The sequence below is a fragment of the Sander lucioperca genome, chromosome 21 (genome assembly GCF_008315115.2).
Source record: "Sander lucioperca isolate FBNREF2018 chromosome 21, SLUC_FBN_1.2, whole genome shotgun sequence".
Lineage (NCBI taxonomy): Eukaryota > Metazoa > Chordata > Actinopteri > Perciformes > Percidae > Sander > Sander lucioperca.
In genome coordinates, this window is record NC_050193.1 from 29,135,178 (window position 1) to 29,341,292 (window position 206,115).

General features: G+C 41.4%; 13 protein-coding genes, 2 long non-coding RNA genes and 1 pseudogene across 26 annotated transcripts; 9 read left to right on the forward strand and 7 right to left on the reverse strand.

The window, feature by feature from the left end:
• Positions 1 to 1,018: 1,018 nt before the first annotated feature.
• sox10 (SRY-box transcription factor 10) lies at positions 1,019 to 9,866 on the forward strand. Of its 2 annotated transcripts, none has more exons than XM_031320814.2 (4): positions 1,019 to 1,242; positions 4,015 to 4,851; positions 7,439 to 7,701; positions 8,225 to 9,866. In XM_031320814.2, the coding sequence occupies exons 2-4, from the start codon at positions 4,415 to 4,417 to the stop codon at positions 9,013 to 9,015; spliced, it is 1,491 nt and encodes a 496-aa protein (XP_031176674.1). In that variant the 5' UTR covers positions 1,019 to 1,242; positions 4,015 to 4,414; the 3' UTR covers positions 9,016 to 9,866. The 2 variants fall into 2 exon arrangements, with proteins under 2 accessions (XP_031176674.1, XP_031176676.1); XM_031320816.2 differs by having other exon boundaries at positions 1,127 to 1,247.
• A 7,018-nt stretch (positions 9,867 to 16,884) lies between these two features.
• polr2f (RNA polymerase II, I and III subunit F) lies at positions 16,885 to 20,510 on the reverse strand. Its single transcript, XM_031320830.2, has 5 exons — positions 20,321 to 20,510; positions 20,055 to 20,124; positions 18,819 to 18,949; positions 17,679 to 17,750; positions 16,885 to 17,119 (listed from the first exon to the last, which is right to left on the reverse strand). Exons 1-5 carry the CDS (start codon positions 20,338 to 20,340, stop codon positions 17,029 to 17,031), a joined length of 384 nt encoding a protein of 127 aa, XP_031176690.1. The 5' UTR covers positions 20,341 to 20,510; the 3' UTR covers positions 16,885 to 17,028.
• Positions 20,511 to 21,879: 1,369 nt separating this feature from the next.
• Positions 21,880 to 40,852, reverse strand: LOC116065336 (MICAL-like protein 1). 7 transcript variants are annotated; one of them, XM_035997170.1, is made up of 16 exons: positions 29,350 to 30,242; positions 28,777 to 28,825; positions 28,459 to 28,600; positions 27,569 to 27,593; positions 27,505 to 27,538; positions 27,275 to 27,417; positions 25,862 to 26,484; positions 25,700 to 25,745; positions 24,938 to 25,514; positions 24,655 to 24,777; positions 24,283 to 24,409; positions 24,048 to 24,138; positions 23,782 to 23,855; positions 22,664 to 22,778; positions 22,537 to 22,583; positions 21,880 to 22,295 (listed from the first exon to the last, which is right to left on the reverse strand). In XM_035997170.1, the coding sequence occupies exons 1-16, from the start codon at positions 29,511 to 29,513 to the stop codon at positions 22,171 to 22,173; spliced, it is 2,505 nt and encodes an 834-aa protein (XP_035853063.1). In that variant the 5' UTR covers positions 29,514 to 30,242; the 3' UTR covers positions 21,880 to 22,170. The 7 variants fall into 7 exon arrangements, with proteins under 7 accessions (XP_035853063.1, XP_031176665.1, XP_031176664.1 ...); XM_031320805.2 differs by having other exon boundaries at positions 25,862 to 26,030; positions 26,067 to 26,484; positions 27,505 to 27,593; positions 29,350 to 30,241; XM_031320804.2 differs by having other exon boundaries at positions 24,938 to 25,193; positions 25,224 to 25,514; positions 27,505 to 27,593; positions 29,350 to 30,241.
• On the forward strand, positions 30,897 to 45,024 carry LOC116065339 (ADP-ribosylation factor-binding protein GGA1-like). The gene is made up of 17 exons (XM_031320809.2): positions 30,897 to 31,010; positions 32,372 to 32,456; positions 33,054 to 33,129; positions 35,004 to 35,102; positions 35,214 to 35,337; positions 35,893 to 35,993; positions 36,197 to 36,277; positions 37,334 to 37,471; positions 37,579 to 37,660; positions 39,184 to 39,297; positions 39,437 to 39,589; positions 39,696 to 39,769; positions 40,998 to 41,185; positions 41,638 to 41,867; positions 41,981 to 42,150; positions 42,274 to 42,384; positions 43,699 to 45,024. Exons 1-17 carry the CDS (start codon positions 30,968 to 30,970, stop codon positions 43,807 to 43,809), a joined length of 1,980 nt encoding a protein of 659 aa, XP_031176669.1. The 5' UTR covers positions 30,897 to 30,967; the 3' UTR covers positions 43,810 to 45,024.
• Positions 45,025 to 45,141: 117 nt separating this feature from the next.
• On the reverse strand, positions 45,142 to 56,694 carry LOC116065340 (probable ATP-dependent RNA helicase DDX17). Of its 2 annotated transcripts, none has more exons than XM_031320810.2 (14): positions 56,260 to 56,694; positions 55,937 to 56,096; positions 55,663 to 55,759; positions 55,417 to 55,550; positions 55,248 to 55,313; positions 53,073 to 53,214; positions 52,762 to 52,922; positions 52,425 to 52,597; positions 52,080 to 52,190; positions 50,183 to 50,244; positions 50,008 to 50,067; positions 46,891 to 47,127; positions 46,038 to 46,593; positions 45,142 to 45,771 (listed from the first exon to the last, which is right to left on the reverse strand). In XM_031320810.2, the coding sequence occupies exons 1-13, from the start codon at positions 56,307 to 56,309 to the stop codon at positions 46,082 to 46,084; spliced, it is 1,965 nt and encodes a 654-aa protein (XP_031176670.1). In that variant the 5' UTR covers positions 56,310 to 56,694; the 3' UTR covers positions 45,142 to 45,771; positions 46,038 to 46,081. The 2 variants fall into 2 exon arrangements, with proteins under 2 accessions (XP_031176670.1, XP_031176671.1); XM_031320811.2 differs by having other exon boundaries at positions 45,394 to 45,760; positions 46,053 to 46,593.
• Positions 56,695 to 56,968: 274 nt separating this feature from the next.
• Positions 56,969 to 78,867, reverse strand: LOC116065344 (transmembrane protein 184B-like). 2 transcript variants are annotated; one of them, XM_031320817.2, is made up of 11 exons: positions 78,533 to 78,867; positions 78,357 to 78,430; positions 74,627 to 74,860; positions 69,503 to 69,668; positions 64,549 to 64,639; positions 64,332 to 64,407; positions 63,439 to 63,530; positions 61,871 to 62,040; positions 61,204 to 61,398; positions 60,067 to 60,093; positions 56,969 to 59,458 (listed from the first exon to the last, which is right to left on the reverse strand). In XM_031320817.2, exons 3-11 carry the CDS (start codon positions 74,858 to 74,860, stop codon positions 59,229 to 59,231), a joined length of 1,281 nt encoding a protein of 426 aa, XP_031176677.1. In that variant the 5' UTR covers positions 78,357 to 78,430; positions 78,533 to 78,867; the 3' UTR covers positions 56,969 to 59,228. The 2 variants fall into 2 exon arrangements, with proteins under 2 accessions (XP_031176677.1, XP_031176678.1); XM_031320818.2 differs by lacking the exon at positions 60,067 to 60,093 and having other exon boundaries at positions 78,533 to 78,866.
• A 170-nt stretch (positions 78,868 to 79,037) lies between these two features.
• LOC116065345 (casein kinase I) lies at positions 79,038 to 89,050 on the reverse strand. The gene is made up of 11 exons (XM_031320819.2): positions 88,790 to 89,050; positions 85,489 to 85,579; positions 85,130 to 85,240; positions 84,622 to 84,770; positions 83,648 to 83,876; positions 82,335 to 82,505; positions 81,980 to 82,128; positions 81,624 to 81,819; positions 81,347 to 81,486; positions 81,066 to 81,133; positions 79,038 to 80,963 (listed from the first exon to the last, which is right to left on the reverse strand). The coding sequence occupies exons 2-10, from the start codon at positions 85,562 to 85,564 to the stop codon at positions 81,101 to 81,103; spliced, it is 1,254 nt and encodes a 417-aa protein (XP_031176679.1). The 5' UTR covers positions 85,565 to 85,579; positions 88,790 to 89,050; the 3' UTR covers positions 79,038 to 80,963; positions 81,066 to 81,100.
• A 2,922-nt stretch (positions 89,051 to 91,972) lies between these two features.
• On the reverse strand, positions 91,973 to 106,750 carry LOC116065331 (trinucleotide repeat-containing gene 6B protein-like). Of its 2 annotated transcripts, XM_031320790.2 has the most exons (21): positions 106,407 to 106,750; positions 104,881 to 104,968; positions 104,573 to 104,594; positions 103,779 to 104,219; positions 100,576 to 103,446; positions 100,170 to 100,322; positions 99,770 to 99,960; positions 99,549 to 99,611; positions 99,162 to 99,320; positions 98,649 to 98,786; positions 96,806 to 97,033; positions 96,479 to 96,595; positions 96,121 to 96,334; positions 95,504 to 95,656; positions 95,135 to 95,302; positions 94,653 to 94,799; positions 94,344 to 94,436; positions 93,867 to 94,082; positions 93,496 to 93,566; positions 92,691 to 92,830; positions 92,020 to 92,596 (listed from the first exon to the last, which is right to left on the reverse strand). In XM_031320790.2, the coding sequence occupies exons 2-21, from the start codon at positions 104,935 to 104,937 to the stop codon at positions 92,020 to 92,022; spliced, it is 6,219 nt and encodes a 2,072-aa protein (XP_031176650.2). In that variant the 5' UTR covers positions 104,938 to 104,968; positions 106,407 to 106,750. The 2 variants fall into 2 exon arrangements, with proteins under 2 accessions (XP_035853057.1, XP_031176650.2); XM_035997164.1 differs by lacking the exon at positions 106,407 to 106,750 and having other exon boundaries at positions 91,973 to 92,596; positions 104,881 to 104,937.
• A 1,073-nt stretch (positions 106,751 to 107,823) lies between these two features.
• On the reverse strand, positions 107,824 to 128,423 carry zmp:0000000896 (caspase recruitment domain-containing protein 10). 2 transcript variants are annotated; one of them, XM_031320801.2, is made up of 24 exons: positions 128,182 to 128,423; positions 123,370 to 123,612; positions 121,558 to 121,695; positions 120,420 to 120,606; positions 118,960 to 119,098; positions 117,389 to 117,604; positions 117,136 to 117,255; positions 116,519 to 116,644; positions 115,520 to 115,699; positions 115,315 to 115,419; positions 115,114 to 115,150; positions 114,959 to 114,996; positions 114,770 to 114,864; positions 114,594 to 114,643; positions 114,217 to 114,337; positions 113,007 to 113,184; positions 112,620 to 112,743; positions 112,240 to 112,480; positions 112,004 to 112,070; positions 111,771 to 111,873; positions 111,468 to 111,626; positions 110,355 to 110,467; positions 110,091 to 110,206; positions 107,824 to 108,930 (listed from the first exon to the last, which is right to left on the reverse strand). In XM_031320801.2, the coding sequence occupies exons 1-24, from the start codon at positions 128,249 to 128,251 to the stop codon at positions 108,900 to 108,902; spliced, it is 2,997 nt and encodes a 998-aa protein (XP_031176661.1). In that variant the 5' UTR covers positions 128,252 to 128,423; the 3' UTR covers positions 107,824 to 108,899. The 2 variants fall into 2 exon arrangements, with proteins under 2 accessions (XP_031176661.1, XP_031176660.1); XM_031320800.2 differs by having other exon boundaries at positions 107,824 to 108,934; positions 128,182 to 128,417.
• Positions 128,424 to 141,157: 12,734 nt separating this feature from the next.
• LOC116065347 (cdc42 effector protein 1-like) lies at positions 141,158 to 152,920 on the forward strand. The gene is made up of 4 exons (XM_031320821.2): positions 141,158 to 141,268; positions 145,694 to 146,226; positions 147,174 to 147,724; positions 152,264 to 152,920. The coding sequence occupies exons 3-4, from the start codon at positions 147,271 to 147,273 to the stop codon at positions 152,887 to 152,889; spliced, it is 1,080 nt and encodes a 359-aa protein (XP_031176681.1). The 5' UTR covers positions 141,158 to 141,268; positions 145,694 to 146,226; positions 147,174 to 147,270; the 3' UTR covers positions 152,890 to 152,920.
• A 967-nt stretch (positions 152,921 to 153,887) lies between these two features.
• Positions 153,888 to 157,733, forward strand: LOC118494211. The gene is made up of 3 exons (XR_004896290.1): positions 153,888 to 154,003; positions 156,855 to 156,970; positions 157,189 to 157,733. It is a non-coding gene; the product is annotated as an uncharacterized LOC118494211 (long non-coding RNA).
• A 1,435-nt stretch (positions 157,734 to 159,168) lies between these two features.
• Positions 159,169 to 181,161, forward strand: LOC116065204 (interferon-induced very large GTPase 1-like). Its single transcript, XM_035997169.1, has 4 exons — positions 159,169 to 159,358; positions 175,645 to 175,679; positions 175,761 to 179,071; positions 179,198 to 181,161. Exons 1-4 carry the CDS (start codon positions 159,313 to 159,315, stop codon positions 180,621 to 180,623), a joined length of 4,818 nt encoding a protein of 1,605 aa, XP_035853062.1. The 5' UTR covers positions 159,169 to 159,312; the 3' UTR covers positions 180,624 to 181,161.
• On the forward strand, positions 173,489 to 174,276 carry LOC118494209 (NACHT, LRR and PYD domains-containing protein 3-like). Its single transcript, XM_035997173.1, has 2 exons — positions 173,489 to 173,776; positions 174,003 to 174,276. The coding sequence occupies exons 1-2, from the start codon at positions 173,500 to 173,502 to the stop codon at positions 174,128 to 174,130; spliced, it is 405 nt and encodes a 134-aa protein (XP_035853066.1). The 5' UTR covers positions 173,489 to 173,499; the 3' UTR covers positions 174,131 to 174,276.
• Positions 181,162 to 183,809: 2,648 nt separating the features above from the next.
• Positions 183,810 to 185,268, forward strand: LOC116065205 (the record flags this gene model as incomplete). The annotated part of the gene is made up of 1 exon (XM_035996518.1): positions 183,810 to 185,268. A coding segment is annotated over one exon (603 nt), but the record flags the coding sequence as incomplete, so codon positions are not given.
• A 5,305-nt stretch (positions 185,269 to 190,573) lies between these two features.
• LOC118494210 lies at positions 190,574 to 192,887 on the forward strand. Its single transcript, XR_004896289.1, has 3 exons — positions 190,574 to 190,676; positions 191,909 to 192,024; positions 192,268 to 192,887. It is a non-coding gene; the product is annotated as an uncharacterized LOC118494210 (long non-coding RNA).
• A 9,778-nt stretch (positions 192,888 to 202,665) lies between these two features.
• Positions 202,666 to 204,109, forward strand: LOC118494086 (annotated as a pseudogene).
• Positions 204,110 to 206,115: the final 2,006 nt, after the last annotated feature.

The window sequence follows — 206,115 nt, forward strand, 5'->3', positions numbered from 1 at the left end:
CGCGCGCTCTGTGGCTTTCAGTAAGAGGCGCTGATGCAATTATAAAACTCACACACGGACATAAAGAGGCACACTGTCATGTCGGTTGCCACACAGTCTTTTAAAGGGCCTTTGGATGTTGTATACACCTGTGATGTGGTGGTGAATGTAAAAGTGCATAAACATGAATATAAAACTAAATTATAGCTTCAGCGTGCATGAATTTATGCTTTTACCTGAAACATTTAAATCTTATATCGGCTTCGTCTTATTATTATTTAGGACATGTGCTATGATTTTGCATCCCAAATGTTTATTTCTTCCTGAAGAATTCGATTTTTTTTTTTGGCCTACATGAGTCATTGCTGGTGCAAATTCGGTAACCCTGACCTTTAAATCGGTCTATTTGATTGTGTTTGGAGGGGGGGGGGCATTAGGATGCGCAAAGGTTCGTACAATTTGACAACCATTTTCTCCTTTGGCTGCATCTTATTTGAGACTTGAACAGCATGGGATATGTTTGGTGAACTGCAGCCTCTGTGTGTTTGTGAGGCGCAGTTTGTTCCCATTCTCCCCAAGAAAGGATCTTAAAAAAAGTTGCTTTTATTTGTGGAATTGTCAGTGACAGAAAACAGTTTTGCCTCCGAGCGTGTTCAGAAATTAAACTGCGTCATTATCAAATGTTGTACACGTGAGGACATTTCTCTCAGCTGATGAACTGTCCAAGGAACTACTGCAGCGGCACACTTGATTTAATGTACACAGTGCAATACAGAATATGTGTGTATGCTGACTGATGAGCATCTCCCCACTTATAATCGTCAGTGTGTAGCCAAACTTCTCTTTGCGTAAAATGTTGTGCGCACAATTTACGCACGCTCATATCTGACTCTATTCGACCTTAACTCATAGAAAGAGAAACAAATTGTATTTTCTGAAAGAGCTTTGGTGAGATTGAGAGAGAGAGGGAGAGAGAGAGAGAGAGAGAGAGGGAGAGAGAGAGAAAACTATTTCTTCAGCCAATCAGAGATCTTCTAACCTGCATCCGTACTGCTCCTTTAAGACTTGTCCTCCCCAGTATCTTTTTATTTTTTTTCTCTCAGCCTCATACAAGGAGCTCTTTAAGCCCCGGTACCGACACAGAGCAGGCATTCATACTCGGGCAGCGCGAGCGAGGGGGCTCGGGAGCGAGCGTCACTTTGGAAACTCGGGAACTCACGGATTCTCGTGCTACACCGGCGACCTCCTTTTCTCATTACTGAAGTAAGGTGCTTAGCATTTCCAACTCTTTCCTCTCTGCTGCTGGTGGCTGCTCGGACTCTGCCAGCTCATTATTTCTTCTCGTCGGGATCGTAGAGAAGAACCCCGACTAACAATTACAGATGTAGTCTTTTAATCAAATAATCGTTAAAACATTGCCATGATAATTATTAACGACTCTTTGTTAGCTATAGGGTTGTGGTTTTAGACTGGTTCAAAATGACTGATACAACTTGTCGGTTCTTTAGTAATGTAACATTTCTGCCATTCATGTCTCTGAGTAGAACAGTGCTGTTACAAAATGTGTTTTCAGCACCAAAAACAGTGTGATATAAGCTTTAAATAATAATTTCGGACACTTTTTGACATGGATTATGATCATAAACACACGTTATGGTGAATCTTGTAATGGTGTCAGTGCATCAAGTGCTCCTGTTTGTAATTGATTTCTGTCTTTCATTTTTATATATCGTTAATCATCATTTGTTTGACAGTCTTTCTTGACACAATTTCAAATTCAAGCTTTTTCTGTTCGACTAACTGAGATACAACCGGTTCCATACTAAGGAAAGCTCATTGCTCAAACAGTTTACTAAAGAAGGGAGAAGTTTAAATAAATAAGTAGCCATGCTCTATCAGCATTTGGTGCGGATTTAAAAGGCGGTGTGAACTATTTATTCATACATGTTCCTTGTTCGATTACAGTGCACTTAGATTAATTGCATCGTGTGCAGGTTTGTTCTATATTTACTGTTGTTTTTGGAGCTGTGTGGACGAGCTGTCACTAGAATCATGGGCTATTGTAAAACTAATTAAAAGAAGAAAAAGCTTCTAAACAAGCAAATTAAGGCCAACTCACAGGCAAGTCAAGCGGCGATAATGAGTTCACATAGCCGGAATTCATTACGCACAATAAAGGTGCTCTGTGGTGTGAATTGATAACAAGCATGATTTAAGGGTGTGTCGAAAACAACAAACTTTATATATTACACATTATCAGATAATAAATCAAATGACAAATGATGGGCCTGCCCAGCGGACAGACGACTCTGTTGAGTTCATTATTCGCTTGGTTGTTCCTAATTTGAGGCCCTTATCTGCTAAAGAAATAAACTTTATAATCAATGTGGTCAGTTAGGATAGGACGTTATAACCCATAACTCAGTCAAGTGATTCTCCATCATTACTGTTTCTTTTCTTTCATAAGAGTGACATTACAAGCAACCAGCGCGTCGCGCAAACAGAGGCAACACGTGCGCAATGAGGCATTCGGTGCCTATTACGCATTGTGTTTACGCATTGTGTGTCTGCAGCAAGGACGCTTTTGAGCCGTGGTAACAATTCTGTGAAGTGGCTTTGCAGACCAGGTGGCAGGCGAATATCATTATCAATGCGCCTCGGACAGATGGTGAAGCTTTACATGCACCTCTGCTGGAAATGGATACCATTCCTCCAGACATTCACTCTGATGTTAATTAACGCGTAGAACTATTATTAAGAGCGACACGACACATACTCTGTAATTTAGCTCTAGTTAATGGCCCTATATATTTTCAGAAAGTCGTATATTAATTGAATTAGGCTTAGTGTTGGCCTACGTCTTAGGCTAAAATAATGGTTACCCTTTTTCTCCAATATAAAGGTGAGGTAACCTGAGAGTTAAGTGGGTATATCCCCCCACTGAACCCACACATGAACACACAGACTGTTACACTGACAAGCTGTTTCATAATGTCACTGGACGTGAGCGAGATCGCTAATTTTCCTGCAATACGATACCGGAGTAGAAAACAAACTAGCAGGCTGTGTGTTGCTGGTTCGCAGGAAGTTCGCTGATTTAGGACGTAAAGTTTAAGGCAGGGGTGTTGATTTAATGGACAAAACAAGGCCACATTTAGCTCCCGCCGACAGACCTGCCCCTGTTTCATAAACAGACTGTGTATGTCACACGCACGTACGCACACACGGGGTTTATATTTCCAGCGCCAGGCCATTTTATCCAAGAACTGCAGCGTATAAATCCAAGGTCTGTGCTGCTGCTGCCTCATATGATTCCAACACTCTCCAGGGAGCTTGGAATAACTGCTAAACCTTAAACAGTAGTTTGTTTGGGGGGGGAGACCTCTGCAAAGCTGGACCTCTGCAAATAAAGCTACTTCCTTATTTTAGGACTGAACTACATGCAAAAAAAAAACTATGAATTTCTATTAATTCCATTCCATTCCATTTGGAATTAAGGAAATTCTGTGCTATGGTGGCCAATCTTAACCTTTTTGATAGCCTATGAATATTAAGTTTCATAAGGCGTCTGAAAATAAATATTGAATAGACACAAGGAACACCAGTGAGACTATTTTAAGTCACCTATGTGTCTCACGTTTGAACGAATATAAAGTCCTTTTAGTTTTCACATCCATGTTTCCATTACTCGTGACATTTAAAGAAATCCCTTGAGGCTTTTCTCAAAAATGGAGTGAAAGGTGGAGGCAAAATGGGGACACTGCTCACAAAAGGACTTGAGAAAAAATGGTTGACAATCCTTTCAGGGCCAGTCTCATGTTTAATTACCGTGAGAGAGGGAAAGAAATGGCGCAAAACTAAGCCCAAATGTTCCTCATAGTGAAGTCTTGACTTGGTCTTCATGTATTAAACACTAACAGATAACAGCACCTCCACCTTATGGTGAAAAGGCCTACATGTGCTGGTGAAGTGGTTGTTGCCCAAAGACGCAGTGACGGTTTGTTGAACTGACGCTTCTCATCACTGCTGTTTCAGGTGATTGCTGTTGGATTTCAAACGCGGGACAAACGGAGGAGAGAGTGAAGGGGAAGTCAGGAGGGAAGTGAGACCGGGTGAGTTTGGCGCAGACAGCTGTGCATTAGCAGGTAAACTGGGGTCCAAGGTGCGCACTGAGCCGCCTATGATACCAACAACACGGATGGAAAGAACTTTAATGTGGAACCCTCACAGAGTTTTGCAACGGAGGCTGAGAGTAGAGACAGACTGGCAGTTCATAATATAACTTATAGGAGGCCAGAGAGACAGATCAGGCAGCAGTCAGCTGACACTCCGTGCGTAGGGATAGGCAGCAACAGGGACAGGACAGCTGAGCTGAGCATTTAGGAACAGACCTTGCGTCCTCTGCGCACCTGGAGGCGTGTGTGTGTGTAGGAAGATGTCGAGAGAGGAGCAGAGTTTGTCGGAGGTTGAGCTAAGTCCCGGGATGTCGGACGATAGTCGCTCCCTGTCACCGGGCCATTCCTCCGGTGCGGCCTGCGGGGGGGACTCGCCTCTCCGCGGGCAGCAGCAGCCGCAGCTAGCGGGCCTTGACGACTCGGCGGCGGGCTGCTCTTCTATCAAATCCGACGAGGAGGACGACGACCGCTTCCCCGCAGGAATCCGTGATGCGGTGAGCCAGGTGCTCAACTGCTACGACTGGACCCTCGTGCCAATGCCCGTGCGCGTAAACAACGGAAGCAAGACCAAGCCGCACGTGAAAAGGCCGATGAACGCCTTCATGGTGTGGGCACAGGCGGCGCGGAGGAAACTGGCCGACCAACACCCGCACCTGCACAACGCGGAGCTCAGCAAGACCCTGGGGAAGCTCTGGAGGTGAGGAGGCCACTTCATGTGGATGTAGTTCAGCGCCTATTGTCAAATCCCTGTAATGTTCAGATGATGCTCACACAGAAATGTGTAAACAGTAAAAGAAGTAACAACCTGCTGCACTTTGACTTTATTTTAACAAAGCAGCACACTAAATCTCCAGCTTTCAAAAAAACACATTTGCTGAAACATATGGCCATGGTTTACTTTTTTAGGGGAAAAAGCTCCAGATTAGGACAAAGATCAGTGTCATGGTCAAGAGAGATTCAAGAACGCAAATGGGAAAAGCAATCTGGTTGTTGTTCTGAATATTTCACAAATAATCAAACAACGTTTTTGTTTTCTAAGGCCTGACTTGCAAAGAAGTATCACCTCAATCAACTGATCACTTACACCCTGTATTCAAATTCCCCCATTTTTTCCCCTTCATTTCCCATTGTTTTTGTATTAACACTCTTAGATTTTACCTCAGGCCAACCTGTATAAGTTTGCTAACATTTCAATGCTGATATTAAGAAATAAGTATAAATAAATAATTTCTTATGAACAAAGATAGTGGTCGACCGATATGGTTTTTCATTGGCCGAGAGAGCAGGGCGGCCAATATCATGTTGTTGTTTTTGCATCTGATAAAATACAACAATTTAATAATAAATTGTTAAATTAGACACAACATTGCTGAACTTAAATGAACATTTATTTAACACTGTTAGTGCCTGCATTGTCTCGGTTTAGTGTGTTTAGTTGTAGGCCAGCATAGTTTCAAAAAAACACGACAAACGGTTTGTGGACAGCCCCTAAAAGGCTTCAGTTCATTGATTCTCATCAACAGGTTCTTATGATATGTAAAACGCTGACCGTTACGTGACAGGTAGGCACCAAAATGTCAGGGGTTAAGTTTAGGCATCAAAACTACTGTTGCGTGACCACTTTAGTTTAATATGACCTTTCTATTTAACGTTGTGAAACAACGAGCCGTAGCTAGGGATGCACCGATCCGACTTTTTCAGTCCCGATACCGATACCGATGCCTGGGCTTTGTGTATCTGTCGATACCCGATACTGATCCGATACCGTTGATGAATTAATAATACACTGTATACCTTCCACCTTATACCTTCCTTCCACCATGTGGAAGAGACTACAGGCACCAGACTTTCCTAACTAAGACAAAATAACAGAGATGTAATGTATTGAATTCTTATTTATTTGTACACTCAACTCTTCCAGCATGCGACACACGTGCGACAGGGAAAAAAACTAACAAAACTAGATCGGCCCGTGGATCTGTTAATTTTTCCGATCCCCGATACAGCTATTTTGTCAATATCGGGACCGATATCCGATCTTAATATCGGATCGGTGCACCCCTACCCGTAGGTGAGCGTGACAGTTAAGTTTAGGCACCAAAACGACTTAACATTAAGATTAGAAAAAAGTTTGGGGTTTGTATTTAAAAAAAAAAGTACTTCCGGGACACAAACGTCCTCTGTGAAAATCCTGTGTTTTGGGACCTGCAGATGTGTCTGCAGACATTTTTTGTTAATCGCCACAGCTCACCAGTTGAGAAACATTTGTATGTGTTTACTGTGAGTGTGCCACGGTCACATGTTCCTGAATCCAGACTAATTTCACACACTGTTCAGTTAATGGCTCGATCGAATGAATGGTCCATTAATTCCTGAGGGAATCAGGGTTTTCCAAGATTTTTCATTTTTGACTGTCTGATTTAATTATTGAGCGTTAGGCTAGTGGTCAACACTGCTGCCTCTTGATCACAGGATTCTTGCAGTTCTTTAAGTTTAAAGTTCTGTCAGACCATCCATCCTGTGTCTTTTTTCTCACAAAGAACCCTCGCTATTTGCTGACAAGACGGTCAGAAAGGTTAAATCCATCAACCTTGTGAGGACTGAACCATAATTAGATGAAGACTTGACCTTGGGCTCTGGCATGATTGGTTAATTGGCCCACAAACACGATGAACAGGGAGGCTGAGGAAGGTCAGGAGTTTCTCATGCCATTCCTGCCAGCAGTAGTAATAAGGAGCTCAATTTCATGTTTGCAGACAGGATGCATCTTTGGCCTGTTTTATTTCATTACTGTCCAGCAGTCAAAAGCCCCTGGCAGGCATGACATAAGATGCAGCGGTGCAGATGTAGTGAATGATGCAGAACGTATTAATATGCTCTGAAAATTAATCAAACTTATTACTGGAAAGTATGTTGCTGAGCATATCGCTGCTATCTGTAAAAGATCATTTTGACCCATATACTGTGTTGATATTCTTTTATGCCCCTTTATCCAGATCCTTGATTTTCTACAGAATGAAGCCATAAATAATTTATCGTAATGTGCATTTTCTTTAGTATTCATGTTACCATTAATAAATGCTCTGAATGTTCTCAGATGACTACCATTTCCCTTTACGAAAGGAAAAGTTACCAAAGTTTCTACACACTTTTTGCATTATCTTGTAGAATATATACCAGAGCAAAAAGCCAACAGTGTGGCCTAATTCTTATTGAGTGCTGAGACTTTTCTTTTTCATACCTTAAACAAACCTATCTGCCAACATTGTTTCTTTTTATCCAAGGCTTCTTAATGAGAGCGACAAGCGACCCTTCATCGAGGAGGCAGAGCGGCTGCGGAAGCAGCACAAGAAGGACTATCCTGACTACAAATACCAGCCACGACGCCGCAAAAGTGGAAAGCCTGGTTCTGGGTCAGGAAGTGAGGCGGATGGCCATTCGGAGGGTGAGGTCAGCCAATCCCACTACAAGGGCCTCCAACTGGATGTGGCCCTCAGTAGGGGAGCCGGGTCCCCTCTGGCAGATGGGCACCACCCTCATGCTGCAGGTTGGCTGCAGGCTCCCTGCCATTACCTCATTGTCACACTGTTAGATAAGTCTGCATACAACTTAGGGGTGGGGGGAAAAAATCGATACAACATAGGATATTTTCCGTGGCAATACTGTATTGTTACACAGACACCAAGTATCAACTTTTAATTATATAGATTGCACATGAGAATTTAACTTTTTGGTACTAGAATAAAATCAATTGCTTTTTCAGTCCACTAGAATTTGTGCAACAATAAAATTGAACAGAGAAATTTACTAATTTTATAATAAACTTTTTAGATAAAACAGATTTTCCCAAAGTTTTCCTTTGGGGACATTATTTGAATTTGGAAAAAAGGTAAAAATTTGCAATATATATTACAGAATATCGCAATATGTTTAAAATCGCAATAATATCGCATTTTGGGGCCTCTGGTGATTCCCACCCCTAATACAACTGGATAGTGTGGCACACAGATAGATACTTGTTTGAGTCTGCCAAGAAAACTACAGTAACTACTTTTCTTGTAATTCTACAGGTCAGAGTCACAGTCCTCCCACACCTCCCACCACTCCCAAGACCGAGCCCCAGTCTGGGAAGGCAGGGGATGGAAAGCGGGAGGGTGCTGGGAATGGGGGCTCCCGTGGCGCAATGGGAGCAGAGGGAAGCTCATGTGCTCCAGGATCTGGTAAACCTCACATTGACTTTGGTAATGTAGACATTGGTGAGATGAGCCATGAGGTGATGGCCAACATGGAGCCTTTTGATGTCAACGAGTTTGACCAGTACCTTCCCCCAAATGGACACCCGGGGGTTGGGCAGAGTGCTGGAGCAGCAGCAGCTGCAACAGCTTCTCCGTCCTCTCCGTACAACTACAGCATCTCCTCAGCTCTGGCAGCAGCCAGTGGACACTCAGCAGCCTGGCTCTCCAAGCAGCAGCAGCAGCAGCAGCCGCTGCAACATCACGGCCCCCCTCTGGGCTCAGATCACTCCAAGACCCAGATCAAGAGTGAGGCCAGGGGTCACTTTGCAGAGACAGCCTCAGTAGGTTCCCATGTCACCTACACTCCCCTCAGCCTTCCTCACTACAGTTCTGCCTTCCCCTCACTAGCCTCCAGGGCTCAGTTTGCTGAATATGCTGACCACCAAGCCTCAGGGCCATACTACCCCCACTCCAGCCAGGCCTCTGGGTTGTACTCTGCCTTCTCTTACATGGGGCCTTCCCAGAGGCCCCTGTACACTGCCATCACTGACCCAGCCAGCGTACCGCAGTCACACAGCCCCACACACTGGGAACAGCCCATCTACACGACATTGTCGCGGCCATGACAGACAACAAGACTGGAGGGCACTGGTGCAGGTTCAGCCCCCATGTCAGACCCAAGGAGCAGCAGCAGCCACGGCAGCAGCAGCGTTGGTGATATCGGTGGTGGAAGTGGTCTGGGCTGGGGGCAGTGGGCAGGCACTGGGGGAGTTGGCAGGAGGGGAGAAACCCCATTCTGCCCAGATGCAGAAAAGCTGTCACAGCCCAAGGATGAGCTTGGAGCGTGGTGCTTTTGAAGCGTGGTTGATTATTTGGGGCACTCAGCGTAGTAGAGAGAGAATGTGTTACTTTACGCCATCGCAGAGTTCCTGGTTAGATTCACAGCCGCCATGCCTCCGCCGCTCCAAACACAATGCAAAGTGTTCATAAGAGTTAAAGGATCATGTCCCTGTAAGTTTTATGTATCAGAGGAGGCACCTTGTAGTCTACACCCCTCTGTCACAAACCACAAGGGGTTGGTAGCAACAGAGACCTGGTACACATTGAGAATTAGGAAGACTTCGATCTGTATTGTGAAGGATGTGATTGAGATGGAGCCAAATTCATTCCATATGAATTGGGATTTTTAATATCAGAAGAACAGAGTGCCAATCTATTTGGCTGTGGCCTATTCACTTCTCAGGCAAAATTGACCTTTTATTAAACAGATGTTAATTTTGTATTGCTTTTGGAAAAAAATACAACAAATACTGATATCAGTCTGTTGGTTTCTAAGGTACATTTGTCCCTATTTAATTCAAATTATTATGCTGTGTTCACTTAAACTGCCTCTTGTACACACAAATGGACGTGCATGGAAATAAAACGCCATAAAACTATGTTTGATTTAGTGAAATGTATATTTAGTCAAAAAAAACATTTGTTATGACTGACTATTATCAGGATAGTTTATACAACTTACTTGAAATTACAAATGAACGCTTATGGATGCATACAGATTTGAAATATTTGTAAAATGACCAAAGTTTTGAGACCAAAACTTATAGAAAAGAAACTGATTTTTACAGACGTTTCTCCCAACGTGACACCCAATACTACCTGACATTTTGTAGCTAATTAGTTTTCTCTTTGCTGTCCACATTTTTACAAATGTGACTTACTGTAAATTACCTAAAAACATATTTGTGTCAAAAGCAACTTTAATCTTTTTTTCCACAATGGCACTGATAAGTGTGATGATTTGTTTTTGACGCATTCATGAAAAACATTCATGATAAGAGACAATTCTATTTATACTTGCATTAACAATTTTTATTGACCATGGTTAGCCTAGAAATCTAGACGCACCCTAGCGGCAGCAAATGTAATTTGCAGTCAGGGTCAGTCTAGCAACTCTCCGTTGGCTTGCGAGCTGGGAAAACCAAACTCTAGTCAGGCCAATCACGTCGTGTATAGAGTCGGTGGGCGGGGCTTAATATAATGACGGCAGAGTTGCGACGGTTCCGCGTGAATTCCCTGCTACTTGAAAACAAAGAAGATGGCTGCTGCTGGTGAACAGCGGTCTTTGTAATCAGCTTTGGCCGCGACTCTGGAAGACTTGGAGTTCAGCTTTTCTTTGAGAAAAGAACGGCACTGAAGTTCTTAAAAAAGGAAGGTGTGTTCGGAATTTTGCCGACCGGATTCGGCAAAAGTTGAATCTATCAACTAGCATTGCTCTGGTTGGTTGTAGCGCTATCCTATTGCGTGCAGAGGGAATTTGAAAGACAACCGTTTATCCCGCCCCTCAGATTGAGCCCTGCCAATGGTGAGTTGCCAGACCCAACATCTTGATGTGGGTCTGACTTGTCAGGCTAAACCATGGTTGCAATGTGTTATAGAATACATGATAGAAGCTTTTTCATTGTTTTAACAACTGACTGTAATAATATTGTTAAATGCTTTTTGCCATTATATTCTACACTGAAAATCTGCACCACTGCCTTTTCTTTTCCTTTCTGTGTGATTAAAGATGTGTATATAGAACAGTATTCAATGTGACAGATCTTTTGATTGTAGTTGTGTGCTTAAAAAAAGGACACTTTTAGTTTCAATGTGGGAGATGCCAATACTGAGAAACAGTTGCCAGAGATTGAGCGAGTAAAGCTTCCAGGAGATATGTTTTAACCCAGCCTAATATTAAATATAAAATGTGCCTGGCCCTTAATAATACCTGCTACTTACACATTAAAAAACAGAAGTAGTTAATCTTAAATCATGTTTGTGACTTTCCGAATTCTTGGACTATTAGTTAATCTGTTTGTTTTTTCATGCTGTGTCTATTTCTCGTCACCTCTGTCCCTCTTCTCCTAAACTGAACTGTATTTTTAATATCTTATTATCCATCTGGGAAAGTAAAAAAAAAAAAAAAAAAAAAGTATTTACTTTGCTTTGTTTTTATGTGTATCATTTAAATATTCTTTATTACTACTGCACACATATTCGAACCATATGCGTTAAGCACTGCTTGTTTTGATTCATGGTCCATCGCAGCTTAAAACCCATTTCTATTTAACCATTTACCTCCAGCACAAGAGGCACAGTTCCTTTTACATCCTTGTTGTGAAATGTATTATGATGCTATGACTTCTACATTTCTTATTTATATTTGTTTTGTTTGTTTGCGCTGTTAATTGCTTCTCACCATTATAAGGACAACTTTTGACTGTTACTGCCATTTTAGTGTTTCATATTGTCCATTCTTGTATAACTGTTGCCAGCACTGCACAGCAACACGACTTCTAAACAACAGCAGGAGCGAAAGCCTAAACATGTGATGAAGACTAATGACCTTTTACGCTCACTTGAAATAAAGCTCTATTATTTCTGCTTTGACACAAGTCTGCCTCTTGAAACATTTTTTTTTAATTATGAAACACCCCTCCCCCCCTCCCCCCTCCCCGAAATGATTAATAACACATCTCAACAATAATAACACATCAACAGATTATAGAAATGTTCATGTTGTTTTGAAGTTTACAGAACCACATCTTCATGGCGACTCAACCACTCCTTACATTCTCTGCATAATCTTTCCAGCTAACAGATTATTCACTTTAGCTGGCTGGGACTCGCAGCTACAGCAACCTACAGCCGACCATTAGCAGAGATATGGTGAGTGACGGTGCCTTGTATTTACATGGAGTGTCCGAGACAGGTGTGTTGCATTACAACTGTCATCAGATATACATTCACCTACTGCAGTTTGTAGCCATTTACTGCAACTGAACTCAAACTAATTCCACCCCACGTGAAGGTATGGTTGGTTATGCATGCCTATAAGCATATTCCAAGTTTGTTATAGTGTGCATGTGTGTTTCTCTGTGTGTTGCGGGTTAAGCCTGACTCCTAATTCCCTCTCTTTAATCGGCTGTGTGATACTTTGGAAAGACAAAGAGGGCCATTGAAAGGGAGCCAGGGGAGGAGGGAAACAGGGCAACGAGGGAGCCTTACCCATAACTGCCTGGCCTGCAGCTTCACTGGGATACAAAGGGACTCTCATACTCTCTCTGCACATAGACCCTGCAACCCCCACTACCCACCCTGCTCCTCTCATCCCCCCACTCACCCCATCTACTAAAAAATACTCTTTTCAGGTTGGAGCTGTAATGGGATTAAAACATTCCAAAAGTTAAGAGAGTTAAGCAGAAAGAAGACATAGGTAGAGTTTTAAGCGCCAAACTGTCAAAGCAGGTGTCAGCCAGGAGCAGTAGACCTAGACCCAGACAGACAGATGGGAGCCAGCAGCTCACCTTGCCACCATACGGCACCGGGAAAACTGGATCAAAAGCATTGTTTGTTGGGTGGGATGGTTCTCTTTGTTTGTGTTAAGCAGTATAGGTTCTGATTCACCTCAATGATGGGAGAGTTATCATGAGAAGTACATAGATGAGACTTGGAAATAATAGTTTGGGGGGGGGGTACTGAAAAAAATTTAATAAAATATAATGTTAGCCTATCCAAAATTGTATGTATTTAAATGCAGTATTACCATCACATACCAACAATTCAGGAAATAATCTAATGAAATACGTTTTTCAAACCCTCACTCCCCATTGGGCTGTACCATTTCTCTGTTACGTTCAGACTGTGTTCTCTGCTATGGTTCTTTTCTATCACTTCACTAGCTGTCAAAACGTATGTACCAGATAGAACGGGTAAGGTGTGGCTGTGTAAGCAAAAAAACAAATCTTAAAAAAAACCATGGAGAATATGAAAACATTTGGTAAACTAGGCTACATTGATTCTGATCTTGAATGTATAATATGTAGGAGGTAACGCTTACTGTTTGTGAACACACAGCTTTCAGACTGAGCCAGAGAGAGCAGCGGTGGTCGAGCGAGCTAGAGAGTGAATGAAGAGAGGGAGCGCCTAACAAAGCAGTGAATTAAAGGAATAAAAGGTTATAGATTGTTTTACTGCGGTAATGTTCTAAAGCCCAAATAAAAGCACACACTCCTCCACTGGAAGGTGCCACATTGCGGGATTTTGTGTGAATGCAGAGCTTCCTTCTGTCTCTGTGTTAGTGTGTGTGTGTGTGTGTGTTAAACTTGCACTATGGGGCGCCCTGGTAGCTAACTTGTGCGGCCCATGTACTAGACTCAGTCCTTAACGCAGCGGCCCAAGGGTCGAGTCCGACCCGCGGCCCTTTGCTGCGTGTCATTCCCTCTCTCTCTCTCTTCAGCGGTCATATCAAATAAAGGCCAAAAAAATGCCCAAAAAAATTAATCTTAAAAATGATTTAACAATGACATAAAAAAAAATCTGCGTCTGTATGACAAACCGGCGGCACCTGGGAATGAGAACGGTGTTACTGGCTGGGGGGTTACACACCCACGTGGGGCCCAAAGGCTCTTTGCTGACGCCCATAAACATCCTGCACACAGCAAAATAAAAATAAAACACAGGCCGAGGGCAGGGTCTCTTCAGATACAGACACCACCACACACTTCTAGTGTGGCATAACTGTTAATTGAGAGGGATCATTTGTGTATTACTCTATACGTTGTTTTGTGTGCAAAATACTGCATATTATAGCTTTAAATGTAAAGCAGAATAGCAACAAAGTTAAAATCATGTAGCGTCGCTTCTTAGAAAGAGGATCTTTAAAATAACACACAAGATCTTAAGAGTTAAAGTTATAAACTATCTGAAATAACATAATTCACCATCCCTTGTTCCAATCTTCAAAAAATCCAGTACAAAAAAATGCCAGGAATGTAATACTTTTTAGTCCAGGTGCTGTGTGATCAAAGGGTTAATGGGGAATTGTCAGAGCACAACATGTAAAAGACCAACACAAAACAGACAGATAGACAGTAATATAGTAAAAGAGTTAGTTATAAGAGAACCACAAAGACATAATGTGTGGGACAGAGTGGCAGAACAGAGAAATAAAGACAAGGAAGGTAGAGAGTAATGAGTAATGAGCAAAAGAACAAATCAGAAGATATTAGTTGTAAACTGGGTTGAGGACAACCTGACGGTGGCCTCACTGCGGTTGATGCTGCTGAGTGTCACATGGGCTGCACCCTCCGTCCCATGAAAGGAGCGCAGGGTCACCCCGAGGCACTGTCTCCTCCAATCAAAAGACTCACAGATTAAAGCAGTTTTTTTTTTAGAAATCAATAGCATGACTGTGGCAACACACAATTATAGATACCAGTACAAACTGGCTTCTCCCTGATGATGATGATATTATACACCTCCTGGCTTTACTTTCACCCTGGGAAAACACGCTACTTCATCAGTTTGTATCGGTTCCTTTCCCCGGCAGCATTTGTATCATATAGGATATCCTTATTTATATGTAAAGCATATTGCATATACACACACAAACTGAACATATAAACCACCCATCCATCTACCAGAGGCTGGAGTATCATCATGCAGCTTCTTCTGCAACAAAACTGTTAATCCTCTCATTTCCACAAACTTCCAGCCCCCTCTATCTTCCAGCATGCACTGGCCCTCTTTCTGCCTGAGCAACAACCCATTTTCACTCAACAGCCCAGTGACTGTTTGGCTGCTTTGTGCGAATGTGTTTGTATGGGGGAAGGGGGGGGGGAACACGGAAAGCATCATGATTACAACAGTTACAACACTTCACCAGCTGCTGCTGCTTCACCTCTTTAATAACACAGATCCTGAACATTAAGACAGATTAGAATCTGTCAGGCGCCCGTGCTAGTTATCAATGACAGGGTAGATTAATAACATGTATAAACATATGTTTGATAAAGCTCTGATCAAGCTTCTGTTGTACCAGAAATCTGCCATTTTCTTTCAAGAGATCTCACTAGTTTCATCTGAGCTAGGTTGGAAAAATGATAGACAATTAAAGAATGCTTAAGTTTTCTGATTCACCCAACAGTATGTATGTATGTACTCCAACAGCACTACAAATTAACTAACGGTCCAGCACGCACCCAATGTGTTTGTGAGAGAGCGAGAGAGCGAGAGTGGGGCATGCAGCTCCAAAAATAGAAAATCAAGATGTGGCAGCAAATATTGATATTGTGGCAGCCCGCCACGAAAAAATTAATGTGTGGGAAACACTGTACTAACATGCTAACTGACACTCAACATGATAGGAGTTACTTGTGTAGTTGTATTTGTATCGGTTAGTTACAGCTGTCTTTAGCTGAACTGCACAACCTTCAGTTGGAAAAATTGTAAAATTGATTTCCTGTGGTAGTCCAATAATCATGATAACTTTTGTCACGCAAAAGAAAGCTGCATTAGCCAAGTGGAACAGTGGACGTATGTAGACTCTTAAGAGGATATTTAGTCCATACAATCCTACTAAAACTAAAGCTGTACCAACATGATTTAGCAGTATGACATACTGTAGGTTCAGGGCAACTCAATAACTCTCCTGCAAATCCCTAACTTTACCTGGACTCCCCACTTGCTCAGGTGTAAGTAACGGTAATCATACCGTTAAATCCCCGTGACACAGATATTACCGATAACTTCAAACATCTCATGTAGTTCATAGTGTTAGAAGTTTTATGAATGACACATGGTCATTTATACAAAAGAGTTTATTAATAACAATAAAACAGTTCTTTGACACTAATCACCTCTCTCCTTCAAAACAACAAATGGAATAATTACAACACAGGATTATTTTGTAAAACAAAGCAAATGTTTGACTTAAGTTACATTTCCCCCTTGTGGCTCTTAATTATAATGCAACTAGGACAAAGCTGGTGCAAAATGAACCTAGGGGTTAATAACATTTTTGTGCCGAGTCGACCGTTCTCTGGGATCTGTTTTCGTGCTACGACGAATGCAGTGCCTGAGCTATGTTACTGGTTACTGGTTGCACGCCGTTTGTCGTTCGACCGGTCATGACTGTTTTCCCAAGATGGCACGCGCCCGTATACATGAACGGTACTGTCTTTATAAACTATCTTTTTAATAAACTGTCTGTACACTTACAAAGTTCTCAATGCTTCGGTTTACATGTAGGGACCCTCATTATGCTACCGTGGAAGTGTGGTGATATTGTGAGCCTTGTTAGTGGTGTAGAAATAGAGATTTTTTTTTACTTTACCCTCTGCCCCCGACAACTAGCGTTATAAGCTAATTAGTGGTTTGCGATGAAACTGGTCACATTCGATTAGCATGAAAACATATCCCAGAGAACAGTCGACTCGGTACACATATGTTATTAACCCCTAGGCTCATTTTACGCCGGATTTGTCCTTTAAAATTAGATTATGATTCTGAGTTGTGTGGCATGACAACAAAAATATTGAGAATAGAACAAGTCAGATCACAGGATTATACACACGGTTATGGTTTTGATGAGTCTTCTGGTGTCTGTTCGGTACATTTCATGTATTCCTATTTCACCGGCTCACAGAGTCGCCTGACGTGAAGGATGATTGTGGATCAAATTGAGGCACGAACAGGCGGGTGATACCCTCGCATCCGCCTTATGAATCTTCTGGGTTTGTGTAGCTGACTGACCTGATGCGATGGTGGGAGTGGAGCAGCATATTGTTTAGTCAGTGAAGACTGATTGAGTTGTTTTAGTCAGTTATGATGAGCTCGTCACAGCCCCAGTCCTCATAACTCCCATCGGGAAGGTACCTGCGGATGATGATGGGGATCTTTCTGCCCCTGTTGAAGGGGACAAACACATGTTTGGTAAGACACTGGGCAGTACAGAGACGCTCTATCACAGATCACAGAATATTGACTAGGGCTGAACGATTTGGGGGGGAAAAATCTAATTGTGATTTCCCCGCCAGATATTGCGATTTGCAATTTCTTTAAGATACATATTGCACCTTCTACGATCATGTTAAATAAAGTAATACAAAATAAATGAAAGATCGACTGAAAATCGGCCATTTCTGTAAACATAATAATATGAAACATTATTCCAGCATGGATCTTATGAAAAACAGTAAATATAATAATGAAAAGAGGAATTAAAAATGTTAAATCAAATGTTACACCAAACAGTCAACTAAATATTTTGCATTTGATTAACCGCGGTCTTCACGATGAGCTAATCGCATTCTTTCAAATCACGATTTCGATTTGAAAAGGATTCATTGTTCAGCCCTAATACTGACCTACTCTTTAAATGGTGACAGAAGGAAACTGTAGATTTGGTCATGTTATAATCTTAAAAAGCATTACTGATAATTCAAACAGTATACTTATCACTTACTTGAGCTCTTTCATAGCTATTTGCAGGGGGTCTGTTTCTCCCTCCAGCTCCACCATGACTGGAGCGCACATCCTGTTGGAAAGCCAGCAGATAGAGAGCTACAGTAAATGCTAAAATACAATCAATACGTAGGTGGCAGAGCCTACCTAATAAAGTTGCCCCCAAAACCTCCTACAATACATTTAGGGCTGGGTAATGGTGCTCATTACATTAAAAAGGTATTGACTGGTGCCACTCAGACAAATCACCTAGCTCCTGCAATGGAATGAATTTAATGTGAATGTAGTGTTTCTCCTCTTACAAAGGGGAACCTAATTGTTTCCTATCTGCTCCTTTCCCAATCTCAATATATAACATGACAACATTTTAGGGAAAATGTGTTTTTTAGAAGAAATTAACACACAAGACATTTTGAGAAATAGTAATAGCCAAGTGAGAATTATTTACAATTTCCAAACAGTAGTAAGCAGAGGAATAAGTAATTACAGACACATTGGCAGTCTTTTACAGAAAGCATGGACCCTTAGTGGCACAAATCAACTATACAACAAATGACAGCATTGTGGTCCGTAGGTTTGTGTCCTCACACACAGCGCTTCAATCTCCATGATATTTGGCCATAATACAGTGAGAATGGAAAGCAAGAGCGTAAAAGAGTGCGTAAACAGGAGTCAAAGATCTGAGGCCAGATCTGAGGCCAGGACATTATGGTCACACCACCTGCATCTATTGTCCCTTAGTTGATAGCTCCTTGCTCCTCGGCTGAACCGGAAGTTGTTCTGTCCCTCCTCCGTGAAGGCTGTCTCGAAGCCCTTATTTCTAGCCCGAGGGCCGAGCATCTAGGAGGGATCACCGAGGAGCTATAGGCGAGGATACACAAAAGCAGCCTTCCTGGAAGCCATGCAGCTGAAAGCTGTTGCTAACTCCCCCTTCGGAGGAAAGGACGTCTCACCCCTCTAACACATTTGCTCGTTGCCTCTCTCCTCCGATGATTTCCTCACGTCTCTCCTGTGCTTCCTCGGTGGGAGGGACCAAGACACGGGGAAGGGAGGCAAGTGGAGGAGTCGGGGATGCAATTTAAGGGACATGAGATGCAGCTAGTGTGTAGGTCAACACATATATAAAATATAAAACACTCACGCTATCTGGAGAGCTCGTGTCCCAAGCACTCTGGCTCTCTCATATTTGGTCATGTAAGGTGTTGTGATTCTCTTCTGGTTGGCCTGCTGTCCCTCTCCTGCGGGTAGGATCTGCACGTTCTCCTGGTCCTCCTGCACACAAGAGCAAAGCAAACAGGTTTGGACTCACCAAATATGGACCCAATTACAGTGGCATACGTTTATGAACCCATGCTAAAGTTGACTAAAAAGAGGAATACAAAAATCATCTTTTGGAAATTGATCTGAATGCCTTAATTAAAAAAAATGAGGAAAAATCCAATCTTTAAGGACACCAATTTTCTTTGTGAATGAATAATAATGTTATTTCATGGATCCAGGATACTATGCATCCTGATAAAGTTCCCTTGGCCTTTGGAATTAAAATAGCCCCACATCATCACATACCCTTCACCATACCCCACATCATCACATACCCTTCACCATACCCCCACATCATCACATACCCTTCACCATACCCCCACATCATCACATACCCTTCACCATACCCCCACATCATCACATACCCCCTCATCATCACATACCCTTCACCATACCCCACATCATCACATACCCTTCACCATACCCCCACATCATCACATACCCTTCACCATACCCTCACATCATCACATACCCTTCACCATACCCCCACATCATCACATACCCTTCACCATACCCCCACATCATCACATACCCTTCACCATACCTAGAGATTGGCATGGTTTTATTTCAGTTAGCCTAATAGCTGGTTTGATTTGCATTGAGAGATGATTTTATGGAAAGTACCCCATGCCAATCTCTCTCTCTAACTGGCCTTTAAAAATAAAAATCTGCCTGCCTCTATGGGAATTTAACATAGGGGTGTACTGACTTATGCCTCCTGTATTTTAAGGAAGAACATTTATTTATTTACGATACATTATTCATTCACAAAGAAAATTCAGTCATTAAGGGTTGGATTTTGCCTCATTTTTTAAATTAAGGCATTAAGATCAATTTCCAAAAGATGATTTTTTTTATTCTTCTTTTTAGTCAACTTTAGCATGGGTTCATAAACTTATGAGCACCACTGTACATTATCACAAAGGGAACGCTATAGACAAATGACATTAAACGTCAAATGGCTCGATAGGTTACACACGAGCTAAATGTAAGATGCTAAATGCAAGTTAGAACAGCCAGTTATCTTATTATTATTATTATTAAAGGGCGAACTTACATCGTCCGCGTTTTCCAGGTCATCTAATCCCTCATCCTCTTCGGCATCATCAAAATCTCCGTCGTCGAAGCTACAAAGTTGACGTCAAAACTGTTATTACAAAGACCACAGATCCAGAATACATTCATAATGGACAGTTCTGCTAGCTAGCTATCTGGCTAAACGTTAGTTAGCTATAACGTCAACGTTAGCCCACGTTGTGTTGTGTTTTAGTAAATACGTAGTTAGCTTAATATAGCATGTTAACGCAGTTTGTCGTTACTTACTTATCTTCGTTGTCGGACATGTTTTATGTTGAAGCTCGTTAGTAAATCCTTAGTATTAATGTAAAAATGTTCAGAGATACTTTATGTTGTCAACACGAACATGAACCCACATGAACGGTAAGAACTTTCAACTTCCGGTAGCTTGGTCCGTTGGAAAATATTCCGGATGCCCCAGAATAATGTTTGTTTTCCGTTCCGCTTGTCCTGCAGTTTAAGGATGTTTAGAAAAAGTTAAAGCTAGCATTCTTTGGTCATATCATATGTAATAAAATAAAGCGATTATCGTACCGGTCATATTTTAGTTGTCTGTTTCATAGTGGAGTGAATTAGTGGGTAGCGTCTTGGTCCACCTTCCTGTCCCGTTTTACTTATTTTGTGTTACAAACTTGTTCAAAATGTGGACAGACTTGCTTACTGATGTTAAATGTGCTGTTTTTTTTAAACCATCAGGAATGTGTAGGTCATTTCTCCATAATAGCTGATGCATTTAATGCTTTTAGTTTATCTAGACCAGGGGTCTTCAACAGGGGGTCCGTGACCCCTAGGGGGTCCTCAGAGTTACTGCAGGGGGGCCGCCAAATTCTTTACAAAAAAAAATATGTTTTGGAAGTTTCTTTTTTCAAAAATGAAATATGTCTGAAAATATACATCGATGTGAATCTAACATATTACGTAATAGCAAAGATAAATTGGCCTATTTGTGCAAAAAAAGAAAATTACACATTGAAGATAAGCTTACTGTAGGTAAGGTAGCCACTATGGTAGCCATACAGTTAGGCTTAAAGATTCGCTGTGCCTTCCACATGTATGTTTAACATTAAAACATGATGTATAAATAATATCCAGGTCGTTTCATCCATTCGGCCCAGTTTAATATGCAACTCAATTGTTTACAATATATGCAGTAGGGGGTCCCTACTTAGTCTCTTTGAGCTAAGGGGTCCCTGGCCTAAAAAATGTTGAAGACCCCTGATCTAGACTATTAGACTTGCTTTGGTTTCATCTTTAAAAGCAGCCTGTGAGCTTGTCATTGTTTGTTTAAAACAGAAAGTTCCTTACCTTTGACCCTGAATTAGGGATGTAACGGTATGAAAATTTAACCTTATGGTTTTCGGTATTATCGCGGTATTTTTAAAAGTGCGTTCAATATGTTCAGAAAGCACTGATAGGTTACACAAGCTGAAATAGTTTCAAAAAGTGTAACAGTGTTTATTATATTACAAAAATATAGGCAAAACCTTATCAAAAGTGCAACTTTTAACACCAAAAGAACAAGGCTGGGAAGGATTAAACACACAGTTTCCACACCGTGGTAAATCCACCGCGATAAGGATATTTTAAATGAAAACGGTAATTGTTATCGTCATCATTTTTATCGTGGTTTACCGTTACACCGGTAATCGTTACATCCCTACCCTCAATTATATGTCTATTCGAAAAGGCTCAGTTTCCAGTCAGTATACATTTCTGTATGGTAGAATAGCATCTTAAAAATAGTTTGAGATAAAAGTGGATTTAATATAACAGTATACAATTCTTCTTAATAGACAAGACAAAACTTTCCCAAATACATGTTTATTGCATACAAGTATGTAATAAAAATACAAATAACATAAATATTAAGTGCATACAGGAGACAGGGTGAGGAAAGAACCAAAGAGAAAATGTACATTGATAAAACTGAAACGTATGCGCTGAGAGAATATTTAATTGTAATATATCTATGCTGCCGAGCTGCTCTTCAACATATTATAATATTTATATTGTGATCATATTCCACAACACTTATCTTTATCATCCAAAAGTAGGAGTTGGTTTTCTGTGAGAGCTTCACCAGTCATGATAGTCCGTCAGCTCTTTTTGTCCATGGAGTCTTTGGTGCCCTCTGCTTTATGGTTCAGCATCTTAAACATTTTTGTGGGCTTGAACTTTCCTTTTGACTTCTTTAGCTCTTTAAGTCCTTCCTTCTGGAGGTCTGAGGAGAGATATCACAGTTAGGTGCAGTAGTAAAACATGGGTTATCATTTTCAAAAAGGTTTTTTGAAACGTGCATGAGTTTTTATAGATCATTGATGTGTTTCAGGGAATCCAAGGATACCTTTACTCTGCCTTCTTTCCAAGCAGGGAGGAGAGTAAGACAGGGACAGGAGAAGACACACAACGGTATGAAAAAGGCTATTTTAAGGGGGAACTTTTTGATTTTAAACTTTTCTCACCTTTGTTCTTCATCATGGCTTCCAAAAGCATATCTTCTTCTCTTTCCCTAATCAGAAAAACAAAGTTGCATTTATACTTTCCAACATCTAAGCCCCATGCATTGTATTTTTTTCTTCTTCTGTGCACCTTTGCCTGTCCTGATCCAAGCTGCTGACGATCTGGTTCCTCTGTTCGATGATGGCGACCAGCTCATCCATCAGCTGCTGCTCTCGACGTCGATCCTCCGGACTCCAGTCGCTCTCTGAATGTGAAGACGACGGCGTGCGACAGTTAACCAAACAAAGTACTCTTTTGCACTGCATCCCATTCAGGGAACTGTACCCATTGAGGTTTCTCATTTTTTGGTTATTCACCTATACACAAAGGCAGTTTCAGCTCAGACGGTAAAACGCACAGAACTGGACAATTTAAAAACCTCTGGAATTATTTGCTTTTAGAAATATACATATTTATAGTGTGCAGGGTTTTCCCTGCCATTATAAGGTTTAGGTGCAGCACCCGAGCCGTTTTGGGCAGCAACTAGGCCGAATGAATGTTACTGAAAGACTTTCTCAGATCTTATGATTGTAGTTGGACTTCTTTAGCAAGTTTTGTCTTTAAGCCTTTTGAGTGTTACATATTTATTATCTGCTCTAGCTTTTTCAACGTTTTAGACGCAGACATGGTAACAATAACAACCCAAAATGATGTGAAAAAGAGATGCAAAACTCCCACAAAGGGACACAAACCAAGTATAAAGAGACGCCAAATGACAACAGAGACCCAAAACAACCCCAAAGAAAACACACATGACCCAAAGAGACACAACACGACTATAAAGAGACGCAAAAACCTACAAAGAGACAAAAACCCACAAAGAGACATAATGTAATCAGGAAATTACATTTTGTTTTAAATTGAAAAAATGACATGTTTTTGAGAAAGGATGCCTAAAAACCCTGCCAAATATGCGCACCTAAGTCTTCCACAAACCAAGGGAAAACACAGAGTATGTGTGTGATTTTTATTGTGAAGCTCTTTATACCCACATCAGATAAGTGGTATGGTTAGGGGGCAAACTACAATTTTTGGTCTATTGATTATGCGATTATAAATGGTCTCTAGTTCAAGAATGATTGATCCCTGAATCATTACAGTTTCCCCCCAGCAATGCCCCTGCTTATTGAGATAAAAAAAAATTGTTATATCTGTCAGATATGTTAGCTGTAAAAAGTGACAAAGTGATGCACCATTAACACACTGACCTGGTTTATTAAGGAGACACCTGAGCTTGTACTCCACATCTGCCTGTCTCTCCTCTAACTTCTGCTGCTTTGTCCTAGGAAAAAGACACAACACAAAATGTCTAAAATTCAAGAAAACCTCCCGTTACAACACTCACTAAACTGTTGGGATGCAGAGTAAACTGCAGTGGGAATGAAAAATAACGGCACATACTGGACAACTTATTTTAATCTTATTTTGTCTTAATTAGCAAAGCAAAATCCTCGTCCTGGCGTAGCCTACTTACAGATAAACCAGCTCTGTCTCTCTGCGCACCAGAACATGTCTCTCATGGACAAGAGAGAACCACTCCGTTAGCATTTGTTCCTCCTCTTTATCTAAGAATAAAAAAAGATGGGTCATTTAAACAGACACATCAACATCCCTATTACATAGTATACAGTATATGCACACTGCATTCACCAAAACAGTGATATTGTGCCAGTGAATCATGTTTAGCAGTAGAAACCAATATGTTGAACCATTCTTGCAGTCTCTTAGATTTCCCTCCAGTTCGACTCCTCTTTGCTCCAGGGCCTCCAGATGTTTATCCAGTTCTCTTATCTCCACCTGCAGATCTTCCGTGGACAAATTCTGGTCCGTCTGCACCTGTCAAGGAAGATATAAGACTCAGTAATATCTCACTCCAAAAATACTGTGCAGGATTTCTGCAAAACCAAGAATAAATTTACACCAAAACAATTAATCCCTAATGACTGAACCTTGTGATGAGGGCTAAAATCACCGTGTTTGCATCCAATCCTTCTATTAAGGTTCAAAATGATAGCGTGGAGGCATTTATTGAGTTATATTATTGTTAGTTGCTTCTTGAGTTCTATATCCAGCCATTGTACCTTCCTCTTGATGAGTGGGAAGCCATGTCCGGGGGCAGGGGCCCGTGTAGATGGGAGGGCCTGAAAGGTCTTTGATTTGGACATTGCAGGTTTTCGATCAAATGGATTCTCTTTGTAGGCCAGCTAAAAATGGAAATAAAAGAAATGGAAAATTGTAGGCCAGTTTAACTTCATATGCCTGTCTTGAAGTACGTATTGTGCTCATGAGTCTGTGACTGCAGAAGAAAAAAAATTCATGTTAGATATGATTTTTAGCCGTTTTAACAGCTATTTCTTTTCATACCTTACTTTGACATGACATGCCTTGATCAGATTCATCTGCCTCTGTCAAGCCAAAATGCAAAAGGGAACTTTGAGAGGGGGCAGAGGTGATAGCTGGCACAGAAAGACTTCTGGGTAAAACGTGACTCTGCACTTTATCTGAAGTGGCATGCGGCCCTGCTGCTGCTGCCACAGCCACATCCGGTGGTGAATGTCCCGTATTTCCAGTTTCATCCGAATCTGATAAGCCAATTTGACTAGAAGTATCTCTAGCTGGTTCACTCAAAGTTCCCACATTGTCATCAGGTGTAGATTTAATGGCAGTATTTTTAGCGTCTGTGTCCCCGTTCCCTGAATGGATAGCCGCCACCGAGGGCTTAGTTTGATCTGCAGGCTCAGGTTTAGAGCCCTCCTCCTGTGTGTCCTCATCCCCCTCCCGTCCAAAGGGATTGGGAGGAGGAGGCACTCTGGGTCTGTACAATGACCTCCTGGGTACTGGAGGCGGAGCGGGAGGCAGTTGCATCCAGGGTCCGGGATGGACGATGCTTATCCATGGATGGTTGGTTTGCACTTTAGGGCTACGACTGGTCGGGCTTGTGCTACAAGGGGAAAGACAAGAGGTGCTTTAAGAGATGAGGAAGAACTTGTGAGGAAATCAGTAATTATTATTACCATTATGGTAAATCACCCCATTTTATAACGCTCATTTTATGCAGCGTTTACGATTTTGCCCACATTTAGAGGCATACTGTGTAACAGCAAAGAGATGTTTCTGTACACTCACATGCGAGATGAGTTGGGTGAACATTTATTTTGGTTGGATGAACTGCCTGCCCAGAGAAACAGAGAAAAACAAAAAAAGAGCACATCAACATATGGTACAAAAAAATGCAGAGAGCAATCAAAATCTGAGCAGTGACAGTGAAATAATATAGTGTCTATTTACCCGCAGCAGAGGAGCTGCTCGTGGGCTGGGCAGTTTTGGTCCTGGGTGCAGGAACAGGGACCACAGAAGAGTCTAGCATTCGCCTGGGTGCTGGAACCGGCCGACTACTTCCTCCTGTCACTTGTACACGCGGCGAGGACAGCTCAGAGGGTTCTTGAGTCTTTGTCGCTTCCTGCTGTATCTTGCTTTCTGCCAGAAAGGTTGCAGGTCCAGCTTTTCCAGCTCCTTCAACAGTCATGTCTTCAACACTGGGTGGAGGAAGATGAAGAGGCGCTGGCTTCTTTACCTTGCTCTTCAGTCCAACGGTTGAGTCTCTGTCTTTCGGCTCTGTGCTCCTCTCCCACCTATCTTTCCCGTCTTGCTCTGGTGTTTTGCATACCAGTCTGTCCTGTGACTCTAGTTTCTTAGTGTAATGAGGGACGCTGGTGATAGCCAGTCCATCCACAGAAAAATAACCTGCCTGAAACTCACATTTGGGTCGATTCTCAGTACATCTAATTTGCTGATTGAGGTCAACACCAGAACTTTTGCTGTCCGTTGTGTGGTGAGTGCAGATCAAGGAGCCATCATCACTTCCCTGTGTGTAAGACCCCGGTAAAAGAGTTCTGTGGCACACTTTGCACCTGAAAGACAAAAGTTAAATGTGTTGCTGTGAAAGCATCCGTAACGCATATTAACAGAAAAGAAAAGGTAATCCCATAATTTACCTGCACGGATGTCTAAATCAAGGGTGTAGGTTGATTTTTAACAGTGGGATCAGCGCTTGGTTAGCTCACCTGGTAGAGCGGGCGCCCATATATATAGAGGTTTACTCCTCGATGCAGCGGCCGCGGGTTTGACTCCGATCTGCGGCCCTTTGCTGCATGTCATTCCCCCTCTCTCTCCCCTTTCAAGTCTAAGCTGTCCTATACAAATAAAGGCCTAAAATGCTAAAAAAAAAAAAAAAAAAAAAGGTATGGTCCACTATAGGTGTGTCTGAAATCGTATGGAAACATATTTACAGGAAAGAAGGATATATACCCATTTTGAGCCTCCTGAAGGGTTATTTTTTTACCTCTTTTGGGGAGTGGGTCTTCTTTCATATAGTATTTTTTTGAGGGGGACAAATCTCCCTTTTCTAAATATTGGTGGGGGGGGGGGACATATCCCCTGCACCCAGCCCCCCCTTTTTGACGATTTAACAAACAGTTCTCTTCTTGCGCTGTATGGCCATGCACAGATTCCTTCAGCTATAGCCATATGTGAGAAGGGATGTCAAATATCATCACCGTGGTCACTTGAAACACATTCTTATGTGTGAACTGCTGCGCGATTCAACCAGATCTACACACAGACTGCATACATCTGGATCCAGACAGTAACAGAAGCAAAAAAAAAAGCAAACAGCTGTTATCTTACAAACTGTGCTGTTACCTGAAACAGCTGCGATGGTAGACCTTTCCGTCCGTCAAATGTCTCTGTATAAGGTGGACAGGCTTAAAACACAAACTACACACTGTTTGTGGCCTTGTGTCGGATAAACGATCTTCTCTACTGGCTTCCAGATCAGTCAGGCTCTGAGAAGAAAAGAGAAACCATCAGCTGACAAAGAGCACGAGAACACAGGTGTGTTTACATTGGGAATATATGTGCTTTAGAATTACCTTCAGGGGGTTCAGATCATCAGGAGTTTTACTTTTTGTGAGGTTGTTCAAGAAAGTGACGTGTGATGACCTCAAACTGGCAAGACCTGCTGCAAAGTCAACAGAAGAAATGAAAATAGAGCAGTTTGGTGAACGAGAACTTTAAAGGTCCCATATTATGCTAATTTTAGATTCATGATTGTATTTTGGGTTTCGACTAGAACATGCTTACAAGATTTAAAGTTCAAAAAACACATTCTACTTCTCATACCGTTTCCCCGATACCGCTGGTTTCACCCTCCGCCTGAAACGCTCCGTTTTAGCGTCTGTCTCTTTAAGCCTCCCTTCCCGAAAAAGCAAAGTCTACTCTGATTGACCAGCGTCTTCCGCATTTGCACTTTGCACTGTCATTGCAGCCAGGGAATGACTGTTACCTCCCTGTAGTGGCACTTTCTACCTGTATATATAGTGTAGTTGTGACATCACAACCGTATGGAAGTCCTGACGGCTCGTTTAAAGGCACAGTTTCTGAATACGGGCTGTATGCATTTCTCTATGGATTGAGCGCTTTGATACTTTCACAGTATTTATATAACACCTAGACCGGCTTTATAATAAAAAAAAAAGACCTGGAAGTCTCACTTTTAAGATAAAAATGTACTGAGTTGCTTCGAGTAGAGGAGGGGTGTGGGCTGTGAATATTTCTCTCATGTGATGTAAAGAGTAAAGGAGAACAGCGCACCCAAAATACTGGTAATAAAGCCACTTAAAGGTAACTCCTCGAAGAGCATATATTTGTGTACCTTGCATCACAGATATAATCCCAGAAACCTGTTGGTGTCTGTCAATAATCATGTCCCATGATAAAGTGCCTTTGAGCAAGACAGTAAACCTTAGCTTGTGGATTTCTACAAGTAGCTATGAATAAATTCATTTGATAAAAGAGCTATAAAAACAGAAGTATACTCAGCACACCATAAGACTTCCTGTTGAAGAAGTAGAAGTACTGGGAAAGGTAGGTGACGACGCTCAAAGTATCAGGCACCTTGGTGGAAACCATGTACTTTGGGTCCAGCAATGCAGGGATGGCCAGCTTTTTCTCTGCAATCTCAAATGCCTACAGGAAACCAGGAAAGATAAAGAGGATGAAGGATGACTGTAAAAAGGGAGTTTTTTTTTTTTTTTTTTTTTTTTTTAAACAGTGTTAGTAATGGTAAATAAACACCAAAACAGAGTTGAGAGATACATGCTTGCATTGTGGCTTGGGTGCAAACACAGATGGACATGACTCACCAGTTTGTTATTTAGATAAACATTATCTTTGGAGAGGGAGCTGAAATCTCTGGAGCAAGGTGAGGAAAATGGAGAGATTGATTAACTGATGATGAAAAGACAAAAATCACACACAAAAAAAGTTTGCGTATTTGGTGAATGACGGTTAACCAGGAACTCCACAGACAGAGCACTGCACAAGCAAAATGCAGTTCAATATCAGAGATTAAATTAGATGACTCAAATTCAGTAGCTGTATGTAAAAGGTAAAAACAAAACCAACTAATCCCATTAAACTGGACAAGAAAAAGGTTAAGCAGAGACAGAGAGAGAGATTAAGCAAAGGAGGGCAGATTAGACAGTGTGCAGGTCCTGCTCTACTCCAGATTAGACAGCACATTAGTCAATCTGGTGCAGCCTCAGATTAGAAGACATAAATTTCAGCACAGGAACCCGAAAACAAATAAGGACAAACAATGGGTTTACAAATGCAGTGTCACTAAAGAAATAATGCACCTACACTGGCCTTGTCCACCTGGCTGCGCATGAGTTTGCACAGCCATCACAGCTCTATGAAACTACCGGTCTACTTACATCAAATCAGGTCGATGTTTGTGGATGATGGCACAGAATGCAAGTCCATCTCTGAATGAGGTTGACATGTTCTTTATTTCCACATTGGGGTAACCTGCGCATGTGGAGCGGCACCACTCTTGTACAGCCTTCGGGGATGTCATTTCTTGGGTGAGATTTGACATGTGGGCTGGCTGAACATGTCACTTTATAAGTTAGAGGAGATCAAATTCAACTGTTTGGCTTTGAGGAGGAAACAGGAAACCAAACCAGCATTCACCCTGCAGCTAGTTTTTGTTGTTGCAGCTAATCTGCGGCCAGATTTGTGCATAGAGTTGGTGAAGCAGCAGGAAGGAAGTTATATTGTCCCCATTACGTTGTCAAATAAAAACAAAAAAGGTGCCCACGCATGTAGAGCGACTTCACCTTGCTTTAGTGTTTCAGCAACAATAACGGTCTCTGTATGTCACTCACGGCAACTTTTCACCACAAGCCTCCAACGAGCAACCTGAAAACATCTGCAGTGATCCGATGATGACTCCTGGTCGATTTCATAAAAGAGGCGTACATATCAAATCCCGTTACTTGCTGTACTCCTTGTTGTTGTGGTCCACGTTAAGTGAACTGAAGTGCACAATAGCTGCCGCTGGAGGGAGACACAGAGCTGCTGCTTCTCTATAACAGAGACGGTTTAGAGGTTTAGAGGATCTTTGTCTATAATTAGGCAGGGGAGGTTTCTGGTTACAACTTCATTTCTCTTCTCTTTCTATTCAGAGCGTGGCAGCCAGATATAATATATTGTTTTATGTTATCAAAACAGGCAATTTGCCCATTTAAATCCGTCATCACATATATTGCCTTAGTTTAAGCCTACAACAAACCATAAACACTTGTTACTTTGAAAAGGTTTTGTCAGTCGGTCAGTAAAGTTAAAAAAAGCACTTCCGGCCAAACAAGTTAGAAAACTAAAGCAGCATTAACTTTCGCGGCTTGCAAAAATAAGACCTAAGAGGCGAAACGTGACATGTTGGGATGTAGGGATTAAACTAAAGTAAGTGTACCTTGGTTCCAATTAAATGTTCTTTAAATAGTCATACGTTGGTGGTGGAGACGTGAACTAAATGGCCTGCTTTAATTTTGAAAGAATTTGACTCCGGTAGTTTGCTCGCTTGACGCTAGTTTCTAATCATAGAAATTGATTTACTAGAACGGTTATTTCCATTCAAGTTTACACCATTTACACTTGATAATCTCGTGTGGCTAAAATGCAACATTTGTTTACAGACATTGGCCTTGACTTGGCACATTACACTCAGAAAAATAATTACAATACACATTATGACAACTGTTAGTGAAGATGTCAGTTTAAAAGAGAACAATGTATTTAATGCATTACACCAGAAGGCCTACACCAAAACACCAACGAGTGTTCTTAATTCAAATTATCATATGCAAATTAAAAACAAATACGGCATAGTGTTTACACACTGTATATAAATAGTGTACAAATACCTTCAAAATCTTTGATTTGAAATATAAAATGTTTCTTCTATACACTCTAGTTCTGCGTCTCTTCCTCTGCCATTACGTGCCCCTGCGTCCGTCGCGAGACCGACGCACATACATAAATCTCGCAGTGATGGCTGCGCCGCCCGACACTGAGAGTTTGGAGTCTCGTATCAGTGAGTATTTCAAACTTAACGTTATTCTACCGAGCAGGTGTTATCTGGACAACCGGACACTCACAAATTATTATCCACGAGTTGTTGTAGATGAGATCACAGCTCACCGCACGTGTCCCAGCAGAGGGGGCTCGGATGCTAACGTTAGCTCCGGAGCTGCTGTGCCTGCCAGCTGTCAACACACAACACAGGCTAACTTACACAGCCAGCTGTAGCTAGCTTTAGCTTTGCGGCTCGATGGCTTAACTAGGTAGTGGGCGACAAGTTCATGGGATGGGGGGGGAGCAATATTAGTCACAAGGGTTAGATTATGATTACTGCATAGCTATGGCCTCGTAAGAAAGTTCTAGACGAGCGAGGCAGTGACACAGTGTGACTACCGACAGCCAGCTAGCCACCGTGACTATTTAGCACCTGCCCTAAATATTTCTCTGCACTTTGGCATGCTGGGGTAATGTGACAGAGAATTTTAATTTGAAACCATGGAGTCACTCGGGAAGCATGTAACGTTAGGCTTTATTGTGAAAAGCTTAAACATTTTGACTCAACATCTCCATCTATAAAAGGTAAAGATATTTTGGGTATAAATATTGATGCTCTCATTCAATTTTTAATCTAAAAGAGAAAATTAACAACATACACACAGTTGCCAGCTTATCTAACGTTACTGCTAGCTCAAATAATACCAACAGAAAAATAATAATACATAAGTTGTGCAATAAACCCTAGGTTATAATTAGGGCTGGGCGATATGGAAAAGATCAAAAATCACGATATTTTTGACCAAAAACCTCAATATCGATACCGCAACGATATTGTAGTGTTGACTATTGGTGCTTTCACAAAATATTTATACAATGAGATTTTTGATAAATAATCATCAGTAATGTGGATATAATGACTAAGTGGGTAAAGGTAAATAATAGAACAGTTACAACAGTCTGGTAAGTTCAGAAAATGACATCACTTTACTGTAATGCAGCCTTTAAAACCAGGAAAAGACAACACTTATGCAATATTACGATATCCAAAATCTAATACGATATCTAGTCTCATATCACGATATCAATATAATAGATATATTGCCCAGCACTAGTTATAATGCTTTAGTTGGGGTTCTGTTGAATTATATTCAGAGGTGTTTCAAAAATGTGGAACCCCAGTTGATATAAAAAGACTGCATTCGTTTTAGAAAGAGCAGCTGAGTGTCTGAACAGGTAGACAGATACATGATTTAACAGTAACCAACACCTCAGACATATGTATTCTAATACCAGAATAATAACATTGATATAATGCAGTAAAGCTGAACTAACATGCATCTCCTCTGTTGTCTTGCATCCCATTTTCTAACATTTCAGACAGAGCCACAAACCCACTGAACAGACACGAAGACTGGAGTAGCATCCATGCCTTCTGTGACCAGCTCAACAATGATTTGGAGGGGTAAGAGGACATTTTCTTTGTGCTTCATACATTCATCATGGTCTGATTGTTGCTGAGCCAAGTCTATTAATCCTGGAGACCCCAGCTGTGGTCGTTTACCTAATTAATTTAAAAATCAATGAAATCCTTCCTCTTTGTTAACTAAACTGAACGGTGAATGTAAATTTACACATGTACAGTATTCAATTAAATACCTGCGTGTGCAAAATACAAAATCATACTCATCTCTGTACATTAGGCCTGTAAAGATTTTTAAAAAGTGCAAACATTTATTTTTTAGATATGAACAATGTTCAAGTTGTCTGTCGGGTTATTTGGTTGCATAATAATGGGAAATTGAACAGACCTGACATTTTTCAGCAGTCATTCTCAACTATTGTAGAACTCAATCCGATTCATTAATTGATAGTGTTAATTTTACATTAAAACACTGAAAACTGTTTTTTTATTCCACAGTATGATAACAGTAAAACAGGGAAATATTAGATATTGTTATCTTGCTCAGCACTACTTGCAGCACAGTTGATCCCGCTTGCATTCGCTCACTTCCCCTCAACTGCTCTGGACATTCAGTTTGGTTTGTGACTTGTTTTCCAGACCTCAGCTGGCCACCAGGCTCCTGGCCCACAAGATCCAGTCCCCACAGGAGTGGGAGGCCATGCAGGCCCTGCTGGTGAGTTCAGATCTGACCCAGAATCAGCTGCCTCTGTACTGCTAATCCTAGTTTTTAGTGCAAATGTTTAGTTTTTTTTCTACTTTACGAAGCCTCTACTAATTTTCTACCCCACTAATTGTACGGATATTTAGGGCCCGAGCGCCGACAGCAGCGAAGGCCCTATTGAAACTGAAGGAATTATTATTATTTTCCCGGCAAATGAATTGGCTTTTTGAGGGGCTTAACATATTCAAAAACTCACCAAATTTGGCGGTCGCTTCAAGTCTGGTGAAAATTTACGTATTTTAAGGGTTTCGGGAATATGCGCGCAAAAATGGCTCGCTAGCGCTCCCTACAATGTTAAAAAAATTGAGCCCCTGCAGTGCGTTTAACGTAGACTCACGAAACTTGGTACACATATGTATCATGTCAAGATGTACAAAAAACGTCATTGAAGCCATACCCTAAGCCCAACAGGAAGTCCGCCATTTTGATTTCAAAGTTCGAAATTAGTGCGATTTTGGCCATTTCCACATGTCGTACTTTAACGAACTCCTCCTAGAGATTTCATCCGATCAACTTCAAATTCGGTCTGTGCCATCTTAAGACATTAAACATGAAAAGTTGTTAAAAGAAAAACTTTTCGTCATAGGGCGTGGCCGTGGCGGGGCGGCCATTTTGTGCGTTTCACCGCCGAAACAGGAAGTGGGTGTAACTCGAGTGTACATTGTCCGATTGGCTCGAAACTTTTCAGGATTCATAAGAGTCCAACCCTGAGGACAAATAAAGGCCGATATTTACTTAAAGTCATAGCGCCCCCTAGTGGCAACAGGAAGTAGGCCTAAAAGTCAAGGTGCTATACTTTAACGAACTCCTCCTAGAGATTTCATCCGATGTACTTCAAACTTGGTCTCTATCATCCCAACACCTTAAAGATGAAAAGTTATTAAAAGAAAAACTTTTCGTCTGACGGTGTGGGCGTGGCGTGGCGGCCATTTTGAGTGTTGAGTGATGAACAAATAAATTGTTGTAACTTGAGTGTACGTTGTCGTATCTGCCCGAAAATTCTCAAGATTGACAAGGGTCCAGGCCTGAGGACACCTACAGGCCATATTTGACTTTTGGTCATAGCGCCCCCCGCTGGCAACAGGAAATGCGCCTTATATGACAAACATCATCCGATTTACATGAAACTTATAATGTGTGGTCTACATGTGATAATGAGCCGGCCCCTATAATATAACCACGCCCACTTACTCAGGCCACGCCCCCTTTCATAACATTTGAACGATTTAAGGTTGACCATTGTGTGAGGTATCAATGAACTCAGCAGAGAGTTCCTTCTTCATTGGTGATGGTTTGGCCCGCCCCCTATGCTTAAGCCACGCCCCCTTTCATAACATTTGAACCATCTAAGGTAGAGTCTTGTGTGAGGTATCATTGAACGCAGCAGGGAGTTCCCTTTTCATTGGTGACGATTTGCGGTGTCTGAGTGAGCAAATGCACGGTCGCAAGGAGCGGCGACCGCCGGTGACCCCGACGCGCGCCGAGGAGCGAGGGCCCGTCCATCGCTGCTTGCAGCTTTAATTAAATTTTGGTTTTTAGATTTCTTATTGTTTTACTGCTTTAAGATTTCAACTTTTGGCAGATTTCATCCACACATTATCTATGGGCTCCCAAAACCAATATGCATCAAACCCTAAATCAGAAGCATGTAGTAGATGATGATGTTAGGTTTTCATTATATTGTCAGGAATATACAGTAATGTAACAGAAAGAAACCTAAATTCACCTTAACAGTTTGTCTAAATATGGTTTAAATAGTTTTAAGTGACATTTTAGAGCATGATGTTGCAGTTTTCAAATTGTTTAATTTGTATTTTCTCGTCTAGGTTCTGGAGACGTGTATGAAAAACTGTGGGAAAAGGTTTCACAGTGAAGTGGGCAAGTTCCGTTTTCTCAATGAACTCATCAAAGTAGTTTCTCCAAAGGTAAGACTTTCTGTGTGTATCTTTTGTTTTTGACAGTTTTTATTTTATTTTTGTTAATCACGTCTGTTGTGTGTAAATCACTCGCTTGTTTGTCCTCAATCCCCCACTCAGTACCTGGGCTCCCGGTCACCAGAGCCAGTAAAAAAGAAGGTTTTGGAGTTGATCTTTAGCTGGACTTTGGGGTTACCCGAGGAGGCCAAGATCTCAGATGCCTATCAGATGCTGAAGAAACAAGGTGGGAGGCTAACTTCTAAAGTTGTTTGGAGGGGATGAAAGGTTGCAGCCATAGTCACTTTTTAAAGCTTTAGTGCGTAACTTTTTGATATTAATGAACGTCCGTTACATTCAAGCCGCTGCAAAATGAGATGCTACAAAGCTAATTAAGAGTATCAGCTCCACACAACTCTCTCTGTATTTCTCAGTATGGCTATGTTCAGAAGATTGTGGCGTCCCGTGACTTTCACACGCAGAAATTTGAGTGAAGATAATGACTTCTTCTGAAGAGTTTTTTTTTTTTAATCCTCCATGTCCTCCTTGGCTACTAGCAACTGTGTGGAGGGGGGGGGGGGGGGGTACGTGATCTGGAGACTTGTATCATGTGGTTGTTGTCGTCATTACTTAGAATTCCTCATGGGGGTGACAGAAACTACGCACTATAGCTTTAAGATGAACTTTGTTAAATTCTTTACATAGTAATAATGGCTAAAGCAACGAACAATAATTAGTGATAAGTAATGATTGGAAGCATTTAACTCCTCTTTCTTTTTCATATTCTGTGTTTGTAAATCAGGTATTATTAAACAAGACCCAGAGCTGCCACCTGACAAACTACTGAACCTTCCTCCACCCAGACCCAAGAATGCGATTTTTGAGGACGAGGAGAAGTCAAAAGTAAAGACTTGTCTGTTAAAAGAAAAATAATCACAATAATAAAAAGATGCTTTCCAACACGAGAATAGATGTGACCTGAGCCAGTTTCCTACCCACCGTGCATGCTGTCATGATTGTGCTCATATTCCCCTTTTGGGATTTCTGAATTCTCTTGACTCATTTTTCACCATGGGAACTCTGCCTGTCTCTGCCTGCTTTGTCAGATGTTGTCTCGCCTGTTGAATAGCTCGCACCCTGATGACCTAAAAGCTGCCAACAAACTCATCAAGGAAATGGTCCAAGAGGTAAACCTGTTTCCTTCTCTTCCTTCCTAACTCCTTTTCTATAAATTGCACCTTTCGGTTCTACATAAACTGCACCTTCACTTCTTACCGCTGCACAGTCGTGTGTGATTTTTAGGAAAAGGAGTTAAATACCAGAGTGCTACACCCATGGCAGAAACATTAGCTACTGTAATTGAGAAAGTGGCTTGGTTGCCTTGGAGGGTGTTGTGTGTCACTAGCAGAGTAGTTTTCCAATGGCCTCTCCCTGACCTGGCCGTACCTCCCCATTCGTGCCTTTATTTAGATTATTTTTGGGGCATTTTTAGGCCTTTATTTTCACAGTACATATGAAGACATGAAAGGGGAGAGAGAGAGGAAATGACATGCAGCAAAGGGCCGAAGGTCGGAGTCGAACCCACGGCTGCTGCGTCGAGGAGCACTATATACACTACCGGTCAAAAGTTTGGGGTCATTAGAAATTTCCATTCCACTCCATTATAGACAGAATACCAGCTGAGATCAGTAGCATTGTTTTTTTTAATCAGGGCAGCAGTTTTCAGATTACATCATCTAATTACATAATTGCAAAAGGGTTCTCGACTGTTGTAGAAAGAAGTGGCTGATCTTTAATGCAATATCTACATTGCCCATCATCAGCAACCATTCATCCAATGTTCCAAAGGCTCATTCTGTTTACTAATCTGATATCATTTTAAAAGGCTAACTGAGAAAACATTGGAGAACCCTTTTGCAATTATGTAAACATGATGTAATCTGAAAAGTGCTGCCCTGATTAAAGAAACAATGCAACTGATCTCAGCTGGTATTCTGTCTGTAATGGAGTGGAATGAAAATTTCTAAGTGACCCCAAACTTTTGACCGGTAGCGTATGTGCGCCTGCTCTACCAACTGACATAACCTGGCCACCCCATTCGTGCCTTTGGCTATGTTTTTGTGTTGCTATTTTAGGTTTCAGCAGCTTGCTCCATGCATGTATCATTTTCGTACACAACATGCACGTTTGTGGTCACCCCCTGCTACGTGTGCCGTCTGATTTTTGTCTCTCGTCTGTCGCAGGATCAGAAGCGAGCAGAGAAAGTGTCAAAGCGAGTGAACACCATTCAGGAGGTGAAGGAGAGCGTCACTCTGCTCTCTCAGCTTCTGCAGGACTACGACAGCACCACCGACAATCAGAGCAACGCCGAACTCTTACAGGTGAACTGAAAGACGCTTTTGATCGGAGGGAGATCCAGACCGTTCAGTGTATAGAGGCAGAAATTTGATTTGAAGGTATTTAATATAGTGTGTGTGTGTGTGGTCAGGACCTGTACCAGCGCTGTGAGAAAATGAGGCCAACACTGTTCAGACTGGCAAGTGATACGGAGGACAACGACGAGGCTCTGGGTGAGCATTACTTTTATTCATCTGCCGTTATTTCTCATGAAAAAAGGAATGACCCCTCCTTGTTTATTTGCTGCAGAAATGTCTTTAGCTCTAATAGTCCTCAGCAGGCAGAGAAAAAGACGCAAAAGGTAATTTATAACAACGTGAAACTGGTGTTTATCCTCCATCTTAGAGGCCTCCAACAAGACACTAAACTCGGCCTTCCTTGTTCTTTCAAAGTTGTGTCTGATAAGAGCACCAGATATAAACAATAAAAAAAGATACTAAACATAAGAGCTATTGATCATTAAAAGCTGATGCCAATCAGTGTTAAAGTGCTCATATTATGCTTTTTGGCTTTTTTCCCCCCTTTCCTTTATTGTGTTATATACCTTTTTTGTGCACGTTATAGGTTTACAAAGTGAAAAAGCCCAAAGTCCACCCCAAAGGGACTTACCATCTCCAACAGAAAACACTGTTCACAAACTGCTCCAAACAGCTCTATTGTAGTCCAGCCTTTACTTCAGAGACAAACGTGGTCACTTTGGAACACACGTTATAATGCTCACCTAGCTGCTAGCATGGCACGCCCTCATACTCTGCTTCTGACTGGCTAGTAGTCCTTACCTAGCTACTGTCAGGGCACGCCCTCATACTCTGCTTCTGACTGGCTAGTAGTCCTTACCTAGCTACTGTCAGGGCACGCCCTCATACTCTGCTTCTGACTGGCTAGTAGTCCTTACCTAGCTACTGTCAGGACACGCCCTCATACTCTGCTTCTGACTGGCTAGTAGTCCTTACCTAGCTACTGTCAGGGCACGCCCTCATACTCTGCTTCTGACTGGCTAGTAGTCCTTACCTAGCTACTGCACATGTGCGACTCCCAACAAAGATAGAACAGAAGTGAGAGGTCTCACTCTGTAGCTAAAACAGAGAGCTCAACACACAGGGTGAAAAGAGGAGCTGCAGCAATGTGCAGTACAACAAAAAATATGGTGTAACCTATTCTGATATAACCTCTAAATACAATTATGAACCTGAAAATGAGCATTCATTACAACACTCTTTACATACTACACATTAAGTGTCTTTACTGTCATTGTCCTGCATGGATCTTTGATATCCAGGAACGCCGTTTTCTTTAATTATTTCACGAGCCATTTGCAATTCACTGTAAAATATTGAAAAATACAGATAATCAACTTGGTTGGATAGTTACAGTTGGCTTATTGGAGAAACTTTGCATTTATTTCTCCTCTCAAGTCCATAGAGCTGCTGAGGTTCACCATATTCCCTAGTATCCTTTTTTCTTTTTTTTGGGGAAACCCAGTGCTAAATCTCGTATTGAATACGTTTAAGCAATGTTCCTTTACTTCTGCTTGAAAGATTTTTGCATAAAACATATTTTTTTGTGTTCTGATTTGGTTTGGATCTCTAATTTCTAAGCTCTAGTTCACCCCGCTGCCCAGCAGGACAGACGTCACGTCTGACTTTTCTTGGAACACTGAAAACAATAAGGAGTATTTTCTCATGTCTTTCCACAGCGGAGATCCTGCAGGCCAACGACAGCCTGACTCACATCATCAACCAGTACAAACAGCAGGTGAAGGGGGAAATAGTAAACGGCAACAACACATTAAACGCACAGAAACAAACAGGTGGGTGAAGCACTGAGCACAGAAACGCATTACTGATCATGATCAGTCTACAACCGTTTTTTTAATGCAGAAACATTTGTAGATTTAAAACTTTCCTGGTGTCTTTTTAATTTATTTTTTTTAAATCCATTTCTCACAGGAGGAGGGACGGCACTGCTGGATCTGTCAGGATTGGACACGTCGCCACAGTCGCCTCCGTCCTTCCCAGAGTTTCCCACTCCAACAGACAGCCTCAACGCCCCCTCGCAGGAGATGGGGATCAGTCTCCTCGACGACGAGCTCATGTCACTCGGTAACCGCCTGTCAGACACCAATACGTCGTATGCAGAATATTAATAGAGATTGTGTGGAGTTCTCTAGGAGTTGAACCACAGTCCTAACTAGTGCTGCTCCAACAGGTTTAAGTGAAGGAACACACGCTTCCAACCCTCACTCCCAGCCTGAGGACTCCACAGCCTGGGACTCCTTCCAGGTATTATTATTATTATTATTATTATTATTATTATATCTGTTACACTGACGTCATTTGTCAAACGCACTTCTTCACAACTTTATAAAATTCAAGGCAATGGGCATCATCGCTTTTAAAAGGTGCAGTAAGCGATGCTGTCCAAAGATTGTTGATATCTGATAACATAGACATCACAACTGCACTAATTGCAACTTGCACAATGTTTGTTTACCTACAGCTTTATCAATACTATTTAAACAGTTGTACAGTTTTTATTCCCAACTTATAGATATTTTCAACTATTTGTTCGTATATTCTAGCCTATTATTTCATGTATATTGTATCCTTTTACTTCATGTATATTCTGTATGTGTGTCTGATATTTTTGCTGCTGCAACACTGGAATTTCCCTTTTTTTTGGGGATCAATAAAAATCTATATCTAACAAATACAACCCCCCTCCCTTCAGAAGCTCTGCCCCCCAGATACGTGGACGTGCATTGTTATAGCGACCCGTGAAACATTTCTGCCAGTATCTCTGCTGACTAAACGAAATATGTCCGAATCGATGTTGGCTCACGTTAGGTTGTGGATTAGCAAACTGCCGCTAGTTCGGTAAAGCCAGCCAGTTGGCAGCAGCCATCACAAACAATAGCAAACGGACGAGGTTAAACTGACCTGCTGAAAACAGCAAACAGTGAAACCGCAAAGCTACGTTACTCACTTGTCCATCAGGAAGAGAGCCCTCATCAGTTTCCGTTCCTTTGGAATCTCGGGAGGCTTCTGCCTTTCCCGGTTCACGTTGACACGAGGCCTCCCCTATCACTCGCTTGCACAAGCAACTGGCGCCGCATGTTGCTGATTGGCTGGAATAGTGTTGTTTGGCTTGTGCGCACCTTTCTGTTTGTCTGGCATTTACACAGCCAGGGCTGCATAGGAACACCAGATTTATTTTTTATTTTTTTTCTCACACAACCCAACTGACTGTGTGGACTGAGAGCTCTGAACTGCTTAGCTCCAGCCATCTTAAATAGGAAACAGAAGGCAATCGGGCAGAGTGGATTCAGGTGTGGCTGATCCTCCCGCCACACCTCGCCACTTGGACTGCCTCCTTATCACCTGCAGGGAAAAATACCCAGGAGCCACCCACAGAGTGGGTCATCACACTTACTATACCTTTTTTAATACAGCTCCAGTATAATCAACAAGACATCTGTGCCACTATTTAACTCTCACTTTCTACTTGCAGTCCTCTGACAGCATAGACACAGACATCCCAGCAGCACCCAGTCTCCTCCTGAGTCCAGACCCGCCCTCCTACTCTCAGCCCCTCTCGTCTGGCTCCACCCCCGGGAACTCGGCCCTGGACGAGCTGGAGCTGCTGGGAAAGACACTGATGCAGCAGTCCCTGCCTCCAGAGGGCCTGCAGGTCAAATGGTATTTAACTTACACTACTGCCACATTACTGTGGGGAAATAAACCTCACGTTTTGATATGCTTGTGTAGTTTAAATAGATTATTGCAGTAGCAGCTGCTGTTGGTAAAGGATTTCTGTCTAGTTTTCAAACATCGGACATTCCTAGAACACAGCTGCACTCTATACTGATCGGAGAAACAACAGCTATCTGCTTTGACTTTTTACTCCTCACATTTTCATTCTGGCTGTTGTTTAGGTAACTCTTGGTTGCCTACATGGCTCAAAATGCCCCTTAGAGGTTTTGTCTCCTTATGCACTTAGTTAAAGGGTCAAGTCTTTAAATTCAACCAACCAATATTGAAAGGAGATATCGTAACATTTTCAGTTTTCACAACCGTCCACACAGTTACATTTGTGAAGCTTCAATTAAAAAGCGCGCACACAAATGAATTGTTCATGGATCTGTTTTCAGGGACAAGCAGCAGTGCAAACCAACTCTGAGAGATCTCCAGAGCAAGTCTGGCCACAACATCACCCCGAACCCCATCCCAACCTTCGCCGCTGAACATCCGCCACCCCTCCCCAACTCTCAGCCCAGCCCTGCAGTCACGTTGCTGGACATGTCCCCCACTCACAATGACACTCCTTCTGCAGAAGTCACCCTGACTGATGTTTTTGTACCGCTAGAATCCATTAAGCCCAGTAAGTGAGCTTGACGGCTTCATGCTTCCGTGCACCTAGAAAGTACAGAATTGTTATATGCTCACCTCCTCTTCTCTCTCGCCTCTATCTCTCTCTGTCCTTTCTCTCTCCAGGTAGTCTGTTACCCGTGACTGTTTTTGACGGACACAGTCTGCGGGTTCTCTTTCACTTTGCTCGCGACTCGCCTCCGTCTCGTCCCGATGTGCTGGTGGTGATCATCTCCATGCTGTCATCTGCTCCTGTCCCCGTCACGGACATAAACTTCCACACCACGGCTCCAAAGGTCAGCAGTAAGACACCTCGTGGCCTTCGTCTCCCATTAGATACAGTTGTTGCTGAACCACTGCAGCCGATTAACTGTCTCAGTAAAGAAAGAATGTTGTTTGATTTCATTTCTCAACTGTAGTCTATGGCAGTGAAGCTGCAGCCCCCATCAGGAACAGAGCTCCCAGCTTTCAACCCCATCCTTCCTCCTGCTGCTGTCACACAGATCCTGCTGCTGGCCAACCCAAACAAGGTACGCACACATTTTTACCTATTGTATCTAGACATCGAGTTTCTCCCTTAAAGGAGAATTCCGGTTGATTTCAACACGTAGCTCTGTTAACTTGTTAATTTGCTGTCAGTAGCGAGAAAAACGAAAACAATCGGTGCTGCCTACACCGTGTTATCCTCCTGTTACACTTAACACCCAGGAGTCTTTAAACTTGTTTTTAGCCTCTTAACATGTTCAAAATGTCATTAAAAGTGCCTACCCATGTGAGGTGATTCCTTCCGAGTGAACACAGTGAATCTGACTGCAGTAGATGCGAAAGAAATGCATGAAAGTTGTGTTAATTCAGCTCTGTTTAGTTCCGGTGTTGAGACGGCAAGAGGAGTGCTTAGGGACCGTCTACAAACTACAACACCGAAAAGAGATACAAACATATTTTCAAAAATAGGTAGTACGTAAGTACTGTAGCAGGAGACAAGTTATACTTGAGGTAAGTTTGGAGACACTACCTTATTTAATCATTAAATTAATACATATTTTTGTATCTTTTTTCGGTGTTGTACTTTGTAGACGGTCCCTAAGCACTCGCTGCTGTAGCAGGAGGATAACACGGTGTAGGCAGCACCGATTGTTTTCGTTTTTCTCACTACTGACAGCACTCCAAATTTACAAACAGAGCTACGTGTTGAAATCGACCGGAATTCTCCTTTTTAAAAGCTCCTCCCTTTTGTGTCTAAACTGTATGAAAATCACCTTCCACTGGACTTAAATTGCTCAAGCAGGACAGTAACCACAAAGTCTTACTTCTGAGGGTCAGAGGGTTTCTTATGCTGTACAGATTGTAAAGCTCCTTGATTGGTTTTGTCAAGTGTTTGTCTTAATGTTATTTCTTTTTCACTGTTAGATACGATAATAGCAGACACTCTGCCGACAACTACAGCATGAAATGGAAAGTCTCTGAAAGGAAATAATCCCTTGAGAAACACTTTACAGTTTTCGTCGCAGACTGTGACAGTATGTATTGTCAGAATGAGCAGAGTATGTCAAGCTACAGCTCGATTGGCGCTAAGGTGCATTATAAAAAAGTGACGCTACCAAGTAGAAGAAATGAAATTGCATACAATACTATATAGAAACAACAATAGAAAAAATACAATAGAAAACAACTGGGGGAAAAAAACAAAAATGCCACTGAAATGATTTCACCACCTCCGGTCCTGGGAGCTGTGATCAGTCTGTAGTTATCAGTTATATCTCTGAGTAGTGCTTCTGACTCATGACAGTGAGATACGTACAGAGAACTATAATTCAATCCACCTCTCTTTGTTTGTGCTTCAGGAGAAAGTGCAGCTGCAGTACAGACTAACCTTCACCATGGGAGAGCAGGAGCACAGCGAGAGCGGCAGTCTAGAACAGTTTCCCCCTCCAGAGACGTGGGGGAACCTATAGCATTTAAACACTACCCCCAACCTGACAGACTCTCGCTTTCAGGCTCAGCTTCCTTCCTAAACCGACTCTCCGACTCAACGAGCTGCATACGCCCGGTTTCCTTTTTAAACACATTGTACTTTCTTTAATTGGCATTAATTATTTTTCCTTGGATTACGCTCATGCTCAGTCAGTGTAACGTGTGTATGCTTTGCTCTAAATGAATCATGTGTGTCTAGGTCTAGTCTGCTGTATGTGGCTGCTTTAATAACCAACCTGCAACGTGCTTACCCAACTCCATTGCAGTCTTTTCATATTGTTTTCTTTTCATGTTGACAGTGCTATGAAAAAAGAAAACTATATCAAAAGTGTGCATATTTTGCTCTTCTGGTGTGAGTTTGAATCGGTTATCAGTTGCGTTTACCCTCACCTCTGCATGCTCTTTGAACAAGGGACACAATGCTTGCGAAATCCAGCACACCAAAAGAGAAAGGACGTAAGCATTACATACACACAGCTCATCTTAGTTTGCAAAACAAAGCTATACTTGATCGTTTTGTGGTGTGTATTTTATGATGAGTGTATAGCACTCAATTCCTTTCGCAATGACCGAAGTTCACTTTATGATTTGCACATGATTTTTTGATTGTACTGGTTTCCTGTCTTTTGTTAAGAACATTTACTGTAACGTGTGTGTATCATCTGCCATATGTGCCTATTTTGCAGTTCTTACATTTAACTTGTGTGTTTGAATGGATTTAGTTTCTCATCTGTTACACATCAGTCATATTGTCTGCAGTTTGTCTGAGATACAAATCAGCTACATTGTAACCTTAAATTCTTAATATATTCAAAGCATTTTCAGTAGGGTATAAGTTACATTCTGACTAATCTTTTCTTTAGCTTGTGATTTAAGTTAATATTTCAGCATTTATTGGGTAAAACTGAAACATCATGCAAACTGAGATGAACCCAGGTGCTCTTAGCACAGTTTGTCTCAAAACATGTTTAACTCGTTTCTAGTCTGCGATGCATGTCAGCCACGCTGAACACTTTCTTCCCCCCCCCCACCCCACAGGCTCTCAATCACATTCCGCTGCACTAATCTCCAATACGACTGCTTTGTAAATACCAATGATGGCAGTCCTGTTATGTACATTTGACTTGTGCAAGAGCATAACACTGGTAAACTACTCCAAATGGGTAATAAAGTTTTTTTTTTTTTTTTCTTGGTGACCTAAAGGCTGGTTATTTGTGTTCGGTTTTCACCACATGAAAAAAAAAAAACAATATCTAGAGCTACCATCAGATTCCATGGATTTTAGTGTCAAGGATTTCAAGACCACACAGTGATACATTGTAGAGCTTTATTAAACTGTAAAAATGGGACTTAGTATTTGCTAGGAAAATCTCAATCCATCACTGCTTCAAAGACTTGCCCACACTGGTAATTAACTGAATAAGGTAATCTACAGTAGAGTCTCTGTAAACACACTTGTCTCACTTTAACTGCTGCCATGGATACAAAAAGCCCCAGAGTTGCCTCAGTATAGCCAAAATTAATATCTACGTATCTACATGTTCAAAAGAAGGAAAACAAAGCATCCTAATTGTGCTCAAACTACACCAGGATCTCCATATTTTCCTTTAATCAATTCAAATTAATCTTGTAGCTTACAAACACAAAAATAAAGATATTGAACCTAAAACAGAAACAAGCTTTTACACAAGAATTAACTTCAGCACCTACCTGTGATACACCTAAAGGGGAAAATCTGATACTTCACAAATCCTATGACAGCTCACACTACAAAAACAGCATGTTTGTACCAAAGGATTTTTTTGAAGACCATGACACAGACAAGCTTCTGTCACACTAAATAATTAATGTTGATTAATAAAGAGTCCAAAACTAAAGGCGTTGCCCAGCTAATAAACAAACTGGGAACCAGTCTAAATTATTCCATATCGTTTGCGTGTGTGTGTGTGTGTTCTTGTTTAATTATATTCGTGGGGTCCAAAAACCAGGAGTCCAGCCTACTTGTGGGGTCCCGACAGCTTTATGGGGCCAAAATGCTGGACCCCACAACTTTAAAGGGCTGTCTGAGGGTTAGGGATAGAATTAGGTTAGGGTAAGGGTTAAGGTTAGGTATTTAGTTGTGATGGTTAAGGTTAGGGTAAGGGGCTAGGGAATGCATTATGTCAATGACGGGTCCCCACAAAGATAGTGCCACAAACCTGTGTGAGTGAGTGAGTGAGTGAGTGAGTGAGTATGACTGATGCACAGATCGCATTACTTTCTGCCTGATGGAGGGGGTGGCTGTGGAGGAGCGAACTGGAACGGCGAGTGCCCCATCAGGCCCATCATGGGCTGGGGAGGGTTGAACTGCTTGGCCATTAGAGGCTGGGGGCCGGCTGAAGAAGGTGGGACCTGCCCTACTCCACCGCCCCCTGACCCAGAGCTGCCCCTAGAGCTGCTGTACTGACTGCTGCTGCTGCTGCTGTTATTCTGATACTGGTCGTATGAGCTGGAGCTGGAGCTGGAGCTGGAGCCGTAGCTGCGTCCTCCGTCCCTGCTGCTGCGATCCCTGTGAGACGAGGAAGATGAGGAGGAGCGTTCCCGGTCCCGGCTGCTTCCTCCGCGGCTATCTCGGCTGTCGCGGCCATAGCTGCTGCTGCTGCCGCGGCTGTCCTTGGCGCTGCTGCCACCTCCACCCACAGAACGCATTCGCCGGTCACACGTGTCCTGGTACATCAGGTTGGGATTGTTAGAATTGGAGCTGCCACGAAAACGAAGACGGCCACCTGGAGGTAAAAAAAAAAAAAAAGGGAAGAGAGAGGGAGCACAAACAGCAATCAAACTGCTATGTTTGACTAACAACTACCTCTCTATCAGTCAAGTATTTCATGTTCAATTAAGCTGTTGTATGGCATCTTTCACAATACCCTCATACTAAAGACATTAGGAAAGACGAAAACTAGAATTCCCCCCCCAAAAATGTCAAAACTGATTCCTCTTTGATGGTGAGATCTCAGCAGCTAAGTTATTTAGCCACCATGTAAAGTATGATGTCATCTAATCCAGCAGAAAGTGCCTCTCACCCCCTCCGCCTCCTCCCCGTCCAGTATCAACCAGCTGCAGCAGTTTGGGATTGATGGCCTGGCGGGCCTCCTCCAGCACCCGGATCAGGTCGCGGGCCTGGCGGAGGTTCCCCGGAGTGAAGAAGGTGTAGGCGGTGCCTTTGTTGGTGCTGCGGGCCGTACGACCGATGCGATGGATGTAGTCCTCCGATGAGTTGGGATAGTCATAATTGATGACAAACTTGACATCCTCCACATCTTTTTGACATTTGAGCCAGTAGTAGTTGAGGACGGGTGGTGTGACGGGATCCGTTACAGGGATGGAAAAGACAAAAACAAAAGTCAGAACGAAACTTGAAAACTGAATCAATCAATTTACTCCATTCATGAATTTTAAGTTTTGTGCCTTTGGAACTGGTAACATTTTAGACAGACAATACCTGCAAGACACCTATATTCCTCTGAAAGCACTCACTTACCTGTTAAATGGGAAGACTGTTTGTACAATACACAATTAAGAAATTAATTTACTTACCATGCCAATTACACAAGAGAGCTATATTTCAAATTATAGTAATAATAAGGGTAACTTGCACACATGCAAATAAGTAATGTGCAGCCAAAGCTACAGATCAACTGGATTAATTGATGGAGAAAATTACAGTGGTTTGCTGAAGAATTTGGGAAAAACTAATTTTAAGAAGTGACCCTACAGGCAACCCTTGTGTAAAATACAGATTCAGTGACCTGATGGTTTAGGTATGAGAATCAAATGAAAAATGTTCTTTTAAGAAACAATATCTTTTCATAACAAATTAGAGGTCTGTTTCTCATTACAGTTGACAAAGGGCTGATGATGATGAAGGCTGGCGGAGGAAAAAAGGGGGAAGGGGGGTTGAGGTACTTACCCTGTATTAGAGATTTAGTGATGCCCCCCCCCACACACACCCCCCTTACCCATCACCAGTCCTGGGAGGTCTGCAGGGGTAGGAGGAGAGAGCACAGGACAAAAGCAGTCCCTTCAACCACCTCGCCACTCCTCCAAAACACTCCCAAAGCTGGAAACTGTCCGGGCCAGAGCTCCAGCTGGACTGTGCTGGGATGCCGTTTTTGGAGACATTACGGCTGAGTTTGTGCGTTTTTTTAGCATAAGGTGATGTGGGGAGAGGCCTTACTGGATTCCTTCATGTAAAGGATCTTAAATTCATGTAAATGATCGTAAATTCTTGTAAGAACAAATTATTCTGCCATTTCTTACATTAGTGGGTGGCAGTGACAAATAACTTGATTATCTTGATGTAGAGGGGTGGCAGTGGTAGATTTTTTCTGAAAGGCTTTGATTGGAGCGGCTTGTTCCAAATGCCTCCACGGTCACTTCCAGTGGCAGTGATATCAACGAGCCCAGCTTTTCAAGTTTAGTAACAAGAAACAGATACTAAGGAGAAGCCTTGTGGATGTGTTCTGTAAGAGGGATCTGAGAGCGGGCTCTGCCAGGGAATGTGAGTCCTGACAGTTCGCGCTAGTCCTTATGACTAGTTGAAAGCAGGACACAGTAGATTTGGGGATAGGGGGCAAAGGGACAAAAAGGGCAGGGGTCTGCAATGGTTTAAAGAAAACAACAAGAAGATAATAGAAGACCAGGATAAGACGTTGAAGGAGTAAGGTTGGTAAAAAGAGGCAGAGAAAAGAGACGGATGAGAGACAGAAGGAAACATTTAAGAAATTAGCAAAAGAGGGTGAGAAGTGATAACCGAGTGAGAAAACGACAGCAGGGAAAAGAGAAGTGATGTGTTACAGAGGCAGAGAAATTGAGTGAAAGAAAGGACAGAAAGGAAGAGGAGGTAGGGAAATCGTTTATAGAGAGGTGGCTCCTCCAGGCCAGGACTCCTGCCAGCCAGGACCAGACATGACGTCCGCGGAGGGAGAGGCCGGCCGTGGTGGGGGGTGTCAGGGGCTGGCATCAGGGGGCAGTTCAGAGGGGAGACTCCAGCATAGCCGTCCAAGCCCGGCTTTGGCTGCTTTCCACCCTCACTTCCTGGCAGTTGTCTCTTTCTCTGTCTTCTTGTAACGCACCACTGTTTCTCGGCTTCACAAAACGTTAAGTATGATCTATCAAACTGATCTGCAGGACCAATTTAGGTTAACGTTTTTAGTTTAGTTTAGTTTAGTTTAGTCCAACGTTTGATATTGGGAATGGAAACGTATCTCCTCAAGGACTGTGCAGAACTGTCTTAATCCATATCCGATCAGAATACATACACGATAATACTGAAAATGTAAAAAATTCTCTGAGTCTGAGTCTCTGAGTTAATTTAATTAGTGGTGCGTCACTGTGATGATGGCATGGCTGAGGGGGAGCCCACCCTCCTTCATACCCCCCTCTTCGCCCTCTCGACTGACAGCCGCCCCCGACCCTGGATCAAATTTAGAAGCCCAGCAGCACTCCGCGCTCGCCCCCCCCCCCCCCCCCTCGTCGCCCAGACAGACAGTGTCCTGGAAGGGGGGGAGAGTTTTTGTTTGTGGGCTCTGTTCTAGGTTTTCAGCGGAGATGGCTGAGTCTGGGACTGATTAATCAGGCCGTCTCTCTCCCCAAGTCAGCTTTCGATTTGTCATGCCTGAGTCCGGCTGCAGGCTCCCGAGGGCCTGTGTGCTTCTAGTTGCCGGAGGAGAGACTTGGAAACAAAAACAAAAAAAACAAAGAAAACAAAATGAAAAGAAAACAAATGAACATAGAATTAGGTTCAAGATTGACTGCCATCCTGTAAGGGGCTGCTTCACCAGCCTCACCCCTTACATCTTCACACTTTATTCAACATTATTCCTAGGTTCCTGTTTTTATGCATTATTCAACAGAACATACAGGAAACCACGCTTCAAACAGGATATACTTCTTAGATACACATTTTATCTGAGAAGCGTCATATGTTCTTTGGAAGAACATGCGTTTGTGGTTAACTTTTGATCATAAATCTACTTGACTAAACATGCAGTGGAAAGTCTAATCATTATATAATGACCATTGTTACTATTATTATTATTATTATTATTATACATATTAAATGGTCAAATGTGTACCATATTAGTGTGTGGTTATACTGAGGAAATGATTTGCTTTGCACTTGAGCACACAGGACATACCCAAACCACGTGAGGCCACGTCAGTAGCGATGAGGATGGGAGCTTTGCCGCTACGGAACTCTAAAACAAGATACAAAGAACAGATGATCAGGAGCTGAACATCATCTTAAAAGAGAAAAAAGAAAAGGGAACAAAATGCTTGTAGAAGTCACTGTTGTTCAAATGTTTGTGGTACCTGTTAACACCCAGTCTCTCTCTGGCTGGCTCTTGTCACCATGAATACACATCGCTGGCCATCTAGAAGAGAGACAAGCCTGTTTTCACTTGAATTACCATGTAGATTTGTCCAGTTAATATCACTATGATTTTACATTCGCAATCCCCAAAATCAAATGTCTGTCTTCCTGTTCCAACTAACATCTGGTTCAGATGCTACACATTAGGGCTGAACGATATACCGTTATCGTATCTATATCTAGATATGAACATTCAAGATATTAATATCGAAAAAGTAACGATATAAACGATAGATTTCCGCGCACGCCCTGCATGTACAGCTCTGGCAGTCACCATAATCACTTTTACGATTGCCCTTGAACGCACCATTACGGCCAGCCAACCACAAAGCTTAATTCATGTGGATCGACAGCTGAAGCCAGCCAATGACAAACATAGAAGGGCAGGAGTGAGGGAGACGGAGACTGACGCACACACACAGGACATTCACAGCGGGGAAATCGAAACGAAAGAAAAGTAACATGAGTGCGGAAGATAATGCGGCCGGTGGCGATGCAGAAACTAATTTTGTGCCAAAACGTAAATCATCCTCCATTATTTGGAGGTATTTTGGATTTAGAAAGGATGATGTCAACCAGAGCGAGGTGTTGTGCAAGTCGTGCTTGGCGAAAATTGCGACGAAGAAAGGTAGCACAACAAACATGTTTCACCACCTGAAACAACACCATCATGTGCTGCACGAAGAGTGTATGACAATGAGAGAAACACCGGGGACTTCTCAGTCATCCCAAAAGAGGCCCAAGCAAAGTATGATTGCTGATGCTTTCAGTAGTGTTACACCTTATGAGTCGACGTCCACCAGACATAAAGACATTACAGACGCTATAACTTATCACATTGCAAAAGACATGGTACCCGTGTACACAGTCTCAAAAGAGGGCTTTCAAAAAATGGTTTGCATGCTGGACAAGCGTTATAAACTACCATCCCGAACACATTTTAACCAAGTGGCCATTCCAAAACTCTATAATGAATGTAAAATGAAGGTTGAATCCGAGCTCCGCGAAATCGAGTATTTTTCTGAAAAATGCTTGATTTTCACTGAACCCGTAGTCATATCGTATCGTATCGATATCGAGATATCTGGCATGAATATCGAGATATGAAATTTTGTCCATATCGTTCAGCCCTACTACACATGTTGACCAAACTGTATTCATTTAATTTCATGTTCATTTGGACAGATGCTACGACGAGAAAACGCATCAAAATAGATTCATAACAAATAAAACAAGTTTTCTTAAAACACAAGGGTTATTTCAACTGACATATGTCATACTGGACTGGTCCAACATGAATAAATAAATAAGGACCATGTCTACAGAACAGGACATGTTCTACTGGTTGGACAGTATATAATATATAAATAAAGAGAACAGGACGTGTTCTACTGGTTGGACAGTATAAAATATATAAATAAAGAGAACAGGACACAACTTTTCTTTCTCTTCTCTGATTCGTTCCGTTTTGTTGTCTCTATCTATTTCTTCACTCACACTGTCACTCTGTTGAAATATGCACACACGTGGTACGCGCCACGTGTTTGTCACGTAGTGGACCTGTGCGCTGACGTGCACTAACATGTGCACGTGGCACGGTAACCGACCAATGAATCAAACACAACTAAGCCACACAGCCAACGGAGGGGACGCAGCGCTCCACAAAATATTGCATACTTATCGCGACACTTTCGATATAATATTGCCCAACGTGATATCGCGATATCGATATTGAGTAGATTTATCATGCATCCCTAAATGTACAGCATCCCAGCATTTATTGCTATTGCTGGTTTCTAATGCCCGCCCCTAGTATAGAACCCTATCATCACTCACCCATCACGTCTCATCCTGCGTGTGAGATCGTCACATCGTTTCTTGGTCTCCACAAAGATGATGGTCTTGTTCTCTTTCTCAGCCATGATCTCCTCCATCAGCTGGAGCAACCTGAGGAAAGAAAACAAAAAAATAAATGACCAGATTTATAATATTTACAAATTATATACATGTCTATCCACCTCACTTATCACTTCAAAAAACGAGCCCACCATCATTAATTTAAGAATTAAAAGGGATGGGAAAGAGATCCAGTAAACAGAAATATAATCAAGCAAGGAATTTAACAAAAGGACGAGGGACCTAAATAATACAAACCAAACAAACCGTGGCCGGTTTACTTACTTGTGGTCTTTCTCACTATCCATACAGACGTCAACTATCTGAAGGATGTTGTGGTTGGCACTGAGTTCCAGCGCTCCAATATTGATTTGGACATAGTCTTTCAGAAAGTCCTCTGCCAGCTGGCGAACCTCTTTAGGCCAGGTAGCGCTCCACATCAGGGTCTGTCTGTCGGGCTGAGCAAAGAGCACACCACATAGACAAAAATAAGTAATGACAGATACTAAAATTAATGCAAAAACGCACTAAAACACAATGCATAAGCTGTCAAAGCCAGAATTCCACTGCTGCTAAAACACACTAATAGATTTTCTATAAAAAACAAATGTATGAGCTTTACCCTGATCTGGTCCAGAATCTTGCGAATCTGGGGTTCAAAACCCATATCCAGCATGCGGTCGGCTTCATCCAGAACCAAGTATGTGCAGCGTCGCAGGTTGGTCTTTCCAGCCTCAAGGAAGTCAATCAGACGACCTGGAGTGGCAATGCAGATCTCAACACCTAGGAAAGACAAACATAGTATATCACTGACTAATCTAATGTGGATTTCAATCGGAAACAATTGTTATAGCTGACCAAGACAATAAATAAATATATTAGATAGTACTGTGACACAAAACAGTGTTAATGCAAACAGTAAATACTCCTAACCTCTCTCCAGGTCTCTGATTTGAGGTCCCTTGGGAGCACCCCCATACACACAAGTGCTTTTGATGCGGGATGACTTTCCGTAGTCGTATGCCACCTGCTGGACCTGCTGCGCCAGTTCTCTTGTGGGGGCCAGAACCAAGCACTGCAGAGCAGACATATAAGGCCAGAACAATCCACTATTTAATGTATATTGACACTTTAATGTTGTGTTAAGATGGCCTTAAAGGTCCCACGGCATGAAAATGTCACTTTATGAGGTTTTTTAACATTAATATGTGTTCCCCCAGCCTGCTTATGGTCCCCCAGTGGCTAGAAATGGTGATAGGTGTAAACCGAGCCCTGGGTATCCTGCTCTGCCTTTGAGAAAATGAAAGCTCAGATGGGCCGATCTGGAATCTTCTCCTTATGAGGTCATAAGGGGAAAGGTTACCTCCCCTTTCTCTGCTTTGCCTGCCCAGAGAATTTGGCCCACCCATGAGAAAGAGAGAGACATCATGGCTTGAAAACAAGCGAAGCATGGCAGTTGGTCAAGCCCCCCACCGCCACCCCCCCCTCTCCTCAATAGCATTTAAAGCTACAGACACAGAAATGGCACATACTAATGAAAGCTCATTATGGGACTGGCTCTAGTGGCTGTAATTCTGCACCAAGGCTGAATTTCGGGAAAGAGACTTCAGATACAGTATTAGGGGACCACTAAGGTCTATATAAAAGAGACTTCAGATACAGTATTAGGGGACCTCTAAGGTCTATATAAAGAGACTTCAGATACAGTATTAGGGGACCACTAAGGTCTATATAAAGAGACTTCAGATACAGTATTAGGGGACCACTAAGGTCTATATAAAGAGACTTCAGATACAGTATTAGGGGACCACTAAGGCCTATATAAAAGAGACTTCAGATACAGTATTAGGGGACCACTAAGGCCTCTATAAAGAGACTTCAGATACAGTATTAGGGGACCACTAAGGTCTATATAAAAGAGACTTCAGATACAGTATTAGGGGACCACTAAGGCCTATATAAAAGAGACTTCAGATACAGTATTAGGGGACCACTAAGGTCTATATAAAAGAGACTTCAGATACAGTATTAGGGGACCACTAAGGCCTATATAAAAGAGACTTCAGATACAGTATTAGGGGACCACTAAGGCCTATATAAAAGAGACTTCAGATACAGTATTAGGGGACCACTAAGGCCTATATAAAGAGACTTCAGATACAGTATTAGGGGACCACTAAGGTCTATATAAAAGAGACTTCAGATACAGTATTAGGGGACCACTAAGGCCTATATAAAAGAGACTTCAGATACAGTATTAGGGGACCACTAAGGCCTATATAAAAGAGACTTCAGATACAGTATTAGGGGACCACTAAGGTCTATATAAAAGAGACTTCAGATACAGTATTAGGGGACCACTAAGGTCTATATAAAAGAGACTTCAGATACAGTATTAGGGGACCACTAAGGCCTATATAAAAGAGACTTCAGATACAGTATTAGGGGACCACTAAGGTCTATATAAAAGCATCCAAAAAGCAGCATGTCATAGGACCTTTAAAGTGCTCATATTATGTGTTTTGCACAATAAAATTCCCAAAGTCCACCCCAAATGGACTTACCATCTCCAACAAAAAACACTGTTCACCAACTGCTCCAAACAGCTCTATTGTAGTCCAGCCTTTCCTTCAGAGACAAACGTGGGTCATTTTGTAACACACATTATAATGCTCGCCTAGCTGCTAGTGTGGCACACCCTCATACTCTGCTTCTGACTGGCTAGTAGTCCTTACCTAGCTACTGTCAGGGCACGCCCTCATACTCTGCTTCTGACTGGCTAGTAGTCCTTACCTAGGCACAGCGCATGTGCAACTCCCAACAAAGATGGAACAGAAGTGAGAGGTCTCACTCTGTAGCTAAAACAGAGAGCTCAACACACAGGGTGAAAAGAGGAGCTGCAGCAATGTGCAGCACAACAAATATATGGTGTTTTCTGAAAATTAAAACACATAATCCTATTCTGGTACAACCTCCTAATACAATTATGAACCTGAAAATGAGCATAATATGAGCACTTTAATTTTGTGTTAAGATGGCCTTAATATCATTCATCTTGCGATATCCAAAAGCAGACTACTCCTTGATTAGTCTTTTCTATTCACGTACAATGGGTCCATCTCCACGCTCCAAGTAGGGCTGATGATTGATGTGCACAATGGCAGGCAGGAGGTACTGAAGAAACAAAAGGAGGAGGGGAGGTCAGTGGATTATGCTGCTGTGTAATTAACCAGTATGTTATGTATTACATCTTTGCAGAGGAAGACACGTGTCTCACCGATAAGGTCTTCCCAGAGCCGGTCTGAGCAATGCCCACCATGTCTCTCCCGCTGAGGGCCAGAGGGAAACCTTGTGCCTGAATGGCTGTGGGCTCCTTGAAATTCTGCTGCATCAGTACATCCAATACATATTCTAGATGGAGAGGCAGAAAAAGAAATATTCTGGTTATTTCTGTAACGACAGATTTAGTTTAGCAGTTGTATTTGCTGTGAATGTGTAGATACCCATGTATACATGTGCTTACGGGGAAACTGGGCCTGACTGAAGGAAGTGACAGGCTTTGGGCAGCCTGAACCTCGAACAGTGATTTCTTTCTTCCTGCAATACTCCTCGACATCATACTGACAACACAAGACAACAACAGAGTGTGTAAAACCAGCGATAACCAACGACAGACTAAACACCTGCAGTGTAAAGCATGTTTACTACAGTAGAGTCCTTCTTTTCATGCCCAAAACAAAAGTTTACATTATTAGGTAGATGTATCAGAAGATTAGACTGTGATATTTCGGGAATACCTGGCTCATTCGCTGGATTTCCGGATGTTCAGTATAAAAGTTCTTTTCAAATTTCGGAAGCTCATCCAGGTCCCATCTCTTCTTTCGTAAACGGTCCCCGGGGTTCCCGAACTTTCTACCCGGTGGTGGGCCGCCTCTGCTGGACCCGAAACGAGGGCTCCTGCAACACGACGTGACACACATCGTTTAGTTAGCTTTTACGAAACGTTTTTGTGCTAGAATAGGAACGTTATCACTGTTAATAGCAACACACGCATCAAAAACTGTTATGACAAGTAGAGTTTGCGCTAGCTCGCACGATATAATGTTAGCTAGCTGCTTACCCTCTGTCACGGCCACGGTCTCGATCTTTGTCTCCGTAAGAACCTCTCATTTTGAGGACACACGCTCTTCTATTAGAGTTAAATCAGTAATTTAACGTTGCCTTCTCTTTTCTCGGAGAGGTTACCTGGCTTTCGCGTATGGTTACCGTTTCAGGCCTTGCTTGAAAATCCCCGTAGCTAGCTATATCCGTCGCGCTCTCTATTTTAGCCAAATGCTTAACGTTACTTAGAACGCTAACGTTAACTGGATAAATAAACTGTCACTTTCTTGTTGTGGCTTGTTGAAAGTCAAATGTCACACCAAGCCATGTTTTTTTTGTTGTGACGAATTTAGACTTAAGTTAAACTGACACAATAACAAGTCGCAGCAAGCTGTAGGCTACTGTTATTGCTATTGTTGTTGTTAGCATAGCTCACAGCTTGGAAGTGGAAGCCACTGTGACTGGCTGGCTGCTTAGGAAGCCCCGCCCCTCAGGTATGATTGACATGCTCATTTGTCCGCTACAGCAAACATACCTGCTCTGTAAATCACATTTGAGTAGAATCTGAAACTAAAGGGGAGAAATTTACATTTGATATTATTTTGGTTTAATGATGGCATCTCCTAGTTTTGTACTGATTGGATGTAATACTGTTAGGTACCCATTACATATTGTTGTGATCATGCTAGTGTCTACAAGCTGTCTTAAACAAAAAACTGGCAAAAATGTCTCGTTTGGATTTGTATTTTATTTCCTTTTTAACACCGACAGGAACCAATAGAGCATCAAAACAAGAGATAATATTACCAATATACAAATTAAAAAGTGTACAATAGAAACAAAACAGGAGAATATATATGAAAATTAAAATATTAAACTAAAGCATTATACCAAGTAATGCCATTAGTGTCATCATTCGCAGCGCTTAGTTTAACTATTTACAACATTCCTTCCCTTCTGGTATAATATTTCCTCATTTAATATATATTCAGCTTTGTGATTAACATCCAGCTTTCAAATCATAGTTTCAAAGCTATCATTTGATAATGTTTTGAATCAAGATGCTTGAGTTTGATATGCTGTTAACTTGGGGCAGAGTAAAAGGCAGCACATTTCACGTTTTCAAAACTAAGTTAGTGTTACAACTCAACTTAACCTTGCCTTTAACTGAAGCACTACAGGTTCAGTGGGAAGTCAGATACAAAAGTGATGCGTTATTAACTGAGTGTAAGAGGTGGCTGGTAGGGTTATGGGTTAGCAGTCACAGCAGAAAACCAACTTTTCAACACTTTAATTGTTCTGCTGACTGACTGATTTTCTCATTAGAAAGTCGAGTTTTGACAGACGCACATCAATTCGGCTGTTAATTCTTCATCCGGACTACATTCATACTGTTTGTTTACCTGCGGTCAAAAGACTCTATCTGTAAGTCAATCTGTAAAATGTGTTTAGACTGCACTCACTGTTAGGTAAGAGGAAAACAAGACAGGAAAAGTATCTACTCAGCTATTATTTCGCTGTGCTCTGCCATCAAACATTTACGATTACGACCACAAGCAGCTTCTTTACTGGCCCCTGCTAAAACGCATATTAAACATCAGTTGATAATGTAGAAACTCTACTAATAGGAAAAACAGAGGATGACAGGCAGCTTGAGGATTTTTTTTTTTCTAACATGCAACACTGCTATAGTGCGCCCCTGAACAAATCTAATGCAAAGTATGCATCTTGCATACAAACTTTTAATGCCCATATATTCCTTTTCCAGATGTGATTTTAGTCTGATTTAAGGCCCGACACATCTTTGCACGGCCTTGTCTGTCTGTAATGACTGACGCCCTGACTAACGCACTATAGCAGTGACGCCTTTATAAACAATACCAGCAGAGGCAGGCCTGATCTGTGCTACATGTTATGCCCTTAATTATGGGATTACAATCCACAGCACATCACAGCTGGGCCGGCTCTGCAGGGAAGTGTTTCTTCAGTAATCTGTAATCTGTGTGGGTTTCGCCCTTCCGCCCGTCTCCCTGCCACACACTAAAATCTCTCCGACAGCTGTTACCTCAGTGCTACACAAACAATAGCACTGCGCAAGGAGCCCAACAGCGTCATACAAATACACTTTTGAGCTACTTGTTCATACGAACCCACAACAAAATGAAAACACTGAATATGTAGAACATTTCTGGAATAACAATTTTCCAACAAACTACTCTTTAAATTTAAAACCTTCAAGGTCATACATTAAAATAAAAGAAAATGTGATTAAATTGTTATATATTAAAATAAAGTCTGGCAATTCAAAGGCTCCTTAGTTTTGCTTGACTATAAATCAATTCTAAATCTTAAGACAGTGTGTCTCATTGACTGGAGCACGGGGTACTCCTCAATATTTGGCAATGTTTCGGTAAGAGGCAAAACTGGCAGAGAGCTGAGGAGGAGTTTGGATTCAGAAGCAATATAATAACTGAAATATGTGGTGTTTTAGATTAAGATGGCACTTATTTGCTCTAGCATACACCTTATATCTGTCATTAATTTCTTTTGTTTCAGCTTAAGGACGCTATATGCAGGCACGGTTATTTGGACCCGTGTGATATGGTAGTTCTGTCATTAATGGCCTCTATGACATCAACACAAATGACATGACCAGTTAATAAACCTGATAATGTCTAAACATCGTGACTTCTCTTCTCCCTGACTAAATATGACAACAACCTTTCCATCCTCTGTTCCTACTGTACCAATTATTACCTCTCTTTCCTTGTAAAAACACTCAATCCCTTCCCGCAGTCTGTCAACCACAGCTCCATAAGTCTGACATGAATCAGATCTTTTCATTCTAAATGTTAAAAAAAAAAAAAAGGGAAACCAAATCTGATCTTCCATGTTAAGGTAACAACAAAAGATGTGATTTGTCTCACAAAGGTGATAAAAAAAAAATCAATGTGGACTACAGGTGTAAAGTGAGCGTGTATTTGAGTCTCAGAACTCGTCGTCAGAGCTGAGCAGCAGGGTCTTTTCGTTGTCCCCCCGGGTGCTGATGTTACTGTGGCTACGGGAGAGGGCTGGCCCCCCACTTCGCTCCAGTGTGGACTGCTGGGTGTACTGCTGATACGCTGGGGAGAAGTTATGGATGGCATCCTGGACCATGTCCCCTGGATTCATGGTCTCCTTCAGGCTGCTGGAGATGCTCTTCATTGGGGCACAGCGACCTGAAGGTAAGGCAGAGAGGTCGGAATATTAATAAAGAGACCCAGAACAGGATGGACAGGGAGGGAGGTATCAAAGTGAAATATGAGTCAGAAAATCCATAAACTTATGTTTCCTTCTAACTGAATGAAACTGAAAAAAAAAATATATTTTGCAGGATGGAATAAATAATAAACGGTTTCCTGAATGGCATAGACATGCAGATTATACATACATATATATAAAAAAGCAACAGTGGGTAGTATGATATTACTGGAGGTCAAGATGAGTGCACATTTTAACATTTAAGGAAGGTGATGATTTAACATCTGTTTACATTACTAATTTACATTACTTCAGATCTTAGCACCTCATTTTTTTCTCAACACAAATGTTTTTCAGCTGGGAGGGGGAAGGAACATCAGACAGACAAAACTGTGACAAGCAAAATGTTCAAAGCCTGAATTCACTGACTGCAAAATGAACAAAGAAACTAAACAAGAAAGCTGTCGACCCCCAGTTTTAAAAGTGTAAACCGAAATGGACATTTAACAACAATCAAACTCAAAAAGGCAAACAAAAAGCACTTTCATTGGGACAAACATAGAAACTCAGCTAACATCAGACCTACCGTACTGTCCATAGATAGGAAATGAGCCTTTCAGTGCAGCGCGTTGAAGAAGAGAGGAAAAGGAAAAGGGGGAGGAAAAAGAGAGACAAGGAACACAAGAAAGTCAAGATGAAAATGAAGGAAAAGCAGAAGAAAAGAGAAAGACTCAAAATATATAGAGTGTTAAAGATAGGATTCAAAGTAAAAAAAGGTTGGGACACAAAGAGGAAGGTCAGATCAGTTCTGTTAGACGGCAGAAATCAGTCTGAATGGAGAACCATTCACATTCAGAGCAGACAGATTACACTACACACTGTAACATACACATTACCTACATGTTTTGCTTTAGTTTTTTAAATCTCAAACTAGGCCTGCACGATTCGGGAAAAATATGAATCACGATTTTTTAGCTTAGAATTGATATCACGATTCTCTGCCACGATTTTCTTCTCACGAAGTGTAATGTTTATTGCACACATGAACCATGACAAAACCAAACAAATTGGCCGTACCAAACAGATATTTTTTGGCACCTATAGCACATTGTGCATCACCACAAGCCTGTAAACATAGAGGCTTCAATGAATAAAGAAGATAAAGGACATACTGGCCATTTAAGTACAGTAGGCTACCAAAATAGTGACATATAACACATTGAACTAAATATGGCCCTGATACAGGTTCTATCTGAACTCCTGGAACATGTCTTTACATAATTAAAACATGTTAATCAACATGCTGCAGCAACAGCTTCAGTCGCTAGAGAAATGGAGTTTGTCAACTGCCAATTTAAGTACAGGATCAAAAACAGAATGATTTCTTAGTACACTCTTTAACTGCTTGCCTTTCATGTCTTCAGCTGTCCTATCAAAATAAAGGCCGAAAATGCCCAAAAAATAATCTTTAAAAAATTTTTTTAAAAAATCGGTCATTTCAAAATTAAATCGCAAACGGGTGAATCAAGATCGCGATTTTATAACAATTTATTGTGCAGGCCTATCTCAAACCCATCAGAATTACACTAGCCTAACACACACACACAGACACACAGACACGCACGCACGCACACACACACACACACACACACACACACACACACACACACACACACACACACACACACACACACACACACACACACACACACACTTCCCTCACCATATGAGTCCAGCCTTTTATCCATGTAGACCTTGTAAGTAAAGGCATGGCGCAAAGCGACAGCAGCAAAGAACATCTCAATGCAGATGATGAAGTTTTGGTAACCAGCGGCAACTGTTCCCTCGCCCACAGAGAAGTCGGCCGAGGTGATCTGAGGGATGGCTCCACACTTCTCCAGGATGGCCAGCAGCATCCCTGAATTGTAGAGAACAGGCACAAAAACATGTGTGTGCATTCTTAATCTGTGCGTGAGACTGGACCCCCAGAAATGTAACAACCACCTATTAGAACAAGAACAAAGTTGGCAAATTAACAGACCAGGTGAAGCTGGTGTGAGATGTGAGATGAGGTTACAGGACAACCTCTTCTACTAATTTCAGAAACCCAAAAAATAAAAATGGCAGCAGCAAAACCAAAAACCATCCAGAAGAAAACTAAATAATTCACGAATGAAACAAAGCTCTCTTTTAACTACAGCATGTAATCTCGTTGCACCCTCTTGAATATTTGCACAGTTACAGGTTCCGATTTTCTTTTGCCGACCTTTAGAAAATTCACTTAAAAGGTACGCAATATTTGAATAAAAACGTACCTACAGGCTGCTGAACAAAATAATGCGCACATACTGTATACATGTGTTAACAGGTTCAGAAGGCGGTCTTCTTACCTTGCCAGAAGGAGAGAAAGATGACTGATTTGACCATGAAGAACTTGAGCACGGGGTTGTATGGGACAAGCAGTTCACGTGTGGCGAAGTAGAAGAGGAAGAGAGCGTAGAGCGACAGACTGACGGAGATGTTGTAGATAATGGTCACATACAGGTAGCCACTAGCAACGCTGGAGGAGAGAGACAGGAAAAAAAGAACGTGCTTTAGTGATGACATACAAGGTAAATGTCTAAGTGAGGAAACAAAGAAGAGGTCAAACTGATTTACAAATCAACTTGAACCTACACAAGGCAAGTTTATTAAGACAATTTTCATCTGGGCAAATAACTGTAGCTCTTCCTTGTGAAGAACAATGATTTTTACATAAATATGCAGCTTTAGGTTCATAAAAAGATGGTTTGGACAGTAGAGCAGTACTCTTAATGTTTTTTTTTTACAGGCCCTCATTAGGGATTTGAGAGTAATAACCTAAGAAATGCACAGTAGAGATAACCAGAGATTTGATTGTTTATCTTTTAAAAATGATAACTCATTACAGATATGAATTTTTCTTTTTTTCGCCCAGCATGTTTCCTTGGCTTAGGGTGGCACCTAAATCATGGTTGCAGCTGTCCCGGTGGTCCTGCTCCGCACCCTGCTATGCCCTGTTATACCCTGCTACGCTCTGCAGTACCCTGCTACGTCCTGCTACGTCCTGCTGCGTCCTGCTATGCTCTGCAGTACCCTGCTACGTCCTGCTACGTCCTGCTACGCCCTGCTATGCTCTGCAGTACCCTGCTGCGTCCTGCTACGTCCTGCCGCGTCCTGCTACGTCCTGCTGCATCCTGCTATGCCCTGCTATGCTCTGCAGTACCCTGCTACGTCCTGCTGCATCCTGCTATGCCCTGCTATGCTCTGCAGTACCCTGCTGCGTCCTGCTACGTCCTGCTGCGTCCTGCTACGCCCTGCTATGCTCTGCAGTACCCTGCTACGTCCTGCTGCGTCCTGCTATGCCCTGCTATGCTGTGCTGTACCCTGCTACGTCCTGTAACACCCTGCAGTGCCATGAACTACTACAACTACTATTTCTGGTCATTGCTCCATTATCTTTATTGTGACTATTATTGCCACTGTTCATCACACCCCCAACCGGCACCGTCAGACACCACCTACCAAGAGCCTGGGTCTGTCTCAGGTTTCTCCCTAAAAGAAGTTTTTCTCATCACTGAGGTTTCTTCCTAAAGGGAGTTTTTCCTCGCCACTGTCGCACTAAATGCTTGCTCTTGGGCGAATTACTGAAGTTGTTGGCTTTGTAAATTATAGAGTGTGGTCTAGACCTACTCTATCTGTAAAGTGTCTTGAGATAACTCTTGTTATGATTTGATACTATAAATAAATTGAATTGAATTATCTGGATTCAACCAATGCTGCTCAGCCATTATGGTCTGAAAAGACTTTGGGCTGAATCTGCTCCGTGTCTGCAGTGGTGTGACACAAACCACAGCAAGTCAGAACACAAGAAGTCCCTGCTCAGGGAGATGGCTGTGCTGTGAATGGCAATCTGCTCTAAGTTGTTGCTGAAACATACTTAAAGTCTCCATCTTTGTATTTCCCGAAGGCCTGAAGAATGACAGTGATCATTGCCATCAGAGGTTTCACCACACAGAACTGGAGAGTTGCCTGAAGTAACAAGAGTGAGAGAGACAGAGAGGAGAACAAGCAAACATGGTAGGAACAAAAGAGAAGGTCAGTAAAATGCAGCAATGCTGCACCAGATTGTTTCACTCATAAATCCTATTGTCTTTTTATTAAAATTGCTAATCTGAGTATAAAGCTTCTGACCAGACATTTTCAATGCCAATCACATTAACCCTCCTGTTGTCTGATCCCCTTTTCAAGTCAGAAATGTGAGTTTCCTTCAACAAAATTGCCCAAAAATATTGCGCTCTTCGCAATAAAAATGTTTAAAAAACGTCAAAGAATGTTGACTAAGATGACATAAAAGTGACAAAAGTGCCAAAAACATTGAAAAAAAACAGCAGAATAAAGCCTTGACAAAAGCGTGGCACTAACAATAACAAGGCACTAACAATGTTTTAAAAAGCGACAAAAACGTTTAAAAAAAACCCGTCAAAAATGTTGAAAAAAGCATCGAAAAATGTGTCGACATTTTTTTTAAAAAGTGTTGATTTTCAGTTTCAACCCGGGAGGACAACACGAGGGTTAAGGAAATATTTCTGATATTAACATTAAATCAATGACTCAGCTTCACTAGTACAGCTGATCCTACTGAGAATTAACATACACACTTGTGTATTTGAGAATCTAACATTGACACGGCAGTTTATGTTTTAGGATACCTTCAGTAAAGCAAAAACAATAAAACATGTAACACTGGACAGTTCATCTATCCATAAAGCACAACATTTGAGTAATATTAAACAATGTACATTATATGAGCCAAGAGAGGGTGATTGGTACCTGTTTGCAAAACCTGAGGAAGCCAATGGAGTATGTCTTGCCCCACAGACAACAGGTGCCATACATACAGCTTGACCTAAAGTGGAGTGCAGGTTCATACGAGTCAAAATGGTTGGGAAAGTAGGCAGCAATTTTTACATGAAATTACTGTAAAGTATTTATACCAGCAAGAAAGAATGGAATCCAAAAAGGGAAGAGCTGAACAAACGAGACTTACTCGATCGGTTTCCCTCTGATCTCGGCCATGATGGCGCTCTCTCCTCCCAGATACTCGTAACACAGACTCAGGAAGTTGTAGATGACAAAGGCTGAAGAGTGTCACACAGAAAAAAAAACATCACTGTAATTGAGCATGGACCCCCGAACTAACTGCATTTATACTAAAGTTCTTACAAAAATATCATCCTGACGTTGCTGCTGTGGGTTTGGAGACACTAAATATTATTGGCAACCTCCAAAAACATACTGTCTGATGCATGATAGTTATAGCAGCAGTCGGTTAGTTTTATACAGTGTTGTCAACGCTTATAATTACATAATTATGTTTTGCTGATTTTGTTTCGGAACTGCTGAGCTCGCCATTTCAAAGCAGAAAGGTGAGTCACCCCCCCATCAGCAGGCTTAGGAATGATTAGGTAGTGGCTGGTTGGATCAGCTGGTGGAGCAGGTGCACATACAGAGGCTTGCAAAAATATTCATACCCCTTGAACTTTTCCACATTTTGTCACGTTACAACCACAAAGTAAATGTATTTTATGTGATAGACCAACACAAAGTGGCGCATAATTGTGAAATGGAAGGAAAATTATACATGGTTTTCAAATTTTTTTACAAATAAAAAACTGAAAAGTGTGGCGTGCAAAAGTATTCAGCCCCCTTTACTCTGATACCCCTAAATAAAATCCAGTGCTACCAATTGCCTTCAGAAGTCACCTAACTAGTAAACAGAGTCCACCTGTGTGTAATAGTTAGTGTACAGCTGTTCTGTGAAGGCCTCAGAGGTTTGTTAGAGTGAACATTAGTGAACAAACAGCATCAGGAAGCCCGAGGAACATACCAGACAGGTCAGGGATAGAGCTTTGTGTTGGTCCGCTTTGTGTTGGTCTATCACATAAAATACCAATGAAATACATTTACGTTTGTGGTTGTAACGTGACAGAGTGTAGAAATGTTCAAGGGGTATGAATACTTTTGCAAGCCTCTGTATGTGGAGGTTTGTTCCTCGGCGCGGGGGGGTCCGACCTGTGATGGTTTCTTGCATGTCTCCCCCTTCTCTCTCCCCTTCCATATCTGAGCTGTCCTGTCTATTAAAGGTGGAAATGGCCAACAAAAAAATAAAAAATCTTTGAGAAATGATTGGGTAAATGTTGTGAGTGAGGTATAAGCCTGAGCATAATTGTAAGGTTCTGCTGCTCTAGTGGCGGGAGAAGAAGTGAAGATTGGTGATAATGGGATGTCTGTGGGAAACGTCAAAGAAAGCAAAAACACTGAAGAAAGCTTGTGGTCTAGTGGATGGATACCCGAACCGAGCCCGATGGGACCCGACGGGCCGGGCCGGATTCGGACAGATATTTAGAAATGATGTTCGGATTCGGGTCAGGCTCGGTCACATCAGCGCGATAAGGCATTAAACATTTTAAATTTAAAAAAGCTTATTATGTAGGTGCGCGCCTGTGTTAACGTGCGCTTGTTGCCCCGTGTGAGCTGATGCGCTCATCTGTTGACATTTCCGAATGCCTTCCTACAGTTGCTTAATAAAAGCTTTCCACACAAACAAACATACGTGCGTCATTAGTATGAGAAAAAAAAACGAGATTTTAACTGTGTCGGGCTCAGGTCGGGCTCTGACATAAATATCTTAATGCCTGTCGGGCTCGGGTTCGGGTACTGCTCTGTCAGACGCGGGCCGGGCTTGGACAGAAAAATGCGGCCCGATCAGCACTCTATTGTGGTCATATCACACTGCAAAACAATAGTATCACCTAACACAAATGGTTCATATAAACAATACACATCTTACACAAGTGAACTGCACACATTTAAGGCTATGATGTTCACTCATGTAATGTGTTACATAACTGCTGCTAATAAAAGATAAAAACCATATTCTAACATGTGATCTTTTGGTTATTCTTCCACAGCTCTATGGGCCTAAATGTGAAGCTACACCAGGTGCGTCTCTAATCCCTTTCTATTCTTTTTTTTTTATGTATTTTTATTGGAAACCAGATATATATATATATATATATATATATATATATATATATATATATATATATTAGGGCTGTCCTCGACTACAGAAATTCTTAGTCGACTAACACTTATATGATTTTGTCGATCAATCGATTAGTTGATGTAATCTACAGAGCTGTGCTCTTTGAGAGGTGGTTAAGACTAGAAAAGCACAATATAAATGTAGTTAATGAACCATCTGTAAAACTGAGTTTCTCCACAATTAATCCTGCAAAAGCACCACTTTAAATCTTGTGTTTACCAGAAATGTGCCCATAAGTTTCTTGGAAATGAGTAATTAAGCATGAATAAGCATAAAAAATGACTCATCAACTAAAGAAATCTTAGTCGATTAAGACCAAAACGACCGATTAGTCGACTAATCGACTAAGAGGTGGCAGCCCTAATATATATATATATATATATATATATATATATATATATATATATATATATATATATATATAGACAAATATAAATACACAGTACAGATATAGGTTCCAGTGTTTTTGTTGTTTTTTGTATTGCCCCCCCAGCCGTTTTGTGGTGTGGTAGAACATAGAACATAACACCACCTTACAACAGCCACGAACCCCAGAGAGTAAATAAAACAGAAATGACAAATATAAAATCATGTAAATAAACAGAGAAACCAAAAAAAAAAAAAAAAAAAATGAAAGTTGAAACGAACACCATAGAGAGGATAGTAAGGATGCCTGCTTCAGAACCTTCAACTTCAGCTTCTCTATCGTCATCGTCATCGTGTTAAACCCGCCAATAGGATAAGCCAGTTTGTGATTGGTCCCCGCAAAATGGTAACGGAAGCAGGACAGATAAACGTACAGGTTTCCAGCCTGAGCTGCGGGGCGAAATCAAATCGCCCGGCTGATCGGGCTGGGTTTACCCAGTCTAGCAAACACTAATAATTCATTAGATATTTTGTTGAGAAGTAACATCAAATTTAATTAAACCTGACTGGACTGCATACTGATCCTAGTAGTTGGTGTCCCTGAGAGAGTGGAATGTTTTTTCATCTGCTGCCCCAGGTGTTCTCAGGCTAATTTAAGGGTAACCCACAGATACCAGCTTCCCACTGCCTCTGCTCTCGTTACTGTGTAAAGTGGCTGAGTTTAAAAGCAGGCCTGTGGTTGTAGCAACCCCTGCCAGAACACAGTCAGCACAGCGCTGCCTTTGTTAATGTTGCATAACAGGTCACACATAAAATATTTTTTTCACTCTAAAATGTACTTTCACTGCTATTTAGCTTGAACGGGGCTGGCAGATGAAAATAACACGAACATGCATTTTAAGAGCATAAATATCCATCCATGTGTTACTAATAAGAGCATCAACACATATGCATGTCTTAGTCATTAATCTAGATCCTTTATTGTGGAGACAAAGCTCACCATTTCATTACTGTACCTTAATAAAGCTAGTTGTCTGTCACTTCTATCATATCTAATAGCATAAACAGTAGCCTCTCCTATCACACACTATTTATTCATTCTGTAATATGGACAGAGACATATACAGCATGAGTATATATGAGTATAACAATGTGTTTATTTGACCTTTGACCTGCAGTGGACGGCACCAACTGTGTCTATATGAACAGCAGCAGTCTGTTTCTACATTAACCAACACATTACCCTTACCTCTCTCACCCATTGTACACGCAGTACAAGACACAACAGAGTACAGCAGACTGACCAAACCGTTGGCTTCCACTGCTCACAGCAGCCTTACACATAACATGGTATTATTATTGATTTTGTTTTGTTTTAATTAATCTGCCAAGCATGTTCTTGAATAATCAATTAACTGAGTCTATAAAAATGTCATGTAAAACAGTGATGAATGCCCATTACAAGTGAATCCTGAATCCAAGTCAAAGACTTTTTCAGTTCAAGCAAATCCTCACAATGAAGACACTTGAACTAGAGGTGCAACAATCAATCGATTAATCGATTAGTTGTCAACTATTAAATTAATCGCCAACTATTTTGAAAGTCGATTAATCGTTTGAGTCATTTTTTTATTTAAAAAAATCTGATTTCTCTGATTCCAGCTTGTTAAATGTGAACATCTTCTAGTTTCTTCTCTCCTCTGTGACAGTAAACTGAATATCTTTGAGTTGTGGACAAAACAAGACATTTGAGGACGTCATCTTAGGCTTTGGGAAACACTGATCCACATTTTCACCATGTTTTGACATTTTTATAGATCAAACAACTAATCGATTAATCGAGAAAATAATCGACAGATTAATCGACTATGGAAATAATCGTTAGTTGCAGCCCTATCTTGAACCAGCTGATGTTTGGCATCTTTGCCTTCCTGTAGATCAACTAATAGTTTCAGCACTACGAGCAGGTCCAGGCAATTATCCTAACAAAGCTCAATGGTGACAATGGAATAATAGAAGCAAACTGCCATCAGAATAACTATAGTAGGCTATGTTATATCATTGCTTGCTGTATTTTTAATTATTCTCAAAATACTGTGAGAAATTCCTGTGACAGTAGAGGCCTTCTAAGATAAAGAATAAGCTTACGATTTATCCGCTCACGGGTGAGATGCCATTTAAAAGTCTTCTCAAGGATGTGCTCACAGGTTTTCATACAGTTGCTAGGAAACAGCTTCCCCCCTCCCCTGCAATCCCAAGAGGCCACGGAGACATGAGGACAAAGATGGCAACCTTTGTAAATGAAGACACTACAAAGGCCATCTGCCACTGGGGTATCACGACACATAAATTCTCACACTCTTATTTCTACTGGGAGTCAAAAGACACATCGGAACACAAAACTCTCGCTCCCCTCCGCTGTGGTGAATATTCTGCCGTTTGCATGCCAAGTATGGCAGCACATAATCCAGCCTGCAGCAGAAAATGCTCGTGTACCAGCTCACTGAACTGCGTTCCTCATTCCACTCACCTTCGTAGCAGTCTCGGACCGTGTCAAAGTACACGTAATACTCCTCATTGGTGAAGAAGAGAAGGCTGAGCCAGGAGTCGAAGGCATAGATGGGGACTATGAAGAGGATCCTAACTATGTGCCTCTGTTCATTTGGAGAGCTGTAGTAACGCAGATGCATGTAGATCTAAAAAGAACAGAGGAAGCAAAGGTCAGAAGTCTAACAGCATACTTTATACAATGCTCCCATGAAAGACACTATTATCTTACCAGGAATTTGCAATGAGTAAAATATATACTTAATGTGCTTTGGGTAGTGAATAGCAAATATCTATTCAATGTTAATTTTTTTATGATTCTGTCACAGATGTGGTGCACAAACGAGTCACTCCCAGAGCCTGAAACTGACATCTGATGTCATCAGATATCACACCAGTGGTGTAGTCTAATGTATTGTAGTGGGTATACTGTACTGTATATATATATATATATATATATATATTGGCCTTATATATATGGGCCATAATCTGCCTTTGGGGAAGGGGAGGTATATCATTGTGGGGGGCATGGGTGTCCTCCGCCAGGGAAGTTTTTTTAAGACTATTTATTTGGCCATTTTTAGGCCTTTATTGACAGGACAGGTGAATAAATGAAAGGGGAGAGAGAGGGGGAATGACATGCAGCAAAGGGAGTCGAACCCGGGCCCGCTGCGTCGAGCAGTAAACCTCTATATACATATGGGCGCCTGCTCTGCCAACTGAGCTATCCGGGCACCCCTAGGGAAGTTTTGAGTGTCAGCAACTTCATTTTCTGCATTTGGATACGCTTTAATGCACCAATTTACGGTGGAAATACCTTTATTTAGCCTATGCGCAGAAAAAGAACACAGATGACAATTCAAAATATATCAAAATGATAATGGAAAGTATGTTGTTGCGTGTCATTGGGCATTTTTAAGTGGGTATATGGAAATCCTGGAGCTTCCTTAGTGTGTATACTGCATATACCTCCGTATCACGTAGACTAAACCACTGTATCACACGCTATCCCAGTTGGTAATAATTATATGTTCATATGTGTGGATGGTGACTGAATGCAACATGTTCTTTAGGAGTAAGAGCATTTTTTTGGATCAGCACTACAAAAACAGCAGGTTTGAACGTTTAACTTGTCTACAACATCAGCCTTCCATAAGTTGCTGAGGGAGCAGCTGGAGCACCTTTTCTTGATGGCGTCATATTGAATCATCTGGCTTTGCAATAGAGCTGCTCATGCTAGAAATACTGCATAAGCTAAAAGTGAAATTAAATCAAAGGAGGGAGAGAAAGACACAACGACTCACTGGAACACACAGGCATGCTCATGAGAACATCTGTATTTACACAAACACACACATAAAACATGCAGTTGATGTAATGTATACGGGTTATACCAGTAAAGGAGTTTCAACCTATTTATTTAGTCGCAGATCACAAGCTGTGATGCAGTACACTGGATTGTTTTGACTTGCTTTTGTCTGTTGATGAATGATGAATGAACTGTTTGGCAGGATGCAGAACATACTGTACATATTTACAATTGTGTGAAATGTGCAAAAAATGCGCCAAAAATTAGGTCTTGTAAATACAAAACAGTTGTACATTTTTGAAACAGCAACACATATTTGTCACATTGAAAACGAGATGGGAAAAGATACTGTAAGGGGAATATTTATCAGCTTCCTCCTTGTGAAACCGCAGCTAATAACTGTATAGATAAAGTAGTTTACCTGAAACTAATTGCTACCTCATAAAACCTGCATGTGTGTTCTCATCAGGCTCTAGTCTGTCCGTACAGCCAGTATACATTTGCCTAAGTCGGACATTGGAGCACTGTGTGGTGTGTGCATGCACTGACACGTTGTTTTGGGTAGTTTGACACTGGGCTTTCATCACTCCTATTGAGAGCAGCAGACGGCAGGAAGAACAGGGTGGGCCTTTGTCAGCAGCACCTCTGTCTGCTCCATCCGGCTCCTCTCCGCTTACACAATGTCCCACCTATCACCTTTCCTGGTCTGCAAACAGACACACACCTTTGGTAAAATAACAAACAGTGGGTGACAATACACCAAGCGAGACAGTGCACTCCGCTCACAGGGCTTGTTGCTAGGAGACCCTCCTCCGCACACACACACACACACACACACACACACACACACACACAGACACACACACCCATCCCCTGCCCTTTCATGTCGAAGTCGAGCTAGAACCACCAGAGCCAGAGTGAAATAGGGCTCTTCTTTAAGCCTGTATGTAAAGAACAACGGAGGACAAATCTAAGCCGAGGTAGAGCAGATCTTACTTAAATAAAAGGGAAGCTTACTAAATTCTTCACTGTAACGTGAAGGCTGATAAACTGACACAAACAGGGCAAACAGCATGTATGCACTATACTGCACTTATCTGCACCACTAACACTAAACATTCTCCAGAGATTTTCCTCACATCATCCACACTATAGTCTATATCGACAATGTTTTCTGGGATTGTTCCGGTGCTGCCAGAAATTCCGCCGGACGTCCCTCATGTTCAGCCGGATGTCCATCACCTTCTGCTTTCTTTGTGTTGGCATTCTAAACTTTCTGAGGACTATGGTTAACTGCTCCTCAGATCTCTGCAGGGTAAATCCAGACAGCTAGCTAGACTATCTGTCCAATCTGAGTTTTCTGTTGCCCGACTAAAACAACTTCTGAACGTACACATGTTCCACCAAAACAAGTTCCTTCCTGAGGCTATTTTGCAGAGGCACAGTCATTGAGTCCGGCGCTTAGCGCCGCCAAAGACGATCGTGATTGTTTTAAAGAAATGCCAATAAACCACAGCACGTTTTTCTCCCATCCCGGAATGCTGCGTGGACTAGCCAGACCTTCCTCCCCAGCTCTGTGGAGTAAGGTCTGGCAATGCGAGACTATCCACACTATAGTTGATATTTTGTAAAGCTAATGAGGATCCTTCTACAGGCTACAGACAAACAGCAGTTAGGGCAGCAAACATTGAGGTTTTGCCATACTTTCCCTATGGCTAGGCTACCTGAGGCATTTGGCACATGTTGGGTGGGTTTCAGGGGGCATTATCAACCTCAGTCACTCAAACCTGGCAGGTGGGGGCTCTCTGGCGGCTTTGTGGTTGGGGTGCTGACCATGAATTGCAACACCTCTGCTTCACCTCTGACCAGGGATATGTGTTGCATTTCGTTCCTTATCTTTCACTCCCCTCATTTCCTGTCATCTCTCTAATGTTGGTTATCAAATAGAGGCATACGATGCCCCTGCCCAAAACACTAGGCACATAGTTAGAGAGGCAGTCTTTATATCATATGTTTCTAAGGCTTAATGCATAAGAGGTGCTTCTTACTCTGATGGTAAACTTCCCTAAAAACAATATAGTCATCCCAGCTTTTATCATTCATAACAATTTAGTCTCATTCTATTCGCACAAACACTAAATGTGTTTTAAGCGTACATATTAGGGGTGCACGATTCAGGAAATATCACGATTCGATTCAACATCGATTTTTAGGCTCAAGATTCGATTCAAAATCGATTTTCGATTCAAAAACGATTCTCGATTGAAAAAACAATTCACAGTATGTAAATGTAGTTACTTTTCCCATGTGACTGCAGTAGACATACAAATTAAAAGAAAAGAAACAACAAATTAAATGTAGTTTGATATTACTTTATATGTCTTCATACAAAAATAAAAACTTTTGCAACTAAAAACTGTAAAGTGCCAAGCTTTGGCCAGCTTTCAAATACATTTAATTCAAGTATAAAATAAAACTGTTAAATAAAAAGAGCTTTTGGTTCAGAGTTGGGTGGGAGTTTAGAGCCAGGGTTCATACGCATATACATACCAATACTTTTCCATGACTTTTTGGCAAATTTCCATGACTGTGTATTCCTGAAAATGTCAGTCGACATTATACAATAAGAATAAAAATCTGTGTTAAAGTTTACCCTCAGAGGTTTAACAATAAAATGAACGATAATTTATGTTGTTCATAGTGGGAGTAGTAGTAATATCGCGCCCCGAATAGAACGGTGAGGTTAGGACGACGTGAAATACATTTATTAATCACATATTATTATGCTGTGTAAAAAAAATAATTCCATGACTTTTCCAAAACTTTCTGGGTCTTTTTATGTTTCCAAAACCTTTCCAGGCCTGGAATTTGCATTTTTCAAATTCCATAACTTTTCCAGGTTTTTTCAAAACGTATGAAACCTGTAGAGCATTGAAAGATGGTGCGTTGGTTGACTGGCATGTCAGGTACTTAAGGTTGTTGTTCGTCCACGTCTTTAATGTTAATCTCTGGGTGATGGTGTACCATGGGAGTTCTCAAGTTTGTGGTGTTTCCAAAATACTTAACTTTCGCTTTGCAAAACCTGCATATAGCATGATTCCTATAAAGTTCCATCTTTCCCTTGAGGTTATAAAAGCCGAAATGTGCCCAAACTCTCGCCTTCAATGAGGATGGAGCAGGTTGAATAATTCTTTCTGGGAGGTTTGCCATTGTTTGCGCCGACTAAACTACTTCTGCTGCACTCGTTCTTTTTCTCATTATGACAATGGTGCTCAGGCGTCAGTGTGAATTCAACGCAGCGCCATCTATGGGAATGGCGAGCTAAACTCATTTCAGGACAATAGTATACACGGCATTAATAAAACTAAAAAAAAATTATTTTTGGAATTCTATGAATCGATTTTTTTGCACTCCCCTAATAAATATCCTAGTGTTAAGCCAATGTACAACACATAGTGTGGACCAGCTACATGGAAAATCTGTCTTCCCCACAGGATGTGAACTCTGAGTGCCTGCATGTCTTTAGTGTGTGAACGTGCATCTATAGAGCCTTAGATCAACAGGGGCTCATGGTCTTGGGTGTGAGAGTCTACTGTTGCTCTTACTGAAAAGGAGCTATTTGTATGGCTGTGTTCAGATAATAGTACAGCGTAAAAAATACCTTCCAATAGGTACACATATAGTTGTTGGACAAAATAAATAGTTGTGGAGACAGAGCCTGAAACCTGGTTTAAGTTTAGTTTGAACCCCTTTGACCGATAGATCATCTGTAACCTCCAAATGTCATGCTCTCCTTACCTGGTGACATGTGATCAGAAGAGCTGTCCAAACAAAGAACCCTGAAATAGTTTGGGCAGTGGAGGTCATGAGGAAAATTGGCTCTTCTGGTGTGACCACTGGGACTTCTGGGACCCAGGAGGAGTTGGACTGTTGTGGGGCCACCGTGGCTGGGGGCCCCGGGGCGAAGCCGACAGGAGAATCATTCCCCAACCTCTCTGACAGGGCGATGTCTCGCCGCCAAAGTTGACCCATCTGTATGAAGAAAGGGTGTGTATGAGACTTAATCAAAGATGATGCTCTTTAGGTAATGCAAACTAGTTTTTTTTTTTTTTTTAAGATTATTTTTTGGGCATTTTCGGCCTTTATTTTTGACAGGACAGATGAAGACGTGAAAGGGGAGAGAGAGGGGGGAATGACATGCAGCAAAGGGCCGCAGGTCGGAGTCGAACCCGGGCCCGCTGCGTTGAGGAGTAAACCTCTATATATGGGCACCCGTTCTACCAACTGAGCTATCTGGGCGCCCAATGCAAACTAATTTAACCTAGACATTTTAAATGCGTAGTAGCCTATGGACAACAACAAGCAGCTGCATGTTCCAGATTATAAAGCTGAACGAATCACTGTAATGTGCAAATGCATTTCAACAGGCCTGCACAGTCTAAGAACTAAATCTCAAGCCAACATCCTCTTGCAGAGCAAAGTAGGACATTGCAAAAGAGATTGCGTGGAAAGACCAATGAAGCGAGATCAAAACGTGACAAGGCATAAGGTAGGTGGGTGAGGAGAGGCTGATCAAATGTGTAAAAACCACACACACACCAACACATGAGGGAAGGGGGGGGGGGGGAATCACTCAAACACAGCAAATCAGTGTGACAGCAACAAGCTGGGGGCTGCTGACCCAATTTCTCCCAATCTTTTCTCCTGTGCTTTGCGGTGGAAAGATGAAATATAGTGTAGCTACAAATAACACTAAAACAAACATACAGTATTTCTTCAGAGTAATGAAACACCGTCCCACAAATCAGCACCAAAGTTCAGGCTCAAGAGACGGAGGTCGCACGTGCTGCAATAAGATAGATTCTTGACATAAAACTGATTTAAAAACGATTGTAGGAATATAATGTAACCTCATCTAAATGTATACTCTAAATTGTTCTGTTATCTGTTCTACTCCACAATTCTCTGTTTTATAAAAAGGGAGCCATTATATCACCAGAGTTTCAGCTGGGAAAGTCTAACTTTTTTCCAGTGTTGAGTGGCTTAAAGTCATATCTGTGCCTCACCGTTTCTCAACATTGGTTGTCGAAAGACTAAGCCAACTGTGCAGCATTGCAAAGTCCAAAACCCGCTGTCTTTATTGGGTTTTTACAGAACTCAACCCTTAGGTTTATGCTGCATTTGTGCCACATCATCAGAATGGGAAGATATATCTCTTCCACCGGAAAATCCCCACATTTCAAAATGTCATAAACTATTTGTAAGAAGGGAAAATAAAACAAGTGGTTTTTTTAATCACATAATGTTATGGGTTGGTGTGTATTTTATTTTGGTAGTCTGTTTCCTCTCTGTATTTTGCTTGTTTCCTGTTTTACTTTGATAATCTGTTCTCTGTCTTGTCTTGTTTTACTATGTTTTCCCGCTCTTGTGATTACCTGATGTTTTCCACCTGTTCCCAGCCCTTGTGTCACCTGCCTCTTGTTTCCTCGTTACCCTGTGTATTTAGTCTTTGTCTTCCCCTTGCCTTTTGTCAGATCATTGTATGTGTTTGGGTTTGTGTGTTTCGTCTCCAGTAGTTTTCCTGAGTGTTAGTCTTCGTGTTCCGGTGTTTCTACGTTTATCTTGGACTTTATTTTGGATACCCTTTTGCCTGCCTTTTCCTGGACTCCTTTGGTTTTGTATGATTTTATGTTTGATTAAATCATCTAACTATCCTCTGCTTCCGTCTCTGCTATTTGGGTCCGCCATTCACCTACCCACCTTAACACATAATTACACGCTGATTGAACAATGAAAACAAGACTGGCCAAACTGGAGCTTGCAACATCAAAAGCATCCAGAAAGATGTTCCATGTGCCACCACCACCACCAACATGATCTAATCATTGCAGATCTCTCAGCAATGTCATCTCTCCAACTACGCCAGTGTCTTGGTGTGGATTCCAGGAAGGCGATAATCTAATCATTCACAATGAAAACTATTATCACAATGACTTTCAATCCCCACTGGGCACCAGCTAAATATAGGTTTGCGCTCAATGTGGTTATGGATGACTCATGCTGCTTGCCAAAGCCTCAATCAGGTAGAAACACATCAGCGTGTCGCTGCCACACACGCCAGAATATCTTCAACTACTTGGGCAAAGAAACTTCAACAACACAACTTTCTGCATAATAAATGTCCAGTTTTGTGAAGGAAATACCAGAAAGACACAGCCAGATTATGAATTTACTGGTATAATTGGTGTAATTAAGAACATGGCATCATATCAGTCTTCGTCATTTATTATTGTATCTTATTTATTACAAAGCAATTAGTTAGTCAAACTTCTCGCACAATGATTTCTGATATAACAGAGTTCCAGTTTATTTTTCTATAATAACAATAAGTTTTAATGTGATCAACATCAACATCAAGTAGAGTATTTCCCAGCTTTGTCCAAACAGATATAATGTACTATATGCGGTTATTGTGGGAGAAGGACTTACCATTTATCATGGCTTCTTTTTGCAATAGTGCCTAGCCTGATGGATAAGAGTAGCAGTCTGACATGGATTCTACTAGAGCTGGGCGATATGGAGAAAATCAAATATCACAATATTTTTTACCAAATACCTCGATATCGATACCGCAACGATATTATAGCGTTGACTATTGGTGCTTTCACAAAATATTTACACAATGAGATTTTTGATAAATAATCACCAGTAATGTGGATATGACTAACTAAGTGGGTAAAGGCAAATAATAGAACAGTTACAACAGTCTGGTAAGTTCAGAAAATGACATCACTTTACTGTAATGCAGCCTTTAAAACCAGGAAAAGACAACACTTGTGCAACATTACGATATCCAAAATCTAAGACGATATCTAGTCTCATATCACAATATCGATATAATATCGATATATTGCCCAGCTCTAGATTCTACTTGTTTATTTACCAACCATGGTTGGATGCATAGAAACCAGTCAAAACAGGTTGTCTACATATCTTCTGATAAAAATGAATATAGGGTCAGGTGTGTTCATTGCGTACAAGCAACGCCGATGATTACGAGCACCAGCTCGCACCTTCAACAACAAAGCCCAGTGCTTCGCAGTGGGCCACAGACAAGAGAGAGAGAGGCAGCTCATCAATCCTGCTGACTGCACCCGTGGGCAGCTTTCAAAACGTGTATTGTACTTTGACCTCAATCGAATCAGCCGTCTATGTGACAGGCCATCATACGTCCTAAGGCTAGGAGAGCTGCCTGAAACATACTGTAAAGAATCAGGCTATTAAGGCTGTGTTCAATCAGAGGCACTTAAGACCGCAGGGCTACTTTACAGTGACCACAGTTCATGCTGCATTTTAGAGAAAGTGTGACATCATATTTAGTGAAAATCCAGCGGCGACAATATTTACCTGATCACCAGTGATTTTGATTATTACATTTAAACGAGTCCACGAGTTAAGAAAAGCACGCTGAACTAAATAACATGCTGTTTGTTAAGTGCTCAGGACTCCATCCTGCTGCTTTACTCACCTCCTCTGCAGTTGTTTGATCTGCGCTGGTTTGAATCAAAGCATCACTTAGCTCATCTCAAATCGATTGCAAACCTTTTTGGAGTACAAAAAGTTAATTGACCAAGCGATAATATTCAGACGACAGCCATCCACTTATCTTATAACTGCATCATTGTTTAAAACCCAGAAACTTGCCTCTTTTTATAAAGCTGGCAAGTGTCGGCAGCTGAGCATCAACTACGCCGAGTGATGCTAGCTAATGTTAGCTAGCCTTCCTAGCCTGGCGCTAGCTTGCTGTTGCTTCTCCCCGTTAAGTCAAAATAAAGCAAAGAGATATGAACACGCTTTTAAGAAGCACACTCAATTACAATTTCGAAATACATATTTAAAAAAAACAACTGGTTTTATCGCCTCATTTTCCATCCGAAGCTGATGAACTAGAAACCGTTATTTCATCCACATCACCAGTTCACTGTATCAACAGCAGCTGCCTACAGCCTAGCTACCACCGAAAACTCCGCTGTTGGCGCATGCGTAGTCACGATTTCTATTTTTCCGGGTCTCTTCCATTGACCATGACGTAACTGTACACAGACGTTGTTGTGTCCTAAAACCCCAAAACACACACACACACACACACACACACACACACCCTAACAGCGTTTACACGCAGCAGTAAGCAAAAGCTGAGAAAGAAAGGTCAGTTGTGAGCAACATTATTCATTTTTATTACTTCATAAAATATACACAAATACTGTTGTAAATAAAGTGTGTTAAAGAACTGTACAATATATCAGTACACAATACATAAAGTTAAATCCCCATCACCTCAACCTCTTCTATACCATTCCCAACAGTTACAATGCTACTGGGTCATGGTGGCCTGTACAAAGGTAATTACACAAACACACACGCACACAATTTACACATCCCTGCATTTGCATCGGTAATGTTTTCCTTTGAATGACATCATCAAAGTTGCTGGAGGTTAAAATCCAAAAAGGTGACATCAAACTATTAGCATATAATTTTTTGCAGAAGGACTATTAAAAGCCCTATGTATTATGAGGTGGACAACCTTTGAAGCACAAGAACAGAAGAAGAAAAGGGACAGGCAAAAAATAACCTGAACTGACAAGCTACTTCTAATAAGTTACAGGAAGATGAAATGAAAACAAAAATAACAAAAGGACAGAAAGTTATTTCAGACACATAAAAAAATAGGTTAGCATAAATAGCAGAGGGGATAAAAACAATCCACAAACAGACAAAATGCAAAATGACAACTGTATTTTAAGCAGGGATTCCCTGTATCACTCTCTCTCATATACACACACACACACACACACACACACACACAAAATACTGGATGACCCAGCTGGCAAAGTAACAGTAGCCCATCCCACAATTTAGTACTTTAAAATGCCTTAAAATTCAGAACCCAGCCCCAATTTATGTCATTAGTATACATTTTTTTCAACTTTACGTTGTAAAACAAAACCACATTTTGGCTTTACATGGAAATAAAAAAATATTTACAGTGAAGTAAACAAAAAAAAAAAAAATCATTGATGTCCCATCCCCCTAAGAGACTTCCCTAAAAGAGCCTGCCCACTCCCCTATGACCTCCAATAACAAAAAGAATTAAAAAAAAAAAAAAGGTAACATTTAGAACAATCATAAAAATTGCAGCCACTATTTGTTAGGCAAAACGGGCAGCTATGGTCTCTGGTCAAATACACTGAGAATTTCCTGAGGACCATCCCTCAAGACTTGGAGTGTGTCTTTGCAATATCTACGGTCATTCTTCACCTTACCCGCCCACATTAAAACCTAAGAAAACACGCAAGTCCAAAACAGGCAACATAAGGGGTGGTGGAGTTTTGGTGAGTTTTGAGGGACAGCAAATCATCACAACATGGATGAAGGGCAAGCAAGCACCAACTGCTACTTCATCAGAAACATTACTCTACAACAGCTAAAACCTCACCTACTTATCCTTTTCAAAGTCGCCTTTCTTCTTGTCCACTAGCCTCTCACCTACCTCGCCCCGTTTCTTCATATTTTAGCTGTTATTTCTTTCAAAAAAAGCAAAGAAAGGAAACTCATAGCAAGCTCCAATTTAAGATATCCTCATAAAAGATCACACACTGAAATGTTGCGGTGTTGAACTGAAAAAAAAAGGAAAAGATAAATCTTTACTAAGCCTATTATTAAATCACTAAGTTGACCTATGACGAGAATCATGCGTGTGTCCCTGATACCGTTTTGCTTCTTTGATGCAAACAGATCTTCACATTTGTCAGACAGAAGGTACTGTGGGACATTTTTTAATGAGCGGAGCAGGTATGAGCAACCATGGAGTAAAAATGGTGTCGGACTGTCACTCATTTGCTTTTCGTATTGTGGGGACGGTGGTGGTCCACGGTTCAGCAAAAAGGGTTCATTAAAGAGTGCATGTTGGATACTGCCATGTACTTCTCTGGATCCTTTAAAGAATGACGGTCCTTTAAAGATTTACGGTCCTTTTCCAAAGATCCATGTGTCCATTGGCAATCATCTTTTCATAAAACAAGGTAAGAATAAAAAGGAAAATAAACCGGAGCGATGAATATACCTTGCAGCCCTGCAAAGAGTGGAGCGATAGTCATTAGAGAAGGCAATGTATTAATAAGTGGCGTATATTTGCAGTCAGCATGCGAATGCATGAGTGAAATGAAGACCTCACCTGTCAGTTTCATGTGCATGCAGAGCCAAATAATTCTACTTCCCCATGTGCTCAAATGGCACGCTGACCTGCAAAAGAAACAAGAGTAAAGACTCAAGAGGATAATAACAAAAACTATTCTGACAACACCGCCAATTGATTTCATAAGACATCTTTAGTACATGACTATAACTACGACACATGCTCACTTCAACACATGACATTCTCATAAATTCATGGGTTTTTTTTTCTTCCATTAATGCAGTGGGTCACACCAAAGGGGCCGAGAGGGTTTTTCTCACCTGTGATGTGGAAATTCTGGATTGGTCATGACGGGCTGTGAGGTCAGAGGACGATACGTTGGCAGGAGCCCCACGGTGGAGCCGCATGCTCACCTTCCTCTCCCTCTCTGCGCGAGAAATTGCACGAGGCGACGTGTTCCCTGAAATGATGTAAAAATAATTGAGAATTGACCACGTGTGATGCAGAGATTCAAGAAAACAAATGTTGCCGTGTAAGCATAGTAGTATTCCGTTCTGACGGGCAGCAGAGTTTGAGTCAATTCAGCAGAAAACTCACCAGACTGCTGAACCCGTGAGGCAGGGTTAGAGATGGCCTGCTCTGGCCCGTTCCTGACTCGGTTGGCAGCTGCAGGGTTGGGACCTGGGGGCAGGCCCCGCGATGCAGACCCCCTCGGGGCTCCTCCGATACGCTCATCCCTGTCATCTCCCGTCCTCCTCTCCCGATCCCCATCCTCAGCTGTCCGACTGGCACCCTGATAGGTGAGATCCGCCACATTAAAGCGATTCCGTTAACAAAATATAGCTTTGAATCAGCTGTATTATATTGTAAGCCGTTTGGAAGTGAGGTGTATTTTAGCACTGTGATGAAAGCGTTTAGTCAATATTTCACTTCGAAACACTTTGTGAACTTACAAATTTGAGCATGTTCCAGTCAAAGACATAATCATAGGAGAAACCCTGACGGTGGAACAGATTCCTGAAGAGCTGTCGTAGGTAAGAGTAGTCTGGCTTGTCATCAAAACGGAGTGAACGGCAAAAATTCAGGTATGTGGAGAACTCAGCTGTAGGAGAATACATAACAAGCAAAACAGTAATGAGGAGAAACTCAGAAAGCACACAACACCAACAGCAATCAAAACACAATATCACAGTGATTAGGTAACCTTTGCATTGTTAGGTGTTCAATTCCATACTGAGAAAACCTAATACCGCAGCTGCAGATAAATGTTCACAATATACACAGAAGCACCGCAGAAACATCACTTACAAGGGTATCCTTTGCAAAGAACCTCGATGGGCGTGGACATTTTCTTCTCACTGATTCGTTCATACTTCTGTCTCTTGGTAGCGGCCTTCAGGCCCTGCCAGGGGAGGGAGCCCAGGTTGAAGTACATGAGGACATAGCCGAGAGACTCCAGGTCGTCACGTCTGGACTGCTCTGTGGACAGAAAAGGGTGAGAGTGCAGAGTGAGAAACTGACGGATGTTTGCTCAGCGCTACAACAAAGGATCTATTTTATTCAGTAATCTGTGGGTTACTGAGGTGGGCACGTTCTCCTGCATGTTCTGCCAATCCCCATTGCATCTAGAATGCTGATTTTTCTGACCTGATAACCCCGAAAATATAAGGTGTTCCTGTGACGCTTCTTACTGAGAAATTTGTGTAGCCTGTTAATCAGACAACACTTGAGGGTACGTTTCTTTTATTTATTGAAATCAAAGAAAAAGAAAGCACTTCCTGAATACTGTTTATATTATGATTTCAAAAGTGGAAGCAAAGTATGGACTTCACACTTACTTAACTGGATGATTAAGTTCCAACTTCAATGCATACTTTAACAGTTAAAACTAAGACTCTTAAAAAACGACTTAATAAATTGATTGAAGTAAGGTTCCAGTAACAGGCTACATTACACCTCCAGGCTATGGATGAATGTCATGCGGAGGGAGATATCATAAAACGACGAGGGCTAACACTCTTACAGATACAATGAGATGGGACTCATTGAGTGAGACGCTAAGTTAGAGAAGTGGCATATCGTTTTGTTTTTTTATTACAAAATTCATATTGTCTTTCCATTTTGACTAACATTGTATCTTGCTGTATTTCTGTTTCCTTTTGTCAGGATTATCCATACTTTGACACCCTCTCCGCCATGGCAGGAGTACATTGAATGTAAACAAACATAAATCCCAACAACTCTAATAGGCTTTCCAGAAAGCTTTAACACTGGGGCTATAACAGAACTGCTTGACATCGTGGGTCTGTTTTCTGACAATCTAATCCAATGTTGTGCATGGGGGGGGTCCAGACTTTTCTGTTTTCCCAGCTGGTCTGGATTCCCCCCACTCCCTCTATGTGTGAGTGCTCTGGTCTATGTTATGTGTAGTGATGTCTAAAATGATGGTCATTGTTGTCTTGTTATCTTGTCTTTTGTTGTCAAAAATGCCTTGCGATTTCTGCTGCAACCTAATTTCCCCACGGGGACAATAAACAATAACAAGTAACTAATCTAGCACCAGTTCATAAAAAAAAAAGTAAGCAAATCAGATTTTTGTATATGCTCCAAGTGTATCTTACCAATTCCAAGATGTGTGTTGATGGAGGCGTAGCGCGCTGTGCCAGTCAGGTTTTTGTTCTCCCTGTAAGGGATGTGCTGGTGTGTGCGGGCATCGCGGTACTTTTTGGCCAGGCCAAAGTCAATGATGTACACCAGGTTACCCTTCTTGCCAAGCCCCATTAGGAAGTTGTCAGGCTTAACATCCCGATGGATGAAATTCTTGGAGTGGATATACTCAATGCGACTAATCTAAAAGAAGACAGGTGAGACAAAGAGGGGCAATATTGTCAGGTTCTGCAGCACACAACACAATATACTTTGGTACACAGAAAGGATACATTAGGGAGTGTCATGGTGACATGTATACACGGCCACTGGGTCACATTTTACATGCTGTCAAACCAGCACTGTCTTTGTGTTTTCTAATAAAGTTTAAGCCACAGAGCAGCAGTATGTGCACTCAATACATACAATACCTTGAGCAAACTAAGGTATAAAAGGAGGACAAGGGAGGACAGCAGGATTATATAAAGACAGGACAAGGGAAGGTGATGACCCCAGGCTATAAGTGGAGAGTCAAACACCCGTATAGAGGACTGACACAGCAACTCAGCTGCAGTTAGAACAAAAGGTGAGAGGAGTTGTGTTTGAGAGAGCTATGCATGAAATGAAGTAGCTAGGCCAGCACAGTCTACGAAGAGGCCAGAATTATAAAGTACACTGAATGCGCCAGAGTAGTGCAGACCAAAACATCTACAATCTTAAAAGACCCCTGGGGGAGTCATGTGCAATGTTTATATATAGAGAGAGAGCATACACCAATAACTAAAAGTCAAATAGATCATGCACATGACCTAATGAGATCATAAACATTATGTGTCTGTACTCTACTTGTAAACACAGAACGTTTCACACAGTGTGATCTTAACTGAGGGGATTGTGAAAACTGTCCTGTTCTAATGCCTGCGACTTTACACAAGGGTTTGTGTCATACCATCTGGTCTGCCAGAAGCAGGACTGTCTTTAGGCTGAACTTCCGGGAGCAAAAGTTGAAAAGGTCCTCCAGACTGGGACCGAGCAGCTCCATTACCATCACGTTGTAGTCTCCCTCTGCACCACACCACTTTATCGATGGAATACCCACTAGAATACACACAGTCAGCATAACGTTTGTTAAACCTGTTTTCACTGGTAAACCTACAATTCAACATTTGCCATGAAACAAATTTTGCATCAAATACAAATCTCTTTTTTTAAACATAGTACATTTTTTTTCAAGATACTCAATTTCTTGAAAATGCCTTGTGGTTTCACCTAAGATGGATTTAGACCACAACAATTGGAAAAGATGAAAGTCATTCAGTCTTATTGTTAAAATAAATCATTGTACAGCTTTCCAGCAGACTTAGTAGGGTGCACACATCTGTGATATTGCCAGGGACAAAATATTTGATAAGGAATGCTTTATAAAAGCCTGTCTCAAGGCAATATTCGCTCCTTACCTCCTCCTTGCATCATCTTGTAGAACTTGCTTTCAATGTGCAACTGTGGGTGTTTGGTCTTCACACATTCCAGCTTGATGGCTACCTCCTCACCAGTGGCAATGTTGGCACCTGGGGAGACGCACAAAAGTACAAGCACAGCTGTAAGAGCCATTGCTATTGCGCCAGTACCAGGCAAATGATGCATGAATATGAAGGAAAAATCAGGTTCGGTGCCCAGATAAGGGGAGAAATTAAATGGTACAGTATGAAAAGAAAGACCGTCCAGAAACTTATGTGGAAATATCCTTAACAGGGGAGACACATGGAAAGTTGGGTAAGACATGCAAAAACAAAAAACAGTGTCAGTTTACACTTACCAAGGTAAATGTCGCCAAAGGAGCCACTCCCTATCTTTCGCCCGAGCCGGTACTTGTTCCCCACTCTCAGCTCCATGTTTGCGAGTCACCACTGTCACCAACAGACAAATGGAGAGGATTATAAGAAGGCAAAAGGACAAATGACCCTATGCTAGCTCATCTGGGCGGCTATGCCACTTTTCTCCTCCATCACTAACTCGGAAACATTATAGGATGAGCTCCTGTACAACTCAACTGAAATTAACTTATTTACTCGACTTTCTCCGAGTGTTGTGATGAGGGAAGGTTTCGTCAAGTGCGTCAGCTGCTCACATGATGACCTGTCATTCCCAGACACACTGAACTGGCCATGTGTTTGTGTGAGAATGCAGCCTGAGCAGGGATAGTTCATCAGCAAACAGCTGTCTGGCCTCCAGAAACACACAATTAGATTTGTAGGACTGGGAGGGCGTAATAGTTGCAGTGAGGTCAGCAAAAGCAGGGAAGCAAGGAGAAATAAATACAGCAAAATGAGGGCTACCTAGAAATGCCAGTTGCCACTCGGAACAGGAGTGGAACAAAATCAACTTCTGCATGAGATCTAAGACTTGGCACGCGCACACACACACACGAGGAAATTAAGTGCATCTTCTGAGCTGAACTGCATGTGATGCTGGAGCAGGATCATCATTTATTTAGTACGCTCTCTACCACGCCACATTGTGCAGCCACTGCAAAAGCAGGACTAAGCTCTCCACTGTTCTGTACTAGCACTGCCAAGGGAGGGAAGGCATGAGCGGCTGCGGAGCGCTGGCTGGCTTTATCTGTGTCAAGGCCCTCAGACAATTCTGTGCAATGAACTTCAGAAAGCAAAGTGCTGCCGAGAATGTATCAATGCAGGGCATCCTTAATCAAAAAGACTTGCCTTCTCATCACTAATTTGGGAACACTATGTGAACAAATAGCAACAGTGGGCCCTCGTTCCAAATGTAGCACTGCTGCATCTTCAAAAAACACTTACAGTCATGTTACCTACTGCACATTTTATAAGGCAATATATGAAATAGTCCATATTATTGTTACTGCCTCAATACCCATCCCCTATAGAAATAGTCTCATGACAACTCAGATGTAGCAAAACAACGCATTTTAAGAAACCTCAGTTTCGTGTAGGGGTGGGGTAAAAAAAAATCGATACAGTATAGCATTGCGATATTTTCCGCCAAGTATTGATCTTTTATTATGTATGTGTCGGTCAGTTTGTCTGCTTGACAATCCCATTTTGCAGCAATAAAATTGAAGTGTGATGAACAGACAGACATTTTTCTTTTTAGATAAAACACATGTTGACAAAGTTCCCTTTTGGGGACATAATTTGAAATTGTAAACAATTTGAAGTTGGAAAAAAGGTAATAAATTGCATTATATAAAGGCAGAATATTGCAATATGTTTAAAATCGCAATAATATCGTAACATAAGTATCTATTGCAATATGTTTAAAATCGCAATAATATCGTAACATAAGTATCTATTGATATCGTATCGTGAGGCCTCTGGTGATTCCCACCCCTAGTTTCGTGGACATGCCAACTCAAGTTAGCAAAAGAGGACTGCAGGACCAGTCCTCTGCATCCAGTCTGCTTTCATCCAGAACCTCTTTTATTACACAACATAAATTATCCCAGAAGTTACTTTCCTTGATTGTAAGCAGTTGGATTAAAAGAAGAGCTGCAGACACAAGGTCTGTTCTAAAAACTACTTAAACAGTGATGCTGGCTGACGTACTATCATCTTAGATCATCTGAGCCTTGTCAAAGGTGTACTCAGGTGAATCTCAAAACAACATGCATTGCACGGCCCATTTTCACGTGGAAACATCAACTGAAACCAACATGTTGTAAGATGTAGGCCCTAGACCTTGTCAACTCTAGCTGATGAGAGGACAACCTGCCATAGTGGATGTGATAAAGGCAGATGGATTTGGGTTAATAAAAGGGTTAGGTTTCATTAAACCAAGAGGGTGTCTCACGTGCTGCTGCCAGGGACCAGATTTAGGGAGCAACATTAATCACAAGGCTACACCGTAAGTGCCATTGATAAATTGCTCGGTACAGGAACTGTGACACACAATTTTAAACCGCACAGTGTTTTAAGACTTTGTCCATGTGGTTCTCACTTGCATAGACTCTCATGTGATAATTCTAAAAAAGCTTAGCAATGAAGAACTTAGTATTATCAAAGACACATCGTGAAAACTATGTGCAATGTGAAGAATACATTATTTGATGTTTCAAAGATGGCCTGTGTGATGTGAAGCAAGTGGAATTAGCCTACTATTGCATCTGAAAACGCACCATGTGCTATTAATGGCAGTAAAGGTCTACAGGACAGTGGACTGGTTAACATGTTACATTACATATCTGCTGGTTAGAAGCAAGTCTTACAGGTCCTGAGGAGGTATACTGCGTTTAAACGGTCTATACATCATTATAAATCACCTGAATTCCAAGTGTGAAATGTTTCTTTATACGTAATCAGTCAGACACACTTGTGTAGAACTTGTCATACATGGCAGTGACAAAATAAGACCTCTTTAGGAGAGAAATCCAAGGGTCAGAGACCCAAAGCCAGAGGATTTCACAGTCACATGAAAACTGCTACGCCTCTCACACTGGCAGCTGTCACTCTACAATCAGCTTGTGTGTTACAGACCCGACTCTAAATGCATGCATTCATATAAACAGGACTTGCAAAATTAAGTTACAGTTCAATATATTTTAAACGGCAATGACATATGTCAGACTACGTTCCTCTTTCCTGGTTGCAATTTGATGAGAAGAAAGACAGCTATGATTTAACGTTACGTTACTACATTTGCTACAACTAATATTAGCTACAGTTCATAAAATCTAACTGTTATGTTTTAAAAGACGAGCTTGTAAGATATGCAGGCGCTTTAACTAACATTAAAGTACCAACCGAAGGCATATAACGTTACGTTAGTTCACTGTTAGCTGCTAAGAGTACGTTAAGCTAGTAGAAATACGATAACCGAACCGTGATACGTAGCTACATACTGAACTATGACTATTTTCGAAATTAAAGGGAGCTTTAAATGTGTGTGCTATATTATACTTCGCCACATTTTGTATCATAGTTATAACCGCACCCATTTATGTACTGGACTAGCCTGTGTAGATAGCCATCCCTACTACTCGCCCCCTCCCCCCCTCCTGTAAGCTGTGAATACGAGACTCTGATACGGCCGAATCAGGTCCCTTTTCCCCCTTGGTTTCTTCGGTTCCGCGACCCACCACTCACCCGATATTGGGTTCGTCCGAGAGCTGGTTCAGTGGAGGTTCTGATCCGATAGTTGTCAGTCGGACAGGGGCCTGGACTGAAGAGGATTGGAGCGGATTCTGGCGGCTCTCATACCCCCAGCTCTTTGCTCTGTCGTCGGTTGCACTCCCTGTTGATAGTCCCTGAGAAGCTTCAGCAGCACTGGCGGCCGTTCTCCGCTCGAGTCTGTCTCCCCCTCTCGCTTATTACTTAACAACGCGCCTGTTCACAACGTCGATGATGTCATTCTCTGGACGTCAGGACACAGTCATTAAAGGAAAACGTCACACCTAAACTGCTCCTTCTTCTATAAATTTGACCTTTCACTTACCAATAAGATTAAGGAAGTTGTTCACAATATATATTCTACAAAAAAATGAATTCTTAGATGTTAAAAACAAACCAGAATCGCTTAGCATTTATTTTACCATTGTATACATTCAATTACTGTTTGGACTCGCATTAAACATTTTCAGAGAATTTCTAATAATATAACTAATAATAACTAATAATAATAGAGCCTGTAGACGGGCTCTGACATTATATATCATAATATCAAAATTGAATTTAAAAATATAATTTTATATTTTCAACATAAGTAATTTACCGTATAATTTATTGTTAACTTATTGGTTTAATTTGGTAAGTTTTAATTAAATAAATGCTAAATAACAAATGTTAACCCTAATTTTCCTACCTTTTTATTTGAAATCAAGGAATATATTAAGACTCTCAAACTTATAAATACAAAAAAGTAACAAAACTGTCAAACTGTACGGTAAACTCTTAAAAGAATTATGTATTTTGTTTTGTCCGACATAACTTTGTATGATTTAAGTGCATTTATCCCCATTATATATATAAGAGACTAACCATTAACTATCCCTTTTCTCATTTTGAGTCACTATGCAGTTTGCAAAGTAAATCCGGTCGTATTGGTTGCGTTTATTATTGTAGTAAAACACATAACATGCTATAATGTCATTAAATAATAATTATATTTTTCCTGTGATCATTAAAGTTTGTTTATCAGTTGGTACATACCAAGTGTCTCCCAGATGGTGCCCTGGGAAGCAAGAAATCCCACTTTTCCATCACTCAGGTGGCTGGCTGTAGCTGTACATACCTATTTTATTCCCAAAATGTAAGGCCAAAGACATCTGGGAGTTTCTTGTGTCCTAAAAATGGGGTTATGTTCAGTGGGCTCAGCCTGGTTATCAGCACATATTTGAAATGGTCCTGTCACATAATGTTAGCAAATAATCCTTTAAACCCGGGCCTAAATCTATAGAAAATATATAATAAAATTTTTGCTGGCAACGGTATGTCCACTTAACACAATAAAAAGCCAGCTTCAGAGAAGGTCAGTGATTTCATACAGTAAGCAGTGGCCTACTGTAGGATGACGTGGGTGATAAATAGGATTGGTTTGGATGGTAATGAGAGGGTGACAGATGGACACACCGGCTTGTTTTTCCGTGGCCCTGTCTATGAACTGTCTTTACGCCTATTGTAAAATATATGTCATGCTCGTCACTGTTACGTGCACAAAGCGCTGTTTTTCCAACATTAACATACTGTGCAGTGCTTAGTGTTCACATACACGCAGATGCGGTTACACTGTGAAAGACCTCAGAGGAACACATAAATGGAAGTTTCAAACTAGGATTGGTTTAATATTAACCACCATCCAGAAACATACAGTATATTCACACACACACACACACACAAAATGACCACTAGGACAAATTTAGAAGCCAATACTTTCATCTTTATTAATCTTGTTCTCATTTGTTTAAATAAATTTTTCCTTTGTAAAATCTCATAACGAAAACACTGAACAGGAGTGTTAAAGCCTGTCTTAATTTAAAACGAATACACAACAACAGAACATTAAAAACGTACGGTAACTCTCTGCATCTGTAAACAACCCGTCCCACCCCTCCCTCCCACTCCACACAGTTTGATAAGATTTGGCATGTCCATTTACTCAACGCATATGCCTTCAGCTCTTTGTATCATTAAAATGTTCTTTTTTATTATTGCAGGTCGGACAATAAAAAAGACAAGTCTGCTAAAAAAAACAAACAACTTCAAATGAAAAGGAAAAAAAAAAGCATTAGTGCCAATATTTCTTAACACACAGTCAGCAGTATACCGAATGCACTCAAAACATTTTTGTATAGACCTTCTGTATAGTAAGCAGCCGTGCCCACATTATGACAGGCAGTAACATGCACGCACACACACACACACGCACACACATTATCCTTACATTCACACAGACACGCACAAAAACTGGGGTGGTTTAATCCACTTACTTGGTCTCAGTCTCACTCATACTCATGTCCATATAGTGTGTATGACACTGCCCACAGTATCGACACATGGAGAAATGCAACATAGCCTCAAACTGCCAGCAATTTAACATTTATCACTGCAACAGTAACAAACATGTTCAAGAGAGAATAACAGAGAAAGAGTGCGTGAGATACAACAGTAGGAGGTCAGCACTTTGAAAACAGAACAATGACATTTTTCAATATTTTCACTGTTCAAAAATTAAAACCATACATACAAACAAACCAAAAAAAAGAAGAAGAAACTTAACATACACAGTAAGATACAGTCCTGTTTTCAATCAGAGCTGTTTGCATGTGTTTGGATTCTGTCTCCGTTTTTCTGGGGACATGAATACAAACTGCACTTCAACCTCACATCATGTAGTAGTTTTAAGTTCTCTTATACGATGAAGGTAATGCTGTTTACAGTGCCCATCTGTCTGAAGGCTTGTCTGTATTTGGTGTGTGCATGTGTATGTAAATCTGTTGAAAAGTCCCCTATTTACTAAGCACATTGCAATCCAGTCAAGTCTTTGAGACCAACTGACTTTTCATTCTTTTTCAGGTTTCAAGTCTAAGCAGTTGAAATCTTCATCTGTGGAAAAAGGCTGTATACACATCTAACAGTCCCTGCATTTGTTTATATAATAGCTTAAGTCTGGCCACGAGAATGTGTGTAAGCATGTCTCACTTTTCGGCTTGATGTGTGTGCACATTAATATGCAAGTATGCACATGGTGTATATGTGTATTACATTAATATGCATACCATGTAAATGTATGTGTGTGTGTGCTATAGTAAGTACATATGTATCCCAGTGTATTTTTTATCAGTGTGTCCAAACCTACACGTACAAATAGAGGGCTCTCATCAGATGGAATCAGCTCCTCCCCCCAGCAGGTCGCCAGGCAACAATGCGGCAGGGCTGTCCATTTGGTGCCTTTCCTCCATTTGCGGTGCTCCCCACAGGCTGCTGCTGCTGGGGTATCCCGCACTCATGCCGCCCCAGAGCCCAGACCTCCCAGAGTCTACTGCCCCGACACCTCCTCCCTCCCCTGCCCCGTTGGTGCTCCACTGGGAAAAGATCCCCAGCCCAGGTCCTTGGGCTGAAGAGGTTTCTGAAGGACTGCCTGTACCATCGAGGCTCTGCCAGGCAGAGCCGGAGGACCTCCCACTACCTAGACCCGCTGCTCCACTTTCCCCTCCTCCACCACCATTTCCATTTCCACCTGAAGTTGTGCCCGCTGCTGCCCGCTCATTCCCCGGGGAGTTACCGCCACTGCTGGCCACAGCTGTGCCCGTTCCAGATGAACCCTGCGTCCCACCGGCTGCTGACCCTCCTGAGCTGCCCCCCTCGGCCCCTCCGGCCTGGGAATGTGCAAAATAGCGTGCAACTTCTTCGTCACTCACAAATTCCGCCAGGATTGTGGTGTTGCCCAGAACACACCTGAGAGGGATTTACAAGACAAGGCTCTTTAGATCAACAGAAGTATGTTTAATGTTAAGTATGTGTGTATTAGTGAGGTTGCAGGTTAACCTACATGTGCAGTGCACCCTGAGCCTTGGCTGCTTCCTGCCGGCTGCTGTAGCGAATCAGAGCGCTGCCCTGCGTCAGGCCGAGGTGGAAGGTCAGCAGGGGGCCATGCTGCATGCAGATAGTCCTTAGCGTGGAGCCATCAATCTACAGAATCCCAAGTCATTCATTATTAGGGACAGGGAAAGGTTAGGGAATCTAGGTTATGCAACATTTATGTGTATGAAGAACTGTGTATTAATAAATAACGCAGTGAGACTGTACACTGTAATTCTGTCACACTTATAGTGTGATATACAGGTTGTGCAAGATTGCACAAGCACTGAGCTAGGCCAAATTTATTTTATTTAAAAATGCTTTTCCCAGAGCAGTCTCATGCAAGTGTCATTGTGTAAGCCCTAATTGATTAAATGGCTCATCCAACTTCACAATCCAATTACAGCTGGGTCACGCATCATCCCACTAATTTGCATAAGGCAGATTGAAGGGGAATACAGTTGAATGAGCACAGTGATTTAATGTTTTTTTATTCGAACCCTGACCAATCTGTCTGAGCAACTGTGTTACTTTGTAGCCATGATCAATTCTGCCGTGATGAAGGGTTGAAAGAACATTTCATTTCTACGTTGCTTGTACAGCATACTCCCGTTAAATCTTTTCCTCACCTCTTCTGCTCTACATTAGCTTATTAGACGGCAGGTTTACGGGTGGTGACATTGTTAGTTAGTAGTACAAAATCCCTGGAAATAGTTCATTTCATTTATGATTTATTTTAAGGATTTCCATCTCTCTCGACCTCTCGCACTCCTTACCTGAGGGGTTAGGTTGCTCAGCAGCAACCAGCAGCTGCCTCTGGAGGCAACGCCATCGCTCCAAGCTGAGCCTATAAAGAAAAAAGAAAAGGAGAGAAGAGACAAGAAGACAAGGAGTAGAGGAGGAAGAGGAGGAGGAAGAGGAGAAACAATAAGCGAGGATGTCATAGTTAATTACAAACACAATGAATACGTTAAAGATTTACTTATTTACAAAGACAACTTTTATGGTAGGTTTCATGATACTGTAATAAGACCTGAGTCTTCATATCAGTGTCAAGATGAGTTTCCTCTATACATTAGTTAAGTATTAGTTGACAAATGGTTATGAAATGATCTAAAGCATTTTGCTGTAAACGGCACAAATGTACCTGGCACAAATCTCGACTCTTGATTAATCCCGCTCCCTCCCCAGCTCCGGGCCAACCGTGGGCCTCCGCTGCCCCATGGGGAGGGCGCGGCCTGCTTCTGATTGGTTAAGCCAGGAGGGGGGCGTGGCAGCTGTGAGCTGTTGCGATTGGTCTTCCACAACTTGTTTTGTCCGATGGGCTCTGGGGGCCAGCTGGGCTTGTACTCGGAGTACTTTCCTGAAGAGGAAATGGGGAGGTGGGAGAAAGGGGGAAAATGAGTTTTGACAAACCGACCACAGAAATGGGAGAAGAGAGGACGCAGTACATCGAACAGCTTTGGCAGCTTTCTGGAATAGGCATAACTTGTAGACCAGTAAAATACAGCGCAAACACTATTATAGTAACAGAACGAAAGAAATTGCAAATAACAACTGAGCTAATACGATGAATAAGATTCAAAATGCAAGCGCAACATGTCAAAATAAAATGAATAAATACCTGTGCTGTGTGCATTGCTGAGGGGGCTGTCTGAGGCACTGTAGGGCCAGGCACCAGGTGAAGGCAGCGAGGTGTTGAGGGAGGGGTTTGGCCCTACAAAACAGTACAAGGTTATCTCAAAGTAACACATCCTGTGATAAACAAGACGAGGCAACCACAGTCCAAGTGGACTTGGACTGCAGAGCCTGGGATGAATACTGTCAACCCTTTGCTCTTAGACTTACGGTCAATTAATGGCACATGGAGTATGTTTTCAAGTAAAACCAACAGATAGGCTCATCAAAATATTTGGCACGTTCAGTCAAATACCTATGTTGTCTCGCAGTAACTGGTGGTCAGAGTCGTTGAGGCTCGGGGGTCCTGGGGAGCCAAGAACACTACCAGGGGTCATGTAGGGGTCAGACTCTGGGTCTCCACTGCTCTGGATTCCCTTCCAGGGCACACCGGGCTGGAACTCTGTCAGCCGAGAACAGAAAATGTATCGATAGATTGAAATTAAGTGCTATATTGCTATTTTTTAAACCAAACAAATGTAACCAAAATCCTTCTGTGGCCGTGTTTGTTGTTGTGGATTTGTTTATTTAGGTACAATTTGACTATTTTTAATCTAACATTTGTACATATTGTGTAGCTATAAAATTAGGAGCAAATTAATGTAATTAGTTTCTTCTTTTCTTTGGCATTACATGAAAATGGCACAATAGCTTCTATTACATTTTTTACAGTCTACTCATACTTTAATCCTAATTCATCGCACTTTGGTAACATGTAGCAGAGAAAGGCATTTTCACCTGGAGGCCAGCTAGATGTGGCAGGTTTGTTCCCCATTTTACTCCCAGGGGTCCGGTGCCAGTTGTCTGCAGAGCCTTGAGGGGGAATCCCCACACCATCACTGCCCAGCATTTCATACTGGGAGTAAGGGGATCCCCCTCTCACCTTTATAGAACTAGGTAAAGGGCCTGTGGACAGCACACAAAGGAGAAATAAGGTCAAATAGGTCATTATCACTTCATCGATTTGCAGTGGTTCATTCGGATACACTGTGGATGAAGGCGATTGCCAACGCAGTCGAGACCAGACTGACAACATCCTGAGTTTGCTTTCCCACGTGTGAATTTTGCCTTTGCAAAAATCATGTTACAAAGCACCTGTTAACCTACCATTCTTGTGAAGGGTTGTCTCAGGGGGAGATGGAGCTGGGGAGTGTCCCTCCATCATCCATTTGAAGCGGGATTGCTGTCCTACTGTGTCCTTCATCCCACCCATCATGGAGCTGAGCTCCAGTCCTGACAGGTTACCACCAGGGGCAAGGCCTGACAAGCGGAACAACACAAACATTCATTAGCACATTACATTCAACTAATGTTCAGTTGAAAACAACATTTGGCTGAGCTGCTAAGTGTATTTCTTCCCTGAGTTTATGTTTAGCATCGCTGGGATAGGACCAAGTACTAAAGACTGGGGCCCGTTTAAAACGGAGGCCCATTGTTATAGCAACAATAATTACAAAGGTAACACGTCTGAGTTTACACAACTTAGAGGGCTGTATGCCGTTACTGCTGGTGAACACTTGATCGTAAATCTGTCTCTGATAATTTGCTGACATCATGTACCTAAGACGTGGTTCTAAAATGCTATTTTGGCAGACTGACAAACACCACTAAAACATACAACTTCAAACCGCACACTAGTTTTATTTAGTTTTACCTATACAGCTGATTGCATCACACCTAACCAATAGAATCTGACCCACAAACAACTGGCCTGTTGAACTCACCAGAGTACATCCCTTGAGTTTTGGCATGAAGGTCTGATAAGGCCCCCCCCATTCCAGGATGTGAAAGGGGGTCTACCATGGGCTGTTTGGATAGGCCTCCTCCCAGGTGAGAGGGGGACAGTTTGGAGCTCCCTCCTCCTGCTGCTGTTGCTCCTCCAACTCCACCCTGCTGCTGCTGTCTCTGCTGCTGCAGAATAGCCATAATCCTTGCCAGCTGAGAAAGACAAGATTTAAGAAAATAAATCACTTTCAGATTAACTCATGTAAAAGTACCGCTTTTGCAGCAGAGAAATACAATAGTAATGGTTGAAGTCCTGATCACAGTGCACTGTGTGGTAAAGCACACGATCATGCTCACCTGCTGTGGGTCAGGCTGCTGCCTGAGAGGCTGAGGCTGAGGGAACTTCCTCTGGTTCTGCAGGAGCTGCTGCTGCTGCTGCTGTTGCTGCTGCTGTTGTAGCAGGAGCTGACAAGCCTGTGGGTTCGTGGTGAGAAATGGAGTTAGACAAAGAATACACAGGCTATAGCTCAGATACACTGAGCATGTCACTGGGGGTGGGTTTATTACAAGTCACGATGTATTTTTAAAATAATCCAATACAGAGTTAAACAAAGGCAGGACTACAAAAACGGACAGCAATGAAATATTTATTTCAATGTGATGATCTAACATTGAGTCACGTACCAGATGGAACTGCTGCATGTGGGGGTAAATGTTGCTGAGCATTGCTAGCTGCTGTGGGGAAATCTGAGGAGGGAACACTCCTCCACCAACACCACCGACCCCTCCGACACTTCCAACACCACCGACGCCTCCGACTCCTCCTACTCCTCCTACTCCTCCAACCACTCCAGCCACTCCAGCCACACTGCCACCAGGTGACGGCATCTGCTTCAGCATAGGACCCGGCACCTGCATGTCACAGGAATTACTTTATGTATGGCTGCTGATACACTATATAGATACACTATAGACACTTGATGGAGTAATATGAGAAACAGGGATAATCCATTCATCGAGCTCCATTCATTCCAAACGTATGAATGACTAAACTAATTTAAATTCACAGTTAACAATTAAAAAAAAAAAAGGCTCTTGCGCACCATAACGCCTTAGTCACAGATGTGTTGGCTCAAACTATTGACTAGGAACAAAGAATCTCGCACTCTCTCCAGTCTTGGTGGAGAAGAGGGCTCTGTATATTAAAAGGTGTTCTTGTTAAGATTGTGTTTTCCTTGTTGATATGAATGAAAATGAGTAATGTGACTAATAGGCTTCTTTTTTCCCCATTTTTAGATTTCCTTTAGTGTCTTTTTCTACTTTTTGAAGACACACTACACTACGTTGTGTAATATTGGACTGATTTCTTATTTAATGTCCCTAGAGGGCCTTATTGTGATGTGAACCTACTTTCTATAATATTGGTACATTTTTACTATGTATATTTACAATTGGAGGAGCTCAGCATCATGTTTGTTTCTATATTTGGCGAGCTCATTGACCTTAATTTGTATGTACTGTATAGCGGATATGTTGCTGGTGTCCTCTGATTGGCAGCTTTTTCTCAGGTGAGAGCCTATAGCATATATATGTATGGTGTGGTTTGTCTATGTAAACTTTGCCTGTTAAGGTCTGAGGACCAAACATTGGTAACAAAGTGAGGACAAGTGCTTTTTGCAAACTGTAAAGCTTTTTTTTTCCTAAAAGAAATCCGGTGTTGATTTATGTATTGATAAGAAATGTGTATGTCCACAGAGCAGAGCAAAATCCAATTTTTTAAGTCTAGGCTTCAAGTTGCAACAAGTGTGCGGCTGCATTGCTGTCTAAGGTCAGATGAATTAGACAACTAATGTGTCATCTCCTGTTTGGCAATTTTACAAGATGTCTGATAAACAAAGAATTGAGGAATGCTGTGACAACAAAACAATTATATAAACAGTTAATATACAGTACACATGAGATAAATCATGTGAGAGACAACAAGGTGATCAGGCAGCGTTAAGGGCACTATTCAATTAGTAGTGAAAGTCACACAACCACACTTAAGCGGGATTAATGCTTCGGCAGAGGTTCTATGCAGAGCTTTCGCCGTAGTCTGTGTAAGTGGACTGAAGTTTTTACTGTTTTTGTACCGACTCTAGAGGCATAGTGGGAGAAACTAAGTGTCTCCTCCTGTGCGTTCTGACCATGGTCGGAAATCTGTAGCAGGAAAAGTTAACCCTCTCCTTGATTTCATGTTGTTTATGGAGAAGGAGAACCAGGAAATGAGTCGGGGCAAATGAGACGCCGCCAAGCCATGGCCAAGCGGACCAATCGCAGTTGTTGCGATCTGCATTGCCGCAATGTGTAGTTACATTTTTTGAGAGGTGCACGTTAGGCTACGGGGTAAGGTCCGGCGTAGGGTCTATATCTCCACATATCTACCCACGGCGTTGATTAAAGCAGAAGCATAAATTGGCTATAACCCTAATCCTTTGGTTTACATTCATCATAACTAAGAACATCAGAGACAAAAAAAACAACCGACCTGAGCCGACAGGAACTGATGAGGCACTTGAGCACGTAAACCCTGGGAGGGGTTCATTGGATGCATGCCAGGCTGGTGCATCCCTCGAGGCTGAGGCATCCCTCCGCCACTGCCAACAAACATCCCGTGGCCACCCATCTGGAGTACGATGAAGACCATACGATGTAACTTGTGATAGGTTTTCTCATATCATTGTAATTTCTTCACTTAAGTCCTCAAGTTAGAACAACCATGTAGCAGATGTTGTTGATATAAAAGTTGAAATAATACAAAACGGTAGCCAACTTTGAAAATGGAAGGTCTGTAAAGTGACTTAATACTAGTTGGCCATGTCACTACCCAATCCGAACCTGACACCTGATCCATTTTTAACCTATCCCCTGACCAATTGGCTATCCTGACCCTATCCGTTCGAGGTCAGTGCCTAACCTGAACCATCTTTGCACATGCGTAGAACGGATCGGGTTTCCGTTATGGATCGGGCAGCCACATGCACTATAAACAGACTCGTACCTTTTCACCATAGGGCCCCATGTCAGCAGGACCCATGTCTTTGGAACTAGGCATGCGATAACCTCCTCCACCTCTTCCTCCCCTCCGCATCTCTCCGTTATAGTCAGTTATTCCTCTCTTGTCTCCTTCCATCTTTTTGTCAAGACTTGGGTCATCACCCTAGGAAACAACAAAGTCATGAACACACTTGTTAAAAGAGGCCTCACTGATTATCCCTCCATCATAATAACATCAATATGGGTGACAGGTTTTGATTAAGAGTTTTATCTTTAGGGGAAACAAAGCCGCAATATGACAGATAAGACATGCAAGTAAATCATCAATGACACATTACAATTGCTGTTTCCATTAGCTAGAAATATTAAGATAATGTTTTAGTAATTTTACCAGAAGACCCATGTTTGAAAACTGGCGTGACACAGGGTTCATCCAGCTGTCCCCTCCTCCACTCTATAGGAAAGAAATTCAAACATTACTCTCAGTCAAAAAAGAAAATTAAGAAAAAGTGCAAATGACAATATTGACAAAATAAAAACTACACACTACAATGAACCAAGCGAGGCAACTGAAACTCGTTTTTGTGTGTCCTAGAACCTCCTTTACCCTACCTTGAGGTTGCCTCTCTTTCCCCCGTGACTCTGGCCCCAGCCTCCAGAGTTGTAGGAGGAGCTGTTTCCCTGGGAACCAGTGCTGTTCCAGACCCCTCCACCACCATCATCTTCTTCGTCCCAGCTGGGGTGACGGGAGGCTGCAACAGAGCCCTCTCCCTTCCCACCCCAGCTCTCCATTGACTTAGTGCCTGCAGCAAAACCAAAGCAGATGGTTATAAGAATGTTGGAAGTCATTTCTCTAGGTTTCCTTTGTAACTTGTGGTTAAAAAATGCTGAAACCCTTATAATTGAGAGATGTGTAATGCTGCACAGTGTCTCAAAAATCATACTGAGCATAAACAATTGACATATAGGTTTTTCTAATATTTTGAATTGCACACATTTTTTCTCTTCTTACCAAGTTTACCAGGGTTGGGTGAAGGGTTCCTCCAGCCAGAAGCTTTGCTGGGTTCATCTGGATCGCCCCAACCTGTTGCTGAATCTGACGACTGGCTCCAAGAAGTCGTACCATTATCCACAGATTGTGCACCTCCTCCCCACATGCCAGGACCTGGAGATTGATGAAATTGAACACACATTTAGAATGTGCAAAAGAAAAATGGCAACTTGAATGTGTTATTCTGATGACAAGAGTCGGTAAAGTCAACGATGTGTCGATAAGGCAGACATTGCAGTTACTAAAATAACTGGTGATTGCAGATTACAGACAATTTGCAATACTTAAACAAATGCTGATTCTCCATCTACTTTGGTTGTAGCTTGCCAAATGCACACTTATTTGTAATGGTACAACTTCTGCTTACCCACTGCAGCATTGCCCGGGTTTGCGTCCCTGCTGTGCTGCATCCCCTGCTGCCTTCTAGGTGGTTGTTGGATGGATGGTGGTGGGGCCTGCTGACTGTGGCTTTGACCAGGCGTAGCACTCTTTTTGTCCCACAAGTTCACATTCTTGCTTTTGTAGCGGGTTGGGTCTCCCCAGGCTGAAGTGCCATCGTCGATTTCCATTTTGCGACTGATGGACTGAGGGGAGGGCTCTTCCCAGCCACTGGGCTCCAGGGAGTCACCCCCGCCCCCAGAGATTTGGGGGATCGGGCCGGAGGTCCAGCCTGAACTTTGGTTCTGATTCTTGGATGGTGGACCTCCACCTCCAACATTGGACCGGCTATTCCACCCTCCTTGAATGGGACCTCCTTGTGGCTGCTGGCCCTGTGATTGGTGCTGCTGTTGATTTGGGGCTTTCATTGGTGCCACTTGGCTGTTTGGTATATGTGCTGCTGCTGTATGGGACTTGGAACTCCCCCAGTCATGGTGGGATTTGCCTCCACCCACATCTCCCCCTCCCCACCCTCCTCGCTGAGGTCCCCCTTCATCCAAATGACCCCAGGAAGACCCCTTCTCATCAGAGTTGCTTACAACTCTGCTTCGCCCATCTCCACACCCGCCTCCAGGTATAGAGTCCCTTTGTCCCCTGTCTCCCCCTCCACACTGTCCTCCCCAACCACCTGACTCCCCTCTTCCATTCCCCTTCCATCCCCCTGTCCCTTTATCCTCTGGACCATCTGCCCACCCACTACCCTGCTCTCCAACTTCTTTCCAGTTCCCTCCTCCGCTGCCTCCTCCTCTGTGATCACCCCATTTTTTTTCTTCAGTCCCCCATCCTTTGCCCTGGTTTTCAGGTGGGAGATCCCCCCAGCCTCCAGCTGCCTTCCCCTGGTTGCCCTCCACATCTTCCTCTGGCGTTCCTGGCTTTCTTATAGTGCTACCAAGCATGCGAGGACCACAGGTAGACTGTGCAGCACCACCATCCCAGCTATCCCTCATTGTAACAGGGCCAGAGTTCAGGCTGGTCGTGTGACTGCCAGCCGATGGATCATTATTTATTGAACTGGTGTTAGACGGGTACCCAGGGCCGCGATTAGTGGTAGTGTTCACGGTTGCTGATGAGAATGCAGAGGACGATGAAGTGCTTCTTTCATTTCTCTTTCTTACTCCTGTTGTGGTGTCCAGGTCCCAGGCCACATTCTGTCGAATCTGGGTCTGCCCCCAGCCCGTATTAGACAGAACCCTGGGGTCCAGGTCAGATCGATTGAGCATGCTGAGTAAGGCCACATCAGCATTGGAGTTCTGGTCGGAACGTTGGTGTACAAACGGGGCTCGCTCCTGCTTATGTACGCTGCCATCACTCTCTCCTTCACCACTTCCAGCTTTGGACCCTGCTCCACTGGAGGATGAAGGCGGTTCACCTGCAGTGCCTTCAGCCGGCCCTCCCCCTCCTCCACCCCACTCCCCGTCCCCACTTTCCATCCCTTTCTGATTGTCCCAAGCTTTTGTCATAGTTGCAAACTTTGGTGAGGCAGAGTCCTGCAAAACGCTGCCACCAATACCTACACTGCCTCCACTACTACTGCTGCTGCTCCCATCTCCTCCTCTTCCACTTCCTATTGCTAAGTTACTCGAACTTACACCTCCCACCGTGCCACCCCACTCTGCTTCTGAACTGCCTCCTTCCCACGCTCCCTGAGATACCGCTGGGGTATTTGAGCTACCATCATTTCCCCTACCCCACCCTGTCCTGTCACCCTGGCTTCCAAAGCCCCACACATTCCCTTCCTGCCCCTGAGCTCCAGTCCCTCCTCCACCCCACCCATCTGCCTGTGAGGCACCTGCACACAGGTCAGAGGACACTGGAGGCATGGATCTCCAAGAAGAAGAGGCAGCAGAGGAGGAAGACGAAGAGCCAGAAAGATTACCACTCCTTTCGCCTTCAACACTAGCACCCCCACAGTCCCTCTCAATGCCACCTTCTTGATTTGGTCCTGCTCCTCTTGCTCCCCCGCCTGAACCCAACTCTGGCCCTAGGTTTCCTAAGTGCTGCTGCTGTTCTCCACCCCTGGCTCCCACAGCTGTCTCAGTGTGCTGCTGATGGAGACCAGTTTGATTCACAGATGAAAGAGAGTGAGTGGTGATGAGAGTGGTGCTGGCAGAGAACGAGGAAGCTGAAGTAATGGACGAGTGTAGTGGAAGGCCATCGCTAGCCGAAGATGATGTCCCACCCTGCACCAGGGCAGGCCAGGCGGAGGGGTTCACATTGGGGTTGAAATTGGCACCAGGGACACTGCTGCTGCCACCCAGAGGGCTCTCCTGAGGCCCAGGAAGAAGATGGGAGACTTTGGAATTGTAAAATGCTGCTGATCCTAGCCCTGCCTCCCCCTGAGAGGAGGTGGAAGAGCCCCACACACCACCACTTGACTGAACACATTCATTAAGCGAGGAAGAGGAAAGAGGAGAAGAACGAGGTGAGGAAGGATTGTCCATATTCCCTGCTCCTCCTCCTACTGCTCCTCCCTTCTGCTGGATGTTTTTCTCACTCCATGAGGCACTACTGTTGTTGTTGTTACCAGGGCAGTCTTGCTCCTGCACCCCTCCTCCTCCAGCCCCGTCAGAACTCAATTTGGCCACTCCTAGGATGCTAGGCCAATCCCCAAGGTCCGTCCCATCCACAATCACCTTCCCGCAGCCCTGAGAAGAGGACTGGCTGCCAGAGCCTGCCCCCCATGTGGAATTTGCATAAGTTGAAGTAGTAGTAGTAGTAGAAGAAGACGACAGAGCAGCGACACATAATGAGGATGAAGAGGAGTTGGGGGGTGAAGTGGAGGATAAACCCAGGTTGGAATCTATATTGACAAAATTGAGACCATTCATTTTAATTGACATTAACAAAACTAACAACTTGCAGAACGTACCACCTGGTAGACCCATTACTACAGATTACTAGTCAGTACAGTGATTGCATATCATTGTTGTCATATAAAACTTTACAACTACAGTTTTAGTTATTTTAATATTTTAATGTCAACTGATGGGTTGTCTGCTGTTGTAAAATCCTTTTCATGGCTGTTGGATACACTGTAAAATGCACAGTGGCGTTTCTAAACATAAAATGTGGTCTTCGGTGGATTACATATCAAACTTGATCAGCTTTTTTTGTTCCGACACATTTACCCACCTGTGCCTCCAGCTGTGTTTGCATTGGGGTTATCTGCTTCCTGTGAGGAAAGAGATGGGGCGGCTACCCAGCCACTGCCTCCTCCAACCCCTCCTGCAGCCCCATCACCTCCGCCTCCCCCCAGCAGCATGGAGGACAGCGGTGGCTGGCCCCTCTTCAGTAGCACTTTATGGTCCTGCTGGCAGCGAAATCTTGGTGGAACCTCTCTGGACATGTATCGCTGCTGCTGGGAGGTCTGGCTTCCAGATGGGGAGGAGGAGGGCTGTCCGTTGGCCACAGCAGTCCGCTGCTTTGCATTGTTCCCGCCACCAGGAGGAACTTGTGCAGAAACCCCGGCTGCACCAGGATTGGGGGATGAGGGGGCAACAGGGCCAGGGCTGGGGGACACTGAGCCTGGGGTGGCGAGCGGCTGGGAACAGGAGGGCTTGGCTGATTCTGGCACTGAAATACACATATAATGAAGGGTGTAAACATCTGGTAGACTTAAGTACGACAAAAAGATATGTGGTATAAGCTGCATGTAGGTTAAGCTACTCTTTAGTAAACAGTTTAAGAAAAGTGGAAGAAAATGTGTTAAGTGTCTAAAGTGTGAGCATACATGTGCATAACCCTATACAATAAGTCCCATGGTCATCACAATAAATTTAAGTTATTGTAAGGACAGGCTACTGCAGATAAAAGCATGTTTAACAACAAGACACAGAAGGCATGCCACTGACATGATCCAGTGGAATAGTGAGTGTGATGATGACAAAAAAAAAAAAAAAAAAAAAAAGAGGAAAAAAAAAACATACCTTTGATTTTCTGTTCTGGCACCTGAAATAGAAAGAACAAGGGAGTCAGATATAGGTTACTAGCCTTTAGTCTTGCTACGGCAATTAAATTACTATTAAGCAAACATTCAAAATATGGCATTGAATGCAAACATGACAAAATCTAAGCCCTAAAACTTCAGTAGCCTAACAAATATTCAAATTCTAATAAAACAAAAACAACCCAGGCCAAGTAAGTGGTAAATATATGAAGGCAGGAATATCACATAGACTCTCTGCAAGATATATACAAAAAAAGTCAGCTGTGAATTTTTGGTGAACCTGTTTACCTTCTGAGAGGTTTCCCTTTTCTTTTTATCTTCTTTCTTCTTTTTCTTGTCTTCCATGAACTACTGCTCCCTTTCCTGATTCTCCTGTCTGTGAAGAGAAGCGGACACAATCAATTATTTATGTCACACCTCAAAGTACACTGAAGGTAATGTAATGCTCACATAGCATACCTTTCACACATTCACACGTTTGCACAAAATGAATAATGTGTATTTTATCAGACCACTGCTAAGTATTATCCTACACAGTCAATGTTGTAAGGACTGTAATGCTAGCCAGGGGCAGACAGCTTGATACAAGCCCTTGGGAGCCTAGCTTCTCATTGCATAATTCATTAACCAGCAAACGAGCAAACGATTGCAATTCTAACCAACGGACAACACAGGCAGCAGCCAAACAAGTCACTTCAAACTCTCCAACATTTCTGGTAAGTTCTTCTGCATTACAGTAGATATTGTAATGGCAGCATGATCCACAGGATACTAGCTTTAACGTGAGTACATGACGGGATATGTCCAGTGTTATGAAAGACACGCTCTCGCTGACTTCACACTTGCTTCCAACCCGGCCAAAATTAAACCTATATAATATGCAAATACACAACTCATACCCAAGTCACGTGAGCCCATTTTGTGGAAAGAGAAACATACCACAGGGGGCTGGAACAATCGGTTTTAAGTGTAAATGTAAAGTGTTCTCAGTGTCTCAGATACCAGAGAGCTGTAAATACGACTGCGCCCAGTGTTTCGGTTAGCTAAGCTGCACATAATCAGCATCATGTCACACAGCGCTTATGAAAGCTAACTGGACAACTTTTGGCTTGAATCCTTTAGCGTATCCTACATAAATGCACCAGCAAACATGAACATGAATCAATTTATCTAATGTATGGGAACCCCTACAAGCAGACTTTTGCAGCCGCATTAGACGCAAACAGTCTGGATTTCATGAAAATAACAAGCCAGTAGGGCAATAGCTGTGCAACTTCTAGGGACCACTAGATGAGATTCACTGGGGTGAGCAACTAGTTAGCTAATGCTAGTAGACTTTAAAGCCGTTGATGAGCACTGTGCCGTGACCTGGAGAGCCGGGGGCTCGCGGCGGTAGACTGTCCCAGAGCAAGGTGCCTCTGTCGCTCCGCGCGACGAAACTAACCTCTACGCAGTTGTTTGCAGACAACAGGCACGACATATTAGCTAGCTAGCTAACGATATGCCCCTATTTTTTCAAACACAACGCATTTAATTTACATATTTCACTGTTAGAATGTGTAACTTTACAGTGGGAACAAAAAACACTACTGACAAGTCAGTGAAAAGACTGCTAGCAAGCTGGTTCATCAGTAGTAACGGTCGACAGGGCCAAATTAAACCACGAACTTCAGTGACGTTTTTCAGCATTGCAACGCCAACAAGCGAAGCTCTTCTAAAACCCTTGTTTAAAAGGCGGAAATAACTAACGTTATTAACAAACACACACAACATGAACGCTACCAAAGCCCATCATTTTAATGTTGAATACTTACTTCGGGAATCACATAGGACATAAAAGTGCTGCTGTGCAAAAATTCTTGCAGACCTACCGCTAGCAGGCTAGCAAGGTAGCTAGCCTAGCGAGCTAGTTCTTCGAGGCTTTCAAGGCTAAATTGAATAAGAAATGACATCACCGAAAGGCGAAATGTTAATCGTAGAAAAAATGCGGAAAGGCGAGTATCCTTTTTGAGCGACTATAGTTCTCAAGCTGTAAACAAAACATGCATAACCCCTTGATGACTGTCAGACGCTGTATGATCGGTTAGTTTACTATCGGCCATTTTGCTTCTGTGTGGAGGTTCAGCCACAGCATATGATATCACCAGGCTGGTTGTTGATCAGAGAGGGGAGGAGGAGCAGGGCGCGTACCGACACCGACCACCAGAGGGCGTCTTATCACTGGAAACATGACGTCATACACGCTGGGTATAACAAATAGGTCAACCGGTAGCCCCTAAATAAGTTATATTGATTTAATCATGTCATTGTTTATTTATTATGTTTAGATACCTAATGTTTTATATCTAATTTACTTCTCATATATCGTTTGATCGATATGTATTTTTTTGTATATACTGAATCTTTAATTTCAGGATAAGAATGTCCATGACCTACTGAATGTTTAATATGTTTGTTTGTTTATGTATGCACCTTGGACCGAGGCAATTTCCACATACGTGTTCATATTGTGGCAATACAATTTTTTTCTGATTCTAATTCTGAATGTCTGTCTGTTCACAAATTTTAATAAAGAATTTTATAAATAAAAATTAAAAATGGGCCAACTACTGTCTATGTCAGTCTATGTATGTTTGTACTTCAGTATATGAACTTGTGTACAATAAATAGTGGAAAAAGGAAAAAAAACAAATGGGTCTCAAATCTGTGACTATATTACCTGCCCAAGACTTTATTGGCCTTATAACATGTTGTACATTTTTACATGTTTTAGGTATTTATTCCACGTATGACTAATTTTAATCTTGCACACTGTATGTATTTGGATTTGTGAGGAATACTGTGATGTTTTTGTAACTTTAATTACAAAAAGTAATTTTTTTCCCATTGCCCAAAAACAGCTTTTTAAGAGTTTTACAGGTATTTTTATATAATATATATTTTTCTTTTTCATTGATTTACTAGAATATTTCTTCCTCTTCCTGTGACAAGGAATCATGTTAACACTCACATAGAGAACATATACAGTAGTTCTTATAGTGGGAATGAATACATAAAATATAGTCTAGTCTAGTTGAGTGGGTTTATTTTTGTTTACAATACTTTGTCTATATTTGTGTTTCAGATTGTTAGACTTTTCCTCATTGAATCTATCACTGCTACACTGTATACAAAAAATTACATCATGCCTGTTGTATATTTGCGCACACAAGTGAAGTTAAAATCAATTCCTTTTTGTTTACATTTATTCTTGAAACTGGTTACAAAAGAGATTCGGCAGTACAAAACAAGACCATTTGGTCACAGTGAACTACAGCTTCTGTTGTACAGTGTAGTATAAATAAAAATGCAGCACTTACTGACTTTCAGTCATACACAGCCCACCTAAAAATATCCAAAAATGTAGTTTTTCTCCTTAAGTATATTCATATTACGACAGTTATATCAGATTGATATTTTTAAGTATGATCTGTACAATTGGTTTACATCTTAAAGAGTATGTCAGCCCATAAGGACACAGTCTTTACTGCAACTACAAAATGTGGATAAGCAGATTTGCACCCTTCACAACATCCCTGCTTACAACATACTACAATCCCCTTAACCTATACCTGTATAGGTCCTTTTTGTGTCCTCACAGCTTACATTTTGGCTAACAACATAACTGAAGGGCCAGTGACCCAGATGCATTAAAAATAGGCACCTTGTGTGATCCTTGAGCGTTACTTTTAAAGTACAGTTATGTAATAAAACTAAGAGGTCTGAATGGAGAAAAGGTAACATGGCATAATTCCTGTTGATAAAAAAAAGCTAACCCAAGTATCTGTAATGTCTCGTGTGGGTCAAATCCGTTTTAGTTTTAAAATGTTTTCACTATTCTCCCATTGTAGCCAGTCCTGCTTGGCTATATAGATGAGAACTATGCAATTCCTGTTTATACATAATAGACATGGTTTTACACGTTTATACATGGCCTCCTTTGAGATTACAAGTAAATATAAAAATTGATCTTGGTTGCAAATAGAAACCTGGCTGTGGTTCGGTGCCTGCTGGCAGCTGCCAGATTCTTTATTCAAAGACAGGAAAATGTATTTGCGTTGTGAATATAAGACGTAAACGTTCTGTATTTCTCTTCTACTGCAGCCTATCCAGTTCGATCCATGCTACTGCCCTCTGTTGGCTGTGGATGGCATTGCGTATGGCTGCAAGCAGCTCATCAGTGCTGCTCCAGGCGCTGGGCTCCAGGGTGTAGTAGAGCAGGGGCAGTGTCTCCAGCTGCAGCTCCTCGGCCTGGCACACCTCCTCCATTACGCTGTCCTCTCCACACCGGGGAAAAAGCTTCCTATTTTGAAGTGTTGATGATGATATATAGAGAATCATTTTATTTCGGTTAACATACATAAAAGAAACAATTATTTCCCACAGTTTGCCACCGTAGCTAACCGAAAAAGGAATAAGCTGAAGCCAAGGCTTATTTTTGCCTATCCTATAATCCCCATAGAATCACCCAGAAAAAGTAAACTAAAATACTTGAGTAAAATCCTAGTAATCAAATTACATCATAACCCTTAATTATTTTAGATTATAAAGCTTTTTTGAAACTCAACAGAGACGTACACATTTTCAACTCATCATTTTTTTTAACTCATCATGTTTTTTTTAAGATTGTTTTTTGGTCTTTTCCGCCTTTAATTGACAGGACAGCTAGGTGAGAAAGGGGAGTAAGAGAGAGAGGGGGAAGACATGCAGGAAATCGCCACAGGTCGGACTCGAACCCTGGACCTCTGCTTTCGAGGCATAAACCTCTCAGTATATGTGCGCCTGGTTGATCTGCATTTTAAGCCCCCAACGTCTCCTTCCAGGCAGCGCTGCCTGGATGCACTAGGATTAGGCAATGGTTATGGTTATATGGTTAGGGTTAAGGTTAGGGTTAGGTGCCTTGAAGTCAACGGTCGCAGTGCTGCCTGGAAGGAGAGTTGGGGGCTTAAAACACCATCGAGCGTGCGCCTGCTTTACCCACTGAGCCAACCCGGCCACAAGTTCATTCCATAATTTAACCCCCCAAAACTGAAACACATCTAAATTTTACATTAGTCCTCACTTTACCAGTTTCAAAGATAGAGAACCGTCTTAAATTATAATTACCTTCTCTTAATAAAAAAGGAAGGGCTATTGGGCCATTGTTCACTCGAAACAGTAGTTCCAAAGTTTTTAAATATTTAAATATACAATTGTGTTGGAGGGTCATATGCAGCAAGTAAGAGAAAACAACTTTGTGTTCTTTCAAAAAAAGATTATTTTTTTGTATCTATAAGGTAAGAACATACTACACTATCTACACATGGAGTAAAACGCTTATTGACCCCACAACGTGAATGGAAGGACGTATACGTGAACCTGGACGAGCCTGAATGAAGTACCATCATGCTGCCATGATCTGATGTGTAGTTACTGTACTGAATATACTGTACTTGCAAAGCAAAGGAATGCACACTTACCTTAGCGTTTTGTGCTTTTTGTTCTTAGGGCGGATATGGATGACGATAGGGTAAATCCCCTGTCTCAGTAAGCCCTCAACACTGGGCAGCCCCAGCTCCAGCAGACAGTGCTTGTCCTGGGACAGAGAGGGAGATTTGGATAATGTGAACATCTTCTCTTTCCATAAAAAGGGTGATACAGGTAATAGCTATGACTGCTTATTGATTTCACCCACAAAACACCCTTCTTGATTTCATGATGTGGTTTTTTTGTGTTTTCATTACCTGGCTGATGACATCCTGTATTGACTGCAGCCGTATTCCCAGAGCCTGCTCTGGGCTGCGGGAGTCCAACAGGAACACTCTCTCGTCACGTCTCTCTGAAGCCTGGATAGGCTCTGCAAACCGCAACAAACAGAGGAAAGAGGAGACTGTGGTGTATCATGTTTGAAGAATCATCAACCTTTTTGTTTGCTGAGTAAATCAGTGTTTGGGGAGTCATGTGTGTGAATAAGTGTGTGTGCGCTGACTCCACCTTGGTTAAATAAAAAATAAATTAAAAACAGTTGCACTTTTATTTGGTTCTTTGTAGTTTGGCGTATTTAAAGCTAATGTACTTGCACTTACTTCTTGCTGTCCGGAGTTTGTACCTTCAAGGTTGAAAGTAAACTTGTTTGAGTCGTGACTCACTCGGATCTTTCACCCGTGTCTTTAAATTAACTCATGACTCGCGAGCCTCTAGTATCATTAACTCGGATCAGTTGAGTTCGCCCCATGTTGGCTGAGTCCTGCAGCGGCGCAGGGTTCGAATCTGACCTGCTGCCCTTTGCTGCGTGTCATCCCCCATCTCTCTCCCCCTTTCATGTCTATCTATCCACTTTCAAAATAAAGGGAAAAGCCCCCCCCAAAAAAAATAAAAATAAATTCACTGCAGGCATTTCTCCGTTCCTGTTTCTATGTCTACATTGAAAGCCTATATATTAAAAGGCATACTATGTAACTTTTCCCTCTTCGGTCCCCCTACAGGTTGTCTCATTGGAACTACAGCTCGCGCGGCTTGCCTCTAAAGTCGGTAACATGGCAGACTAAAAAATACCAGATCTGAAATAGTGAGTCTGCACCGAGTAAATCCACAGAACTTCCTACTACATTAGTGTTAGAGACAATGGGCTAGGACTGAGTTTCCTTGGCGATTTAGCAATACTGACTCAAGTGACTCAAGTGACTCAAGTAACTCGCACAACCCAGATCAGTTTAGTGAGTGACTCAGAATAACCCGAATCCTTAAACGGAATCGAGCTTGCCAGGCCTAGTTGAAAGCACTTAATTGGAAGTCGCTTTGGATAAAAGCGTCAGCTACATGACATGTAATGTAAAAATGTAATGCTGTGCACATACCTGGAAGGCAGGTGTTGAACTTCAAACCAGAATCTGCAGGTTGCAGCAGCCTCTCTATGAGACCACGGGAGAGAAGAGAGGGGGAGAAGATGACCGGCCGCTTAGTCTGAACCTGCACCGGCTGCACTAAACTGTACGGGATCAAGTGCTCTTCATGACCTGAAGGGACAGGCACACACAGAGGTAACATTAATGCAAAGTGCACACATACACAGTTTGTCTGAGAAAACTTATACTGAAACAAATAAGATTTATTGCACTGATTTGGTGTTGCATTGCGGGAACACTATGGCTATTGCTTACGTTTGTTGAGTGTGTAAAGGACCTGCTGTGTGGAACCAATTCCACGGCCACTGGGGTCCACTGCCTTGACCAATCGTACACGTCCAGATGGTTTCTTCAGGAACTACATGTAGGAAAATGGAGAAAAATAAACACCTCATAGCTGTGTGTTACCAGTTCTGTAATAGTTTGGTTAAGCACAGTGACTGAAAGTGAGCCTGCCGTTCATATCAATTCAAAATAGGCAGACTTACCCTCCTCTTGAATTCCTTTTGCTCCAGGGACATTTTTCGTAGTCTTACAAGTAACAACTGTTGTGCCCTGAGATAGAAAATATTTGTTATTTACACTCCTTATTGTGCATAATTATGATATTACTTTTAACTTACTATATACTATAATACTGTAATGTCAGAGCCACTGTTAAAAAACCTCAATGGCCAGAATTAGAATGCGGTCTAAAAATAATATCAAGGTCTATGTGGCGTACCTGTTGTAGTTGGGCATGGTTCCTGCCTGCAGGGGCTTGGCTGTGTGCGGGTCCACCAGGGAACAGTGCCAATTGTATTTTTTATTGTATCTTGTGTCTGTGACATGTATAATGTCATCACAGGACACACCCAGAGACGGCGGGTTACCGCAAGGCTCCATGTTGAGATTGACACGCACATAGAAGGAGTCAGCACCCATAAAAGTAGGCGACGAGAGCTGGGAGCACAGCTTGGAGTATCCTAAGCACAGGGGAGGGAAGAAGGGACATCTTAAGTCTCACCTCTCTGGGACACGAAGGAACATGACAGAAAAGGTTTCAAGAACACGGTATTACTGTTTTGTGTTCATTTTTCAAATCTCTGACAAAAACGGACTCACCCTCTGGGTTGCTCTGGTGTTTGAGTGTTGAAGGATCGGACCACCACTGCAGAGAAAAGTGGGCTACCTCAGCAGTGCACTGGCCCAGCATCACACTGCCCCCACCAAACAGAACCCGCTCCAGCTGGGAGCAGAGAGAAAACTGCATGTTATCTTCCAGCCTTCCGTTCTAACGTTCATCTTTTTTTCCTATTTCTTATGTTTCATTTACACTTTTTTTTGCAATCAAGGAGCTTGCAAAATATTCACACACCTGCAGGCAGAACTGTAATGTGCACTTGTACTAAAACACATAAATAAGCATTAGCTGAAGCACACATTCTCTTTATGAAGCATGTACATACACACAATGCTCACACATGATATATTCACTATACAGACACACACCTCCAGCAACTCACTGCCCTCCTTCAGTCCACATAGTTGAGCTGGGGAACCAGCTCTCACATGGCTGACGAAGATCCCTGTTAGGTTCCCTCCGACTAGCGTAACATCGTCAGCTAGACTGGTTCTCCCGTGCTTTGGTGAGGTGGGGGGGCTTGAGGACGGGGAGCGGGAGGGAATCCTGGGAGATGGCAAAGATGGGCAGCATTGGTTAAGCATGATGTGACATGTACTGTACAAAAAATAAAGATCAGTAGAAACTCCACAAGTCTATTCACTTTATTTAATCAAAACGTTAAATCTTATGCTTGTTCTGTGCTCTTAGAATTTATTTCAATAAACATTCACATGTCACACGTAATGTGAATATTTGCACTTATAGTATTAAACCCTTTCAAAACGGTACACCCATACCATATTAAAGACAGTAGCGTTCGCATATACAGGCGGGCGCCATCTTGAGAAAACAGTCACGACCAGTCGAACGACGAACGGCGTTCAACGTGAGCTGAACTGTCACTTGATGCATGCATTTCCATGTAATTACATTTCACAAACGTAATTCCTATCGACCCATTGGGAAACCACGGACCATGGGAGATTTCAAGTGACAGTTCAGCTCACGTTGCACGGCGTTCGTCATTCAACTGGTCGTGACTGTTTTCCCAAGATGGCTGTATACGTGAACGGTACTGTCTTTATAATCTATCTTTTTAATAAAGTGTCTGTACACTTACAAAGTTCTCAATGCTTCGGTTTACATGTAGGGACCCTCATTATGCTACAGTTGAAGTGTGGTGCTATTTTGAGCCTTGTTAGTGGTATAGAAAAAGCAATTTATTTTTACTTTACCTCTGCCCTGACGACTAGCGTTATAAGCTAATTAGCGTTTTGCGATAAAACTGGTCACATTCGATTAGCATGAAAACAGATCCCAGAGAACAGTCGACTCGGTACACATATGTTATTAACCCCTAGGTTCATTTTGCGCCGGATTTGTCCTTTAAGTGCCAAATTATCTCTTTACACAGAAAAGATGTGGGCATCACTATACAAAAAGCTGAGTGTGTTCTGAACATTTTGATGTGAAACACATGGGAATCCGTTATATGCAAATACCTTAAAAAGGTAAATTTAAGAAGCTATGTGAAAATGCCCTTAGACCTCAGAGGGTTAACATTGACAGGCGTCAAAACCGTGATGCTGTGCCTACCTGGGAGCACTAGGGTTGGGTTGGTGTGGAGAGACTGCAGGCAGGTTGACCAGGTCAGGGGGGAAGAGATGAGAGTGTAGCGAGTTACAGGAATCCCATAAAGAAGGTTCGCTCTGCTCACCTGAAAACACCAGAGAGCCTCATAACTTATGTTCACAATGTAAGTGCAAAGGAAGCAAAACAATAACTGGAGCCAATGCCTACTTTGGTTTGTTTTATTGTACTTTGATGCCAAATGACAATCATTTAGAAGTTAATTTAGGGTTTCTTTCTACATCTAATAGAAGCTAAAATAGAAGTTAATTATCCAGACTTGGGCTGGTCCTGGTTCTGTTTGCAAAGAAGACTGTGACAGTTGTTCATGCAATCAAATATACCTGTAATGTTATCGTTCTCATCACTGCCCCACAATGATTCCAAGTCAAACCTTTTTTAGAGCAGAAAAAAGGGATGTTAAAAAAAATGATAAAGGTAATAAGATGTAGTTACATGTGGAGATATTAGGTAGAGCAGGCTGAAAATATGTAATGTTTTGTGGGGCTGATCAACTCACTCTGTGTTGAATCGTCGGTTGATGGAGTTCATACACGGAGGAAAGGGGAATGTGGAGAGCCGATTTATTTCTTTTTCATTGTCTTCGGTCTGAGACTAGCAAGGTAAGTAGAAAAAAAAAACACTGATTCCGACTCTTTCATTCTCTTTCTCTTTCTCTTTCATTAAGGAGCAGAGCCGTGATACTCACTGACGAACGGAGATTCTCCTCGGAGTTGGAACGAGAATCTGTGAAGAAGCAGAAAGAATATTTGCATGAATATGAGTATATCTACAGTTTATGAGGTAAACAAAGTACTTTTCTTTTACGGTGCAAAAGTTGAGAATCATCTTTGCACAACTTACCCTCCGAGTTTTCATTGGCTTGGCCACTCGAGGGCGTCTGTGGCACAGAGAAGATGAGTAAATATAGTATGACCTCCCAGTTAGTGAGAGGTATTTTGCAGGTAGATTCTTAGTAATTCTGATTTAAATCACAACTAGGCTGATGGAGTTCTGCTATTATTGTGAATGTAAGTAAAATTAGTTATGGTAGCCAGCCCTGACCTTTCGTAGCAGCAGGCGGGTGCCACCGGCCTGGGGTCTCAGGTCCAGGCCGAGGGAACAGCAGGGGCCGTAGCACTGGTCCTCACTGCACAGGGACAGGTGGGACTGTGGGGACACGGGGGACATACTGTATAAAATGATCTGTGGTTGCTGTGGGAAGACGGTGCTGCACTGCTAACGTGCTGTGCTCATGCGTTTAACTTACACAGTTCAAACAGAGGCTGTTCTGCTCTATTAGCTCGCGGCCCCTCTCCCTCTCTTTCTCCAGCTCCCTCTGCAGCTGCTCCACGTTGGCCTGCAGCTCAGCAATGCGTTTACGCAGACGGTTCTTATCCAGCAGACAGTCGGTGTACTCCAACTGCAGGCTGTCTCGACTACGCAGAGCCTGGGGGGAAAAAAAAGATGAAAAAAGAAAGACAAAAGAAGTTTGCATGGTGTAAAAAACTGTTCACCCTAGTCAGGGATGCTATTAAACTGCAACACCACTAACTACAGATGGGCCTTGATGCACTCTGTATTATAGGATCCCCATTAGCTGTGCCCTTAAGACCTGTCTCCACAGCGCTGCGGAGGAAGGTCTGGCTAGTCCACACGGCAGAAAAACATGCTCTGGTTTATTGGCATTTCTTTAAACCAATCACAATCTTCTTGGGTGGCGTTAAGTGCCGGACAGAGCTGCGGTGCCGCTGCAAAATAGCCTCGGGAGGGAACTTGTTTTGGTGAAACGTGTTCGTTCAAAGGTTGTTTTAGTCGTGCAACAGAAAACTCAGATTGGACAGATAGTCTAGCTAGCTGTCTGGATTTACCCTGCAGAGATCTGAGGAGCAGTTAACCATAGTCCTCAGAAATCCACCGGAGTTTAAAATTCCAACACAAAGGAAGAGGAAGGTATCGGAAATCCAGCCGAAAAGAGTGACATCCGGCGGAATTTCCGGCGGCAACGGAGCAATCCCGGAAGTGGAACGTTGTGGATATGGACTACAGTCCACATAATTCAACACATTTAAAACATATATTAAACATTACAGTCAACATTACTCAACACATTTAAAACTTACATTAAACATTACAGTCTACAGAAAAAGAAAAAGATCCTAATTGCATAGCATTCTACAAAAATTATGCTCCAAGATGTTTTTATTTTATTTTATTGATCTCTGTGTTAATTTAGTATGTTGGTTAGAGACTCTTCATTCACACTGACCTGGTCTCTCTCCTTTTCCAGCTCCATGATCTGGTTGAAGTAGGACAAACTCCTCTTCTGTTCCGTCTCCCAGTCCAGCTGGAGAGTCCTCACCTTCAGCTGTAGCTGCTCGCACTGCGACTCCAGCTGCAAACACAGTTAACCATTACGACCTCTATCCAAAGGCAGTGAAGAAACAAAACACAGGCTTTGGCAGTAAACCTTTCAACAACTGCATCCAGTAAAAAAAATCATAATCTTAAAGATCATTTGTGAGTCTGTTCACTAGGGCGGCAACTAACTGATTATTTTCATAGTCGATTAATCTGTCGATTATTTTCTCGATTAATCGATCAGTTGTTTGGTCTAGAAAGTGTCAGAAAATGGTGAAAAATGTGGATCAGTGTTTCCCAAAGCCCAAGATGACGTCCTCAAATGTCTTGTTTTTGTCCACAACTCAAAGATATTCAGTTTACTGTCTCAGAGGAGTGAAGAAACTAGAAAATATTCACATTTAAGAAGCTGGAATCAGAGAACATTTTACTTTCTTCATAAAAAAATAAGAAATAGTTGCCGATTAATTTGATAGTTGACAACTAATGGATTAATCGATTCATCCTTGCAGCTCTACTGTTCACCTTCTCCCAGTGCTCCTCAGTGCTCTGTAGCTCCCCCTGTAGTCGGGTAATGATGTCACACAGCTCCTGCCTCTGGTCTGCAGCCTCCCTGCGGTCCTGCTGCAGGATGTCCATCAGAGCCTGAAACAACAGGAACACTCCATCTTTAGAGACAACACTATGAGGAAAAAGCAGTGTGGTTGATTTGGACACAAACACAGACAGCTATAAAGGCCCTTTTTAGATGATAAACATTGTAGATTTGACAACATACTATGACTCCAGTGGTAGGACCTGAGTCCTTCATCTGAGTCCCTGTGTTCTCCGCTTTCTGAACTTCAGTACGGCGCTGCGGCTTTTCTGGTAAAGCAGGTGGAGGACCATTTACTCCATTAGAGAGCAAACTGTTTCTTTTTGCTGGCATCTCATTTCCTGGAGTATCAATTGTATGTTTTTCTGCCTCTGTCAGCCTGGACTTCAGCTCCTCTACCTGTATGGAGAATAAGGAAAGCAGCCATAAAGACAAACTCTGACATTTTTTTAAATATAGGCTTGAAATTTTCCACACCGGGCATTTGATATGCTGTTGTCAAACATGTGCAATGATATGGCCAAAGGGCTGTTTATCTACAATAATGGTAGGAATGTAATTCTGTAATATGTAAACTTTAAACTCAAGGAGTTAGTAAAAAAAGGAAAGGTAAACAAACCCGTTTATTATACTACATTCCAATTTTAGCAGGCACACTGCACATACTGTCTCAGAGTCAGCACAACAAAGTGGTTCATACCTAAGTGGTATGGTCAACATGTTGTGACAGCACTCAAACTAAAAAAAGTGCGGCTGATAACATCTTCACACGACTTCAGTTGCTATGTTGCAGCTGCTATCTTAAGCAGTTTCACTTGGACTGCCTGTTATTTGCTGCCTTATCATGCCATCAAACAAAACATAACTTTTTTTTTAAAAAAATAAAGTTTACCAAACACTTAAAATATCTCTCCCTGTCCCAACATGATTTTGCAGCAAACGGTATCTTTGGTGAACAGACCCTTGTGTTAAATAGAAAGGTAATCATGGCCCACATGGAGCCCCTAATACTGCACCTTAAAGTTTAGAGCAACAGGGGGAAATAATTTGGGGGACTTGTGACGAGAAGATCACTATTATTGGCAATGTCACCGTTTCTGCGGAAAGTACACAGCCACTTTTAGAGTCAGGATCTGCTGAGGAATGTGGTGGGAGGTAGGGAATGCTCATCCTATGAGGGCCCTCCGACTGCTTCAGGGGAGATTCTCAGTAAAAAACTGTGTTAGACCAGAGATAATCAACAGGGGGTCTGTGACCCCTAGGTAGTCCTCAAAGTTAGTGCAGGGGGGCCGCCAAATTATGTCTAAAAAATAATGTTTTGGAAGTTTGCTTCTTCAAAAATGAAAATGTCTGAAAAGATACTGTACATTTAAACAATTCTAACATTTTAAAAGCAAAGATGAATTGGCCACAATGGAGCTTTAAGCTTCAGCCATTCATTTTCATCCATCCGGCCCAGTTGTAGTTGGGGACCCTACTCTGTCTCTCTTTAAGCAAAGGGGTCCTTGGCCTAAAAAGGCTGAAGAGCTCTGTGTTCGACAATAGATATCAATATCTGTGAATTTCATGACATTGTGAATTTCCCCGTTGTGGGATTAATAAAGGATTTTGAATCTTAAATCTTGAAATTTTAAAACCTGGATGTGGTGAAAAAACATCTACACTCTGTCTTAAACCCTTCGAAGATTAATTAAGACCAAATTAAGAAACTGTACAGTTTCTGTTTTAACTTATGTTGCTCCTGAACGACTGACCTGCCTCAGTAGTTCTCTCTCACGGCTGGAGGCCATGCTTTGCTCCTCCAGGGCTCTGGAGTACTTCACAGCCTGCTCCAGGTGCCTGTCCTTCAGCTTGCCCAGCTCTCGACTGGCCGACTCCCAGTCATGACGCAACCTTCAGATCACAAATCATCCAGAGCACACATTTGCTTACTTTTTGTCATTGATTCATTGTTTTGTGCCACACAAGGTAAACCCTGTGCTTTCTGCGACATTAAAGTTACATTCACACTGCAGGTATATACCCTCTTGAATGAAATCCCAGTCTCTAAATTGCAGGAGATCTTTGTCCAATGATAAGCCCTCTATGAAAACCCAAAGTTACTAACTGTATGTTTACGTCCCTCATCCCTTTAGTATCAGTTTGTTTGAAACAATCATAGATCAGCTGAGACACAGAGATTTTTTGTGGTAGTTGAAAGTAGAGCCCGACCGATATATCGGCAGGCCGATATTATCGGCCAATATTAGGCATTTTCCAAACTATCAGTATCGGCATTAATAATGGCCGATAAATGAATATTTAAAAAATAAAATAAAAATGGACGAAACACCCTTCAACCATGTTCTGAGTGTTGGCGTTGCGTAGTCTGTCCACCAGAGGGCGCTCTACAACGTCCCTGTTGGCACTCTTTGATTTTTTTGTTGTTGTTATTGTGTTTTTGTTCAAAGGACTTTAAGTTTCTTATCTTAAGTTTTTATTTTTATACATTTTATTTATCAGAACATTAATATATTTTGATGTTCCTCTGTTCTGTTGTGGCAATAAAACAAACAAGTTTATTTTTAAACTGCATTATCATATTATTTTAGTGAGGACTCATAAATAACTACAAATAACTAATGTTAGGGAAATCTGTTTATGTTTTGTCACGCGTTTCTGGATTTAAAAAAAAAAAAAAAAAAATATATATATATATATATATATTGGCCAATATATCGGAATATCGGATTTTTAAATCACCAAATATTTGTATCGATATCGGCCTAAAAAATCCTTTATTGGTCGGGCTCTAGTTGAAAGAAAATATCAGTAGAAAACTGCACTTTATAACGTAACTGTCCTTTTTTAGTAGTTCCTTTTATATCCAATTCAATGTTCAATTTGTTCACTAAAAGAATGTTAGAAATGATTTCCTGTTATTTGTTTGAAATTCAACAAGCAATTTGTTGTATTTAAGCAAAAGACTGAAAGCAGCAAAAATGCAGAACTTAGTTCACACTAATATTTGTTTACCGGAAGTAATGTTGTACTCTCACTACCCCTTTGATGCCATCAACAATAGAAATGACCTGTCTCAACTGTCAGAAAAAAAGTTTCTTTCGTGACTCATATTGTACAATTTCATAATATCATTCTCTGGGACAAGATTTTATTTTCACATCCTGATGACAGCATGATGCAAACTAAGAGGAACAAACTAAGGGAGACAGACCTCTCTAGCTGCAGTTTGTCCTGACGTAACTCCTGAGCTTTACGTTCGGCGCGGTTGCGCTCCTCCTCCGCCATGCGGCAGCGCTGAGACAGGCGTCGCTCGCACAAGCGGGTGTTTCGAAGCTGCTCTCTCAGTTTACGCACCTCCAGCAGCAGAAACTGGGTCAATCCCTCCGGACCTTCCTCATCTGGGGAGTGAAGACAGGTGGAGGTTATAAATCATGGGTACTCCTGTTTAATGTATGGAAAAGGTAAACTCTCACGCAGAGAGTCAGAGAGGCTTGTTTTAATGTCTGTGTATGAATATGTGTCTACTGTGTCTGACTATGTGACAGATATGCACTCGTAAATATCTGGATGCACTGAAACCTTGTGTATACTTTGTGAAAGCAGAGGAGCTGCAGAAATCAAAATCTAAACTCTAGACCATTAGTGCCAAATGTCTGAATACCTTTCCTTATATTCTGCTTGTTCAACATACCTTCAATCCTTTAGATAGCCTCTTAAGCATAATACAAATAACCAAGAGCTCTGCGAGAGTACACGGATCTACTGGATAATGTAGAACGCTGGGTTTATGGCTTTAAAAGTGAGTTGTTAACCATGTTTTATGTGCTTTTATCTCAGGTTTGTTTGCTAGCCACCATTTAAACCGCAGTGTTCTCTTTTCTCTTTTTAAGTTTGAATCTCTTAGCTCTAAGTGTGTTTACTATGTGCCAGTAAAGACAACCTCTCCTGTAGATGTTAAGCCAACACAAGAGAGGCCAAGTCATTTCTTTAAGGTCAGATTTAAGTCTCAAAACTCAAGTCTGAAAACTCCTAAACTTTGCGTTTTTTTGCCTGAAATATTGGGATCAAATTCAATGTAGTGCCTAAAATGAAACCAATCACACAGTTGTATGACATGTATTCACTGAAATACTTCTGTAGTCATGACAGAGAAACATGTTGCAAACATCTGCATCTGTCTATTTCTGATTAAATAGAGCCTACGATTTAATAGGCCTTATTCACAGGACAATTTCACATGCCATTCACATATTTTTGGTAGATTTCTTCCTAGAGTCAAACTCAACTCTGTGACATGTGGGGAGTCCACACATCTACCATCCTCAACATGCAGAGAAACCCCTGCTTACCCAGTATGAGGGAGCAGCGCTGTGTGGCCTGTTCTCCGGTCAGCTGTGTGTACTGGTCTGGGTGGTAAAACTCCAGTGATTCCATGAAGGCTTGAAGCCCTCGTGGGCCCTGGCCACGCAGAATGTCCAGCAAACGACCTGTTCAACAAATATAAACGGGAAATCAAATCTGAAAAACTGTAACAATGTGTAATTAGTTAGAAATTAATTTGGTTCTGTAAACTAATAAAATTAAAATCGTCTAACCACAAAGACGCTTCCTCTTTGATGTGATTGTCATTAACACTGTAGTTACATAAGTATTTAAAACATGACCATGATGAATGGATGGATCTAACATGAGATAATTCACTGGCAAAGAAACAGCAGTGATATGAACTGGGTGCTCAGGTGTTCGTCTTCATCCCGTCTTTACTTGCAACATCTCCCCTTTATCTTTATCTTCTTCCACTCCTTATTCTGTCTGTCTTCCACTCCCCTTTACTTAGCCTTGTCTTTCATCTTACTCTCTCCTTAGTTCCTGCCGGTTTCTCACGGCAACATTTATCTTTACCCAACTGTTACTCTCTGACAACCCGCTGCACAATCACTCACACATAATGTTTCTTCTTTGGGAGTTTTACAAATTAAAAAAATTGTAATGTCCGCAACACTGCTTTAAACTCCCATATTTAATATAAATGCAACGTTTCGACCCTACTGGAGTTTTACAAATGAACCATACTGCATGCACTGTTCTGCTGCCCATTTTCAAAGCTTCTCAAACAATTGTAGATTATTTTGTTGTCTCTTAAACAGCCATTTGTATCGGCTTATATTAGTAAAGACATATTGCGTGTTTTCCCCCAGTCTATCTTCCAATGTTTCCTATCAGTTGTCTCATAAAGGAAAAAATGCCAGACAACAAATAATGCAAGAAATTGTCATTATTCTTTGTCACGACGACGCCCATGTTTGTGTGTTGTTTGTCTTCTCAATTAGATTTTCTAATAAGGCAGCATGTGTTTCTATGTTTCCATTTTAGTAAACTGGCACAATTAAAAGTACGCAGATACGACTCTGATGGTTTTATTCTTCAGATCCTATATATATATATATATATATATATATATATATATATATATATATATATATTTTTTTTTTTTTTGGACATTTCTGTCTTTATTGTATAGGAAAGCTGAGAAATGAAAGGGGAGAAGACATGCAGGAAAACCATCACAGGTCAGATTTGAACCTTGGACCTTCTGCGTCGAGCAATAAACCTCTGTATGTGTGCTCCCGCTCTACCTACTGAGCTAACCGCCCACGCTTCAGAAGTTATATTGAGTCCATTTTAATTTTTGCTTATTTTATGGGAACCTTACACTACAAAACAAAAGTTTTTCTTCTTTGCAGAAGGCACGGTCAATTACTCTTCCCTCTGGGTGGAGATACAGCCTCTCTAGAGCAAAAACACTTTTCTTTTGTTTGTGTGCAATTAAAGCTGTTAACTTGCACAACTCTTTTTATTAGTGGCACTTGGGGCTTCTCAGTGACACTTTTAAATATCACTTTTCCAGACAATCCCAAGGATTTTATTTGATATTGTTCACTTTTTAAGTGACAACATTTATCTTAATCAATCTGTTGGTTGTACGCTGCTAAGATGTTTTATGCCTTGTTTATAGTGTTACATTGTTTCGTTACTTTTTGTACCTCCTCCGACTGCAGATCAAATTCCCCCTAAAGGGACAATAAAGAACTATGGACTCTGAACTGAACAGAATTTGATGCAGATTTCATGTTTTCAAATGAAATTTCTCCTCTTCTCACCGGCCTTGCTGATGCGCAGTGGGTACTGTGTGGAGTTGAGCACCTCGTCTTCATCCTGTTCATCGATGACTTTACACTGCCGCAGATACGGGGTGAGTTTGGCCGGGTTAAGGATGCGTGTGAGCTTGTGTCGTACACCCTCCACTCGATCCCAAAGCTCTTCACAGCGCTCCTCTGACCAGGGGGGAGAAGATTGGACCTCCTCCTGAGCTATGTCCCCCTCCTCCGCCCAAACTGTGACACCTGCAAGGGACCGAACATTTACAAGCAGTTCAGGACCTTTGAAAAAGGATTGTGCACTGACAGAGACAAGAAGACAGACATTTTGTGCATTTAAAAAAAAAAGTGACTCCAGAATAGGGGTGGGGGGGGAAAATCCATAAAGCATAGTATCGCAATATTTTCGGTAGCAATACGGTATCGATACACAGACGCCAAGTATCGCTCTATTATTATATATGTGTTGGTCAGTTTGTCTGCTTGACAATCCCATTTTGCAGCAATACAACTGAAGTGAGATGAACAGACAAAAAAATGTATCTTTTTAGATAAAACAGATGTTGACAAAGTTTCCTTTTGGGGACATCATTTGAAATTGGGAAAAATTTGAAGCTGGAAAAAAAGTAATATATTGCAATATATCGCAGAATATTGCAATATGTTTAAAATCGCAATAATATCGTATCATGACTGTAAGTATCGTGATGATATCGTATCATGAGGCCTCTGGTGATTCCCACCAGTGTTTCCTCTATGTTGATTTTGTAGTGGCGGCCTGCCATGGCAAAATTTCTGCCACCACGGTATCAGAAATAGCCAAATGCACAATGTAGTCGCGGTTGCCTTTTAAATGATCCTGCCGACATAATGCAGGATCATTGGCTGCCGCTCACATTGCAATTTAACAACAAGTAGAATTCATATTGGGCCCGTCCAATTTAACTCCACATACTGTTGTGTTGATGTAGTTTATTGTCAAAACGTTCGCTTTCTTCCGACTCAACTATTAAAGGACAATTCCGTCACAAAACGAACCTAGGGGTTAATAACGGATGTGTACCCACTCTGTCGTTCTCTGGGACATAAATTCATGCTAATTGATTGTGTTTGGAGCTTGAAACAAGCTAGCGCGGACCGCTGATTAGCTTACAACGCTAGTATTCGGGGCACAGGGAAAGTAAAAATAAATCGCTATTTTGTACCACAAAATTGAAAAATGAAATTTTTTTCCATGTCCCAAAAATAAATTAGAGATGGCGACCCAGACTGGAGGGACCAGATAGACAGTTATCCACTGAGTAAGTACACTAGACAAGTTATGTTTTACGTCGGTGCGAATATTTCAGATATATTGAGCAAATTGCTTTTGATTTTAGTTTGCATCGCCAGCTGTAAGTCTTGACTGGTTTCCCGAAGTACGAGGCTCTGTTGCGGCGTAGCTCTCTCTCTCGTAGCCTTTTCACGGCGCTCCCGCAGCTCTTCGTTCAATAAACTGTCTCAATGCTTCAGTTAACATGTAGGGACCCTCATTATGCTACAGTTGAAGTTTAGTGATATTTTGAGCCTTTTTAGTGGTACAAAAAAGCAATTTCTTTTTACTTTACCTGTGCCCCGAATACTAGCGTTAATACAGCGGTCCGCGCTAGCTTCGTTCAAGCTGTTGTTCGGACAGACCTGACCCCACTGCTAAAAAAAATCCCAAAGGAAACATTTGCCCACCCCTACTCCAGAAATGTTTTGCTACTTCAGACAGATGTCTCTTTCACGTCACACAGATTTACAGATATGTCTAATGTCCAGCTTTAGACTAAATATCGTTTCCCACAGAGGATTCCATTGTAATTAGTTTTTATCTGACAGCACTTATCTGCGTCTCTCAACCATCAAAGTGGGTCATTACAGCATGTTGCTATATGTTTTTTTAAACAATCACAGTCTGTCTGCTTTTCAATGTGAAGCTAAGACATAAGAAGCAAACATGACATATTTTACTATTCATCTAATTGCAGTTTTAACTAAAAGTTGTTACATGATGATCCTCTTTGTCCAACACTGACTGGCTATATAATAGAAGTAATTTTGAATGATTCATAATGGATTACGGGTTAATCTGCTGCATAGTGAAAGAATGAGATGGAGCTCCTTACTGGAAATCTTCCACGAAATGCTGAGGGGGATTTACTCCTGACAAAATAGATGAGCATTTAACTTGAAGCCATTTACACCACGGAGAGCAGGTATGGTGTTAAATCTCACATAAGGAGGACACTTTGAATAGATGAAAGCCAATAAGAGTTTGCATAAACGAGCAAGAGCTTATATTTTACAAACATGTGTGAGTTCATATAACAGCAGCAGTGGTTTCATTCCTGTGGAGCAAAGAGTCTGCTGTTATGAGGGTTGTAAACTAAAGTGGGGAGGACAATTTGGGTCTCAGGGCGCAGGAATGAAAATACTGGCTTGACTCATATCGCACACCTAAAAACACAGCAGGAGACCGCAGACAAAGGCTTTCTCAGTCCCATTCACTTCACACTGTGGAGGACACAATGGGAGAAAGTGAATAACTCAATACAGTTTGTTAAAAACCAGCTAAATATATACTAACACTTACTTATTTTTATTAAAAACAGAATGGTTAGTGGCCGGGTTGGCTCAGTGGGTAGAGCAGGCACACATAGACTGAGAGGGTTATGCCTTGATGCAGCGGTCCACGGTTCAAATCTGACCTGTGGTGATTTCCTGCATATCTTTCCCCTCTCTCTCCCCTTACTCACGTAGCTGTCCTGTCAAATTAAAGGCAGAAAAGCCCAAAAAAATTATCTTTACAAAAAACAGAATGGTTATTTCCCTTATCAGTGATGCAAGGGAGGAAACGCTTTTAATCTAAATCCAGTGAGATATTTCCTGAACAAGGCACACTATAACAACACAAGTCCCCCAAAGCTGTGTTGATTCTACAGGCAGAATCCCATGCCTCATTTCTGTTGGTTTAACAAATGTAGTTTACAATCACAGAGAGGCCCAGGTGACCAGCTTCTTCTCAGCTCACTGCAGTCTGAAAATCCTGTGTAAATGTTGCATTTATTTTATAATACTTTGTTTTTTTTTGGGCTGCTGACCAAACAACAAAGAAACGTAAAGACATAAATCTAGGCTCTGATAACCTGTGATGGTCTTTGTATGTTCAATTATAGAAATAACCAATCATGAAATGACTCTATAAATATAGAGTCTATATGATGTTGTTTACCAGTGATGGGAGTGAGTCGCCTGCTGCTCTGCAGCTCATCAGACCTCTCTGGGCTAACGGGCAGGTCGAGGCAGGTCTGGATGCTCTGGAATCTCGGTCATTACCCATAAACACTTCTACTTAGACGTTGTTCTCATGTGATTCTCACTCAACTCCTCCTCCTTACACACAAAGTAGTAAAAAAAAACACTCACCCAAATTGAAATCCTGTATCTACCATCCTCTTTAGGAATTGACTGATACAACCCAGTTGAACATAAGGTTCAGTTAAAACTGGGAAGAAAATAATAAATAATTTGCACTGCTAATGGAAGGTCTGCTTACCATTCAGGGAAAATCATTTAAAAGCAAATAATGACACAAAACTATCTGCTGATAAGAACAGACTAATGATGGTTATAATTTATAATAATTCTATATCCTTTATTGATCCCCAATGGTGAAATTAGAATTCACGCTCTGTTTTTTTTAACATATTACACACAAGCCTGTAATACACACACATGCACTAATGGAGAGATGTCAGAGTGAGGGGGCTGCAACTGCTGAACAAGCACCCTGAGCGGTTGGGGGGGGGGGGTTTTTGGAGCCTTGCTCAAGAGCACCTTGGCAGTGCCTAGGAGGTGAACTAGTATCTCTCCAGCTACCGGTCCACACTCTGTACTTCGGATCATACGGGGACTTGAACCAGCGATCCTCCAGTTCCCAACCCAACTCCCTACAGACTGAGACTGCCACCCATCAGAAGGTTCCACGGTCCATTTCCATAACTGGCTTTTAAGAATGATAAACAAAATACCATCTTTTCTTCACACTTTTGGAAATACAATCATCTGCCATTTCTCACAGTGTCAGATTTTCTCTCTCTAAAAGGCCATGTTTAAACTTTGCGTGGAAGTTGTGTGTGCTTTGATAAATATGAGATGCAATTTTGTATTTAACCTGAGTGAAAACCTACTGTAATAAGTTTTGAGTTTAGATTATTGTGTTATCTGTTTTGAGACAAGACATCAACTGAGAATGGATGCAAAAAAACAGTAGGTAACTTGAATTTAGTTGCCATAAAATATATTTAATATAGCCTATAATAATCACATAACTAATTACCATGAGTGTCACTGGGTGGCTTACATCACAAGAAAAAGATCAATCCAGTTGATACATGCACAGTGGACATATAATAAAGACCTACAAAGGATTTTACACAATGTGGTGGATTATTGTATGAAATGTGGGGGTAAAAAATGCAGTTTTTATACTTGTACTGCAGAAAGAGTAGTTTATTCCATTGTGTTGACACAAACCGGAACCCGGACAGCGTACCGGTAGGCTACATGGGACAGCCTTGCTGCCATTTAACGCGTAGTTATACATATAATGATGACTGATAGAACAGCTGCAAGTCTGTCAATCGTTTCCCAGAAGAACATTTCAAACGAATCATACACAGCTCCCATTAAATATTCCTACCCATATAACATGCAATAATACCACACGAATGTGAACATAGCCTATACAAAATGGTAAACAGCGCACCATCTTTTTAAATTTTGGCTTACCGCTCATGTCGTGACCCTCCTTGAATCGGTTTTGAAAATGAGACCACGGAAAGCGTCCTCTACGTCCCATTCAGATCCAGAGGCGCGTGAGGAGTGAAGAAACCAAACAGGCAGGTGTCAGAGTGCGTGGGCGCCACGGAGCGCACAGGTTCTCCTTTTACGCACACCTTGGCACGCTCAGATCCTCCACCCTCGGTAAACTCCAACCAGCCAATCGGCAGCCAAGCAAGAAGAAGGAGGGGAAAAAAAAGTCCCACTTTCAGTATCATCACATCACATCGCATTTCCTCCCTTAATGGAAAGCGGAACACATTTTACTGCTCATGAAGGGTCTATAGAAAGTAGTGTGGCTATGCCTATAGAAAGAGATCTATGTATAACGTCTGTATGGTAGTCTTTAAGCACTAGAGGGCGCTTTCAGCCAATGGTTGTCCACTCAAAGCTGCCCCCTGTGATATTGTTAACATTGCAAAATATTGTCAGGGCTGTTTTTTAAATTGTGAGTTTTGCCATAAAGGCTTGTCACAGATATATCTCAAAGACTTAAGGATAATTTGACTCATTAACACCGTGAGTCACTCAGTAGTAGTCACAGGTGCTTCACTGCAGTCAGAAACAGAGAATAGCTTCTCACCTAGTAAATCTACAGCTTTGTGTTGTAGGTTGTTGTGGGATACATCAAAACACAATGACACATGAGTTTATTTCCTCACTGTTTGTTTTTTTTATTTTTGTCATTGCTTGTAGACCTATGGTTGGTATGTCTCTAGCACTTCCGACAGAATGACCGTAAGAAGTATAGAATGAGTGTAACAGCTGACTCATACTGTTTGATTGAGAGTACTACCAGATAACTTAATAATGGGTTTAGCTTGTCTGAAACCAGGAAGTGATGTAGAGGTTAAAACAAGTAGAGGCAAGTGTTGCCAAAAAGCATTGTGTAAATTAGTATGATAATTACAGGTCATACACAAAATCATTTAACAGCAGGTGAAAGACTTTAAAGGTCCTATGACATGCTGCTTTTTGGATGCTTTTATATAGGCCTTAGTGGTCCCCTAATACTGTATCTGAAGTCTCTTTTATATAGACCTTAGTGGTCCCCTAATACTGTATCTGAAGTCTCTTTTATATAGACCTTAGTGGTCCCCTAATACTGTATCTGAAGTCTCTTTGATATAGGCCTTAGTGGTCCCCTAATACTGTATCTGAAGTCTCTTTTATATAGACCTTAGTGGTCCCCTAATACTGTATCTGAAGTCTCTTTTATATAGACCTTAGTGGTCCCCTAATACTGTATCTGAAGTCTCTTTTATATAGACCTTAGTGGTCCCCTAATACTGTATCTGAAGTCTCTTTGATATAGGCCTTAGTGGTCCCCTAATACTGTATCTGAAGTCTCTTTTATATAGACCTTAGTGGTCCCCTAATACTGTATCTGAAGTCTCTTTTATATAGACCTTAGTGGTCCCCTAATACTGTATCTGAAGTCTCTTTCCCGAAATTCAGCCTTGGTGCAGAATTACATCCACTAGAGCCAGTCCCATAATGAGCTTAATTTAGGATGTGCCATTTCTGTGTCTGTAGCTTTAAAGGAACATGCCGACTTATTGGGACTGTAGCTTATTCACCGTAACCCCCAGAGTAAGACAAGTCCATACATACCCTTCTCGTGTCCGTGCGTGTTGTAACTCTGTCTGACGGCTCCACCGGTAGCTTAGCCTAGCCCAGATCCTGGAGGTAACCGGCTCCATCTAGCCTACTGCTCCCAATAAGTGACAAAATAGCGGCAACATCTATTTACATGTTGTGATTTGTAGAGTCACAGCGTGTACAAAAAACAACGTAACATGAGACAAGTAGCAGAAGTAGCAGAGCAGAGCTTTTCTGAGAATATAGTTCCCGGTTTGTTTACGGTTAGAAGATGGCTGTGTCTCATGTTACGTTGTTTTTTGTACACGCTGTGTCTCTACAAATCACAACATGTAAATAGGAACATGTTGGCGTTATTTTGTCACTTATTTGGAGCAGTAGGCTAGTTGTGTGGCCTTGACCAACTTCCACTTTGCTTGTTTGCAAGCCATGATGTCTCTCTCTTTCTCATGGGTGGGCCAAATTCTCTGGGTGGGCAAAGCAGAGAAAGGGGAGGTAACCTTTCCCCTTATGATGTCATAAAGAGGAGATTCCAGATCAGCCCATCTGAGCTTTCATTTTCTCAAAGGCAGAGCAGGATACCCAGGGCTCGGTTTACACCTATCACCATTTCTACCCACTGGGGGACCATAGGCAGGCTGGGGGAACATATTAATGTTAAAAAACCTCATAAAGTGAAATTTTCATGCCATGGGACCTTTAAATGAGCATCACATGAGGAGAAAAAGTGACTTTGTCTCACAATTCAAATGACGTACATTTAAGAGGTATATAATATAAATGCTTGGTTCATAAAATATACATAAATGTATATGATTTAAATGATACAATGACTGGATGTGATGTATATCATTATGGAGAGTAACTTCTCTTCGAGGCAGATTGCCAACTCTTGAGGATCGGGTGGAAGGTGGGGTGTGAAATGTGTCCTGCAGTTACAGTGTGAAGGCAGAAAGGCAGAAGATTGTGTCTTTTTCTTGGCATGTGGACAGGAAATGTCAGCCTGCCCTCCATCTCTGGGCCTCCCGTGAGTAAACAGGCCTCTTGTTTGGAGTGTCAGTTCTGCTGCTGAGAGATAGTGTGGGTTAAAGCAGACAGAGATATTATACACTTATATCATCGCAGGAAGCGTAGTAAGGTGTAAGGTGCGCAAACATCCTCTGAATAACCTGGCTAGGTAGCCGCAGAAATAAACACAGATACTTTACACCAGGCCTTGGCCACACTAAGTATATGGTAAGCTGTGCACAATTAGCATTGATGACATCATTTCATTTGATAAACTCACTGAAGGATCTGTTCTTATACATATAATAAATACCAGAATTAGTCGAGTAGTGTTGATTGTGTTATCTTAACCATGTGCAGGGACATGGTATACTTTCATAGACTTGTACAGTAAGCCTATGTGTTTAACTGGTAATTATTTTTTAAATATGGGAATATACAGACAGGAAATAGAGGTTATATAAATACCCCTATTTCCTCTTTGTGTTTTTATCTCATCATCGATTCCCTCTTTTTGGCTCCATCTATCATTATGACTCACAAACTCACACCTCCTCTCTGTTTTTCTTTCATCACTCCCTCCTGCCCTGTTACCCTTTCTATTTGTTCTTCCATTTATTCTCCCTTTGCTTTACTATTTGTCATTTACTCTCTGCCTTTTCCTCCTACAGACAGCTACGCTCTTAGAAATATTTCACAGTGGTAGCAGGATGGGACCACTGATAATCTTGAGGTGCCACACCAAAACCAAAAGCCATAACTGAATTTTAGGAATTTTATCATGCTGTTGTAAATAGGCTGAAAGCATGAAAACTATGTCAATATAAGAGTTAAAGAACAGCATACTGATGTTCTTTGGTTTCTTATTTTACGATTGCATCAATGTGGCTGTGGCCACCCCTTGGCGATGCCACTGCCGACAGAACAATCCATCCTCCGGCGGTCCAGTCCAGGCCTTGGTCTCGGGAGGGAGGGAGGGCTGCAGTGGATGAGCATTCCTGTTGTCTCTGAGGTGACGGCGGCACAGAGGAGCCATTGACGGCAGCACTGGACCCCACAGTTTGCTCAGGCTGGAATGTGTTATATCGTGACAGTTCAGTCACACAGAAACAGGCCGTGCAGAATTCCTTAAGTGCACTGTACATTTTGATTTGTAGCTTTTAAAGAAGATTTTTTTTTCACCAGACAAGTGAGTGAGCGGTTGTTCAGTGTCTTTTAGAAAAGATAAGACAAAGCTGTTGTATGAGAAAGATACTCAATCCAGCTGACCACCAGGGCCATGGAGTTGTAGCTGAGGATTTGTCTTGAGCAACACTAAAGAACAGCTTATTTGTTTGACCTGCAGCTTCAAGGCAACTATGTGGAATAAGAAAGTTTCTTGAATTTGCTTTGTGATTATCTGTGTGAAGTGCATGTTAGACAAAGTGCTGGCTTCCCCACATGGAAACGTTTTCAGCACAGGATGAAATCAGACATCAGAATTAATTTAAATAACCCCTCATGTATAACTATTCAACAATACACAGCTTGAACAGCACCAGTGTCTGTGGGTTTTATTTCTACAGTATGTTTGTTCCACTCCGGTCTTGCCCGGCACACAACAGGCCCGACTCTTCACCCAGCAGCTGACCCCCCCCAATGGCTCCATCTATGACTCAAGCTTGGCGGCTGCACAGAATCGCCCCTTTGTGTCTGTGAAGAATGTGTCTTTTTTTTGGAAAACAGAGGCAGAGAAAGAGAGGGACGGGAGCATGAGTAAGTGAGACAGATTTAAATCTTGACATGTGATTTATGCTTCCTTTGTAGGCAGGATACTGGGACAGTAGCTTTCACTACTGATCAGGCTCTTGGTGCTCAAGATACCCTTAATGCTTTATGACTAAGTTTAAATTATGAGTGAGAAATTAATATCAGGCACAAATAAAATATACGTGTTCCTCTCAACTTGTAACAAGGAATATATGTTTCTAAGGGTGCTCTGCTGATAAATTTGCCTTAACCAAAAAAGCAGCTTGTGGTTTATGCAGTAAATATGTCCTCTCATGCTCAGCTCTGCAACTATGTCAGATATGGTAGCACCAGCAGCTTAATGAGATCTTGTAAATATCCCAAAGTAATACCATGCAATTTCCTGTTTAACATGGAATCAACATCAATAACACCAGAGGGTCAGAGTGAAGGAAGGAATTCTTATTGAAGCAAACAAGAAGCTTGGACAAACAATGAGTGGGACAAAAATATCAGAACATTTAAACCAGAGGCCGCTTTTATTTATCACCGCATGAACTTGAAAAACCTTTAATTAAAAGATTTCTTTCATGACCTGCTGTGTGAAATATTTTCCAAAGCCGTGCAGGAAGAGATTTTGTTTTCCCTGACAGAGAAACCTCATATGAAGACGATGTGGCGAATCTTGTTACAAATCAGACATCACAGAACCTCAACGGGACAAACTCGGAGCGGCTGCGAGAAGTCATCATCCCACCTGGGTGCTGACCACAATCAAGGAGCTAATGAACATAAGTTAAAGAATTTAAAGGTCCCATATTATGCTCAGTTTCAGGTTCATACTTGTATTTTGGGTTTCTGCTAGAACATGTTCAAAAAACACATCATTTTTCTCATACTGTCTGTCTGAATATACCTGTCTGAAACGCTCCGTTTTAGCGCCTGTCTCTTTAAACCCCCCCTCCTGAAAAAGCCCAGTCCGCTTTGATTAGTCAGCATTTCCAGGGGTCTCATTTATAAAACTGTGCGTAGGATCCTTACTAAAAGTGTACGTACACCCAAAAGCCAAAAATGGCGTACGCCAAAAGACATTCAGATTTATAAAACCGTGCGTACGCACATCTGTATGTAAGCAATGTTCCCTTTATAAATCACAGATTGCCCACAAGTGTGCGTACGTACACTGTACACGCCCATTTTTAACTATAAATAGTCAATGCAAAGCACCTCATGAATGCTGATCAATATGTTAATGGCCCTGGCACTTGTTCTTTACGCCGAATCATGACGACTAGCGGGGGCAAAAAACTGCTGCTGCTGCAAATGGAATTATAATTCCGGGCTGTTCTCGCACAGTGTAGGTAAATCTCATGTATAGACTACCTATATTAATAATACCGTCCAAAACGACAGGCATTACGGCACTCGGGGACAGCTTCGATATACCAGACCTATATGATAAGATTTAACAGAACTATATATTATATCCAAACAAGCCTTAGCGAAAAAGTTGAAGATTATATATAATATTCAAAAACACTTAGCTTTCCCTGGAAACAGCCGGTTGCCCCCAGAGTGGCGAGGACCTGTATTTGGACCGGGATGGCATGGTTCCGGCACGTTGCCCTCTCTACTGGACCCAATTCAGTACATATAGATCCAAGAGCTCAGCTTTAGGGAATTTAAATTGGCATATTAGCCAGTCATCGTCATGGTCCCTGAAGTCTCTTTCTCTCCTGATTCTTCCATTGGCGTAGTCCTCCTGCAGGGCCAGCAGTGCCATCATGCAGCATTACGCACGGGGTTCACCATAGAATTTATGTTTACAACAATTTGTGATTGTAGACACCTTGCCAAAATCACAGCATCAACTAGTGGTATCCCCAACCCCGAGATACAATTTGAAGACGAAAGAAAACAGACTTTTCTTCATGCAGGTTTTGTCACTAACAGTATTAAAGTTTGGACTGATAACGAGGACATTAACTGTAACGCTTGCGCGAGAGCTTAAAGGCTGTATTTCCAGACTTTGACATTTGATGATATATGCACAGTATTAAAAACAGATATTTAGTTATTTACACTGTGTTCTGCCGTTATCTAATGCTAGGGTATTTGATGCTATCCTGTATTCACATCACATTACATCTCATCCTCCTGCGCTCCGTAGCGGACAATGTGATGATGAGACAGCGCCGATTAAACATTAAGAACACATTTTTATTAAAGATTTGAGTTGGATTTTACAAGGTGTTTATGGAACTTAACTTAAGTATCACTCAGTACAAATAACGCAAATAACACTGCTGGATTTAATCTTCATGATAACGTGGAAGATATTGAGTGAAGAAATGTGTGTGAAGCATCAATACTTGAAAATATTATGAGTAATCGTTATTCCCACATGTACTTTCTGCAGTCTGACTTCAGTTCACCACCTCACCATCTGCGTCACCAATTCCCATTGTCTCCAAAATGTGCGTACGCATGGGTCAGAGTTTGCGTGGAGGACCGCACATTCTCCCGTCAAGTTTGTTTTTTTATAAATCACAACCTTTGCGTGGGAAGTGACGTACGCACATTTTCAACCCCATTTATAAATGAGACCGCAGGTCTTTTGCATCTGCGCTCTGGTGTCCCTGCACCATCATTGCAGCCGGGGAACGACAGTTACGGCACTGTAGCGACACTTTCTAACTATATATAGTTTAGTTGTGACATCACAACCGTACAGAAGCCCTTAGAGCTTTTTTAAAGGAACAGTTTCTGAATACGGGCTATGTGTATTTCTCTGTGGATTGAACGTTTTGATACTTTCACAGTATTTATATAGCACCTCAACCTGCTTTATAATCAAAAGACAGCTCACTTTTTACAATATGGGAACGTTAAATCACTATATATCATGTCTTGATCCAGGACTGGGTCTGAATAATACAATCACTTTTTCTCTTTTCAGTTTTAAACCAGATACTGCTTTTAAGAGCTGTGTGAAGTAAAACTATACACCATAAATGTATACTGTGTGACTACAAAAAGGCGTGTCAGTCCAGATTATACAGAAGCCCTCCCTCAGCTCAGGTTCCACAGTAATCTGCCCAACACTATGACAGTAGTTTCCCCACACTATGACACCCCTAGTATGACGTATGAATGGCCTGTTGATCGACTCTTTATTCGTCTTTTTCTACATACTTGCAGACCAATGTGCGCACACTCATGAATTTTTGGTGCCCGTGAAAACTGACGCCCCGGCCTGCTTCCCTTCCTGTCACTCTCCTCCCAGAGCAGTGAGGTTTGAGTTGACGTTTGAATTACAGGGTGTTACATAGCTGTCTAAATCTGAGCTCCACCACACATTTGAACTGCAGACATAGACAGCCTTACCAACCACTGCACATACATTTTCCAGATAAACAAACATGCAACTATTGCTAACCACATGCTAAAAGTTGCCTTGGAACAGGAACAGAATTAGTAATAGAGAAGTCACGGCAAACGCAACACTTCAACATCAACAGTCCACATGTCTGCCTGAGTATTTATGTGTGTATATTTCAGTACAGTGGATCTAATACTCCTGCTTCTATTTGCACTTTTGATGTCTAATTGGTCAAATTTGGACATAATGTCCAGGGGTCACTGTTTTCAAGCAAGGGTCACTTGTTTGAAATGTGCCTCACATTTCCCTGGCTTCCCCTGTCCAACTGGCATCAACAACACAAACAGCAGGAAGAACACCATTCCTCTTGGGGATGACAACAATAAAATAAGAGAGTGGCAGTGTGGTAAGACTATTTCAAGCTCTACACAACAATGTTTGTGTCTGCAATCCCACAGACAGAATATTTTTAGGGTCATCCAACAGGCAGATTTATAAACAATAGTAGTTTTACATATTACAGGAATTTGGAGATGCGAGTTATTCATTAAGGTCACAGAAAGCCATTTAGTTTCCTAATAATTCCCCTGCCAATTTCCTGGTCTCTGTTTCCATGTCCAGCTCTATAAGCATCTGTGTGCACGCTCTAACCATGACTACAGTATGTCTGGAAGTACAATGGCTGGTTTCAATGCTCACCAGCTCTCCCAGACATCATCATCTGTCTCCCCACACCAGGCAGACATACAGGGACAACAGATTAACCCTCACTGAGTCCCTGGGAGTTCTCCCAGCTTCTCAATTTACTGCTTCACATTCACTGCACAGGACTCTGCTGGCACGTCACTGAACAATATGATTAGAAAACGTGCACATCACTGCGGTGAAATGTGCTGCAGCATAATGCTTCTCATTTTGGACACTTGTGAAATACTGACAGGTGTAGTGTCTAACAACTGTGTGTTTTGCATCTACACGATGTGATGCATTACAATGTGGGATTCTTATCCGAAAGTATAGTAGTGGTGTACATGCCATGGCAATACATTTTAATTCCAATTCATTTTAAACTCAGAATTGGAACAATAATCCTACAATTACAATATTGTTATTAATATATTACCATTGCACTGATCTGCCTTGCACTGTACTCATATTGAAATCCTAAACTCTCAGTCTATTGACCGATATTGCACTATTCCTTCCCTCTCTTTTGTATATTTTTTGTAAAATTGTAAATTCTATTGTATTGTTATACTGTACACTATTTTTATATTTGTACCGTCATCTCTGTTTTTATTCTTAATATGTTAAGTGTTGTACTTGATTACCGGAGTCAAATTCCTTGTTTGTCTATGCAAACCTGGCCAATAAAGCTGATTCTGATTCTGATAAAATACAATGGTGGAAATGGGAAATATATAAATGTTTTTCAGGGGATTTTTGCATTTTATTTTCCTGATTGTTATTTCACAATGACATGATTTTCAACTCTTGAAAAACATTAGATATTCAAGTTAACCTTCCATTACAATCACATTGAACCGGTCCACATGTGAAGCACACAATGCATCCATATAATGCAAATTGAGCGTTTTAGGTACATACATCAATTGCTGAGAAGTGGGTTCTGTCGCAGGGATGAGTTGAAATGCTTCTCTGGATGTCTTGCCTCGATACAGAGGAGTATTTGATACTCAGTGGATGGATTTTGGTGGGGTATTCTTAGTTTCCTTCATTTAATTTCCTCGAGAAATAGTCAGCAAGAAAAATAACCACAGCCAACTGGACCTTTTCTACTCCTAAATTTAGACCAGGTTTTTTTTTAAAAAAAGGTGAGCAGTCACTGTTCAGTGACAGTCAGAAGTAAATGTTTCAGTGTGTGTCTGTGTGTTCATGCCTGTTTTTTATTATTATTGTAGACTAGAAAGCACTTAGGGCTGACATTACAATGCTCTATTGTCTCTGGGCCAATACTCAGCTTCCTGGCCAGTCAGAATCCACGGAAACAGGAGCGCAACCCAAACAGAGACACAGGGGTCCCTTAACCCAACCGTCCATATATCAACCTCATCACACCACTCTCCTCCCACTTCCTGAACAATGTTCTCCAAATGCACATCTGGGTTTTATGAGAGCAGGAGCCAGATTCACAAAACTGAAAAAAGAGATAGAGCCAGACTGACGGACACCCACCATGAAGAGTGATGCTTCGGGGTGAAGTGGAATCACTTGTCTTGGTTAAATGTGTTTTTTTCTGGATGGACCCTTTTTGTCTGAGTGACAGTAATGATAGTGAGCTGTTGAATACTAAATGAGTTTCAGTGTCTGAAAAGAGTCAAGGCTTCTTGGCTGCCTCTCTGATTTGTGAGAAAGTCATTTCCTGTGAAGAAAAACTTTTTTCTGTCTCCGAGACTTCTCATCCTGTTTGACTAGCACTCCTTCCTCTCCACCTCCTTCTCTTTCCTCCTTTCATACCCACAAGCTTTATGTTTTGGCTTCTTTTATCCATGTTGGATCTCTGTTTCTCTGTTACAGTATATCTCTGACACTTCTCTGCATTTCTATCCCCAACTTGTACAATAATGATTAAAATACAAGTTCACACAATTCTTGAGACAACATTTTCAACATGATTTTATAAAGTTATGGTGTTGAATTTACTCTCATTGCTCTCCCCCCTTTTTATCACTCCTTCTGTCTTCTAGTTCTCTTCTCCTCACTCTCATTCACCTCATACCTTAATGACAGAATAGGTGGATTGTCATGATTCCCAAAACAACATATATGAGCTTTATGCAAGCAGCTCATAACTCATAACTCATCATTATAATAATTTTCTTGTTAGGCGATGACCTCTCGCTGAAGTAATAATTGCAAAAGCAAACGCGGCTACATATTAGACATTTTAAACGGTGGAAATTTGTATCATGTGACCGTTCTTTTTTACGCACAGTTTTAAACACATAGTTAACATTGTGAAACTGAACTGGTTAAGTTTAGGCAACAGTAGTCCTTAGGGTTAGTAAAACATCCGGGATTAGTTTAAAATGAATAATGTAAAACTTCTAAAATGAGGATGCAACATCATGTCATGGACATCATTGCTTCACGGACTTAGGTCTGTAAAAAACTCAAAAAGTGACATCTGACTTATGGCTTCACACAGGTCACGTATGGGACATGTTTGTTTGACCCATCCACCACCCGAACCTGCCTACAAATGCAGAATTTGGCACTCCTATACTTTGTCACCTCGCTTCCTCGCTTGCTCTAGCGATAATTACGTAAGAAACATAATCATGGGTCGCTATGAGCTACTTGCAAAATCAACCTATGAAGTCGTTTTCTGGGTGAAGACAGTCTGCATTTACTCATCAGGGAGCATCTGATACTTTGCAGCTGTTGTCAGCAAGAGCTGCTCGCCCTCTCAGATTCCCAGTGAAGATGATCCCTCCATTTCTCTTGTCTGTTCTCAAGGCCAACCCAATCTCCCATTACATCTCCTTCTCTTCACTCACCTCCCCTTTCCTCTTGCTCAGAGTTTACTGCCTTTTATTCCCATCAGCCTCCTCTCCTGTGTCCACCCTGCTCCTTTTTCTCTTTTATCCCATCAGTCAGTCAATTCAGCCTCTCCTCTCCCCACCTGCCATGGGATAAGTATTCTTAGGCATTAAATTCATTCTCTTTAGTCAAATCTGCATTATACCCCCTCAGCTTGGACCTTTGGGCTTCTGTTCATTCAAAGAAATCTCTTGACTATTTTTTTATTTCTCAGCACTAACCCTTCCTCCATTAGGTATAAGTGAAAAACAGATGTGCCCTAATCTCTGGAACTCACTGCAAAGCAATGATCCTTCTGATTATTTTTTTCAGTGAGGACAATTTCTTATCTTATTTTATTTATTTTGGACAAGTTACAACATTATCTGGGCTTTCTTTGTTGTGTCTTGGTGTAATGTCCTGATAAATGTACTGCATATATGTGTTGATACAAACATCACACACACTCACCAGCCTTTGTACCCGAGCTTGTATTTCTGTTTTAAATCAGCAAACACACTGAGGCAGAAGTATACACTGACACCATGTCCAACTGCTGTAGCATTTAAATATCTGTTCAATTAAAACAAACAGCCCTATCATTCATAAATCTGTGAAGGGTAGAAGACAGAGTTGTGAACAGCAGTTTCACTGTGAAAATGCCTTTGAAAATCACATCAAACGGTTAAAAATGTCCTTTGAAAACTGGCTAATGTCTTACAGTATTCTACTGTACACACATGCATACGCATCCTCACAAGCATGCACACTATTGTTGCATGACCATGAACGTCAGTGATGAGTGTATTTTTGTCAAGAATGAGGGGATGACAGGTCACAGAGAGAAGAGGTTGATGACAGCCATGGGGAATTATAAGAGATCATGTTTACAGACCTGAGTAAAGGTCAGAGATGATTGAGTGTTTGTGTGTGTGTGTGTGTGTGTGTGTGTGTGTTTGCTGTATATCTCAGCTCATGTGGGGTCATTGAAGCCTATGTCAAGTTGAAGTAGGTTCACATGTCGGACATTTGTCTGAGGCAAGACAGAGAGGATCCAAGGTTAAGACCTGATGAGTTCAAGCAACAGGCTACACACACACACACACACACACACACACACACACACACAAACACACAAACACACACACACAAACACACAAACACACACACACAAACACACACACACACACACACACACACACACACACACACACACACACACACACACACACACACACACACACACACACAAACACACACACACACACACACACACACACACACACACACACACACACACACACACACACACACATCTGGCTGGACCAAACTTTTCAGAAAACTGCAACTCACTTATTTTACTGTAAATCAAGGCTGAAGACTTTTCTGTTTGATGCTGCCTTTTTAAGTAATTATTTATTTCTTACACTGACTGCACTGTACCTTTTATTCTTGTATCTTATATCTGTCTAATTCTGTTTTACTTGTTTTATATTGTGTTTTAACTGATCTTTAATTTAGTATGTAAATCACTTTGAATGGCCTTGTTACTGAAATATGCTTTACAAATAAAGCTGCCTTGCTTTGCCTTCACATGCATTCTTTATTTCTTCTTTCTGAAGTCCACCAACCTCCTCCTCCTCCCTCTCCATCTCCTTCCACTCCACTTGTCCAGAAGGAAACATACGGTGCGGAGCGCAAACCGACAAACCAGATGACAGAGGAAAGACGCGCTGAAGTTGTTTCTTCGCGACGGGACTACTTTATTCTAAGGTAAGCTTGTTCTGAAAAGCGGAGTTTGTAGATCCCTTTGTTTGATGTATGTTGCGTAACGTGTACTACTGGAAATAACTGATGGGCACGTGAAACCAACAGCAAGAGTTATGTACAGAAAGTAACTACACAGCCGACATTTAATCCAGTCTTGTTGGTTTTCTATAAATTAACGTCCGCGTGCATTTTCTGTGCGTAAAAGAGCGCAGTAAGAGCAGCCACAGGCGCCAAGTGTCGCTCCACCTCGGATCTCTTACAAAATCTCTATCAACTTTTACACCCCTACATCACTGTGCAGTCACTTGGTTGAATGGCGAGTTGAGTTTTTTCTTTATTTAAACGATTTACATACAGTAATGTAATCAACTCAGGCCTTGATCACAGTTATAATCACTGATATTATACAGTATATGTGTGAACAACTTGCCTGAATGCCAATTAGCAGCATTTGTCTGCTTTAAACAACATCTGGCATGCACACTTGAGACATCAGAGCTCCAAAGTGGACAAACAATCTGTGGCCAGATTGCATCATTATTCAGTATGTAAATATGTCAAGAGGAAGCGCCTCAAAAATCCTGACAACATATGGAAAACAAACTGTATTACAATAAAGGACAACTTTAATTAGTGTTTGCGATGGTGAGCTAGTTACATGGATGTCCTTTTCATGAGAGCTTACATTATGTTACCCTCTGTACATCCTCTTCTGCAGCATTACTTCCCATTACTTCAGTGGCAATCTAAGTTTTTTAGGTCACATTTCAATAGAACTTGCTATTTAAATATAAACCTAAGCACTGTATTATATGTCATATGACTTCAAACAGTGTTAGTAACATGAACTGCAGCTTAGTTTTTCGTTCGGAGGTGGTGAGACTATGTTTGGTGGAAACAATCAAAATCAATTGGTCACTGTGCTCCTCCAGTGGAACCACAGAACAACTGTGCTGGGGTCGTGCCAGATCTCAGATCAGTGGATTGGCAACCTGCCAGGGAGGTGGCGTCATGGTGAGAGAGACTGTCCTACAACATATCCAAACATCTTGGACACTGTGTCTGTCCCTGCAGCAGCGTAGGTCTTCAGCGGACACTGCAACGACGAGCCAAAGGACCAAAACATATGTGCATAATAATAGGTTAACTGTGTGATTTAAAATGTGGATAGGTTTTATATGATTGTGATGCGACACCATGAAGGCAGCTGGAGAAATGTTTTTCAAAAGGGGGAGATCATGACATTGTGATACAAAAATAGGAAAAAAAAAAAAATCACAAAAATTTAAAGTGATAGTGAGTGAGCCCTTAAGATGGAAATGGAGTCTACCATGCCGCAAATCACTTACATTTAGACTTTTTAAACAAGACTTCTATTGAGCTTTCCTTTAAACGGCCACTTTAACTGTGCCTCTCTGTTAATTTGCTAGGTGGAAGTTTGGAGAGGCAACATTTCCTTATGTTCTCTGTCCATCATGTGTTTGCACTGCACTGCCGCTTGGCCTCGTTTGTCTGTTCTGTACACAAAAAAAAAAATCATAAAACTAGTGAATGATGGCCAGAGGTAAACCTGATCATAAAGATTGACTTGGTTGCTTAGCCTGCTGTTGTTTTGTAATGTTTCTGTGTGCTGTGAAAAAGGAGTCATTGAACTGGTTGAAGAGGTCTAAGGTGCAGTGAATTCTTATCTCAAATGCCTCTTCTTGTGAGTTATGTTGTTGACTCTGTAGTGCATTAAGGAAAGTGTGAGCGAGGGAGTGAACAGGAAGTTCATTTACAAGTCACAGTGCTGTGAGAAATATGTAATATCACACTCATCTGTGCTGACAATCTGATACTGTCAGACATGAACCTGTGTCATCACACCAAGATATCGCACATCCTAATCAGATATGATTACACCCATAAATCATCACAGTTGTAGGACACATACACACACCCTTACCATAAGGACCTGGCAGGCGTGTGTATTGCCACGTTGCAGCAGTAGATCTTTTTAAACTGAGCACATGTTGTATTTTGGGGCCAATGCGTAATGGTCAGGGTGCACTGACCTCAGCCACAGTTGGCTGGTTCTGTGCCGTAAAAGGACCACGGCCCTCCGGTCCAGCGGAGGAAGCAACCTCAGAGCTGACCCACTGCCCTGTGTGTGTGTGTGTGTGTGTGTGTGTGTGTGTGTGTGTGTGTGTGTGTGTGTGTGTGTTTGTGTGTGTGTGCGCGTGCGTGCGTAAGTGCATGTACGAGCCCACAGATGTAGGTCTTTCCGAGCCACTGTGATTGAACGGTCCCTCAAATGTCATCAGAGCCTGGTTCTACAATTTGTGGCTCTGTGGTACCAGATGTTTGCCTAACACATTTAATCTGCTCACACCAAAGAGACTGACAGGCTGTGTGTGTGTGTGTTTGTGACAGATAGGAAAGAAATATAAAAATGCCACAAGATTGATTGAAGGAAAAGCTGAAAATAGAAGTCTGGTTAAAAGAAAACACACAAAAACATGAGGTAAAAATGTGTTTCTTATCAGCTTCCTCAGATCCTTTATTTGATGACCATAATGGATGGCGTCCAGTCTGCTCCCCCCCCCCCCCCCCCCCCCGGTCTGTCTCTGTCTGCAATCAATTAGGCAGCTCACGCAAAAAACAGGCTTGTTTATGGACATCTGCAGGTACAACTTGTAGATAAATAACATGTTTAGCAGATCTAAATGTCTTTCTGTGTGTTTCTAATGAGGCCATGAAGTTCCCAAAGTGAACTTCTGTGCTGTCATTACTCTTTATTGTGCATGAAGAGATCTGAGTTGAGCTGCGTTTACTGCTCACAAAGCCATGAAGGAAAAAGAAAACCATGTTTTAGGACGGGAAGGCTAGCGTAAAAGAAATTGGCAGCTATAAAAGCAGGAGAAAACATCTTAATTACACCATGAAAAGCTGTGAATTCAGCATTAAATGACTGAAGTGCAGCAGCTAAATGAAGGACAGATAACAGAAAAAAGAAGAATTCTAGTTAGGTCATTAGGGGTGGGAATTGTATCCAAAGGTATTCTTCAATCTGGGAACTAGTGTTTCCGATATGATTCTATCCAAACTTGGTGTTGACACTGACAGTGGATGTTTTTCTCCCTTGCTAATGTTTATCTGCCTCTCACCTATCATGCCCCACAGGCCCTAATCGCCCCATTAAGCTAAATGTTACTGAACTGGGGGATTAGACATGGTCATGCAACGGCTAAAATCCATCATACCTCCCTATGATGGATTTCTCTGTATGAATCGTTACTCTCCTAACTTGATTACTCTTTTTGTCACACCCATACTTTCATCTTCCCTCCTTCCCTATTCCTAGGTTACAGACAGTGAATGCTCCCTATGACGGCCTCCCCCCCTGGCCATTTGTCCTGTTGAAAAACTGGGATTAGTTAAAGATTTAGGGATGGTAATCTAAGCCCAGGCCAGTGCCCAGTAAGAGTGGCACCATCAGCTAGTTCAAGTTCTTATATCACAGGTCCAGATTGGCCTGGCAGCAGCCTCGGCGAGTAACTCCTGTGACGTTAATCCAACACTGGATGATGTTTGCAGACGTCACTTGGTTGGAGGTTACCAGAAAAATAGACACACAGGGCCTTTGGAGGTTTTTGGCTTTTTGGTGACATCTCTGAAAGGGGCTGCACATGTTCAACTGGCTGTTGTTATGCTACATAAAATGTTATCCATTTTTAATTAAAAGAAGAAATTAATTATTTAAGAAATTCCCAACATAACATCCTAACATAAATATCACACTTGGAACATCCATACTTTAAAATATACTGCAAATAACAATTATTTTAATGACCAATTAGTCAATATTTTTTCAGTTTAGTCTTTACAGTTTTAAGAAATAGTGAAAAATGCCACAATTTCTCAGTCCAAGGCGGCGTCTTCAAAGAGTATTTTCTGTCCAACCTGCCGTCCCAAATCAGATGATAAAAACCAGAGAAAAGCAACAAATGTTTGGCATTTGTGCTCAATAGATAACTTAAATAAATTGATTATCAAAATAGTTAAATATTTTCTGTAGATCTGCTAATCCCCTATTCACGTCATTGCGAAAATAAATATAATTGTAAACTGTAGATAAGTGCTGTTCACTCAGGAGAGAATAATGGAAAGTGCTTGTGCTGAAATGAATACTAATCAAATGAAAGTACACAAAAGACTCTTTGAAGTTCCTCTTGTACTAAGGTTTTATTTGTCAAGTTCAGTCGCTGAAGAAATTTTCGAGAACCTGCTGACTCCTCAGGCAACCGAGAGAGAATAACATTCTCAGCTTGAGTCAATCCAGAGTTTTAGTTGTGTGACACATTTATGTGCGCCTGAATGCCCCTGCTTTAGTCTTTGGTCTTAGTCTGTAACCCACATCTCTCTCCCTTTTCTCTCTGTCTGTTCTAGCTGGCCTTAAGTGAACTGAATGAAAACACAGAAGGCCCTCTAACTGGAAACCATCGGGGAACTAAGTGGATTGAAGAAGGCAGAGAGCAAGTGAGGGAGGGAAGACAGAAGGGATTAGCAGCTAATCCAGCGCATGGACAATCCTGGATGAGCCTTATTTTTTCTTCCAGGATGATGCAGACAAAACAGTTGCTGGATTACTTCACACTACTTTGTTGCCCTTTTTAAGAACGCTTCACCCACCTTTTTTCCTCTGCTCTGGTTGTTTTCGTTGCCTCTCAAAGGTCTGGCGTCTTGGGTACAAAGGGGACCAGGGGAACTGAGGATAAGGATGCAGAGCGACTGGTGACAGGATGCCCCGTGGACAGTGTGGTGCCACACGTGGATAAACCTCTTTAGCGGTAGACGGTGCATGGCAGTGGACCCCAAGCTCTCTCTGCTTGGACTTTGAGGAAGACAAGTGCATCAGACGCACACAATCCTCTCAAAAGTAGAGATCTATTGAAGGCTCATGCAAGAAGGACTCGCTGCCAGTAAGCTACAGAGTGGAGACACTGCTGTGTTGACATTCAGATTATGATTACAGAAAATTTCATTCAGTGCTTCAGAAAGGTGTAGGTGTGATGCTGCAGTAAAGAGAATAGCGGACACGTCAGACAAACTAATTTACTAATCCTTGTAAGTCAACCTGAAACCTAAATAGTAGTGAGAAGGGAAGCCACGGTCTGTGGAAAAATGGCTCTATAAAGTGACTCAATCCAATTACATTTCTTATTTATAAATTTGTGTGCTGGTAAAACATAGTGTCCAGTCTCAGTTTGTTTTTAAAATTCGAGCTATACGTACATAAAAGCTTCTTTTATTAGGTTTGGGTAAAAGGCAAATTAAAGAGCCTTCGGTTTTACAAGGCATCCCGGTGAGGTGATCCTCTTAGTGTAGCAAGTAAAATGTAAATTGAGACTGACTACAAGTCAGTTCTCCAAATCTAAAATGAAGTGAAGACAGTGCAAACCAGCTAAGTTGTTGCACTGAAATCACGTCTAAAGTTATTTGCAGTTGCGGCTTGACTTTGTTTTTCTAAACTGAACCAAATCTGAACAAGAGTCCAGCCAGCCCTAAACTCTCTAACCGCATAAGCTGTGGTAACCAGAGGAAACAAAGTATTGCCTTGTAATTCATCTCCTTTGTTATTTTGTCACAACTGAAAGCTGCTGTTGTGCAGGAGAAGTGAACTGAGCGTTTGGTCATGTGCAGTGCTAACGGTACATGAGAGGAGAGAAGAGAAATAGTAGAAACTGGCATCTTTCAGTGTAGCTCCAAAAGGGAAACCGTGGGCCGACGGTGGATGAATAGCTGGCTCTGGCCGTGTGGAGAATGGATTATACACACATTCTCTGCCAACTAAACAACCACATTTTTGTGTTTTCTGTTCTCACTGTCCTGGCATATTAATTTTTTCCCTCTCTCTCTGGTTTTACAGTGGACCCTAAACTGGAATTCAAACTTAACTGACATGTTATCAGAGCTCAGACGCTCTCATTTAAATTAAAGGGAAATTACACAACTTTCCTGTCACAATGAGTCTGGGAAAACTGCCAGGGATCAAGGGCCTTGTGTCTGGCTCGCAGGGGAAACGTCGTTTCAAGAGCGAACTCTCTGTGGACATGATCAGCCCGCCGCTGGGTGACTTCCGACACACTATGCATGTTGGTCGTGGCGGGGAAGTGTTTGGTGACACTTCCTTCCTTAGCAACTACGGAGGCAACAGGGAACCAGAACGTCCAGAGTCAGCAAACAGCTCCAAGACAACCGGGTTCTTCACACGCACCTTTCGGCATGTACGGAAGAACTCTGGGCCGCGTCCGCGAGGGGGCTCCCGTGACTTGTCATCCACGCCACCAGATGTCTCACCCATCATCAAGAACGCCATCTCCCTGCCCCAGCTGAACATGGACTCCCCCAATGGGTGCCTACAGAGGGTGCTGTTCCCCAGCTCCATCAGCTCGACAGATGACTCCTTCTGCACATATGGTAAGATAATATAGAAAATCACTGCACGGGTCAGAGTTTAGGAAACCCATCTGAGCAGCAAGATCATCGGCCCTGTTCAGACCTGGCATTAACATCAGCTTGGGTGGTCCGATCACAAGTAGACAGCAGAACAGGTGGGAATGCACCCAAGACACATAGAGATCCGATTGCTCAGACCACATTTAGAGGTGGCCACATTCTTTTAGCAGTGTGTACGCGCATAGGCGCAGATTTATGTTTTTCTCCGTGGGTGCTCACGGGCGAAAGGTATCGGCGTATGTGTACGCATGTATGTGTCTTGGGCCACTGCCTACTCAACTGACGTCCTCTGCGTAAGCTGAAGTGTAGCATTCTGAAATTGCATAAACTGAGTTTGTCCACAACGTCTGAAAATTTCAGAAAGCCCATTGAGATAAATTACGAGTGCATCAAACATCTTGGGCGATTTGGTGTGTCTGGAACATGCCAAGAAATATTCAGACACAGTCTGAATTGTTTTGGTTTTTTCGTCTTCTTTTAATTTCCGTCAGGCTAGGCAAAGGAAGTGCATTGCTGCCTTGTGCCGGTGACCAAACAACAACTCATTTGGTCTTTCCAACAGGAAATGATGTACCTGTTCATGTGCATATAGAGCGGGGGGAACTGAGATCCAATCACAAGTGGTCGCTTAAGATGCATGCACACATGTTATTACCAGGTCTGAACAGGGCCTTCATTTAAAGTGAGCTGAGAAAAAGCAATGGTCTCAGAAAAGTGAAGCAAAGCGGGATCATACTCAAGTATAACGTTTTATTAAGTAGCAAAGGAGGGTATGGTGTTATGAGTGTCACAATAGCAGCGTACATGCCAGTGAGACTGCACAGTTAATTGAAAAAAAGTTGAAACCCACAATATAAACTGGACTATGTCAATTTTTAAACTGACTGACTTTCAGGATATGCTGATGCTAGGCTATACCTACATAATAAGTTTGTCCAAAGAAAGCATATTTAGACTTTGCAGCTAAATAAGCCCGCTGAAGGCTTTTCCACCAACACTTAGAATTCATTTCCTTCAGCTGGACTTTTGTCCTGTTTCTCAGACTGTCAATAACAGAGCTCTGTGAAGCTTTTAGTTTTTTAAGGTATGGACACTTTTTTTTCTGGACATAAACTATTTGATAGCATACAAAGCCTACCTTGCATTATCACATAGAGTTTATGCAGCTAAGCCCAGTCTGACTTTCATAATTTGAGATATATTTAGATTTCTGTCGTCATTTTAGTGTTTTTCTAAGCACGACTTCACCACTAACTGAACTGGCATGACATAAAATTAATTTGAAACAGCTGAAGGAACAAAGACAGAAATGATATACATCATATAACAAAGATAAGTATTGACAGGAGGGAGATGGAACAAAGTAGATGTGTTAGTTTAGTCAAGTGCCTCAATGCATTTTTGCATAAGCCCAAATTTGACCTCAATTTTTCAAACTAATGTGTTAAATTACATAATATATGAGTTTTACTATAGAGTGTGGTCTAGACCTACTCTATCTGTAAAGTGTCCTGAGATCACTTCTGCTATGATTTGACACTATGAATACAATCGAATTTAATTGAAATAGAAATTTGGATACAAATCAACAAAGACTGCAATCGAGAATAACAGGTAAGCTTCAGCAAAACAATTCAAAGTGTGGTTTCTAAGTGTTAATATAAAATAATTTAAATAAATGATAAGATTTGGTAAGATCAGATTCATGAGTTAGCGGCTCAGAAGTTCACTCTAACGTGAGGTCATATGGAGCATTTGTGTCTGATGGGAAATATCAAGATCCTGGAGGAGGCATACAGTTAGAACATTTTCTTTTTTGTTGCTGTATCTTAAGGTTACAGGAAGCTCAGAGTCAATGTACAAAATGATAGTGTTAGTGGAAGACCAGCACAGTATTAGTCACCCTGAATTATGTGCAAAAAGTAAAATAATCATTACAGTTGCAATTGTCACTATTCACTGTCGAGCAGACCAAACAGAATAAAGTCCTGTTTGGTGCAAACAGGACTATAAATGCCAGTGAACACACAAACAGAGAGGGTGATGTAGCTCTCTTGGCAACATCGCTCTCACATTCCTCCAAGACAACTGGAAAACAGGCGGCTTCTTCTGAGTCATCTGGATTCACCTAGGCAACACCTGTACACAATTCAGTCTATAAACACAAACACACACAGCTGGTTTGGAAGACACAAAGATACTTAGTGGGCATTTTCCTGTGATCTATGTGTGCATGTGTCACTGCCTGCCTGAGTGCACACCATAAACACATCATTCGTTATATCTGCTAACCAATCAGAGGTATCAGGCAGCAGTGTGCTGAGTCTGGACTGGAAATCCCCTCCCGGTCTCCAGATTCCTTACCCAATTCATAAGGAATTTGCCCAAACTGAGTGATGTGGAGCCAGCATAAAAGGAGTTTGGGAGTTTTTTCTTATCAGTGGGTTTCTCAGTTCACCATCCATGTCATTATTTCCATCCATCTTTTCGTATTCTCTCAGATGTTTACATGAGTTTGTCACAAATGTCATTATCCACTGCTTCACAGATTTCAGCCTTGAAAACAAAGTCCATCAATAGTGAAAAATCAAGTAGTATTTCAAAACTCAGTATACCGTAGGCGCCAACTGTGTATTAATTAAAAAAAAAGCCAAACTCTTCTGCAAAAACTCAACATTTACAATATAATCCTACAATCACAATTTAACCTGCAATTGCAACCTAAGAAGGTAAACGCTCCAGCAATACTTGTAGTATAAAGACCAACTTTATTATCAGATCAGACCAACACGTTTCAGCTTGAGGCCTTTATCAGGGCTTTTAACAGACTCCCATCCTATGCTGCCATCATGAAACACCATAGCAATTTCACTCTCTCTCTCTCTTGTTTTTCTCTCCTTCTGTCCCCTTTCAGTAGCATCATACAGCTCTTAAATGTCTTCCTGTTTTCTACTGTCTGACAGACAACTGAGTCCTTCCCTGCAGGGAAGTTTCAGCAGTCTGTTACTGGGTTGTTACATACTGCCACTCTGTGGTGAAACTATTTAATTGCTAGACTAACAGTAACTCAGCTTGTGCTTAAGGCCCCATATTTTTTCCCTCTTTAGTCCATATCCACAACGTTCCACTTCCGGGATTGCTCTGTTGCAGTCTAGAATTCCGCCGGATCATACTCTTTTCGGCCAGATATCCGTTACCTTCTGCTTTCTTTGTGTTGGACTCTTAAACGCCGGTGGATTCATGAGGACTATGGTTAACTGCTCCTAAGATCTCTGCAGGTTAATGCTTATGCTAGGCTAAACCTACATAATACGTTTGTCCAAAGAAAGCATATTTAGATTTTGCAGCTAAATAAGCCTGCTGAAGGCAATTTCACTCTCTCTCTCTCTCTTGTTTTTCTCTCCTTCTGTCCCCTTTCAGTAGCATCATACAGCTCTTAAATGTCTTCCTGTTTTCTACCGCTGACAGACAACTGAGTCCTTCCCTGCAGGGAGGTTTCAGCAGTCTGTTACTGGGTTGTTACATACTGCCACTCTGTGGTGAAAAGATTTAATTGCTAGACTAACAATACTCAGCTTGTACTTAAGGCCCCATATTTTAGATTTATGAGGACTATGGTTAACTGCTCCTGCTCCTAGGCTATTTTGCAGAGGCACTGCTGTCCGGCGCTTAGCACCGCCCAAGACGATTGTGATTGGTTTAAAGACATGCCAATAAACGTTTCTCTCCCATCCCGGAATGCTGTATGGACTCGCCAGACCTTCCTTCGCAGCGCTGTGGAGGAAGGTCTGGCAATGCGAGACTATTCCCTCTTCCTTTTTCTTTTTAAGTGCGTTGCCTCTGGTTGAAAATAACATGATTCAGTATATTTTCCAAAAATATTGTATTTTCATTTAGATTTTAGATTGTATTTAGGTTGTGGATTTGTATTTTGAGGATTATCAAGTCAAATAAATCCACATATTTAATTTCAATAATGCTAACTTTCACATTTTTAATGAGTACCTCCTTTTAACTGACTGAGAGACGGACTGTAGTGATGATGTCTTCTATCCTGGATCTGCTCTGTTAACAGTGAATAGTGGGAGTAATATAGGTCACACAGACACAGCATGGCAATTTAATTTTTAGATATACTCAAATAATATTAACCTGCATATAGCTAATATTTCTCATTATCTATTTTACTGTTCAAATCTCTAAAATAGCACAATGTGCAATCAGTTGGATTTCCCTTTAAGTGTCATCAGAAGATTGAACTTTACAAATTGCCTTCAAGTTCAAAATGTACAAAAACATGATTTTATATTCAACGACTTCACACCAAAATCCTAAAAAAAACACTACTAATGGGCTTTAAACATTCTTTGTAACATACATACATTGAGATTATTCTGGTTCTAAGTTAAGAAAGTCTCTAAGATGTTTTCATTATGTCGTGTCATTAGTTCAGATCATTTCAGTGACTTCAGTGGGTTTTCTTCTTCTGTCTGTTTGCAGGTCTGCAGTCTGGATTTGTCACTCTGCCCCGCCTCTCTCGCATTGACAGACAGTTTTATGATGGAGACATGCGGAAAGGTTCTCTACCTGACAGTGGTGGCATCAAGCTGACTCGCTCAGACTCCCTCATGTCGTTCACTGTAGACCTTGGCCCTTCCCTTATGACTGAGGTACTGAGCTTGATTGACAACCCCAGCTGCCTTCAGACGTCCAATCACAGCCAGGCAGCAGGCGAGGAAGAGGAAGGTGAGGACCACAGCTCTCTAACAGAGACGCCTGTGCAGAGCCCTGAGTTGACTTCACCCAACCCTTCCATGAGTAGCAGTTCATTCAGCAGTAACATGAACAACAGGGGGCGCTCTTGTAGCGTCGACTGGGCAGAGGAAGAGGAGGAGAGGGGGTCACTGAGGACTCCAGATGTGTGCACTGGGTCTCCTCAGAGAGCAGAGCCGGTGATGGAGGCAGAAAGGTTCCAGAGGGCGGCTGACGTGCTGTCTCGTCATTATGGTGGAGGCTCCTTCACAAAGGGAACGAGGATGAGCAACGACACCCCCTCTCCTACTTTGTCCCAAAGCCGCAAAACACCATATGCCTTTTCTGAAGAGGAGGAAGAGGTCAAAGTCTAGATGTTGAAAGTCTTTCTGAACGAGAGCAGGAACTTCATTGATTCAATAAAACCATAGAAACCTTCCAGTGACTGGAATTCTGGGTTTATTTCAAGTCAGGGAGGCTGAACGTTGTGTGATATTCTGTTCTTCAGTAGAAACATGCTTCCTCTTCTCACATAAGGGACGTCAGTGATCAACTACCAGATCCTGGTCTGTCTTCAGTTTCTGCAGGATGGATGTTTGATGCTGATCTCGACCCTGGACCTTCCCCTCTCTCTGCACTACGTTGCTGCCATGATTTTATAGATTGTTTAAACTATTCTAAAGATAAGTCACTGAATGAGTCTGACACCACACGATGGATTCTTGTCAAGACAAAATATTAATAATGATTTTGTGGGAATAAATGTACAGTAGTTTAACATTTCCTGTCGCTGTTTTTGAAAACACAGGGCCTGCACAAATAAATGCAGTTATCAGTAACGGGGTTACTAGTATTCATCATGTACACAGGCATATGAATAATCTGATTTCTCTGTGCTCATGTAAACAACATATCCCCGATATGATCATAACCGGTGTGAGCCTCATAAAGGTGTTATTCATGTCAATGTTAACTCATTGTTTTCCTTTAAACCACAAGGTTTTGGGGGAAAAGAGCTCTCTTACTTTCTCTTTTACTTTTTTTGTTACTGATTTAAAACATGCATGCAGAATTTCACTAGATAGAATATCACTTAATTTTCTGTAAATAAACACTTTAATAGAGTCTATTATGTTTGGTTACAAGTGTTCAGTGTTGACAGTGGTTTGTGCTGGACCCTCAGCCCGCCAAAACTTATACATCGTTTTCCTTGAAGTCACATGGTTTCGGGTAAATCATGAGTTAGAGTAGTCCTACTTTCAGTTTTGACATTTTCCGTTGCTGATTTACAAGTAATGTGCTAGCAGAGGTTCTCATCTCATGAGCAGATGGGAGGGGTTTGTGAGGGGCAGACCGAGAATATGAACTGTCTCTGATCTCTCTCTCTATATATATATATATATATATAACGTGTGGGGTCAGGAAGGCTTTCTGACTAGGCAGCCACATCTACACAGACCAGGCAGAGCTAATGAGACATAATACAAGGTGAGTTTAAACAACAATTATTGATTTTGTGTGTAGAGCATGTACCGTTTTTATAACAGACATTGACCTTTTCAAGCAACTTCAGTTCAATCAGGAGAGACTTAAAATAAAACAGTTTAAAAAGTAATTAAATTAATTAGTTTGATATTGCACAACAGGAAAGGTGAACAAATATGACAGGAGTCTTTGTGATTAGATCCCATTGTTACATCATTGATTTAAGGGGATATCCTGAGTTGTACATTAATATCTCAAGATGGAGTCTGGACAATGGCGGTGTTAATGAAACGGTTAAGAGCACCTCATGGGTGCTGGTTGAGATGAATACTAGAGGTGGACGGGGGTTGAGAAAGACAGTTTGACAGCAACAAGATGATTGGCTATCAGCAGTTGTGGCAAAATATGATTATTTTAAGTGAAAGAGTGAACGGCCTCAGAGAGAGAGAGAGAGAGAGAGAGAGAGAGAGAGAGAGAGAGAGAGAGAATGAAAGAGAGAGAGAGAGAGACAGAGAGAGAGAGAGAGACAGAGAGAGAGAGAGAGAATGAGAGAGAGAGAGAGAGAGAGAGAAAGAGACAGAGAACGAAAGAGAGAGAGAGAGAGAGTCAGAGAGAGAGAGAGAGAGAGAGAGAAAGAATGCAAATAGAGGAAGCATGAAGATAGCACTTCGCTTAAAGTTTTTTCTTCACTTTCTCTTTGACACACACACACATACACACACACACACACACACACACACACACACACACACACACACACACACACAGACACCTAACATTTGATACTATATATCATCAATACCCTTTTTCCTTTTTTGGACTAATCTCTTCTTATACTTGTTAAATATCAGTGGCTCTCGGTCCGTGCAACGCTTATCAGTTCAATTTTCTAAACACAAACGGAGATTTGGAGAAAAAAAATATTCAATTTTAAAAAAAATTTCCCTTTGACAAATTAAAAAATTTGATCTTAAAACTGTTTTTCCAATTTTCTGTTTATATTCAGAGGATCAGAAATTTAGAAAATTACAAAATTGTGTCTGGGCTCCAATTATTCAATACTGCAATGATATTATCTCCCTCCTTCCGCCTATAGCTACGTCTCGCCCCGCCCCCCACTCGAGCACAGCAGCCAGACCTAAAGACAGAATGAGAATGGATGACGTGTTGGAAGTCGAATATCCAAAAACATTCAGCGTTCACCGAGAGGTGAAACGCTTGTCAATATTCAGCACAGACTTGAATCAAGATCACATAGTGTCTATATTTAAAGTAAGTACGTTTGGTGCTTTTAACTTAGTAATTATCCAGCGTCGACATGACTGCCCCGAGTCTTCTTGAATGCCTGCCTAAACACATCCAGACACACCCACAATAATACCACCAATCGTTGGTAACTAGCTAGGCGGAACGAGGGAGAGAATATCATTGCAGTATTGAATAATTGGAACCCAGACGCAATTTTGTAATTTTCTAAATTTTTGATCCTCTGAATAAAAACAGAAAATTGGGAAAAACAAGTTAAAGATCAAATTTTTTAATTTGTCGAGGCGGAAAAAAAATGAAAAATTGGATATTTTAACCCATTTTTCTGTTTTTCCAAATGTCCGTTTGTGCTTAGAAAATTGAACTGATGAGCGTTACACGGACCGATCTCCTGGAAGATACTCAATGTTTTCTTTAAATAATGAGCACTTGTAGCCGCTGTAGCTCTGCAAGTAACACATGTTCAATGTTGAAATCAGTCTGTGCTTGGCAGTGTTTGAGTAGTATGACCTTAAAGCTTTAGTGTGTAACTTTTTGATGTTAATGAACGTCATGAACTTTAAAGCAATTACCAATTGAGTTGCTACAAAGCTAATTCAGACTATCAGCTCCACACAACTCTCTCTGTATTTCTCAGTATGGTTATGTTCAGAAGATTGTGGCATCCGGTGACTTTCCCGTGCCGAAGCTCGTGCACGGTCATGGAAGGCTTGTATCATGTGGACGCGCCGACAGTTTTGTTGTCATTACTTAGATTTCCTCATGGGGGAGACAGAAACTAGCTTTAAAGCCTCATCATTGTTTTCCTTTAAGTAACAAGGTTTCTGGGAAATAAAGCTCTATTATTTTCAATTTTAGTTTTGTTATTACTGATTTACAAATAATGTGCATGCAGAGTTCCTCAGCTCTTTATACCTATCAAATCAGATTGGTTCAGAGCAGGTGGGAAGGTTTTGTGACGGGCAGACCGAGAATTAAATTAAATAATTAAACATTTAAATAATGCCTTCCCTAGACCCTAATTATAACCTTACCCATCACCACTATAAGCCATTTTCAAAAATATTTCGTTGAGCATGTGAAGATGAGGAGGGGAGGGAGATGGTGTTGCTCTGACTTGTGTGGAACACACACACACACACACACACACACACACACACACACACACACACACATTTGAATTGTCACCTGGTCCCTGCATTTTGTGTGTCAATGTTAAAACCTAGGCCCTTGTACTCACAAGGATAAAAGTTATACTATTTGAGCTCTGATTGTCTAAATGGGGTGTTTCAACGTTAGTAAAAATATTCCTGTAATTTCCCTCCATCAGCCATTTATTGAAATATTTGTCATGGTCGCTCATCATGCAATTATATTCAAGACAAAATACTCAGAAAATCCTGCATGAATGCCCCCTTATACCATGCCGTACAAGATATATATCTGTAACATTTCACTAGCAGTAAAATCATCTAGATGTTGTGCTTTTATTTCTCTTATCAAATCATTTGCTAAATCAGCTTGAATGGTAATGTGCATTTGCTGTGATATTTTATTGTTGTATTGTCTCAATGGCTTCATCATACAGTATGACTCTGTAAAGATGAAGAGATGAGATAGAGGAAGACAACGATGACAACACAGCAGCTGGAGGAGGAGGAGAGTCTGAAACCAAATCTGTTCCATCTGCAGCCAGTGAGAACGGTAATATTTTAAACAATAATTGATTGTACAGTTGATTAACATGAACATTAATTTTATAGATTTCAGTTAAGTTTTTAAACACTTATCTTGTAAATGTGAGATTTTGTTTATTAACTTTATTTCATCATTCCATTTCTGCAAACTATAACTTTTGCAATGCTGTTTCAGTGATTACTGCAGTGTAACATAGTGATCTTATTCTGTTTATTTTGTTTCAGTGATACCTAAACTCACACTTGTGTTAATTGGTGACAAGAATTCCATTGAGATTGGATCAAAAAACATCTTACTTGACCATGACGGACAAACTAATGTGGAACAGTTTTCAACCAAACTGTATGATTTGTGTGGTCGGAACATCTCTGTCATTAACATGCTTGGTCTACAAAACATTGATAAATTCCCATTGAATCAGGAAATTCATGCATTTCTCTTACTGTTACCAAATGGTCTGCATACCAGCCATTACAGTTCAGGACTGCAGTGGTTAGAAAAAACTTTTGGGAAAGGATCACTTGATTATGTAATGACAGTTGTGACTCATAAGTCAGGTGAAAACTCTGAAAGTGCCCTGACAGACCTGAGAGCAAACAGCAGTTTTGTTGAAACAAGATTCCACACATGTACAAAAAGTATGATAGATGAAAGAGAGATAATAGCTCTGCTGGAAAAAATAGACATCATGGTCTCTGAAAATGATCACCACTGCTACAGTGGAGTGATGTGTGATGAAAAAGAAGAGCAGAAACTACACCTGCTGGACCAAAACAAAAGCTGGCTAGGATAGCCAGGCAAGCTGTTAAGATCATAAGCATTCCACAAAAACAGCCATCTGATCTTTATATACATAGATACATATATACAAGCAGTGGAAAGAAAATTCAACTTCCACATCCAGGATGCCTCCCACCCCCTCCACCACAGCTTTGAGCTATTACCATCAGGAAGAAGGTTCAGAGTGCCTCTGGCTAAAAAGTCATTATACAACAAATCCTTCATTCCCAATGCAATACACATACTAAACTCATGCTACTGACACATCACACACACTCTGCCTTCAATCAAAAAATGTTCTAACATCGCAACATATTAGACAATAAAGCTTTTTGAATATTGAATTCGCTTCTGTCTGTCTTAAACAGAAGCTATTCTTCCTGTGATCTATTATTTCATAAGAACATTACATAAGCTGGAATACATGCATCCATAATCACAATACATCAAAAGAACAAAAACATACATCAAAGGTACAGCAAAACAAACTTAAGGATACAACAAAACATAAAGTTGAACCCTGTGGTGGAAATGTGTTTTGAAGTTGCACCCCCAAACTAAATTTGAGAATCACGATTTTCATTTCACATTTGTGCCAAAGCAACTAAGAAAAACTATAAAAAAAATAATAAAATCACCTGCAGGCAAAAAGAAAAAAAGAATGTAACAGAGAAGTTGCAAATATAGTGATGGTTAGCTAATCCACTGATATTAAAAACTAATCATGATCCTGTTCAATATGTGTTTCTCATGTAACTCTGCAGTAGAGGAGTTGGAGGAGAATTCAGCTGAAATCAAGGTAAAGATAAGATTGTTTCACCTTCATTAGTGATCATCATTATAGAGCAGCATCTGATTTCTAAAACTAACTCTATTTTCTGAGGTCAGTCAGATCAGATTTGAAGTCTCACACCTGAATAAACACTTCTTCACAGACAGAGATTTAAACATGTGCATATAATTGGACCTTGTTTTTATTTATTTTTAAATTTTTTGTAGTCTTTTACTGAATTGATGCATCACTGTGTGATATTGATTTGAGTGTTGTACATTCATCTTGTTGCTGTTTTCTTGTCTCACTTACTAATGAAGACATTCTTAATCTCAGATGCTCTAACCAGGTGAACTAAAGGTTAAATGAAATGATGTGTTTTCTTAGTGTGATCCAGTGAATGAACCTGGTGAAGGTGAACACTCAGATAAGAATGATGACAACACAGGAGGAGAGTCTGAAATCACATCTGTATCATCTGCAAACAATGAGAGAGGTAATATTTTAATGAAAAATGTCATTGTACAGTTACATTGATTTTAACAGTAATATATTTTAATTCCAACAGTGTCAATAAAATAGAGAACTAACTAATTAAGCTAATGTGATATTTGCTGGCTTTGACCCTTCAACAGGAGAGGCTGATGAAGTGTCAGGTTTGGGGAAAAGAACTCAAGCTCAGACAGGTGGTAAAAAATCTCTGAGTGTGGGCTTGCAGAAGGGGTGCTGGATCCGAAGATGGCTGGGCTGGCTGAGGTGGTGCTGGGCTGTGTTCCTCAGCCCGGATGCATGCTTGATGTTCCAGTACGCGGCGTGGCTATTGGCAGCAGAGGATTCTGAAGGTGGGTTATTTATTTCCGAGAACAGAGATCTTCCAGTTAGTAACGTCAAGGAACGGAGCAGACAGGTAAGTACAAAAACAAGAAACTAGACTTGATACAACTCTCGAAGGCTGGTGAATAAGCATACTCAGGGGTAAGCAACAATCCGGCAAGGAGAGGAAAGTCAGACTTTTATTTATATACAGACAGTATTTGAAGGCAGATGATGAGCAGTATGAGTTGCAGGTGCGCTGATTGGGATTGGTGCCAGGTGTGGGGAGAGTCATCAGGGGGGGCATGTCCACACACTGTGGAACATGCAGGTGGAAACAGAAACACAGACAGACAGACAAAAAGACAAAACACACGGCAGGCATAACAAAATAAAGAAATAAATCAAAATACATTCACACACACACCAGACTATCACCGTGCGGAAGTCACGGCAGGCAGGGGTGTGACATGAAGTTAAAGTTGTCAGCAATGAAAGCAGCAGTAAGATGAATGAGACTACTTTTACACGCGGCCGGCTATTTTCATAACTAGACATTTCACCCTACCCTGTTTTCACAAATGATATCGTGCACACCTGTCAGTCTTCAGAAAAGTATTTGTTTACATGAACCCGTGTATATATACCGTCTTGACCATGGTGTTGACCTAAGAGCATGCGAAACCTGTAGGTGGCAGTGTAACGAGAAGCTCAAGCCCACGTTAGCCAATCAGAACCCTGAAAATAGCAACAACAGCAACGAATCACTTCCACTTTCTTCCTCGTCGGCTGCCTAACCTCCGTTTGTCTCAGTTTACATGCAAACGTGCAAATGAATATTTCCAAAATTTCCACTCTTTCCGGAGTTTTTAGAAAGAAGCGTTTTCAGAGGCGAATTCTCCGTTTGCGTGTAAACGAAGGCCACAAACGAAGGGAAATGTCTCCGTTTGTCAAAATAATCAATCAAATCAATCAATCAAAAATGTATTTATAGAGCACTTTAAAATCCAAAGGGGACACAAAGTGCTGTATATTAAAACAATACATGAATACATAAAAGCCCTAAATACAAAACTAATACAACCCATATAATACAAATAAAAACAATAACAAACCATACAATAAACCAATACGATCAATATAACCAAACATGAATTCTCAATTTCAGTTTTCAAAGGCCAAAGAATAAAGGTGGGTTTTAAGAAGAGACTTAATAATAGACAATGAAGATGCCTGTCTAATGTGCAGAGGTAAATCGTTCCACAATTTAGGAGCTGCTACAGAAAAAGCACGGTCCCCTTTTAGCTTGCGCTTTGTTTTAGGCACAATTAGGAGCAGTTGATCGGATGACCTGAGAGAGCGAGTGGGTCTATAGTAGAGCTTAGATTGGCCCAAAAAATCAAGCCCGAACCTGCCCGAGCCCGAGCACGTTGCGTCCGAGCCCGGCCCGGCCCGAAACATTAACTGTAATTATGAGCCCGAGCCCGATTTAAACCCGACAATTTTTGAATACGTGGGCCGTTATAACTGACGTTCTCAACTACAATTCAGAGTTGTTTGAACTGCAGAAATCTGTTTAGAATAATACAACAAGGACGAAGCATGTAAACTGCTGTTTGTTTAGATGGAACGGATCGAAAGTGGATCCGAATGAAGAAACGTAAAAAAAAAAAGAAACAATGATGAACAACATATTGTTGTCACTGCCCACGACTTGTTTAAACTGCTTCCATACCTCCGACTTTCCTCCACACGTGCTCAAAGTTACTTCTCCTGTTTTTCTTTTTTTCTTTACATCTTCAAGCTCCCGGTGTGATGCGTGCGAGAGGAGTGCTGCATTTTGTAACTGCAGCCTAACTTTTGTACACATTTGTTACTTTTATATAGCCTATATATAAGCCTATATATATATATATTTATAATATTTCTGATTATGGCATAGCTATCTCCCCACCCAAATAGGATAATAAGGTAATGGATAAAAAAAAAAAAAAAAAAAAAAAAAATTGCTTGATCAGGGGTCCAGCCCAGGCGTGGTCCGGCCCTGGCCCGGCCCGGCCCGAGGATGTGGCGGAAAATAACGGCCCGAGCCCGACCCGAGGTCCGGTCGGGCTCGGGTCGGGCTCGGGCTTGGGCCGAGAATCTAAACTCTAGTCTATAGGGGTGTAGCAACTCAGAGATGTAAGGAGGGGCAAGGCCATTTTGGCATTTAAAAGCAAATAAAAGAATCTTAAAATGGATCCTTTGATATATAGGCAGCCAATGCAGTGACGATAAAATGGGGAAAATGTGCTCGTATTTACGTGTTCCAGTTAAAAGACGTGCAGCAGCGTTTTGCACCAACTGGAGACGAGCAATAGAGGACCCACTGACCCCCACGTACAGCGCATTGCAGTAATCCAGCCGAGTGGTGACAAAGGCGTGGATTACTGTCTCAAAGTGCTGCCTAGAAAGGAATGGCTTTATTTTGGCCAATCGCATGAAAAAAACTTGTTTTAACCACTGACCTAATCTGTCTGTCCAGCTTAAAGTCAGGGTCAATTTTAAACCTTGATTAGTGACTGTTGGCTTAATATATTGACTCAAGGAACCCAGATCAGCACAAGGGGTCCCAGCGGTGCCACCAAAAAACATCACTTCTGTCTTACTTTCATTAAAACTTAAAAGGTTAAGAGCCCCTGCCCCGTTAAAATGCAACTTCAACCCTCGGATACAACGGTAATCACGTAGTGATTTTACTGTATCTAAACATCTGTATGTGTGTTCGACCTTTTGAAATACTTAGATCAGGTGTGTTACTGTGCAGGTAATATCCGAGGAGCATCTCGCATGATTGTGAGTTCTACTGAACCAGATAGAGAGACCATTTAAAGGCTCAGGAACCCTTTGCATGTGTTTTGGATTAATTAGCTGATTAGAGTGGGACACTTTGAGTCTAAAATATTGAACCTTTTCACAATATTCAAATTTTCTGAGGGTTTTCATGAACTGTAAGCCATAGTCATCAAAATGATAACAAATACAGGCTTGAAATATCTCGCTTTGCATGTAATAAGTCTATATAATTAGTTTTACCCTTTAAGTTGAATTACTGAAATAAATGAACTTTTGCATAATATTCTAATTTTTCGAGTTTCACCTGTATGCTTCTGGTTCACCTGTTAATTGTTAAAGCAAAATCGCCCCTTTGTACATTTGGTTGTGACTGAATTCTTGCTGTTAATATGAAAGTCCATAACGAAACAACACACCATTCTACTTTTGAGGGCTAAATTAAATGAAATATGGCTCGTTTTCCGTTTGAACACATTGTCATCAATATTAACAAGGTTTAAAATGACCCATTTTTCAAATTTGGATATCATTTCAAAATCAGAAATCAGTAGTAACTACATGAAAACTTCACTGTTGCATGAAATATCGTTTGTTTAGCCTACATCATCAGTTTCTATCTAATGTGAATCAAGCGGCTCTATCAGCTTCGCTACCAGGCTCTTTTTTTTTTTTTTTTGTCTTCAAAAAACTTTATTATTCAAGTACAGATCCATAAACACATTGAAAACATTAAATGCATACATACATACACGAAAAAGGGGCGCATTAAATTTACATTAAAGAGGTTGTAAGGCATTGTAAATGTTCAGAGTCCGGATGGCTTTCTTATTTGTCAGTCCTTTTTTTTTTAAGGTTTTAAAATATAATTTCATGTCATTTTTAAATTGGTGACTAGTCTATTCGGTTTTCTTTCAGATCATTTACATTTATAGATATAAAATTTTCAAATAAAATTAAAAGATTCAAAATAAAAAACGTCATTTATCCAAATAATTTTCTTCATAGTAAAAAAATTCTACCAGGCTGTCTTGGTCATGGATGTATTAAGAACGGTCTTGGTCCATTAGAGCGTATGGGGAATGACGTAAGCAAAAAAAAAAGACTGACTTGGATGTGGGCGGGGCTTGATGTCAAGCCCCGCCTTCCCGCAGGCTGCAGCGAGATGTACTTGGGAATAATGACATCTGGCATGACCAGATATTAAATAAATATCTTAAATAACACAAAACAACTAAATGGTGGTAGGTAATACATCTGATTTCATATACTGCTTTAGTAAAAAAAATATTACCTGACTGACGATGGGAGCAGCAGGACGCAAAAAAACGAAAGTTACTGTTGCACTAGTCTGGACATCTTGCTGTACCAACCTTGCAATAAAGGTTTCCTAAATGCCATGTATATAAATGTGATGTCACCTTACTAATTGATTGCGGGTTTTGTGTAGATTTGGACTTTTATACGATTATTCCACTTTGTTTATACGGCGAAGTTCACCTTGTTCACCTGTTTGGAGCTGGCTGGTGAATGTGACGCTCGTATCGGCCTTGCTGGATACACCGTGACATTTACCTTTTTGTGGCTCTACTGATCGCTGTGGATTACTTTTTTTCCGTGTCATTGGATTACGGCAAAATACGGATCTTTTTTCTCAACGTGTCTTAACGTTTTATGGTGAGTTTGGAGAGGCATCTCAACAGACTGTCGGTCCAACACTGATTGTTCACCGTTACATTTTAGTTGAATTTAAGCGTCTGTCTATTGCGTTCCAAAACAGCCGTGCCGTGATTGGTTTTCATAAGGGCGAATTGTTAAATTGTTACAATGTAACTTAAAAACTTTAAAAATAAACATATGTGTTTTGGAATATAATGTTCAGCTTCAGCAGCTTTACCTATGTGCTAAAATATACAATGACGAAGCCTAGTGACAAGACCATAGCAACTAGTGTTGAATTGGTTATATCCCAGCGTCCTTTGCTGAATGGTCTCAATGTTTTATTGTTTTATTTCATATGAATACTAGTTTACTAGAGGAGTAACTTAGTATTTGAAGTAATGCAGTAATGCAGGAAGTGCATTTAGTTTCCATGCTTATTATGTTTCCACAACAATGTTAGTGAGTAAATCTACTGAAATGGCCACCACACCATAACAGAGGAGTGGGATGTGTAAGATGAGAATGCAGAGGTTAACTCCTGTACATCATGGCTGTAAAAATCAAATGGTATCTGTACTTCTTTGCTAAGTGCAAACCTGTACGCAAGGGGAGGGTCATTCCTCTTTTTTCAAATAGTTCTGGAGGGTCATAGGAAAATTATTACTGGCGAGGGGAGGGTCATGTCTTTTTATGTTAGAGGCCATAAAACTCCTCCGGTGGCCCCTTAATTAAATAACAAACAGTCCCTTAGCTTCTTTCAAACTTGTCTGGTAATGCCGCCAGCAATCCCTTAAAGGAACACGCCGACTTATTGGGAATTTAGCTTATTCACCGTAACCCCAAGAGTTAGACAAGTCCATACATACCCTTCTCATCTCTGTGGGTGCTGTAACGCTGTCTGACGGCCCCAGAGGCAGCAGCCCATCACAGTACATGCAGGTGAATGGTTCCAGCTAGCCTACTGCTCCCAATAAGTGACAAAATAACGGCAACATGTTCCTATTTACATGTTGTGATTTGTAGAGACACAGCCTGTACAAAAAACAACGTAACATAAGACACAGCCATCTTCTAACCGTAAACAAACCGGGAACTATATTCTCAGGCGGAAGAATATAGTACTTGGGCGGAATGATTTGCTTTGCAGCAAACCTGTCTGAGAATATAGTTTCTGGTTTGTTTACGGTTAGAAGATGTATAACTCTTGGGGTTACGGTGAATATGCTAAATTCCCAATAAGTCGGCGTGTTCCTTTAACATTTGCAAAGATACATGTAGTTTATCCTTTTTCCATTTGCGCTCAGCCCTGCGGCACTCATGTCTGACAACACGGGTAGAGTCATTCCGCCAGGGTTCAACTTTAGTTTTAGATTGCCTAGTTTTCAATGGAGCCACAGAGTCTATAGTAGTTGTGAAACCATAAGCTAAGGTCCTCTGCATCATTACATATAGAATCTGGTATGTCACAGTGCTGACTGAAAATAGAGAACTGAACAGCAGTGGAAGGGTTAATAATACGGCAGCGCCGTGCCGTTGCGCACGGTTTAGCCGTATTACAGGCAAGCACAATCTCAAATAATACTGGCATGTGGTCAGAAAACACAGCATCACAGATCTCTAAATTATGCATAGGCAACCCATAAGATAAGACAATATCAAGCGTGTGTCCACGTTCATGTGTGGGGCCAGACACAGACTGTACAAGATTAAAAGAGTCAATGAGGTGTAAAAAGTCTTTTGCCAGCGGGTTTTCTGGACAGCACACATGAACATTAAAATCCCCAACAATAAGGACACGATCGTATTTAGGCATAATTTCAGCCAGAAAAACAGAAAAATCATTTACAAAGTCATTGTATTTAGGAGGCCGGTAGACTACTGCACACAACACTGTGTGAGAGCGACCCAGCTCAAATAAACTCAATTCAAAGCTGGTGAACTTGGATGATGGCAACAACTGCTTACATTTATAGACATTCTTATAAACAGTAGCTATTCCTCCTCCTCTACCCAACGTTCGCGGGGAGTTTAAACAGCAACAGTCATGCGGTAAGAGTTCAGAAAAGGCACTGGACTCACCAACACTCAGCCATGTCTCAGTCACACAGAGAAAATCCAATCCCCGGGACGTGAAGAAATCCTTAATGATAAAAGTTTTATTAGTTAGCGATCTAGCGTTTACCAGTCCAATCCTGACAGAAACCGGCGGGTCTGCAGCGCTGATTGTCTGAGGAGCCCGACACAGTGGCCGCAGGTTCATCCCATTTACCCCGTGCCGGCTGGGGCGAGGAGACCTCTGGAACACCTCATCCTGGCCGACAACAGATACCAACCAGGCGTCGACAGGATCCAGCACTCGCCAAGAAACGAGGAGTCGAGGCACCGCTCGATAATCAGTCCAGGAAGCAGAAGAACGCGCTGAACAGGCCTTCAGCCTCACCAGCTGACCACTGCGTTTTCCTTGGCGGCGGTAGCGTTTAGGCCTACGCCGGAGATGTAGAGTCTCAGGGCGGCAAAGGCAAGCAGGTATTCCCGATCGGACCGGGGGCAAAATTTTATATCCACCATGATCAAACCTTACTAGATCTTTGGCCGAGAAACGTAAATCCAGTAGTGTTTGGCGATCGTAAACCAGTTTTGAATCAATGTTTTGAACAGCAATTGACACGAACAGCACAAACACACACAGCCATCTTCAATCTAGACAAAAAAAGATAACCATGTAGGCCTACGTTTAAACAGAGGAGAGTGACGCAGTGAAGGACACACGTCCAACCTCTCAGACTGTTTCAACAGCAACCAAAGAACGTGATAATGACTTTATTGTCTTTTATTGTTGCATTGTATTTCTGCAAAATCTGCAAAACTAAAGTAAAAACTAAACACACTGGGCCCTAGTATGTTACAGCCAGCGCAGCACGGCGCAAAGCCAGACGGAAAGCCAGACGCAAGTGTCTTTGTTAGTTTAAGACTGACCCAGTTGTCAGTTTCCTGTCCAGCGCCCACGTCATTTAAATAGCAAATGCACCTGCGCCCATCTTACAGGGAGGTGTGTTCAATTCTTGGCGTATTGCTATCTTGAGGCAGCGGGAAGTGATCGCGCCATTGACCAATATGCTGAACACCTAACCTGAGGCCTGTACTACGAAGCGAGATTTGGCGTTAACGAGCTAACTTCAGGTTCAACCCAGGGTTTTCTGTATCACGAAGGTGGATTAGTTGTTACCGGGTTCAATTGCCGTGGTAACTTATTCTGAACGCCTAACCAGAAGCCTGTACTACGAAGCGAGATCAACATGTCTTGGATTTCTTTCAGTTACCCGGCTTCACCTACCCTAACAACCGCGGTCCCGCATAACCTGTATCACGACGCTGGTTATCAACTAGTTCAGTCAACCCAAGTTTTTCCAATCTAGAGACGCGCGCATTCACATAAAAGAGGCGGTGTTTGCGCACCACGACCAATCGCAAACATCTACCAGAGCCGCATATTTTACATAAGAAGAGCAAACTATAATTCTACATAAATATGAAGAACACAGACACGGTTTTACAGGCAAAATGCAGGAAGGAAAGCTGGCATAAAAAGCCGACGCTGTTTTGCGTAAATCACAACGCTTATCCTATCAATATCACTTCCAGTGGTGTAGTCTACGTGATAGTAAGCTCCAGGATGTCTATTTACCCACTTGAAAATGCCCAATGACACGTAACATACTTTCTATTATATTTTTGATAAATTTGAATTGTCATCCGTGCTTTTTTCTAAGGTTTTTTTTTTTTTTTAGTTTTTACAGTAAATTGGTGCATAAAAGTGTATCGGAATGCAGGAAATGAAGTCGTTGATGCTTAAAACTTCCCTGGGGGAGGACACCCAGGCCCCCCCACTATGATATGTCCCCCTCCTCCCCCAAAGGCAGATTCTGGCCAATATGCAGTACAGTACACCCACTATAATGGTGCTTTTCCATTACATGGTACCTGCTCGACTCGCCTCGACTCTACTCGCCTTTTTTGGTTTTCCATTACGAAAAAAAGTCCCTGGTACCTGCTAACAGGTACTTTTTTTAGTACCTCCTCAGTCGAGGTTCCAAGCGAGCTGAGGCGAGCCGAAAAGGTGACGTGAAAGCGACAGAGGGGGGTGTCCTGAACAAACCCGCTATTTTTAAACAGTTTAGCCAGCTGTTTTTTTTTTGCTGCCTCCAGCTTCATTTGAAACAAAATGTGTCTTCTGGCAACAACACACACCTTCCACGTTCTGTGTGTGTGTGTTGCGTTAGGTCACAGTAGTTTACTGCGGCGCCGCTTGTTTACAGTTCTGCGGAGGCTCCGGCAGAGCTTTCGCCGTAGCCTAACTACACACACACATGGCCGGCTCCACGCACACACCAGCGCACAAGTATAAACATCAGGCCATTTTTACATAGGCTACACAGGCTACGGCGAAAGCTCTGCGTGGAGCCTCCACAGAACTGTAAAACAAGCTCAAGTGGCCTGATGTTTATACTTGTGCGCTGGTGTGTGCATCGATACGGCATAATGACCAGCCACGCTGAGGCGGTACTAAAATCTGCAATGGAAAACAGACGCACAGTGTGTCGAGTCGAGGCGAGTCGAGGCGAGTCGAGCAGGTACCATGTAATGGAAAAAAGCCATAATAGCCTACATTAGACTACACTGGACACTTTCCCATCAGTCAGGCACAAGATCTGACCATAATTACACTGCTGCTTTCCATGAACAGTCGTTGCTTTAGCCTTTTATTTCAGTTGCAACCCCAGCAGTGGTAAGCTGTGAGAGAAAATAAAAAAATATCAAAACATAATTCTAACCGATGTGCGTATTGGCAACACACGGCTGAAGAAGCCGACAAATAGCCTATAGGCTATGTAATTCCCTCCGCTGAAAATCTATAGCTTTCATAAAAATACCCATCAGGGAAGGTTAACGGGGTTGTCGGTCTCTAAATGTTTTAACTTTTTATGAGCGCATCCCTCTCTCCCCCTCTCTCCCTCTCTCTACGGTCCCTAAGCACTCGTCTTACTGCCGTCTCACCGCCGGCTGCTCATAGAGACCAATGTTATTTCTCCAGGTTGGAGGACGGCTCATTTTGATGAAAATGAGTTTGTAGCTCGTTGTTAACCTTACTACGTTAGGAAAGATGCGTCGTTTGTGATTTAATAACATTTCGCTATAGAGTAATTGATCCCGGAAGTTCGAATCTGTGAATATCTGTGAATATCTTTCTAATTTTGCTCACTTTTATAAAACTGTGCGCACGGATTACAAATCCGTGCGCACAGTTTATGAAACCGAGGGAACGGATTATGAATCCGTGCACACCGTATAGTTTTTTTTTCTCAGCTGACCCCAGGGGGGCTCCGTACAACACAGATGTGAAGCAGTTCTCAGAAATAATGGTTATGCAACTAAATATTAGTGCAGTGATTCAAAGTAAAGCAAACGCTTGAGACATTTTTCAGTTTATACAGTAAATGTGTATATTTATTTTTTGTGCAGAAGAGTTAATCTTGTGGATCAGTGAACTCTCTTGTTCTTACATTATCCTGCAGTAGACAAGCTGGAGGAGAGTGCAGCTAATTCAGTTGTAAAGGTGAGATATTTTTGGTTCTTAATAGTCATTGTCATACAGCAGTGTTTCTTTTTTTAATGCTATTTATTTTCAGCTCAATATTAGCTAAAGATTTGAGCTAATTGTCTTTTTAATTTTAGAATAAAACTGAGTTTGACTCCATGAACTATCTGGTTGGACCAACACATTCTCACTCCCATCTCGTAAAATACGGACGCTTGGTCAGGTGACTTTGTCGTTGCTATTGACGCTAAAAGTCTCCTTTACCCTACAGTCACACTAGCTCCAAGAGACAGAGACAAAGTGACAGGCTGCCATTCATTTTCAGTGGGAGTGGCCGTTTGCCAGCGACAAGCGACGAGCTTGCCGCTGCAAATGCTGAGCGATGTGACAAAGCGACTGCCAATCAGAGTGAAGGCAGTATGAGGGCAGCGTGACTTTACTTACTCAAGTAAAAGTGTAAAAGTAATGTAGGGGGGGGAAATGTCATTAAGGACAAAAGCTTAGCCCCCACAGGGGCCTATACTACCCCACCTCCACACAAAAAAGGAAGCAGCTTGTTCAATTTTATTTGTCTGTTCTGTATGTTCAAAAATATAAAATAATAAAAAGTTGATCTAAAAAAAAAAAAAAAAGGAGCACAAGGCGACATTAAAGAACGGCTTGTGTATTGCTAAGGCCACAGGGTCAAAATTAAATGATTTATTAAAAATGTAATAACAATAACTTATAACAATAACTTATTTCAGACTGAGTGTGTGTTTTTCAGACAACGGCAGCTAAGGTCTGGTGTTACAATCCTCTACAGTGAAATACAAACACACTTTTACACCAAGTGTAGTGTTAACTAGCGTCCCGTGCGGCGATGTTTCAGTTCCCACTAACGTCTGTTTTCGGAGCATCAGAGAGAAGCGCCACCTTAAGTGGCACCTAAATAAGGCACCGAAATCCGTATTGCTATTCGGTCCGGTAGATAACGGTCGTTAAGGCACCGGTGCCGTATTAGCAACAGGTCTGTGCAGGTACGATGGATCGCGTACAAACCAATAGGGTGTCGGAATGGTATATGATTATACTTCTCATCCAACCACAATCAAATTCACTCTCTCCGGATGGCGCGATTTATCTGGATAGGGTTTTTTTGTGTGTGTTTTTTTTTTTATGATGACAAGTTGGAATGAAAACAAGCCAAACTGAAATAGGAGTAACGAGGTTATTTTTAAAATGTAAGGAGTAGAAAGTACAGATAATTGTAAAATTGTAAAATAATTACTCCAGTAAAGTATAGATACCCAAAATTTCTACTTAAGTAAGGTAACGAAGTATTTGTACTTCGTTACTTGACACCTCTGTTAACAATAGAGCTCAACAGTCCCGCTCCTCCTCTGAGAGACCTTGGGTTCCTGAAGTAAATTTCCCATTAATTTCTCCCATTGACTTCTGGAAAAATCCGTATATAAAGAGTTTTAGACCATGCCTTAGGCTAACCAGACGGTATGTGACTCATTTATAAGCATACAACGTATCATTTTGAGTAAAAAAAACGAACAGAAAATTCCAAAAAAGTCAAAGGTACAAGACTATGTACATATCGTCATCTCAGAGCGAAGGAACTACTCATCCCATAAACCACCGCGCACCACTGAACAAAGGAAGCTAACGTTAGTTTAGCTAACAGCTAATTCGGCTAAGCGCTAGCTGAGACAGCTAAACTAACTTTAAAAGCCTGAAAATAACCGTTAAAATATATAACGGCTGTTACGTCAGCTGTAGCCTGCATTCCCAGTGTGAAGTTTGAGTTAACGTTATTTTAGACTGAATCAAGCTGTCAGCTAGTGCTTAGCCAAATTAGCTGTTAGCTAAACTAATGTTAGCTTACGTCAGAGGCTAACGGCAGAAGTGTGGAACAGATGATGACAGAAGAGTGATTCGTGCAGTGTCGTAAATCCTCGTGACGGATCCTGCAGGCAGCAGAAATCAGGTACCGACACCCCCCCTCCCAGCAGCATGAGTTCCACCAATCAGAGTCATCACTGTGGGATTGTGGGATTGTTCAGGATTGTGGGTAATGAAGTACTTATCCAAGACATCGCGAATAAAAGACGTTTATCTCAAAACAAGGTTTGACGGTTACGATTTTATGGCTTATACTCCAATTTGTCAATGGAGAAACTGCGTTTTCCTATTTGCTGTCGTGTTTTCATATTTGCAGTCGTGTTTTCATATTCGCTGTCGTGTTTTCATATTCGCTGTCGTGTTTTCATATTTGCTGTCGTGTTTTCCTATTTGCCGTCTTGTTTTTCTATTTGCCGTCGTGTTTTCATATTTGCTGTCGTGTTTTCCTATTTGCCGTCTTGTTTTTCTATTTGCCGTCGTGTTTTCATATTTGCTGTCGTGTTTTCCTATTTGCTGTCGTGTTTTTCTATTTGCTGTCGTGTTTTCCTATTTGCTGTCGTGTTTTCCTATTTGCTGTCGTGTTTTTCTATTTGCTGTCGTGTTTTCCTATTTGCCGTCGTGTTTTCCTATTTGCTGTCGTGATTTGCACTTCAGGGCCACCGTACTGTACAATCTGCAACAACTGATAAGGGTAACATTTTAATAAATACTTTAATAGTACAATAACATGAACAACTCAAGAATAGAGCTAATTACATAAATGAATTGCTTACAGTGAACATTACTATTAGAAATTGCTCAACAAGGGAAATCTGATGCAATGAAAATTGTGAAGTTGCTTCAGGGGATGGAAGTTTCAAAGATACATTTCTCGACGGCTCCTCCGATGGACGATGGCACGGAACACACCGAACAGACTTGAGTCACCGACCTCGCCAGACTGTCCGATGGCCGATAATCGGGTTGGTGCATTAGGGCCTTTAAAGAGCCTGAAAGTACATTAAACCCAGATGTCAGAAAGTTTGTTAGTTTCCTCCCAGTCAGAGCTGACGGTTCTCCATGTCAAAGCTGAGCACTCAGGCTACACTGCTCCGTTTTGGTTTGAAAAGAAGTATATTTTGCAACGTTTATACCTCGTATCCACACTACTAGGAGACTACTACTACGAGACATTTGGAAAACAGTGCTGCCCACGTTTGGGTTTGAAAACTCTGGTGTTGCTTCATAGTCTGGACGGACACAAACGGAGACCTTTGTAAACGGCAACGCACGTCAGTCTTATTGGTTAGGCTTATGTTACACTTTTCCTAGTTTCAGGCTCCCAGACCATGGTCGCACAGTGTTCTGTACACATTCTAACAATGTTGTTGTTGCTTTTCATATGTACCATTCAGAGGCCATGCTGGATCAAGACAAGTCATTGTAGTTTTCTCAAACCTCTATTTCACAGCATATTTCCTCATCTGTAAACTTTGAGAAACTCAAATTGTTGTTGTAAAGTACCCATCTGCCATTTAGTGGCTCTTATTTCGGCATTCTGTCCCTAAAAAAGTTTAAATCGAAAATCCAATCGTGGATTTGGAAAACCGGAGAAAAATGAAGTAGAGACCCATGTTGACTTCCTGATTGGGTGTTATCGGTCCCACAGTGTCCTTCCCTTCGTCACGCCCCTATCACATGACCCTTTTCTGGAAGAACATCTTTCAAATTCTGCATTTAATAATGCTGCTGCTGTCTACATGTCCTCAACAATGCGCAAGAGGGAAGATAGTATTTTAGTCATTTGCGACAATTCCTGTGTCCAGTGGCCTAACCAACCTTACACTGTGTTTCATGTGGATGAGGCCTAAGAATAATTTTGTTTTCGTTAGAATGAGCCCTTCATATCTACATAGGGAGCAGGTCTTCTTTACGAAGTCTGCCATGAGGGAAGACCACCATAGGTTTTTCTACTCACTTGGAAAAGGGAGGTGTGTGGGGTATTCAGTTGGTCGCAATCTGCAAACTCACCACTAGATCCTACACACTGGACCTACAGAGCAACAGCAAGAGCTCTAACTGGCCAGACTCTGCACATAAATCCCACCAGCATGTGTCGACCAATCAGAACTCCTGTTGCTGCTCTGAGACATTTGCGCTACAGTTTTACTTCAGTTTGACAGAACTGTCTGATTTTTGCAGGAAACCATGATGAAGGCAGTGGACCTTTTCAACACTCTGGAGGATTTAAAAGATGATGAATTTAAGACATTCAAATGGCATCTGCAGCAGCCAAACATCCTGGAAGGCTACCAAAGCATCAAAGTGGCCAAGCTGGAGAAGGCAGAAAGGCATGACACAGTGACTGTGATGGTGAATACCTATCAACTTCATGGAGCTCTGAAGGTGACCAAGAAGGTTTTAGGGATGATCAACAGGAATGATCTAGCGCAGAGTCTGCTACACACCAGCTCAGGACCAGAAGGTCAGTCAATCTTTTTAAAATGTATTTTCAGGCAGAAAGAATGAAGTGTGCTTTTGCATCACACTGGCATAGTGTATGTAATGGGTTGACTGACTGTGAGGAGTATTTGCGTGTTTTTAATTGAATTTAATTTAATTGTAACAGTACTTTTCGGGTGAGTGCTGTTGCTGTTTATGACAGTAATGCATCAATGATAATTCAAATGTTACTACGCATTTCCACACAGAGTCAGTGGATGTCAGTGATGTTGGAGAGACTTCACAGAACAGAGGAACTCCCTCCTCTCAGAGCAAAGGTAAGCTGCTGTATTCTCTGGTCAGTATGGAAGCCCTGAGTGACAAAGTGGCAGTTTAAAGTTTGAAAAAATATAGTCTTAGTAAGTTACTTACTCCATTCTCCAACAAGTAAATTATGGTGTACTACAATTTACTTGAAGAACTTTAGCTTCCCGAGCTAATGTGAAAGTGTTGACATATGAAAGCATCAAACATGCATTTTAGATGAAGGAGATGAGCAGATATCCAGTAGTTCTTTGTCCCCGTGTGCTCAGCGCTGTTAAAGTGTATGTACGGGACGCAAGAAGTTTCTACCCAGAAGGTATTGGAAACAAACACTGTAGTGCTGCTCAGCTCTATTGTAGTCCAGCCTTTACTTCAGAGGCAAACATGCATCACTTTGTAACACACGTTATAATGCTCACCTAGCTGCTAGCGTAGCACACCCTCATACTCTGACTGGTCATACTCTGCTTCTGACTGGCTAGTAGTCCTTACCTAGGTACTGTTAGGGCACGCCCTCATACTCTGCTTCTGACTGGCTAGTAGTCCTTACCTAGCTACTGTCAGGGCACACGCTCATACTCTGCTTCTGACTGGCTAGTAGTCCTTACCTAGGTACTGTCAGGGCACGCCCTCATACTCTGCTTCTGACTGGCTAGTAGTCCTTACCTAGGTACTGTTAGGGCACGCTCCCAACAAAGATGGAACAGAAGTGAGAGGTCTCACTCTGTAGCTAAAACAGAGAGCTCAACACACAGGGTGAAAAGAGGAGCTGCAGCAATGTGCAGTACAACAAAAATATGGTGTTTTTTGAAAATTAAACAACATAAACACATTCTGGTACAACCTCTAAATACAATTCTGAACCTGAAAATGAGCATAATATGAGCACTTTAAGTATTGTGGTGCTGCAGAGATGTCCACGGCTTACAAATCCTCTCCTACAGACTAAAGAAAAAAAATCTTTGCTACAGATCCTTGCAAAAATCACACAATAATCACTTTAATTTCTTTCAATGTTAATAATTTTCATTGAAAATGAGAATAATGATACAAAAACGATAACTCCCCTTTTTTCCGCCGTCAAACTAGCAAAATTGGATTTGGACACGCCCTAAACGCACCTGTGCCATGCGCTTCACGCACGTGCACTTAGATTGTTAAAATAGGGCGGACTCTCTCTAATTGATGAAGAGGAGATGCATCTTGCTGAACAATTAACTTTCTCAATACACAATTCATTATTGCAAAATAAATCTCAACTAAATATGCTAAACCTGGAATAGTTAACTGACCAAATGATGTATTTTATGCTTTATTTGTTGATCCTTTAGAGGAGGTTAACCTTTAGGTTGGAAACCACTGGATTCTAACTGTGTATAAAGTAATGAAAACTAGCTCCACCTCAACCAGCTTCAACAAGAAAATGCCTCTTCTATATTTATGTATCAGTATTAACAATCTAATACTGTCATTTATAATACTATATCAGTCACAGGGGGCATTTGTCTGCAGGACAAGTAGGCAGTGAAAATTACTATTAGAAATTGCTCTGACCCTTTTATAATACAGTTTATCATTTTGCTGCAGGTCGCTCAGATAAAGATACAAGTGGAAACAAGGAGGTAAGAATACTTCATTAAAAAAATTCACTGTATATCCAGTTATATTGTATGTTCATATTTATCATATTTACTTATTTGCAGCAGTCAGTGGAGATTTCTGAAGAGCTCAACAAGAAAAAAGAATATCAAAGAGAAACACTGTTTGCCAGACTTCACCTTCAAGACAAACAACAGAAGTTGACACCAGCAGATTTTTGTAAAATAGGTCCACCTGTGAAACAGGACCATGACACATCTGATAAAGATCTAGCTCATACTTTTCTTCAGAGGTTGTTGATGTTAGACTACAGAGCCAGATATATTCCTGTAAGACAAGACAGTCCTGAGGGGAGTCATTTACAGCCTGATCCAGTGTCTGACACTGTTGAGACAGATGACAATGATGACTTAGATTTAGATGATCTTTTAAGCACAATTGTAGACTGTAATCAGTCAACACAGACTCATATACATCCAATGGATGTTCAAATGGCAGTATTTCACTGCTCAGACAGTTTTTTTAAGCAGAACATGATTACAAAGCTATCACAATGTCAGTATGCCTTACCGTTGCTTGTTCCTGACCCAGTCACAATGGATATTGACTGTCCTCTGTGGACATTCAGACAAATAAGAAAAAGCTGGAAGATAACTGAATTCAAAGATAATTCAAACATTGTCACCATGAAGAGTTTGCCCATCTGCAAAGCTGAGACAGCCATGGTGTCATTTCTCCGCCTGGGTTCACTATCTCTGTCTAAATCTCAGCTGATGAACACTTTGATCAACGACCGTCACAACACCTTCTTCCACAGAAACTGTCCAGGTAGCACCAAGTCTCGTCATCTGATGGATGGTGTGGCAGAGATTGCCTGGTACTGCCCTGCTGGAAAACCCAATGATGCCTTCACTGACTGCATTGCCTTCTGTAATCTTCATGGTGATGCTCTGTCATTTGGAAAACAGTGTAACATACTGATGGAAAAATCTTCAGTCAATGTAGTTCTTGTACCAACTGTGGAAAAAGGTGACAAAAGTTCTGCAGTTATCTCAGCCCTTCTCAAGTCTCCGAAGCCTTTAATTATTCTGTTGGCTGATAATGATCGTGGTGTAGTTAAGGTGAAAGAAGGAAAATACAAAATGGGTCTAAAGGACAGATGCCTGTCAGATGTTTCTGAAGAACTTAAAAAAATCATTGGAGACATTTTGTCTGGACCACATGCATCCTTCCAGCTTGAAACCATGACTGAGGTCTCTGGAATCAGAGTGGATGAAGATGACAACGACTGCAAAAATGGGAAATCTGCTGCAAAGCAAATAATGAATTTGCTTGAAAAGTTGGTAGTTTCAAAGATCAAAGATGAATTTCTCCCTTGTCAAGGCCAACTGTGGCATAAGTGGTGCAGAACAAACAAAGAACTGTATCACCTCAAAGGACCTCACATTGAGAAGGAGAAATGTCAAAAGCAACAGGAACTGATGCAAATACGACAGAATCAATGCAGTGCTTCCTGTAGTGAACTGATGAAGTTGTTCATTGAAAGCCTCTCATCCTTGTCATCAACAGACAAGAAGTATTTTCTGAAGTGGACTCAGATCTTAATAGATGCCCTCCCCACAAATGATCTCACTTCAATTCTCCAAAGCTATGATGGAAAGTGGTCTGAGGTCTTGGCTTTGAAGAAGAAATATGACAAATCTGATCTGTTAAGAAGAAAGCAAACTGAGCTTGATCAAATATCAACAGAATTACAGTCAGCAACGTTTGGCTTGGAGCACATCTTTAGAGAAATGGGACAGATCTATGAAGCACATGCATCTCTGCAGAAACAAACAAAGAGGGGACAGCCTGACTGGTCTAAATACCCTGAGCTGGCTGCAGAGCTGATGATATCAGGACACCCAATGGAGCTGATGGATGGTGATGCAGGTCATGTGCCTTTGACTTGGATCTCTAGTCTTTTAGATGAAGTCATAAAGAAACTGGGCGACAAGAGAGTTTTTGTTTTGTCCGTTTTAGGCGTACAAAGCAGTGGAAAATCAACAATGCTGAATGCCATGTTTGGGTTACAGTATGCAGTGAGTGCTGGCAGGTGCACCAAGGGTGCCTTCATGCAGCTGGTCAAAGTGTCAGAGGAGATGAAGAAAGACTTTCAGTTTGACTATGTTCTAGTGGTGGACACTGAAGGACTGCGTGCTCTTGAGTTGGAAGGTAACACCACTCTTCACCACGACAATGAACTGGCAACATTTGTTGTTGGTCTGGGAAACATGACACTGATCAACATCTTTGGAGAGAATCCAGCTGAGATGCAAGATGTTCTGCAGATTGTTGTTCAGGCGTTCATGAGGATGAAGAAAGTTAAACTTTCTCCAAGTTGTGTGTTTGTTCACCAGAATGTTAGAGATTTTGCAGCTGCAGAGAAAAACATGGATGGAAAGAGACGGCTGCAAGAAAAACTGGACCAGATGGCCAAACTAGCAGCCAAAGAAGAGGTCTGTGATGCTGAGTGTTTCAGTGACGTCATTGCTTTTGATGTGCAGAAAGATGTGAAATACTTTGCCCAACTATGGGAGGGAAGTCCACCTATGGCTCCTCCAAATCCAGGTTACAGTGAGAGCATCCAAGAGCTGAAGACCTTCATCCTCTCTAAAGCTTCACAGTCTAAAGGGATTACTCTTTCACAATTCAAAAGCAAAATTCATGACCTGTGGAACGCCCTGATGAACGAAAACTTTGTTTTCAGTTTCAAAAACACACTTGAAATTGCAGTGTACAGACACCTTAAGGTCCAGTATGGGAACTGGATCTGGGCCCTGAGGAGCAACATGTTGACCATTGAGAACAGGCTTTATACCAGAATTAAAAATGGAAAACTTGACAAGGTAGAGTCCAATTATCTTAATAAAGAAATGAACAAAACCTATGAAGAAATCAAAAAAGCAATGACAACATACTTTGATGATGACAGAGACAAAGAAATGTTGGTTCAGTGGCGAGGACAATTTGAAAACAAAATCAAGGAGTTTCATGATGAACAAGTGAGAGGAGTTAAAAGAAAACTGGATGAAGTCATCCAGCAGAAGAATGCTCGTAAAAAGCTGGATGATAAGAAGACAGAGTTTGAGAACAAGCTGCTACAAAAGAGCAAAGAGCTCGCTCATCAGTTAAAGGACAAGGCAAAAGATGAAGAGGAACTCAAGAAGCACTTCAACTCTGTCTGGAGTGGCTGGGTTAGGGAACTAACTGGAGATATAAAACCTATTGAGGACATCAACTTGAAAGATGATCAGTCAACTATTCTTCATGAGCTTGGTTTTGAATGGTGTCTTATAGAGGAATCCAAAAGCAGTGCCAGATACACACAAATATCAGAGGTTGGTGATTACTGTCATTATGTATCTCTCACCAAGGACCGAGATCTGTGTAGCACAGGCCAAGATAATGAGAGGGAAAGGGACACAAGAGGACTGGGAAAACTTTATACTGCAGCAGCAAACACATTTGAAAAAGTAGTAAGTAATGTTGTAGAAAAGGCCAAAAAAGCAGAATATTACATGAAGGGGTATTTTGGGAATGAAGAACAGCAACTGATCAGATCCCTCATTGACGATGTTGAAAAACAGTCGCTTGATGCAATTAAGAGCAAACCTGTAGCTGCAAGAGGCTACAGTCTGACTTACTTGCAAGAAGTGGCCTACAATGTGAAAAAAAAGGTGACAGAATTTGAATTAGGGATAAAATATGCTCTAAAGAAAGAGTTTACAGTTGATCTCTTACTGTATGTGTTTCACAGAGCAGAGAGTTGGCTTTCAGAGTCTCACAAGAAATTTAAAGGAAACAATGATGCACTCAGTTACGTAGAAAGCAAGAAAATGCAATATTACAACATTTTCAGAAGCTTCTGCAAAGGAAACTCATCTGTGGTTGTGCTTGGAGAACTGATGTGTGAAAAACTGAAGGTTTCCACTGTTGAGGCTGTCTGTAACAAGACTGCCATTGATCTCGCTGGAGAGATGAGGTGCACTTTCCCAGCATTCAGTGGGAACAGGCTGAACTTGGAGAAACATGTGTTGAAGTCACTGGCTGAGAAAGAAGACTTTGATGGTTTTATCACCTACATCAGACACCCAAGGAACCAAGCAGAGGCCTTTATAAAAGAGGAAGTACAGAAATACATCTTCACAGACAACAAAGATAAAGCACGGAATATACTCAAGAAAAATGTTGAAGACATCAAAAACCTTCTGAGTCGAGCTTTATTTGATGCTACAGAGAAAGTCAAAAAACAAAGAGGAGACCCAGACATGTGGGTGAAGGAACTCTCCAGTTTGTTAAAAGATCAGCTAACATTCAACACCTTCTGTTGTCAGAACTTCAGTGACATAAACAATTTTGACTTTCTAAAAGAAGAGACAGAGAAAGGCCTTGTATCTGTCATAGAGGAAGTGAGCAGCCTCTCACTGGATAAGATGGAGGAATTCAGGATGAAGCCTGATCAAATCCTCATTGATCAGCTGTGTAACTGTTGCTGGGTAACGTGTCCATTCTGTGCAGCTGTTTGTACCAACACATTGGAAGATCACAGTCCTGATGACCACAGCGTGCCCTTTCATCGATCTGCTGCAGTCAATGGTTTTCACTACAGAAACACAGAGATACTGAGTGTTGAGTTCTGCACAACAAATGTTTCAAGTGATGGAAGTTTTTCCCCTGATGAAGCTCCAGAAGAGTTCATTCCCTATAAACAGTACCGAACTGCTGGCCCACGGTATGCTAACTGGAGAATCACCCTTGATGGGTCTAAGCTAAAATATTGGACATGGTTTGTGTGCCGATTTCAGAAGAAACTGGAAGATCACTATGGATTAAAATTCAAGGCCCAAGGTGAAATTCCCAGTGAGTGGAGAACACACTCTAAAGAAGAAGCTATTAAAAGTCTGGATGAAATGTTCAAACTGTGAGTGAGCCAACACAACAACAACCCTGCTGAAAATAATAATGATACTTGTTTTCCAACACATCCTCATACCTAAACGACAAACTTTCTGCACAACAAATGTTGGAAGTGATGGAAGTTTTTACCCTGATCGACATTCAAATCGGAGTATTCCTTACAAAAAGTATCAAAGTGCTGGGGAGAAGTATGCTACATGGCAGATTACTGCTGATGAGTCTAAGCTGACATACTGGAAATGGTTTGTCTGTCGATTTCAAAAACAACTGGAAGACCACTATGAATTAAAATTCCAGGGAAGAGGAGAAATTCCCAGTGAGTGGAGAAAACACAGTAAACAAGAAGCTATTGAAAGTCTGGATGACATGTACAATCTGTGACTGAGTCAGAAACAACCACGACCCTACTCAAAGTAACAGAAAGCCCTAAGTGCCTTTAGCTGTTTAAAAGAAATATCAATTATTTATTTGATTAAAGTGCAACAATAGCAATAATGAAGATAAAGTGATTCTAAAATTAATGAAACAGCCACCGTCTATAATTTATGTATTTAAAAAGAATTAAATTAAATAGAGAGTGAGGTGCAGTATAACATTAAGAGAAAGGATTCCTGAAAATGTCCTGAAGCAAAGAACAGCGTTTGATTTAAGTTTTTTTTTTATTTTTATTTTTTTTATTGGAATGTATTTTCTTTATTTTACAAGATGATCAAAACGTGTATGTGAATATAGAAAAAGTTATTCAAAGAAGGAATGGAGTGTCTAAGTTGTCATATTACATATAATGGATGTATTTTTCATTCCTCTATAAACAGGGATGTAAGCGAAGATTTGACTTTAGTTTTTACCTTTTTACTTTTATGTGAACATCTCATTAAACAGACATGAGATGAAACTTCTGAGTGGGCTTAGAAATAAGATCAGTGTATATAGTTATTTCTGAGATAGTTTTAGTCATCCAAAGATGTGTATTTTTTAAATACAAGATGCATGACAATCACGGAAGGCTTGTATCATGTGGACGCGCTGACAGTTTTGTCATTACTTAGAATTCCTTATGGGGGAGACAGAAACTACGTGCTACAGCTTTAAAGAGTGAAGAAAGGTGGAGGATGTTGAGCTGAGACAAGTTGAAAGATGTGTAATTAAATTCATTCAAAACAGGAGATCTCATTAAAAGACATCATAACACAACAAGTTTAGTATTGATACTAATTTAGTTTTATATAAATGTCTCTGTAATTTTATTTTTTGTAAACTGTTTTTGAGGGGTTTTAAAATAATTTATGTAACATAACTAATATAAAGAATGAGTTATAAGGTGGACTTATGAGATTGTTTGAAGTGTTATTGATTATAAAAAATACATGAAACTTATAAGTGAGACTTCTACATAAAAGGTAAAGAGCTGTGAGAAGTTGATGTAGAGTGTAAAAGAGAATGAAATCCTTTTCATTAGTTTTGTCCACCTTTTAGCTGTTGTCCAACTTCTGAAAATTGTTTTTACACAAACATTTGTCTTCATATTTAGTTTTTTATGTTGTTATTTGTTTACTACTTTGTATGTTTTTCTCCAAGATGTTGATGAATGATGCTTTATGTTTCCTAAGTACTTGGAATATTCAACTATTTTATACTTCATCTAATTTTAAATGATATTTTTACTGCTACTTATCACTCCTACTACTACCATATTGGGATTGTTTTTGTTGTTTGCTTAATTAGACTCCTGTTATTGATACAATATATTGATATCTATAATTACTAACAGAAATATCAGTCTGTGTAAAAAACTTTAGACTCCAAGGGAAGAAGCAACTGGCATCATAACACCTTGAGCCTAGGTGAAGCTATTATTTGTGAAAGCTTTTTTTTGTTTTCAGAACTCAGTCACTCCTTTTTTAGATAAGGGTGAAAAAGGGCCATAACATTTGCTCTGTGTCTCCTTCTGTCTCTTGCTTTAACAGATGTTTAGGCTAAGTAGAGAGCAGGATCAGAGGGGAAAGGTTGTAAAGTCATTGTGACTGTTTATGGTGTTTTTTCATCTGCGTAGCTGCTAAACTTATCCTGGAGGGGGGGGGTTTAAGTGAGTTCTTACTATATAGATGTATGGTTTTCTAGCTGGGTCAGAAGACCCTTTCAGATGTGCCATGAGTACTTGTGAAACTGTTTTCTCTGCATTTGCAAATGTAAATAAATACTCAAAGACCAAACTTTGGTTTAATCCTCAAATCGTCCTTATTTGTTTCATCTGGTGTTTTTGATTTGCACTCCTGCTGCTAACAAGAAAAACTTCCACTACAGTCAGTCCAGGAGACAGAAAACTCAGTCCTTCTCTGCAGGGAAGTTTCAGCAGTGGGTTACTTGATTGTTAGATACTGCCCCCCTGTGGTGAAGGGATTACATTTCTAGACTTAAATGACCTCTATTTAACAGCTTGTACTTAAAGGCTCCATTATTTCCTCTTGATCAGTTTCTTTTTAATATGAATCAGTAGTATGTTGTCAGAATCATTGTATTTTAGATTGTGAGTGGGATTTTTGGCAGTCGAAAGCTACAAAAATACATCTCCAAACATGACTGAAGATTGTCGATTTGCATTTTGAGGACTGTCAAGTCAATTCTATCAACATATTTGATTCCAATAATGCTGTCCTGGTCAAGGTTGATGTGATTTTTTTAATTCCTTTAAACTGACTGAGAGAGACCGACTGTAGTGATGATGTCTTCTATCCTGGAGCTGCTCTATGAACAGTCAATGATGTGAGTAATAACAGTCACACTAACACAGTATTGCAGTGTATTGGGGTATGGGGACTTTTCAGATTTGCTCAAAATTAAATAATTGTGATTGTAGCTAATATCTCAAAGAGTAACTCGATGAGCCCATACAGTCTTCATTATCTGATTTCCAGCTCAGAGGTGTTGATTGTTAAAAAGGATTTTACTTTTTAAATCACTATAATATCAGAATGTCAATTCTGTTTTAGGCTGGATTTGAAGTGACTTAAAGTTGAAATATTAGCAAAAACATAACTTTAAATTCAATGACGTCACTCTAAAATCTATCTACTACACATGCCCATAAACATTCTTTGTAACATACATACATTGAGATTATTCTGGTTCTAAGTTAAGAAAGTCTCTAAGATGTTTTCATTATGTCGTGTCATTAGTTCAGATCATTTCAGTGACTTCAGTGGGTTTTCTTCTTCTGTCTGTTTGCAGGTCTGCAGTCTGGATTTGTCACTCTGCCCCACCTCTCTCGCATTGACAGACAGTTTTATGATGGAGACGTCCGGAAAGGGTCTCTACCGGACAGTGGTGGCTTCACGCTGACTTGCTCAGACTCCCTCATGTCGTTCACTGTAGACCAGACGTCCAATCACAGCCAGGCAGCAGACGAGGAAGAGGAAGGAGAGGACCACAGCTCTCTAACAGAGACGCCTGTGCAGAGCCCTGAGTTGACTTCACCCAATCCTTCCATGAGTAGCAGGTCATTCAGCAGTAACCTTAACAACAGGGGGCGCTCTTGTAGCGTCGACTGGGCAGAGGAAGAGGAGGAGAGGGGGTCACTGAGGACTCCAGATGTGAGCACTGGGTCTCCTCAGAGAGCGGAGCCGGTGATGGAGGCAGAAAGGTTCCAGAGGGCGGCTGACGTGCTGTCTCGTCATTATGGTGGAGGCTCCTTCACAAAGGGAACGAGGATGAGCAACGACACCCCCTCTCCTGCTTTGTCCCAAAGCCGCAAAACACCATATGCCTTTTCTGAAGAGGAGGAAGAGGTCAAAGTCTAGATGTTGAAAGTCTTTCTGAACGAGAGCAGGAACTTCATTGATTCAATAAAACCATAGAAACCTTCCAGTGACTGGAATTCTGGGTTGATTTCAAGTCAGGGAGGCTGAACGTTGTGTGATATTCTGTTCTTCAATAGAAAGATGCTTCCTCTTCTCACATAAGGGACGTCAGTGATCAACTACCAGATCCTGGTCTGTCTTCAGTTTCTGCAGGATGGATGTTTGATGCTGATCTCGACCCTGGACCTTCCCCTCTCTCTGCACTACGTTGCTGCCATGATTTTATAGATTGTTTAAACTATTCTAAAGATAAGTCACTGAATGAGTCTGACACCACACGATGGATTCTTGTCAAGACAAAATATTAATAATGACTTTTTAGTTTCATCAGTAACAAAAATGTAAAAGAGAATAAAATATGTCACACCTGCATTAATTATCCTCATAACAGTCGACTGAATATACCCGGGAACAATGAATTTTGAATGGACTTTTTTTTCTTCTACTTTTTCCCACTGTACATAATCGATCACTTCATAATCATGATGTTCAACAGCAAAATGTGTTTTACATAAATAAAGATCTTCAGGTTCAAAGATCTGAGGCGTCAAGCTGAACCTGGAATTTGGGAAATAAAGTTTTATAACACTTGAGATAAAACCTCTGTAGATTGTAAAATAATTTACTGTAAGCAGGAATAATGGTGTTATAAACCTAACATCGTTGTACAAGTATAGCTTATATTGATCACTTCACCTGTCACGTGTATATGGGATTGTTTATCAAGCTTTTATCAGTATTAGTTTATCTTTTTCTAAAATGATAAAGCTGATGTAATAAAGGCCTGAATTCAGAATTCTGTTTCTTCTTTAACATTGTAAACTCAAATCAAAGTCCCTCAACAGCTGATAAGTTGTGTGAACAGACTTGGTTTTTGCATGAGACCATGTACCACTTTATATGAGGCGGCACAGAAAAGTTAAGTAAGGGTCAGGTAGTTGTGAGGTAAGAAAGATTAATTATTTACTACTTAGTACACTGTACTTACTTTAAACGATACTTTTAAAATGGTGCCGGTGCCTAAACGGTGCCTGAACTGATACTTTTGAAAAGATTTTTAAAAAATATGTATATATTTAAAAAAGAAAAAAGGAGCACAAAACGACAGAACGGCTTATTGCTGAGGCCATATGGTCAAAATTAAATGATTTAAAAAAAAATTTAATAACAATAACTTATTTCACCAGTAAATTGCTGGTAAAAACACCACTAGATGATAAAAGGGTATTTTACAATAACTTTGAATGCACCACGAGGCTTTCAAGGCGAGTTTCAAGGGAACGCACCATCTGTGTTGTTTTTACGACAACGGTAGCTGCAGACTACGTCTATGTGTTGGAATTAGAGCCTGGATCGGGCCGAATTTTTCCATCCGAACCCGGCCCGAGCTCGACAGAGCCGTGACCGAACCCGGCCCGAGCCCGACAGGCATTATGATATTTATACCTGATACTTATTTAGACGGCTTTTATCCTTTAGACCTCCAACAATTAATGTTAAGGGTCTCTTCAGCTAAGCCAACTACCTGTCTCTTAGACCCCATTCCAACGAAGCTACTTAAAGAAGCACTACCCGTGGTCAACACCACATTACTAGATACGATCAATATGTCCTTATTAACGGGTCACGTACCGCAGTCTTTTAAAGTAGCTGTGATAAAACCTATTCTGAAAAAACCCACCCTCGACCCTGAGGTCTTAGCCAACTATAGACCTATATCTAACCTCCCGTTTCTCTCCAAAATCCTTGAGAAGGTAGTCGCTAATCAATTGTGTGACTTTCTGCATAGAAATAGTCTATTTGAAGACTTTCAGTCAGGATTTAGAATGCATCATAGCACAGAGACGGCACTGGTGAAAATCACTAACGACCTTCTAACTGCTGCTGACAAAGGACTTGTCTCCGTACTTGTCTTATTAGATCTTAGTGCTGCATTCGACACTATTGACCATACCATCCTCTTACAGAGACTGGAACATTTAGTTGGCATTAAAGGAATCGCACTAAGCTGGTTTAAGTCCTATTTTTCTGAGCGATCCCAATTTGTTAATATTAACGATAAACCATCCAAATACGCTAAAGTTAGCCATGGCGTTCCTCAAGGCTCAGTGCTTGGACCAATTCTATTCTCTTTATATATGCTTCCTCTAGGCAATATTATTAGGAAACACTCAATTAACTTTCACTGTTACGCAGACGACACCCAATTATATCTGTCAATCAAGCCAGACGAAAGCGGTCAGTTAGCTAAACTTCAAGCGTGCATTAAAGATATAAAATCCTGGATGACCCACAATTTTCTGATGTTGAACTCAAACAAAACGGAAGTTATTGTGCTGGGACCCAAGCACCACCGAACTTCATTATCTAAATATATAGCTACCCTAGATGGTATTGCCCTGGCCTCCAGCACTACTGTCAGAAATCTAGGAGTCATTTTTGACCAGGATCTATCCTTTAACGCCCACTTAAAACAAACCTCAAGAACAGCCTTTTTCCATCTTCGTAACATTGCCAAAATCAGGAACATCCTGTCTCAAAACGATGCTGAAAAACTAGTCCATGCATTCGTAACTTCCCGGCTGGACTACTGTAATTCTTTACTATCAGGCTGCTCAAATAAGTCCCTCAAGACCCTCCAGCTGATCCAGAATGCTGCAGCACGTGTTCTGACAAGAACTAACAAAAGAGATCACATTTCTCCTGTATTAGCTTCTCTGCATTGGCTTCCTGTAAAATCCAGGATTGAATTTAAAATCCTTCTCCTGACCTACAAAGCACTAAATGGTCAAGCACCATCATACATAGAAGAGCTTTTAGTACCTTATTGTCCCACTAGAGCACTGCGCTCCCAGAACTCAGAGCTACTTGTGGTTCCTAGAGTCTCTAAAAGTAGAATCGGAGCCAGAGCCTTCAGCTACCAGGCTCCTCTCCTGTGGAACCAGCTCCCAACTTGGGTTCGGGGGGCTGACACCGTCGCCACATTTAAGAATAAACTGAAAACCATCATCTTTGATAAAGCTTATAGTTAGGGAGTGAGGAGTTGCAGCATAGTAGAGTAGAGTAGAGGGAGGCAGGAAGTACAAGCCCGTTCCGGCAGGGGAGAGTACGAGCCCGGTCCAGGGCCCCTCTCTTTAGCCTGCCTCTCTTAGTTATACTATTATAACTCTAGACTGCTGTGGGAAGCTCCTTCCAAGGACACAATGAGCCGCTCCCTCTTCTCTCTTTTCACTTGTCTCCTTTTGTGTGCATCTTAGTCCCAGAAATGCCTGTTACTAACCTAGCTCTGGGGAGTTTTCTCCCCGGAGTCCCTTTGCTTCTTCTTCACCCAGAACATCGCCTTGGAATTGGGTGGCACCTACACCGGGGTCCTGGGTGCAGCTGACGCTATGGACTTACTACACCCTGCTACGCTCTGCGATTCCCCGCAGTGTCCGACTGCGTCCTGCCGCGTCCAACCGCGTCCACCCAGGCTGCTGTGCCACACCACACCCCGTAACGCCCTGCTGTGCCCTACTATGACATGAACTACTATGACTACCATTGTGATCACTGTTTCACTATCTTTATTATGACTATTATTGCCACCATTCACCACTCCCCCAACTGGTGCCGTCAGACACCGCCTACCAAGAGTCTGGGTCTGTCCGAGGTTTCTTCCTAACAAAAAAGGGAGTTTTTCCTCGCCACTGTCGCAATAGCTACTGCTAATGCTTGCTCTTGAGGCAACCACTGTAATAGTTGGGGCTTCGTAAAGTACAGAGTTTGGTCTAGACCTACTCTATCTGTAAAGTGTCTCGAGATAACTCTTGTTATGATTTGATACTATAAATAAAATTGAATTGAATTGAATTGAATTGAATTATATCCGAGCCCGACCCGAGCCCGACACAGTTAAAATCTTGTTTTTTTTTCTCATACTAATGACACATGTACGTTTGTTTGTGTGGAAAGCCCGCTATTAAGCAACTGGAAGGCATTCAGAAATGTCAACAGATGAGTGCATCAGCGCACACGGGGGAACAAGCGCACGTTAATAAGCGTTTTTTCCTGCTTGCTTCGATTGCGACCGTGATCAGAAAACCAGGGGTGACTCGTTACCTCCAGGGTTAAAATCCCATTTCTGGTGAGCAGATGAATGAACTTGGCTTTCAGTCTGGGGTTTATCTCGCACACCGCACACACTGTGTACAAAACTTAAAACTTATTCCACCAACTCTGCTCCGGTCCTATGCTCCGGTCGCATCTACACGTCTGCTTCCTCTTTCTCTATCTCTCTTCTGCCCACTTTACACACACACTGAGCTCTCTTAAAGGAGCCGCAGCACCATTTTACAACAAATGCCTTATCGCGTTGATGTGACCGAGCCCGACCCGAACCCGACCATTATTTCTAAATATCTGTCCGAACCCGGCCCGGCCCGTCGGGTACCGTCGGGACCCGTCGGGCTCGGGTCGGGTATCCATGCCTTAGTTGGAATCCTCTACAGTGAAATACAGTCGCACCGAGTTAACTCAGTCAGTCAGGATTTTAAGCGTTCTCTTAATACATCCATGGTTTAATCCAGCTGCTAGCTAACGGTAGGCTAACGTTACCTGCTGCCAAGTGTATTATGCTAACTAGCATCACATGCAGCGATGTTTCAGTTGCCTCTAACGTCCATTTCCGAGCATCAGAGGGCAGCGCTGGCATTTCAGTGGCACCGAAATGAGGCACCGAAATCCACGTTACTATTCTGTCCGGTAGATACCGGTTGTTAAGGCACCGGTGCCGTATTAGCACCGGATGTCGGTACCCAACCCTACTCATGATAAAGTAATGAGTAATTACTAGTCAATAATTGTAATAAAGGAATGAGTTATTAGAGTTGTTACTAGTTTTGTGCTGCTCAATGACTGATTAATAGTTAATTAGTTAATTATATTATTCATGAAGAAGGGGTCAGTATGTCTAGTCACAGATATTAATGAACTAATTATTATGTAATGACTCATTATCTCCAAGTCTGTTCTCATCATTATTAATTTGGCCACAAATTAGCACATTGACCATACACTGTCCAGCATAGGTTTTAACCTAGTCTTTGTGAATAAGAGAAGTTTTTCTTGGGCCAAATATCAACAGTAGTGAAGGAATCATTTTGTTGTATACTGGCTTTGGAAAACTATTGCTCCGCCTTGTGTACTGAATGACACAGATCACCACTTATTTGCATGATATTATATCCATTTGTTCACATTGTCATTAGTCATCTAGAGGGTGGCAGTTTGTTTTCATGTCCTTAGTTGGGAAAAAAGTTTAAAGCCACTCAAGTGAATGAAAAGGTGTATTGCTGTAAATTAAAGAAAATATGCAAGGTTATTGTGTAAATAACTAAAAGACAATAAGACAGAAAAAGAGAAAATGGCTGTGATCCCGACTACGTGGACAAGCAAGACACTACATGTGCAGGCGTGGCTTCAACCAAGTGATGTAACAGAAATACAAACAGTGGCGACAGTGGAAGAGTCTAACTTCTGGAGTGATGAAGAAACACAGTTGTGAAGTAGGAGTAAATGTAAGGAGTTTAATATTTCCTGTCACTGTTTTGGTAAACAACATAACAAACAATATGATCATAACCGAGATAAACCTCATAAGCAGGTTATACATGTCCATGTAAACTCATTGTTTTCTTCTACATTTACAAGGTTTTGGAGGAAAAGAGCTCTCTTACTTTTTCTTTTTTGTTACTAATTTAAAACTAACATGCATGCAGAATATCACTAGATAGAGCTGTCTTCTGTAAATAAACATGCTTTAACAGAGTCTATTATGTTTGGTTACAAGTGTTCAGTGTTGACAGTGGTTTGTGCTGGACTGTTGTTGGATAAATCCAGAAACACCCTCAGCCCGCCTAAACCTATAAATTGTTTTCCTTGAAGTCACATGGTTTAGAGTAAATCATGAGTTACAGTAGTCATACTTTCAATTTTGACATTTGTTATTAATGATTTAAAAGTCATGTGCATGCAGAGGTTATCTGCTCCTTATACCTATCATATCAGATTTGATCAGAGAGGTGGGAGGGGTTTGTGAGAGGCAGACCGAGAATTAAACAAGCCTCTAGTCTCTCTCTATATCTAGGGATAGGACAGGAAAGATTTCTGACTAGGCAGCCACATCTACACAGACCAGGCAGAGCTAATGAGACATAATAAAAGGTGAGTTTAAACAACAAGTATGTACAGTATATATTGATTGTATTGATTTTGTGTGTAGCTCTTCTCAAGCAACTTAAGTTCAATCAGGAAAGACTTAATATCAAACATTGTTTGACATTGCACAACAGGAAAGGTGAATAAATATGAGAGGAGTCTTTGGCAATTAGATCCCATAGTGACATCATTGATTTAGGGGGGTATCCTGAGCTGTACAGGAATATCTCAGTTGGAGTCTAGGCACTGGTGGTGTTAATGAAGGGGGTAAGAGCACCTCATGGGTGCTGGTTTTGATGAAACTAGAGGTGGACGGGTTAGAGGAGGCTTGCATCGATCTGCATCAGTCAACTGTTGGAGTTGGAAGCAGGATAAGGAAGAGAGAGATCATGTAAATAAATAGAGGAAGCTTCAAGATAGAATTTCCCGTAAGCTTCATTTTCACCTTTTAAATAAACATGAACTCTTGTAGCAGCTGTAGCTCTGAAGTAACCCATGTTTAGCGTTCAGTGCGCAAATATGCACCCATGACTGCAGCGGTTTACTAAGCAAGCGAACAAGAGGGAGATAGATTGGTGTTTTTATGCACTATTGCCGATACACAACAGCACCATAAAACTCTGATTAGCCTACTGAACACATTTCAAATACCAGCCAACAAGCTGGGGTTTACAAAATCATTACTGCAGCTTTCAAAATTCCACTGCAGCTTTCCAAATACACCACACACAGCGAACCACACGCATAAACACACACGCACGCATCTTCACATAGTATTTATATTTGCACACATGGTAAAAATAATGTAGTCATATCTGTAGTGACTTAATATAATCTAAATAAGCCACTGAGGGGGAATGGCTGAACCTGTGCCGAACACGTTTTCATGGCTAAAAATAAATCAATGTCCAGTGTGCTGTATAACTTTGGATTCTCTTCCTAACCTTAACCATCTCAGCTAAATGTTTAACCCCAACCTTTAACATAACCATATCATAAAACATAATTCTAACAGTAACTTTAAGCCAAGTCATAACCTTAAAAGTACTTTTTTGAAATAGTGAGGACCGGCCAAAATGTCCTCACAATATGGTTAATGGTTATTATTTAGGACAAAATACAAAGAAAATCATGCACGCATTTGTAATGCCACCTTAGGCCTTGCTGATCAAAACAGAAAAATGTGCATTTGCTGTGATATTGTATTGTTGTATTGTCTCAATGGCTTCATCATACAGTACGACTCTGTAAAGATGAAGAGATGAGATGGAGGAAGACAACGATGACAACACAGCAGCTGGAGGAGGAGGAGAGTCTGAAACCAAATCTGTTCCATCTGCAGCCAATGAGAACGGTACTATTTAAAACAATTGATTGTACATTTGATTAACATGAACATTGATTGTATAAGTTATATTTCAGTTGAGTTTTAAATGATGTGTGGAATTAAATCATATTTAACTAATCATGTGAATATGAGAATAAATTTAACCTTTTATTTCGTCATTCCATTTCTGCAAACTATAACTTTTGCAATGCTGTTTCAGTGATTACTGCAGTGTAACATAGTGATCTTATTCTGTTTATTTTTTTTCAGTGATACCTAACACACTTGTGTTAATTGGTGATACAAATTCCATTGAGATTGGATCAAAAAACATCTTACTTGACCATGACGGACAAACTAACATGGAACAGTTTTCAACCAAACTGTATGATTTGTGTGGTCGGCACATCTCTGTCATTAACATGCTTGGTCTACAAAACATTGATAAATGCCCATTTAATCAGGAAATTCATGCATTTCTCTTACTGTTACCAAATGGTCGGCATACCAACCATTACAGTTCAGGACTGCAGTGGTTAGAAAAAGCTTTTGGGAAAGGATCACTTGATTATGTAATGACAGTTGTGACTCATAAGTCAGGTGAAAACTCTGAAAGTGCCCTGACAGACCTGAGAGCAAACAGCAGTTTTGTTGAAAAAAGATTCCACACATGTACAAGAAGTATGATGGATGAAATAGAGATAATAGCTCTGCTGGAAAAAATAGACATCATGGTCTCTGAAAATGATCACCACTGCTACAGTGGAGTGACGTGTGATGAAAATAAAAGGCAGAAACTACACCTGCTGGACTACAAATCCCACAAAGAAGAAAGAATGGATTTCTCAGTGTATCAGCAAAATCAAACAGGTGAGATTATAAAGTTAGCATTTACAGATAACACACTGCTTCATAAAGATGTGACAAAAATGAAATTAGTAATACAAAGTTATTATATCAAAGTTGTGATTTTGAACCTTTGAAAGAAGGTTTAGGTAATGGCTATTCAAAGACAGATCCAGGAAAAGTACAAAGGTACCGTAAGTAAAATGCTGTTTCCATGGACAATAAGAAAATTAATACATTTGTAACCCAGCAAAGTATTTTAATAGATATTTGAGCGTGAGAGTATAGTAGTAGTAACTGTTCTGAAACTTATAGATGTAAAAATCATGGCCAAATAATACAAACACTATTGGGTTATAATTTAAAAAAAAGTTGTAATGCACCATTCTTGATTCTCCAGTTGTATAAATAAAAATCAATAATTTCTGGGAAACTTATTAGTTATTAATCCAGCTGAACAGCGTGATTTATAAGGTTTTCTTACAGGTTGTGAAAGATTGAGACATTACCTATTATGAAAAACAAGTGATCTTATTTTTAATAACCTAAATAGTTTGGGGTGTCTCTATACTACCGATTGGTGCCTGATTAACTCATTAATATGAGGACCCTACACAAATTATAGGCATTATCCTGCAACTGTCAAGTCTCTTAATAGCACAGTACAACCAACATAACATCACATAAGTTACACAACTAACCAAAAAATGTCCAGTTAGGTGTATATATATCATATAACCCAACATACAAAAACATAAATTCAAAAACAAAAATTCTAAGATTTTCTTTGAGGTATTAAAACTTAAATGAAAGGGGGGAGTTTGTGTCTATCCAACTCAGATAAATTCACCTGCAGAAATTAAATGGAATTTAACTCAGAATATTTGCGAATATAATAAATGTAAGATGGTTAGCTAAATCAGTGTTATTTTTAAAAACCTTAATCTTGTGCAATCTGCTTTTTTCTTACAATATGCAGCAGTAGAAGAGATGGATACGAGTGCAGCTGAAATCCAGGTGAAGGTAAGATCCTTAGTTATCATCATTATAGACATCATGTGTTCAGTAAAACTGCCTATAATTAGCTGAAGTTTGGAAATGGGCATATTGTTTTACATTTCTTATTTATTTGTATTATTTTAGTGGATTGGTGCACCACTTTGTTATTGATCCCACAGTTTGTTTATAGGTCTGTCCAGTATGTTAGTCTTAGTCTGCACACTGACTCGTCTCACTGTACCACTGGAATCTGGTAATGTCTTTATCACTCGACCCATACTCCAGGAGTTGCGAGGGGCAGATTCATCCATTATCAGTACAATATCTCCTGGTGCGAAGTTCCTCTGTGGTGTGAGACACTTTTGTCTCTCCTGAAGGAATGGCAAATATTCTCTTGTCCATCTAGTCCAAAAGAGATTAGCTATATATTGTATCTGTCTCCATCGACGCCGTGCATGCTGATCGTCTTTGTCAAAGACTCCTGGTGGGATATTGGGTCGTGTTCTCATAAGCAACAGGTGATTAGGTGTTAAGGCTTCGACATTATTAGCGTCATCTGATGAGTGGGTTATCGGCCTGCTATTGATGATGGCCTCAACTTCGCACATGACGGTTTGGAGTCCTTCATCATCTAGAGTCTGTTGCTGTAACACAGAGTTCAATACTTTCCTTACAGTGCGGATTTGCCTTTCCCATACGCCACCTTGATGTGAGGCTGCCGGGGTGTTGAAAATACACTTGATACCCTTTTCTGTCATGGTGTTCTGTATTTTTGTCTGATCCAGGTTTTCCAATGCTTTACGCAGTTCCTTTTCCGCTGCGACAAAGTTCGTTCCATTGTCTGAGCGTATCATTTTACTTGTCCTCTTCTGCATATAAACCTGCGTATGGCGTTGATGCAGGAGTCTATATCCAGGCTGTGAGCAATCTCAATGTGCACAGCTCTTACAACAACAAGGCTCCTTCCACGTTTAATGTCAAATGGCCCGAAGAAGTCAACCCCCACGTTGGTAAAGGGTGGCTGATCAGGTAGTAGCCTGTCTTCAGGCAGGTCGGCCATCTTTTGTCTTCCAAACTTAGCATTGAGCCTTCTGCACACGATGCACTTTGAAATAATCCTCCTTACAGCTGAATTAGCTTGAGGGATCCAATATTTCTCTCGCAGTACTGCCAACATATAGTTGCGACCACAATGTCAAACTTCTTGGTGGATGTGTTGCAGTATGAGGTTGGCTATGGGCAGTGGTGTAGTGGTCCCTGGAGAAGTGGGTATACTCTCAGTTTTCACCTTTTAAAGTAGTCCAGAAAAAAGCCCTGTTTTAGAAACAGTGACATGTAAGACTATGATTTAGTTTACCCAAAAATCTGTCATTTCTACTTGCTCACTATTATAAAATGATCATGACTTGATTAGGAGCAGTTTGTAGTTACTACTGGTCACACAAGCAGCCTGGATGAATGTAAAATGTATTTATCATGAGGCAAACATGGTGTTATCTCTTCTCCTCTAAATGTGCAGTCAATTTGCCAGTAGTTTAAAATAATGACTCATTTGGAAACCACCTTAAAACTTACCTCAGAATTATGTCTTCCATCAACCGGGATCGGCACACCGCCGCTTGTGTTATTTCTTCAGCTGTTGTTTGGTCTGCTGCCGTTATCGTAGTCAAGTGGCACCGGCACCTGAGTTTTTTTTTGTTTTTTTTCACTGGCACCTGAGGTATTAGCGATATTTTCCTTGGCATGACCCGCCCTACTCTGCCTCTGATTGGCTCATCAGTCCTCATGCCTAAAGTTAACCAATCTAATCAGTAAAAGCAGCGAGTACCAGCCAATTAGAGGCAGAGGAGGGTGGGTCATGGCTTCACTATCCTTGAGGAAAAAATGGGCAATCTGGCTCACAGATATTACTGAATGGTGCGCATCAGGGGGGATTTAGAAGTGGGTATACGCAATGCTGACTAAAAAATAAGTAGGTATACGCCGTATACCAGCGTATACCCTGGACTACACCACTGGCTATGGGTGAACTTTTAGAGAGGATGGCTGGATGTTTAGCCTCTTGTGGCATTGCAGCTTTATTAAGGCGGCCTCCAACTCTCAGTTTACCATCTTGCAACATTGGGTTAAGTTTGTAGATCTGGATCTTTTTCTTGATTGGAGCATGTTTACTTAGAGCACAGATTTCTTCCGTGTAGTCTTGTTTCTGACTTATCCGTACTAACTCAAGTGACAACGGATGCTGCTGAAATGTTGATTTGAACTTCTTCATGTTCTGTGCAATGAGCTTGTTCTGGTTTTCAAGACTGTTATCAGACTGACTGACTGTTGTTTCAAGCTCCTTTCTCTTGTTTTTCAGTCGCATTAGTGTCCCTTTTAGTCTGAGAAACCATGCAACAGCCCTTTTTAGTCGTTGCCATGTCGAGTAGTAAGCAGAAAGCTTGTTGATTGTGTCATAGTTCTCTTGTGTGTCGGTCATGATCACTCGAGCACATGTTTTGATTTCTGGGTCTTCTCCTGTGGTCAAACATTTTTTATCCAGTTGTTTTGTCCACTCACTTTCAGGTTCCAGCAAGAAATCTGGACCATGTATCCAGACTTTGTTCTGCAGGAACTTCCTCACTTTGACTCCTCGAGAGCCCTGATCCGCTGGATTTAGCTCTGAGTTCACATAGCGCCACTGGGTAGGATGAGAATGATCCCTTATTGTAGTGACTCTGTTTGCTACAAAGGTTTTGAAGCCGGTGCTTTCATTTGAAAGATATCTGAGCACCGTATCAGTCCAGAAGACGGATTCCTGCAATGTCTTTATGGAAGTCTGGGTTTCTCTTTAGCTTCTTCTTGAGATTGTCAGCCCGCTGCTGAGCCATGCAGCGATTATTTGGCATCTTGGTGTTCTCATTTCTCATGGGTAACCTCAGACTATAATGTCCATCAACTAACTTCGTCGAACTTGAAACCAAGTGCATAAACTTGTGATCATCCTGGGACATTTCTTCCTTCTCTTCACAGCTTTGTTCTGGGAAATCTGTGTTGTACTGTTTCACTAACAGTTCTTCTGTTTCACTCACTTGAATGCGATTAGCTGTGTAGCTGTGCAGCTTACCACTGTCTGTGTTTGGGCCGTCGTCTCTTCTGAGAGGTCCATTGATCACCCGTCCCAGGGCGGTCTTAACTGCGTATGGCCCCTTTCCATCACTATTTATGACTTGCCATGGCTCAATGGCGTTTGGAACGTTGGCACCGATAAGCATTCCCACTTCTGCTTTAATGTGTGGCAGGCGTACTTCTTTCAGATACTGCCATTGTGCAATATCTTCCTGTTGCGGTATGTTGTCTTTTTCACTGGGATGTGGCTGTGTGTAAACACCCTTGGGAGTTCAATGTACGTGTTTTCTTCAAGACCACACACCTCAAGATCTGAGAGGACAACACTCTTCATTAACTTGTGATTATCAGAGTTGTCTTGAGCCATTGTGTCAAGAAGGAACTGGGTGCTCTTTCCTTTGAGATTTAGTTTCCTCTGAATGTCTTCAGTGAAAAATGTTGCTGTACTACCAGGATCTATAAAAGCGTATGTTTCCACATATCTCTCACTCTTCCCAGACTTGAGCTTAACTGGTACAACAGCGAGCAAACATTCCACTTCTCCAGCCCCAGTGTTTCCACATGACTCTTGACCCAACGACACATAGGCACTAGAAACTATGTCGTTCTCAGTGTTGCTTTCTTCCGTCTTTTCTGAACCACTGTTATCCTCTGTCTTGACATGAAGTATGTCTGGATGAGACTGGGAACAATCTGACACTTGAGTCTCCTTTTGCAAGTTTTACTAAGGTGCCCAAAGGTAAGGCATCCAAAACACAGGCCTCTAGATTTCAGGAAGTCTATCCATTCCATGTTTGTCAGCTCTTTAATTTTATTGCAGACCGAAAGAGCATGATTCTTCTGGCAAAATAGGCAGGGTTTGTGAAAGGCTGTTACAACACCTTTTACAGGGCTGTTTTTCCTTGCTGTTGCCTCCATGGTTGTGTCCTGTACACCTGTAGTAAATGTGCTTTCTCTTCGTCCGGTCTTCCTTAGATTTTCTCTTTTGTCTCCTTTTCTTTACCTTTGGTGGGTTTGCGAACCTTCTATAACATCTCCAAAAAGAGGATCCAAAGCTACTTTGGCTTGCCGATCAATGAAGTCGACTAGGTGAGAAAACCTTGCTCGTCCTCTTCCTACCTCACGGACCTCAAATGCAGGTGTTCTCCACCTCTCTCTTCTCCTATAGGGAAGCTTTGAAATAACAACTTGTATATTAGTAGGGTTATCCATTTCTTCCATGAATTCAATGTCATTCATCGTATTCCTACAACCAATCAGGAAAAGAGCATATGTGCTCATTGCTTTACCATCTTCTGGTTTAATCTGAGGCCATTTCGAAGCTTTATCCATGTAAGCATTTGCTATCTTCAACTCATCACCATATTGCCTCTGGAGTAACTTTCTGGCCTCACGGTAGCCTCTGTCAGGTGACATATGCTCACAGCTACGAACAAGCTCCTGCGGCTCCCCACTGGTATACTGCTCCAAGTAGTACAACTTGTCCTGATAACTGTCAGTTTTAGTTTTAGTTCTGTGGGCCGCACGGACATGTTTTGTAGTGACACCACCTGTGTAACCGGACCGAGCAGAATGTACCGTACACGCCAAAGTTTATTAAAGTTTATAACCCAGTGGGGTGAAACAGTAAAAAGAGTGTACCCTTCTTGTGGTTAAGTAACCAACCTTAACACGAAGGAGACAGGATATGATTCCTTGCTTTTAAAAAGTATAGTGTTATGTTTGGCAATGATATTCAATACAGGAAACATGATGCACAACATTTTTATTTATTCTTCAGGTGTTCGTTTCTCTTTTGAGGTTTTAATGGCCACAAGTGAACGATTTATTTCTGCCATTGACCGAGTTATTTCGGCTTGTTTTTCCAGCCCCTCTGCTGTCAGGAGACAGGGTCGGGGTGGTGGTCCAGCACAGAGGGCGGAGGACACGCACTCTCCCTCACAGCTGTTGCCTGGCTCTGACTCATGAAAAAAACACGAGAAAAATAAAAGACACTGCATAAACTCCGCTACTCTGTGTTTACTTAAATATAGGTACACCATGTAGGCTTAAGAGATTGCAATATAAGCCTGTTTATTACTATTAGGACTATAGCATACATATGTCAAGGATGTACATTAAATAAACTTCAGCTGGAGTCCGATTTACTACAGCAACACTGTTGACCGCATCAGTGATCTCTTTCTATTCCGCATTCTTTCTCCAGCCTTTAATAACAGTTTTCAGGCTGCCAAATAGTACACACGTTAGTGCCAATAAACCTGAGATATCAGGGTTTCAATCTCCACCTCTGAAAAGTGCCGCTTCTCAGCCGGATTACGTCTCACCATGTCGTAAATTGTAGGGGCGAGGCCTCAAAACCCAGAATATATAGGGGCGTGATATTTAAATTACGATCGTTTCCAGCCGCTGCATTTATCAATGTACGACCATTCTTACGCTCTGATTGGTGTGATATGAACGTTTCATGAATCACACGTGAAGCCTGTCGTAAGATGATTTCTGCGCTCATATCTGCGCTGGTTTCAATGTTAGGTTGATAAATGAGGGCCATTGAGTGCAGCCACAATCTAAAGGTCAACTGGCAGCACTAGTGTCAGTGTTCAGGTTTTTAGCTGTGAAAAGTACAGTATACTGTATGTTACTTTATTCAGATGACAGATACCGTTACATAAATAATTACATCACATTCCCCACAATAGAATATTAATCTATTTGAAAATGATGTTACAATACTGAACAAATGGTAGCCCCATTTATATGAGCAGTTGATTGTTCCATGTGGATAACACTGAGAAATGTGAGAATGCAATGATAATTTATTTATTTGATATTGTTTAGTGAATTGGTGTGTCACTGTGTCTTGTTGATCTTCATTGTGTTTATCTTGATGCTTATTGGCCCGGTCACAACTAAAATAGACTAGAATTTTAATTGCAATTGGTGAACTAAAGATTATATGAAAATCACCTGTTTTCCTAGTATGATCCAGTGAAAGAACATAGTGAGGCTGAACACTCGAAGATTGATGAAAGTACAACAGTAGAAGAGTCTGAAACAACTGTTCTGCGACCAATGAAAAGGTTTACTTACAATGATAATGAAGTAAATTATTTTTGTGATTAACAAATAAAGTAAATTCTGATTCTGATCGTGTTTCTATTTTCTGAGGTTAGTCAGATCAGATTTGAAGTCTCACACCTGAAAAAACAGTTATTCACAGGTGAAGATTAAAACTGTGCATATAATTTTAACTTTTCATTTTTTTCACTGTGTGATATGATTTAAGTGTTGTTGCTGTTTTCTTGTCTCACTTACTAATGAAGACATTCTTAATCTCAGATGCTCTAACCAGGTGAACTAAAGGTAATGAAATGATGTGTTTTCTTAGTGTGATCCAGTGAATGAACCTGGTGAAGGTGAAGACTCAGAGAAGAATGATGACAACACAGGAGGAGAGTCTGAATCACATCTGTATCATCTGCAAACAATGAGAGAGGTACATTTAAATAATATAATAATAATAATACTTTTACAGTAACAGATTTTAACAGTACCACCCTATTTAAATTCGAACAGTGTCAATAAAATAGGGAACTAACTAATTAAGCTAATGTGATATTTGCTGGCTTTGACCCTTACAGGAGAGGTGATGAAGTTAAAGATGTCAGCATGAAAGCAGCAGTAAGATGACTGAGGGGTCGATGGAGGAGAGTGACGCAGGAAGGACACAAGTCCAACCTCTCAGACTGTTGGGAAAAAAGGAATCTTGGGATATTTGTTGCAGCAAACTTTGTTTAAAACTAACTCTATGTTGTAAGGTAGTCAGATTATATTTGAAGTCCCACACCTGACTAAACAGTTCTTCACAGACGAGATTGAAACGGTACATTTAATTTTACCTTTAATTTATTCTTGGTTTTGTTGTAGTCTAAATTTGTAACCAGTGTGTATTTTGATCTTCATGTTCTAATCTAAATGGTTCTAAAACTGGTTAACTAATGTTAATGAAATATTTATTTTCTTAGCAGGATCCAGTGAATAAACCTGGGTGATGTTAAACAATCAAAGAATTTCAACACAACAGTAGGAGGAGATCTGAAATCAAGGCTGTAATATATGCAACAACTGATGAAGGTAACATTTTAATAAATACTTTAATAGTACAATAACATGAGAAAGTAAAAAACAGAAGTAGTAAGGCTTATAAAATAAAAAATGTTCACAGTTAACATTATTATAACAAAATTTGCTCTGACCCCTTTATAATGCAGTTTATCATTTTTCTGCAGGTACCTCAGATATCGATACAAGTGGAACAAGGAGTAAGGATATGTAATTCACAAGATTTTAAGGACTTTTGACTTCATATCCACTGTATTGTATATTAATGTTTTTGCATACAGTACATGTTGATGTACTTATTTTCAGCAGTGGGTGCACCACTTTGTTATTGATATTTTGCGTTATTATTATTGAAAACGTTGTTAATCTCAAATGATCTAACCAGATGGCGTACTATTCCAAAATGCTCGTCACCCTACTCACGCAAGAAATGCGGGGGGTACAGTCCACAGTATGCCTAAAGGCACAATTTGTGACGGTTACGACATGTTTATTTGCTTATTTACAGAAGTCAGTGAGATGTCTGAAGAGATCGACAGAAAGAAACAATATCAACATGCTTAGCAGACTTCACCTCAAGACAAATCAACAGAAGGTGACACCAGCAGATTTTCTTAAAATAGGTCCACCTGTAAAACAGGACCATGACACATCTGAGAAAGATCTACTCATACTTTCTTCAGAGGTTGATGATGTTAGACTACAGAGCCAGATATATTCTGTAAGACAAGACAGTCCTGAGGTGATCCATTTAAAGCTGATCGAGGAGTTTGAGACTGTGAGACAGACGATGATGTCTAGATGCTCTCTATAGCACAAATGTATAATCTAATCAATCAAAACAGACTAATGTACATCAATGGATGTTCAAATGGCAGTATTTCACTGCCTCAGACAGCTTTTTAAGCAGAACATGATCAAAGCTATCACATGTCAGTATGCCTTACGTGCTTGTTCGACCCAGTCACAATGGATATTGACTGTCCTCTGTGGACATTCAGGACAAATAAGAAAAGTGGAAGATAACTGAATTCAAAGATAATTCCACATTGTCACCATGAAGAGTTTGCCCTCTGCAAAGCTGAGACAGCCATGTGTCATTTTCTCCGCCTGGGTTTCACTACTCTGTCTAAATCAGCTGCATGAACACTTGACAACGACCGTCACAAACACTTCTTCACAGAAACTGTCAGTAGCACCAAGTCCGTATCTGATGGATGGTGTGGCAGAGATGCCTGGTACTGCCCTGCTGGAAAACCAATGATACCTTCACTGACTGCATTGCCTTCTGTACTCTGCATGTGATGCTCTGTCATTGAAAAACAGCGTGGACATATGACGAAAAATCTTCAGTCAATGTCGTTCTTGTACCAACTCTGGAAAAGTGACAAGTTCTGCAAGTTATCTCAGACCTTTACAGGTCTCCGAGCCTCTCATATTCTTATTGTGAAATAATTGTGGTGCAGTTCAGAGAAAGGTGGAAACTACAAAATTGGACTAAGGACAGAGCCAGTCAGATGTTCTGAAGAGCTGAACAAAGTCATTGGAAGATCTTGTCTGGACCACATTCCTCCTTCCAGCTTGAAAACCATGACTGAGGTTCTGGGAATCAGAGTGGAGAAGATGACAAAGTCTGCCAAAAAGGGAAATCTGATGCAATGAAAATTGTGACGTGCTTCAGGTGATGGAATTTTCAAAGCTCAAAGATGCATTCTCCTTGTCAGGCCAACTGTGGCATAAGTGGAGCAGAACAAACCAAGAACGGTATCACCTCAAGGAACACATTGAGAGGAGAGAAATGTCAAAAGCAACAGGAAATGATGCAAATACGACAGGATCATGCACTGCTTCCTGCAGTGAACGATAAAGTTGTCATGAACAGCCTCTCATCTTTGCCATCAACAGACAAGAAGTATTTTCTGAAGTGGACTCAGATCTAATAGATGCCTCCCACACATGATCTCACTTCAATTCTCCAAGCTATGATGAAAAGTGGTCTGAGGTCTGGCTTGAAGAAGAAAATATGACAAATCTGATCTGTTAAGAAGAAAGCAAACTGAGCTTGATCAAATATCAACAAAACTACAGTCAGCAACTTTTGGCTTGGAGCACATCTTTAGAGAAATGGGGACAGATCTATGAACGCAATCATCTCTGCAGAAACAACAAAGAGGGACAGCCTGATGGTCTAAATACCCTGATCTGGCTGCCGAGCTGATGATATCAGGACACAATGGAGCTGATGGTGTGATGCAGGTCATGTGCTTTGACTTGGATCTCTAGTCTTGTAGATGAAGCATCAGCGTACTGTGCGACAAGAGAGTTTTTGTTTTGTCTGTTCTAGGCGTACAACGCAGTGGAAAATCAACAATGATGATGCCATGTTTGAGTTACAGTTTGCTAGTGGGTGCTGCCGGTGCACACGCTTCATGCCGCTGGTCAAAGTGTCAGGAGGAGATGAAGAAGACGTTCAGTTGACTATGTGCTAGTGGTGGACCTGAGGACTGCGTGCTCTTGCGTTGGCAGGTTACGCCACCTTCACCACGACAATGAGCTGGCACATTTGTGTTGGGCTGGGAACACACGACACTGATCAACATCTTTGGAGGAAGACTCTGCTGCGATGTCAGATGTGCTGCAGATTGTGTTCAGGCGTTCATGAGGATGAAGGAAGTTAAACTTTCTCCAGTGGGGTGTTGTTCACCAGATGTTCAGATATGGCAGCTGCAGAGAAATAACCTGATGGAACGAGACGGCTGCAAGAAAAACTGACCAGATGGCCAAACTAGCAGCCAAAGAAGAGGTCCGTGATGCTGAGTGCTTCAGTGACGTCATTGCTATTTGTATTGTGCAGAAGTATGTGAACTACGTTGCCCAGCTATGGGCAGGAGTCACTATTGGCTCCTCCAACATCCAGGTTACAGTGAGAGCTCCAGCGCTGAAGACCTTCATCCCGCTCTTAACTACAGCTTCACAGTCTGATGGGATTCGCTTTCACAATTCAAAGCAAATGCATGACTGTGTGAACGCCTGATAGCAACGAACACTTGTTTTCAGTTTCAACAAACACCTGTGAATTGCCGTGTACAGAAACTTGAGGTCCAGTTGGGAACGGGACCTCGGACCCTGAGAGGGCAACATGTTGACCATGACAACCGCTTCATCCACAATGAACATGGAAGACTTGCCAAGGTGAGCGTCATTTCTGCATAATAAATGAGCAAAGCTATGGAGAAATCAAATAAAAGCAATGACAACATACTTTGATGATGAGAGAGACACAGAACTGGTGTGGTCAGTGGCGAGGACGATTTGAAAACAAAATCAAGGAGTTCATGAGACAAGTGAGAGGAGTTAAAGGAATGCTGTAAACAGCTGGATGATAAGACGACAGAGTTTGAGAACAAGCTGCTTCACAGAAGAGCAAAGAGCGCGCTCATCAGTTAAAGGACCGGGCAAAAGATGAAGAGGAACTTCAGAGAGCACTCAACTCTGGCTGGACTGCATGGTCAGTGAACTAATTGCATGCAGATACAAAACCTAATGAGGACATCAACTATCGAAGAAGACCAGTCAACTATCTTCGGAGCTTGGGTGGTGAAGCCTCTCTGCTAGATAAATCAAAAGAGAAATGGCCAATACCTAAAAATCTCAGAGTGGTGAGTAGAGCATATGTACCATCACAAGCAACAGCGAGCTCTGTGATACAAGCCACCAATCACAACGCTGAGAAGACGAAAACAAGAACCAAAAAAGTCAGGTTTTTTCTTTTTTAGGGCGTGATTAGAGGGGTCGACACAAAAAGTTGAAAACATATACATCCAAACTTGAGTTTATTATCATATGCGGACAGGAACCGACATCAGATTACTCATTGATGATGTGAACAACAGGACCATAGACATAATTAAAGCTAGCAACCTGTCGCTACAGAGGCACCGTCTAACCTACTTGCAGAAGTGGCCACAAATGTAAAGACAGTGACAGAATGTTGAATCAAGAGGAACAACTCTGCTCTAAAGAAGGAGTTTACAGTGATCTCTCACGGTATGTGTGTTCACAGAGCAGAGAGTGGCTTTCAGAGCTCACAAGACGATTTAAGGAAATAATGATGCACTCAGTTACATAGAAAGCAGAAAAATACAATATTACAACATTTTCAGAAGCTTTTGCAAAGGGAAACTCATCTTCTGTTGTGCTTGGAGAACTGATGTGTGAAAAACTGAAGGTTTCCATGTGAGGCTGTCTGTAACAAGACTGCCATTGATCGCTGGAGAGATGAAGTGCACTTCCCAGCATCAGTTGGGAACAGGCTGAACTTGGAGAAATTTGTTGAAGTCACTGGCTGAGAAAGAAGACTTTGATGGTTTTATCACCTACATCAGACACCCAAGGAACCAAGCAGAGGCCTTATAAAAGAGGAAGTACAGATACATCTTCACAGACAACAAAGATAAAGCACGGAATATACTCAGAAAAATGTTGAAGACATCAAAAACCTTCTGAGTCGAGCTTTATTACTGTACAGAGAAAGTCAAAACACAAAGAGGAGACCCAGACATGTGGGTGAAGGAAATTTTCCAGTTTGTTAAAAAATCAGCTAACATTCAACACCTTCTGTTGTCAAACTTCAGTGAAAAACAATTTTGACTTTCTTAAAGAAGAGACAGAGAAAAGGCCTTGTATCTGTCATAGAGGAAGTGAGCAGCCTCTCACTGGATAAGATGGAGGAATTCAGGATGAAGCCTGATCAAATCCTCATTGATCAGCTGTGAACTGTTGCTGGGTAACGTGTCCATTCTGTGCAGCTGTTTGTACCAACACATTGAAGATCACAGTCCTGACAAACTCAATGTCCCTCCATCGCCCCTCTGGGATTGAAGGATGGCACAAGACAGGCACGGTGGAACTGGTCACCGATTTCTGCACAATTAGTGCAAGTGATAAAAGTTTCCGTCACATCATGATTCAGATGAGTATATCTTTAAAAGAGTATCAAAGGGGGAGAAGTATGCTACATGTCAGATTACTCCTGATGAG

Excerpts from the sequence above, each read along its gene's own strand:
- LOC116065204 (XM_035997169.1), top strand. The coding sequence starts at position 159,313 with ATGTTCCAGTACGCGGCGTGGCTATTGGCAGCAGAGGATTCTGAAG. Across the intron at positions 175,680-175,760 it reads ATACAAGTGGAAACAAGGAG|CAGTCAGTGGAGATTTCTGA; the intron begins GTAAGAATACTT and ends ACTTATTTGCAG. Across the intron at positions 179,072-179,197 it reads CATTATGTATCTCTCACCAA|CAAAAAAGCAGAATATTACA; the intron begins GGACCGAGATCT and ends TGTAGAAAAGGC.
- polr2f (XM_031320830.2), bottom strand. The coding sequence starts at position 20,340 with ATGTCCGACAACGAAGATAA. Across the intron at positions 20,125-20,320 it reads ATGTCCGACAACGAAGATAA|CTTCGACGACGGAGATTTTG; the intron begins GTAAGTAACGAC and ends TCAACTTTGTAG. Across the intron at positions 17,751-18,818 it reads ACACGAGCTCTCCAGATAGC|GATGTGCGCTCCAGTCATGG; the intron begins GTGAGTGTTTTA and ends GCTTTCCAACAG.
- LOC116065331 (XM_035997164.1), bottom strand. The coding sequence starts at position 104,937 with ATGGAAGACAAGAAAAAGAAGAAAGAAGATAAAAAGAAAAGGGAAACC. Across the intron at positions 96,335-96,478 it reads AGCAGCCTGACCCACAGCAG|CTGGCAAGGATTATGGCTAT; the intron begins GTGAGCATGATC and ends TGTCTTTCTCAG. Across the intron at positions 93,567-93,866 it reads AGAGTCGAGATTTGTGCCAG|GCTCAGCTTGGAGCGATGGC; the intron begins GTACATTTGTGC and ends TTTTCTTTATAG.
- zmp:0000000896 (XM_031320800.2), bottom strand. The coding sequence starts at position 128,251 with ATGGGACGTAGAGGACGCTTTCCGTGGTCTCATTTTCAAAACCGATTC. Across the intron at positions 117,605-118,959 it reads AGAGAGAACTACTGAGGCAG|GTAGAGGAGCTGAAGTCCAG; the intron begins GTCAGTCGTTCA and ends TTCTCCATACAG. Across the intron at positions 111,627-111,770 it reads CCTTTACACACTCAACAAAC|GTCATGAAGAGCACTTGATC; the intron begins GTAAGCAATAGC and ends CTGTCCCTTCAG.
- LOC116065336 (XM_031320802.2), bottom strand. The coding sequence starts at position 29,513 with ATGTCAAATCTCACCCAAGAAATGACATCCCCGAAGGCTGTACAAGAG. Across the intron at positions 28,601-28,776 it reads TTTATCTAAATAACAAACTG|GCATTTGAGATTGCAGAGAA; the intron begins GTGAGTCATGTC and ends GGTTTCCTGTAG. Across the intron at positions 24,778-24,937 it reads GCATGTCATGTCAAAGTAAG|CTGGCCTACAAAGAGAATCC; the intron begins GTATGAAAAGAA and ends TTCCATTTTTAG.
- LOC116065340 (XM_031320810.2), bottom strand. The coding sequence starts at position 56,309 with ATGAGAGGTTCTTACGGAGACAAAGATCGAGACCGTGGCCGTGACAGA. Across the intron at positions 53,215-55,247 it reads AGCGTGGAGATGGACCCATT|TGCTTGGTTCTGGCCCCCAC; the intron begins GTACGTGAATAG and ends TCTGCTCTGCAG. Across the intron at positions 52,598-52,761 it reads AGATTCTGGACCAGATCAGG|CCCGACAGACAGACCCTGAT; the intron begins GTAAAGCTCATA and ends CTCTTTGCTCAG.
- LOC116065345 (XM_031320819.2), bottom strand. The coding sequence starts at position 85,564 with ATGGAGCTGAGAGTGGGGAACAAGTACCGGCTCGGGCGAAAGATAGGG. Across the intron at positions 81,487-81,623 it reads CTCACGGGTTCAGCAGTCTG|GGAACACGTCGCCTCGTGCA; the intron begins GTGAGTTTTCTG and ends ACATCATTTCAG. Across the intron at positions 81,134-81,346 it reads CCAGAATTTCCACATCACAG|GTCAGCGTGCCATTTGAGCA; the intron begins GTGAGAAAAACC and ends TTTCTTTTGCAG.
- LOC118494209 (XM_035997173.1), top strand. The coding sequence starts at position 173,500 with ATGATGAAGGCAGTGGACCTTTTCAACACTCTGGAGGATTTAAAAGAT. Across the intron at positions 173,777-174,002 it reads CACCAGCTCAGGACCAGAAG|AGTCAGTGGATGTCAGTGAT; the intron begins GTCAGTCAATCT and ends ATTTCCACACAG.
- sox10 (XM_031320814.2), top strand. The coding sequence starts at position 4,415 with ATGTCGAGAGAGGAGCAGAGTTTGTCGGAGGTTGAGCTAAGTCCCGGG. Across the intron at positions 4,852-7,438 it reads ACCCTGGGGAAGCTCTGGAG|GCTTCTTAATGAGAGCGACA; the intron begins GTGAGGAGGCCA and ends TTTTTATCCAAG. Across the intron at positions 7,702-8,224 it reads GCACCACCCTCATGCTGCAG|GTCAGAGTCACAGTCCTCCC; the intron begins GTTGGCTGCAGG and ends GTAATTCTACAG.
- LOC116065344 (XM_031320817.2), bottom strand. The coding sequence starts at position 74,860 with ATGGGTCAACTTTGGCGGCGAGACATCGCCCTGTCAGAGAGGTTGGGG. Across the intron at positions 64,640-69,502 it reads GGTCCGAGACTGCTACGAAG|CCTTTGTCATCTACAACTTC; the intron begins GTGAGTGGAATG and ends GACACTCTTCAG. Across the intron at positions 60,094-61,203 it reads TAAAAGGCTGGACTCATATG|GCTCATTTCCTATCTATGGA; the intron begins GTGAGGGAAGTG and ends CTGCACTGAAAG.
- LOC116065347 (XM_031320821.2), top strand. The coding sequence starts at position 147,271 with ATGAGTCTGGGAAAACTGCCAGGGATCAAGGGCCTTGTGTCTGGCTCG. Across the intron at positions 147,725-152,263 it reads TGACTCCTTCTGCACATATG|GTCTGCAGTCTGGATTTGTC; the intron begins GTAAGATAATAT and ends GTCTGTTTGCAG.
- LOC116065339 (XM_031320809.2), top strand. The coding sequence starts at position 30,968 with ATGGCTGCGCCGCCCGACACTGAGAGTTTGGAGTCTCGTATCA. Across the intron at positions 33,130-35,003 it reads AGGCCATGCAGGCCCTGCTG|GTTCTGGAGACGTGTATGAA; the intron begins GTGAGTTCAGAT and ends TTTCTCGTCTAG. Across the intron at positions 35,103-35,213 it reads TCAAAGTAGTTTCTCCAAAG|TACCTGGGCTCCCGGTCACC; the intron begins GTAAGACTTTCT and ends TCCCCCACTCAG.